Genomic DNA, 250,000 nt, shown 5'->3' on the forward strand with positions numbered 1-250,000 from the left:
ATTGTTCTAATCTCTGTCAGTCATTTGTCTAAAAGAAAAAAAAATGAAAAGATGAAGCTCATCCCGTGTAAACCATTCTGACAGGTCAGTAGGCAGAAGAAAGGAATTTTCAGAAGAGAAAAAAAAATTTAAAATATGGATAAGAGATTTCGCATTACATTTATTGCGGCGAATAAATTGTTTTATTAAATCCATTTTGAAATCACTGGCTATCCTTGCAATCTGATTGGCTCTCAATGGTGCGATTTATTCACGAATCGCACTATTTTTTGCTCTAAATCACATCTTTTTCTCAGCCATTGAGAATGGGAAAGTAAAACAAAACAACAAATCAGATTTCAATATTAGTTTAAAGTAAACAATAAAATTTCAGGAAAATGAAAGGCAAAAAGCCATTGTGAGGAGAATTTAGCAACTAGTATTGCCAAAACTTTGTTGTTATTGTGGTTTTTTTCCAAAAAACTTGACGAATGTGATTAATTACAGTTTCTAAATGACGATTATCAGCTCCTTCAGGCTGAACACCTACATTAATGGAAGTTTCCAACTTTCAGTGTCCATTTTGATGAATATTTTGGCGAATTTTCTTCAACATCTGCTCAAAATCCGTATGATACCGAGTCCAGTAAAACATAAACAAACGAAAACCACACAACAACAAATTCAGGGCCATCTCAAGAAGGTAGATGTTTCCACGTTTCTAGTAGTTTCAAACGAAGCAACAAAAGAGCTCAACTCTGTCGCTGTGAATAAACATAGTCAAAATACACCCCGCTCCACAAAACAGTGAATGAATGAACGTCTTACGAAGCTGGTGTTAGTCCCGCCATCTTGGAAATATCTTGAAACAAATGGCGTCGCAAGAACTTGACAAGGTCCTGAGTATTGAGTCCTTCGCCGAGGTCACAAAAAGAAACGGAGATGATAACGAGCTGGACTCCCTTAAAATCATGCCATTAAACGGTATGAAAGAAAAAAAACGTACCATCCACTCGGCATCGTGCACTCGAGGGAGTTTCACAACTCAAAAGAAATCCATCGCAGAATTACGCAGGATGCACCTTCAAATTCCTTCTCCAAAGACAATGAAAAGTCTCAGCTTCAACCACAGAAGAAAGAAAGACCTTCCATCATTGATTCAAGCGACGAGAATTGAACTTTTATACCTGAGGCAGACTATTTTCGTTCTGACTTCAAAACCGCTTGTTTCTTTGTCATGCTCGGATGAGTTTTCGTCACATGACATCGTTTTGCATACTAAATGAGACGTAAAGGCGTTTCCGGTTCCGCTTTTTTTTAACAAACCGGCGACTGGAACAATACACCAAAAGTCTAAAAATTAAGGTGATAAAATTGTGCGATTTCAAAATGGATCTAATAAAGTGGCAATTGAACTTCATGTCGTGAAATTTTGGTCTGGAAATCATACTTGTGATTTCAAATCGAACTCGCGCTACGCGCTCGTTCGATTTTGAAATCACGCGTATGATTTCAGACCAAATTGCACTCCACTCAGTTCAATTACCATTATTTAACCTATCTAGTTTCAATACTCTCCTCTCGATATTAAAGGCCTTGCCGTATTCTAAGCTTTTCCTCTTTCTCTTCAAAGTTTGATATGAAAAAACTGCAGAGACTGAATAAATCTCAAATATATCGTTTACAAAAAATGACCGGTTTAGTAAAATTTTTAAGGTGGTTAGAGACGGTTATCATAATTGGCTGCCAATTAAAATTCGTTCGTAAGTATTCCAATCCTCCTAACTGACTTTGGTTTTAAAGTTAGTAAGGCTACTTTAAATACTTATTAAATCCATTTTGAAATCACTGGCTATCCTTGCAACCTGATTGGCTCTCAATGGTGCGATTTATTCACGAATCGCACTATTTTTTGCTCTAAATCACATCTTTTTCTCAGCCATTGAGAATGGGAAAGTAAAACAAAACAACAAATCAGATTTCAATATTAGTTTAAAGTAAACAATAAAATTTCAGGAAAATGAAAGGCAAAAAGCCATTGTGAGGAGAATTTAGCAACTAGTATTGCCAAAACTTTGTTGTTATTGTGTTTTTTTCCAAAAAACTTGACGAATGTAATTAATTACAGTTTCTAAAATGACGATTATCAGCTCCTTCAGGCTGAACACCTACATTAATGGAAGTTTCCAACTTTCAGTGTCCATTTTGATGAATATTTTGGCGAATTTTCTTCAACATCTGCTCAAAATCCGTATGATACCGAGTCCAGTAAAACATAAACAAACGAAAACCACACAACAACAAATTCAGGGCCATCTCAAGAAGGTGGATGTTTCCAGGTTTCTGGTAGTTTCAAACGAAGCAACAAAAGAGCTCAACTCTGTCGCTGTGAATAAACATAGTCAAAATACACCCCGCTCCACAAAACAGTGAATGAATGAACGTCTTACGAAGCTGGTGTTAGTCCCGCCATCTTGGAAATATCTTGAAACAAATGGCGTCGCAAGAACTTGACAAGGTCCTGAGTATTGAGTCCTTCGCCGAGGTCACAAAAAGAAACGGAGATGATAACGAGCTGGACTCCCTTAAAATCATGCCATTAAACGGTATGAAAGAAAAAAAACGTACCATCCACTCGGCATCGTGCACTCGAGGGAGTTTCACAACTCAAAAGAAATCCATCGCAGAATTACGCAGGATGCACCTTCAAATTCCTTCTCCAAAGACAATGAAAAGTCTCAGCTTCAACCACAGAAGAAAGAAAGACCTTCCATCATTGATTCAAGCGACGAGAATTGAACTTTTATACCTGAGGCAGACTATTTTCGTTCTGACTTCAAAACCGCTTGTTTCTTTGTCATGCTCGGATGAGTTTTCGTCACATGACATCGTTTTGCATACTAAATGAGACGTAAAGGCGTTTCCGGTTCCGCTTTTTTTTAACAAACCGGCGACTGGAACAATACACCAAAAGTCTAAAAATTAAGGTGATAAAATTGTGCGATTTCAAAATGGATCTAATAAAGTGGCAATTGAACTTCATGTCGTGAAATTTTGGTCTGGAAATCATACTTGTGATTTCAAATCGAACTCGCGCTACGCGCTCGTTCGATTTTGAAATCACGCGTATGATTTCAGACCAAATTGCACTCCACTCAGTTCAATTACCATTATTTAACCTATCTAGTTTCAATACTCTCCTCTCGATATTAAAGGCCTTGCCGTATTCTAAGCTTTTCCTCTTTCTCTTCAAAGTTTGATATGAAAAAACTGCAGAGACTGAATAAATCTCAAATATATCGTTTACAAAAAATGACCGGTTTAGTAAAATTTTTAAGGTGGTTAGAGACGGTTATCATAATTGGCTGCCAATTAAAATTCGTTCGTAAGTATTCCAATCCTCCTAACTGACTTTGGTTTTAAAGTTAGTAAGGCTACTTTAAATACTTATTAAATCCATTTTGAAATCACTGGCTATCCTTGCAACCTGATTGGCTCTCAATGGTGCGATTTATTCACGAATCGCACTATTTTTTGCTCTAAATCACATCTTTTTCTCAGCCATTGAGAATGGGAAAGTAAAACAAAACAACAAATCAGATTTCAATATTAGTTTAAAGTAAACAATAAAATTTCAGGAAAATGAAAGGCAAAAAGCCATTGTGAGGAGAATTTAGCAACTAGTATTGCCAAAACTTTGTTGTTATTGTGTTTTTTTCCAAAAAACTTGACGAATGTAATTAATTACAGTTTCTAAAATGACGATTATCAGCTCCTTCAGGCTGAACACCTACATTAATGGAAGTTTCCAACTTTCAGTGTCCATTTTGATGAATATTTTGGCGAATTTTCTTCAACATCTGCTCAAAATCCGTATGATACCGAGTCCAGTAAAACATAAACAAACGAAAACCACACAACAACAAATTCAGGGCCATCTCAAGAAGGTGGATGTTTCCAGGTTTCTGGTAGTTTCAAACGAAGCAACAAAAGAGCTCAACTCTGTCGCTGTGAATAAACATAGTCAAAATACACCCCGCTCCACAAAACAGTGAATGAATGAACGTCTTACGAAGCTGGTGTTAGTCCCGCCATCTTGGAAATATCTTGAAACAAATGGCGTCGCAAGAACTTGACAAGGTCCTGAGTATTGAGTCCTTCGCCGAGGTCACAAAAAGAAACGGAGATGATAACGAGCTGGACTCCCTTAAAATCATGCCATTAAACGGTATGAAAGAAAAAAAACGTACCATCCACTCGGCATCGTGCACTCGAGGGAGTTTCACAACTCAAAAGAAATCCATCGCAGAATTACGCAGGATGCACCTTCAAATTCCTTCTCCAAAGACAATGAAAAGTCTCAGCTTCAACCACAGAAGAAAGAAAGACCTTCCATCATTGATTCAAGCGACGAGAATTGAACTTTTATACCTGAGGCAGACTATTTTCGTTCTGACTTCAAAACCGCTTGTTTCTTTGTCATGCTCGGATGAGTTTTCGTCACATGACATCGTTTTGCATACTAAATGAGACGTAAAGGCGTTTCCGGTTCCGCTTTTTTTTAACAAACCGGCGACTGGAACAATACACCAAAAGTCTAAAAATTAAGGTGATAAAATTGTGCGATTTCAAAATGGATCTAATAAAGTGGCAATTGAACTTCATGTCGTGAAATTTTGGTCTGGAAATCATACTTGTGATTTCAAATCGAACTCGCGCTACGCGCTCGTTCGATTTTGAAATCACGCGTATGATTTCAGACCAAATTGCACTCCACTCAGTTCAATTACCATTATTTAACCTATCTAGTTTCAATACTCTCCTCTCGATATTAAAGGCCTTGCCGTATTCTAAGCTTTTCCTCTTTCTCTTCAAAGTTTGATATGAAAAAACTGCAGAGACTGAATAAATCTCAAATATATCGTTTACAAAAAATGACCGGTTTAGTAAAATTTTTAAGGTGGTTAGAGACGGTTATCATAATTGGCTGCCAATTAAAATTCGTTCGTAAGTATTCCAATCCTCCTAACTGACTTTGGTTTTAAAGTTAGTAAGGCTACTTTAAATACTTATTAAATCCATTTTGAAATCACTGGCTATCCTTGCAACCTGATTGGCTCTCAATGGTGCGATTTATTCACGAATCGCACTATTTTTTGCTCTAAATCACATCTTTTTCTCAGCCATTGAGAATGGGAAAGTAAAACAAAACAACAAATCAGATTTCAATATTAGTTTAAAGTAAACAATAAAATTTCAGGAAAATGAAAGGCAAAAAGCCATTGTGAGGAGAATTTAGCAACTAGTATTGCCAAAACTTTGTTGTTATTGTGTTTTTTTCCAAAAAACTTGACGAATGTAATTAATTACAGTTTCTAAAATGACGATTATCAGCTCCTTCAGGCTGAACACCTACATTAATGGAAGTTTCCAACTTTCAGTGTCCATTTTGATGAATATTTTGGCGAATTTTCTTCAACATCTGCTCAAAATCCGTATGATACCGAGTCCAGTAAAACATAAACAAACGAAAACCACACAACAACAAATTCAGGGCCATCTCAAGAAGGTGGATGTTTCCAGGTTTCTGGTAGTTTCAAACGAAGCAACAAAAGAGCTCAACTCTGTCGCTGTGAATAAACATAGTCAAAATACACCCCGCTCCACAAAACAGTGAATGAATGAACGTCTTACGAAGCTGGTGTTAGTCCCGCCATCTTGGAAATATCTTGAAACAAATGGCGTCGCAAGAACTTGACAAGGTCCTGAGTATTGAGTCCTTCGCCGAGGTCACAAAAAGAAACGGAGATGATAACGAGCTGGACTCCCTTAAAATCATGCCATTAAACGGTATGAAAGAAAAAAAACGTACCATCCACTCGGCATCGTGCACTCGAGGGAGTTTCACAACTCAAAAGAAATCCATCGCAGAATTACGCAGGATGCACCTTCAAATTCCTTCTCCAAAGACAATGAAAAGTCTCAGCTTCAACCACAGAAGAAAGAAAGACCTTCCATCATTGATTCAAGCGACGAGAATTGAACTTTTATACCTGAGGCAGACTATTTTCGTTCTGACTTCAAAACCGCTTGTTTCTTTGTCATGCTCGGATGAGTTTTCGTCACATGACATCGTTTTGCATACTAAATGAGACGTAAAGGCGTTTCCGGTTCCGCTTTTTTTTAACAAACCGGCGACTGGAACAATACACCAAAAGTCTAAAAATTAAGGTGATAAAATTGTGCGATTTCAAAATGGATCTAATAAAGTGGCAATTGAACTTCATGTCGTGAAATTTTGGTCTGGAAATTATACTTGTGATTTCAAATCGAACTCGCGCTACGCGCTCGTTCGATTTTGAAATCACGCGTATGATTTCAGACCAAATTGCACTCCACTCAGTTCAATTACCATTATTTAACCTATCTAGTTTCAATACTCTCCTCTCGATATTAAAGGCCTTGCCGTATTCTAAGCTTTTCCTCTTTCTCTTCAAAGTTTGATATGAAAAAACTGCAGAGACTGAATAAATCTCAAATATATCGTTTACAAAAAATGACCGGTTTAGTAAAATTTTTAAGGTGGTTAGAGACGGTTATCATAATTGGCTGCCAATTAAAATTCGTTCGTAAGTATTCCAATCCTCCTAACTGACTTTGGTTTTAAAGTTAGTAAGGCTACTTTAAATACTTATTAAATCCATTTTGAAATCACTGGCTATCCTTGCAACCTGATTGGCTCTCAATGGTGCGATTTATTCACGAATCGCACTATTTTTTGCTCTAAATCACATCTTTTTCTCAGCCATTGAGAATGGGAAAGTAAAACAAAACAACAAATCAGATTTCAATATTAGTTTAAAGTAAACAATAAAATTTCAGGAAAATGAAAGGCAAAAAGCCATTGTGAGGAGAATTTAGCAACTAGTATTGCCAAAACTTTGTTGTTATTGTGTTTTTTTCCAAAAAACTTGACGAATGTAATTAATTACAGTTTCTAAAATGACGATTATCAGCTCCTTCAGGCTGAACACCTACATTAATGGAAGTTTCCAACTTTCAGTGTCCATTTTGATGAATATTTTGGCGAATTTTCTTCAACATCTGCTCAAAATCCGTATGATACCGAGTCCAGTAAAACATAAACAAACGAAAACCACACAACAACAAATTCAGGGCCATCTCAAGAAGGTGGATGTTTCCAGGTTTCTGGTAGTTTCAAACGAAGCAACAAAAGAGCTCAACTCTGTCGCTGTGAATAAACATAGTCAAAATACACCCCGCTCCACAAAACAGTGAATGAATGAACGTCTTACGAAGCTGGTGTTAGTCCCGCCATCTTGGAAATATCTTGAAACAAATGGCGTCGCAAGAACTTGACAAGGTCCTGAGTATTGAGTCCTTCGCCGAGGTCACAAAAAGAAACGGAGATGATAACGAGCTGGACTCCCTTAAAATCATGCCATTAAACGGTATGAAAGAAAAAAAACGTACCATCCACTCGGCATCGTGCACTCGAGGGAGTTTCACAACTCAAAAGAAATCCATCGCAGAATTACGCAGGATGCACCTTCAAATTCCTTCTCCAAAGACAATGAAAAGTCTCAGCTTCAACCACAGAAGAAAGAAAGACCTTCCATCATTGATTCAAGCGACGAGAATTGAACTTTTATACCTGAGGCAGACTATTTTCGTTCTGACTTCAAAACCGCTTGTTTCTTTGTCATGCTCGGATGAGTTTTCGTCACATGACATCGTTTTGCATACTAAATGAGACGTAAAGGCGTTTCCGGTTCCGCTTTTTTTTAACAAACCGGCGACTGGAACAATACACCAAAAGTCTAAAAATTAAGGTGATAAAATTGTGCGATTTCAAAATGGATCTAATAAAGTGGCAATTGAACTTCATGTCGTGAAATTTTGGTCTGGAAATCATACTTGTGATTTCAAATCGAACTCGCGCTACGCGCTCGTTCGATTTTGAAATCACGCGTATGATTTCAGACCAAATTGCACTCCACTCAGTTCAATTACCATTATTTAACCTATCTAGTTTCAATACTCTCCTCTCGATATTAAAGGCCTTGCCGTATTCTAAGCTTTTCCTCTTTCTCTTCAAAGTTTGATATGAAAAAACTGCAGAGACTGAATAAATCTCAAATATATCGTTTACAAAAAATGACCGGTTTAGTAAAATTTTTAAGGTGGTTAGAGACGGTTATCATAATTGGCTGCCAATTAAAATTCGTTCGTAAGTATTCCAATCCTCCTAACTGACTTTGGTTTTAAAGTTAGTAAGGCTACTTTAAATACTTATTAAATCCATTTTGAAATCACTGGCTATCCTTGCAACCTGATTGGCTCTCAATGGTGCGATTTATTCACGAATCGCACTATTTTTTGCTCTAAATCACATCTTTTTCTCAGCCATTGAGAATGGGAAAGTAAAACAAAACAACAAATCAGATTTCAATATTAGTTTAAAGTAAACAATAAAATTTCAGGAAAATGAAAGGCAAAAAGCCATTGTGAGGAGAATTTAGCAACTAGTATTGCCAAAACTTTGTTGTTATTGTGTTTTTTTCCAAAAAACTTGACGAATGTAATTAATTACAGTTTCTAAAATGACGATTATCAGCTCCTTCAGGCTGAACACCTACATTAATGGAAGTTTCCAACTTTCAGTGTCCATTTTGATGAATATTTTGGCGAATTTTCTTCAACATCTGCTCAAAATCCGTATGATACCGAGTCCAGTAAAACATAAACAAACGAAAACCACACAACAACAAATTCAGGGCCATCTCAAGAAGGTGGATGTTTCCAGGTTTCTGGTAGTTTCAAACGAAGCAACAAAAGAGCTCAACTCTGTCGCTGTGAATAAACATAGTCAAAATACACCCCGCTCCACAAAACAGTGAATGAATGAACGTCTTACGAAGCTGGTGTTAGTCCCGCCATCTTGGAAATATCTTGAAACAAATGGCGTCGCAAGAACTTGACAAGGTCCTGAGTATTGAGTCCTTCGCCGAGGTCACAAAAAGAAACGGAGATGATAACGAGCTGGACTCCCTTAAAATCATGCCATTAAACGGTATGAAAGAAAAAAAACGTACCATCCACTCGGCATCGTGCACTCGAGGGAGTTTCACAACTCAAAAGAAATCCATCGCAGAATTACGCAGGATGCACCTTCAAATTCCTTCTCCAAAGACAATGAAAAGTCTCAGCTTCAACCACAGAAGAAAGAAAGACCTTCCATCATTGATTCAAGCGACGAGAATTGAACTTTTATACCTGAGGCAGACTATTTTCGTTCTGACTTCAAAACCGCTTGTTTCTTTGTCATGCTCGGATGAGTTTTCGTCACATGACATCGTTTTGCATACTAAATGAGACGTAAAGGCGTTTCCGGTTCCGCTTTTTTTTAACAAACCGGCGACTGGAACAATACACCAAAAGTCTAAAAATTAAGGTGATAAAATTGTGCGATTTCAAAATGGATCTAATAAAGTGGCAATTGAACTTCATGTCGTGAAATTTTGGTCTGGAAATCATACTTGTGATTTCAAATCGAACTCGCGCTACGCGCTCGTTCGATTTTGAAATCACGCGTATGATTTCAGACCAAATTGCACTCCACCCAGTTCAATTACCATTATATACTAAAGAACTTTTAAATGGCAGTCATTTATGAAAAGGGTATATTGAGAACTAAGAAATAATACAAAGAGTTAAGGTGGTTGAACACAGTTTTTGATACCTGTGTTTCATTCACCTTTTTCTCTAAAACCCTTGATGAGTCGGTCACCAAAAATGGCACCAAGCAAGTTAACAACATAAACTTTGGTTCTTTCATGATGAAACTGACGTACGTGCCGTTGCCATGGCAACCTGAATAAATATAAACAGACCTTTAAAATCGGTTTTGTTTATTTGTAGAAAATCTAGTCATTAGATTTTCTTTATAATTTGCATGCCACAAGCTTGTAACGATTCTCACAAGTTAACACCATTTTGCTAATTATTCGACAGAGAGATCTTTAATTATCCCTTGTTGAAGGTTCATTGGAATATCTTGAATTTCCTTTGTTAAAGTTTAATTCTTTTCAATATCCCAATTACTTATTTCCCAAAGTATTTCCGTGCCAAATTTCGTGAAATTCTAATGAGTGGTTCTCGAGAAATAGGACGTATTTCCGAGAGTGCAATTTTTCATTCAATCACAATATTTTGATGCGTAGTAACATGCGCTGCATTTAACTGAGTTCTTTCGTTAACAAAGAAAAAGCTGAGAATTGCTGGGTTCTTTGCATCGTTACCTTTTCTAACATATCTTTGTAATAAAAGACTAAAGCCATCAATACACTGCGTTCAATGATAGAGAAAAATAGCACAGATAGTGCAGGTGTTGAGTGAATAAATGATCTCTCTATTGACGGCATGTTTGTTTTTTTTGCAATCCTTGTGCGCGCGCTGAATTGCAACAGCAAAAGCGCGCGCGAAAACTGTGTTCGGCCACCTTAAAACTTTAAATTGTTATTAAAGCAACTTAAAGTGACCTTAATGTGAAAAAATTTTTTCGCTCATCTAATTCTACATTTCACGTGATGAACTTCTGCGAAAAATTTTTCGATTTCGATAAAACGCAATTTTTTTACGAATCTTTACAAAGTTCAAAATTCTATTTTCTTGCGGTCGACCCCTGCCACTGATCACAAAAATAACGTGCTCAACATGGCCACGTGACTGATGTCTAAGACGTAGGTTCAGGAACCTACGATGAAGACCGATGTTGTTTTCTGGATCATTAACATTGTTACAAAGAGCGGCAACGCACCTTTCCGGCATTTTCAACTAAATGTAGATAACTCTGAAGCAAAATTCCCACTTTTTTTCAAGTCATATATGTCACGACCCAAATCACGTGTTCCTGAACCTAAGTCACGACTTACTTCAAACCGAGGAACACTGGTGCGAATGGTCGGCCAAAATGGCGGCAAATTTGAACGTCTTTAAAAACTTATAAAAAAAAGCGTTTTATCCAAATCGAAAAAATTTTTCACGGAAGTTCATTAGGTGAAATGCAAAATCAGATAAGCGAAAACAATTTTTTGACATTATGGACACTTAAAGTAAAATCGCTCTTTTGTGAACACTCTGAGCTAATAGTTTTCCACTAAACGTAACTCAATTTTTCAGAATATCTTTACTTACGCTTAACTTTCACTTATCCATTCTGTAACTGTCTATTTAGTTAAAATAATTTCCATAAAGAATAAAGTAGTAAGGACCTTACCTGGTCTTTGCTTTCACTAATGAAAACTCTCTGAAAAGCAGCACAAAACAAAATTACTTCTAGCAATGCAACTTATAAACATTTCACAGAGTATACTCTCTCAGTATTTTAAAAAAGAAGTAGAGAAATCAAAATTAAAAGCTAGAGAAATCAAAATTATTATCATAATAACGTCAACGCGCAACCTCTGGCAGCTAGGTCAGTGCATTGACATCTGCCCATAATATACTTGTTGACAACTAGACCATAAAATATGACTTACTTCCCCCTCACTCTTCCGCAGCTGCTCTTTGACACTATCCAATTCTCTGCAAAAAAGAGTCGAATACGGAGTGGATTTACTTATATAGTTCAACTGCTGTTTATTATTTTTTAATAAGGCGGCTGTAAATAGTTTCCAGCACTTTCCAACAGTTATTTAGCATCACTTGATAACGAGCGGTAGTACTGATCCGTCAAAGTATTACTCTTGGAAAGTGCTGGAGACTTTGCCAGCCACCTACGTTTATTAACTTGTTTATTCATTTATTGATTTATATGGCCATTCATTCATTTTGGATGTACCTTTCTCGATTTTGTTTACTTATTCCGATAATGATAAGCCCATAAAATAGTAATCATAACCAAAGACTAGATGGCTGTTAACCATGTAACCATAGAATATTGAAACTCAATTCAATGTAAGAGGCTCAGCAATTACCTTGTTAAGTGAAAGCTTTGCTGAGCTATCTGCAGCAGAACATAATCAAGAAAGGATTAGTGTAGAAGTTTAACTATTTTTTGGACAAGAACGATTCTGTAGTGAAGCAATCCTGAGCCTTATCCCGTGATTAGGCTGCATTTTTTCAGTTGAACTGAAAAAAATACGAGCACCATCAACGAGAAAAGAATAATTTATTAATAGAAAAAGACGCTTTGTAATGGATAAATAACCTTTTCAAGCGAAAGCTAAAGCAAATACAAAAAATCTTCATGGGTAAATTTTCAACCTAACATACGGGAACAAATAAAACCTCCAGTTTTTGTTCACTTTCAAACTTTTTTTAAATAAAATTAACAACAATAATAATAATAATAATTATAATAATAAATAACAATAGTAACAATCATAATAATAATAAATAATAATAATAATAAGGGTTTGTTATTATCTCAACATAAATTTCAACTCACAGCCTCTTCGTATTTTTTGACTTTTTTTGTCAGATTTTTCACTTCACTGAAAAAAAAGAAAAAAGATTCAGCCCCTTCTTTATTTAAAGAACGTAAGCGTACGTTGTACCCAATTACTCATTAGAACTGTACTTTTATTACAAGAGACCGATGGGAAACAAAATAACAGTTTAATAACTGGCATACAAAGATACAATCCACTTAATTTAAGATTGATAGCTGAAAAGCATGGTTTAACAACTTTTAATTAAATATTCATCATGTCATGCCGAAAACGTATGGACACGCTTTAAGCAACTGCTAGTAACATTAACTTGTCTATCGATGATTTAATGATGATAATTTATTAATAGGTGTTTTTACTTAGGTAGTTATTTATTTTTTACCGACACCCTGTTGTGGTAACGACTTTATATCATAAAAATGGAGCAATCATAACCGCTTACTACCTGTAGGATATTACTATTGATGCATGGTTAAATGAAATTGATGATAAGATGATTAACATTTACCTTTCTAGAAAGTCGTTCTGCTCAGCCATCTGCAGGAAAAACACGAAGTTTCATCATCATAACTTTTTTATGGTTATGCGGAAGAAATTCATTGCGCATGAAGCTTCTGTCGTACATGTCAAAAACATGTATGCTTCACTAAGACTGTATTTGAAACAGGAAATAATCTCAAATTGAGATATGAATTAAGAGATTTCCTTAAATGAATAAATTCTGCTAATCTCAGTCAGTCATTTGCTAAAGAAAAAAATAATGAAAAGATGAAACTCATCCCCGTAAAACATTTTGGCAGGCCAGTAGGCAGAAGAAAGGAATTTTGAGAAGAGAAAAAAGTCAAAAACAAGGACAAAAAACAAAGATTCTGTTGTGGGAGGTGAAGTGACAAAGATTTCGCATTACATTTATTGCAGCGAATAAATTGTTTTAACCCATCTAGTTTCAATACTGTTGTCTCGATATCGAAGGCCTTGCCGTATTCTAAGCTTTTTCTCCTTACTTTCAAAGTTTGAAATGAAAAAACTACAGACACTGAATAAATCTTAAAATATATCGTTTACAAAAATGACCGATTTAGCAAACTTTTTCAGGTGGCTATAGCGCTTTTCATAATTGGCTGCCAATTGAAATTCTTTTGTAAGTACTCAATCATCCTAACTAATCTCGTCTTTAAATTGATAATTCAAAAGAATTTGAACTCGCAAACGAAGTGAGTGAGGCTACTTTAAATGCATACAGAAGAACTTTTAATTGGCAGCATTTATGAAAAGGGTATATTGATAAGTACGAAATAATACAAAGAGTTAAAGCTTTAAATTTTCATCAAGGCAATTTAAGTGAAATCACTCTTTTGTCTGTAAACACTCTGACCTAATAGTTTTCCACTAAACGTAACTCAATTTTTCAGAATATCTTTATTTACGCTTAGGTTTGACTTATCCATTCTGTAACTGTCCGTTTAGTTAAAATAATTTCCATGAAGAATAAAGCAGTAAGGACCTTACCTTGTCTTTGCTTTCACTAATGAAAACTCTCTAAAAAGCAGCACAAAACAAAATTACTTCAAGCAATGCAACTTATAAACATTTCACAGAGTATACTCTCTCAGTATTTTAAAAAAAGAAGTAGAGAAATCAAAATTAAAAAGTAGAAAAGTCAAAATTATAATTATAATAACGTCAACGCGCAACCTCTGGCAGCTAGGTCAGTGCATTGACATCTGCCCATAATATACTTGTTGACAACTAGACCATAAAATATGACTTACTTCCCCCTCACTCTTCCGCAGCTGCTCTTTGACACTATCCAATTCTCTGCAAAAAAGAGTCGAATACGGAGTGGATTTTACTTACATAGTTCAACTGCTGTTTATTATTTAAATAGTTTCCAGCACTTTCCAACAGTTATTTAGCATCACTTGATAACGAGTGGCAGTATTGATCCGTCGAAGTATTACTCTTGGAAAGTGCTGGAGACTTTGCCAGCCACCTACGTTTATTAACTTGTTTATTCATTTATTGATTTATATTGTCATTCATTCATTTTGGATGTACCTTTCTCGATTTTTTTACTTATTCTGATAATGATAAGCTCATAAAATAGTAATCATAATCAAAGACTAGATGGCTGTTAACCATGTAACCATACAACATGGAACTCAATTCAATGTAACAGGCTCAGCAATTACCTTGTTAAGTGAAAGCCCTGCTCAGCCATCTGTAGCAGAACATAATCAAGAAAGGGTTAGTGTGGAAGTTTAACTATTTTTTGGACAAGAACGATTCTGTAGTGAAGCAATCCCGTGAGCATGCGTGAAGGGAACACACTGATAAATGTGCATTTTTTCAGTTGAACTGAAAAAAATACGAGCACCATCAACAAGAAAATAATAATTTACTAATGGATAAGTGACATTTTCAAGCTAAAGCTAAAGTAAAATGATTTACAAGACATCTTCATGGGTAAATTTTTAACCTAGCATACGGGAACAATTGAAAACTCCAGCTTTTGCTCACTTTCAAACTTTTGTTTAAGTATTACTTATTAGTGTCAATGTAAAAAGTTTTAAGTTAGTTCTAAGAATTAATGGCATCCTTTTATCAAAAACCTCTTATTGTTTTAGTAAGAACTGATGCATTGACCATTATCGCTCAATGCTGCATTTGCCCGTTTATTGAGGCTTGTACGCGCCCTTTTGCTACATTTAGGACCGGTACATATTGAGAGTACCCGCATTTAGCCTGCAAAGCGTACGTGCGCTGCTCTAAATTTTAATAAAAAGCTATCGTAATACTTTTGTGGAGCGTACAATCAGGGCGAACTTTTTGTCTTGAAATTGCTGTGTTGTTGGATTTGATGCTGGATTTTTTTTTTTTTCAGTTCTTGTTTCGGTCTGTTAAGTTTCGAAGTTATAGAAATTTGCTACAAACACGCTTAAAAACTAGCAATGTTCTGCAGGTTACAAAATTGAAATCATCTCCATAAGAAGCGCGTAAAGAAGTAAATATTGAAATACGACTCACCTGTTCTTTAAGACTTTGTATTTGTCTAAAAAGAAGAAAATAGATTTCCCTTTTTAGCTTAAACAATATCTCTTTGTTTCTTATATCTGCCTTTAGTTCGTGCAATTAGTTTATTCCTTTCGAGGGGCGTAGCCACATATTGAATTTCTTATTTCTAAGCAAATTATTTTTTAAAAGACTGCAACTTTATAAAAACTGATCTCCTTCAATTTTTTTTTACGTTATACGTTGGTGGATCTCTTCTTAATTTAGGTCCACAAACTTGCAAATTGAAATTAATGGCCAAAATTTCAGCCTGAAAAACCAGCACGGTCTATTGTCAGCAGAATATTAATTTCCATAAGGCTTCCTTTTGCACCCAACATTGGGTAACTATGTGATATATTTCTGTTTAAAATGTGGCTACAATACCAAAGTCAAACAGTACCAAATTGTTTCAATGAACTGGTATTTGGCACTTCTGTACATTTCTAGTGAATTCCCCGACCACAAAAAAGAATAATAACAGTTATAATAAAAGACTCCGCGTGGTATTTTTGGCAGAGTCTGTCGAATATGTAAACCAACTTTTATAACATGCGCAAAGTTTTTTCATCCACCCTTATACATACCATGCACACGGCGCCTGCGCCCGCAGCACGAGCGGCAGTCAAAACTTAACTGTCCCACCGAATGGACAAAATAATAGACTTTTTCTTCGAAGCTAACAAAAATAAAGGCAATGCTAAAGTTGCTTTGGCCTCTTCTAATAGTTATCTTGAGAATTCCGGGTTTAATTTGACGTAACCCACCCATTATCCTAAAGGCGACACTCGACGAACTACGAGCGAGTTGCCATGCTGGAAGCCGGGAACCCATGTTTGGCGCCAAATTGGAAGCCTGGAGACAGAAAATGTTTCATATGTTTTATATGTTTCGTGAATATTCAATGCCATCTCCAGTGGAAAACGTTGTGTGATTCCACTGCTATTCCTGCTAATTTACCTTTTCGTCAGGACAGTGAAGTTTTTCACGCCTGCTGAATCCTGATTGACCAATTCAAATTTCAGGTGCGCCAGCCGTATGCAAGGTAAATTGTTGTATTTTTCAACAGTTTTTTTTCGCAACGTTCCAATCAAGGAAAACTACAAACTCTATCGAAACCGCTCGCTTTCGGCTCTAGTTGCAACTGACTTTTAAGGATTTCATTTTTTATTTGTATGGCGTATTTAACAAATCGAATGTGGTTCAGCGTGGTCTGTACTCTTATCGACAACCATACGCGTCATAACAGTGGTCAAAATGTTGTGGACTCACTCGGCTGCGCCTCGTGAGTCCACATCAAATTTTGACTACTGTGATGACGCGTATCGTTGTCGATATCGATAAGAGTACAGACCACGCTAAACCACATTTCGATTTGTTTTTTACCTCAATATCAACGTCAGAGATACTGTTTTTTTTTAAGAGCTCGAGCATAAAATATGGTTCTTTTGTCAAAATGTCCAAGGTTTAAATATAAGATGATTAGCACTTACAGTTGTAATTGAGCATTTTGCTCCGACACCTGCAGGAAAACAATTATTGCATGAAGTCATTATGATGATATGAGAGGTTTTATGACTGCAGCTTAAGAAAAGGTCTCGAATATTGACCGACTTTCTACTAGCTTATGCAAGTTCTAAGACATAATTTTCAATTTTTATGATAATGTTACTGGGAGGAAAATTGTTATTTTGTTTGGAGAGGTTTCTCGGTGACGCGGGAAGCCAAAAAGTTCCGGCCTCACGGAACATCTTATTTGCTGATATCGAACCAAATCTCCTTTAATCTTTGAGAAAATAATCAATACTGCTCGCCTTGTCTACCTCAACAGTGTTTCTGTTTAAGAAACGTGATCGAAAGAATTGGAATCATATCTACGTCACCTTTTCTTTTGATCTTAATTCCTCTCTCATGCTCTCCAACTGTGTTCGGTCCCTTTGTCGCTTTTCACTGAAAACAATATTGATAATCATATAAGTCTGACTTCGAATCCACTGTGAACGCAGTCCATTTAAAAAGCAAAGCTATTTGAAGGCTATTCACATTTCTTAAGCAAAACGTACGGAAACCGCGAACTCCTGTTTGCAAATTCAGACCAATTTTGTCGAGTTTAATTGAGGTTTTTTGATCAGTTAATAATGGTCGTAATAAGTCTCGAGCGATTTTCTGAATCTATTGAATTCGCTGAGGTGTATCTAAACCACTGGGCACACTAGCGATGGAAAATGTTACTTGGTGTGAGATAGCTTTCATTTGTGCCCTCTGTCTGGTATTAAGAAAATCCAAGCCTTCTTTATTAGTGCTATGTAAAAATTATTGTATGAGATGGATATGAGATGATGATAGCCAGTGAGTCGTGTAACGCCGAGCTGGCTACAATCATTTCATACTTAAAAACGCCCCCAAAATATAGAAAACTAACATAAAATAAAGATAACAACGCCTCCAAAATTAACCGTACGCTTACCATATTTGTAGAGCATGGTATAATGGCTCTTATTATACCTCCCAATTCAAATACGTTTTCCGATTGGACGAGAACGTGTCACGTGTCGTGGGTCAAAACTCACCAACTCCCTAGGGAAACAACAATTTGAACTTTCGACTGGCACGTGATCAGGTCGTGCTCCTTGAAACTGCAGCAAATTTGTGGGCCAGCCGGCGTCAAGCAAACGATTTCTTCGCGGTTTTGTTTCTATCTTTGAGTCGGGAGGTATAACAAAACACTTAATGACTGGTCCCGCGGGAAACAGTGAGTTTTGTTTTCCCTCGACCTCAATGCACATTAAGGGTCTCGGGAAAACAAAACTCACTGTTTTCCTTGGGGCCAGTCATTAAGTGCTTATTATAATCCATCAAATATTTTCGCTCGCGTGCGATTGGTCTAAACGCGGCACGTGACTGAATATTCCCCAGCTAAAACTGGGGAATTTACCCCAATTTTCAAAACTGCGCATGGTGCGAAAAATATTTGAAGGATATTAAACACAATAGCCTCCATTTGGTGCAAAAAAATGCTCCCATGTTTGTCCTTGGACAGTATCAGTTCCTCGAAGTTCACAGTTTTCCTCGAGCTACCCTCTCAGAAAACTGTTCGCTTCTCAGAACAGATAATGTCCGCGGACCAATATCCGAGCATATTCTCGCGCCAAATGGGGGCTATTGTTTGTATATACATGAACCATGATGGCTAAATCAATTAAAAAACTTGAATTGCATTATCCAATGATCCAGTTTTTAATTAAGTTATCCACACTGCTCAGCGATCTATTCCATATTCTTATCATCAGAGAACAGGACTGATATAAAACAAAGACGAATATCGATACATACATACATACATATATTTGATAAGTAGGTTTCAAAATATGCAACTATAAAGGTGATGTGGACCTACTACTACTAAGTCTAAGTAGGGGGAACAGAAATTTACAATACAATACAATACAATACAATACAATGCAATGCAGTGCAATGCAATACAATACAGTAAATTACTTACTCAGCGTATCTAACGACATTCGCTATCTCTCTGTCTTTCCTCTTCACGATATTCTTCAATTCCTAAAGAAGAAATTAATTACATGAAATCGCTGAGTTAGGAGCAATACAGGTAACTTATTTGTTTTGCCACAACACCAGAAAAGGTAAACAAAATACCTGCAATTGTGTTCGGAGTTCCCGGTTACCTATTAAATGTATTCTGAAATTAGTTCCACGAAACAACATTTGAAAAGTAAGCATTTGATGATTTAACGGGTACGCGCTTGTTTGTTACACAAAAATAGGCAAAATGGTCTCAGATCTATGAGAAAATACAAAACATACGACATGCCATTGGGCAAACTCTATATTAACCAAATACTAGCGAAAGAGCTACGCGATGGTGAACAGGAGTGATAATAGCATGTAAATTATTCATTTGTTTTTCCTTCAATCGTATTACTTAAATTCACTGTATTCATGATTATAACAAAGTAACGGTTTTTGCCTGGTCAAAGTCAAATGCTTTACTTACCTGACGCCATATTTGTTCGGACAAAGATTGTTTCGCTTATGGACAGTTCAACTACAAGCTACGCAGAATTCGATGAAACGAAATCATTCATTTACCTTTGTTACGTTTGTTAACGACGTCATTTTTACGTAAGGTAAGCAGATTTCCAACACATCTTTTCAGGTTCCTGCTGTTTTGCTGACATTGCTGACCTTGAGTAACATCTGATTTGTCCAATTGATTTGAGAATTGAAGACAGTCCACCACTACAATGCCATAGTTGAAACTAAATGACGCCGTCATTTTCAAACGATGACTTGTCGAATTAACCGCTCCCGCGCGTGCGTCCTTGTCTGCGCGTGCGTGCCAGCCGTGCCCTGTTTTAGTTAAAAAAAAAAAAACTCTCGAAAACTCCATCGTTTTTCCGAATGAAATTTCAATTTTTCTCTGTTTTACAAACAAAACGAAAACAAATCGGAACGTACCGAGACAAACTTTACGCTTTTTAATTTAATCATTCAGGACTACCCCATTTTTGGATTAAGGGCCCATTGACCGATTTGTTGCTAAGGAGGGTGAAATTTCATTTCTGGTTACTTGCGTCAGCCTGAGCGCGGAAAATATAACAATTCAACAACTTGCAAATTCGGTTACATTTTTTTTCCAGCTCTTTGTGTTTCACAAAATGCAAAGTAAAAAAGTACAAGCTAGAGAAAACAAAAAGCGCAAAAAAAGAAGAAAAACCATCTCTGTGTAGCTTCCGTGTACTTCTTTCGATCTCATGATCATCGAGCCACTGGTAGTGTAAGCTGCGCACGCCCTGATAGGGTAACTACCGAGAGATATCGAGGACACTTCCACTTGTCCATTAAATCCAGCTTTTTTCGACGAGTACAAACTCGTCGAAAAATACAAATTAAGCAAAATCATGTTATTACGTTAATCTTCTTTGCAACTCTATCTGGCAAAAATACCGATAGTGCTCTACCTTTACTTAATATCTTGGAAATCTTAACGGTAACTAATGCATATCGGCTTCATGCTTATACATGCATGGCACAAAGGTATTTTGCCAGAACTGTTTAACCATAATTTTCCAGTATGCCAGCAACGTACCTAACTATAACACCAGGCATGCGACCAATCAAAATCTTCACAAATTCTGAGTAAAAACAAATACTGGCAAACAAATGACCTCATTTATGGCATTGATCTTTGGCAATAAATACCACACAAGTTTAAAGATCTAAATCAATTTGCTTTCTCCAAAAGTGTTAAAAACTATGTTCTATCTCAGCAGTATCAAACGTAAGTTTCCACAATTCCAAAAGTGTTAAAAACTGTGTTCTATCTCAACAATATCAAACGCAAGTTTCCACAATTCTTCTATCTCTTTCCTTTAGTAATCCGTCCTTCTACTCCGACCCATGTTTTTTTATGTTCACTCAAACGAAATGGAGGCTAACTCGATAACCTCGCGGTTCTATTAGCCTCCATGCACAAACCATTTACCATTGTCACCTTTAATTGTTACATATGTATCTTTTTTTCTTTTTTATGCTAATATTGTAATTTCAAAATGTAAGTGCAAAATAGAGTGAAGTTGAAGTTGAAGTTGAAGTTGAAAACATAGCTATGCCTTCCCGTTGTAAAATAATACTTTTCTTAGAAAATTACGAATTTTTCAATATTTTGAAATTTTCTCAAAGTCCAACCTTTTAGAAATGAAACAAAATCTATGCATAGAGTAAAAAAGATCAAAGTTAAAATATTAAATCGATGAAAAAAATCCCGATAAAGTAATATGCTTGGGAGAAGGGTAATTGATTTTTTTTATTACAAGTTCATAATTCTGTTTTCCACTTGCGAAAGCATATCGTATGTTTTCGAGCTGTTTACTCAAACTGATTAAAATGCCGTGCCTAGTACTTTTGATGCCAGAAAGGAAAATGTAGTCTCTTTGCTCCTTCGTGGATTAACACGGTTGAGAAAAATGTTTGGAAAAAAAACTCGTATAAGACCCAAGATACAAGTAGACCGCAAAGAGTGCCAGACAACGATGCGGCCGCCAATTATGAACGTGGCTGGACTTGCACGTCGCAAAGAAGTTGAATGTAATTCAAGCCGGTCCCAAAACAAAATATTATTATATCTACGGTAATATGGTTATTCTTCAGCAAGTTATCTAAAAGAGACTCCATAAGGTGGGTATTGGCTGCTGTTGCTGCTCAAATTCAGTCGGTCTGACTTTTGCGAACGCAACTTTTGCTTTTGTTTTTACTGCATTCATCCTTGAGTCTTCCTTCTCCTTTCTAACGTCGATATTCAGGCGAAATCTCACTTTGCCATGTTTCAAATTCTCTTTGTTTTCTTCGTAGTATTTTTTGTTTCGAATTTCTTTGCTCTGATGAATGACCTGAATATAGAACTGTTGGAGGAATAACTCAGCATTATTCAATTTGCATTTTGTTTGCACAATCATAACGCTTATAAATCAGAATTAATTTTGAATGATCCCACCCAAATCCGTCTGTGTTCGCGGGTTAACCAAAATCACCTCTTTCTAGATTTGTTTTCGTTCTCGGCATTCTCAGATAAATAGAAACAGATAGCTCGTTGTTCGCATACCTCAGCTTTGCTATTTTAGTTAGCGGCGAATTTGAACGTTCCTTCCTGCCGACTGCCGAACAGACGAAGAAAAATCGTCGTTTTTGCTCTTCCAAAGGCATCTTCCAAAGACTTAATAAAGTCTGTTTTTCACTGTATTTTTTTTTTACTATATTTTATTCTACGTAAATGACTCGATTGTGTTAACAAAAAACGATATTTCTCCACGACTTCTACTGTTGTCGACCATTATTTCGGCTTTCCACCATTACGCAAAAAAAGGCAACAAAGTGCTAGAACAAATTAAATAGGGTAATGTTTACATTCTAGTTGAGTGCATGCTCCTTAGCAAGTCGAGAAAATCAGATTATTTAGTATATTTTACATATTCGCTTTCGCTGAGAAAAAATATAGAAATCCAGCGTAGATATATTTGTTTTAGTTCGTTTTGCAGTTCAGTAAGTTACAGGATACTGTTCCAGTTCATTAACCGTAACAAACACATGCTATTTTGTTGTAAGACCATAACTGTAATAAGCGTTGAGCTGTAATTACTACCTGCCGTAGCCTTTTGTTAAACTGTTATTTACTGTATTGTTTTGAAAGTTATTAATGCTATAAACGATAAATACCGTTATAGCCAATCGAGCTTTCTGAAATGTATTAAATAATGTTCAGTTAAGACTTTTTGATAACCTTGCGTAATCCTTTAGAATTGTGTTTTTGAATTGTAAAATAATCTACGGTGACATTTTTGGATTAAAACGACATCGCTGGACCTAACTGTTCTGAGTCCCGTTGACGTCTCTGAAGATAATTCCCTGTAACATATTCCGGTACTGATCTCCGCAGCAAGAGAGTTTCCCCAAGTTTTTACAGAAGTGCTTTCCCAAGCCAAAAACTTATCATCATTAGCTAATTATGATACTTGATTGGCTGCTTGATTAATGGCTTGATTGATTGGTTGATTGATGAACTGATTGATTGATTGATTGATTGATTGATAGATTAATTGATTGATTGATTGATCGATTGATTGATTGATTAGCTGGTTGATTGATGATTGATTGATTGATTGATTGATTGATTGATTGATTGAATGATTGGTTGGCTGGTTGGTTGCTTTCTCGTTTGCTTGTTTGATTGATTAAATGATTGATTGATCGATCCTTTACCCCTTCTGTAAACTTTTGCGCTTAACTAGTTTTATACAATTACCAACCTTCTCATTCTTAAACCATTCGTAAAACGTTATGGGTAGGCTGCAACCGAGTTTCGTCTCTCTTTCTATCCAGCTTTCTTTCAAGCTCGCCAGTCTCACGTCAAATTTGTCGTCAGAATCAGAATATACCAATCCAAAGAACTTCACAGTCCCCTCCTGCCGGCCAAAGATTTCTTCAAGGAACTTTTGTTTGTCACCCGACTGGAATCCTCTATTTCCAAGCTCTCTCTTTATGTTATCCTTAAAGTGGCTAAAGCATCTTAGAAAAGTGGCAAACTGAAAATTTCTCTTGAAGCCATCGATCAACGCCTTCTCTCCGTCTGTCCCACACTCCAAGATTCCTTCTAGAACCGGGCTTTCAGATTTAATTAGGTGGGCGAACTTGGAGTATGTCTTCCAATCTTTACGTTGATGCATCAGTAACGGCCTAATAAACAGAGGCGACTTGCCAGTTTGTTTATTTTCGATCTTGAGGTTTCTGTACGTGGTACCGTGAGACTGATATTGCGGTCGAAAATGTTGAAAGTTGGGTCAATTCCGAATACACAGAATTCTTTTGGACTGGTACAAAATTGGGCAAGCCCTTGGAGTTGACGATCATTTGCCAAAACAACGAATAAATCTGGATGTATTGTACATTCTCGAATGAAGATGCTTTTTTTGGAAATCTCCTCCTCTCTCTTTGCCCGTTCCAAGAGGGTCCACATGCTGTCCAGGCAAAAGGAATTTTTACTCTGTTTCTTGAAGTCTTCTTTGCGTTCATTTGGTTTTCCAATATTTTGGCCGAGTATCTTGCGTTGTATATGTCTCTTGGCCCTCGGGGGAGTTGTGCTAGAGATCGGGCAGAAGTAACATCACCAACAGAACAACAGACAGCATCGAGCGCTTCTTTTACAGTCGTACTTTTCATTTTCATGCTCAGTTCTCTTTTAATCATTCTTGGGTACTTGGGAGTACTCGCCTATAAGAGGAAGTTTTCCTTAAGTTGCCGTGAGGCTTAATGCTGGAAACCTCATGCTCATCGGACTTGAACAGATACCGGATGAACGTGTATGGCATCTCACGGTTCTTGTTGTCGAGTTGGTAGTACAAAAAAATAGTGGATAGTTTAGAAAATAAATACACAGTAAATATTAGATAACAACAAATTGTCGCGACATAAAATCTTCGCTTTTCTCGAGATTGTTGACCAAATGACGAATCAATGTTATTTGGCGAGAAGAAAGGTCGCGAAAATTAGTATGGGCGCCAATTAATGGTCAACATTCGGAATTGTTACATGTGGTAGTATCGTCATCGCCTTCAGTTGCGCAATACACACACATACATACACACACACACATACACGAATGTACGTATGTATGTACACACACACATAAATAGATAGATAGATAGACAGCCAGATAGATAGACAGATAGACAGACAGACAGACAGACAGACAGATAGATAGATAGACAGACAGACAGACAGATAGATAGAACTGAACGCAATATAAATAAGAAGGATTATGTTGGAAAAAAAAGGATATTTAGCCCTGGCCAGAAATCAAATTAATATGTTGATAGATTAAATACGTAATGTAGTAACCAAAGAAATAATTAGATTGTGTACTCTCTGTAATTACGAAGTTATTCTTTCATTTATTTTTTGTGACGTCATTTGTTCTTTTTGTCTTTTCTCTTGTGTAGTTTTCTTTTTGTCACTTGTAGTGTAACATAAGCTACTGATGTAAACATAATAGCCATTTATTAATTTTTAACCTATAGATGCTTTTTTTACAAATTGATGTATGCCTGAATGGAAATAAAAGCGTTAAAAAAAAACATCAGAAGTAAAACGGCTAAAATTTCAACGTCCAAAATGTTTTGCAAGGAATATGTATCACACATATATTTTGGTGTTTCTTTAAATCTTGGTATGGACTATGGACTGTAGAACATGTTGAAACTCAGTCTATACCACTTGCCTGTTGATTGTAAGCCGGAGAGTTTCTTGCCCTGGTCAGATAACCACTCTAAGTTATCTTGTCATGGCACCTTACATGAGCTTCATGTATTAGTAAATGGTAATTCAAATTGTGGTAAATTTAACAAATAGTTTCCAAGTTGCTGTGTGTCTACTTACTTACTGCCTGTTCAGTATTAGTATAAATATACTAGCATTCTTTCACAAATGCTGTTCTCTGATTGGCTATGCTACTCTATCTATTATGTGATAGATAGTGAGTAGCATAGCAGTATGTCCTTGTTAACAAAATGACAGGCACTTCTTGGCATTTTCGAAGGGTCTGTGAATAGGATTTAGATAAAGTTTTGAATGACTAGTAGACTTATACTAAGATATTTCGATTATTCACTCTTGATTTCTATGCATGGTAGTTGACTCGGGCTGCACCCTGGCCAACTATCACACGTTAGAAATTTTGAGCTCATAATCTAATTGTTTAATAGATCACAGATGAAGACAAACTGTGGTAAGAACAAAAACGAGGCACAAAAGCCATGAGCCACTGATGTTCTTACCCCATTTTGACGCTTGAAAGTGCCACGAGAAAAATCCTTTCTGAGCATTAAATATTGATTTCTGTTTTTAAGTGATGACGTCATCGTCAGCGCTTCTAGCTGGCAAGCAGAATTTGCGCTTAGGTCGCGCACGATTTATCCCTCAGTGAAAGCGAAATGCACTCTGGGAACTATCATTTTGTAGACCAAGTTCAGGGCTATCTATTCAGTGTAAGTTTGTTTCGCTGTGCCTTAAGAGAACGAAAACCGAAGGGGATTCAATTCACTTCCCCCTTATACCACGGTGGGAGTAAGAGTTAGCTTGTACGTCCGCGGGTTACAATCTAAATATGGGAATAAACGGCCATGATGTTTAAATTCTAAAACATTGACTAGTTAGATGAGAGTTTTTCTTGGCCTATCTTGCTTTTTAGATTACTCTTGATACCCTGCTCAATCATTACGGGTCATTAATACTTGATCTTGCAACTGATTATTGTCAACTCTTACTTTTCATTCGGCATACAAACTCATCAATCCTGAGAAGTATTCTCTGCTGAAACTATTGTTTGCCCCCATTCTGACTTCAAAAAACCCTTGAGATATTGATTTTGCTGCATCAGGCATGCAAGTAAATCTTGGTAAACACATATATAATACTTGAACTGTAAGACTGAGCTTCAGCTAGCGTTTTTCGTCTGAAAAGTTCCTATACTGAATTAGCCACAGATAAATTTTATACCTCAAAGATGTTAGCTCAAAATATTATAAATAATCGCGTATCTGCGAGTAAGAAGATGTGTGAAAAAAAAATTGCAATTCTGAGAAAAAATTGAGCCTTGAGAAGATCTAGTAGCTAAAATTATCTGAAAAACCTAGGGTCCAAGCGAGCACACATAACAACATACACGGTACCAGTACCTTAGGTTTAGCAAGGTTTGGCCCTGGTTGAACTTTTTGAATTTTTCTAGGCACTCAAGAACCTTGAGTGGCTCTCAGCTATCGTTTTCTTTTCTGCTCAGTAACCTCCAGTGTACATCCGTAGCTCCATAGCGCTGTGAAATAGGTAATTTGTTTCTTTTTCTCTGGCGACAAGACTGTGTTACATATTCTACATGGTGGATGGTAAAGTAGCTGGGAAGTAGTGCTGTTTTCCTACTGCAAGCCTGGTCAAGATCTCTCCTGCTTAATCTTGAGAAGGACTCAGATCATTCTGGTGTATGGTGAGTTGGCCACTTCTGTACATCACAGACAACCTGCAGAAGTACTGGGCTATTTGGTCTGCAGCAAGCTAATCTTCTTTGGTGGACATTTTCCTGCCACTGCTGTCTTGCAGAGTCTCATCTTACTCCACTCATCCACTACATTTTCGTTCTGTGTCCTCACCTTCCAGGAATGTTCTTTTCACTTTCTCAGAAAAGCGGGTTCGTCAGACCCATCCCTTTGAGATTTCTCACGTGGATCATGATCACTAAAGAACGTTTGGGATTTCAACCCATTTTATTTTGGCACTGTCTATGCCGTTTCTTTCTCTAACCTCATTGGGTGTTTACCCGCTGATCCATGTGTTTCTGCAGACTGCAAAATACTGGTACGTTTTTGTGAATCTCTCCTCAGGGTAGGAAGAACACACTCTCGTAGCTTTGACAACTTGGGACTCTTCTTCAATAGATTGCAAGTTCCTAGACCATAGTTAATTGAGGGGAATGGTTATGAAGCCCGGCAAACATCAAAGGAGCAAACAAAGATGCCAAGATTTGTGTTGGAAGGTCCATGACCATGCGCAATCTTTTTTGTGCTCATACACTATGCATGAATTACGTAACCAAAACGTTTCTATTGGTTAGTTCCTCAGTCAGTAGTATACAACAATTGTGTTTTGTGCAAGTTCACGGCCAAAAAAGAGAAAAAAACAAACAACAAAGAACTTTGTTGAGTTTTATAATAATCCCCTTCTATTAAGTACGCCTAGACTGAGGCTGTTGGAGCTGACACTTGTCAAACTCCTGGATCTAGAAGTAGCAGTCTCTCTTGTGCACTGTACATTTAAGGGCTGCTCTACGCATAAGTCTGTAGGCCCTTGAGGTCTTTCAAATCCATTCCTCATTGTGTAGGTGTGAAACGTTTACCAGGGCCCACATCATAAGGCTTCTACACTCTCAAACCTAAAACAAATTTAGAGACAGGATCCCAGACTCTTGAGTCTTAACAATATTATTGATATGCCTGGCACCCTTTAACCCGCCGTAGGATATCACTAACACTTTTGATGTCGTCGCCTTCATTTATGCTGCAACGCACATGGCTCTTCACTGTGGCAATTCATCTGTCACAGACATCCTTGCCAACCTGTGGATCACCGAAATCATATCTGACGATCTTAAAGCCTGTGCACTCTGTAAGGCTGGTAAGTGAGTAAGTGAGTAAGTAAGTAAGTAAGTAAGTAAGTAAGTAAGTGAGTAAGTAAGTAAGTCAGTAAGTCAAGTTTATTGTGTATATACACTTAGCTTAGCTGGGAAGTGAGAGGATGAGATGAGAACAAAGGTGACATCCGGTATGTATTGTCACGCTTTTCTTTCAAAAGAAGTTACAATTGAGCAAAACATCGAAGCCATTCTTAACATTGGAGTGTGCACATCTATAAATATAGATTAAAATCCCTTGTACAGTGGTCTAAGCTATATCAAATGACTAGATCATGTGTCATTCATTCCCAATTAAACAGATTTATGTCAAGCAATTATAAATGCACTGACCTACAATTAAAGGGTTTTCTGACTTCTCTGGACATATTTACAACAATGAACATGTTTGCTTTACAGGTAATAATATAAAAGAATGTTCAATAAATGATAATAAAAACAAACTATTAATAATAAATAATAACAGCAATAAATATAAATAAAAATAATTAATAGTAATAATACCAGCAAACTATTAATTATCACTTGGTAATATTATTTACTGCTGACCAAGGCCTTTGGTTCTTGTTCCCATGCTTTCAAAGTTGTATCCACAATGTTTAATTTTATATCAATTAAGATTTACTTGCCGGCTGACGCAGCAAGGTAACAAAAGTCAAAGGTGTTTTTTTAACTCGATTCGTATGAAATGGATATTCATTGGGTGAGCTCAAGAGTCAATATATGAGGGCAAACAATAATTTCAGCGAATAATACTTGTCAGGATTGATGAGTTTGTATTCCGAGTGTAAAGTAATAGTTCACAATAATCAATTGCAACATCAAGCATGTGACCCGTCCGTGATAATCGAGCAGGGTTTCAAGAGTAATCTAAAAAGTAAGATATGCCCAGAAAAACTCTCATCTAACTAGTCAATGTTTTAGAATTTTAATATCATGTTTTGCACTGTTATTTTAACCGGCGGACGTACAAGCTAACTCATAACCCCACCGTGATACAAGGGGGAAGTGGATGGAACCCCTTTGGGCTTTCTCTCTGTTTTGGGCCAGCGAAAAAATTTACATTGACTAGATAGCCCTGAGCTTGGTCTACAAAATGATACCATATATGTTGGTTGCAAAATGATGTCATTTGACCGCCATCTTGGATTTTACTTTTTTCTTAAAAAGTCAACAAATAACGGAAATTGATACAAAATCAAGCCAGAATGTTTATTACATGTACAAACTGGTGAATTTCTGGAATTTGATGAAGAAAACTGAAAAAAACACTACAGAATTATGTCAAAAAAAGTTGATCTTTGGCCAAGCCCACATCAAACTAGCGGTTGCTATGGAACTTCAAAAATGATGGACACACAATTGACATATCAAAATATTCGTGAAGGATGAATGAACAGCTACTGAAAGTTTCAGCCCCTTAGAGTAAATCGTCTTTTCAAAATTTTGAAAAAACCTTATTGGGGGATGGCATTCACCCTTCCCCTCACCTTGTACGTGCGAGGGTTAAGGGATATTGCAAAGAGTTTTGCATTCATTGAGCTTCCACTGCCCTAAATAATATTCAAAGACTTTGTTAATGACATTAACGTAGAAATAACTTTGACAAACTGATTCTATAATATCTAATATTTTTAGATTTCGCCCTTGTCTCTTTGTTAAAACTAGTCTCTTGTCACGTTGTTTAAACAGCTCTTGTTACCAAAAAATGACAGATGCCAAAAATTTTATTCTTGATTTCATTAGGCCAAGGGTGACTCTAAACTGTGGTAAAATTAGTTTTGATTTAGAAAGTTGGACTTAAGCAATATTTGAGTCAGAATTTGAGCTAATTTGCCTTGTAGCTAAATGTTGCGTGATATGGGTAGGAAATGACAATCCTTGATTGGCACCTGTCACTTCAAATGACTTTAAACTCCTGGTGTGAACCAAGATAGGTCCAATCTATATTTTTTGGGATTTTGGTCCAAAAACCAGGGGGGGTGGTCTAACTCCTATGGGAAAAATCCCAAAGCCGGCCCACTTTGCCTTTTAGAGTTGTTGGGTAGTACCTTCAATCTGGCAAAGTTTCATCCAAAAAGGAGAGATGGCATGTATCACCCCTGCCTGGTCCTCTGGTAAACTCGGTCATAAATCTGCAAGCGTTCTATCACGAATGCCGCTCTCTGATTGGCTTCGCTACTCAATATCTATTCTGTGATAGATAGTGAGTGGCGTAGCTGCGTGCCCTTGTTAACAAAATGACGACCGCTTCTTGTCGTGTCTGTGAAGAGGATTTAGATAAAGTTTTGAACGACTAGTAGATTTATAGTAAAACAATTAGATTACTCGCTCTCGATTTCTATGCCTGATAGTTGACGAGGGCGCAGCCCGAGTCAACTATCACGCGATAGAAATCTCGAGCTCATAATCTAAGTGATTAATAGAAACACGATTTTTAACCAATCAGCGCGCGTATTTTCTTAGGACTGTTTTCTAAACTGTGATAAAACATGGGTTTTTGACCAATCAGAGCGCGCGCAGGGTCCTTTCTATATTATAAATATTATTGTCGCAGAATAAAAAGGCAAAACACTAACCCCACGCCTACAGGAGTTCTTTTGTTTACTGCATTGGATTGGAAATCTACGAGACGGTTTACGGACAAAATAGCCGATTCGTTGCAGTTGGATTACTAGTAACCATCTCGAAAAGACCGACTCTACATCCTTAGGCCCGGTCCAAACGCCGCTCCACTCATGTGCTGAACCAAACTTGATTAAGTTCGACCTTAGAGCGACTTTGGAGCGACGGCTGGTTCAGACGGCGTACTTGCGTCGAACTTAATTCGGGAAGCCGGTGGTAACAATTTTCGACGAGAAAATATGCGTTCTGAATTCACGAACTCTGTCCAAATAGAAAAGCTGTGACTAACATTTCGCTGTTATCATGCTGTTATAGCAATATTTAGGGAAGCAAATTCAAACTCAAGGTTCAGTGTTTGTATTTAGACAGGTTTTCTCCTGGTCAAATCGACTTGTTAAAGGGAAATCTAATAAGCTGGGCTATTATCACGAAGAAAAAGCAGAAAATGAATTTGCGCTAAAGAAACTCGCTTATACAGTCCCGTTTCTCATAAATCGAGGGCATACTGGTATTTTGTTGTCTTTATTTTAGCGACGACTTTGAGCTTCATGCATGGCTGGTCACGCCACTCAATTGTGAGCCAATCACGAGTCTCGTTATATGAAAAATAAATTACAGTAATTATGCATTAGGTTCAACACATGAGGAGAACGCCGTATGAATCAGCTGCCGCTCCAACGTCGCATAGTGCGACGGCCGTCGATAAAACCAGGAACATGGAACATTCCGGAACATTCCGGAACATCCCGGAACATTCCGGAACGTCACATAATTATAATAATTATGAGAAAAATATGTAAAATTAAATTTTCAAAACTAAAATAAACAAAAATAAATTGGTATCAGCTCGAAAGTGAAAAGATATTATTGGGGATAGGGGAGTCGGTAGTGGAGGGGTAGGAAGCGTTGCGTTTTCATTCAACTGACTACAATGAGTGCAGACTCCTCTTCTTTGCCGCCAATTGCTTCACGTCGCTTTACAGTACTCTGCTTTTCAACACAAACATGGACGATTTGGACGATGAATGCCAGGTAATTCATTGCGTCTTCTTTTTTGATCCCTGATTTCTTCAACATCTGAGGTATTCGTCTAAGCATCATACAGTTCCTTGTTAAGTCAGTAGCCATAGTTTTGTCACTGTTCGGCCTTCATGTTTCTATTTATCATCCCCAGTTTTCGCGTCGCTCCACTAGGAACGTCTGACACTATGACCCACCAAGCCTTTCCGGAAGCCCGAGTAACAAGCAAGTTATTATTACCTGGTACTAATGAAAGATTAGGGCAGCGCGTTCACTCGCACGCGCGTACTTCGCATGCCTGGTCTACTTTGGTGGTGTTCGAATGTCTCGATAGAGAACTAAGTTTGATCGAATGCCAGATAACAATCTGCACGTGAAGTTGAACTAGCGATGAATAGATTAGAGCCTGCGGTAAAAGTATTTAGTAGTCAATAGCGCCTGTTGGGGCAGTAGCCAATCAGGAGGCAGGGATGATACCACGTGACCAAGGTTTTCCCATACATTGTCTTAAATTGTAAAATCCAAGATGGCGCCCAGGTAGGCAAAACATGGCCGCCGTGACGTCACAGGTCACGTGCATGCCCAAATAAGGAGATAGCCAATCCATGAGATCGAGGTTGTCACGTGCATGAAATCGAGGTTCGGATGGGAATAAAAGGGTTTGCGTGAGTGTCGAGTGAGTATTGTTGTTTTGAGATCGGCGACAAGAAGATGTCTTCAGAGGAGAGCAAGACGAAGGTGGAGGTGATTAGTATTCCTTCGGGAGCGTTGCCTGCTGACATTCCGAGAGAGGAGTTTGCATTGAGAGTGTTGGATGCTATTCATGACGGTATTCTTGGAAAGATAATGAAAAACGCCGTTTCTCACGCCATGGATGTCGTTCTGAGGAAAGAGGTGACGAAGCTGGCGGATGAGGTGCTGAGGTTCCGAAAAATGCTGTCTGAGAAGATGCTTGCTGACCAGTCAGTCTCGTTTAAAGACCCCGTGTGTTTGGAGAAGTTGCCGGATGGATTTGAGGACGGTTGGGAGGCGTGGAAGAGCAGTTGGGAGAACCGAGACGAGTTGGCGTACCGAGCATTTGTCAAACAAATTGTAAAATCACCACCACCACCAGAATCAGAGGAGTGAAAAAACATTTTTATTCATGCCTGTAACACTAATAAAGATCGTTTAACGAGAGAATGTACATGGTTTGTTGCGTGATTTTTTGCATCATCCTGATTGCTTGCACGTCATTGGTTCCCAGGTGCACGAGGGATAGCATCATGGTCTGCGGGGTGAGAAATTCTCCGTGAAAGCCTGAGGAGGATTCGAACACGCGTCCGAAGGGCCAGACTTTGGAGAGGTCTCTTCGCATATACCAGGGGTAGGGAAAGTGTTGGGTGAGGAAAAGGAGCATGACATCTTCGTCGGGGTGGGGTTCGTCCAAACGTATTTTACAGGCCAGGGGTCTCTATAGGGAAAAAAGAAAAAAGAATTTTTAATGCCCCGACCAGGAATCGAACCTGGGTCTTTGAGGCCACAACTCAACGTCTTCACCATTAGACCATCGAAGCGCTTACCTCTTTAGGACTTGGTTTTGGGGTTGTCATCGGGAGGCAGTCCGAAATTCACCGCTTTACAATGAGGGCAGAGTCTTTCGGAGGGTTTCAACCACCAGGTGTGGAGGGCTTTGCAGGTTCCGTGAAAGAATTGGTCGCAACAGGGTGTCAGGAAGTAGTCTCTGATACTGTGATTGGAGGTGTATCCTTCCTTACACCATATACATTCGTATTTAGGAAATCGAGACATGGAGTCTGAAAATAGAGCAAAAAACAATTTTTTATTGGACACACCACTACTTAAATTGACAGTGTGGGACGTGTGCACGGTCCTATTGACCGGCGCCCTCTTTTTCTTCGGGATAACAATCAATAAACGATTTGACGTGCTTGACACGTGACAGGGCCTGGTTGTAACCGTTTCCCAGGAAGACGGGTTCGTAACATTCGGTTTCCATGTTGTGGTACATCCCGTAGATGACTCCGCAACAGGTTGCATAAACGCACCCTAGTCCCCATTCTTTTCTCAGAGGTCCCGTGATCGCGCGTACGAATTGGGTGTGGGTTCCATTTCTGCTTAATTCTAGGATGGGTTGGCGGCAGCAGGGTCTCAGCTGTTTGCACACGTGGCAATGGAGGGGTTGTTCCATGTCTAGAATTGAAGCAGTTGATGGTAAGTGTCGCGGACAAAGTCTACATGGACGACTAAATCATTGATCTCGTCCTCGTCAAGGGTCCCTAGCCTCTCCTCCAGGAATAAAAGATCTAGTTCGTCTAGGGCCACCCGGATAAAATCTAAAAGTTGTTCTAAGTCTATGTACAAGGGTGTCTCTTCATCTTCGTCCTTCATCCACTCTCTCACCCGCTTTTCCCTGGTGGTCAACTCTATGTTACACTGCTCTAATATTTCCATACTCACTCACTCGGTATTTTGAGAAGCCACAGCAAGGAGAGTATCCACAGTCTTCTGTAGTGGGCGCTCATACAAGTTGAATAACTCAGAGTGAAAGGTGAACGGTCCAACTCGATTTTTTATACACACGGTATAATGGTGTCCAGTCTCCTACCGTGAGTGGGTGTGGTAGGGGGATACCCCCTATCCCTGGGTCGGTGGTAACACGTGACTTCGTCTTGATTTGTGATTGGCTGGACGGATCTTCATAAAGCGAATCCGCGTCGCCCCCGATCTTCACTCTGAGTTTTGAACTTGTATTGAGCGCTATCGTGGCCTTGAGAGAGATTGGTTTACAAAACCATGTACCTAGAAAGCCCGAGGTTACGTATGAGGAAGCCATTGACCAAATGGAGGCACCCTGGACCCGATTCTATGAGGATATGAATTTTCCCATCCGGGATTTGTTGTCGGGCCGACGCTGGTTGAAGAACTTGCAGGTACGCTTGGGACACTTGAGATAGAGCCTGTCTGGGTTGGACTGAGAGTGGGAGGTGGCTAAGACCAGGGATTTGCTGCATAGACATCGGAAACGAGCCGGGTCGATGTTCCTGTAGCAGGGGTGGGTCTGTTCTTCGACGCGTCTCAGGTAGGTGCTCACCTCTTTGACGCCACAGGTCACATAACACTTGGTGTAGAATCTGGAAGAGGGGCATCGGTAATACTCCCAGGTACTACCGTCTGGGGTTCGCACGCTTCCATATTCCAGGGGTACCATGCAACGCGGGCAAGTGGGATCTTGTGGTTTCAGTTGGTTCAGGAACTGATCGGGGTCGATTTCCTCCAACACTTGGACTTCGGTGGATTCTCCTCGGTCGTCCACTTCAGGTGGTAATTCTACGAGGTTGTCTTTCTTGAATTTGCCGAGTCCCAGGGGTTCCAGGACTTGCAGGACTTGCATGGTTCGAGGAGGTGAGTCTCTTATCACGGTCATGCATCCGCCTTGAATGGCAGGTAGTTTTGAGTCTGTGAAGATAGAGAACGAGTTAGTATCCCAACAGGGTGTTTTCCCGTCGCATGGTTTCTAGGATGTGGGTGGTTTTTCGCACGTTCTTGGGGGTCAGTCTTTGCCTTCGCTTGTAATGGTTACTTTTCATTCGGCTTTTGACTTCTTGGCGTTGGATCGAAAAGGCGCTCCAAGGTCGCGAGAAGCCTTTGAGAGGGACGGTGGTCCAACTGACCGAGTCAGGGGTGATCTCTTTGAAGAGGACGCGTTCGTTGAAACGTAGTCTGGTACGAGGTTTTTTGAATAACCATCCATCTAAAGTGGATTGTAGTTGTTTACCTCCTACTTCTCCTTCCACTCTCTGGGGCAAGAGCAGTTTCAGTTTCTTACGCGCCTCCTTCTTTTTCTTTTTCTTTTTCCTGTCGGGTTCGACGTGTGAATCCATGACGCCTGCTGAGAAAAAGTGACTCGTGATGGAATGCGTGGTTCGACTTTATGGCCGTTTTTGAGGACCAATCGGTGCCGTGTGGTGTGATGGGATCATGTGACGGTCTTCGTTCCGATTGGCGGGATCTGAAGTGGGCACGTGATCCGGGAAAGTACGGAGTGAAAGTGGATCCACGGCGCGGGTATAAAAGGAGCCCGTTGGACGCAGCGAATCATTCTCGACTTGCTCTTGACGCGGTGATGACCTATAGACCTATGAATGATAGAGACGTGAAAGAGATCATTGAAGATTTGAGACGCTATTTGAATCAAGCTTCTGACGATTTGCATCTAATCGAAAAAGAAGGCGAAAGATCGTCCTATGTGAGGCTAATTGACTTAGAATTGCACGTTGTTGGTCCCTTGTACTTTAGGCTTCAAAGACACCTGACTGACTGGGGAGACCCGAAGCACCATCCCGAATTGTCGTATCTAGGAAGAAAGAGGTTTGACGAGGCAAGATGACTTACTATAGCAACTCGAACCAGATTCGTGACCTCGTGGAGCAGATCGTGGATCAGAAGGTACACACTTTAAGAGATCTCGATGCCATTCCGGATGCCAAGGTGGACCTGTACATTTTTGACAATCTCTTCGAACCGTTAGGTCAAATACCCGATAGTCTGTGGTCTTTTGATCTCATGATGAGACGTCGTCCTGACTGGGGTGGTACGATTTTGGAGATGATGAAGAAGAACGAACATGTGTTTTTGTTCTGTGGTGAGTGGTGTCGCGTGATGTACAGAAGTGGTAGCGGTCAATTCAAATTCATTCATTGTCGGGATCCCACCCTGGACACCGAGCGTGCCTGCTTGATCGCCACGGATAACCTCACGTACATGATGAGCGATGCCATCCGTGATCTGTTTGAACCCTTGCGGTTCGCTCGTGACCTGTCACGACGGGTGTTGGAGAACGACAAGAGTCCCAGGGTGGAGGAGATACTGACTTTCAACAGGTGCGCTCACAAGGAAACGTGTCTGAAATTGGAAGAGTTGATGTACGATATCATGCGTCAGCGTGATCTGTGGAAGGATCGGTTTTTCTTCCGCGCCCTCGAAGCCGATGAGGATGACCTGTGTGGTGAGTGTAGAGAGAGTATGCGACAAGCATTCTATGTGAAGGGGAACGAGGAGGAAGCCCTGAGGTGGAGACCCGGTAAAGGGGATTGTGATTGGAGAAATTGTAAATATTATGCCATGGATACCTTTGAGGAGGACTGTGATAATGAGTACGGTCAAGAATGTAAGAACACGGAATATGTTCAATACTTTTCAGATTCGGACTAGGTCTTTCTTGCCTTCTTTTTCGTTTTTAGCCAATCGGAGTCGATTTTTTCGTAAGAACCAATCAGACACGACGTTTTTGTACATATAAGAAAGTGTGAATAAAAAATTGGGTTCAAATCATTATGTCTCATACCTTGAGTTGGTTGATCTCGAGAGTGTGTGCGACCATGGCCGATCGATGGAGTTGGACCACTTTGTGTTCCAAGTGCGATAGAGTCTACGAGCGATACGGTAAGAGTGAACCCATCCCGTACGACTTCAGTGATTCGCCCTTGGAGGTGTTTGACTATACCGACGTCGAACCCAACGTGATGCGTTTTGTGGTTTATATCTTGTGGTTGAAACGGCAACCCAATTCATTTAAGAAGTATCTGGAGGTACGTGAGCAGCGTTTCGAGTTGTGGAGACAGTGCATTTACAAACTTTATCGACTATGAAGAAGAAGAAAGGTCAAAAGAAGAAGCAAAAGCCGCTTTCGACCGGGACGTTACTGGGACGGTATCGGGATCCTTCTAGACCCGGTAGTCTGGGCGGTCTGACGCGATTCGCCCGGGCCAATAAGATCTCGGTACGACGCGCTCGCGAGGTCCTGCAACGGGATTTGGGGTACACGTTGCACAAACCCAGACGTCGTCGGTTTCCCACGGTCCCGGTGGTGGTGTTCGGCATCGACGAGCAGTGGACGGCCGACCTGATCGAGGTGATCAATATTTCGAGGTACAATCGAGGGTATCGTTATCTCTTGACGGTGGTGGACGTGTTTTCCAAGCACGCCTGGGTCCAGCCCTTGAAGAGCAAGACGGGTAAAGCGGTGACGGAAGCCATGGTCAAGATCCTGAAAGGAGGTAGAAAACCCATCAATCTCCAGACGGACGACGGGAAGGAATTCTACAACAAGACGTTTCAGGATTTGATGAAGCAGAAAGGCATTCATCATTTTTCGACGCGCGGGGATACGAAATCCAGTGTGGTGGAACGGTTCAATCGGACCCTGAAGGAACGTATGTACCGGTACTTCACCGTGAAGAATACGATGACGTATGTGCCCGTGTTACAAGATTTGGTCCGAGGGTACAATCGATCGTATCATCGCAGTATCAAGATGGCTCCCGATCAAGTGACTTTGGGCAATAGCGTGGACGTGTGGGAGACTCTTTACGGAAAAAAGAAAAAAGGGAAATTGAAGAAACCGCAACTCAAAGTCGGGGATCGTGTGAGACTGAACAAGAAGTTCCGTCAGTTCAAGAAAGGGTATTTACCCGGATGGACCGAAGAGGTGTTTGTGATACGCCGGGTGCGTCCTGGGAGGGTCACCACGTACAAGGTGGAAGAATGGGACGGTACGGCGGTCGAGGGTACGTTTTACGCGCAGGATTTGCAAAAGGTGAACGTGAAAGACGACGATCTGTTCCGCGTCGACAAGATCGTCAAACGAAAAGGGGATAAAGTCTTGGTGCGTTGGAAAGGTTGGCCAGTCAAGTACGACAGTTGGGTGGATAAAAGGGGCTTGTACGTGACCCAAAAGCCCAAGATCAAAAAATGAAAGACTTTTACGTGCAGTTGTTGAGCAATGCCAGCACGAGCGAGTTCGCGGACAACAAGGCCAACAGTTTCAAGAACCGTCTGCCGAACCCGTTGCATTTGAGAGAACCTGACTGGAAAGTGGGTATCAGCGACCTCTCGTTTCCGTCCGCGACGCGTAAGATGGGTTTGAAGAATTCTCTTCTGTTTGAAATCTGGTGGATCGATATGGTGAACGCGTCTATAAACCTATACACGCGGGTCCCTGGAGTGACGCGAGAAGGCGATTTGGAATTCACGCCGAGGAGTGGTACCGAGTTACTGAACATGATACGAGATCGATACCTGCATAGGTTGGGAGATCGAACGGATGTCGACGTGACCCTGTACAAGAAAAAGAGCAAAGCCGACGATCCCACCGAATTGCTGTACACGGTCATGCGTCGGGCCGAGCATGGAGAATGCGTCCTGGACAACTCGAGAACGTGCCTCAGTCTCCTGATCAACGGTAAACGCGTCTACCCACAGATGAACATCGGCATCGAATTGGCCAAGAAGATGAAATGGGTCAAGATGGGAACATTGCAAAACGGTCGACCGGGTTACGTCTTGGGACCCCACTTGAGGAAAGAATTTCCCAGGGAAGTCGTACCCACGGCCACGGACTTGATCGTAGGACAGAACGATGGGGACGAACTATTTTACAAGATCGACCCGGACACCTTACATTTGAGTTGTTTCATCAATTGGGTCTTCACGGACCTGGATCGCAGTTACCAAGAAGCGTTTGGTGACAATCGTCGTTCCTTGTTCGTGTATTCGAATGTGGGACAGAGTATGGTGACGGGGAATCAAGTCACGGACATGTTGAAACAATTGCGTTACGATCCGGACGTGGTCGACCTTCAACCGAGACACATCCTATATCTACCGGTGCGTACAGCCGTTTTGGACATTATCGAGACTGAAGTGTCCGAGGAAGACGGACAACTGGTGGACTTTGCGTCGGGTGTGACCACGATCACGTTGCATTTCAAGAGAGGATGAGTGATTTTTACGTCAGCTTACCCAGTAACAGCAGTAAGAACGAGTTTCCGGAGAACAAGTCGAACAGTTTCAAGATCAGGTTACCCAATCCCATACACCTGGAGGGACATGGATGGAAAGTGGGGTTGTTTAGCATCTCCATGCCAGATGCGCACGTGACGCTGCCTTCCATCACCGATTCTGGGGGTGACATCACCTTGACTCATGTGGCCTGGAGGCGAAACGATTTGAGTGGTCGCGTCTTTTATGCGGAAGCTTACTTCGCCCTTGAGGACCTCAAAAAGGTGTTCTACGACGTGGACGGTGTTGGACTCATGAAATCCATGATCGCCTTTTTCGAGCGACAACGCATCTTCGCGTTCGGCGGTCCCAAAATGGGCTCCAAATATGTCGGAAACGACGGGAAAAGAACCTACATCAAGTTCAAGTGGGAGGGTGAAGACCTAGTCATGGACAACAAAGACATCGTACGTCCTCGCAGTATGATCCCTGAATTCAACATCAATGTTGAACTGGCTTTGAAAATGGGGTGGCTCGTAAAGAAAGACGGTGGTGGTTACGATCTGGGACCTAACTTGCAGATAGAATTTGTCGACGATGTCATTCCGGACATCAGCGCTGTCGGGGACATAAAAGACAAAGACGGAAAATATGTCTTTTGGAATGTTCACTCGGATAGAGGAGGTGGAGATTTTTTAACACTCAGCATCTATTGCAATTGGCGTTTTATGAACCTGAACAAAGCCTTAGATGTGGTGCGGGGAGACAGTTCGCGATCCGTGCTCGTCTACACCAACACGGGAGGTGGAAATGTGGTGGGAAATCAAGTCACGGATTTACTGAGACAGGTCAACTTGATTCGAAGAGGCGACGGTACTCAGTACTTCGAACCCGTTCACGTTCAATATATTCCCGTGCGCAAGGAGGTACTGGACATTATAGAGGTGCAAGTGGCTGAGGCAACTGGAGAACTGACGACCTTTGGAGCCGGCAATACGATCGTGACGTTACACTTTATGAAATCATGATCGGGGGAACTTTGATACGGTTTCATCCCGACGGATACCAATCGGGATCTGGCATATTCGGTCAGGTTTGGAAAGGCATCAAGAAACGAGGTCCCGGCATTCTCAAGGACGTTCTGAAAGAATCGGCCATGGAGGGTCTGAAAGGTTTAAAATCGGGTGGCGCGGGAGGAAAGCCCAATTGGAAAGGTGCACTCGCCGGGTTAAAGCGGGGGGCCATACGCTCCGGGAAACGTAAAGCGAAGCAAGAGCTCCAAAGCTTTTTGGGCAGTAAAAGAAGAAAAGACCTGTTTGGATCATGATTCCCATCTACTCGAGACGCGTGAGACGTCTCCCCGGAGGGATACGCACGTATAAAGGGGGTTCGCTCTTCCGGAGACGTTCAAAACTACCGGACTACCGTTGGGTACAGTCGGAACTGAGAAGGAGACGAAAAAGACGCCGTAGACGACGACGATGACGGACCTCGTGGCTCACGCCAGATCGGCGGGGGTTCGTAACCCCCGCCTGGACATGTTCACCACTCCTCCCACGGATCTCAGCATGTCGTCGCGACGTGAGGTGAGAATCAATCCGTTCAATAGGGGATCAACCCAGTGACCTTCCAAATCGATCCTCAAGAAGACTTCATCGACTTGAACGAGAGTTTCTTCGAAGTGGAGTTGGCCGTCAAGACAGCTGCCGGAGGTAATATAGCGCAAGCGAGTACCGTCGGACTCGCCAACAATCTGGTCCACACCCTCTTCAAACAGATCAATGTGAGATTGAATGGGACTCTCATCAGCCCCCAGACCGATACTTACCACTACAAAGCCTACATCGAAGCGCTGTTGAACCATGACCGAGACGACGGTGAAACGATCCTGGCACCAGAGGGTTGGTACAATTGTCTCGGTGTACCCAGTCGCGGAGAACGCGATGTGATGACAGGCAATAAGTTGGATCCTACTCACGACGATTACAAAGCTTTACCCCAAGATCTCAAGAACATGGTTCAAAGTTGAATTCAGTTTTTTGGTGGAAAGAGAGTGACCTTGAGGTTCAAACCTTACCTGGAAGTGTTTTATCTCAGCAAGTTACTGGTACCCGGTGTACAGATCCAGATTGACATGTACTTCAATGCCCCCGCTATGTGGACAGTCCAATGGGCCGGTGCCGATACTCTCAGACTGACTGAAGCCGACGTGAAAGTGAGATTGTTCCTATCTCAAGTGAGAGTGACTCCCTCGGTGTACCGAGAACTCATGACCAGCATGAAAGGTGGAAGAGTGGCTACTTACCCCACGGTGAGAGGTGAAATTCGCACTTACTCGCATCCCAATGACAATCGTCATTTCGAGTGCAGCAATCCTTTCCACAGTAAGCTACCTAATCGGTTAGTGGTGGTGTTGATGAAACAAACAGCCTTCAATGGAACTGTGACGGTCAATCCGTTCAGTTTTGAACAATTCAATCTCGCTTCCATCAAACAACTGGTGAGAGGTGAAGAGTACCCCTACGAGACCTTGGAGCTCAAACACGACGATACCAGTAAAGATCTGAGAGGTTACCAAAGATTCCTCAAAGCCTCAGGAGCTTTGTGCAGAGGAAAAGGAAACATGGTCCGGAAAGAGGACTGGGGACACGACAAGAGATGCAACCTGTTTGTATTTGATAACACAGCCAATGGATGTTTGGACAGTCCAGTGTTGAACCCCCAGCAGGAAGGTGAACTGCGTCTGGTGATCGATTTTGCAGCCAATCCGGGATCAAACCTGACCATCTTGTTGTACGGCGAATTCGAGAACATGCTGGAGATCAACGAGAACCGAGTCGTCCTCTACGACGTGTACCAATGAGAAGAAGAAGAAAAAATGGAGACAGTAGCCTTGAATAATTTACAGTTGGATTATTTGGCACGGACGAATCCGTCACTCTGCTGTGTTTTTCACGGCACGGTCCCTTGCGATCGGCTTCCAAGAACAGTACCTCAAGAAGGACCGACCGCTTACATCGTGAACACGGACCCTCACGACAAACCGGGATTTCATTGGATCGCTTTGTGGGCCGACAAGAACAAGTGCGAGATCCTGGACAGTTACGGTCTACCGTTGGACACGTACGGAACCGCCGGACCGATCCAAGCCTGGTTGGACCGTCATTTCAAGTACCAGATTCACAACGGCAAGAGTCTACAGTCCCTGTTCAGTCAGAGTTGCGGTAGTTACGCCCTGATGTTCCTGATCGACCGAGCCGAAGGTCGTGACATGAACGAGTTCTTGAATCGTTTTAAGAAAAACGAGTTTGTGGAGAACGATCGTAAAGTAGGACAGATGTTAGAACGTTTGATCGTGGACGAGTTGGCCTGGCGCAAGATTTGTAAAACCACGTGTCACCAGGACACGTGCGGTTCCTCCAGAGGAGTGCGTCATTTGTTATAAAGTAAGCTGTTCGAAATAAAAGAGGTTCATTTTTCGAGAGAACAAGGATGTTGCGTAGTGAAGGCAGATGGTTCCGGCGATTCTTAGAACTGTGTCGAGAAGAGACGACGAAATTGTCCTCGGACGATTCTCTTCGACAGGTCATGGAACGCATTTTGGATTGCGACAGTTACCGTCGAGTCCGATTCATACTGGACCGGGAAAAAGATCATTGGCTTCGATACAACCTGTTCCACCTGAGTATCAGAGCCAGACTTCAAACGAACGCCAGTCGAGATTACAAGTGTTACCCGTATTGGCACGTGCTTCGCTACGGCAATAAGTCCTTACGCCATCACTTTGTGAGTGCATAAAAAGAGGCGGAGGAAAATAAAACGGTTCATTGTGGATTCACTGACAAAACAAGACACATCATGGCTCTTCAGTTTCAAGGGCATAGACATTTGGACGACGTCATAGCCAGGTTAGAAAAACGTTATGGAAAAGCGGGTGGAAAGACGCCTCAACCCAGTGAGGCTCATTTCAAGAAAAACCAACCGCCAAAACGGCAACTCAATCTGAAAATACTTCAACCCGCCAGAAGACAAGTGTCTTTTCAACCGCCGTCTGTCCTTGACACCGGCGAATTACCAGCGACCGTGACCACGCGCAGGAAACGCAAGAGAGCCGCCCCTGCCATGCCGAAGCTTTCCGAGAAGGAAGATAGGAAAAGAAGAATGAAAAAGAGGCATTGGTACGAAGACAAGTTCGGAGACTTGAGTAAATTCGCCAAGAAAAAACCTCGAAAAAAGAGATCGGCGCCTGCCAAGAAAAAAGGGCGTCCCAAGAGAGCCGCTGCCCAGAGGGCCATGGCCAAGATCAAGAGACGTGCCAAGAAAAAACCCATCTGTTTCAATCGTAAGGTCACCCTATTGGGTCTATTGAAACGCATCCCAGCCGTCAAGACCCCATTGGCCAAGTTGTTCAGATAAAAAACGGAGCGTCTCGAAACCCTGGACCATTTTTCAAGATCATGGAACGGCGCAAAGCGTTTCGATTTCACACTCCGTCGAGTTTGTTGATAGCGGGTCCGTCGGGGTGCGGCAAGACGGTGTTCACGACCAAACTGCTCTTGGAGAACGGCGACTTGTTCCAACAAACACCGAAGAGTATTCATTACTGCTACGGATCGTGGCAAGACGGTTTCCAAAAGCTCAAGAAGGGCGGGGTCAAGTTTTACGAAGGCATCCCCGACAGCGAACAGTTACCCCGATGGTTTCCTGGAGGGGGCGTGTTGGTCTTGGACGATCTGATGGACGAGGGCGGTAACGACAAGCGCGTGTTGGATCTCTTCACCAAACACTCGCATCATCGGAACATCACGGTACTTTACTTGTGCCAGGATCTATTCCCTAACGGAAAATTCGCCAAGACCATTTCCCGCAACGCTCATTACATCGCGGCCTTCAAGAACCCTCGGGATCAGTTGGGGATACGGAATTTACTTCTGCAATCGTTTCCCACGCAATGGCAGGAGGTGTTGGACACGTTTCGAAAGGTCACCGATCGACCTTACGGTTACATGCTATTGGATCTTCATCCAGCCAGTCAGGACGATCAACGCGTCCTCAGCCATGTGTTAAAAGACGAAGGATTCGTACGATGCCATCAGTTTGCGACATGTTGAGGAGCGAGGTCGAGTGGTTTCCTCTTTTCATTCACCTATGTAAAAACAGGCTCAAATACATCATGAATCCCCATGAGCTGGACTACGAACCGATGAGACAGGTCACGGAATGCGAGAGTTACCGTCAAGTGAGGTCCATCCTAAACGCATATAACGGGGAAGGTTTCGAATATTTGGTTCATAAGCAACGAGAACTCGCCGAGAAGAAGATAGAAAGAGAAAGGTACATGGATAAAAATGAGCTCTTATGGTAGTGATGATTTCAACTTCTCGGCTCTGGAGGATTATTCGCCTTGGACTCCATTGACTCGAACGAGTACACCCGTTCCATCTGCAGCGGGTGTGGGTGCGAGTCTGAACACTCCTCCTTCACCGCTATCGTCACTGGCGACACCACCCCTGCCCAACGTCTCGCCCGTCGGAGTAGGCACCGCTGGCTCAGGTGCGCCACAGACCAACGTCACGGTGGGTGTCGGTAGCGCTGGATCCGTGTCGCGCTCCAATGTCACGACGGGTGTCGGTGCACCCCGAATAACATCCGCCACACCTTTGGCACACGCTGTTCGAGGAGGGAAACGACCGAGACGCGTCCCACGTCAAAATACACCGACGTCCTCCAGTGATTCCGGCAGCCGCAGAAGAAGTAGCGCTAGTGGTAGCGGTGGAAGAGGCAGAGGCAGAGGCAGAGGCAGAGGCAGAGGCGGAGGTGGAGGCGGAGGTGGAGGCGGAGGCGGAGGCGGAGGTGGAGGAGGTGGAGGCGGAAGTGGTGGTGACTCCACACCGCCTTCGTCGATTCGATCGGGTCGCGGAGGAAGAAGGCGAGGCACCCGTGTTCTCGATCAGGCCCAGATGCAGCAACAATTGGAGGAGATTTTGCGCCAACAACAACAGACGGCGGCGGGTCGACGAATCGCAGGCATCACGACCACGAATACGATCACGACCACCTATAAGAACGGACAACGTCCTACGGTGACTCGCAATTCGACCAGTGTGCGAAACTGAGAACATCAACATGATGAGAAGCGAAGTCAAGTGGTTCCCCTACTTCCTACATCTATGTCGATGCTCCCGCTCTTACTGGGATGCGACCAGCATGGATCACGAAGACATGAAACGTATCGCGGACGAGTGCGATAGTTACAGACAAGTCCATGATATCCTGAACCAATCCGTAGAAACCGCCTTCAAGGACGAGATCTGGGAATACGAGCAACAAGCTAAAAGGATCGAACGTCCCGACAGAAAGTCAGACTACGTTTGGCACTGGTTGGAAAAGAGTCATGAGTACTTCGGTCTGTTTATTGGATGAACCTTTCACCTCTGTGGTGGATTTGGACGTGTTGAGACGTTTGGATGGACTGTACGCTTTCTACCACAAGTATTGGTGGTGTCGAAGGCAGATGTTCGGTTACTACAAATTGTGCAACGCCATTCTCAACGGACTGGCCTTACTGACTGCGGCAGCGAGCATCGTCGTGGGATCCGTGTGGAAAGACGGGTACGTGGCGGTAGGATTGACGGCTTTCGCCGCCGCACTGAAAGGATGGAACGATTTAAAGAAGTATTCGCTCAAGATGGACATGACCCAATTCGCTTACACGACGTACGAAAAGACATTGACCGAACTGCGGAACTACGCTCTGGGCGGTGTGGAGGAATTGGATGGGTTTTTGATCAAGATGCAAACGTTGGACGACGTGGTGACGGATTTCACACCTCCCACGTACGACCGATACTTTCGAGACTACGAAACACGATTCGTTCACGCGCCTCTATAAAAACGGACATGTGATCCCTTCGTGAATCATTCAAGGTGGAAACCCGACATGAGGAGAAGGCGAAGGAGACGGCGACTGGGAGTAGGAAGAAGGAGGAGGAGGACCCAAAGGGGAAACGGTTTTTTTGGCAATTTGAAAAAAGCATGGAATTTGTATTCAGACGTTCAAAGAAGAAGCAGAGCGTCGTAGAGAGACTCTATAAAAAGGACACGTGATCACCTGCCTACGTCATTCAATGGGAAAAGTGCGTGCGTGTCAGAACACGTCATGGTGAGGAGAAGGCGAAGGAGACGGCGAGGTGGATTACGTCAAGTAGGAGTAGGAAGAAGGAGGGTCCAAAGGGGAAAGGGTCTTGGTAAACTGGTCGGCGTCGTGGCCAAGACGGTGTTGAACCTTCTCGAAGACTTTTGAAATAAAAGAGCGTGACTAGTCAACCGGACGTTAGACGTGAACGATGAAGCGGTTGCGACGACAACGTCGTTTCTTGACGAGCGTCCTGAAAGAAGCCAATCGGAATAAACGTCAACGGATGTTGCAATACGCCGACAGAGATCAGATCAACGCCATCAGCGAGATGGTTCTCAATTTGCTGAAAAAGAGGATCCCCATCGGCGCGACGACTTATGGGAAACTGAAAAGACATAAAAAGGTTCTGCGCGAAGTGGGTAGACGCAAAAACTCTCTCAAGCGTCGAAGAGAGCATCTCCTCACCCAAAACGGAGCGGGGTTCTGGAGCGGATTACACGGTTGTTTCAAAGCATGTTGTGTACGGTGAAAGGACGCAGTGAAGACGGTTACCCTTTGGAGGGGATCGACGTCATACCCAATTTCCCGCCGAGAAAAGAAGACGAGTCCAATACCATTCCTAAACTCGTGCAGTTGTTGCAAGATGCCAATCGTCGCGAAGCCCGATGGAAAGACTCGTACGAGTTCTTGAACAAGAGGTACCACGACCTGTATCAAGAGTACATGGCTTTAAAGTTCGGTGACTTCTGCCAAACCTGTCAAACGAAACGAGATACCACACCGCCCGGTGGGTGCATCGAGTTGTGCAGGGAGTGCGGTAAAGGCAAGCGAACCGTTCAAAGTCTTGAACTCGAGTTGGAAAAGAAAGACGAATCCATACGGTACTGGCAAGACTGTTACGAGACGGCCTTGAGAGAATTGTCCGAGTTTCCTGACACGACCCTGAGTCAGCAGAAGGCATGAACGAAGTCATGATGGTACCCGTTCACGAATTCAATCGTTTGCAAGATTATTACAAGGGTAAGATCACCCAGAGCGCCTTGTTGAGCAAAGCGGGACGTTTGGCCGCCGAAGAAGATCTCATCCTGAAAGACAAACGTATCCCCGCCAGCATGGCCGTCAAGATGACCAAACCCATGGCAAACGAAGAAGTCAAACTGGTGAAACGTATACGGACGGGCATACGCGGCACTCCCACGTACCAAGGAACGATAGAACCCGAAGGCATGGCCGACGCACCCGTCGAACGTCTGTTGAAACAGATCATGAAGGGAGTCAACCAACCCCCCGCAGCTCCCGTGGTCATCAAACAAGAACCCGCCACACCTTCCACGTCAGGTTTCAAAAAGGAATTTAAAAAACCAACTGCCAAATCAGCCCCAGGCAAGAAGCCACCCGTGCCAACCAAACCAACTGCCAAATCAGCCCCAGGTAAACTCATGACCGAAGCGCAAAAAGAGTTCTTAAGATCCATCGGTGTCGCCGAGAAATACATAGACGACGACGGTGGTTACAGTCCCAAAGGCAAGGGCAAGGGCAAGACGTACAAGAAGTCCAAGCAGACAGAAGCACAAAAGTTACAAGAAGGATGGGAAGATTTCGAACCTTGGAGAAAGGGACTGAAATACGACTCTGCCTGAGACAAGAAAACGTTGGAAATTTGTAAACTTTATTGTTGTTGTTGTAATTAAAGTTACACGCTTTGTTGTTTTTTTCAAAAAAGTCTCTTTTGTTTTTCTTCTTCAAGTCTCGCACGCCATGCTATTGTGGTACAGAGTATCCGAGGCATTTGATGTCACAAACAAACGTTCGATCCTTATTTGGTCCCCGAACGTCGACGAAGATATGAATAACAACCGAAACCTAATTCTGGAGGTGAATTCGAACACCGAGAAAGGGGTGTTGAAATAAAACATGCGATACACCTCCATGCGTATATGATCGTACGAAATGACACTGAAGGGAAAGAACACGGTGCCGTGAATGTACATGGGACTTCGAAACTCCGTGGATCGCGCAAAGTTCTCCATCTCGCGGTAGTACTGGAACCACACCGTGACGGGACGGTGATAAGGCAAATGATTCCACGAACGCGTCAAGGAATTGTGCGTCTCGAAGGGTTTTCCGAGGTCCCTCATATTAGCAAGGTGGTCATGAATCATTCTGCGATGAGTGTCCACTGCGAAAATGAAAAAAAGACAGTGTCAGGTCCATAGTCCGTCCTCATGGTAAAACGAGGGGCCGCCGGGAAAGGGTAAGAGACACAGCTCTCGAATCTCAATATCCCTTTGTCCCTCCACGCGTCTAAAGTAGAGTCTGAACCTTTGAATTCGGATCAAGTTATACGTATAGTACGGAGTGTTGTAAATGAACAGACGGTACAGATAACTTCTAATCTCTCGGGTCGGTTCCACGGGGAGACGCACACAACCGTGAATGTACAGGTCTCGATCCCGATACAGAGTCACGAAATTTCTGATAAAGGTATAATAACGTGTCCAAATGCCCGGGTCAATGGCATACGGCAAATCATTCCACAGGTACGATCCCTCGTGATGGCAGTGATAAGGTCTACCCTCACTACGGTATCGCTCCAACTCTCGATCCATTCTAACTAAACGATCATTCGCACCTGCCGTTAACTGGTACTCCTCATCGTTATCATCTTCCTCCATTTCCTCGTCGGTTTCCAACACGACCTCAGGCTGAATATCGTCGATCACGCGTCGGCAGTTGCCGCAGGTCATAACCCGTCTCTCCATCTCCCAGTAGCATCGCCGATGCATGAACACGCCGCAGCAAGGAGTACGTCGGCACGATGGTAGAGAATCAATGTGAATATCTCTCTGACAAATAAAAACACTTGTTGAATCGGTGTTTCTTCGGGTAGACGACCCTGAAGGCGACGACTACGTCTCGGTGGTTCGTCGTCATCGTGTGATCGGGCACGACGGCGCCGACGTCCTCGTCTCGGTGATCCTTCGGGGGACTGACTTCGAGGTCGGCGGCTGCGGTGCCCAGATTCAGTCTCCATCACCAAAAAACCGAAAAAATGTCGAATGCGCACCTCGATTTATGTCCATCATGCACCAATCAAACGAAAAAGGCCGACATCACGTGTACAGGGCAGACCTAGGGGATAGGGGGTATCCCCCTCCCGGTCGGAGACTGGGTCCAGGTCGAGTGTAACCTGGGATCCAGTTTTTACCGTAAGTATAAAAAGATCGGCTCGAACCGTTCACGGCACTCTGAGTTTTCGACTTGTATCGAGCGCTTGAAAAAAATCATGGCACAGGAGCTGACCGACGAGGAGATGAACCAACACATGGATCAACATGAAGCAGTGAGTATACCGTGCACCCTATGTAAGACAGTCATCCTTAGAACCGAAACCTGCGGTCGTACCAAGTGCTGCCGTTACTACTTGCATTTCGATTGCTTTGTCAATGCACTCGATGGTCAGATGAACAAGGGGGTGAACAACGAGAAGTTGCACTGTCCGATCTGTCACACACCGTGCTATCTAAGTACACTCGTGGCTTCCCTAGACAACTGACGACATCTTTTTGACACGCCTTTGTTCACAGAGTTACTGGGATTGTCTTCCCCCTGAGATTCAGGCCTACATCCTTCACCTCAGAGATACGCATGAACGTGAAATGAGGAGAGAGCTTTGTAACGAGATACGGACCTTTGCTAAGGTCCAAGCCAAATGGGGACTAGGGGCACTCAAAGTCAAGCTAGAGACATGTAAACCGAAGTTTTGCCCCCAAGGATTGGTTCCAGGGACACACCCAAAAAAGCATATGATCGTATCAGGTTTCTACAGAGACGAACAAAATGTCAAGCGAGAAACGTTTTTAGGATACAGTTTCAATGGTGCTTACTATAGAATCGATGACGTTAAGAGACTTTCACTCTTTTAGAGTCACTGGGACAGGCTACCAGCAGAGATACAGTGTCATGTGATCAACTTGGCAACCTGGCAACACATATTCGACCGCAGGAACAATGAACTATTGAACAAACTTCACGAAGAAATTGTATGTTACGATATACTGAAAATACAATGGGGTTACGGTCACATAGAATTAAGAACCCAAAAATGTGATTTCGACGCTTGTAACGAGATGTACGGGCGATTCAAGCCTGATCACATGACCATCCACGGTCATTACGTAGACATTCATAACTGCAAAAAGAAAGTCTTTTTAGGATATAATTTCAAAGACGCGCTCCATGATGTCAATGACAAAAAAGCGTATGCGTTCTCAGATGACGTATGATTGGTTCTTACAGAGTCACTGGGACAGGCTACCGGAAGAACTAAAGTGTCGCATACTTTGCCTGGCAACCTGGCAGTGCATACGCGATCGGAGGAACAATAAACAATTGAGTCGACTTCACAGAAGAATCTTAGATTATGGCGAACTGAAAAGACAATGGGGCTACGGACACATACAAATGAAAAAACAGAAATATACACTGAAATCAAATTACAGAGGCAGATCTTATTTCACGGCTTTCTATGGTTATTACATTAATCTTAGTAACAGAAAAAAGAAAGTCTATCTAGGATTCAGTTTCAGAAACGTGTTCCATAACTTAGAACGTAAAAAAGCGTCCCTGTTCGGTCCCTTCGAGGACGATGATGTTGAATAAAAAAGCGATGTTTGTAACATTTGTCTCTTTCGTGTCTTTTCACAGAACAGACGGACCCACGACGAAGCCTTCCCCTTCGACGATGACGATGACTGGATCTTTGATCCGGCTCTCGACCGAGTGATGATCCAAACCGGAGGCGGTAGCACAAGACCCCTCCTAGAATTTGAATTAAGACCCGTAGGCGCTCGACGTAACTGGAGAAACGTCCTCAACAAACAACGGTTCGAAGCCACGCTCAGACAACACAGAGACGTGACTCCCAGGGACAATCTAGGTCAAGAATTGACTCAGGCCCTTCAACGATCCATCGAGCAACAAATCGCTCAGGATCCTACCCTGACACCAAACTCCACGGTCCATTTCACCATGCAGTCCAGTGCCTTCACGCACGCCTTTCAATCCACCACCTTCACCGTGCGCGAATTCGAAGAAGGGAGTGAAAGACTAGACACTTATCTCCAGTCTCTCGTGGCCAAACTCAACTCCAACGAAGAATTCACCCCCGACGACACGTCCACCATGGAAACCACCTTCATACGTACCCCAGGTCGTGGCAGCGGGCACGGAAAACGATACAATCCGAGTTGCGCCGCCGTACGGGGAATCGTCAAACGGTCGCGCGTGACCATCAAAAACAAAGACAATCTATGCTGCGCTCGCGCCATCGTCACCATGAAAGCCCTGGTAGACGCTGACATGAATCCGCGTGACCAAGATTACCACAACCTCAAACAGGGGCTGCCCGTCCAAGAGCGATTGGCCAAAGAACTCCACCGTCTGGCCCACGTCCCCGAAGGACCTTGCGGCATTCCACAACTGCAACAGTTTCAGGCCGCGTTACCTGGCTACCAACTCAAAGTCCTTTCCATCGATCCGCCCCACATGCTCATCTACGCGGGACCCGAACCCTCGGACAAGATCATCCGTCTCATCAAAGAAGACAGTCACTACAATGGATGCAACTCGTTCAGTGGGTTCCTCAACAAATCCTACTTCTGCGACGAATGCAATCGAGGATTCGATCACGACAACTTTCAACGTCATCCCTGCCACGGTAAATGGTGTCCCGCCTGCAAACGAAAGGACTGCCCCGATTTCATCGAAAAAAAACGACCCCTAGCACGTGGCAAGTTTCCCGCACCCACCTCCATATGCCGATTGTGTCACAGAAAATTCTTCGGAGACCAATGCTACAACTACCACTTGCAACGGCGGAGCTTGAACATTCCATCCATCTGCGACACTTACAAAAAGTGTCCGGACTGTTGCCACGTCTACGAACCCAAACACAGGATTGGACTAGGAGGTGACCGTCGTACCCCCGATCACAAGTGCGGATGGGGCGAATGCCACATCTGCGAAAAGAAAGTCTTTCTGCAGACGCACCGATGTTACATCCAACGCATCCCCGAAGACGAAGACGAACCCAAAAAGAAACGCGTCCCCCGCGACGAAGTCAAAGGTCGACCCTTCGAAGAACCCGAACCCAATGATCCAGACACACGCGTCCTGGTGGACCGAGATCCGCCCCTTCAAGTGTACTGCGACTACGAAGCCATCACCGACGCCGAAGGGAATCAGACACCCATTCTACTCTGCCTGGAAGACGATGAAGAAGATCAATTCTGCTCCTTCTACGGTCCCAACTGCACCGCCGACATGTTCGACCACCTCGAATCCCTCGCCGTCGACGTGGACGGAGACGATCGGGACGTCATCGTCCTCTTTCACAATCTCAAAGGCTACGACGGGATGTTCATCCTGCAACACTGTTACGCCACGCATCGAGAAGTCACAGACCAAATCACCGTTGGCACCAAGATACTGTCCCTAAAATCCGACAGACTGACTTTCAAAGATTCCCTATGCTTTCTCCCATTCCCGCTGGCCAACTTTCCAGCCACCTTCGGAATCCACGAACTGTGCAAAGGATTCTTCCCGCACAAATTCAACACCCTAGAAAATCAAGAGTACGAAGGTCCCATGCCACCGCGAGACATGTACGATCCCGACGGCATGTCCGCCAAAAAGAAAGCCGAATTCGAACAGTGGTACCAAGAGAAAGTCAACGACAACTACCATTTCGTCTTACGACAAGAAATGGAAGCTTACTGCGAGTCGGACGTCAAACTCCTCAAAGCAGGCTGTCAAAAGTTCCGGCAAGAATTCAAACAAAAAGCGGACTTTGACCCCATGGAGAAATGCGTCACCATCGCCTCCGCCTGCAACCGATTCTGGCGCAAGAAACTCGTCCCTCTCAACACCATCGCCTCCAGACCCCCTCGAGGATGGCACGGCGCCCGATCCAATCAGTCCGTCAAAGCCCTGAAATGGCTAGCCTGGCAAGAACACTCGTTGCAACACACTGACCAAGGCGATCGTATACGCACCGTGCGAAACGGAGGTGAAATCCGACTAGCCAATCATCTCGTGGACGGATACGGTCCTACCACTCGAACCGTCTACGAATTCCACGGATGTCTATGGCACGGATGTCCTCGCTGTTTCCCTCGAAAACGAGACAGATATCCCATCTGTCACACCGATCGCACCCTACACGAAGTCTACGAGTCCACACTCCGCAAACACGACCTTCTCAGCCGCCAAGGCTACCAGCTCTGCGTCAAGTGGGAATGCGACTGGGACCTAGAAGTCAAAACCGACCCTGATCTCCGCCAGTTCCTAGACACGTTCGAAATCGTACACCCGCTCGATCCCAGAGAAGCCTTCTTCGGAGGGCGCACGAACGCCGTCAAACTACATCACGTGACCGACGTGGCTCAAGGAGAACAAACCAAGTACGTTGACGTGACGTCGCTCTACCCCTGGGTCAACAAGGAATGCGTATACCCCGTAGGACACCCACAAGTCATCGTCAACCCCGACGATCAAGACATACACCAGTACTTCGGCATGGCCAAAGTAGACATACTGCCGCCTCACGAACTATACCATCCCGTTCTACCTTTTCGACACGGAGGTAAACTCACCTTCCCACTCTGCCGATCGTGCGTGGAACACGAAATGACCAAACCCCTCCTAGAGAAATCACATCAATGCTCTCACACGGCCGAGCAACGCACGCTACGAGGGACCTGGTGCACACCCGAAATCCAGAAAGCCGTTGCCGTGGGATACACGCTCAACAAAATACACGAAGTCCACCATTTCCCACCAGAACAACGCCGTAAAGGACTCTTCGCCAATTACGTGAACACCTGGCTAAAAATCAAACAGGAATCCGCTGGCTACCCCAACTGGTGTAACACCCCCGAAGACAAGGCACGGTACGTGCAACAATACCAACAGAAAGAAGGCATCGCTCTCGATCCGACCATGATCCTGAAAAATCCAGGACGCAAAGCCACCGCCAAACTCATGCTCAACTCCTTCTGGGGCAAGTTCGGCGAAAACCTACACAAACCCACTACCCAAGTCGTCTACAACGCAACGCAACTCTTCGACCTCGTTTCCAATCCCTTCAACGACATACGACAAGTCAGAATCGCCAACGACGAAGCCCTAGAGGTCGTCCACGCCGAACTCAAAGACAATCAACCCGACAACGGACGAATCAACATCTTCGTCGCCGCTTTCACTACCTGCTGGGCGCGTCTCAAATTATACAGCTACCTGGAACTGTTAAAACAACAAGTTCTCTACTTTGACACTGACTCCGTCATCTACTCGCACAAACCAGGTCAAGCCGATGTCCCGCTAGGCGATTACCTGGGAGAGATGACCAACGAACTCGACCACAACGATTTCATCGTCGATTTCACCGCCGCTGGACCCAAAAATTACGGATACAGAACCCACCAAGGTAAAGTCTGCTGCAAAGTCCGAGGCTTCTCACTCAATGTACGAGGATCACGCCAACTCAATTATGACGTCATGCGACAAAATCTACTCGACGAACTCACACAACCTCTAGAGCAACGACGCAACATCAATGTCGTCAACCCCAACTTCTTCTGGAGAAACCCAACCACCAAACATCTCAAAGTCATCACAAGGACTAAACGATACGGACTCGTCTTCGACAAACGCGTCGTAGACACGAACACTTTCATGTCGTTTCCATACGGATACACACCATTGTAATTTTTTACTTCCTGTAATCAATAAAAATCAATTTTTAAACTCACTTCCGGTCTATCTCCTTATTTGGGCATGCACGTGACCTGTGACGTCACGGCGGCCATGTTTTGCCTACCTGGGCGCCATCTTGGATTTTACAATTTAAGACAATGTATGGGAAAACCTTGGTCACGTGGTATCATCCCTGCCTCCTGATTGGCTACTGCCCCAACAGGCGCTATTGACTACTGTATTTTTAATTAATTAAGTATTGACTTGTACTGGACAAAACATTTTCCAGTTTCAGATCGCACACACTTACAACAAATATTTCTTGAGACAATAAAGTTTTGACCAGTGACCCTGCAAGACAGCGCACGCGTCGCCAAATGTTTTAAAATTTTGTGTTTGTATTTGTTCACACTGTCATCAGAGCTCAAGCAGTCCGAACTAGTTTCGACAAGAAACTCAATGCCAAAGAGTTTCTCTTTCTATCTCACCGAGAAACTATTTCTTCATGAGAAATCGTGTATACGCATATCTTTGTATTGACGCAATGAATTGAATAAAGACATCACACTCGTGTACCCATATTTTTAGGTCTGATTAAGGAGTTCGAACGCCACCACCTTGGTTTTCTGTGAAGAACGCAATCTGGGAATAAGGGACAGTCACGTTATTAAACTAACAGCGAACGACTGCCTTCACTCATTGCAGTGACTTTCATTTTTCTTTCTTTTTTCCCTTTTTTTGTTATGCTTTTGTTTTTATTTTCCGAGCTGATACCAGTTTATTTTTGTTTGATTTAATTTTTGTAAATTTAATTTTGCATATTTTTCGCATAATTATTATAATTATTCGATGTTCCGGAATGTTCCGGAATGTTCCATGTTCCTGGTTTTATCGACGGCCGTCGCACTATGCGACGTTGGAGCGGCAGCTGATTCATACGGCGTTCTCCTCATGTGTTGAACCTAATGCATAATTACTGTAAGTTATTTTTCATATAACGAGACTCGTGATTGGCTCACAATTGAGTGGCGTGACCAGCCATGCATGAAGCTCAAAGTCGTCGCTAAAATAAAGACAACAAAATACCAGTATGCCCTCGATTTATGAGAAACGGGACTGTATAAGCGAGTTTCTTTAGCGCAAATTCATTTTCTGCTTTTTCTTCGTGATAATAGCCCAGCTTATTAGATTTCCCTTTAACAAGTCGATTTGACCAGGAGAAAACCTGTCTAAATACAAACACTGAACCTTGAGTTTGAATTTGCTTCCCTAAATATTGCTATAACAGCATGATAACAGCGAAATGTTAGTCACAGCTTTTCTATTTGGACAGAGTTCGTGAATTCAGAACGCATATTTTCTCGTCGAAAATTGTTACCACCGGCTTCCCGAATTAAGTTCGACGCAAGTACGCCGTCCGACCCTGCCGAATCTAATGTTGTTTGCCGCACCAAACTTAACCTGCCGAACCAAACTGATTCAAACGTCGCTCTTCTGCCGTACTTAACTCATCAGTTAGGTTCGGTGCATGAATGGAGCGGCGTTTGGAACAGGCCTTACTCGAAAATCCAACTCGAAATCCTAGCTCCAAAATCCAACTCGAAATCCTAACTCGAAAATCCAACTCGAAAATCCAACTCGAAATCCGACTCGAAATCCTAACTCGAAAATCCAACTCGAAATCCTAACTCGAAAATCCAACTCGAAAATCCAATTTGAAATCCAACTCGAAATCCTAACTCGAAAATCCAACTCAAAAATCCAACTCGAAATCCAACTCGAAATCCTAACTCGGAAGTTAGTCTCATAGACGCCGTATCATTTTCACTGTAAAGATAGTAATTCTCACGGGAAAAGAGACGACGTTGATTCCACGCTTGCGAGCGATTTAGCACCGGTCCACCACGGCCGTCGATAAAACCAGGAATATGGAACATTCCGGAACATCCCGGAACATTCCGGAACATCCCGGAACATCGAATAATTATCATAATTATGTGAAAAATATGGAAAATTAAATTTTTAAAACTAAAAAAAACAAAAATAAACTGGTATCAGCTTGAAATATGAGAAGATATTATTGGGGATAGGGGAGTCGGTAGCAGAGGGGTAGGGAGCGTTGGGTCTGACCACAATGAGTGCAGGCCCCTCTTCTTTTCCGCCAATTGCGTCACGTCGCTTTTCAGCACTCCGTTTTTCAACACAAACATGGACGATTCTCACGATGAATGCCAGGTAATTCATTGCGTCTTCTGTTTTGATCCCTGATTTCTTCAACATCTGAGGTGTTTGTCTGTGCATCATACAGTTGCTTGTTAAGTCAGTATTCATAGTGTTGTCCCTATTCCATCTTCATGTTGCTATTTATCATCCCCAGTTTTCGCGCCGCTTCGCCAGGAACGCCTGGCACTATAAACCACTAAGTTCAGACTCGGCCTTTCCAGAAGCACGAGTAATAAGCAAGTTATCATTAATAAACTAGTGGTAATCAAAGATTTATAGAGCAGCGCGTTCACGCGCGGTTTTCGCATGTCTGGTTTACTTGGTGGTGTTCCAATGGCTCGATAGAAAACTAAGTTTGATCGAATGTCAGATAACGACCAGGTTTCGACAAAACACTGACCCCCGGTCAACTGACCCCCTACTGACCCCCTTACTGACCCCCTATAAAATCAATGGGAAAATGAAAATTTAAAAAGCCCAGAACTATCAATGAGACCGATTCAAGTTCATCAATAAATTTAGCTTACCTGAAACTTCCAAGATAGCAGACGCATTGCAGATTTTCGACTCTCCTGTTCTCCTTTGACGGAGAATCGAGCAGAGAATAAGCTTGAATATCATTAAATATTGTTTTCGTATGCATTAGAAAATGCAGCAAAGAGAAACGCTGAAAAACGAGCAGGCTCGCGAAAGGCTCGTGATGGACTGCTCGTGCGAGCGACACGAACACGCGCGTAAACCTCAACCGAAAGACGAAAAGTAACAAAAATAGATTTCATAATGTATTCATGGCATAATTAGGATAATACAAAAGTGCAAAATAAGAGGCAAATCGATGAAAAACAGTAATGCCACTTATCGTCCATGACTAAAACCATGTGCAACGTAGTTTGTGCATGCGGAAGGCGAGGGACCTGGAGCTAAAAGGTTGCCAAAATAAACTTTCGGTTGATGTAATCATGTGCCTGTCGCTCGCGGTTAGTCGCGTGCGTCTTAATTTGCCAGAATTTCCTCGTTATTTTCATTGCTTAATTTTCTAATGGATACAAATGCCATCCTTGATGATATTCCACGTTATTCTGTGCTCGATTTTCCGTGACAAATCTTTCAGTCAAATGAGAAGGGAGTCGGAAATCTGCGACGCGTCCGCCATCTTAGAACTTTCAGGTAAGCTAAATTTATTGACGAACTTGAATCGGTCCCACTGATAGTTCTGGGCTTTTTTAAATTTTCATTTTCCCGTTGATTTTATAGGGGGTCAGTAAGGGGGTCAGTAGGGGGTCAGTAGGGGGTCAGTTGACTGGGGGTCAGTGTTTTGTCGAAACCCGATAACGATGTGCACGTGAAGTTGAACCAGCGATGAATAGATTATAGCCTGCGGTAAAAGTATGTTTAATTAATTAAGTATTAACTTGTGCTGGACGAACATTTTCCAGGAGATGCATTTGAACTGTTGGCGACACTTAGAATTCAATCTCAGATCGCCAACACTTGTAACAAATACTTCTAGAGACAATAAAGTTTTGACCAGCGACCCCGCAAGACAGCGCGCGCGTCGCCAAATGTTTTAAAATTTTGTGTTTGTATTTGTTTACACTGTCATCAGAGGTCGAGCAGTCTGAACTAGTTTAGACAAGAAGCTCGATGCCGAAGAGTTTCTATTTCTATCTCATGGAGAAACTATTTTTTCATGAGAAATCGTGTATACGCATATCTTTGTATTGACGTAATGAATTGAATAAAGAAATCACACTCGTGTACCCATACTTTTAGGTCTGATTAAGGAGTTCGAACGCCACCGCCTTTCTGTGAAGAACGAAATCTGGGAATAAAGGACAGTCACGTAATTAAACTGACGGTGAACGACTGGAAGGAATGGATTACTCTTCTTAATTGCTGGCCTTCACTCATTGCAGTCACTTTCATTTTTCTTTCTTTCTTTCCTTTTTTTATGTTTTTGTTTTGTTTCTATTTTCTGAGCTGGTACCAGTTTATTTTTGTTTGATTTGATTTTTTAAAATTTAATTTTACCAGGAGCCATAATCGGGGACGAAGACCGTAAGCGCGCGCCATTTCAAGTATTGGGGTTGTCCCCATGATATGGGACTATAATTCTATTTTTAGAACAAATTGCGCCATCACCTGCGGCACACGCGCGTACATGCTGCGAGGATTTTTGCGGATGTCGCGCGGGGGAAATGGCGTCCGAAATTCCGAAATGTTTCATGTTTTTGGCCCACAACTCAACGCGTTTACGTCTGTTGGAATTTTGCTTAAGTATTTTCGTCGTAAGCTGCTCCAGTTTGAGTGAAGTAAGACAGTGTCGAATTTAGGTATGTTCCGCTGTAAGCTTATATATATCGCTGACCAAGTTGTGTTCCGACTGATGCTTCTTTTACATGAACAGTACATTTCTCCACTTTAAATTTCACATATGTTGAAGATTAACAGCTTTTCCATTACACAGCAAAAAACTAGCTGGATATATTTAGATATAGCAGAGCTTCAGGACTTCATAGTTTCCTAGCTCCTCTTGCCACACGCTTGCGAGGAATTTGTAAGTCTATCCCGACCGAAAAGTAAAACAAAATAATTGCTAGTTTGAGTTTCGCTTGAATTGTAAGCAGCGCTTGATGTTTCATCAAGGCTTAATAACTTTACGTCCGTAGATACTGCTCAGTTTTATTCGTGTAAAAATCCAGTAAATTCTCTGTTGTCGATGAATGAGAGCGCCCGCCGATGCGTGTTTTGTACAGTCAGTAAACATGACAAATTGTACTTCGCCGCACTTTCGTGTGAAAGCGTACATCGAACTCAAACAATAGCTCTATAGTTTTTAAATATGTTTAAGATTAATAAATGTTTGAGAACATATTAAAAGCTAAGCTGAAAATATGTGAATAAAGGAGAAACAATCAGCAAAGTTACGATGACGCTTTCTTTAATCAACTTGGAATAACGATTTCGATTTAGATGATCAAGTTATCAAAACTCCTTGTCTATTTTCATTTTCGCAGTGTAAAACTTCACTATGCTTATGTTGAAGAAACACACATGATGTTAGTAGCCTTTTTTGCATTCGTGAAATTTGTTGCAGCATCTCAGCACAAAAGATAACGAAAGAAATCTTTATCAAGATTTGTTGACAATTGAAAACACCGACTCGGACTTGAAAGTGCACGAGCTGCATGCACTATGCAAATTAGCTAATTGTACGCGTCAGACTTTCCTTTCAAAAACTTTTGCAAACTCACCAAACAAGCAGAGACAATAAGAAACCATCAAAACAGGTTTTGGTTATGATTAAACATTGTCTGAGAAACTCACAAATTAACTTGATACCAGAGTAGAGAGTTTTCTTGCTATATTCTTAAGAATACGCGTAAGCTTACAACTAGCGTGAGCAGAACTTATTATTCATTCCCAGCGCGAGATTGAAGTCTTGTTTTCGACCCTGAAAAACCCACCTTTTCCGTTAGCTCAGAGCATAAAACTACACATGAGCGCCCTGGTTCGTATTCCCTGCCTTATTCCCTGCCATTGCTGTGAAAAATACTCAAGAGAATCTCTCAACTCTCACCATTTGATCACGCAACGTGACAACATCCACGCGAGAGCCCCTGACATGTGCGTGAATCCGCGCGGATATATGGCGTCAGGGTGGCGCAATTTGTTCTAAAAATAGAAAAATTGTCCATATCATAGGTGCGCGCGAATCCCGAGACTTGCGGTCTCCGTCCCCGATTATGGCTCCTGGTTTTATAGCATTAAGTATTGTTCAGTCCGTAGCCCCCCAAAAAACAGGAAAAATACGTGCAGAAATAATTTGTTTGCGTGTAGACTTGCTTGTTCTCGGGGTCATTCATGCATGCGAATGGCCGTTGAAAAACCCAACAAACGTCTTCATTCATAGATTTCAAGGAATATTTAATGCCAATGTATTTAGTGAGCTAGCCGTTCATACCGAAAGTAAAATGATAATTTTTACGAGTGGACCGCTGCGAGGTTTCACTTTCTCAGGTAAATTTTGCACACAGTCGACAACGAGACGTGCGGGTCCGCAAATGATCTAAGGACCGCAAATGATCTCAGACTGCAAATGATCCCCAAATGGGACCGCAAATGATCCCGGACCGGAAATGATCCCCATATTGAACCGCAAATGATCCGATCAAAAAATAAGGAATGGTGTGGATGGTGGGATGGTGTGGATAGGGAATTGGCGTACGTGAATACCGATGTTTTTATTAAAGCCATGTTATAATTATAATAGCTTACAACTTGCTTTTTTTTCATACTTTCGACTAAATTTTGTTGCTAACTACGATGTTATGAATATCACCAGTCAATCATCAAAACACGACTTGGCTTGCATTTCTTTGCAATTCTCAGCAAAATTTTGATCAGTGCTACATACGCTACATATCCTCCTTTGTTAAACATTGATATTTCGGTGTTATATTTAAATGACATTTTATCAGCCATTAACGCCACTCGTCTAAAGTTTTAAACTAAAATCTAACCATGAAGCAACTATTACAGAAGACGCTGTCACCTGAGTAGACCCACAAGCCTACAATGCTTCATCACTCTGTAAAACACCTAGTGTGTAACACTGGAAATTTTGGCTTTAATTCCTCGGAAATGACTACTTGAGTACTCTAAGGGCCTGATTACATGGCGAATTTCAGCCCGGCTTCTAAAACAAATTCTCATGAAATCAAATCTGCGATTACATGAAGAAGGATTCAGCGCCGGCCGCAATTCAGCCCGGGCAAACGGACTGAAAAGTCTGAAAAAATCCCATGTAATCGAAACGGAATTTCAGCCCGGGGTGAAAAGCAGGAAATAAGATGGCTGCCGCTACGAAGTAGAAGTGATCACAGTGGAATAAAGGCGATAAAGTAGAAAATCTCTCTAATTTCAAGGCTTAGATGGAATATAAGAACATCGAGACAAGGTTAAACAGCACGAGGCTGTCAGGGAAGCCATGAACTCGGCAAGCTTGAGGACATATTTTTTTTCTATAAAAGTACTTCTTTCTGGCTGAGAGACAGGTTTCGTTTCAGTTCCATCATCATTGTAGGGTGTTACTGTCCCAAAAAGTTAAAAATCGAGCGCCAACAAAAGGTCAAACTACGAGAGAAGCAATGCGCCTATTTTCACGATTCGTGTTCTCGGCGCCATTTTGATTCCCTGGAGACTTTTCGCACACAATTTTATATTTGGCTCCGAGGCTGATATTTCAGCCCGGACTGAAATTCGTTATGTAATCACAACAAAATTTCAGCCCCCCTAGCCGGGGTGAGATTCGCCATGTAATCAGGCCCTAAGAAGCCAAAATTCCAAGCTATAGTTATGAAGTTCAGCTTCATGACCACGCAAGGCCAAGGCTTGCACTTCGTTTTGACAATTAGCTGTTTGATAGATGTTTGACACTATCGCCACCGGGATTTCGAAAGTATGTATGTATGTATGTAATATAAAGTATGTATGTATGTAATGTAATATATTCAATAGATCGTCTTCACGTGACGTGTTTGTATCCTCATCAGGCATAAGAGGCGGTATATTTATATCTGGTTATAATTAGCGTGCTTCGTTTGGAAACCAGAGCATTTTGAATTTCAGGTTATGGAGGTTGCGTGACACAAGGCTACGATCGACTTTGTTGAAAAATATATACTTATCTCATGATTTTGAGCCTTTTAAGAGGTTAGAGCATTAGGAAAAGTGCTTATGTAAATGCTTGTTTGTTTGATACTGATAATCAGTCACCTAGAAAGCCAAAGTAAGTTCCAGATGTTTACACTATATTCTGGGCGCCATATTGGTGAACCACGGATGTACACCAACATGGCGTTTTCTTACTGGGCTCTGTAAATTTCTGGGAAACATTTACGACGAATATCTGAAGTTTGGGGAAACGTACAGGCCTAAAATTTGGAGAAGTGTCTTATTTAGTTATCTTCTATAGCGTACATCACAACTTCTTAGCTTTTTCCATTGGCTGGCTTTCGATTTATTATCTTTTTTATTGCGTGACAGTGAAAACGATCTGTACCCTTCGAAGAACAAAACAGTAACTGTGGAATATTTTTTTGTAAAATGATAAAATATGTTTTTTAGGTCATAATCTTTGTACATGTTCTCACCTTCCTTAGCCTGCGAGCAGGCTCACCTTTGCGTCACACGCGGGAGCGGCGAAGAACAAAGCGATCCGGCGGGAAGGAGTCTGGTGAAGAGGCCTTAAGAAAGCGAGTCACTTTCTCTTCTCGCGGCCTCGCCGCTCGATTTCGCGCTCGCGGCTACGCCGCGCACGGTTGTGTTCCAACGTGAGCCTGCCCGCAGGCTACACCTTGATCTGATATAAATCCATGCCATTCCTTATTTTTTGATCGGGATCATTTCCGGTCCAATTTGGGGATCATTTCCGGTCCGGGATCATTTGCGGTCCTGGGATCATTTGCGGACCCGTACACGTGACGTCCACCAAAACTTAGGTTTTGTGTAGACGCTTTTGCGCTGAGGGTCGCGTGTGATTGAAAACCGCTGTAAGATGTGGGTGGAGCTATCAAGCAATTTCTGTCACCTCAGTGACATTATACGACCCCCGCTTAGAACGAATTCGTTGTATGAAAAGCCGACAGTCGTTTTCTCGCCCCACACGCTCGCGCACTTCACACGCGAGGATTGCGCTTACGGCGCTTCGCACCTTCCGAAAACGTCCAAAAACGACTGTTTTGCAGTCTACGCCATTTAGGGTTGAACCCGCCGCCATTTTTAGTGAAGTGGCACCCAGGTCTCGACCGTCACATTTGTGGACGGTTACAAAGCTCGGTCGAAAAGTGGTCACAAAACATTTTTTTGGCAGATACGATTAATACGTGACATTATGTTGTTGGCGGTTGCGTTACAATTTTAGCCGTTTATAAGACAATGTATGAGAATACTTCGAAAATTACTCTAAATGCCACGTGTAGAAAATAATTTGAATAAAGCGGCTTACCTTATGTTTGCATTGCGTTATTTTTATGTCTCTGGGTTCCTGGAGGTGGTTTAGAGCCATTTAGGCGAGTTTTACCGTCTGGCGGTTTGCTTCCCTTAAAGAGAAACGAAAGGTGGGCGACCCACTGGTCCGACGGCCCGCACTCAAAGCTTCGTAAATTCCACAAAAATGGTCTAATCTCGTTAAATTGCCTCATGGCAGCCGTCGATAACTCTTCTTCCCATTCGCTTTCCCCTAAGGTTCCAAAGTTTATCTTAACCGCCCGAGAATTGCTGGTTTTCCAGGTCGCTAAGTTAGAAATTCAAATCCTGTGGCCAAGATAATCGGTTACGGATCGAGACAGAGCAGAAATGGAAAGCAAGAGCTCGAAAACCAGCAATGCAAACATAAGGTAAGCCATTTTATTCAAATTATTTTCTACACGTAGCATTTAGAGTAATTTTCGAAGCATTCTCATACATTGTCTTATAAACGGCTAAAATTGTAACGCAATCGCCAACAGCATAATGTCACGTACCGATCGTATTCAACGTCTGGGCCGCCTGTGCGATAACAAGACCTCTGAAGCGGAGTTCCAGCTTATCATGACCGAATTTTCCAGTATAATGTGCTAAAGGAAGCCGTGAGGGCAAAACTGACGTCAGCCGTATCGGCCTGATGTTGAAAAAATTAAACAAGAAGATCTGTTAGATCTTATAACCGCGCTTTTAAAATTTAACTGTTTTCTTAGCACTACGGTGGCAATGCAGTGCATATTTCAACGCAGTCCTTGATGATTCATTGATTACTGTAGATACCACATCATTTGATCAACACAAACTGTATTATTGTACCATCAGTCGTACTCGTAGCCATTGTGAAATCTCCGATGACGTAATGTTCTTAATCTGGAACTTACTTCGGGATATGTATGGGCATGAACGATACGAACGCAACAATAATAACACTATTAAAAGTCATGATTAAATTTTATTGGAGTTTCAATGAGTAAAGGGCTAGCAAAGTAGTCACACGAGTTACATAATTCAAGAATTACCTTTTTCACGGCTATCTTTAGTACGGTGGTTATTTCCCTACCAATGACGTAATCCTTGCATGTTCTGACATGTTCTTTGCTTGGCTTGCAAATATTTAATTTTCCTTCTGATCACCGAACTGGCTGCGATGAAACAGCCAAATAATTTACTTCATTTGCGTAAAACCACAAGAAATACTCGCAAAATTGCAAATAAATTGATGACCGTCGCTTCTGCCGAAATAAACTTGCAAAGTAAACACGACCTTATCCGTCACGTAGCGAAAGTGAAAGCTGCAACGTCAGCACATTCCATGGCTGACGTAATACCTTTTTTTAGCCTATTTATTATTTCCCTTCGAATCCAACGCTTCGATAAAACCAAAAGAAAATATATTTTACCCAAAGTAAAGAAAACAATATCTGTAACATTGTCCTTGTATTAATATTTCAACAGCTTTTGGCAAGTAAACATCACAGGTTGCGTCATTCAAAATTTGGCCGAGTGGAAGTTTGGGTCTGGTCACCGACAAAACTAACAAGAAGATCTGTTAGATCTTATAACAGTGCTTTTAAAATTTAACTGTTTGCTTACCACTACAGTCGCAACGCAGTGCACATTCCAAAGCAGTCCTTGATGATTCTTTTGTTACTGTAGACATCACATCACTTGATCAACACAAACTCTATTATTGCACCATCAGTCGTAGCCGTTGTGAAATCACCGATGACGTAATGGTCTTAATCTGGAACTTTCTTCGGGATATGTATGGGCATGAACGATATGAACGATACGATAATAACACTATTAACAATTGCTTTCTTTCTTAAAAGTCATGATTAAATTTAATTGGTGTTTTCCACGAGTAAAGGGCTAGAAAAGTAGTCACACGAGTCACATAATTCAAGACTTCTGTTATCCACGGCTACCTTTAGTACGGTGGTTATTTCCCTACCAATGACGTAATCCTTGCATGTTCTGACATGTTCTTTGCTTTGCTTGCAAATATTTAATTTTCCTTCTGATCACCGAACTGGCTGCGATGACACAGCCAATGAATTTACTTCATTGGCCTAAAACCACAAGAAATACTCGCAAAATTGCAAATAAATTGATGACCGTCACTTCTGTCGAAATAAACTTGCAAAGTACACACGATCTTATTCGTCAGGTAGCGAAAGTGAAAGCTGCAAAATCAGCGCATTCCATGGCTGACGTAATACCTTTTTTTAGCGTATTTATTATTTCCCTTCCAATCCAACGCTTCGATAAAACCAAAAGAAAATAAATTTTACACACAAATAAAGAAAACAATATCCGTAACATTGCCTTTGTATTAATGTTTCAAAAGCTCTTGGCGAGTAAACATCACAAGTTGCGTGATTCAACATTTGGCCGAGAGGAAGTTTGGGTCTAGTCACCGGTAAAACTTAAAAAAACAAGAAGATCTGTTAGAACTTATAACCGCGCTTTTAAAATTCAACTGTTTTGGTAGTGCAACAACACAAACTCTATTATTGCACCATCAGTCGTAGCCTTTGTCTCCCATGACGTAATGGTCTCGATTTGGAACTTTCTTCGGGACATGTATGGGCATGAAGATACGAACACTAAACTCTATCCCGACCGTAGATTGAAAACGTGACAGAAAATTGGCGTTACTTTCGATTCTCACCAAATTTGGACAGTGGGATGATCTCATCATTAGCCAATTACAGGCCACTTTTCAGCTCTTTTCGTCATATCCCCCCTCGGGAGAATTTTGTTAAGTTAGCTAATTTAGTATGCAAGCCACCGTAATGGCGGTCGCCGTCGGCGAAATGTTTATTTGCTCAAAATTGGGGCAAAAGCTTTCGGAGATAGAAGTCAGGACATTTGTAAGGATACAGAAAGTAATTTGGGACCAGTTGCTGGCTTCTAAGGCTGAATTTATCCAGAAGTAAGCTGTATTTTTGTTTTCGTGCCGAAAGCCACGCGGTGAAATGTTATCGGCTTGTTATGCTCTCCTGTTCTGTTTTTTCTCTTGGTCTTTTTTGTAGCCCGCCGAGGCCAGTCTTTCGTCTAAATCAGTTGAAAAAAGTTCGAAAAAGATGTTCCCATTCACGTTTAAGCTCTCAGGCGATAATTCTGGAGTTTTTTGGCCGAAACGTCGGCTTTGTTATGTTCGTGTTTTTCGGTTGCTATGGGCGACCGTGGCTTCCTTTGTTAGGTCAAGTCTGGGAAGTGAGGTCACAGAAAAAATTCTAATTAATTTTGGTTTTGTTCGATTTCGCTGAAATTTTAACACGATGAAGCTGGATTGTTAAGGAATAGATTTACCTTCTGCCGATGTGTGGTAGCTATTAACGCTAAAGTGATATATCGCTTCGAAGGGTGGGTTTTGAAGAGATTTTTTTGCAACGTGTGGGTTCGGTGTGATTTTGTAATCGGAGGTTTTTGTTGACCCCGAAGGAAAATATATCCGGAAAAGGTCATTTCAGCGACGATTCAAACGAATGTAAATATGTATATGTTCCGAGCTAAATTTCTGGTGAAAAAATATAATTTTTGACGAGCGCTGGGTTTTTTATTTTTTCCCGCGAAAGTCAGGACCAGAGATGAGTTAAATTGACAACAGCTTTCTTCCTTAAAACTTACGATTAAATTTAATTGCTTTTTCCCTTGAGTAAAGGGCTAGCAAAGAAGTCACACGAGTCACATAATTCAAGAATTGCGTTATCCACGGCTATCTTTAGTATGGTGGTTATTTCCGTACCAATGACGTAAACCTTGCGTGTTCTGACAAGTTCTTTGCTTGGCTTGCAAATATTTGATTTTCCTTCCGATTTTTGACCTCGCTGTGATGAAACAGCCAAAGAATTTCCTTCATTTGCCTAAAACCACAAGAAATATTGGCAAAATTGCAAATAAATCAACGACCGTCGCTTCTGCCGAAATAAACTTGCAAAGTAAACACGATCTTATTTGTCACGCATCGAAAGTGAAAGCTGCAATTCAACGCATTCCATGGCTGACGTAATACCTTTTTTAGCGTATTTATTATTCCGTTTGAATCCAACGCTTCGATAAAATTAAACCAAACGAAGATATATTTTACCCACAACAAAGAAAACAATATCCGTAAAATTGTCCGTATATTAACGTTTTAACAGCTTTTAGCAAATAAACATCACACGTTGCGTGACTCAAAATTTGGCCGAAAGGAAGTTTGGGTCTGGTCACCGACAAAAAAAAAAAGGTAATAATAAACCAAGGGTAGATTATGAACCGCGCTCGGCCCATGGCCGCGCGGTTAAAAAAGAAACATGAACCACGGGTAAAACATGAACCGCGCTCGGCCCATGGCCGCGCAGTTAAAAAAAATAAAATAAAATAATATAAAATAAACCACGGGTAGATTATGGACCGCGCTCGGCCCATGGCCGCGCGATTAAAAAAAAATAAACTCACGGGTAAACCATGAACCGCGCTCGGCCCATGGCCGCGCGGATAACAGTAATAAACCCCGGGTAAACCTTGAACCACGCTCGGTTCATGGCCGTGCGGTTAAAAAAGAGGTCCGAAGCAAGATAGAAGAAGCTTATCGGAAAAAACACCCTCGGCGGAGGTTCGAATTAACATTTGAAAACACATGGTTTCATCTGCATATTTTTAAAACATGATTGTCAGTTTCCGTTTGATTGCGTTTCTTGTGAATGACTATATATAGGGAGTTAAAGAAAACCACGACAGCAACGGCAACAGGAACGTCGCTAAACAAAAGGTTTAATAAGCAGAACAATGGCTGTGCAAGTGCGTTATATTTCTTGGTACATTTCTTTGCCGTCCTCTGCGAAACAACAACGTGAAATGACCAAATTTTGCGTTGTGCAGAGAACGTGAACCCCCGGGGGGGGGCACTGCCATATATGGGCTATGGTATGTGCCGCTGTGAAGGGTATGGTTTTCAAGCAGTTTACTCTAGGATAGGGTATATAAAGCAGAGCATTTGGGTCTAGAATAGGGTATCATTTTTCCCAAAACTGATTAGTTAGTTGAAGATTTTATCTCGACTAAGGAAACCAGGAATAGCCACTCAAAAATATAAAAAAATCAAATCGGCAAGCTTAAATTTACGCAAATCAGCCTCAATAGTATCGATAGATGGGAGGATTTGGGGAGTTTACTCTGGTATAGGGCAGCAAAATTCAGCTGAACTAGCTCTGGTATAGGCTAAGGGTTCCAGGGTCCCAGCAGCATGCAAAGTTATTAGGGACTTTAAGCGGATATGGTACGGCTAGGCTGTAGTACGGCGGCAGATAGTGAAGATCACTTCCGGTGACGTCATGACGCACGTACCAGTACGGCTTTCCCGCCGTAGCCTTGCTTTCTACTACGGGAAAGTGCCTTGGTCTCACGTACTCTTCACTACGTGAGTATAAGCCTGCTGTTTACTTCTCATTTTAACGCTTTCTCACTGTTTGAACAGCCTAGTTTGAAGATAAAGTTTTCAATCGTAAAAATCAGTTCTAAGATCATTGTTTTCTTTGTCATTTGTACAGAAAATTTGAATGATTTTAGCACCTACCGCGACAGGATCAATTCAGTCATATTAGTATCGGGCCGAACAGCCGTTTATAAGAAAGCTTCGTATGTTCTAATCTGAGCTATAATTGTTTATTACTGTTCAAAATGTATTTTATTATAATCGAAAGTTTTGTATTTTCGGGCTTATCACGTAATCGTTGTACGAACAACCTGTCCGTGTTGAAATCGAGCTTTTTTATATCAGAGTATATATCCCGTTTTGTGGTTGGAATTACAGGCGGTTCTATCAAGTTCTAAACGGCAAATCTGAGTTCTGGGAGATGTAAGACGGATACAGGAGAAGGAAATCACTGTCATTAATCAAGCCTATTTCGTATGAAAGTAGAATGATCTCTGGTTTCCTTGAAAGTAGTCATTTTTGTTAAGACACGTAGAGACTGCACATACCGATGCCGTACAGCAAAATCTTAATCATTTGAGTTTGGCGGGTTAAACACCTTTGTCAGCCTAGTCCCTCACGGCAAAAGTAGCCGTAGTGGCACCTTGTCGTAGCGTATCTTAAAGTCCCTATTATTTAATCGACGTTGTCCTCCGCGTCGGCGTCGTAGCTTCTTAAACTCCGTTATTTCATGCCAGCGTGCCAAAAAAACGTGCGCGTCACGCGCAAGATCGTTGCTGTCATGCTTGAGGCCAATTGAGACAGGCTTTTGTCTTTGCACATCAGCAGGGAAACCCCCGTCTTTTGTTTCAATACATTCCCGAGTGCTAAACTTATGTTTTTCAAACACTCAGGAATTCAAACATGACGTGTCAAATAATGTTGGTTGCCAAGGTGAGCGAGAAGACCGTGACCAAAACATCGTCATGCAAGGTTTATTTGACGAGAATATTGACAACCTCGCGCGGATTCATCCGTTTCAGGGCGTCAACAACATCGTCTGGTAAGAATACTGATTTTTTTAACGGCGTTCGGCAGACCAAAATGCCACCATAGCGCATCTCCTCTTTCTTTGTCTTTGCAAATTTTTGGCTTCTTTGGGCTTTGATCGAGCGGCGTATTTCTGCCCCGTCCCATGTTTATACGGGTAGCTCGCAAATGTTCAAATGGTTTTAGACTTCCCTACTCTTTGGCTTTTTGGGCACCCGTTTTTTGCATGACTATAAATCGTCGTTTTACTTAGCATTTTGCCGCATTCTGGGCATTCTTTTTTTGTTTTTGTTTTCTGTTTCTAACCTTTTACAATGGTATTTTCTGTTTGTGAAGACTATGGCATTGCGTGAACGTTTTCCTACAAGCTTCACAGTGATAATCACGAAAACCAAACACTTGGCGATTTTTTGGACGTTTTACCGTCAATAGAAAGATATTTTTTTTCTCCCTCCTCTCCACCGCGTGTCCGAGTTCTTCAGCCATGCCTTTGTAACAGTTTCTCTCCAAATCTCGCTTGCAGACACTCCGCCAATGTTTAATTGAGAATTTTGTGCCTCGAGAAGCGCGCCAAGGCTTCAGTAGTAGGTGAAGAGTCAAAAAGATACTGACCCCAGCTCGCCGGCGAGCCGGTCTCAAAAGACGCCAAAATTTTCCGGTATCTTTTTGACTCTTCACCTACTACTTTTGCTTTGTTTAGTACACCTTTTTGGAATAGCACTTATGACTTGGTAGTATTGAAGAAAGTTTGATTTGCACGAATCTTTATTACGACAACATATGGCCGGCGTCGTCAAGAAGGTCTTGGATAGATAGGATGCCCTTGTTAAACCATTCCCTTAAAAACAATGTTTTGCCTTCTTCAAGTATCTCTTTGTTATTGAACAGAATTAAATTCTGCGCTTGATCAAATTTATAAAGGGTTTTCAATTCGTTAAAATTCATAAGAATAGTTTGATAGAACGAGGGCAAAGTGTTAAGGCGTTTTGGATCATAATTACACCTTAATAAGAAATTTAGTCCTCCTAATTTGCGTAAATAATAGTCTGGGATTGTTTTCCAATTTGCCCTCCGGGGGACAGGAGTCTACGAATCCATGCTAGTTTAAGAGCCTTAAACATGATCTCTATATCTATCATGCGTAATCCGCCTTTATCCAGGTCCTGATATAGTCAGGATCCTTTAATTTAATCTCTTTTGTTTTTCGAAAGAAATTTAAATAATTTCGTTTTCACTAAGTGTGCGAAACCGTTAGGGATGTTGAGGATCGAGGATGAGTAAATTAGTTGTGACAAACGAAACAATTTTAACATCATCACTCTTCCAAACAATGTGAGATCTCTAGCTCTCCACATATCAAGCTTTGTTTGCAGCTTTGTTACTATAAGATTGAAATTCCATTCGTTATTTCCTTTCACATCATAAGAGACGTGTAGCGTAATCTAAACGAGACCAAACGATAACACAACGGTTTTAATAAAGCTCATAAAAGCCCGCCATTACTAGCCGTAATAGAACAACTACATCCGGGATACATCTCATTCTACTGCGCAAGCCCGAAGGGCCTATGACATCATAACATCGTTACATCTCCCTTCTTGAACAAACAAATCAAAGAAATGAAGGGACGGTAGGGTAGGCAATGGACGAAAGGACAAGTGTTCACTGTTCAGAATTGTTCGAAAAGCCTTTACACTGGATTCCTAGGTGGTGATATCCCTGAGGTAAGCGGGTCTCCTAACAATCCTGCCACTTCTAGTAGAGACAGGAGCGGGAACACTCGGCGAAGCTGGCTGTAAATCTGACTGCGAAACATCTGGTAACTGCAACGCTGAAGGTTCAGGGGGCACCTGGAGTGTCTCCTCAGTAGGTTTCCTGGTGGGGAGTAGAGTTAGAGCATTGACCTTCGATTCTCCTGTCTCCGTCTGGCATCGCTTGAAAGTTCTCAGGAACTTTGTATAGATGTGAACGGTTTCGGCGGTAGAGCCTACCATCCTCTGTGCGGACTTGATAGGAGCGTGGAACTTCCTGACTACTCCTTTGCGCTTTAAACCACTTTGAATGACCTGGTAATGGTCGGACCCGCACCACTTCGCCATCTTTTAACGGTTGCAACTCTGTTGAAGGAGAGCGCTCGCTTGTTTTGTCTCTGTTGCAAGTTCAGGTGTACATCGGGAATGACTTTTGGCTGAAGCAGGTGGCTAGCCATGGGTAGTGCGGTACGGGTTCTGCGCGAGAAGAGACGCTGAGCAGGGGTGCTGTCCATTCCTTCTGATGGTGTATTCCGTAAGTCCAGTAGAGACAAGTGTAGGTCATGGCTTGCATCAGCAGCTTTTTTCAAGATATTCTTTGCTGTTTTGACACTGTTCTCAGCCTTCCCGTTGGATTAGGATACCGTGGAGACGTTTTAACGTGTTCAAACTGGTGCTCGGCTGCAAACTTCGGAAACTCAGCACAGTCGAACTGTGGGCCGTTGTCTGTGGTGAGTCGGTCTGGAAGACCATATCTTGCCAGATGAGGTTTCAGCTTGTTAATGACCGTTCTGGCTGTCGTAGAGGTCAGTATATCCAACTCGAAGAAATTAGAATAGCGGCCAGTTGTAATCAAGTACTGGGTGCCATTGAGCTCGAACAGGTCTGCTGAGATGCTCTGCTATGGTCGTGTAGGTATTTCGTGACATTTCAGAGGTTCTTTCTGCTGTTCTGGTTTGTAGCTGTTGCAAATGCTGCACCTTGAGATGAATTCTGTGATTTGCTTGTAGATGCCTGGCCAGTAGAAGGCTTCTTTGGCTCTCCTGAGGCACCCCTGAATGCCCAGGTGACTGGCATGTACTTTATCTATCATACATTGCCTGAGGCTTGATGATACTATAATGGGCTCACCCTTGAGCACAACACCATCCTGTAATGACAATTCTTCTCTGAAGGGAAAATAGACCTGCAACTGGGAGGGCACGTCAGCCCTTCTCTCTGGCCAGCCTTGTGTGATAATAGGAGCTAATGCCTGGAGCTCTGCATCACCTTCAGTGGCACTTTTGATTTCCTGCAAGGTTAGTTTCCGAATGGGCACAGACTCTGCTATGTCTATATACTCAGTCTCAACTTCTGTTGGTGATCTTGTGTCGGCAACATTCCATACTTCCTGGGTGTCAACTGTGTCTTGTTTAACCAGGGGAAGGTAAGCTCGGCTAAGTGGATCAGCCATGTGCATCTCTGTACCCTTTCTGTAGGAAACCTCTAAATCAAATTTCTGTAGACGCAACAGCATTCTCTGCAATCGTTTTGGTGCACTCAATAGACTTTTCTTCATAATAGACTCCAGGGGTTTGTGATCAGTGTCAATAAAGGTCTTTCTGCCATAGACATAGCTCTCAAATCGCCAAACTCCAAAGACAATTGCTAATAGTTCCTTTTCTATCTGAGCGTAGTTAGTCTCAGTAGGCGTCAGAGCCCTGGAGACATACGCCACAGGGTACCCATCCTGCATCAATCACGCTCCAAGACCACTCATAGAGGCGTCGCACTGGAGTACGGTCTTCTTTTGGGGGTCGAAGAACTTGAGCACAGGTGCCTGGGTTTGAACCTGCTTCACTTGATCTAGACACTGGCCATGAACCTCTTTGTCCCAGACAAACTCATTGTCCTTCTTGACAAGCTCTCTCGGTGGTTTGGCCAAATCTACTAGGTTGGGAGCAAGCTTCTACACGTACTTTATCATGCCTAGTACTCTCTGGACATCTTCCTTGTCCGTAGGAGGCGGCATTTCATTTATGGCTTTCAGCTTGTTTGGATCAGCCCGGAGACCCTCCGACGATATGATGTGGCCCATGTAGCTGACTTGCTTCTGTCTGAACTGTATCTTCCCTGAGTTGAGCTTGATGCCCTTCTGCCGACAACGGTTGAACACTTCTCGCAGGTTTCGGTCATGATCTTTGAGTGCTTCCTCATCGGTGTCTCCTGCTCCGAACACCAGGATGTCATCTGCTATAGCCTTCTGCCCTGGTAGGCCTTCAAGTGCAATATCAATCCTCTGAAACTCCTCTGGAGCTGGGGATACACCAAACGGCAAGCAAAGCCACCGAAAGCGTCCCCAGGGTGTTCCAAAGGTAGTGGCAAAGCTACTTGGCTCGTCCAGCTGGATGTGCCAGAACCCATTTTTTGCATCCAATACTGTGAACACACGGGCCTTTGATAACAGAGGCAGCACATCATCTATTGTAGGTAAGGGATAATGATTTCTGTGTAAAGCTTCATTCAATGGTTTCGGGTCAATACACAGTCTTTGTTGTGACCACAAGTGCTGAAATCCAGTTCGTAGGTATATCGACCTTCCGAATCACTGCAATATTTGACAATCTGTCCAGTTCTTGTTTTAAAGGCTCTCTGAGAGCAATGGGGACTTTTCGTGTAGGTAGCTGGACTGGCTGGACATTCTTGTCTATCTCCAGGTGGAGTAGCCCTTGTAGTTTGCCTTCTCCAGTGAACACATCGGTGTACTGCGAAATGTAGTCTTCCACCTTGGGACCTTTCTCCTCCACACCGCTTGACTCCACAGAAAGGATATTCTGGCTCTTGACTGTTGGCAGCTGAAGGTGGTCGCTGACCCTTAAGCCCAAAATGGATTTACAATCACCATGAACAAGATGAAACTCAATGCTCTATTTCTCATTGTTCTTGGGGTTGACGACTTTGAATCGCTTCTTGCCCAAGGGTTTGACCTCTGACTGGTTGTACATTACCAGGGTCACGGGGGTTTCTTCCAATTCACTCAAGCCGTTTTGGCCAAAGAGCTTTAACACTGTCTGATCAGTCATTACGTTTACTGTTGATCCACTGTCTAACTGAAACTTTTCCTGGTTTCCATTGACCAGTAGAGTGGCAAAAACTTTGTTAGGGTGACGACTGGAGGCTAATGCATTAACCTGCTCTTTCACTTCAATCTCGGCCACATATTCATACTCCTTATCCTCGGATGTGTAATCCACAGACAGAACTTTCTTCTTAGATTCTAGGCAACACACCGCAAAAAGGTTTGGCTTGCCACAATTCTTGCAAGATGTTCCCCATGCAGGGCAGTTCTTCTTCGCGAAAGGATGGTGCCTGGAACAAAACTTGCACTTGCGTTCTTGTGACTCGTGTTGGTTCTTCTCTTGAACCTTCTTCTTTTTGTCAACTGTTTTTCTTTTGTCTTCCTTCACGAAACGGACATCCTCTTGATTCATCTCCTTTAGCTGCTTTGCTGATGTCTGCGAAGATCTGCAGATGTCTGTACATTGTCCTACAGTGAGCTTGCTTGTCTGCAGGAGCTTCTTACGAGCAGAATTGTCATTGATGCCCACCACCATTCTATCAGGAATAAGTGAGTCTGTTAATGACCCATAGTTGCATGTCTTCGCTAATTTTCGTAATGCGGTGACATAAGCATCAACTGATTCATTTGACTCTTGGTCCCGACGGTTGAACACATACCTTTCATAGGTCTCACCGCACTCCCCAACGCAGTATTGTTTCATCTTTTCTAAGATCACTTCTGGGTCTTTTCTTTGGTCTTCGTTCTCAAACTCCACACCATCAATTACGTCTAATGCATGAGAACCGCTGCACGTAAGCAACGTGGCTGCCCGTCATTCCTTATTTCTGCCCGGGTTTTCGGGGTCTTTTAGCTGAGCCGCGATTTCGTAATTTGACCACACTCGACAGAATCGTTGCCATTTGATGGGAAGATTTCCACCGCTTAAATCCATCCTTTCTGGAAGCGGTATATTCACAGGAACAGTCATCATCGAGGGTTGTGTACCCGAAGCACCACCACCTTCACTCGTGGTAGGCATAATACTTGTACAGAAATATCGACGGGAAAGTTCACAGAAAATGCTTCAAAAAACTCACCAAGCTGGCTTCCGGCCGGGCCACGAGCGGCAGTACTATGTGTGCCCGAAGGGCCTATGACATCATAACATCGTTACAAGACGTGTATTCCTAAGATTCTAACCGGAGTACGAAGCTATTTCAGCTGTAAAGGGTTGATTTTTTTTTTCTCCCACTTGCCAAGCCAAATCCCTTTGTACTTTTTACATGTAGTCTTAAGCGAGCTAATACTCCAAACTCTCCAACTGTTCTTAGTGCATATTTAATGGAGGTCAAATCCGCACAGAACAATTCATCTGCGAATTGACTCACTTTAATTTCGTTTCCAAATATTTTGATGCCTTTCATACTTCGATCTTGTCGGATCTCGTTTGATAATAGTTCTGCCGATAAAACAAATAGACAAGGTGAAAGAAGGCGTCCTTGTCGTACACTCCTGAAGGTTTGAACCAATTCGTAGTAAAGCCATTATTTATCGCTGCGCTCTGGATATTTGTGTAGAAAGTATATCCACCAGTTAATGCTAGTTCCAAAGTTAAAGGTATCTAAGGTATTCATCATAAATGACCACTCTAGAGAATCAAAAGCTTTCTGCCTTTTAATATTTTAGTGTGTCTCATATCTTAGTTTTTTTATATTATCGTTGCATATTTGAGAATCTTTCTTTATTTTTATATTTTTTTTCATCTTTTTATTCTGTAAATATTTATATCAGGGCCACCCACCGGATTTTCAGTGATTACTGTTCTGTTACCCTCACTAAATAAAGTTGATTATTTTATTATTATTAAACACGATCTCACTTTCTGGCTTACTCTTGCCGGATTTCTTGTATCAATTCTTTGACCTCGCCGACCGTGCCGTTATGACCGATACATGACCACAGTCACAAATACCTCTACAAGCTTTCATCTACGTGTGAGCAAAAGCCGATAGGCAAAAAACATATTTACGAAAGAAAAACATACGAAACCAAAATGATTGACTTCAATCTTCGAGGTGCTCGACAAACGCGTACCCAGGCTCTCGATTTATCGGGCAAAAACGTACTCCTTTCTAGTACCCCCTCGTCAAAACACCTGAACCGGCACTCTTGGACAAAAATAATACTTAGTAGGGGAGGTAGGAGAAAATTGTTTAACCACGTTTAATGAATAAATTTATCAGAATGGAGTGAGTGCCATTCGACTGCCTTCTAAACTCATGCATGACGTCATCCATGAGCAAAAATGACAGGGCATCCCGGACCACCCCTCCCCCCGGCATGTTGCCTTACAAATCAGGAAAGACGTTCCAGTAATGCTGGTCTTTTTCAGCCAGCGAGTAAAATACATTTCAGTTTTACTGTACAAATTCAAAGTGAGCCACAAGCCATGAAACATTTAATGATTAAGAAATATGTTTATTGGGTAATTGTAATCAATTAGCAGTAAGTGAACGATTGAACGTACATGCAGAGAGCCCGTGTACCAAACAATTTTATTGGCTGCATTTACTGCACATATAAAGCAGGTAATATCTTCCCCCTGCATTCTCCAAAACCAACTCTGTAGCCATTGCCTTGGCAATATCCTGTCATAATAACTTCATCGCCGTCTTGGAGGAACTTCCTTGTGATACCCTCTCCTAGGTCCACTGGTTTAGTACCCTTCCAGCAAAGCTCCAACATGGAGCCGTACGAGTCAGGGGTCTAAAAGTAAAAAAAACATGTCATATTTGCGTGGAATATTTGAGTGATATAATCAAGAAATCAGCGCAAGTGAAGTTCTAGTTTGATCTACACCTGCGGACCTTAATCATGCTTAGCTCGACCTGTTAGTCACTCTATCCCTCCTTGCTCTAACCAATAATAAAATTGCGTCAAGACAAGAAATTGTTGAGATATATAACACGAACAATGACCACTAAGTAGGATGTTATCTAGCGGATAAAGTGTATAAACTAGAGGCAATCATAGATTCTGAGTGCGTTCGTGTAAAGGTGTTTAGGCAAGGTTGACATTCTGGTCTATTGGAAAGGTGTAGAGGTATATGCAAAACTAATGAATTTGGGTAGGCCATAGGAACAAATATGTTGTGTAGCACATTTGTATATGTTTACTTTAGAAAAGGGTACTGTTAGATTAGCTTAGCTCTGGTTCGTGTATGACTTGCAGTAACAAATTTTCCGGACATATTACGAAAAATCGTTGCTAAATTCCGAGCTACATAACTCCCATGGTTAGATTTGCGACCAGAAATCATGGCTAAACGCCGAGCTACATAACTCAGATGGTTAGATTTACGACCAGAAATCATGGCCAATTTTTGAACTAAACCACTCGGTGAGTTAAATTTCTGGCCACAAATGATGGCCAGTTTTGGAACAACACCACTCGGTGAGTTAAATTTCTGACCACAAATCATGGCCAGTTTTGGAACAACACCACTTGGTGAGTTAAATTTCTGACCACAAATCATGGCTGCTTTCCGAGCTACACAACTCGGCAAATTAGATTTCTGACCACAAATTATGGCCAATTTTCGAACTACACCACTCGGTGAGTTAAATTTCTGAAAACAAATCACGGCCGCTTTCTGAGCCACATAACTCAGCAAGTTAGATTTCTGACTACAAAGCTCAGGCAGAGGAGCGAAATAATACAGCTGAAGTTGAGCTTCGTCAACGCAGTTGTTTGTTGCTGACGACGGGCGATTTTGTCTAACAGCGCCAAACTCTACTTTCGCACCAGAAGTCATACATACCTCCTTAAGGCATCGATAAATGTTAACAGTGATATCCTTTAGTCTCATGATATCCAGTCAGAAAGACTTGAAAAGAAAATCGACTACTTACAGCTTCCAAATTACAGTGTAAATGTCCACAAAAACCCGCACTTGAACGAAACAAAGACCCGCACTCGAAAGAAATGTACAGCACATGGTTTGGCGCTGATGTCATTCGTTTCGCCCCTGCTGCGGGGCGGCCAAATCGGTGTCGCAACTTCGGACGAAGGTCCACCGTCCCATGAAACTCGACTCAAGTGTGCATTAGGACTGCATTCTACGTACGCAATTACGCGCCATGATTGCATTGAATCGTGGTGCATTGCAGTAAGTTCGATTTCTGGAAAACAATGTACCTGCGAACATTATAAGTATAGACATTCCTCATACTTCTCATGTCTGAGATGTCAGGCAGCACTGTGAAATTTCTGTTATTTGTCGCACGGACTACATTAGGGTAAATTTGATCGTTGGAAATGATGACTTCTGACAAGTCCCTTTCAAATTTTAATGAGACGTTTCGCAATCTGATTGGTCCATTTCAAATTTTTGAAAATCACAGTCGAGTGACAACATTTTGATCGACAGGTCAGGATTGTGTCCTGACAACAAGGGTGTCACGCCAGAAAAGCCATGTCAAAGGCCAAAGGTGTCGCAGCAAACAATGTTTAATGGCACAGACATATTTTACAAGGCGGAACGTGTGCAGCCCCGCGTAGCCACGTCCCGACTTCCCGAAAAATATTCACAAATCAGTTAGCAGTTCTGTGCAGGCCCGCAAATGACTTCACTGCAAAAGGTTAGGAATGGCGTGGACTCCATGAAAACTGTATGGATGGATAAATATATTTTAATTATCCTAGCTGAAGAAAAGAAAAGTACCTCAGGCATAAAAGTAGGAATAAAAACGTTAAACATACTACGCAAAATACCAAATTGACATGTGTCGGCTGTATAAATTTTTCGTTTAGGAAACGCAACGCAAAAAGAAACACGAATCTTCGAAGATGCCTCTGCCATCTAATTAACCGCTATGAACTTTTCCATGTACACTTCTTATACCTGCGTCCTTGATAGACACGAACTTCCATGAAAGTGCACAAGATTTCTTCGTGCGAGTTACCGCAGTGTTCTTTAGATAAATTTATTTGCATGCCGTACGAGTACAGCTGTCGCTTTTGCTCGCGCAATTTTGTTTTACTGTTAATTATCTCCTCTGTGCCCAAAGCTACGCAAAAATGTAGTCAATCCGCTTGGGAATTCTCAGTTGTTTCCAAATTCGAATGTATGTTAGCATACATCTCAGGCCCGGACCCAATAAGAACCTAGCTATAACTACAAATTTCAAACACAAGATTTCGTGACGCTGGAAATCATTTTTAAATTTGCGAAATTTGCATTCAAATCGTTAATACTGTACATTTTCCTTGCGTTACATACAGTAGCTGTTGTATCAAAATACATTGCGTTATTACTGTGAAACTCAGAGAAACGTGAAAACCAGAAATATTTATGGAATATTATTGTGTAGCAAGGAAAAAGCCAGTTATGCGTGGGAAAACTAAACCGCAAACACCAGCGGTAATTAGTTGTGGTATTGAGGTTTTCTCGCGTGCCCTGAACTTTATTGCGATTGGCTCAGTACACAATCAACCGTTTAGAACCAAATCAAATTGTTCACGGTTTTCTGAGTTTCACAGTAATAAAAAAAAATCGATTTCATAAAATTTTAAATCCACTGTCCAAACTTCTGGGTCCATACATTTCCATCTCTATTACGAGGTGACCATTTCCGGTCCTGGGTTCATTCACGGTACAATTTGGAATTATCTGCGGTTCGGGGATCATTTACGGGCCTGTATATACGTATAGCGATGTTTCCCGTGACGTCACCCCTAGGTCACGTGGGGTTGTTGATTTCTGTGGTTGGCAAAAACACGACGTGGCTTGATGTTTCTTTCTAAATTTACTGCCTAAGAAAGGGGTTCGTGGAGAGAATGTCGGTGAGCTGCTGCGTGATAAATTGTACAAATAGGTTCACAAATGCATCGGGAATAATTTTTTTAGATTTCCTGAAAGTAAACCAAAGCGGGCCGCATGGATCAATGCAGTTCGTAGGAAGGATTGGACGCCGTCCGAGTACTCGCGAGTCCGCATCGTGCGGCTGATCGTTAATTCTCTGGGACTGAAGTACTTTCCCTTTAATGAAGCAGTAAGGGATATTGTCTCCACCTGAATGACACCACCAATGGTTTAACGTGGCCACTGATGACAAATTGATACGCTTCAAGCGACTTAAAGGATTTTAGACTCTCCTTCGTGTAAATTCCCGGCGTTTCGATTAAACACGTGTACAGATCCCCAAATGTTAAATCTGGCCAAGAAATGGGATTATTTGTCCATCCTTTCAAATTGTATGGGTCAGGAAGGCTACTTGCACCTTTGTCGTAGCTTAATTTAAAATGATATCGCGATCTTGCGACAGGATCGAGACTTTTTACCTAATCGGAATCGCACTTGGGAAGCCATGAAAACAAAACGAAGCCAGCTTTTTGCCAACCACTAAAGTGCGCATGTCTAAGAATGACGTCAATGTTTATAAACAAGAAACATCGCTATAGTTCTGCTTCGTTCTCATCATCGTGCGTGTAACGTGGGTACCCGCACGGATAGGTATTGAAGGTCAGGTCCATTATGCGTTTGTTGAAGACCAAATGGTACTTTTTGGCTTCTGTTTTTGTCTCGAGGGCATAGCGTTTGGTGTCCCTCACGATGTGACCAGTTTTGGGTCAGGTCAATTTGGCAAGGAGTCACAGCTGAGTTGGCAGGAGCTTTCACTGTTGAGTGAAATACCGCAGACATTGCATTCTTTCTCTCCACTCTCGGTGATGTTTCCCAATTCTCTGAAATGGACTTACCAGAAGCCATCATTTCCAAAAGAAACTAAGTCCTGATCTAGCCTATATGTCTACTCCTGTTAGTATCTCACCTCTCCACTGATGGTTCCAGAACCCATGAGGTCTCCAGGCCGAACGTTACATCCTGTCACAGTATGATGAACCAACTGTTGTTTGGGTGTCCAATACATATGCTGAGATAAAACCAAGTAACATTTTTGGTTACATACCATAGAAGAAAAAAATTGGGTATGTTGAAATGTAAGAAAGTAAAGAAAGAATTTAAATAAGGAAAACGTTTTTTGAAATAAGTCATTTTATTATATGGCAAGCTCCGCGAGCGGGCAAGATGAATCAAATCCTGCGCTGTGATTGGCTACCCGAGCGGGCAAGATGGAGCTATCTTGCCCGCTCGGGACTACCCGCCGTGTCCCGCAAGAAAAATTTCCCCGAAAGCCACATAATAAATCCTTTATTGACCAAGCTTGTTCGGTCAAGATGGCTGGATATTGGCCTCGTTCTTTTTTTTGCGAGTTTATGGACCTCGACTCCGTCTCGGTCCATAAACTCGCAAAAATAGAACTTGGCCAATATCCAGCCATCTTGACCTCACACTTGGTCAATAACCCATATATGTGCAGTGCCAAAGCCAAATTATAAATTGAGGAGGGGTTAAAAACATTTCAGTAATCAGATGTGAAGATTCCCTAAGTCTACTTATTTGCCCGTTGATGACATGTTTGGCACCCTAAATATAGAATGTACGAATTTTAAGAAAATCTAATTAATTAATTTGTTTTGAGAGTAAAACCATCGGTAAAAACATCAAACTTTATTGACTGTTAAAAAACGTCTTTTCTAAGGTCTTCACGTTTAATGTAAATATCACTATACAAAGTAATAGTTGAAGTGATTTTTTCACACACCTTCAAATTGGTCGAACAGATAGTCACAGGAGTTTTTGCTCCTTCATCTACGAAAACAAAAAAGGTGTTTGCACAAGTCACAGTAATTCTAACTGAGAACTTGAAGTGCTGTTTTATATAACAAAGACATCTTAAATGTCTTAAATAGCCAGTAGCTATATTTGCACTATACCAGTCGTTGGGGACGAGATAAAAAAATTCAAAAAAAGATTGGTTTGATTGATTTGTTTTTGCTATTCCTGATTAAATTTTGCACGGGTCATTCAAAGATCAGGCAAAACACTAAGATGTCAATTGACTCAATATAATTGAGGTAATAGCTTTTACAACTTCATCAACAATAAGTTTACATACAATCTAAGCCAACTTCAAGCCTGACATCAAAGGTATAAGGATCAGAGTGTTGAAGATAAGGCAAAGGGACAGGATCCTAAGAATGGAATGAAAAACAACACGAGACAAAGTTATCACAGTCATTAATAATTCATTTCCGTTCCAGTTGAATTTCCTCCTGGAACTTTCGACTAAATAGTTCACGTTTTGGAAATTCAACAAATTACAGATTGTTCGGTTGATTGGAAAGCACCTGGTGTTTGGATGTGTGCAAAGATTTTCGTGATTTTATTTCTCCGTTTTCTCCTCAGTTTTAGATTCAAATGAGAAGACCAGTAAATACTCGCGATGGTGGTTTACCACATTTCCAAACAGCTCAAAATTCATTAAAACTCTTCTAGGTGTCTGGAAATTTGGTAAAACACGATCTGTCATCTTTGACAAGAAGTATTACTTCTCAATTTCATTCATTTTCAGACAAAAAAGTCATAACAGCTACCATGACAGTGTGTGGAAATGACAAATTGTGGTCTTAATTAGGCTAGAAGTTGCTGTCGCAGATTTGTTTCTCTCCATTTTATCCATAATTTTAGTTGACAAGGAAGAGTATCCTCAAAATTCTTCAAATACTCCGCTGTGTATCTCAGTATTTGAAGATGTGGTGAAAGGCTGTCTGTGGGGTTTGAAACATGTATGTGTATGAAATACACTTTGATATATAGAAGTCATATCATTTCAAATACCTGACTTACACTAACATTGTCAGTTAGTTTAGAAACAGTGACTAAGTGAAGAAATCTTTGTTTGACACATTAAACTCACCATCAGGCATAAGAGGGGGTAAATTTATATCTGTTTACAACGTAACAGCTCAATACTGTGCTTCGTTTGAAAACCAGCGTATTTTGAATTTCAGAGTTATGGCGGTGCGTGACACAAAGCTACAACCGCATTTGTCGAAAAATATATACCTCTCTCATGATTTTTAGCTTTTTTAGACGTTAGATCATTAGGAAAAGGGCTTATTTAAATGTTTGTTTGTTCAGTACAGATAATCAGTCGCCTAGATAGCCAAAGTAAGTTCCAGATATTTACACTATTTTCCGGCCGCCATACTGGTGCACCACAGAGGTGCACCAACATGGCGTTTCAATACTGGGCTCTGTAAATTTCTGCGAAGCATTTAGACAAATATCTGCAGTCTGGGAAAACGCACAAACCTAAAACTTGAAGAAGTGTCTTCTCTATCTATTTCCTATAAGATCACAATTTCTTGACTTTATCCACTGAATAGTTTTCGATGTATTTTTTTTATTGCGTGACGGAGAAAACGATCTATACACTCACATTTAGGAAACCTATTCAGCAATGTGTGCTTTGCCCAAATACAATCGTTTGTTACTAATAATTACTGGACTGAGTGGGGTGAAATTCAGTAATCTCTACCTGAGTTGTATGTCCCGAAGACCACTTCAATATAACAATAATTTTGCATCAATAACATCAATCTACATTTATAGGAAGTCTACACAATATTTGACTGTCCGTAAAACTATACAGTACAAAAGAGGCCTCTGACCTGCAGTGGATTAGCTAGAGCAAAATCTTGAAGAGCATCCATGGTTACCACCCAAGGGGAGATTGTAGTTGAAAAATTCTTCGCTAGAAATGGACCCAGTGGTACATACTCCCATTTTTGAATATCACGAGCTAGGAAAGATTAACAACAAGAGGGAGAGATTTTCAATGTAAAGGACAAGTAAAATACTATTGTTATGATTCAATTTAGCACCCAAATGCTATTTATTTCATATAGCTCAAGGGAGGAGAGCGGGCACTTCTTAGGGATGATGAGCAGATTTCTGTTTGGGCATAAACGTCAGAATGTGATACAGCACTTACTGTGATATAAACACTAAAGAACAATACACCTCTGTCTTGTTTATTGCATGTCATTCGGTTAAATATTGTGTTCATCTTTATTGGAAGGGGCTATTATTGGGACAGGGGCGAATATTAGAAGGCGGGCCCTAAATTGAATCACTAAGTAATTTTTTACTGGCTCAGAAATGTAAAACTTGTAGCCCAATACAGTATTCTGCAGTACTTCAAAACAGGTTAATTTAAATACCTGCTTGTACACAATGGATTGTAGCAGTGTCGGTTTAGAGACAACCATCGGCCAAGTTATTTTATTTCTTAGTCTTTGAGACATGCTATTTGTCAGCAGTTACAAGTATAACATAAAGGTGGCTCAATCGGATTTTTGAGCAACAATACTGTTCAACTTTGAGTGACTAGAGTACCACCATTATCAATCCAACAGACACTAGAATGTCTCTGCTTTTCTAAATAAAGTTAACGTTTCGAATGACATACGTTTAATCGAGATCTGAGTTATCATGGCAACATAAATTGAGCCTGATGTATTAAATACTTTTTGTGCAACACAGGTTTAAAACTAAAGCATAATTTTGAAACAAAATGAATTTTCGAATTTCTCACGACTACTTAATGTGAGCGTCCAAATCATCTCTTGAAAGCTACAGGTGAAAGGAAATTTTGTTGTTAGTCAATTTAATTGGTTCCTCAGTCTCCGTGTCTGGGTTTTGCTATATTCAATTGCAGAGAAAAGGAACATTTTTGAAATAGGACTAAAACAAAAAATGCGGAGTGATCCTGCCAAAATCGCCTAAGCCGTGTATTACACTGTGATAAAACACGACGGGCATTTGAGAACACGAGGGAAATGCAGAAAACATGAGCAGTATTGGATCAATGTTAAGGAGCAATTTCGTGTACGTTTCATGACAAAGGCACCTATATTTAGTCGACAGTGATTCAATATGTTCCAAGCACACAGTGTTCTTGAGGACAAATATCATCTTTTACGAGTGCTAGCTCATTTTAAGTGATAATTTGTTACTCTGCAATGGAAATTGGTCTATATTCACTGTATGGAAAGAAGGTGATCGCCGCATTCATACTAAATAAAAAAATCGTTAGTTCCCGGTACTCGTTTCCGAGAAGAAACGAGGATTTGTCTGTCGCAAGCCAAGCCGTTTAGAAAAAGACACCATTTTGTATATGTTGTGAATATGCACACGTTCGTGAGTGCGCACTAATGACGCGAAAATCGTGCGCAGTAGGGATGCGCAATGCAATTCTGAGGAATAACCTTAACATCAGTTAAAATAAACACATAACCTTGCTTTCCGACACGAATGTTCCAGTCCGTTTCAGGGCACAGCAGCGAGCAAAGTATAGCTCACTACAGCTCACGGCCAACTGTATCGCAGCTATAAGGTGTCTCCGACACTATATCAAACTGATTTGAGAACCACCAACCACAGAGGACACAAATTTCCACCGTGACTAACGGCCCTTTCATTGAAAACTCGAATCGAATGCCCTCCAGTGTTGACCGCAACCACAAGTTTCCCGAGCGTACTTTTCAACTCCTGCAAAATTCAAGGCTAATTCAAAATTCAAAACTGACTTGATATTTCCAGTATTTCCTGTAACATTTGCAGATTTCGCAGTTCAATTCTGCCTGCTGCCTTTTTGTTCTTACCACATTTTGACGTCATCTATGATCTGTTACTGAACAGACGCACGGCAACATGGAATCTCTTTGTTAATTACTCGGATAAAACATGGGTTTTTGACCAACCAGAACGCGCGCAGAGTCCCATCTATATTACAATTCAAAATAAAAAATACTAGACATGGTTTTATGGTTTATACATGTATTTTAAAACTAGCTACTGTCCAAATATGAGGGCAAAGGAACAAATTCCCTTTGACTTGTAGCTTTGAAAAGGTGATTTGGATACGCTCATTGAGAGGTCGCAAAAAATTTGCATTCATTTTATTTCAAAATTATTGGTATAGTTTGATAGCCAGCTCTATAAGCTTTAAATTTATAAAGAAGTTTTGGTATCTACAGTTTAAACCAGACGTGCTATACTGCTTGGAAGCGAGACACCCCTAAAGGCATACAGTAACGTTAAAATGTTTCAATGAATATGAAACTCGGGGATAATTTTGAGTAGTGATTGATCTCATTGCCAGGTTGTTGATCCCAGCGCCGTATATCCCAAACTAGCCCTTAATGACTAGTTATTCTTTCTCGTGTAAAATAAGGTATGACTTCATAATGCTGCCATGATAACTCAGATCTTGGTAAAATGTATATGTCATTTGAAACTTTCATTTTTCTCTGGCACACCAGTAACGTTCAAGTTTCTATAGGATATTGAAAATCCTATTGAGCCACCTTAACGATACATACTTAGTCTCTTTTACTATCATCTGAATTTCAATAGCGTGGTATGATGCCCCCCATACAGGCTCATAGCGCACAGTTAACACCTACATACGATCAGTAATGCATTGACTTAATTAAAACGAATAATATTATCTTCAGTAATAGCTTGAATTTACTATGTGAAATTAAAGTACACAAAAAAACACCCACAAAGTTTGAATTTAACCTCATGTAACAGGTACATTCTTCCTGTGAATAGAATACTCATTTGAAAACTGTCACTACGGGAAAAAGAAACCTAGAACAACACCTACCACTCCAGTCATTCATGACAACCATTCCAAAAATGTGGTCCTGTGCCTGTATAGTAAACAATCACAGACTGTCTTTTCTTTCTGATGTATCAGTCACAGCTCCTGACAATACAGACTCGCTGCTTGGTCAAATACTCAGCAGGCATAATAATCTTGAAAATAACTTAGTCAATTTATCACAAGAATTTATAAAAGTATATTTAATTAGCCCCCATGTATCTCAGGTTTTGGGTACATGAGGCAACCCTGGGTAAGTTAACTTTTTACACAGAAACAGTCTGCCTGCCTACCCTGGAAACTCGATGCGTGCCAAGTGTTAGATGTTAGGTTATAAGTAGAGATTTTACATCAGGTTGGTAAAAATAAACATTGTAAACTTTCCCAAGCGAAACTTTGTATTTGCCGACGTAAGGCTTTGTGTAACCATAGTTAATTTGAAACCCAGTTTCCTCAGCAAAAAGAGCAATGAAGAAATCGAACATACAGTGTGTGATTTCCCTATGAAGTTTTTGTCACATGGAGCGTATGCGTAGAATACAAACCTCCCGTAAGTGACCACCCAAAATGTCAAGCCTAAGTGGTCGCTTACGAGAGCTTAGACCATACTGAGTCAATATTTTGCCTCATTGGCATATGGTAACTGCAGAGACTTACCCCGTGTTTAAAATGTTTCATTCATGTGAAAGGTCAATTTCGAGAAAAAATCCGGTTCTTTCCATTGACAAATGTCCATCTCTTGTAATACTCAGGAATGCGATGTTAGAATACCTTACTATCCAATTTATGCTCTATTATCTGTCAAGTGGTCGCTTACAAGAGGTTAAAAATAAAAGAAAATTTCCAACTTTTAGCTCTAAAAGTGGTCGCGGTCGCTTACGAGAGGTAGTCGCAACCAGAGGTTCGACTGTATTTTTATTTTCCCCGTGAGAGTTCAACTGTATAGTTCGTAAAACACTTTGTTCAATATCCAAAGGTGCTTTTAAGTTATATATAATTTTTATAAATATACTGATTAAAAGGTAAATTTAAAGATGATTTCCAGGCCGTACCACGCAGTCTCAGCACCCTAATGTTTATAAACATGATAAATCTCACTCGATAGAATGTGAATCAATGTTATTCGTTACGAACCACATACCTTATCTGAGGCCTTTCAAATTCTTTTTCCAACGGCTTTATTGATTTCTTCAGCTGCGAAGTTGTTTCATCAAGTGATATGAGAGAGAACAAAGCATAAAGCTTCGCATCCATAAGGGCGGTTGACTTGAAACTTTGAATTTACTTCATGGAAGTAGTTCCAAAATGTTACATTTTGTGATGACTTACATGAAACAAAACAAAAAACGTAAACAAACTCTCGAGAGCGCGCAGCACGGACTGGAAATCATCTTTAAAATAAAAAAAAAGATAAATAAATAGCAAATATATATAACATAGTTTACCTTATTTATAGCAATAGGTTCACCAAGATTGTTTCCTGGTCCACAAAAGAATGCCTGTTAGAATAACGTTTGCCTATATTAGAGGAATGACAGATCAAAAGCAATACCTACAAGTTATATATGGTTTACAAACTAGCATTAATTGATGCCTTTAGCTTCCATTTGCTTTCATTTCTGGAAGTTCAACCCTTGTTAACCCAGTAGACTAAGGAGGCTGAGGGTGGTTCATGTTTTGCTCCTGGTTTCTTCTTTATTACTGTTTTGTCGATGAAGAGATCCCTGCCACTCCTCAGCTAGACATGGCTGGAGGTTTGAATCATGCAACATTTGATGTTTACTTGCCAAGAGCTATAATTAAATCACCAACCTATAAAAAACTAAAGAATGCTCTACTTTGTACTTAGTGTGTATTATCAGAAACAACTAAATTTTTTTCATTTGTATCACATCTTTGATATAGACAATATGTCTGAATATATAAAATTGTCTGCCATAAATGTTGCCACATTAATCTTGGGAAAGCAGCTTATGGTTAGCTTTTCTTTATTGGTTTTTTGTTGCAAACCTTCACTCTTAACAGTGCTTTTAAAACCAAGAAAGAAATTAAATATTTTGCTGCGCAGTTGCAACTTTTTTCAAGTTTCTTACAATGCGAAAACCAACGTCTTTATTAAACCTAATATTTAATCTATTTAACAAGTAGATTCCATGTTGCCGTGCGTCTGTTCAGTAATAGATCACAGATGAAGTCAAAATGTGGTAAGAACAACTAAGTGGCACACGAGGCGATAGCCGAGTGTGTCACTGATGTTCTTACCAAATTTTGACGTCTTCCGTGATCTATTACTAAACAGACGCACGGTAACATGGAATCTATTTGTTTTATATAATAAAGAAACAACCGAAAAAGCTTTTTTATTTTGAAATCTTTCAACATGACTCGAAAGCCGGCCTTTGCCCACTTTGGTTACACTTTGGCGAACACGAAAAAAAGCCATTTGACGTAATTAATCTATTGTCTATACAAAATGAAGCAATCTCATTGGTTGCTATGCGTAGCAAAGAACTGTGATTGGTCCAGGAAAATCACGCCACTGTCAAACTTGACGCAAGCGTCGCTTCTCGTGGAATGAAAACTTACAGCGACAGCAGAATTGAACTGGGAAATCTACGAATCTTAAAGAAAATGCTGGGAAAGTCAAGTCAGTTTTTGTCATCAGAGCAGCCCTGTGAGCCAAAAAGCTTGGACTTTGCCTTGAATATTGCAGGAGTTGAAAAAATACACTCGGAAATCTTGGGGTTGCGGTCAACCTGGAGGCCATTGGATTCAAGTTTTGAATGAAAGGAGCGTTAGTCACGGTGGAAATTTGTGTCCTCTGTGGTTGGTGATTCTCAAATCACTTTGAAATAGTGTCGGAGACACTTTTTAGCTGCGATACAGTTGGCCGTGAGCTGTAGTGAGCTATACTTTGCTTGCTGCTGTGCCCTGAAACGGACTGGAACATTTGCATCGGAAAGCAAGGTTGTCTTTATTGGGTCTTTATTTTAACTGATTATAAGAAGTGATCGATGTTTTCATGTTTCATTCCTGACATCAATCTGTGTCAACACTTATTTTGAGACTGAGGAAAGTTGAATTTTTTAAATGAATTAATCTCATAAACATTTTGTTTATTGGGTTCGTTAAATTCCAGATAAAGCAATGGTTCTCGGCTTACCAAGACCAATTTTGTTTTTGGTTTAGTCGCGCTCGACTACCGACTGAGACTGCTCAAGTATTTTTTCCGAGTCATTTTCTAAAACAGAAACGGCTTTATCTTTCTTCCTCCTGCTAGACTATGCTTCTGGTACATGTACCTGTTCAATGCCTGGACAAGACTTTCTTGTACCTTATCTTTTGTCCAGTCACGTAAAATATTATCTAAATTCTCAAAACATTCCGCCATTTTAAAACACAGAGGGAAAAACTTTGTAATGATGACGTCAATCGTGCGTCTGTCCTCTAATAGATTATAGGCAAGAACCAATCAAAATGTGAGAATAACTTGGGTTATTATATAAAACTAAATATGCTTGGAGTAAACATTGAGAATAAACTGCCATGCAATAACAATATCACTAATCAAAATGCGAGAATAACTTGGGTTATTATATAATGAGTATTGTATTAGCATTATTTTTGTACGTAGAAGTTTAAATTGTAAGTAGTTTTCAACAGTGTTTTGTTGTGTGTTAATTTAAAAAAAAAGCATGATAGATGGACAAAGCGGACAAAGCGGACAAACCCTTATTTCCAAGTGTGATCATCATGTTACTATCTATTAATCATGTCAGCTGGCAGCCACAGTTGATCACATTACTTCTGGTTGAGTAAGTGACATCCCTGTATCCAGTCACGCAACCCTGGATATGAAGGCTCAGCTGGCGATGGGCTTGATTTTTTGTAATTAATTATTTATTTGTTCTGGACATATCTAAATGGTTCAATAACCAATTGCAAGAGAAAATGTTCTCTGCATTTCAGGCTACAAGAACGAAATTAAGCTAATCTCATCATGAATCTCCTTTTTCAGGTGTCTGGGGATGGACAACATTTGCCCTTCCCCCTCCCAAAAGGATACATGCTTAATTTAATATGATTATGTTTGTGAACTTTAGAAACAGCCAAGATCAAAATTATTTGGAATCAGCAGAAAACAGAACTCTGAACCCCAAATAGGCCTCAACCCAGAAACATAAATAGAATATACCATAACTGTTCTTTACATGGAAAAATATCTTAGCTGAGTAGCATGTAATTAAACAGACAGCTGATTTTAATCATCAGCAAGTCAAACTTGATCTGCATGGAGTTTGTTGACATTTAGAACATACAGCACAAGTTCCAGTCTGGAACACTGTATATAGATATAGTGTATATTTATAATAATAACATAATAATAATAACTTTAATTAATGTGTCAAAATTGTTTTAATCAATGAATAACCTTCTACTAATAGAGGACGCCTACCTAAAAAAAATTACAAAACCTAAGAATAATTTAAAAATTGATCTATTTACAAGTTGCAAAACCTAAGAAAAATTTAAAAATAAATTTACCCTATTTACAAATTTCAAAACCTCAGAATAATTTAAAGAAATTATTGGTCTTTTTACAAGTTTCATAAAAATACTTGACAAAAAAAAAATAAATAAATAAAACAAAAATTATAAATAAAAAACCTAATTCATTAATTATTGCATAGCAGCTTTGGCATCACTCATCCATTAGAGTTTCCAGGTTTATCTTAGGTATGTTCGTTTGCTTGGGAGCCTGTTCCATAATTTTACAAATGGGCCTTGTCTAAAACATTACCTGTAAATGTGAAAACGTTTTACATGAAGGTCGAGTTGATTCAAATCTTAAAAGCACTGTTAAGAGTGAAGGTTTGCAAGTGAAATTAGCAAAAAAGAAAAGATAACCATGAGCTGCTTTCCCAAGATTAATGCGGCGGCATTTATGGCAGACAATTTTATATACACGTATTCACACATATTGTCTATATCAAAGATGTTATGGGTGATATTGTTATTGCATGGCAGTTTATTCTCAATGTTTACTCCAAGCATATTTAGTTTTATATAATAACCCAAGTTATTCTCACATTTTGATTGGTTCTTGCCTATAATCTATTAGAGGACAGACGCACAATTGACGCCATCATTACAAAGTTTTTCCCTCTGTGTTTAAAATGGCGGAATGTTTTGAGAATTTAGATAATATTTTATGTGACTGGACAAACGATAAGGTACAAAAAAGTCTTGTCGAGGCATTGAACAGGTACGAGAAGCAGGAAGAAGAAAGATAAAGCTGTTTCTTTTTTTAGAAAATGACTCAGAAAAACTACTCGAACAGTCTCAGTCGGTAGTTGAACGAGACTAAACAAAACACAAAATTGGTCTTGGTAAGCTGAGAACCATTGCCTTATCTAGAATTTAACAAACCCAATAAACAAAATGTTTATGAGATTAATTTATTTAAAAAATTCAACTTTCCTCAGTCTCAAAATAACTGTTGACACACTGATTGATGTCAGGAATGAAACATGAAAACATGAAAACATCGATCACTTCTTATAATCAGTTAAAATAAAGACATAACCTTGCTTTCCGATGCGAATGTCCCAGTCCGTTTCAGAGCACAGCAGCAAGCAAAGTATAGCTCACTACAGCTCACGGCCAACTGTATCGCAGCTAAAAGGTGTCTTTGACACTACTTCAAAGTGATTTGAGAATCACCAACCAAAGAGGACACGAATTTCCACCGTGACTAATGCTTCTTTCATTCAAAACTTGAATCCAATAGCCTCCAGGTTGACCGCAACCGCAAGTTTTCTGAGCGTATTTTTTCAACTCCTGCAATATTCAAGGCAACGTCCAAGCTTTTTGGCTCACAGGGCTGCTCTGATGACAAAAACTGACTTGACTTTCCCAGCATTTTCTTTAAGATTTGTAGATTTCCCAGTTCAATTCTACTTTCGCTGTAAGTTTTCATTCCACGAGAAGCGACACTTGTATCAAGTTTGACAGTGGCGTGATTTTCCTGGACCAACCAAAATTCTTTGCTATGCATAGCAACCAATGAGATTGCTTCATTTTGTATAGACAATAGATTAATTACATCAAATGGCTTTTTTTCGTGTTTGCCAAAGTGTAACCAAAGTGGGCAAAGGCCGGCTTTCGAGTCATGTTGAAAGATTTTTTTCTGTTGTTTCTTTATTATATAAAACAAATAGATTCCATGTTACCGTGCGTCTGTTCAGTAATGGATCACAGAGGAAGTCAAAATGTGGTAAGAACATCAGTGACACACTCGGCTATTGCCTCGTGTGCCACTTAGTTGTTCTTACCACATTTTGACTTCATCTGTGATCTATTAGTGAACAGACGCACGGCAACATGGAATCTACTTGTTAAATAGATTAAACATTATGTTTAATAACGACGTTGGTTTTCGCATTGTAAGAAACTTGAAAAAAGTTACAACTGCGGAGCAAAATATTTATTTTCTTTCTTGGTTTTAAAAGCACAAATGGCTTTTTTCGTGTTCACCAAAGTGGGCAAAGGCCGGCTTTCGAGTTCTGTTGAAAGATTTTGAAATTAAAAAAAGCTTTAGCTGTAGTAGTTTGTTTTGTTATTATATAAAACAAACAGATTCCATGTTGCCGTGCATCTGTTCAGTAATAGTTCACAGAAGACGTCAAAACGTGGTAAGAACATCAGTGACATACTCGGCTATCGCCTCATGTGCCACTTTTTTGTTCTTACCACATTTTGACATCATCTGTGATCTATTATTGAACAGACGTACGACAACATGGAATCTATTTGTTAACTAGTACACTGCCATCTATCATGCATGATGTATATCAAGCTCTGTTCCAGTACTGGCTACATATTAATTAGGACATTTTTTTAGGACCTACCATTTCAAGCTCAAAATCCAGTAATTTACATGGTCCAAAAACTGGAGGTTTAGCTGTGTGCAGGCAAATGACAGAAAGTATAATGTTAGAATTAATTATATTAATGTGAAATATTAATGTTAGAATTGATTGTTTCCCTAAATCATTATGATGATGATACTGAAGCACTGTCCTGCCCAGTATCAATTTTCTTTTTCCTGGGCAGATTTTCCGATCCATTAAAAGTTCCCACTCCAACATTCTTGCTTACTGTGCCTTTCCCATAACACGCAAACTCTGCTTTCCAAAACATTCTGAGAAACTCTGTGAATAAAACTACCTATTTTAATATGTAAGTTCTTAATTTCATATAGCCTAGCAACAGAACAGTTGCCCCAGACAGATATGCAATATGTTATTTGTGGAATCAGTCTTAAAGTAAAATGCTTCTGACTAGTAGTTTGGGTGGAAGGTATCGCATTTTCTTCAGCACACGCTGAGTGAGTGAGTGAGTGAGTGCTGAGTGACATATGTGTCTTCTCCAGCTGATCTCTACATGTCAGTTTGTTGTCGATGACCGCACCCACTAATTTTGTTTTGGTTGTGTAGTCAATTTGTGTATCCCCACACTTCACAAGCAACAGTGGGCCCACAAACTGATCTCATTGCATACTCATTACTTCAGACTTTCCAGGATGCAAAGTCAGCTTATTGAGTCTGCACCAAGTACAGATCTCTTCGAAGAGACAACTCAGTTTAATAATGATATCATCAGGATTATCTCCCATCATTGGCACTGAGCAGACATAAAGCAAATTTCAGACCTTTTTGACGAGCATGAAAATCGCTTCCTGCCTTTCCTTTCCTTGCACAATAAATACACGCTAAATTGCAACTTTTTACAATATCATGGTCTTATATCCACGATCCCTCAAAGTTGGAAGAAGCTCCTTCATGTTAATTCTGGCGACTCTACTACACCCCCGCCGCCAATCTGTACTATAGTATGCAAGATGTTATACGACAAACTGTTAACCTTAGAAAATCTTCCTCATCCCACTTCAGAAAAAACTCTTATCATAAAGTATTGCAAAGGAGAATCTAAATAAAATTTATCTTCTGCCGTTCACAGCCACAAAATAAGTTAAATTGGCAATATTCCAGCACAAAATTATACACAACATTTTAGCCACAAACAGTATATTATACAAAATGAACAAGGTTGCCTCCCCATCCTGCCCTATCTGCCCCTCTGATAGTCAAAACATACGTCATTTGTTTATTAGCTGCCTGCAAGTGTCTTCCTTTTGGTATAAGTTCCAAAGCTGGTATTCTACCGTAAGTAACGCGAGTTTACTCCTCTCTGAGCCAGAGGTATTATTTGGAATTACTTGTCCCTGTACTCACCGTTTGACTCTCAACCACCTCACACTGCTAGGCAAATACTTTCTTTATATCAATGCGCTAAATAATACTATGTTTGTTTTCAGCGACTTTATCTCATTAGTGCAGGATAAAATCGAGATAGAAAAATACATTGCTGCCACCTTGAATGGTGAATGGGAACTTCAACAGAAGTGGAAATTCCCTCTCACCATTTAAGGCATTTCCCTTAGTAATTTGTTGCGATTTTTTTTTGTTAGTTTGTTGGATTTTTTTTTCTATAAATTATTAAGTAATTGCATTGTATTGTAACTCCTTAAGTAATGTAATGTGTAAGTCATAATAAGTAATTATTGCATATTGTAAGTAAATAAGGTAATGTCAGGCATTGTAAATAGTTTTTTTAATGTATTGTAAGTGACGTTTGTAAGACAGTAAAAGCATTAGAAATAATAACAATAACAATAATGATACTAATAATAATAATAATAATAATAATAATAAATGAGACGGGATCTAAGTAGTGACAGCACTGTTGCATGGCAGAATGTTAAAAGAACACCACAAACGTGAGCTGGAGCGAAAGTACAAGATTGCTGAAATAGGCCTTAAACATGTCTCTGAAGATCTCAAACAAAGAATTACTGCCAAGGCTACAAAGATCCGAAGATATGAGAACAGAAACAAACAATTCCATCAGAACAGATTGTCCGAGACAGACCAGAGAAAATTTTATACGGAACTAAGTGGAGACAAAATCTCACCTGATATGACACCTGATTCAGAAGAAGCCAAGCAATTTTGGGAGAGCATTTGGAGCATAGAGTCAACACATCATAAGGATGCAGAATGGTTAAAGAAGTTGAAAGAGGAAGTGGAGTTGCCACAGCAAGCTGAGTTGTCCATCACCATAGACATGGTGACACAGTTTCTCAGGAAAGTTCTGAACTGGAAGGCACCAGGACCAGACATGGTGCAGGGGTTTTGGTTGAAGAACTTTACAGGCCTACACCACAATATCGCAAACCAGCTTCAAGTATGCTTAGACTGTGGGAACGTTCCTGGGTGGATGACCAAGGGAAGAACTGTCCTTATAATGAAAGACCCAGAGAAAGGCACAGTAGCAGGAAATTACCGTCCCATAACCTGTTTACCTGTAATGTGGAAGTTGCTAACAGGGATAATATCTGACAAGCTCTACGAATTCCTGGATACCGAGAGCGTACTACCGAATGAGCAGAAAGGTTGTAGGAAAGGCTCCCAAGGAACCAATGACCAGCTCTTTATTGATAAAATGGTCCTACGAGAGGCCAAATCAAGAAAGAAGAATCTTGCAATGGGCTGGATTGACTATAAGAAGGCTTACGATATGATACCACATTCCTGGATTCTTGAATGTCTAGAACTATTTGGTGCAGCTCAAAATGTTAAGACCTTACTGGAAAATTCCATGAATGGCTGGCAAACGGAACTTACATCAAACGGAGAAAGTCTTGGAAGTGTCTCCATCAAAAGGGACATCTTCCAGGGTGATTCCCTATCCCCCCTCCTTTTTGTGGTCTCCATGATTCCGCTGTCCCTAGTTCTCAGAAAGTGCGAAGCGGGATACACATATGCCAACAAGACAAAGGTCAATCACCTTCTCTTTATGGATGATCTAAAGCTTTACGCCAGAAGTGAGTGCCAACTGGACTCACTCATACAATCAGTGAGAATATTCAGCAATGACATCGGTATGAAATTTGGCATTGAGAAGTGTGCTGTCTTGGTCATAAAACGTGGCAAACTGGCACAGACAGAAGGCATAACACTACCAGATGACACTACAATAAGAGCAATGGAAGAAAGCGAAGGGTACAAGTATCTAGGAGTGCTTGAGGCCAGCGACATGCTTCATGACCAAATGAAGGACAAACTCGGGAAAGAATACTTACGACGCGTTAAAAAAGTTGCCCGCTCGAAGTTGAACGGTGGAAACTTGATACAAGCCATAAACACCTGGGCAGTGTCACTCGTTAGATATGCAGGAGGAATACTTGAATGGAGGAAACAAGAACTTCGGGACCTAGATCGCAGAACAAGAAAATTGCTAACCATGAATGGAGGGTTCCATCCACGGGACTGCGTGGCACGACTTTATGTGCCAAGGAAGGACGGAGGGAGAGGTTTGATATCCGTAGGGGATTGTGTCAATCAAGCAAAGATATCGCTAGAATGTTATGTCCAAACAAGCGAGGAAGAACTGTTAAAAGCCGTCAGAAGGGATGGGGATGAGAATAGAGAAACAGCTGCCAACTTTAAAGCGAGCAGAAGAACTGAAAATATTCAAGACTGGAAAGAAAAGCCGTTATATGGACAGTTTGCAAGACAGGGTGAAGAACAAAGAAGTGAGGAAACATGGACCTGGTTAAAAGAAGGAAAGCTCAAGAGAGAAACAGAAGCTCTTATCATTGCTGCACAAGATCAAGCAATACGAACAAACTATATTAAAACGATGGTTGACAAGTCACAGAATGACCCGAAATGTAGAATCTGTAAGCAGAGTAACGAGACCATTAGCCATATTGTAAGTTCGTGCTCGAAACTGGCACAAAAAGAATACAAAAGGAGACATGATAACGTGACTAGAGTAATCCATTGGGACCTGTCAGGAAAATGTGGGTTTGAACGAAAGGAGAGATGGTATGACCATGTTCCAGACAGTGTGCTTGAAAATGAGGATTACAAACTTCTATGGGACTTCAGTGTGCGAACAGACCATGAAATAGGGGCTAGGAGACCGGATTTGGTGATCATTGACAAGAGAGACAAGAGCTGTCAGATTATAGATGTGGCAATTCCAGAGGATAATGGGGTGAGAGAGAAGGAAGATGAAAAAGTTGAAAAGTATCAAGACCTAGCAAGAGAAGTTCGAAAAATGTGGGGTGTGAGGACAAAGGTTATTCCAGTGGTAGTGACAGCATTGGGATCAATACCACTGAGACTGAAGGCCAATCTGAGAGCCATTGAGGTGGGCATTCCTGTTGGACTGATCCAGAAATGTGCATTGTTGGGGTCGGCAAGAATTCATAGAAAGGTGCTGGAGATGTAGAAAGAAGAGAAAAAGCAAACAAGGGGTGTTTCTTGGCTTCCCTAGGCAACTTGTTGTTGCCCGGAGCCAATGACGAAACCAGCTTCAATATCATCAATAGCTGTGCAAATCTTTAATAATAATAATAATAATAATAATAATAAATGGGCAGCGGGGTAGGACAGGCTGGTGCCTACTTTGGGAAGATGGACGTTCTCGCCCACCATAGTCAGGGGTGGTGTCTTTGGCAAGCATCAGTAACCCCAAAGCCACCCCTGGTTGGGTTACAACAAACAGGTAGTTGGGGCTCGCTAGGCTCGGTAGCCAGCCCTCCTGGAGCTTCGTTTTTGTCATTAGACCATTCACATTAATATGGGCCTGTTTCAGATAAAGAATTGTTAAATGATATTTTCGTGCTCATTCTGAAATCTAACAATTAACCTTGTTCAGTACTTTCGGTTCTGTCTGGCTGAGTCGCTTGCAGGACATGCTGTTGCATGTTTGATAGGGATTCCTAGCATCTAGTGCAGACCAAATGATGTTTGTAGCATTTAGCAGCTCCTTGTACTTCGACTTGCATGTGCCTCACATTAACATTCTGTGATTTCTGGCTACTGTTTGGCAGCATGATGAGCGCTTATTTGAGTCCGAAAAAGCAGGACCAGGGTTGGGATTGATGTGACCACTTGTTAATAACAGTGATTGTTGAAAAGTAGCCCATGAATTCGCATAGTAGTTGATTGGTGTGTTTAGGTAGCACTTCACTTGCGGAAATGATCCAAGATGGTGGCAACAATCCTTGTGATCATGAGGTAGAGGCTGTAAATTTTAAACGTTTAGTCTGGGTGCCTGGTGATGATGACCCCACACAGGCAATTCTTTCATTTTCACAATGGAACTGAGACCAATATGACAGCCCATAAAAAAGCTAAAATTTGTGACAGCAAAAGCTAGCACATCTATCCCCCATTGTAACCACTGACCAATGACAGGTAATCAGTAAACAAACATGATCGGACAATCAAAAACACCCTTAATATTAATTTTTAATGAACTGATGAAACACGATTTATGGTAAACAACACAACAGGAATGGTACAGATCATAGCAACAATTCTGGGGTTGATTGAGAGTGCCTATATTATGGCAGAAGTAAAGGCAACTTTTGCAACAGCCAGCACTACAGGGATGAGTGGGCGAGTGAGTAAGGACAGGTACCTCATTGTGATTGCAAGCACCTTTTTTTAACGATAATAGTGATAACAGTTACACCAGTGAGTAAGAGTAACAGGAGCCTTGAGGCCATGCCGTAAAAAGCAGCACTCTACTGTGAAATATCAAGCCTCATTTTTATGTCCCGCCATTCGTCCTTGCTAAATCTTCAATAAGTTGTTTTGCTCTAGTCAACCATTTTGATCACTTCTCTCAATTCTCAAAATGCACCATTTCAGGGGCATGCGTTATTGATTCTGTAAAACCAATTAACCGGCCACATCCTCTTGAAAAATCCTGGATCTGCCCCCACAATTTCATTACAGAACAACTTGGTCAGATCTATTTAAAAAGTTGCTATATCCTTATTTTATATATCTGTTAGTAACAAGAACAAAACATATTGAATGCACTGTTTAACAATTCAAATTGGTCTTTGGTTTTCTCCAAAGACTATTAACAAAGTGAACAGACCAAAAAATGGATCATGTGTACTAAAGGCATCTGCGGTTGAGTGCTGATCGATACCCTCAATCCAGGGTTCATACCCTTTTTCAGAAACAAATTTCCAGGACTTTTTCAGGACTTTTCCAGGACTCAGATTGATTTTTCCAGGACTCTAAAATTCACATTAACCCTTTCACTCCCATTATCTTAATGTTAATTCTCCAGGACTTTCCAGGTTTTCCAGGACCCGTACGAACCCTGTCAATCAACCTGTGATAAACACTCAATCGAAATCTTGATCAACACTCAATCGAAATTCCACCTGATATTCGATTGACACTGATCAGCACTTGATCAACATCTCAATTGACACTTGATCAACAGTCGGCTGATAGTTGGCTGAGTGTTGACTGACTCATATGCATCAATCACAAATTAGTTGACACTTGACCAACGGTTAACAGAGATGTTGATCCAGTGTCGAGTCCACTATTTTTTGTGGAATATTTTTTTATTTTTTTTATTATTTTTTTTCTGTTTTTTGTTTTTTTTGTTTTTTATTATTTTTTATTTTATTTATTTATTTATTTATTTTTTTTGTTTTGTTTTTTCTTTTAATATGTCCGCTGATGATTAAATAGTCAGTATTTACATTGTTGTTCCTTAGTTCTGGCTTACTCTTATAGATCTTGGCTTCAGATTACTCTTCCATCGATTCAATTTTGACCTGCACTAGACAGTGAACTATTTTTGGCCACTGGAACTAATTGATTTAAGTCATCAAATGTAATCAAAATATAGCCAATGAAATATAGCTGTTCCCATGGTTAACATCCCCAAGCCAAGGCGATTCACAGCCGTGTTCGTTAACAGAATAAATAATTGTTGTCCCAGTTATGTATCACAGGCATGTCATCTCGCATCCTGACCAAACAGGCCACATACAGTCCAGAATCAAAACTTCTACAAATGAGCGATCATGAATGATCGAAAAAGCAAATCGCCTCGTATACACATACTTAGCATTGTAATTCGTTTTCACTGGGCCAAACAAATCTCACTCCGGTCTGTGCCCGGGGGGGCACTGCCATATATGGGCTATATAGGTATGTGCCACTGTGAAGGGTATGGTTTTCAAGCAGTTTACTCTAGAATAGGGTATATAAATCAGAGCGTTTGGGTCTAGAATAGGGTATCATTTTTCACAAAATTGACTAGTTGGTTGAAGATTTTATCTAGACTAAGGAAACCAGGAATTGCCACTCAAAAATATAAAAAAATCAAATCAGCAAGTTTAAATTTACACAAATCAGCCTCAACAGTGTCGATAGATGGGGGGATTTGGGGAGTTTACTCTAGTATAGGGTAGCAAAGTTCAGCTGAACTAGCTCTGGTATAGGCTAAGGGTTCCAGGGTCCAAGCAGCACATCCCCACCCAGAAATTCCAAAAGTACCTCCCCCGGGGGTCTGTTTTGGGACCGCGTTTATAAATTGTGAGTACAAATAAATGGTTGTTGTTGTTGCATTCCCTTTTGTTGAATACAATCAGAGTGAAAAATCAGTCCAAAGAATGCTCCAAAATGTCCAAAACAGCAAAAGAAGCCACAAAAGAGAATAAGAATGATGTAGCAGATAGACATGAAATGTATAGAGTCCATGGTTTGGTAATGATGTCATTCATTTTTGCCCCCACTGCAGAGTGGCCAAATTAGTGTTGCAAGACCCAAGGTGAACCATCCCATGAAACTTGGCTGAAGTCTGCATTAGGACTGCGTTCTATGAACGCAATTTTAGAGGTTAATGTGACACAAAACCAGCATGTACACTGTGTAGTGCCAGCAATGTCAATGCATTCTTTGTGTAGATAGATATTGTAGTTACTCAGTATGAGAACTTATTTCCTCAGTAGTCAAAAGCCATTAAGACAAAAAGAATACCTAATCTTTAATGGGAGTTATACCAATATTTAGTTTTCACATAATAATGCAAATTACCATAAGTTAAGATCAGCACATTTCAACTTCTTTCATATTATTGATCAGTGCAGTCGTGCTAAGCTTACAGTATACCATTGTGATAGAGAATAAATTGCCTGGATAAACAAGTCACATTACTGTTTACAATAATATTTCAAACAACACAGTCATGTTATTACGACAAAATCAATATTCCATTATCTGGCCAGCACTGTTTGCTGAGTTGATGTTGGTGAATATAACCAAAGTTCTGGTACACTTTATTTTAATAATCATTCCTTGAGTAAACAAACTCAGTTCGATTTGTGCTTTTGCTTACCTGATTTCAAATTTAGCTCTCGTGCGATCTCGCTCCACGCTAACTCCTTTCTATGTGCGTTTTTGAAGTCAACCAACAATTTATCGTACAGAATTGGATAGCTCCGGACAAGCTCTGCCAACCTCTCATCTGCCAATTTTGTTGACGGAGAGGAGATCTGGAACAGTGTTATTCTGATTGGTTGAATTCTTGGGCTTATGCTTGGGCTTATCTCAGACCAGTTCCCACTAGTGAAATAAGCGTAATAAGCATAAGTGCAAGCACAAGAAAAAGGAAAATGTTTCTTTTTCTTGTGCTTATGCTTATTCTTATTCTACCTCAGTGCACATTAACATTTTCTTGTGCTTATGCTTGTGCTTATGCTTGTGCTTATCTCACAAGTGTGAACCAGGCTTACAGGTGTATAGCCTAAACTAGAAGGAGATATCAAGAGTAACACTAGTACTTACTATCATCAGGCCTGGTCTGTCCAACAGGGCGTCGCACTGGAGTACCTGACACTATGACAGAAGATGCTCTACCATGGTATCCAACTGGTAAATGAATCCTGCCAGGTTTACATTTAATGTCACCTTCAATCTACAATGTAGGCAGCTGTCCATGTATTGGCATCTGCTTTATTTAACATTATTAAGTATAATATTATAACAGTTGGACCCTACAAATTTAAACTTTCAAAGAATGAATATGTCTTAAATGTTTGGGCAAGAGATCTCCTAGTCTTTTTCCAGTCTCATCAATGTCTAGCATTTTGTATAGCATGTCATCAATTAGTTACATCTGAAAAGTCAACTGTTAAACTGCAGTCATCAGCAATATGCTTGCTACCCAGACAATAAATAACTTTTGATCTTAAGTGATGGTAGCAGTTGTAATGATGTTTCTTAAATTAATTCTATTTAAAATGTAGTTTTGTAATCATCATTGATAATAAATGCTATTTGTATAATTTATTGTGACAGTGATGCAATAGATTTTAGAGTGGTTTTTAATCAAGTGTTATAAAACCAAACCCAGTTTTATAAACATTATAATAAATATTATTCATATTATTATGAAAGTAATGCAAAACGTTTTTAGAGTGGTTTTCAATCAAGTGTTATAAAACTAAAACCAGAGTCATCACCTTGGCCAATCACAAGAACACAGGCAATACAGTCAACCAATCAAACCTTAAAGTAAATACTGCAGCTGGCACAAAGCACAAGAAAATGTGCGTGACAAAGTCACAATACAAGGGCTCCAGCAGGGAGGGGGGTGGTGGTTCAGGTCCAGATGGGGGTCTGTGTTTTGTGCCAACCAACAAACCTATGCTCTATGAATCTTTGGCTTTTTTCATCACACATTGATTCTTACCAGTTTGGCATGAGAGCATTGTCCTTCCCTCTAAACATTGTGCCAACATTTGTTGCATGGTTTTTGGATGAATAAAAGTCTGTGTAGTCACCTAAAAATTAAGAAACAACATGGAAACAAAATTTGAAATGAGAGAGAAATTCTAGAATTAAGGGAATCTCAATCATACAGACACAATGGACAAATATAAAGAAGGCTATTTTTCTTGATACAGCAAGTTAAACTACATTGCAAACTACATTGTTTCCTGTCAAACATGGATACAACAGGAACATGCACCACATGATATCCTTTTGTATCAAAAAATTGAGAAAATTATGACCTCTTACTAACTGTGCATGAGGGCTCTACCAGGGAACATTGGCTACAGACTGAGCACAGCGAGGTCCGTACAACTACATGTAGTGAGACAATCCCAGATAGTGCGGAGCGTAATTGATAGCTCTGGCACGGTAGTCACATAGGTATTCACCTCTGCTCGTTCACTCATGGTTTGTATTTCCCTTGGCAGTCTTCTAGGGCTTTTCCCCTTTAATAGCAGTGTGTATGTTTCATGGTTGTGTTTTCATTCAAGGCCCAAAATTTACTTACAATTACCATTTGTCATGACAGCTTTAAAATTTTACTCTGGTGTTTTCTGTTGATTTTCATTCATTTTAAATTTAATAATATGTGAAGTAGCAAACATGACAATTTCACTTTTCATGCCAATGTTTGTAACTTGATACTTTTGTTTTCCTCACAAAGATATGTCAAATAAAGCTCTTGTTTTCTCGAAAACATGCGGGAGATGTGCTTGTTTTTTTTTTTCATTACTAGAGACAAAGGGAAGAAAGTTAAATATCTGATGAAGAAATGGAAGAGGAATGATTTTATTTTACTCAAAATGCAAATTTTATTTTCACTGATAAACAAGAACTAATTTAATTATCAGTTAGTCATGGAATACCACTTTCTTTTTCTGCTTACCATCTTTGTTGTTAACAATTTAATACACATGAACGATATTGACTGATACAACTGACAATCATTTCAACAAAAAGTATTGAAGGTAAACATCGCTAATTGGCTGAGATTATATCCTTAATTGGTGAAGAAGTCTCCTCAAAGACTAATTAAATTAATTTGTGCTTTCATTAGGTGCCAGCACTTTCCTGATTTCACAATTAAGGGAAGAAATATACAAGCTGCTAAGGAGAAGCTAACTAATGCATACATTAACGCTAACTAATTTGCGCATGCATTTAGAGTAAATTGGTTTTGTTCCAAAGAGAATAGTACCACAAGGAGAGCAAGGGGTTACCTGAAACAAATATATAGCTTTGTGAATGTTGACACAAACCTACTCTAAGAGTGGGTGTAACATATTTTACATACTATTAGAGTATACATGTACCTGTCCCACCCCACCCCCATTACTTCCTTGCCTCTAGACTGATTGATTAATTGAAATTTAATAATTATACAAACATTAAAGTTTACACCTTAGCACCATACTTCCATAGTGCTTTAGCAGATGGCAGCCCCAGAACCATCCCAATAGTGCACTCTTCACTAAAACTTCACTAAAAACAACTGAGGGCCAATATCCCCCAGTAAGGCTTGGGCTAGTTAGGTTGACAAGTACTATATTACATGGCACTCGGGCCATGCTGGTTTATTTTCTGTAAAATGCACTTGTGGTCACTTGAATTCAAAGGGTTTCCCTGTAACGGGTTATTGATGACGCAGCTCAGAAAGAACAAGCTACCACAAGTTTGAAAACAAATTTATTGGTGGTAAGTCATGTTAGATATAAACAAGACTTCAAGAACAATTTGTTATGGAATTTGACAAAAGTCTCAACAGCTGCAGGTTGCTGAAATTTGGAAAATGGTTTCTGTTGATCCTGGAATACTTTAACTTGCACATAACAAAATATCGGTCAAGAGAAGTCAAAACTGGTTGCTGTAAAACTTATACACAGCTGATAAAGAAGCAGCCTTTAAGTCAATCGTCCTCATCACTCTTGATAACGATTCAACGCTTCTTTTCACTGTGGTCAATTTTCACATACCACAACAGAGCTGGAAATAATTTTTCTTCTTTATCAGGACATGTGTCCTTTCAAATCTTCATTTTGGCCGGACAATATATTATCAATTTGACCGGACATTAATTTGCATAATTGATTTGCATAAGTAATTATCATAATAAAATTTATTAGCATACTGTAAAAATTTTCATTACATATCGTTCAAAACTCCATTTAAATTTGATTTATTAATCATTTATAATGATTAGATGACTTTATCTACAAGATGACTGCACTGATCTCTCCTGGTTATCTGCTGATTATATGTTCTTCAAGCAAACCTAGCTTTTTATTGAATGCTACAGGAGCCTATCACTAGGAGTGTGCAACTACCCCAATTATTCCTGTCCCGGCCTTTTCATAGACCCATCTATTTGTAGTTTGAATTTCTTGCAAATTCAGACCCCTGCAGGAACCTCAGTGACCAATCACAAGCACAGACTTTATAATTTCACCAGAAGACTAAGTTGACATGTCCACCTGAGGCCACCATTTTTCTCCTTACCGATTCGTGCTCATATAGACCAGAACTGACTTTTTCCTGGGAAAAGAAGTCTAAAAATAGACCGTGACATAGGCTTAGTATGGGAGTTGCAGGCTCCTAGTGATAGGCTCCTCACCAAAGTTGACTCTAGGGTACATACATGAAGGTCTAACAGCATATCGCAATGCACGTAATGCATAATAGGGTGATTTCGGAAAAGTACTTTTCATTTGGCAAGTACAGGAAAGATGAACACTTCTGCTTTATGATATGGCAGGAGCCCAGGTTATGGCTCAAACTGTCAGAGTCAAGGGCCCAAAATTCAAAAAATTCTGGAGTAGCCATTTGGCGACTAAGTGATAAAAATCAAGTGGGAATTTTATTCAGAAAAGAACTCAATGCATAAAATCTGTGAAAAAAAAATTCCCAAGATGTTTTTGGCCACTAATTTTGTATACATAGCTAATGTAATGTCTATGAAAGATTATGTATTCTAAGAGATGCAATCGGTAGGCATACACGACGCACTCAATGTTCACGGGTTTGCAATGCATTATAGCGGAGCTCCGGTGGCCTGAAGGACCGCCAAGAGGAGCCCCATACTCATATAAGAAAAGAAAAGGAAACCCATGAGTTGATTTTCTCATGGTTATCATGGCTAGCGGTATTGCTCGTGGGCGTGTATTCACAACAGCGATGACGACGACGATGGAGTCGCGCAACATGGCGGCCATACTCCAAATAATAGGTTGACAGAGACATACAGCCTTGGCTTACTGTGTACTTCTTTGATATTAGACATCCATTCTTCTAATCAATTGACACCTGTCAAAACAAGGTATCCGCTAACCAGTATCACTTGACCATATTGCGGGTTCAAGTTTACAGCTCATCCAGGTCACATGTTTCTTTTAAGTTGACTGCTGATCAAGTGCTGGTTTTCGATTGCAACAGGGCAGGATTGTTCGGAAGCCAGTTAACGCTAGCCCAGGATTAAAAGTTAACTGAATTATAACTTTTTCTTCTATACAAATGTTTTTTTTCCTGCTTTGTTTTGTGTATATGGTGATTATAAAAACTCAAAACAGAAGGCCAAACAATATACAGAAAACCTCATTGCAAAGTTACAAAACACAAATCAAAATTCTACCTTTTCCTGGGTTAGCTTAATTGGGCTCTGAACAACCCAGCCCAGGACCTACATTTTTAGGCTGGCCTAAATCTATATATTAGGGCGATTCCAAACATGATCAGCCATTTGCAAGTTTTCCAATGTGAGGGAGTCCTTTACAGCAAAGCAAAAGGATAGATTGCTTTCTTTTCTTATATTGAATGTTATAGAAGTAAAGATCTTTGACAATGTGTTTCTGGAAGGACATAATTAATGTCTGAGAAAATAACTGTTATTGATCGTCAACACAGAAACGTAGTCGCCATTATGGTAGCCTGTGAACGCAGACATATTTCCGGCTGTTGACTAAACCAGCATTTTTGGTTGCCAAAGATGAAATTTTAGCTGCATTGTCGCAATTTTGACCCTTTTAACAATGTATCTAACTAAATTTTATGGATGTACAATAACTTGGTGTTGGTGAAATGTTTGGACATCATGTCCGATCATAATGTGAAATTGGCCGGACATATTTAAAATTTGGTCGGACAATGTCTAACGACCGACTGTTATTTCCAGCCCTGCCACAAAATATTTGGAAGGTAAAGCCACTAATGGATTCTATTTTTGCAGGTGCAAAAACTGGAGCAGAAGAAGGCAGTAAAGGATCGCTAGCATGATTAAGCAATTAATTTTTGGTGGTGCTTGTGGCTGTTGCTGCAGTCAAACAAGTGGCTACTTGAAGAAGTCCTTGAAGACCTTGATTATTCACACTAGAGATCGTGTCATCTCTGGATCAAGAATGGCCACTCTGCTGAGGGTCAAGGACATCCTCCTATCAATTGGAATTTTGAACAAACTGACTTGTGAGATTGCAAACCCTCAACGCTTTTAAGGCCACTCAGTTGGCCTCAAAGTTCTCCGGTTAATCTGCATTGAGCAGCCTTGAAACACAAGTTTTCCTGACGGACTGATTGGTTACTCTTTTCCTTCATGCTAAAGGCCAGCATTCTTCGCTGCAGTGGAAATTTCCAATTTCATTTTTACCGGGGGTGCCCTCATCATTTGAGTGTCGATTATGCTGGACCACGAAGTAAAATGGTGATTCTGGTGCATTCAGCTCCACTGGCTGATGACAGCAGAATTTCTTGTTGAAGTTGACTGGAAATCTCTCCATACTGGTGGCAAAAACCTTCAGCTGGAATACTCTTTGGTGTCCATGTTCCTGACCTTCTGACCATGTCAGGTCTTTGCACCTTGCTCGGCTAACCTAGCCAGGAATGCTTGGCCATCATTCTGCTGTTGAAGCTAAACATCTCCTCAGCATAACTTACAGCTTTCATCTCTTGGTCGGAAACCAAAGTGTAAGGATAAATATTACCACTCAGTTCATCAAAGTGAAAGTGGATTGGAGTCACTGAATTCTCCCACTTCATAAAGAGCATCTTCATTTTCATCAATCACCTTAAAGTGCTTGTGGCTTCTTTCCTTTGCCATGCTCATGAAATAGTGACTTGCACTTTGCGGCTAGTATGCTTCTCAATTTTCCAAACTCATTGTCCTTGAGTATGTTGAATGGATATTTCTTCTCAGTTAAGTATTGCTGTATACTGTGCTGAAAACTGGAAATTGTTGCTGACTCATACTGCTCTCCATTTTTCCTTGAAGTGCTCATAAAAAATTTGGACCAAAGGTGGTCAAGCTTGGATGCAGTTAAGCTTTCTTTCATTTGTCATAATACTGTTAGCTTCCATGTATTGGAGAGGAGTGTTCATATCAGTAGTTGTCTTATTTGTGTCAGCACTATTCTGTTTGTTTGTAAAGTTGTCTATGGCCTCCTGGCTTTCACTAATTCCTGTTTCAGTTTCTATCAGATGTTTCCAGATCTTCAGGATAATAAAATTTGCTTGGTGAATATTTGTCTTCCTTGTCCATGTTGTAAGCTCTTTATTATGTCTACGTTTTAGGTAGTTTCTTTGCAAAGAATGGGGGTATTTACAAGTTTTCTTCTTGCAGTTTTAGTTACAAATTTTGAATTTGCTGGCTTTCGTAAACAAAAAAACACAGCCAAGAAAAAATACATGACCAACAAAGAACCTATCAGAATGCTATGATTTACCTCAAGACTACCTTGCCATATAATGAAAATACTTCATTTGTACATCTTCCCAGGCTAGCATCCTGGAGAGGGCACTCAAGCCTCGCTATATCAGGGAGGATACAACACATGGGATGGGAGAGGTTATTCAACCTCGCTGGACAGCTACTGCCCACCTCAAGCTGGGCAGCCCCTAGGCAGCAAGGTGCTATCCTGTCACTGGCCACCTGCCTCACTGAGGGTGTGGGACTTGTGTGAGGGTGTGGGACTTATCAAACCTGACAAGTGTTCAAAAGCAAAATGATTAAAGTGGAAACCAGATCTCAAGCTTGGGAGCTGGAATGTTAGGGAGGGAGCTGGAATGTAAATACCTCCATTCTTTGCAAAGAAACTACCTAAAACGTAGACATAATAAAGAGCTTACAACATGGACAAGGAAGACAAATATTCACCAAGCAAATTTTATTATCCTGAAGATCTGGAAAGAAAAACTAAATATTATTATTATTATTATTATTATTATTATTATTATTATTATTATTATAATGTTAGTATGATTACACTGGTTTGTCTAACCACCCATGTGAAACAGATGACACCAGCAAGACAGCTATCATCAACAAGCTTCTTCAGCTGCAAATAGATATAGCTGCTCTTCAGGAGACGTGTCTGGCTGATGATTCAGAACGTCTGAAACAGGAAAATAATTCCTGTGGCAGGGAAAGAGGAGCAGGAAGTAGTTTTTGCCATCAGGAATACTCTACTCAGTGCTGTGGAACCTGGAAATATCAAGTCTGAGTGCCTCCTGTCTCTGCAGCTCAATACTGCAGTTGGCCCAGGAAACTTGCTTTATGCCTATGCTACCTCTCTGACCTCTACAGCGAAGCAAAAGACAAAATTTATAGCCACCTTGATGAAGTCATTGAAGACTTCCCTAAACAGGCACCTATAATTATGCTAAGAGATTTCAATGCGAGAGTAGGTGCAGACCATGATACATAGTCTAAGTCACTTTGGAGTAGGGAAATCAAATGGAAATGGCCCACGTTTATTGGAGTTTTGCACATATTAAGATCTTTGTATTATCAGAACGAAACGTCATCATTGTAATGGGAGATTTTAATGCCAAGATTGGCAGTGATAACAGGGCTAGGAGGAGATCATGGGGCAGCGAGGTCTAGGGGAGATGAATGACAATGGAGAGAGATTTGCCGAACTATGTGCTACAAGCAACCTGGTCACGGGAGGGAGTTACTTCCAACAGCGAAGGATACACAAAGCGACTTGGGTATCACCAGACCTGCAGACAGAGAGTCAGACTGATCACATGTGCATCAGGAAGAGATTCCGAAGAACTCTCCAAGATGTGTGTGTCAGGCAAGGGGCAGATGTGGCTTCAGACCACCATCTCCTGGTTGCACGGTTGAAACTCAAACTGAGGAGGAACTGGACAGGGAGGACAAACCAATGCTTGGGGTACAACACCTTTCTTCTAAATGTTACCAACAAATGGGAGGAATTCAGCATCACACTCTCCAATAAGTTCCAGGCCCTGCAAGAACTGATGGAAGAGGAAAGCATTGACGTAAGGTGGCAGAGAGTGAAAGGAGCGGTCACATCGACATGCAATGAAGTGCTGGGTCCGAGGAACCCCAACCAAGGCTGCTTTCGGGAAAAGAATACAGGCAAGAAGATTGAAGCAAAGAAGGTGGCTGTTAACAACAACCGAACACGAACTGCAAAAGCTAAGGCGCAAGAGGAGTACAAAGGGGGGAACAGGAGTGTCAAAAGGAGCCTTAAGGCAGACAAACGCAACTATCTGGAGTGGCTGGCAGCAGAGGCTCAAGAGGCAGCTTATCATGGAAATAAGCGGGACCTTTATGCTACCATAAGGAACCTACTGGGAAAATAAAGCAAGCCAGAGAGACCGGTGAAAGATAAGGATGGGCAACCAATATCTGATTATGAGGGGCAGAAGAAGAGATGGGTGAAGCATTTTGAGGAGCTGCTCAACTGACCTGCCCCTCCAGACCCTCCGGACATACAGCCAGCCAGCAGCGACCTACCCATTGACTGTAGCACACCAACAAAGAAGGAGATTCAAAACCCTATCAAGCAGCTGAGAAATGGCAAGGCTGTAGCACCTGACAACATCCCAGCAGAGGTACTGAAGGTCGACATCAGGACAAACATGGAGCTGCTCTACCCTCTTTTAAATAAGATCTGGGAAGAGGAGCGGGTACCAACAGAGTGAAAGATAGGTTACCTGATCAAGCTCCCCCAAAAAGGTGATCTCAGCTCCTGCTCCAATTACAGAGGTATAACACTGCTGTCCATTCCAGGAAAGGTGTTTAATCGAGTCTTGCTGAACAGGATGAAAGATGCCATAGACCCGCAGCTTTGCGAGCAGTAAGCTGGTTTCCATAAGAATAGGTCTCGCACCGACCAAATCGCCTCGCTGCATATCATCCTGGAGCAGTCCCTGGAGTGGAATTCACCTCTTTATATCAACTTTGTGGACTATGAAAAAGCATTTGACAGCATAGACCGGCAGACCCTCTGGAAGCACAATAGAATACAATGAGACACAATGGAATACCGGAGAAAATAACCAATATCATTAGAAACTTGTACGAAGGGATGACCTGCAGGGTGGTCCATGGACAGCAACTCAGTGATGCCTTTGAGGTGAGAACTGGAGTGAGGCAAGGATGCCTGCTGTCGCCAGTTATGTTTCTTCTGACGATGGACTGGGTAATGAAGACATCTACAGCCCAAGGGCAAAATGGCATCCAGTGGACACTTTAGAAGCAGTTGGATGACCTGGACTATGCTGACGACCTGGCCCTTCTTTCACACAAGATGAAAAAAGGTCTGCTCTTCATGAATACAAGAGGTCCCCATTGCGTTACATCACCATTTGCATTGCTCAAAGCAGAGTTAAGCAAGAGGCCAGAACTTGTACAAATGACTTCTGGATAGACCTGAGTACCAAAATCCAAGCTGAGGCTGATATTGGAAATATCAGAGGGATGTACAAGGGCATCACAAAAGCCTGTGGTCTCATGCAAGGCAAAAGAGCTCCGCTAAAGACAAAATCGTGTGAAATCATTAAGAACAAAACCAAGTAAATGGACAGATGGGCAGAACAGTATTCTGACCTTTATGCCAGTGAGACCCAAGTGTCTTAGGCTACTCTGAATGCTGTCACAGGGAGGCTGTTTGGCCGAAGTAATACTAACAGAAATTAGTGGACAGGATATATCCAGAATCTCAGTGTGGATTTATGTCCAACAGATCCACTATCGACATGACCTTTTCCCTTTGCCGACTACAAGAGAAGTGCAGGGACAAGCACATACAAGACTCTCACACAGGGCTTTATTCAGGGGTTAAAAAAAAGAAAATAAAAAAAACACACTGAATGGGAGTTTAAAGGGGTGGACCCTATGTAAAAATCTACCTAAAATAAAATACGTATTAAAAGCTAATGAAAAGCTAAGCTAAAAGCTAAGTTTTCATTACATTAACACAAATAATAGCTAAAAATTTAAAATTTAGATTATAAAACATAAATATTTAACAAAACGATTTCAGAACTTTCTGTCACTATCTGGCATTTAGACATCTCACTGAGGCATTTGACTTGGTGAGCAGAGACAGTCTCTTCAAATTACTACCTCTTATCGATTGTCCACCCAAGCTGCTCAGCATTGTAAAGTCCTTTCATGATGCCATGATGGGAATCAGGGGTTTCAATGATTTTTGGGACAAGAGGGTAGTTAAGAATAACAGGAGGGTAATTTGTTGGAAGGATTTTGAGGCCTATTCCTATGCTGCTTTGTTGTTCCTACAAGTTAATCAGTTTGAACAAATTTGAAGAAAATTATCTTACAATGACTTCTCAGAGTTAACCTATTCAATTTAAAAATATTTTAAAATAAAAATACTTGTGGGCAGCATGCAGCAACAACTAATGATCTTGTACAACTGAGTTTATTAATCGACTGATTTCATCTGCTAGTGAGACTTCGTCAGGATTAAACTACAGGATACAAAGATGGAACTTATATTTCACAGACTCCGTTTGAAATATAAGAGACAACAAATGGTAGGAGTTTCCTGGTTAGTGCTTCAAACCACTTTTTAACGTCAACAGAAGGGCGAACCCCCCTAAAGAAACAATAAAAGGGGCCTGGGTATACCCGCAAGGCCCTGGGACCCAGATCTCGTGGTCCCATGATGTTTCAGTGGCTTTTTCCCTTGTGCTTCAAACCATTCGGTAAGTATTTTGCTTTTGCCCTGCTTTTTTACAAATTCTAACCGTTTTTAGGCTATACCTCTGTGTTTTTACACAGTGGGTTTCTTTTAGGTGATATTTGTCACTTTTCAGGATATTTAAAATCCCTGAACATGTCCCATAGAAGACACAAGTTGCATAAAAGGTCTCGCTCTCGGTCGCCATCTTCCCGCCAAAACTATGTTTTGTTGCCTGACGTACATCTTGAAGGGTTCCTGCTGAAACGGCGCAATGATGAAAACGATTCCCTTCAGAAGATTCTTCAGTTGATTGAACGTCTTTTCAACCAAATAGACTCAGTTGAGTCCCGAGTAAATCAGCTGGAAACGATTGCAGATACTGATGATGATGCTTTGTTGATTATGGCTGGTGAAACGTCAGGCTTGGAGATTAGCAAATCTTTGGTGACCGAAGTGTCTTTTAAGACTGCTACTTCGTCCGTTGGGGCACCCATAGAGCCTATTAAGGCACCCGTAGAGCCTATTCAGGCACCCGTAGTGCCTACTAAGGCACCAACAGAGTCTAGTAAGACATCTGACGAAGCTGAAAACTCAACGAAATCTAGGGATGATCATGGGCTGTTTGACCCAGTTGCCAAGTCAACCTCCTGGAAACCATCAGCTTCTCTCTCCAAGTTTCTGGATACTAATTTTCAGAGAAAATTATCTTTTATCTTACCAGCAATCTCTTGTTATTTTGGATGACTGGGAAACTCCTGAAGTGGATGCACTCTCTGCTCCAAAACTTGATCAACAATTTAAAGTGAAAAAGTTTGTACAAGAAAAGGATAAGGAAATGTTTAATGTTCAGTGGGCTTTCTTAATTGCCACTCACCCACTCTGTGGCCTTCATGATTGTATTTAAAATGATTCAGCTCCATCTTATGAAGAAATTAAAGTAGCTTTTGAACAAGCTCTTTGCCTTTTAGGCTCAGCCAATGCTCAGCTGTCTATCCTGAGACGACAGAGGGTCCTCACAGCCATAAACTGTTTGAGGACAAACCTCATGGAACCACCTCTGCCTAATGCAAAATCATGACTATTTGGGGATGATTTCCCCTCCTTGGCCTCAAAACAGGCCAAGTTGTCAAGGGGTCTCACAAAAAATTTGGCACAGACTACAGGAAAATCCTTCTCTAGATGTAGTAATAGTTCCCAGTCTCAAAGCAGACATCGAGGAGACACCTTTAACAAGTATCAATCCACTGGGTATTCAAACCCTTCTAAATTTCAGTCAAATTACCAAGGGCCTCGTTCAAAAAACAGGCTTTTTCGTCCCCCTTCCAAGAGGGGACGTCAGCCAGACTCTCAGACTGCATTGTGTCTTGGGAACCCACAGATTTTCTCAATTGTTTCAGGTTACAAGATAAGTTTCCTCAAAACTCCTTTTCAAAAGTCTCCAGAATTTATCCAAACATCGGGTCAGGAGGCACTCCTAATACCCCAGGAAGTGAACGAGTTATTGCAAAAAGGGGCCATACATAAGACCCCTTTTACCAGAGACGGTTTTTTATAGCTCCCTGTTTCTTGTATTCAAAAAGGGAGGATCTTTGTGTCCGTTGATAGACCTACGTTCTTTGAACAAGTTCATTGTAAACGAGCATTTCCACATGGAAAACCTCAGTTACTTAATGACGTTGCTTTTACCAGAGATTTTATGACAAATATATATTTAAAAGATGCTTACCTTTCTGTGCCTGTTCTCGAGTAATCCCGACGTTCCTTCGCTTCTTTTGGAAGTGAACATGTTACCAGTTCAAAGCTCTTCCATTCAGCCTGTGTTCAGCCCCCAGAACTTTTATGAAAGTTCTAAAACCTGTTGCCACATTTCTGAGGAGGAAGGCCATTCGAGTCCTTATTTACCTGGACAACTTTCTTCTTTTGGCTGCAACAATGGAGGAACTGTGAAAAATACTCAGCTGGTTTTAAAATAAACCTCAAGAAATCATTACTGATTCCAACACAAGGGATAACCTTCCTGGGTTTCCAAATCGACTCAATATGCATGATGATATCACTCCCGGCAGAAAAGGCCAAAATTCAGCACTGTTGTCGCAGTCTGCTCGTTTCTCAAAGTATCAAATTGTGAAACCTAGCAAGTTTAATAGGCCTGTTAGAGTCCTCGAGACCAGCCATTTGGCGAGCTCCACTACACTTTCGTCACTTGAAGTCAGATCTGAGAAGGGGCATACAAGTGAACCAGGAGTCTTACAATGCTTTGATTGCCCTGTCACCGAGTGCCAGAATAGCACTTGCATGGTGGTTGAAAACACCCTCAATGCAAACAGCAGTCCCATGCACCTTCCTCTGCCAAATATGATCACAACTGATGCATCCAAGAAAGGTTGGGGTGCAGTTCATCAATCCCTTCAGACCAATGGCAGATGGTCACCAAAAGAGTCTCTCCAACACATCAATTATCTAGAGCTAAAGGCATCCTGTTTTGGCTTTACTGAAAATTAAACCATTCTCAAAGGTAAGTCTCATGTAACCGTATCTCTCCAACTAGACAACACAACTGCCACCGCTTACATTAACAACTAAGCGGGTACACATTCCCCCAGCTTATGACTGTGGCCTTAGAGTTGTGGGATTGGTGTCAGGAAAGAGACATCCTTGTGACAGCTTCTCACATCCCAGGAAGAGACAACGTCTCAGTGGACAAGGAGTCCAGAAAATTCAAGGACATGAGCGAGTGGAAGTTGGTCCCAACAATTATTCAGCCTTTTCTGCTGAGTTGTCAGATGGATCTGCTTGCAAGTCATCTAACTAACCAACTTGCGGATTACATCAGTTGGAGACCCAACCTGGGAGCCATCCACATGGACACTTATATGATAAACTGGGCTTTTCTATGGGGCTATGCCTCCCCCTGTTCAATCTGATATCCAAAACTCTGAAGAAGGTAACAATCGACCAAACGGATCTAATTCTCGTTGCTCCAGTTTGGCAAGCCCAGCCCTGGTGGCCGGTTCTGCTGAGACTTCTAATATCTCAGCCAGTGTTGCTACCGAATGGTCCAACCCTCTTAACGGATCCGACCGACCTGAATTGAGTTCATCCAATGTATCCTCGCCTTCACTTGGCCGTGTTTCACATCTCTACTAACGTTCCCAAGCTGAGGCCATTCCAACAAACATTGCTGATCTACTCATCGCAGCTACTCGTACCTCCACCTCATCGTATCTCTGGACGGCAAATTGATCCTCTTTTGTCATCTATAAGTGACATTCTAATTTATTGACAGAACTCTTTAATGAAGGCTTAGCATACTGATCACTTAACACCCTTCATTCTGCTATTTCGTTAACTCATCCAGAGATAGACGGTTTTTTCAGTGGGTCAGGATCCTTATGTTACTAGGTTCCTTAAAGGAGCTCTCAATAAACGTCCTCCAAAGTCCAGGTATTCCCATACCTGGAATGTTGATGTTATGATTAAATACATGATTTCTTTGGGGAAAAACAGCACCCTATCACTTAAAGCTATGTCAGTGAAGTTAGTCACCCTGTTCCTGTCCAGAATGGATTTCTGCCTTGGCTTCCCTGGTTGTCAGACATTGCAGCGTCCTTCCAGAAGGGGTCTTACAAACTCACCATCCCTAGAAAAACTGGCTGTGCAGATACACCGGCAGAAGCAGTTTTCTTTGCCCGCTCTGACCAAAACAAGAAGCTCTGTCCCGAAGATTGTTTTAGACAATATCTAAAATCATCCAGGAACGTTCGACGTGTTATCCCGTCTTATCTTCCTGACAAGTTGTTTATTTCATTTAAACGCCCCCACAAGCCAGTCACTTCACTACAACATTGAGGCGTTAGCTACGAACCTTTATGAGTGCAGCAGGAATAGACAGTCAAATTTTTAAAGCTCACTCTGTGCGTGGTGAATCTACGACAGCAGCTGCCAATACATTTGTCCTGCTGTCGACTATCATGTCAATGGCCGACTGGTCTTCTGCTTCAATTTACAGAACATTTTACTATAAACCTTTGTTTACTTCAGACTTTGCTACTGGGGTCTTATCCTCAAAGTAGATGTACTTGTAAACTCAGCTATTCTCCTGTTGAGTTTTGACTTACATAATTATATAATATATATACAATTTAAATGTTTTGTTATGTGGAAACATGGCTGTTTTATTGCTCTTAGTAGCAACGTTAAAAACTACCATTTGTTGTCTCATATATTTCGAACGAAGTCTGTGAAATATAATGAGAATTAAACTAGGGTTGTTAAGCGGCCTGAAGTTATATTTCAAATTATATGAACAGACGAAGTGAGAAATACATGAGCTTCCCATCCTTCTTCCCTCCTTCTATGGGGTCTCTCTTTTGCCCGTCTATTCCATGGCGTCAAAAAGCCACTGAAGCATCATGGAACCACAAGATCTGGGTCCCAGCGCCTTATGGGTATACCCAGGCCCCTTTTATTGTTTCTTTAGGGGGGTTCACCCTTCTGTTGGTGTTAAAAAGTGGTTTGAAGCACTAACCGGGAAATTCCTACCATTTGTTGTCTCATAATTTATATTTCTCACTTCATCTGTTCATATAATTTGAATTATAACTTCAGGCCACTTTGGGGCCCTAGTACAATTCTCATTATATACTAAATATTGGTAGTAAAAAGTACGCTCCTACTGTAGGGTGTGCACAACAAAAAACCCACAAGAAATACGAGCAGGATATGATTAAAATCTTGCTAATAACGATTGCCTTTTGGCAGTCATTACTATTCATGTTTAGTCCCAGTTTCCTCTTGATTTCAGCTGAATGCCTGGCACATTTCTCTTCGTGTAGACTTTCCTTCGTCTTTCAGGGTCCAAAAGACTGGGTTAACACTAGAAAAATTTTCCTTGTGCCTTTCCTTTTCTTTATCTATAACATAAGACTTATTTTGCCAAATTTCTTGAAGAGAATCCATAGCTTCTTGGAAATTACTTGGTCTTAGTTACGTAATTGTGTACGGCTATCCAGGACAGCTACAAGCAGGTAGTCCGCTTATTACAAGTGGGTAGATCTACCCGCTACCTGGCTATTACTGAAACTCCTGTGGGAATGGTACAATATGATGGCAGCACCTCTGACACATTTAGCATTAAAAGTGTTGTGAAGCAGGGATGTGTCCTGGCACCAAACCCTGTTTGACATCTTCTTTGCTCTCCTACTCAAGCATGCCTACATCTCATCACGAGAAGGCACCCACTTCCACACTATATCTGATGGCAAGTTGTACAATTTTTCAGGCTTATGATCAAAATCCAAAATCAGAGAAGTACTGATCAGAGATATGTACGTTCTTTGCAGTTGATGCAGCAGTAGCTTCATCAGAACAGCGGCTTCAGGGACTTCTGGACCATTTCTCTGCAGCCTGTGAAGACTTCAGCATAACTATAAGCTTGACGAAAACACAGGTCATGGTTTAAGCAACTCCAGCAGCTTACAACTTAATTGTGAAGAATTTTCAACTTGAGGTTGTACACCACTTCACCTATTTAGGCTCTGCAGCAGCAGAAACCTCTCCCTAGAAGTGGAACTGGATAAAAGGATTGGAAAGGCAGTCACCAACCTCTCCTGACTAACCAAACGAGTATGGGAAAACAGGAAGCTGACGGTGAACCCTACCATGGCTACTCTACGGCAATGAGAGCTGGACTGCCTACACAAGTAGGAACTCAAACTACAGACCTTGAGATATCTATGGTGCATCCTTAGGATAACATAGAAAGACAAAGTCACCCACAATGAGGTCCTAATTAAAGCAGGAATTCCCTCCATGTATAGTCTCCTTTGTCAAAGCAGGCTCTGCTTGCTCAGTCATGTCCTTAGGATGGACGATAGTTGTATCCCCAAACTGGCAAAAGGGGAAGCAATGAATGATGTTGATTCCATTAACTGGTGGGATGTCTACCAGCTAGCCTCTAAGTATACTAAAAGTATGAGAATTCTTGAATCCAGTACAAATTCCTGCATAGATGAATAGCAACAAATGACTTGCTAACAAAAGCTGGAGTAAGAGACAACCAAAACTGCTCCTTTTGTAATGAAGAAGGGTAGAATCTACCTGATCACCTTTGGTCTTGTCCTAAATCGGTCTCTTTTTCTTGGCTAACTTTGCTCAACATTACTCCTGAACATCACACAATAGAAATACTTCTTGCTCTAGGTTTAAAGCCGGATTCCTTTCAGAAAGTGCTCTTCCCAAAAAAGTGGGAATTTCTGAGTGCATTATTTTCGCAAGCCTTCTTTTTGATCCACTGTACATTTTGTGCATATTCGACCTTGTGTACATTTGCTCCGCAGTCACTGCCTTTCAAAGACATTAAAAACACAAAGTAAATGGTAAGTAGCATATTGCAGAGTTTTTTTGCTTTTTTTGCGAGTAGCATTTTGTCAGCAGTGTATGTTTTTAGAATTGCATTTTTTGCTTTATCTTTTATTATTATTATTATTATTATTATTATTAACAAAAGTGAGTATCGTAACTGTAAGTAATTATAACAGGTTAAGTGTAGTTTGTAGGTTACTGCATTAGAGTAAATTATAACATATTTACAACTAGTAGTAATCAAAGATTATGAGAGTGTTTGACGCCATCACTTTAATATAATTATATACCTTAAATGATTGTCTACTTCTAAAATCAACATTTTTCATCAGCAACTGAGGTTTTACAATTTACAGAGTGACAGATATATCATAGTGTCAAAGTCCATGCCAGTGAAGAGGTCTCCTGTATAATTTATGATTTGTTGATATGTTGCATGATGGCGCTGGTTTCCATAGACTCACAAGTTTAAGAGAACCAAAATGTTTCCATTAGCCTTCAAATTTCATGCTAAATATTCTCACATTAACTAGTAATGTTTAGAATAAAAGCTTATTTGTAAAACAAACTCTGCGTGACTGATTCAAGTATTCCCCCTGATGAATAAAATAGACAGTATTTACATTACCATTCCTTGGTTCAGTCTCAGTCTTATGGATCTTGCCTTCAGAGTACTTTTCCACTGATTCCAAACATTATTCAACCAGATAAAGACTGAGCTATCTGTCGCCACTGGAACTAATCATCAGATGCAATCAAACTTCTACAGCCAATGAAATGATGCCGTTCCCACAGTTAACATCCCAAAGCCAAGCCAATTCAAAGTCGTGTTTGCAAACATATAAAATAAACAAGGACAATTCCCTCAGATTTCAATAAATGTTACATGTACTGTTGATCCACCACAAAACCCACTGAGATTCACCAAAATCCAATGCTGAGAGAACAAAATAGTGAGGCCTATGGTGACTGAATGGAAAGAAAGATCCAACGCACAGACGAGCTCGCATGGCCTGCTCGCATGCTCACATGTTAGTCACATGTCTTATCATAGGTCTTAGAAACAGTACCAGTTTACTGGCCATGACATGCCTCTACAAAAATCAAGCCGGGTAGCCATTTTGGTGTCCTTTCAGGAATGTGGATATTTTCCATATATAACGCTGCACAGGAAAACCAATTCTAGAAAGGTTGCCTTCTCCAATGCAATAAAAAAAAAGCAAGTAAGTAAGAACTGACGGTAGTGTAAGCATACCCAGCTAGTTTGGATCATGTATATTATGGGGGACCTTGACCAATGTATTGACTGATAAATCAGTTGATATATCAGTCAATACATCGGCCAATACTCTCGAGTATCAGTCGATACTTGATCAAGTATTGGTCAGGTATCGACCAATAGACCACTTAATGATGCTCATGGTGACAGTTGACGTATTGACCGTGATACTGTCGGTGGTATTAATATCAGTCAACTATCAGTTATATATGGGTCAACTCACCGTCAAGTCTTGGTTGATACTCAACCGTGTATCAAGCAAGCAAGCATTTGGCAAAAGCTAAAGAGTTTCTTGGTGAAAATAACGCTACATAAGTTATAATAAGAGGATATTGTATGAAATTAGTATTTAAACCATACATATGTTAATGATGTGATTTTAATACATCATAAACTGCTGTTTATAAGACCCCCTACCCAACTTACAACCCTTAAATAACCTGTAAACAGAAAAATTCATTCGATTATTCCCCCCTTCTCCCAAATGTAAGCCTCCATCTATTTTTCCTTGTTTCCTTAATAATAAGCACTCTCGAAGAACATGGTACTACTTCAGACAGAAAATTAGGAAAGATTGTAGAGGAATCAGTTTATAGAGTTTGTGCATTGTCATGCAATAAAATATAAAATCAAAAACCATTCAACGGATGAAGTCAAGAAATAGTAATATTATAGACGATAAATAAAGAAGACAGTTCTCCAAGTTTAAGATGTGTGTGTCGTTCCAAAGTTGAGATATTGGTTCAAATGTTCCGCGCAAAATTATAGAGCCTAGTATGGAGCTGTCATGTTGGAGGAACTCCTTAGTCCTCCAATATGGTGGCCGGATAATAGTGTAAACATCTTGAACTTACTTTGGCTATCTAGACAACTGATTATCTGAACTGAACCAAAAAACATTTACACAAGCACTTTTCCAAATATTTTAACTCCTAAAATGGCTAAAAATCAAGAGATAAGTGTATATTTTTCAACAAATGTGATCTTAGCTTCATGTCACACACTGCCATACAGTGTAACTCCAAAAATTCCAAATGGGCTGGTTTGCAAACAAAGGATAATATTGAGCTGGAACGATGTAAACAGATATAAATTTAGTAACTCCTATGCCTGATGAGGATGAAACCTTTATAGGGGCTCTTTAGTTTTGGATTTGAGAATTTGATGACGTCACACAAACACACTCTATCTATCTATATTTTGCTGCATTCCAGTTATGTTTGTGTTGTTACAATTTTTATTTTGGTCCAAATATTGAAACCAATATATTGACTGATATATTGCCTGAAATATCGATACTCGATCGATATATTGGTTGAGTATCTGTTTTTTATTGGTCGAGTATTGACTTATGTGTCAACTGATATATCGACTTTCAAACTTTTACATAGAATAGAAGTCACCAAAAAGGAATTATTCCTTTTTGGTAAGGCAGAGGACACAATAGCTGTAATTGGAGCCGATTATTCTTTTTAGAGGTCATAAAAAAATTAATGGTTCAACAAAGAAAATGTTTCCTCCTTCAGCCTTTCTCCAACTGAATTAATTTTCAGTATCAAAGTTGACAATTTGGGAAAGGAATCACACATCAGAAAGTTAAACTTCTCACTTTTTTATATGCCAAAAATTATTTGTACAATCAGAAATTAATGCATGGCAAGCTATTGGTAAATAAATTTATAGTTAATCTTAAGCATAAGTATACTTTCGAAAAATCTTTTGTATAGTTGTGGTAGTGATGTTGATAGGAATGTAAAGCATTGATTGCAGAGCCAATTACTATACAGGTTAACTTAGTTATTTTTCTTCTCCTTTTATCTTATTTCTGCTGTTTTTATCGTCGGCAGCCGTTCGTCTCGGGAGACAATGGTGTAGCGCTATGTCGATGCGGAGCATCATCTCGAGTGGCTATAGAGTCCCACTCTGGAGTGGCAGTCTCTGTTGCAAATAATGCAGACGAAGGAGGATGGTGCTGCAATTGAGGCAGCCCTGGTCTTCCTTCTGGTTCTCTTCAAAGCCTGCTGGTCATTTCTGGTATTCTCAGCCCTCCTGACTCCTGAAGATAATGCATTATTTCTGCTGTTTTTATACAACCCAATTATAGCATAATGTTCTCCTTGTTTTTATCTGTCAATTAATATGGCACGGCTGATGAATTTATAGTCAATCTCAATGTAAACTCTTGACAAATTTTTGGGTATAACTAATAGCGATGAAAATAGGGGTGTAAAGTAGGAGTTAATTAATTATTACACATGTTAATTTAGTTACTGGTTTGTTTGCTTCTGGAAATAATGTAATTTTCTTTAGTGAGTATGTAAGTGTGTATGGAATGTATATAATTTACCAATTTAAAAAAATATTCAAATAGCAGGGAAAGTTTCTGCTCATGACGAACTGAGATATAAAATTATTATGGTGCTATAACATGATAACAAATAAAGCTGGAAAGCAAGAGAAAAAAGATCCCCTTATCCCTGATGAGGACAAAAATTTTTGTGGCTCTTTAGTTTTGGATTTTGGAATTTGATGACATCACATGAAAACAATCTATAGATTGGCTGTTACACTTTTTTTTCTGATGACTTCTCCATTGTTGTTATGTTGTTGCACACGCTTGACCAGCACTCCAGCACTCCTATGACTCATGTGATATTTAGCTTGAAGGGCAATCATGTCAATTGTACTTAGCTTAGGTATTAGATTCAAATTACAAAACTCGGGAGTAACAGATGAGATCCAGGTCGGAGTCCACAATTATTGTACACGCCTCTCTTAAACCAACCTATGTGGCTGTACCTTCCAAAAGGTACATACTGAAACATTTTTACTGTCAAGAAAATACTTTGAGTACATTTGCTGCTTCTTTCAACGAGACAGTTTCCTTTTCAATACACACTGTATGTGATTCAGTTTTGTTCTCTCAAATTCAATAAGATTTATGCCAAGTGGCACAATGATTTTCAAATGCTTGAGCAGTTCCATTCTGTCATCCAAATTTCCCAAATCAACCCATTTGTTCCTCTATATGTTGATCAAGCTAGCCAACTTCTATTTCTGACAACAGTTTGCCTTGTACATAGTTGTATTGAATTGCATAGAAAAAATTAGAATGAAATGCCGCTCCTACCATTTGAACCAAGAGAATGTGTCGCAGAAATGTAGAGAAAGGGCTAAGCTGAGCACTGAGCAAATGCAGATTTATTTAAGGTTACAGTATACCTTCAGGGGTGTCTCGCGTGCGAGCGATGTAGCGCGTGCAGTTTAAGCTTTAGATACCTAAACCCCTATATCAAATTAAAGTTTATAGAGCTGGCTATCAAACTATACCAAGAATTGTGAAATAAAATGAATTGTGGAATTTTTCACGACCACTAAATGAGAGCGACCGAATCACCTTTCGAAAGCTACAAGTCAAAGCGAATTTCGTTTTTCGCCAATGTAATTTTTTCCTCGGCTTCAGGGCCCAAAGCGCTTAAAAAACGTGTCTGCGTTTTGGCATATTCAATTGCAGTAAAAAGTTACAGAACATTTTCGAAATAGGATTAAAAAAATGTGGAGTAATCGTACAAAAATCGCTCTCGACGAAAAGGTATTTCGAAATTAACAATTCCCAGACACGCTTTTTTAGTTTATATGTTAAGCTAGCTACTGTTCAAATTTGAGGGCAATTGAACAAATTCCCTTTGAGTTAGAACTCTTTAAAGTGTCTGCTTCAAGTGAAAAAATTTATTTGAGAAAACAGCGCTAAGAAAAATTTTCTGATTCGCAAACAAACTCCGCCCACAAACGCCTTCAACTGGGTTCTCAGATAACTGAGCCAATCAGTGCAGGGAAACTTTACTACCGTTAACCTCCTGGTGAAATTTACGCGCGAATCTCTAAAAAACTCTTGTGTTTCGCAATGCGCTCAAGGAACCGAAGGCGGAGAGGTAATTTTTCTGTAGCTTGGTTTTTCTTGAAGCTCAGTGGTCTGGCAAAATGGGGAAGACTAAAAAGGATACGAACGCTAGAGTGGCTGAGCGAGGAAAACAAACAAAAGAAAGCGCGGGGAGCAACTGTGTGTGGTCAACTGTGCATGGATAATATTTCAAATGGTCTCAATGAGTCCGGCGATTCGTCAATATCGTACTCATCAGAAGAGTCTCTGTCAACATCCCTGTTATTGCTGTCAAGTTCCGAAATTTTTACAGAACCTTTCTTTTCTCTTTCCATGAATATTTTGCCCGCCTTATACGATAGCTATAGCTTCATCCTCGAGGCGAACTTTCGCTTCTTCACTTCTTGATGTATTTTCATTCGTTCTTCGCTGTTTTCGCTTTTTCGAACTGGTCCATGATTTCAACGTGGTCTATGTCTACTTATGACTTAATAGAGTTACACCTAATACCAAAAATGCTGGGTAGTCAGAACAACAATGCTGATCAACTGAGTAGTCAATTCGTGACATCCATACAGGCAATTCCCGCGAATATGTCTCGGTTGATTGCATACGCACCATAGAGCTGTCAATCAAGAGGTACACTTTTACTTCCGGTGAAAACGTAAAACGGCCATTTCTCCGCTTATATTTAGCCTTTTTCAATTTTTTTTTTCAGAAATTAGAGATTATTCTTCGACCACTACTTTGACCCAAAAATCCAAATTTGAAGAAAATTGCCGACCCGAAGGTATACTGTAACCTTAAATTAAGACCTCCATTCATTTGATATTTCTAGTGGGAAAATAACCTGTCCTTGCATAAAAAAGAAAGGAAAAATAAATAATGTAAAAACCTAAGGTAAAAATGTGCATTAATTGAACTGCTACCAATATACGGGCCCGACCAGTTGAAAGAGCAAACACACCACTCCATTTTGACGCTGAACATTTTTGTTATTGTTGGTTTACATGAAGCAACTTTCTACTCTGACTTCAAAGTTCTACATTGAACGAGTTTTTGAACTCAACTACAAAATTCACAACTAAATTCAGGACAAATGTAAAACAAAACAGAAGAACTCCCTCCCTCCCCCTTCCCCTTCCCACATGTTTTTGAATACTAATAAGTATTGTTCCATTTCCCTTTCACATTTAATAGCCGCCAGTTCCTTTGCTCTGCAAAAATGTGAGGTTGTCAGGGGACATCTACTGATACAACCAGGGAAACCTTGTTTTGGTTTTGGACCAAAGGCAATGCTTGATTTTCATTCTTTAACCCATTGACTCCTGTGCTGCCCGTAACTGGCCGTGATGAGCCTTGGCCTTTGCTCCACTTCTGACGTCATCACCTTTGACCAAAATTGGCATCATCTATACTCAACTTCTGCAGGAGGAATAGATCTTCCCAATGATACCCAGATCAGAGTGATCAGCTCAAGCCAGAGCATGAAATATGCACAAAAATGCTCAGAAATTTGAGTGAAAAACTGAGAGCAAAATTTCCTAGGACTACAACTGTACACGTGCCTACTCCATGGTTAAAATTGCCTGTCTCACTGATGCTTTATCAGAACATTTTGAACTGGAAGTAAGCCCAGTAGAAGGTCAATCACTGCAGCAAAAAGATACGAAAAAACAAAACAAAACAAAACAAAACAAAAACAAAAACTAAAAGCATAAAGACGTAAGTCATAAAACGCAAAATGTCATAAAACGCAGAGCTAGTGGAAAGAAAGACATGCTGTCATGTTGCAAATGCCTTCTGGAATAGATTGGAGCTAACTTGGCCCATATCCAGCCTGAAAATCTCCAAAATGTCCAAAAAATGCGTATTTGGCCAAAAGCTCTGACAGTCAATGGGTTAAATAGCTGCCACATGTAAAACAATTGAGCTAAAAGGACATTTGAATTATTAAATTCTGCCTCCTGTTATCATTGCAAATTATGCTTATAGTATTGCAGGCCGGATGCAGTCTTTGCATAATCTCAAATTAACACCTCCCCCATATAACTAATGTTAAACCTAGCCAGTCATTTTCAACATTAAAAATGTTAAAATTATCATTTCACAGTCACCTTGAAAATCCTTCCTAGGGTATCGTAAAGCCTCACCCTAGCTAAGTGTGTAAGTATACACGAGTAATAAACTTACCAATGTTTGCAGGAAGGTGCATTGACACGCGTTTTTGTGGAATAAGACACCTAGAAATAATAAATGTCAAAAAGAATATCAATTTAATTGAACAGCTAAGCAATAGATTGCTGCCATATGCCTCAATGTCAACCTATGTAGGACCTAGAGACACATTCAAAGATTTGTAATATGTTAGAAATGAAATTCTTATCAGTGTGCTATTATCGTTGTTTGGTAAAATTTACTACTCTTACACACATAAAAATGTAAAACACTTTTTACTGTAGAGAATTTGTGAAAATTAAGTTACTGTAACAGAAATTGTTCCACCTTTAACTTCTGAACATGTAAAATCCTGGAACACTGGTATAGCATTAAATGCTATCCTTAAAAAACCTGTTGTGGTTCTATTTTACCCAAGGAAATATCAATTGGTATTTGTTCTGGTTTATGGCAATGTATTATAATGTATATTAGACAAATTAATTGCACAAAAAATCCAACTTCACAGCAATCTGTATATTACCATCACAGTAAAAATCTCTTTTCTCATTTCACTTGTCCATTGGATAGGTTTTTTTTTTCCAGATTTTGGTCATTGGAACATAATAAATGTCCAGTAGTTCGATTGACATTTTTAAACAGCATTTAAAAACATATCTTTTTAAACAAGCTTTTTAACTCTTTTAATTTTTAGATGATTTTTTTTTTTCCTCTCCCCTTTTTTAGCTTTTTAAATATTTTTTTATTTAATGTAAAGCGCCATGGACAAATAGTGGATTGGCGCTATATAAATATTTTATTATTATTATTATTATTATTATTATAAAATCCACTCATCCCTCAAAAAATACAAAGAGCAATATGTTGCCTTCTTCCACAACAACAACAACAAATAGTAGTTAAAATGTACTCTTTATCCTACATTGTAAATAGAAAATTGTTGTAAATATGTCCCAAAAAACTAAAATTTTTTAATCAGTTTTCAATGCCTATACTGGCCGTATTACCTCTATCTAATGTCCAGTTTGAGTATATATAAAGTATATAAGAATTATTTCATATATACTTCACATCATTTCACTCCTCACGGGAAGATGTGAACTCAATAATTGACCTCGCTCCCAATGTGTGGCTTCATAGCGCAGTTGGTAGAGCATCGCACCAGTATTCCCGGAGGTCACAGGTTCCAATCCCATTGAAGCCCTGATTTTTTTTTTCAGGCTCCTTCTTTCCAATTGCTTAAATTGGAAAATTTACTGCAATGATCATTCTTCACTTTCATCTATAACCGCAGTTCAAATATGAATTATTTTATGTGTGGCATCATAGCTCAGTCGGTAGAGCATCGCACCAGTATTTGCGGAGGTCACAGGTTCGAATTCCGTTGAAGCCCTGATTTTTTTTTTTGCAGGCTTCTTCTTTCAAATTGCTTAAATTGGAAATTTACTGCAACGATCATTCTTCATCTACAACCGCAGTTCAAATATGAAATATTTCATATATGCTTCACAAACCATTGTGACCTGAGGAGTATGAGTCAGCAAAGTACATCATCTCCTTATTGACATTCAACTTAAATGACTCCAAGATAATCCACCACATTCCTATCCCTTGTTCTTAAACAGCAACCCATCAAAGTAGTGAAGCCTTCCAGCATCAGTCCCTTGCTTGCGAAAGTGAAATGCTTATGTTTTGTTCTCCACGCTTGTGCTGCATGCTGAAACATATGTAGAGGTGTTTGTTGTCTGTCATGCAATGGTCACTTGATAGGTTTTGTCACGCGCCAAAAAATGAATCGAAAAATTTAATAAGAAGTAGAAAACAAACAATTTTTATTTTATGAGAACATATCTTTGCGACACTTCAAGTAGAAAGTGATAGGTACAATTGTTAAAGAATCTAATGCATGACCGTGACCCATCCTACGGAAATTTCCCTAACAGAGAAACTGTGTTTTCATGTGTTTTGGGCTCAGGAGGGGAAGGGGATGGGGATTACTCCCCCATATGGGCTAGAAAGGTATGTGTGGCCCCAAAGGGTATGGGATTTTAACTTTTTATGTCTGAAAAAGGTATAGATTTTGACCATATTGGTGTGAGATAGGGTGTGTTTTTCACTCTGGCTTGGCATTGGGTATTTTGTTTACAAGGAACTGATAATTTCCGTGTTAACATCAAATCTTTACACAGATGGGGCCTCATCTTGTTAGCAGCAGTCATACAATAAGTATATAGATTTAGCAAAGCCAAAAAGCAGAGCTCCTGATTACAATAACTAACCATAGAGAAAAAAGAGATTATGTTTCTCTTGAATCAGTCTGTAGTTTCACTATTTTGTCCAATTAACTAACAAACTGACGAGACGATTGTGCAAGGAATATGTTGGAAGAAAAGTCAACAACATGCCAGGACTTAATTTGCGTCGAAATTTTGCCTTTGCATGTACTCCCTTCTTCTCCCCAGAGTAACAACCTGGCTTGAGCCTGTAATCCCATTGAAAAGCCGTTATTTCTGCTTCTAATAAGCTTTTGTAGTTTGTGGTGATATATGGGTGGTAGCGTACTATCTTCAGGCCTAGCTGGTATGGTGTTCTTCAGCTTAATACTGATATGTGCCTCTTAAGTTATATTAACAACGCAACAAAGTTTTTTTAAAGGAATCACAATAGTTGTAACAATTAATAAAATTCCTGGCAAGTTTATTGCTCTCAGAAAATAATAGCCAGCTATAGAAGCGAAACACCTCACTAATTCTAGGCAAAAGTTATTACAAGTAATTGAAAGTGGAAGTTGCGTACAGACTTGCATTGAGAGGGCAAACAGACTTTCACGTTTATTTGCTCGTGCGAGTTAGCTGCAATTATCTGTGTAAGGAATGATATGTGATCAATTTGTGTTGGCTGCCAATGGGTGGCCAAAGGGAGAAAAACTTCAGCGGACTTGCGGTAAATATTGATCTCCACCAAAGTGAATGTAGGTTATCGCAAGTCCTTACATCCACTAGCGACTCTGTTTGGCCAGGTCTTCAAAAAAAAATTTAAAAAGTTCTTTGAAATAAAATTGTTTGTTTTGAGCGTCATATTAAATCTTTCGATACAATATTCCCTTATCCATTTTTGGCAAAGCGTGACAAAATCCTATCAAATGACCATTGCATGACAGACAATACTTGGCTTCACACCAGAGCTTGTAAGTACAATCTAAGTGCACTTGGAAACTGCTTTGTGTCTCAAGCCCAAGTAAAATGTACTTACTTGAGCTTTACTTAGTAACCAAGGAAATGTTCATAACTCAAAGACAATTCTGATGAACGGACAGACAAACTTACCAGCTGAGATTGATGAAAAAATTCAGAATGGATGGCTGGAGTTTAGAAGACTCTATGGAATAGAAAGGAAAGAAAAGTCGATACAAGTGGTTAAACTAATGATCTTGGTTGCATTTCATTTTCAGAGATGGCAAACTGTCGGTTTTTGTTTCATCCCACACCAAGTGCAGTCTTTGCACCACAACAAATCCGTCATCAAGTACAGTTTTCCGCATCAACTGTTCCTACAGACCAAGACTCATGCCAAGGGAAAATCATAATCAAAAGGAAAGGAAAAACAAAACAAAAACCCAACGATGCAGACTGGTTCGTTTCGGAGACAAATCAACTGCTTCATGCGCAGGCTCCTTGTTTTGAAAGATTGAAAGGAGCCTCCAACAAAGTACGCACAGTGATTTGGAATGAGATTTATGAGGACTTCAAGAGCAGCTGGGATGAAAGTGAGCATATGTTGCCACAAGTCAAGAAGGGACAGCAAATTCTGGAATACGAATTTTAAGCAGCTAAAGGTCAAAGCAAGCAAAAATGGCAAAGAGGGCTTCCCTTGTTACAGTATTTTTGACCAAACTATGGGCTACAGTGACAGCGTAGATTCGCCAATGGAAATTGAAAGTTCTTCTTTCATGCCAAGTGCGTCCAATGCTGACATTACTCCACAAATCATTTCTTCTGGGGCAAAGGATAGGGAGGAAAGTGCTGCAGGTGCTGAAAGCTTGGAAAACGAGGACCAACCTTCAACAAGTGCTGGCGTGAAACATGGCTGCAAAGAAGTGCGTGGCAAGGAATCAAGGAAGATTAAGAAAACGAGGAAAAGACGAGGCTAATGGCACAGATGACTTGAGTGCATTCAAAAAAATGTGGGACAAATGTCTTCAACAAGAAAATGAAAGGTTTGAAAGTCAATGAAAATGTTCCAACTTAATCAAAAGATGCAAATGGAACAAACATTGTCTCTTTTATCCGGATTTTAAGATTTAATGAAAGATTTGATGAAGGAATAGAGCCCACTTCTCTTACTTCAGTGCTGCCCACCTGTAATGGTCCTGCATAATTGTCTTCGGAGTCACTGTCATCAGAATCGCTCTCGCTGCAATCGTACAAGTCACCGAGATCAATACAGATGTTATGTAACACATGTTGCAAGAACAGTTTTACTGCTCAACTTTCTTTAGTAGTAACCGCCAGCGTCCCTTGTGCATGCTAAATGCTTTTTCAACAACAGACCTTAAAGCACTAAGCTTTTTGTTGAATTCATGTTCATCTGGTGTAAGGTGCCCTCTATTTGGATACGGTTTGACAAGCCATTTCAGCAGTAAATAAGCTAGCCACGTCTCCTATAATAAGAGGGGGAATTTCTGTACGTATACCACTGACAATTTTCATTTGAGATGTCAAAATTTGCTCATTTTCTCCTAAATCAAAGAGGCCACTTAATCTTAACATCCTGGCATCATGTATGTTTCCAGGATACCCGAAGCTAACACGAATAAATTTTAAGTTGCAGTAAACTATGGCTAGTAAATTGACACTGTTATGCTGCTTCTATTGAAGTAGTCTTCGTGGTTACCTGGAGGTGCATTTATTTCAATGTGACAATGGTCTATAGAACCCACTGTTTGTGGAATCCTGTATTCCTCTTCAAACTTATGCGTCAGTTCCTGTAACTCGTCTTGTTAGTGGAAACTTAATAAACTGGCCTTTTGGTTGGAGAAGAAAAAGTTGGAATTCGGAACAGATAGTTTTAGCGGTAGACATCCCAATTCCAAATTGTAGTCCACAGCTTTTGAAGCTATCCCCTGTTGCTAGCCACCACATGTAGAATGCAACAACAACTCTTGCTTCGATGCTTACAGGTGAACACATTCTTGTGTGCTGCTTCTGTAGGTCTCCGCATACCAGATCACACAAAGCATTGAAGGTCAGATGAGTCACATGGAAATGCATTTTCCATAGTGGATCCATGTCTCAGTTAGCTAAAAGCACTCTAAACCAATTTTGCAGACGAGGTCAAGCCCAAGCCCTACCGCATTGATCATGAAACAGCCTAGAGAAATACAAGAGTAGATGCTGCTTGTTTCTTTGTGTAGCTGCCACGTACTAGTTAACAAGGAAGTACATATGCATTTCTTGTAATGTTACAACTCTTTGAGTTAAAAGTAATGACAAAATAAATAAGAAACTACAAAAAATTCTTTTCTGTTGCAAAGGCCTCATGAATACACTTGCAAGCAATCGCAATTTGTGATATGCATGACTAATTTTACCACAAAAGATGATGATTTACAGCTTGTGCTTCAAGTAACATACTTTGTCATCAGGTGTGAAGCCAAGTTTTATAAAGTGCAACTGGAGATTTTCAAGTGTACTTGATCATGAGTCAAGTGCTTACTTGAAACTAACTTCACTTCTAGTGTGAAGCCAAGTAATTTAGTCAACACTGGATGCCACTACATTTCAGCACAAGTGTGGAGAACAGAACATAAGCATTTTGTTTCAGCAAGCAAAGGAGCCGATGCTGGAAAGTTTAACTACTTTGATGGATTGCTGTTTAAAGTGCCTATGAAGCAAAAAATAATTGCTGCTGATTTGAATGACTTTTGAAAGTAAAGAAGAATGGCGTTTTCCTTTTTGGAATATCTTTTTTCGTTTTAGAGATATTCACGTTTTTGTGTTATAAGTGATGACATCATAGGTGGTTCCACTAAAACAGTTCAACACTCAATCAAGAATATCTCTAGAAATTTTAAAGGAGTGTTCTTTAAACTTAGCACCAGAAATGTACATCACAAAAGAAATAAAATAACACCCGTCATGCCATTGCCATCAACAGTTATGCCGCTAATCCTGTTTTAATTAAAACTACCTTTACCAGATTTTATCTCAAACAAGGATCATCCACTCCCAACCATCTAATGGGGAGAGTTAGGACAATATGAGAATCATGTGTGTTCCGAGCGAGACCCTATGTCCCTTTTCGAGGGATTGCAAATTGGCATATTTGGTTTTTCACAGAGAGACTGGAGCCAAAAGTGTTGCCATGGCAACAACACAGAAGGTGTCATTCTGTTTCTTTTGTGATGCACATTTGTGGTGCCAAGTTTGAAGAACACTGCTCCAATATTTCTAGAGATATTCTTGATTCAGTGTTTAACTGTTCAAGTGGAAGCACCTATGACGTCATCACTTTCCTCGTTTGCATAATATAAAAACGTATTAAATATCCCTAGAATAAAAAGAGATATTCCAAAAAGGAAAACACCATTCTTCTTTACTTTGAAAAGCCTTTCAAATAAGCAGCAATTAGTTTTTACTTCATAGGCACTTTAAAAACAAGGGATAAGAATGTGGTGGATTATCTCAGAGTCATTTTTTGAATGTCAATAAGGTGATGACATACTTTGTCGACTTGTACCCCATGCGTCACAATAGTTATCAATGCTTATCATTCTGAATACACCAGTATTTAATATTTGACTGTAACACCATACAGAAAATGAGCTAAATATGACTTTCCTGCCATAGTTTAAGTCTAAATATTGAGGAAATCACATGCAACAAGACATTTTCACATTGCTTTTTGATTATCTGGTCAGAGGCACTTGCCTATTGTTTTTGTTTCTAGCAGGTTAGTGTTGTGATTATTAAGATTTTGAGAACATTATGTTAGTACTCAGCGCTTTATAAAAAGGCCAAAAATAGCTTTCATACCAGATTTTACAATGACATTTCCTCTAAGAAAATCTGTGAAGAAATATCCTTTTCTTCTTTTTTTCAGAAAAATGCTGATGTCAGCATTTTGTTGAGATTCAAGGCTAATTGTCTCGCAAAAGTGCCTGGCTATCCCAGTTTTTCTTTGTGGATTCCAATAGCCCTTGTAAAGATCTATTTCTTCCCTGTGGTCCTAACCTGGCGGAAAAACCTTTGTATTTAGTAGGCGCCGTCCTTAAGTTGGGTATATAACTGCAGTGATCAATCATGTCTTCATATCTTTCTTTGCACGCAGTTGTCAAATAGATGATCTTTCATATATTTACTTGTATCTTAACCATTAAGTTTACAAGCATATTATAAACTCATAATGCCCCAGCTCCCAGTTGGCTTGATAGCTCAGTTGGTAGAGCACTGCACTGGTATTGCAGAGGTCAAGAGTTCAAATCCTGTTCAAGGCTTTAATTTCACAGCTGCTTAAGTTGTGTATAGAATTGGGATGAAAAGTTATATCTTCAAATCTTTCTCCGCAGTTCAAATATATGATCTTTCATAGACTCACTCGATGAGGAATGTTTTGAATAAAACTTTGTGGAAGGATCAGCCTTTGTCTTAATCTATATTTACACATCTCATATTACATAATGGAGTACTTAATAAATGTTATATCGCCTTTAGACTAAGACTCATCTACAATAAACATTAGATCTGTTAAGTGCTAAGATTGTTGTATCTCGCATCTATCATTACCACATTTACTTTCTTAGCATTGTTACTTTTGGAGGGTCACTTATGGGCTATTCCATAGATCTGAATTACCTGTAAGACCTTTCAGATGAAAAAGTCAAATTTCAGTAGGATGACTTGAATGTTGCCCACTACCCTACACATTTTGGCTTGTAAAGCCCCTTTATTATGTGTATACAGACTATAAATGATAGCCCCTTCTGATATGACTAAAATGTGATAATGTTCCCCCCAGAAACTCACAAAAAAGTCACCAGCAAGTCAGATTCGCTAAATCTTTTCACACTTTCCTGTCTAAAGGCTCAGAAATTTTGCTATACCCCTTCAGATTTTTCTGTTTGTTCTGGGTGTATATTCTAGATTTAACAATACGTGCAAAATTTTATCATTAATTTCAAAGGTCACAATTTTCAGGGGCCATTACCTTGGGAAATTTAAAATACTAATTCCTATTATCAGGATTAAATAATACATAATTTCTGACAAACCTTGCTTGGAGATCTGAATTGTCCCTTAGAATTCCCTGAAGAAAAACAAATTAAAAAACCAGTGAGACAATCTCATATAGTCCAGAGTGCAATTTACAGCTCTGATACAGTAGTCACACAGGTCCTCACCCCTGCTGTTCTCTCCCTTGGGAGTCAACTAGGCCCTTTTTCCTTATGAACGGACAAAAAGTTTTAAAACATAATCTTAGCAGTGTGTTTCATGTTGTATTTTCTTTCAAGGCCCAAAAATAACTTACAATTAGCGTTTGTCAAGACAGTTTTAAATTTTATCGTGGTATTTTGCGTTGGGTTCTGTTCATTTTAAATTCAGTAATACGTAAGAGCAGCAAATGTGACAATTTTACTTTTCACGCCAACGTTTGTAGCTTCAGATACTTTTGTTTTCCTTGCCAATGTATGCAACAAGATACCTTTGTTTCCTTGAAAATATATGAAAGATGTGTATTTTTTTTTTTTACTCACTGCTGGAGATAAATGGAATATGTAAGTTAAATATCTGCTGAAAAGTCAAGGAGGAACAATTTTGTTTTATTCAAAATCACTGATAAACAAGAACTAATCTAATTATCAAATAGTTACGTCGAGTCATGGAATAGCACATTCTTATTCTGTTGCCAGCTTTAGTGTTAACAATAAAACCACATCAAACTAATACACAATGCTATCTAGTAATACAACTGAGGAGTGTTTCAAGGAGTAGTATTGAAGGTAAAGATTGTTACTTGACCGAAACAAGCATTAAAGTTTACACCTCATTGTGTTAGTGCCTTAGTGCAGAGTGAACTGCAGCCCCACAAACCATCCCAATAATGCCCTCTGCACTAAAAAATGAAGAGTCCGAAGAACATTGAAAAAGAGCCAGTATGTTAACGCTTGTTGTTAGCACTTATTAGCATTTGTTGGTGTTTGTAAGTGTTTTAGAGTGTTTTGTTGGCATCAGTGGTTAGTTTTTAAGGACATTCGCATAAAAATTTCCCAGTCAATAGGTTTTTTTTAGTTTTTACTACAGTCAGATAATGAGTTACTTGTGCCAGAAATGCAAAAAAAATTGGGGTCACCGACTTCATTTCAGAGATAAAACATGTGGAAGACTACCAGTGAGACAATCTCAGATAGTGCAGAGTGCAATTTACGGCTCTGATACAGTAGTCAGAAGGGAGAGAACAGCAGGGGTGAGGACCTGTGTGACTACTGTATCAGAGCCGTAAATGGCACTCTGCACTATCCGATTTTGAAAAATTGGCGCATGTAATTCAGCATGGTCTACAAGGTTTTGTAGTTAAAAAAACTGAAGGTGAGTCAACGGAGGCAAATGATCTTAGTCATATTTTGTAGAAGTGGGTCTGTCGCATAAATAATTCCAAATGTTACCAACGTTTTCACAAAACTTAACCCTTTAAGAGGCATTTGAAACCGTTTTTTGGCAGTTGGGGCTTCCAGGCATGTCTTGGTATGTATTCCTGTGGTTAGTGGCCCTTTAGGGTCCATTCCACCACTGAAGGCTGGGTTCCAGTCTTAGCAACAGTCAGCGGCCTTCTCTGTGGCTTAGGTTTTAGTCGCATCGTGCTCAAATTACAGTTTACCTCGTGTGTTGCATTGTACCAGGCGGGTGTTTGTGCAGTCTTTGTGTCTTTTATGATTTTTTCCTTTCCTTCTTATCATTGTGGAATTGCGTGACTGTGTTGCTTGCCTTAATTTTGGTTTTTGTTGCTGTTCTTTGTGGCAAGCATCCTTGTGTTGTTGTCCTGTTGCACGATGGTTAAGCCTCACTCAACTAACAACAGCTTGGCTGCTGGTGTTGTCTCTTCTGCCACGCCGTTAACCACTGTTGTTATCATGCATCGCTCGATAGCTTCACCGATAGCTTGATTGCCAAAAGCTTCACTGAGCATTTCTACTGATGCGATCGCTGAGGCCGTGGCTCATGCACTTGCCATCTGCACTTTCAGGCATCCTCTCACATTACAACCGAGCACCGCCCCCTCCTCAAGCTTGTCCATGTTGGCTGCTGGCATTTCTTCCCAGGCAGTTCCAGAAAACAATCATCCAGCCACGTCAGCCCAGTCCAGCAGGGTGGTCTCATCTAGTCTTGAAAAACTTGTAGTCATAACACAGGTAGACTCTCCCACTTATGAGTACTTAGACGTCCATGTCCACCATAACCACCCCAAGCACGGTTCTGCAACGGGGTCCTATTCCCTCATTGATTGTGTCAGGTATCTGGTTCAGTACAGTGCTACCAGTCAGGGCTCGACACTAACTTTTCAACTTACTAGCCAAGTGGCTAGTGACTACTAAGATGTTACTGACCAAAAACATTCTTTTACTAGCCAAGCCTTGAGGCTGCCTACCTTATTACATGAAATTTTTGCAAGACGTTTATTTCGCGATTTGAGGGTGTGCATATTTTGCAACACTTAAATTAATAATAATAATAATAATAATAATAATAATAATAATAATGGCATTTCGGGCAGTATATCCACAGGGTGGCCCTTCGCCTGCCCGATGCTAACTAAATTTACAATTGTAAAAAGATTAAAAGATATCTAAGAATTTATATCTATATGTAAACGAGATAAAATTGTGTTTTAAGATATGCTAAAATAAATAAATGAATAAATAAATAATTAAAATTATGCCAGGTGTTCTAAAGCTCTCTTAAAAATAATGTTTTTGGTGTCTTTACAAAATTTAATATAGTCTTGGCAGCACCTCACGTTGCTGGGCAACGTGTTAAATAAACTTGCAGTCTGGTCCTGTAGAGTATTATTAATTAAAGATCTCTCTAACTGAATGCTGTTACTAGATCTTAAGCATCTTTCGTGTTGAAATACATTAAGTTTCAGATAACTTGGCCAATATGGGTTGTGAAGGGCTTTGTGAGTTGCCTTAAGTAGGTTCCATTCGCGTTGTTCCTTTACGGGAAGCCATTTGAGTTTCGTAAGGATGTCTTCGGATGACACAAATCTACCAAGCACAAAACTAGCTGTAGCCTTTTGTACTCTCTGGAGACGTTTCATTAAATAATCTGGGAGTGAGTGGTATACTATGTCATTATAATATAGCTTGCTTAGAACCAGTGCCTGTGCCAAATTCTTTTTGATATGGAAAGGCAGGATGTTCTTTAACTTCCTTAGGGTTGTTAGAGTAGCATAGCAGGACGCTGCTACTTGTCTGACATTTCCTTCCCAGTTCAGATGCTCATGGATGTGAGACCCCAGTAATTTAGTACTGGTCACTCGTTCCAAGGGGATGCTGTTGATTGTGATGTCGAACTTTTCAGTGTTTAAATGATGGACCTTTGATAACTGCGGAGTAGATAATAACATCAGCTTAGTCTTGGAAGGATTAATGACTAAGTTTGCTTCACGTGACCATGCTTCCAATTTGCCTATACTTGCAGAAAGTTCAGTTAGAGTTGATTGAAGATCTGCTGGTTTGCACTGTGTGTACAATGTGGTATCATCAGCATATTGATGACATTTAACTCCGCGTACATATGACTGAAGGTCAGCCACATAGAGATTGAAAATGAGTGGCCCCATGATAGAACCTTGAGGCACGCCGAAACTCACCCTACAAAGCTCTGACGTTTTGTCGTCGACTTGCACAAAGTGTTTCCTTCCTGTAAGATATTGGATCGTCCATTTAAGATATTCCTTGGAAAAGCCCAACAGGCTGAGCTTTTCAAGAACAGTCTTGTACTTGATGGTATCAAACGCCTTAGAGAAATCGGCTAGTACCATGAGGGTAACTTCTCCGCTTCATGGCGCGAATAATGTCATCTCTGATCCCTAATAGAACAGTAGTCGTTGAGTGTCCTTTCCTGAAGCCTGAGATATTCTCTTTTAACAGGCAGTGAGAATCAATGTAATCGATGACTTGGTGGTGTACGAGTCTTTCAAAAACTTTTGAAAGGACCGGAAGTATTGATATCGGTCTCATGTCTGATACACTGAAGGTAGAGCCACCGGTCTTAGGGATTGGGGTTATCCTCGCAACTTTCCAAGCGTCGGGAAATGTTGATGTGGCAATACAGGAATTTATCACTTCTGTCAAAGGTCCTGCAATCAGGTCGGCTACAGGCTTTAGGAACTTAGCTGGTATTTGGTCAGGTCCTGTCGATGTATCGGAACGAATTAATTTGATTTCCTTGAGGACCTCTTCATATTTAACGTGGCGCAAAGTGAATGATCTTTCCCCCATCAGGCATGGCTGCAAGCTATCAACAAAGTTCAGTAGGTCTTCTTTTGCGTCAACACCTGCATTTCCGGTGGTGCGTTGGGCAACTTCTGCAAAATGCTTGTTAAGCTCATTGACATCCAGACGTAAAGGCTGTGGACATGGGTTCAAAATACGGTGTATAATATGCCAGACCTCTTTCGGTTTCGTTTGTGATAATGCCGTATTGATGAACGATCGTTTCGCCTCTTTGATCGTTGTTTTCAGACGATTACGGACGTCACGAAAAGCTTGCCAGGCATCGGGTGTTTTTAACGAGTGTGCCTTGTGTCTTAGTACATTTCTCTGATTTTGAAGACCTACAATTTCCTCATCATGTAACCAGGGAGCTGGTGGCCGTGTGACCTTTGTGCGTGTCAGTGGAGCGTGTCGCTCAATACAGTCAGAGATGAGTGTAGTAAACATCTCTAGCTTTTCTTCAGGATCATCTGTTGCCTGAATGACACTAAATGGAAGGGATGTAAAGTCGCGAATGAACTCTTCTTCCTTGAACCCACGCTCTTTTCGAATCATTTTAAACCTTGGAACAAAGCGCTCAGCACGAATGTTGAGGCACGCGTAAGGTGCATCATGGTCGCTCACATTTGAGCATGGAAGAACATCAACATGTGTAACACGCTTAGGATCATTTGAGATTATGTGATCAATCAAGGTCTCACTGTGAGGTGTAACTCTTGTTGGCTTTTGCACGTGCTGTGTTAGGTTAAACGTGTTCAATAAATCTGTATACTGTTTTGTCAACGGCGCATTTGGCTTCAGCACGTCAATATTTAAATCCCCAGTAACAAGCAATAAACCGTCCCACGAAGTTGACAGATCCGCCAACATGCTCTCCATTTGGGACATCCACTGTTGGGTATCTAGTATTCTTGTGGATCTGTATATGGTTCCCATTAATAAGTGACTATGTTTATTGCGTCCTTGAATTTCAAGCCACAAGTGTTCTAATTCAGGGTATCTTGATTCAATATCCTTACGCCTTTTGTACTTTACACTTTCTTTAATGTATGCACCAACGCCTCCACCTTTGATTTTATCTCTGTTCCTAAACTCATTAGCATAGCCAGGAATAGTTACATGGCTAAGTAGTTGTGGGTTGTCTTTGAGCCATGTTTAAATTCGCTATTTTGCAAACATTTGCATTTTGAATCACTTTAACATTGCATTTTTGAGTAACACAAAATTTGTTTCCTTGGTAATGTTACTTAAACATATCTTTGAATTTAGTAAACTGACTTTATCAAAGGTACAATAACGTCAGTTTCTCTATTGGGTACATCTAATTGTATCACAGACACAGACACAGTCAGAGACACAGACACACACACACATACGCACACTATAAAATTTATTACGTATAATAACTGCCTTACATACCTCATCTCTTGATAAAAGACGCTGTAATGTGCACCTTGTCTCTTTCCATGCTTCTTTTCCAAGACCCATGAAGGCATTTAATGTTTGCTAAAAGTAATATGATATGGGCTCATTTAGATGACCAGTACAACTTTTCCATGACAACTTTTCCACGTGGAACTAGCTTATATTTAAGTGTACAACGCAAACTGCTTCATGTGAATCAAACCAGGTTTGATTTACATAGAAAAAAACTCAAAAAAACTCAAGACATGTTGTACAATTGCTGTAAGTTTGCAATGCAATGCAAGGTAACACCGACACCTTTGCCCATAAAAAGGTCACAGAGATGTAATACACCTAGGGTTTATGTTAATGGTTAGCTATGATTTAACATGTAATTTCTGATTCCTGATTGTCAAAAGTACAAAATTCCAATTATACAAAAGTTCAGTTTACGTCTTTGCAAGCGTCCATGACAACCAGAGAGAGAGTAGAGAATGCAATAAAAAAAAATTTGATTGGAGCAAGAGGTATAATGATTCCATTTTTCTGATACTTGTATGTTGTTTTTATGTTTCCTCTGATTGTGCTGTTATTATCCGGATCATAGCCTTTTGTACCTTTTAGCACATTTTTAAGCGTTTTTTTTGGCATACAAGATGTAATGTTATTGTACAATCTTAATATGTTTTCCAATGTATTAGGCATTTGCTATATTAAATATATTCAGTTTTTATGTGATTCCAAGTGGATTATTAAAAATTGACAATTAGAAGGAAAGAATACTTGGTTTTGCAGTCAATGGCTTTCTCCGGCCCTAAATAGATGACATGAAACAAAACCTACTACAGTAAAAACTCTTCAGAACATTAAACAGCTAAACATTACCATTTGCTTTTAGATGCTTCGACTTAATCTAAGATATTTGTAGTTTGAATTCAAATGAAATGAAGCCCAGTGATAAGGAAGACATCCACGAAAGCATTTGGACACAAAAACAGACTGCGAAGACAGCTAAATAACGTTGAAAACTGCCTCACCAATCCAGAAGAATCATCAATCTTACAAATGAGAGAATGCTCTTGGAGACGAAATTGGAGATCCTAATCTCGGTTCAAGAGTGACTCAAAACTGCACTAGAGAAAGATTCAGTAGTAAAGTATGTGGCCCTAGAGAAAATTGAAACCTGAACACGTGAACATTCCAATGTGCCTAGAAGAGTTAACACTGGATTACAAGAGATTTTGCAAGAAAAAAGACATTCCCAATTCAGTTGTGCTAGAACCTTGGAACATAGACCATCTACTAGAACATCCAGTTCGTTCACTGTGGATAGAAAGGCTGAGACCACAGTGAAAATTACAAAATTAAAAACAGAGCTTATGTTTATTTAAGCTCAAACAAAAAGAATGGGCAGCTGCCCTTACTGAGCAAGAGGATGAGCTTTGAAAATTAAAGTTCACTAGGGAGTTAGACGTTGCCAAGTCCAAAATAGATGCTATGAACAACAGTGGTGAAATGCATTCCTGGGTAGTACAAGAGAGGGAAATTTCTACATGGGAAGTACTGGATTTGTTCTCGAAATTGACTTTTCACATGGATAAAATCATTCAAAGGTTTTAAGAAAAAATGCACATGTATACTGAACTCTATCAGTCTTAAAAAAGATGACCTTAAATGTCTTAGAGAAAACTAGAAATGATTTCCTGATTCAGTATTCTCTCAAGAACAGTCAACAGTTTAACCAAACTACAGTAACTGTTATAAAAATCGAAGTACAGTGTTTGGCATGGTCAACATATCCCCTTTTCATTCTAAGTCAAATCCAAGTTCTTTTAGCTTTGATTTCAGCCAAGGTATCACCTACCAAAGTCCAAACCCTCGTTCAAGTCGTGGCAGGTGGGCAACAGGTCAAGTAGAGGATTGCTAGACAGGGTGAAGTATGGCAGCAGATCTGTTCCTCCAGGCTGCCAAAGTAGCCACAAAGACCTGTCTAGAGGCTTGAAAAACACCTTGCTAATGGCACAGTGGTGAAGATAGATGGGCCTATCACCTGTTTAGTGGATAAAGCTGATTACAAAAACCTTACAAGGAAGCCTCAAGACTCAACTAGCTTAGGGAGGAGGTGTCTCACCTATGTCTATGACGTAACATAGCCAAACCCGAAGGGAAGCTACCTCGCTGATCCCCTTTCTCACGCCCAAGGCAAACACCATGTTCGGAACGTGGAATGTTAGGACAATGTACAAAACTGAAAAGGCTGTGTATGTTGCAATGGAAATGCAAGCATATAAATTGGCACTCCTAGGTCTACGTGCGACAAGATGGATTCAAGCTGGATGAGTGAAATTAGTTAATGGGGAGATGATTATCTCTTCAGGCCATGGAGAGGACATTGCCCCACACATGAAGGGTGTAGCTTTCATGTTATCAAAGGAAGCAACCAAGTCGCTGATAGAATGGGAGCCTGTATCTTCCAGGACAATCAAGACCAGATTTCACAACAAGGTGCAGAGGGTCACTGTAATCCAGTGTTATACTACAGCGAATGATGCCCAGGAGGACTGTAAAAATGGCTTCTATGAAAGATTGCAGGCAGAAATCGACAAACAAGCTAAAAGAGATGTAGCACTGTTGATGGGAGACTTCAATGCTAAGATAGGCAGTGACAACACTGGACAGGAACAGTCAATGGGGAAGCATGGCCTTGTGGAAATGAATGAAAATGGAGAGGTGTTCAGTGATTTCTGTGCCTTCAACAACATGATCATCGGCAGAAGTGTGTACCCTCACAAAAGGGTCTACAAGGTAACCTGGGGATCTCCCAATCATGCAACCAAACATCAGATAGACCACATATGCATCAGCCGTAGGTTCCGCAGGTCACTCCTTGATGTTAGGTTAGGAGGGGGAGCTAATGCTGCTTCAAACCATCACCTTATAACAGGGGAGTTCCAGTTCAAGTTGAAAGCTGCATTCAACAAAGGGGCAATGAGAACAAGTCATTGACACAATGTAGAGCTGCTGCAGGACCCAGATACCAGAACAAAGTACCAAATCAACATCTTAAACTCATTAATAATTCATCAAGATTAGACAAAGGAAGTCAAGAAAGTGACAGTGTTTGTACATCTGATCTTAATTAGCATAGATTTTTACGATTTTATTTCTCTGTTTCCTCCTTAATTTTAGTTTCGATTCAGAAGATATATCAAACACTCAAGACAGTATTTGGCCACATTTCCAAACACCTTGAAGCTCATAAAAAATACTCCACTGCACGTCGTATTTTCAACTCTCTTCTCAGTGTTTGGAAATGTGGTCAAACACAGTCTTTCGTGTTTGATATATTACATCTGAAACAGATGTCAACTCCTAGCAGACATGCATGAGGAAGGAGAGGAGTCATTACAAGTTCCACTTGAAGAAACACCTAGAGCAGAGGCAGTGGAGAGCTCATGGCGACTGATCAGGGACTTTGGAAGGGGGCATGCGAAGAAACATTAGGTCACAAAACAAGACAACACAAAGAGTGGGTCAGCTTGGAGATGGCAAAGAAAATCATGACGAGAAAAGAACAGAAGAATAGGTTAAACAAAGCAGAACCTGGTAGGCCAAGAAGGAGGCACAGATAGAATATGCAGGAATTCATAAAGAGGTTAAAAAGAGCATCAGACAAGACAAAAGAAGATAAACTGACAACCTAACACAACAAGCACAAGAAACAGCTGGAAAAAGAAATATGAAAGACGTGTATGAAATCACCAGACGGCTGACAGGAAAGCCAAAGGTAGCAAACAGACCAGTGAGGGGCAAAAATGAGAGTGCATACAAACCAAAGTGACCAATTAAAGAGATGGGCTATGCATTTCTGAGAGCTGCTCAATCGACCACCACCAGCAGAGCCAGCCAAGATTAAACCAGCCAAAAACCCATTGGAGATGAACACAAGCAAACCAATAAGGCCAAGCATTTTTGGGGGGAGGGCTAAGCATTTTGGAGAGCTGCTCAATCGACCACCAGTGGCAGAGCCAGCCGAGATTGAACCAACCGAAAACCCATTGGAGATGGACCCAAGCAAACCAACAAGACCAGACATCAAACAGGCAATAACACATATGAAAGGCAGTTAGGCTCCTGGACCTAAAGGAATACCTCCAGAAGCCATCAAAGCAGACCTGGACACTTCAGCAGAAATGTTTTACACTATCTTTGAGAAAATCTGCAAGACAGAAGAACTGCCCAATGAATGAAAGCAGCGTCACTTAATCAGGCTGTCAAAGAAAGGAGACCTAAAGGAGTGCAAAAACTGGTGCTGAATTATGCTGTTGTACTAAACAGGGTGATATTGGAATGGATGAAGAACAAGCTAGACAAAAGACTCTGAGATTAACAGGCTGGCTTCCGGGTCCTGCACAGACAATATTGCAACATTAATAATAATAACAGAACAATAACTGGAATGGAACTCCTCTCTGTACTTAACATTCATAGACTACGAGAAAGCAGTCTTCATTCCAAGATATCAATGTCTTGTTGTCTCTGTAAAAAATGTATTCACACGCGATTTCTAGTCCATATCTAGCTCTTCTATGGAATGTTACCTCTTCCGCACCCGATCGAGTTTGCACCCACTGAGTTCACACTCCTGTTGATGTGGGTACAAACTTGGTGGGTGCGAACACACTTGGGGGCAAAACCTCCAGCTACCCATCTACATAATGACACATTTGCGAGCCATGATCATACTTCGGAAAGCTCCTTATTTTTGTGGCTACTAAAAGTTATTACATGGGTTTAGATGGGCAATGGTGCATGGGGTACGTCTCTGCAGTTACAATATATGCTACTGAGGCAAAATTTTGACCAAAAATGGTCTAAGCTCTTGTAAGCAACCACCTCCTGTAAATGATCACCTCCTGTAAGCGACCACCTAGGCTTGACACTTTGGGTGGTTACTTACAGGAGGTTTGACTGTATTTATTATATGGCAAGGAAGTCTTGGTGTAACTTGGTCGGGATTTTACCGCATGGACAAAACAGTCATAGGATATTTTTTTATCACAAAAGCATGGCCCGAGTGCCACGTAACAAAATTAATCACTTAACTAACCTCCTCAAGCCCTACTAAGGAATATTGACCCCCTGTTGCAGTGTTGGAAACTAAATTTTATCTGCACTCGCCATTTGGCAAGTGACCCCCAAATTGCACTAGCCCAGTGTAATTTTCACCCACCCAGAAAGATGCCTCCCCTCCCCCAAAGAATGTCTGCAATGATTCACAAACCAAACATTTTTGGGGTATCTCGTAATCATGGATGACCAGCTCACCCAGCTTTGGTCCTATCATTAAGTGGTACAGTTAAATAACTTTTTGTTTTCTTTCATTCTTTTTTTACCATTCAGTTAACTATTTGTTGGTATCTATTTTTGCGCGTGTGTGAGCACATGTTTTTTTTCCTCTTTGATTATGCATGTTGCAACCAAGGTAAAGCATATTAATTTTTTTTCGATCTACTTATCTTGTTTAGTTTTCTTAAGTACTATTCTGAGTAGTTCTTTTACCATATTATCATGAAAAATCCTTAATTTAACGACTTGCTAGATTTAAAGTCACTTAAAAACATTCATGATCACCAAAATAAGTCTTAACCCATTGACTCCTGTGCCGCCCGTAAACGCCCATGCAAAAAACCCCTCCAATTTCCTGTGCCGCCCGTAACCGCCCATAAAAAAGCACGTGGGGACAATAGCCTTTCCTACCCTCCCTGAAGACTTTTTGATTCTCTTATTGTTCTATTGTTCTTCAGGACAAATAAACCAATCAGAATTGACTTACTAAGCATATTTTTAGAGGACTTTAGGGGTCCCAGAAAGACAGTTTTTCTTCTTAAAATCATGCGCTCATAAAGTGCAGGTTATCATGGCACGCTGCGGGCCAAATCTGCAAACTTCAAAGGTCTTGTTTTCATTCCTAACATAGAGAAATTACTGCTTTGGGATTTAAAATAGAAAAGAAAAAAAAATTAATGTTTAGGTGGCCTCAGAATGGAAGATCGAGGTGTACAGAGTCCTCAAACCTTTCTGGCATAGAATTTTTCCTTCCTTCAACTGCCACGAAAACATGACAATCGGTGCACTTTCAAGTGAGTTTTGAATACAGATCACAGACTTAAAGCAGCTTCCTGGACTTTAGAAACAAAAATGGTAAAGTACATTATTGCTTCAAAGTTGAATGCAACTTTTGGAATGATTGGTAACACCATGGCCGATAAAATGACTGCAAAAGTGATTGGGAGAAACTCAGAGCTTTCGCTTTGGCGTGAAGAATTAATTTGAACATGCAGTCATGCAGTGAAGGACGTCTGCGAAATTTTGATTTTTTTGCTTTTAAATAGGTTTCTTTGCCTTGGCTTGAATGAAAATTTATTGTTATTGAACTTCCTTTTGCATTTGTTTCATTTGGTGCCCTGTTTTGGGGAATTTTAGGTTCTAAAAGTGAACAGTATTTTTGCACGCTGGATTTCTGCATATTTGATTCACAGTGACCTCCGTGGTTTGTTTGATTATAAGTTTATTCGCTTCGTTCAAATATATTTTTTGGAGTCTTATTCAGCTACTACAGAATTGCCGAGAAAAGAACTAAGTGGCCACTAATTTAACACAGTTGAAATACCATTGATCTCAAAATAATTTATTTGTTTTTGTTGTCTGTTTGACTTACAACTTTCATCTTTCTTTCACAGCACTGTAACATTTTGTCATGCAGCAAAGAAATTATTTGATTTCTTGTGTTCAAATTGGTTTTTACATGTGTCTTTCACGTTTATTGTCTGTTGTTTTCTCAAATGTTAGCCATTATACATGTAGTACAAGAATGGAAATCCTGTTGTATTTGGTTTCAATTTGTCCTCTGAAGTCCGTAATAACTCATTTTTGCATATTCAATTTTCTCAGCTTTTTTGTTGTGCATTTTATTTGTTACGCGGCAAAGAAATGATGTAATTTCTTGTTTTCTCATCAGTTTTAACCATCAAGTTGAATTCTTTTTGTCGATGTTTTTTAATATTTTGGCCCTTCATCTATTCAACTTGAAATAAACGATGTCTTGAAACCTAATCTTGTGTGTGTGGTTACTGCACATATGGTTTATTTTTAGCGCTCGTGCTCATTCTGAAATGTTGAAAAATCCCTGAGAATTAAGTGGTGGGATACGTGCAATTTCATTTGGGCATCAATGGGTTACTGTAAAAGAAATTGTTTCAAGTTACGTTTAGTTACGTTTCAATTGGTTCCGGTGGTCACCAATCTTGATAAAATGCAGTATTTGCTAACTAGTCGTCACTATTAAAATATAGCTTACTCGAGATTATCTGCAGATGCCGAATAGCAAAAATTTGCATACACAAAGAATATCATTTTATATAAAGATTTTCATGCTGCACTATTGAAAATTACAGAAATACTAAGACCCATCAAAAATAAACAATCTCCAAGGAAAATTGAAATTTTCAATGCAAATGTTTGCATTCTCTGTGTAGTTTGCTATGTCCAAAGTCAAGAGCAAATGGAAGATCATGTTTCATGTTAATTGACGTGGAACAAACGGACAAAAAGTCAAAGCCTCAACTTACAACAAAATTATTAAGCATAACATAGTTAATGGTTTGAGCCCAAGAGTACTATCAGTAGTTCGTATAGTGTGATCGTCTGGGTGAGGGTAGTTCTGAAAAGAACTGTTGTTGGTGACTGACGTTTCGACAACCTGAGTGGAAGTCATCTTCAGAGTCAAGTGAATAGTGTTTGTCAGTTGATGATGAAAACGGATATCTAACAGAGTGAATGGTCTGCTAACAGACTTCTAGCAGACCGACTTGATTTGACTAACAATAGACGGACCAAAACTGACCAATTTGACTAACAATAGACAGATCGAAACCCACCAATGACTGATGACGAACTTTACATGAGTCTTTCAGCCAATACCATCATGGTTAAACTGACCAGTCATGTTCAACAGCCCAGAATTATAACATCATCGACTGACAAACACTATTCACTTGAATCTGAAGATAGCCTGCGTAGCAAGCATTTCTGTGGGGTTTGGAAGCAAAGAAAGACCAAGGATGGGATTTTCGGTGTTTTGTCTGCGTGGAAAATGGGGCGAGAACCAAAAAAAGGAAGGAGGGTGGTGGGAGAGGGGAAGGAAGGAAACGCTTGCAGACAAACCCCTGGATTTTGAAAACCTCCGTTTGACAGCGAAGGGAGCTCGTGATTGGCTGGGCTAGTCCAATATTATTGACATTTGTCAATCAAAGGTATTTTAATACCTTTCAGTACCAGACAAAAGGGGAAGACATGTTCGAAGCTTGGTTACAAAACGCTTTAACTTTTCTCACTGAACGAGGATTTAGTCGTCAGCTTTGACAGTACAGTAGAAATCCCAGAGGCGGATCCAGGGGAGGGGTTGAGGGGGTTGCAACCCCCCCTTTGAGCAGCATTTTTTTTTTGGTTATTTTGTTTGATTCTTCCTACAAATAATAGAACAAAATTGTTTTTTACAAAGTTTTTTCACTTCCACCATTCGACTGCTTTTCAAGTTTTGAAAAGATAATGTACATTTCGCGACTACTGTGGAGGATATTACTTGCAAGAAGGTCGTATCGGGATCGCCTCATCAGACAGGATCAGATATAATGGGCGACATGAACAGGTGAAATTCATTCAAACATAAACGAGTGGGATTGGGACCAAGCGAATGTTTGATTATTGTTGAAGTGTGTTCAACGTTGGATGGAAAATGAAGAAAATAACAGATTTTTATACAAAGAAATCAGGTAAGTTCGTGGTTCAGAACAAAGAAATATTAGACCTTGCTGAGAAACTGGGAATCGTTGAAGCTATTCCCAGAAAGACAAGCATACTGAGGAATCGCTCAAACATTCCCAGTTCTAGTCCAATTGATCATTACAAAAGAATCTGTGGCTATTCCCCTTCTTGATTCCCTGATTAGTCAAATGCAAGACCGATTTTCTGACGAGGATCACCACGCCCGTCACTTTCTTTTTCTAGTACCCTCAATCATAGTTAAAAACACCCTGGAGCTATCTGAAGCAACAAAAGGCATGCTGTTCTGGGAGAACAACCTTCCATTTCCCAAATCCCTTGGGAATGAGCTGTGAAGATGGCAAACGATGTGGCAGTCAGCAGAGAAGGAACTTCCAAGCAATCTTCTATTAGCACTTGGTGCGTGTGACGAGGATGCTTTTCCAAACAACCATCGTCTTCTGCTCATTGCGTGCACCCTACCAATCAGTAGTGCGGAAGCTGAGCGGTCCTTTTCGCTCATGAAATGGATCAAAACCTGCACCAGATCAACCATGTCTGAAGAGCGCTTTTGAGATCTCGCTGTTATTGCTATGCATTACCCTGAGAGATTCCAGGTAGACGAGATATGCGAGGCCTTTGTAAAAGCTCATCCTAGAAGACTATTTCAGGCTACGTTGTTTGATTAATGAGGTATGTAGAGAAACGACAAATAAGTATTGATGATACTGCTGTCCCTTTCAATCATGCATTACTATTTTTGGGTTCCTGGCTGAGAAATAAGATAAATTCCAGATTTTATATCATGCCTTCACAACTGTTTTGAAGTCTCGGGAATGCTGCAAAAGGCGTGTTAGAGGGAAAAATCGGAAACATTATTTTTTGGGGGGAGGGGCATGGCTCCAGACCCCTTAAGAGCTCGTGCCAGAGGTACGGGGCCGTAACTCACCTTCCACACCACTGGCGTTAAAGGTTACTACAATAGTGTACAACCCCCCCTTTCAGAAATTCCTGGATCCGCCCCTGAATCCTGTAATGCAATGCCAACACTTTGGTTTTTCGAAACCTGCACATTATTGCAGAAGCAAGCATGACACAATTTGCAGTTGTTCCTTTAATTTTAACATCACTTTCTTGAATGCCACATGCGCCAAGGACAAGATAATAAACCATGGGACAGAAAATTAGCACTACTGTGTGGGAAAACCTAGAGATATCGTCTGGCTTGTTACATGGCAACATGTTGTCGTAGGTACTCTGTTATTTCATTAGAAGCATTTTTGTTGACAGCATTTAGAACTACTGGGTACAATTCTGAATGATTTATTATAGTACAATGATTTGTTAGCTGCGGCATGCCAGTTTTTGTCACATATTTGCCTTATCAAAAATTTAGTCATCTTGTTGTGGGGAATTCTTAGGAGGACATTTTATAAACAACTTTGACTTGGAGGCCGCCTAGGGGAAGATTATCTTTATTCAGATACTGGTCAAGATTATCGTCATTTCTCCTCTCAGATATTTGAAGCCTCTCCTGCCCAAATTTCAAAGTTTGCCGAGAAGACTTTCCGTTGTTTGTTTTTGTTGCAGGCGATAACACTCAAACCGATTTGTGGATCTGACGTTTCCAGCAAACGCTTCTTTACTGGAATTGTCTTTGTGGGAGTTGACTTGCTAATTTTACTTTGTATCGATTCCTGGACGAATGAATACAGTGATCCAAAATTTCGAATCATGTGAGCACAAGGATTACTAATGCGACTGGAATACTTCTCACATTTTAACTTTCTGGCAGATTTGTGCTAAAACTTCACCCTTGCAGTCCCTCCTTTTAGACGGATTGAGTAGAAATATAGCTTGATTATAAATTACCAAATTTAATTCATCAAGATTTCTCCGTTCCCACTGTGCGCTCGTTGTTTCAGACATATTTTGACAAGTAAAGTTTATTTTGGTTCAAAGTTCACTTCCGCTACGGAAGGCCGAAGATTTTATTGGTTAATTTATGACAGCCGATGACAGCATGAAATCTCAGTGTGCGCACTCAGGCATGAAAGGCCAAGTGAGTGGTTTTCAAAATCCTGGGGTTTGTCTGCAAGCATTTCCTTCCTTCCTTCCCCTCCCCCTCCCCCCTCTTTTATTCACTCCATTTTTTGCGCTGTAATATTCTTTGCTCACGAACCCCACAGAAACGCTTGCTACGCAGGCTACTCTGAAGATGACTTGCGCTCAGGTTGTCGAAACGTCAGTCACCAACAACAGTTCTTTTCAGAACTACTCTCACCAGGACGATCACACCATACAAACTATTATTAAGCATGTTTTGCAAAAGGATATTTTTCTGCAGTAACAATCTCAATCAACCAAAAATAGAATGTTAAAATAAGGTCACCTCCTTCACCACAGCACTGAGTGGTACATAGAAGAGCTGAGTGCCTAGCCGAATGACCAGTATTTTTTTCAGTTGCCCAAGACAAAATGTTGGTCGCCGCTAGAGCATACCCTTACAGATAATCAACTGAAAGCTAATTAGCAGAGCATAATCTGATCCCCCACTACAACCTGTAACTTGCTACCACAATTCATGAGTTAAAATGACAAATGCCAGCAGGACAGGGTGAAGGGACCTGGAATTGACAGAGGTTACACCTAAGTCTCACACATAATAAGTGTGTGCCTGGGCAACGAGTCTTATAAAGCTGAGTTGTCTTAAACCTCTAGCCTTAGCCTCATAGTCTAGCCTTCTGGGTGGAGCCTCCCTGTATATTCCACTATAGGAAGAGCCCCTTCCCCATCCAACAGCTGGAGACTCAGGATAGCGGTCAGAACAGGAGCTTTCGAGAACACACTTGAACTACACTGTACCATCTACCTCCTATATATGAACTTGAGCCTTTAAACAGTGTCAGCTTAATATTTCTTACCTCTTGAAGAACTGATTTTCTTTGCGACATCAGTGGACCAGTGAATAGATCAGAAATCTCAGCCAGATCCAACACATGCTCGCCAATAGCAACACCTATGCGATGTCTTGGCTGTGGATCACAAAATAATCTCCAGTTACAGTTACAGTGGAACCCCGCCTTACGACCACCCTGTTAATACCGTCGCTTTGTTATTGCGGCCACATTATTCTGGCCCGAAAAAAAGCTCAGTCAGTCATTTTCTTATTTAAAGAACCCCTTTAATACGGCTACCCTAGTGACCGGATTGTCGGGGTTCCAATGTAGTAAGAAATAAATGAAAACTTCTGAAATATGCAAGCTTACTCACATTATCAGACGTGGAAAATACTCCATACGGAAGATTTTCAACAGGAAAGTGGTTCTCGGGAGAAACTGTAATGAAGGACATCTCAGTGTAACGACTACTAAAACGAGACAACCGAGCTAACAAGAAAACCACGTTGAAATTTCGTTGAAGCACCTAACAAAGAGCGGGCCCTGGGTATCAAGCATCTTTTCGCCATTTCCCTCTCCTCCCCTGGAACAATTTTGTATAGACAAAACGAGATTCTACTTCTTTAAATGTGATCGTAAATAAGGAAACAACTTAGCTGTAACACAGGATTTTTTTTACTGCTACTCCTGTTTACTTTCTTGTGCGGGAAAAAGCGAAAAATATGCGTATTTTTGTGCATTTACATTTCACTTTCGCTCTTTGTCTTTGCGCTGGTCACGTGATCACCCTGTCTGGAGGCGGCGTCTGTCGTGCGATCTTTTTGCGTGTCTGAATTCGCTCGAAGATGAACAGAATAGTCTTGATGTTCATATTTCTTACTCTTGTGACTGTCTTGGGTATTGGTAAGTTTATAACAAAGTCATTGACTTGTTTCTTTGCTCTTTTTTTTACTTTAAACGATTCAACTGCAATAGGGAAACACCAAAAACAGACGAGACACAATGGCCGTCTGAAGTTGTCCAGTCGGTCCATGTTAACAAATGCAAAATAAAACTTATGGGGTAAACTTCTCAAGCCAACGTTGAAAAAAATTGTTTGATAGATTACTGTTGTAGGTCAGGAGTATTTGCTTGTTGGTAGTTATGTCTGACTATAAAATATAAGCTTTAGCGTGTTGGTGCGAATGCCCTGGCATCGATAATAGCTAAGCTGTAACTTAATTTGTGATAAGCTAAATGTTTTGGATTCTATTCTGGTTTTGCCTGCCATTTTTAGTTTGATATGTTCTTCGGACGTGAAGAACACTAGAAGTAGATCAGTGCTTTAAATATATAATTTTAATTTTCTACAGTTTTATTACGCACAAAATTTCATGCTTAATCTTTGCCATAATAATGAGGCCCTGTTAGGGGGGGTACCCATGTCCGCCGTCTGAAATTCTTCACCAGCCATGTCGGCATTTCGCAAGATTCCTACGTCGCCTGTCGGAATTTCGTCTCAGAGGAATTGTGTCGAGAAATTTGACCTTGTTCGATTAAAACGAAGCTACACGTATAACACATTGTAATACCTTTGTTTATTAAAAGAAAAAACTGCCACAGTATTCTCAAGTCTCACGCATTGAGCATGCGGCTCACGCAAACGAATTCAATCTTGCGTTCTCACGCTGAAACTATTATTTCTCACGCATTGAAGGTTCCTTGCTGTTTTAGTCAAGTACATAAAATTATAATTAAGTATCTCTTTGGATATAATTTACTCCTTGTATGCTTTGCACTTGCTTTGAACACTTTTCAGCAGTACGAATTCTTATGCAGAGCCAGCATTTCTCTGGTCAGTGGGTTTAATGATTACTTTATGGTTATTTTTAAAGGGTCACATTTTGACTCAGAATGAAGGAATGAAGGAAAAGCTACATGTACTTCAATTTTTCAAAATTTTCTAAGGGGCTGGGAGCACGCTGGGGGGTATATTGGGGGCATGCCTTCTAAGGGCTTGGGCATACTTTTGAGTGCTGAAGTTGCTAACCTCCTAGGGGATGTGGGGGCATGCTCCCCTGGGAAATTTTGAAATTTAGATGCTTAGAATTGCTATTTTCAGCCTTTTTCCAATCAGTATTTGGACCTAAGGTACAATCGGACCTATGACTATTTTTACCATGTTTATGTTTAACAACCATTCTTTAACTCAAAATCTCAACGGCCTCAATCAGATAATCTCTCCTATCTATAATCTTCCTTTGAATTTGGCGTAACCCTTACCTTCTACTGAGAAGACCTTGGCAGCTTTCCCCTGTCTCTCTTTTCCTAGTTGATGATACAGCTTCATATTCTTTTACTGGTGGCCCACTAATAAAAATATGAAGCTGACTTTCAAAGATCTCTTTCCTTTTTTTAAGCATGTTTTTACGCATTTTAGGGCACTGCTCACTCAGCTGAGAGTGACAAAAAATAATCAGCAATGACAGACTCGATTTATTCGACATGGATGTTTTAGCATATGTAAGAAAGTCTGGGTTTCACAAGCTGTCGACATCTCGCGTGAGAGAGGAAAACATATTTAAAACTCTGCAAATGCATCTTCACTTCAACTCAGACGTTTAAAACAATCACTGCATTCTCAGTTCCCAAATTCGTTGTCGGTCTATCTTGCCATTGGTGTCGCTTTCTCTATTTGGCTGGAGTAGTCTCTCATTCGTCGCCAATTCATAGCACTCATGTCGCTGTTTCAAGGCCATGTCGTTTGTCGGAATTTATCCCTAACAGGACCTCAATAATAGGTTGAAGGTAGCTGATCAGTGAACATGTCATGTTTCAGTTTATATTCATTTGTACTTCAATTGTACCACAAGTGAGAAACGTTTTCCAAAGAGAAACTCAGTCGCACACAACCTGGAAATGCAAATACTTTAGGTTGTTGAGTACGCTTCAGACCTGAATGAGACATCGCAGATGATGTTTACCTGATATTATAATAAAGTTTTCATATAACGCATGCTCCGATTGGCTGAAATATCGTGGTTTATCAGAGAACAGAGCATGGGTTAATGACAGTAAGCTGGCTTTCAAATTTTTGCTTTGGAATTTTGACAAATTTCACCCAAATAAAGCCTCCCCTGTGATTCAGACAAACCAAATAGAAACAAGCTCTTTGTCTACAGTAACTATGGCTCACAGAGACCATTGTTAGCAACATTAGTGTGAAAATTGTACTAAAATAACAAGTTTTGCTAGATTCCGGCCGACAAAACACGTAGCGAAATAAACAAATTCTCAACCTAATCAGTACTTCAATAAAAGACATTTATGTAGGCGGAAATTATACTTAAGAAGTAAAACGATGACAGAAAACAACAATTGAGCTATCTCTGTTTATGATGAGAAGCTTTTAATTATTTTTGTAAAAATGCTCAATTGCTCAAAACAACATTTACATGCAGTGTAGTAACGCTCATTCTCTGGTCATCTCAGTGAAGTGAACTGACGAGTGGTCAGCTCAAAGCTTGCTCTAGATATTCTCCTCTATGGTCAGAGTAGAACCAGTGGGAGCAGTTTAGTCTGTCTAACTTATACGCTAGTTTGGGCAATCTTGCTGCAAGCGGCTGCAAGCCGTAAATAACTGTAGCTCCCTTCAAATTCAACTCAGCATTTTGCATTTTCATCTGCAACCTTTGAGCCCCTGGTTTTGTAATTTCCATTGGAAAAGTGTACATTTTCATGAGCCACAATACCGCAGGATTCTCCTGGACTACAAACCTTTACCTGCCTTAAGATTGTTATTTGAAAATTAACTAAAAAGCGGACTTATTTGAAGGCAACGTTCTTCTCTCGAAAGCCACTCGAAACTACTTAAAACTGAAAGCTTAGCTGAAGTCCAGTTTGTGATTGACAGCTGTCACATCGTTAGCCAATCAAATTATTTGAGCAATTCTAACAAGGATTGTGATTGGCTTGTTTTAGCGCACTTTATCAGAGAACACAGCACGGCTGACACCAGTTTTACACATTTGGAAAATAAAGTTTGGTTTGAAAATTCAGCGGAATACATGGGGAAATTATTGGATTCTTTATCATAAAACAAATAAAGAAGCCTCGACTGTGCTCTGTCCTGTTGTAAAGCACTTAGGAAGCGGTAGAGCACTCAAGAAGTGGGGAAAAGCACTTGACTTTGTCTCATGTTTTCCCTTACTCTTCTTTCGTGCTCTACTGCTTCCTGCGTGCTTTACAACGGAACAGAGCACAGTCAAGGCTTCTTTATTTGTTAACTGTCATTACTTCCAGAGGCAAAGCGACTATGTATGCTCCTGCATATTTCTGGAAATCTAAACAAAAATAGGTATGCAATTGCATACATGTGTCTAGTACTAGCTAGTTGTTTCTATGCATCTTGAATTGTGGCAGTAATCAGCAATGTCTTCTTTAGCGCCGCTTTAAAGCCAATTTTGTTTGTTTGAGTAATAAATCTGCCAACAAGTAGCGTGAAATAAGTGCGACTGCCAGTTTCAAAAACTTGCCAAATTTTTTCTCAACTTGTGATACGAAATTTGGTGGTTGTCAATAATTCCGCGATTCGGTGTGATCTTCGAGGACAAATTTTGACTGGTTTGCTCCTAAGGTGCTACTTAGTTGGAACTGATTAGCCTCCTAGGGATCAAAGTTGTCAGATTTATTTGCACTAGAGTATACATGGTTTGTGGCATCTGTTGTTACATCGTAGTCAACTGAAATTGAAATAATTGCGAGATAAATTACTATTTACAACATTCTCAGTTGAAGCGTCAGATGATTTGGAAAACCTACAATTTGTGTTCCTGAGTCGTTAGATCCCTTCGATTTGCTTTATGACTACGCTTGCTATGGTTGATGACTTGACTCGAATATCGCTACATGATAAAATTGTCCCTTTTAATTAATGTAAGTCACCTGACCTATTTTTCCAACCTCGCGTAGTTGAGGAGATTGCACAATTACTGGCGATAATGAATTCTAAGTAGTAGTCTAATTCTTTGTTACATGTGACTGAACATGCAAATCACTATTATCGATTAGTAGAATTCTACTAGTATATCAATACAAATGCTGCAGTCTGATTGGCTGAGCTACTCATATACTATCAGGCATTAGTGTGCAGTTGCTGGAAGTTATCTTCAAAATAGTGACATTTTTTTTTTGTTTTTGCAGAGTTATGGAAGAACATTTAGATATAAAGGGATAATTAAATTCCTGAGAAGACTAAAAGAAGGACATTCCCAGTTTCATGACTTTAAAAAAAAACTAGAAAATGTTGAAAACAGATGAGTGTTCATACACAACAGGAAATTCCAAACATCATTTCAGTGTGTATGATTTTTCTAAAGGTCTAATAATGTTAAATACAATGTACAAAAACAATTGGAATGGTTAGCTGAAGAAAATTTAAGTAAGAATTCTACTAAAACTGTCAGATTCTTTGCTCTTGATTTCCATGCTGAAGGTGATTTCACCTCTCTCATAGAACTCTTTAGCTCCGAATGTAATAGCTAATTATCTCATTGCATGCTCTCAAAGGTTTTCCCCTCTGATTTCTCAAACTGTCCTCTGGGAAAGGTGGGAAAAAGCATTTCCAAGCCCCTAAAAATAAAAATTTTCTCAGGGGTGGGGCATGTCCCCAACTCCCCCCTGTGGCTTGCACCTTCCACTTTTGATTACAAAATATTTTCTGCCTCACAGAAAGTACATGCCACACCCCAACTATCATTGTGGTATGAGATGAAAAAGTCGTAAGGAATATGAGTTTTATTTGGCACAGTTTTAGTATACTGGCAACTCTGAAGACATAGGGTATGTTCCCTGGTCCACGGTCAGTTTCGCTGGTATCGTGCTTGATCTACATGTACGTCTGTAATGGATAAATTTCTAATAATATACAGGGTTTTAAAACTGAATTTGTGCCCTAATGATTTGCTTCTTTCTTTAAAGATTTCTGCTACACGCCATGGACCATAAATAATACTTTAAATTAAGGAAATTTACTAAAACAGCATGTGTTTGTCCCAATTAGCTGAAAGCAAGCGGGAATTGGTGTGTAGATGTGACACCTTACGCTGTAAGAGTATGAACTACACATGCATCACTGATGGAGCCTGTGTGGTATATATTGATCGATATGGTACTGATGAGATTCAAGTCAGGGGTTGCACCACTGAGGACCCTGCACCTAGAATGATTTGTGATAGCCATGATGGAAAGCCTGATGACAGGCGTGACTCCTATGACTACCATGCACACTGTTGTTACAAGAACATGTGCAATGATGTAACCAAAATAAATCTCACTTTACCAACTGTGAATCCATCTACATCTGGGACAGACAAAGGTAACTTCACTGGAAATGTTTTGTTGGTTTAATTAATTTGTTATACAGGGCTCAAAGTTATTTTTGGCTATGGGAGCACTTGTACTACCAAGTGTAAATTTTGTGGTGCACTGCCAAAATTTTGGTGCACAACTAAAAATACTGGAGGCACAGCATAAAATACTGGAACATGGCTCAAAGACAATGACCAACTGGTCGCTTATGCAACAACAGGGTTTGATAAATATGAGGCCCATACGTTTGCTAGGTCATATCATTTGACTGACAGTTTATTTTGCATAATAAATTGATCTCTATTTGAGGTTTATTTTTACTTATCATATTTGAAGCATTTTGAAGGGCATTAAATATCTTTTTGTGGACATGTATCTCTGTTTCTCTATTTCAGTTGTCATTTTACATTGCCTTGTGACTTTTATATCCAGTACTTTTCGATGGTTTTCGCTTATATAGACATTGTCAACTAAAAATGCTCAAGCCCTGAAAGCAATCTAATTATATAAAATCAGAAGGCTTTTTAAGTCAACTGACCATGTTACTTTATCTAATTAATCAATACTTTTAGATGCTGGACGGGTTTTTCTGCTGGACTCGCATTGTTTGATTTGAGAGACACATGATAAATTGCAGTTCTAAAACCTAGTTTACATAGCAATTTGACATTTTGATCAGTTTTGGAGGGCTGGTTTATCAGTGGGATAATTCAAAACCAACACAGAACCAACCTGTCAGCTAATGCAACTTACAACAGTTTGTTGGCTGACTTTTAGTTATCTGTCAATGGACTATCAATTGGCAAGTTGACCAGTGCATGCTCCAACTTGTCTTGAATTGGGATCATTTTTGTTACCTTTACAACAAATATCCATCCCTTACTTCAGTCCTGGTGGGATCAGCTCTTCAGAGAGCACCGTGTCTGTTTATTTTCTTTATTTACACACCTGTTTAGCAATCACAATAAATTGGACACTTAGTAGTTTGTGGTTGTAGCATTTTCTGTCCTTACTTTGTTTCATTTTGTGCCAGCATCACTCCATTTTCATTCTTTTTTGTTGTTGTTGTTGTGTTGTGTTTTTCTTTTTTTTCCACTTTTAGATTCTAATGATCAAGGTGGTGGCGAACTGAGCACAATAGGTGTAGCAGCAGCTATTGCTGGTCCAATGTGTTTTATTTGTGGCCTGATCATGTTGTTCATTTGTTGGCACCAAAAGAGACAACTAAAAAAACAAGAGCATTTTAATGAGGCTGAAGCAGCACTGAAACCATTGGAAGTGGATGAAGCAGTAATCCCATCTGGACAAACCCTGAAGGAGTTAATGGATATGTCAACAGGTAAGAACAGTCAATGTAAGACTGCAGGATTTGAAAGTTCAAACATACCTGTTCCCCTGGCACCCTGCTAATAAATTATGGTTCATTCATTTTTACAGCAACTTTTTGCCTCAACAAATGGCCCTTTTTTGTGTTACTACAGTACTGTTCATATGTTACACAATACCTACTGTGTAAAATGCATTTATTTAATTCTGGATTTTCAAAAGTAGCCAGCTGCTGGCAGAAATCACCATCTATGCCATGATTTTGGCTGGCTATAATTATTTTGCTGGATTAAAGTACTGCTCAAAAGTAAGTTACCACCGTCTCGTGAGACAAGACAATCGTATTGCAAGATGAGACATTTGTGACCTTCCACGGGAAAACGTACATTAACGCTTTTCCGTTTAATGGTTCAAAGCATTTGTTAGTCATTTGTTTACCGTTAAAACCGTTTAGAAAATCGTTAGAAGCATTAGAATGTCCATTAAAATTTTCACTCTAGTTGTTTATAGTGTTGGAAAAGACGTTAAAAGCGTTTTCACCATCCGTTAAAAGCATTAGTAAAAACCGTTCAAATTTCCCTTCAATGGCGTTAAGAGATCTTGAGAGCATTCGAAAACTTGTTTAATCAAAACGTGGACTGTTTAAGTTAAACACTTAACTGGTTAAGTGTTGAATTAAACTTAAAACATTGTGAGTAAGCTATGTTTTTCATTCATGCGGTGTAGTTTATCTACAAGGCGAGACGTGAAATATCTGATCTTTCGAAAGAAAAGTTTCTATAAAATTAATAACGTGCAATTTGGAGTTTCAACAGATTCCGAGCAAGCAAACAAGCAGACAGCACTTCATGAATTGTTTTTATCATTCAGATCCAGTTTATTTTTGATGAATAATTGAAGGGGTGAGTGCAAAACCATGCTAAGTGACGATTTGGGTGAAAAAAACATTTTCGCGAAAGGGCTTGAATATTTGCATGTGGTCTTCAATGTAATGGAAAAATGTGGTCCTGTATTTTTCCTGCTGGTTTTTGCTTTGTTTATGAAGATGCCGCTAGGAAAACCGAGTGGTTTTTTTGCTGGAGTATTACCGATCGGTTTTTCCGATCACTCGGCCATTTTTGGAATTAGGAAACTTCACAGAATTCCGCTTCCACCGCCAAGGATTGTTGAGGCCAGGAATTATAAACATTACGACCCCGCTTTGTTTTGCGAGGATCTAAACAGCATCCCATGGGATATCTTAGAACTTGACCAAACTCCTAATGATGCGTGGCAGTCATTCAAAGACCTATTTCTCACAGCGGCCAATGAACACGCGCCCGTTGTCACGCGCCGTGTCCGCGGAAGATCCGTGCCATGGCTAACGCCAGAAATAAAAGACCTCATGCACCAGCGTGATCATCAACACAAAAAGGCAATGTCAACAAACAAAGAGCTTCACTGGAGCAACTACAAAAGATTACGTAATGCTGTGAACAGAAAAATGCGTAAAGAAAAATGTTATTACTCCAGCCAGCTCTCAAATGATCAAAGCTCGAAAGAAATGTGGCGAACACTAAACAAGATCTTACCTAAACAAAAAAAATCTGCGTCCGGAGGATCAGAAACAATGTCGGCAACGAACTTTAACAAGTTCTTTTCATCAATTGCAAAGAATCTATGCAGCGTCTTCAAAGACCATACCTTGCCAAGAATTTTAGCCCCCAGAGTTAACAATGACTTTACTCTGCAAGAAGTTAGCGCCAGTTTCGTGCGCCATGAGCTGTCAAAGCTAAAATCATCCAAAGCTACCGGGCTTGACAAAATCCCCGCAAAACTCCTCAAAGACGCATCCTCTGTAATAGCCAAGCCAATCACTTATCTTATAAACCTCACAATTTCGTCTGGCGAAATCCCATCTCAGTGGAAGGAGGCTAAAGTAACTCCCATTTTTAAGGCAGGAAAAAAGGATGACGAGAACAACTATCATCCGATTTCAGTTCTCCCCCTCGTTTCCAAGGTCATGGAACGTGCGGGCCCAAGTTCAACTGTTAGCATTTTTTGAGGTTAACAAAGTTCTATCGGTATATCAATCCGGCTTCCGTAAGAAGCATTCTACCGAAACCGCGGTTGTCCACTTGGTTGATCATATATTAGAACACATGGACAAACAACAGTTGACTGGCGCTGCCTTTATTGACTTAAAAAAGGCTTTTGATCTTGTTGACTACAAATGTCTCCTTCACAAGCTAGAGCACTATGGAGTTAGAGGGCACAGTCTTGGCTGGTTCAGAAACTATCTCACCACCCGCTCGCAGCGAGTTCAATATGGAAAGGAGTTATCATCCAGCCTTCCTCTCGACTTCGGTGTTCCTCAGGGTTCCTTGTTGGGGCCTCTATTATTTGTGATACACATAAACGATTTGCCTCAATGTTTACTGCACTCGTCGATTAGCATGTATGCGGATGACACTGTTATCTATTATTCTGGATCTGAGGTTAGCAACATCAAGGAAAATTTACAAGAAGACCTCAACCGTGTTGTGCAGTGGCTGGTGAACAGTAAGCTAATACTAAACCAGAGCAAAACCAAAGGGTTACTCTTTGGAACAAGACAACTGCTGCAAACCACCTCAGACTTTGTCCTGCAGATTCAAAGCAAGGACATAGAGAGAGTGACGAAGTTCACTTACCTTGGGACTATGCTCGATGAACAGCTTCACTGGAAAGAGCATATAGACACTACTTGTAAAAAAGTTAATAAGCGTCTAGGACTTCTAGCACGCATACGATCTTGCCTCACTCTTAAAGCAGCGAAGTGTGTCTACAATACCCTTATTGAGCCAATCTTAAGTTATACTGACACTGCTTGGGGTGAACTGTCTGTTGGCTCCAGCAAAAGTCTGCAGCGGTTGCAAAACCGTGCTGCCCGTATCATTCTCAAGCATGACTCTTCTAGAGATACTTTTAATGTTTTAGGGTGGACTGACTTAGAAACAAACCGTAAAATCCACAAATGTGTTTTAGTTTTTAAATGTTTGCATAACTTAGTTCCTCAGTATTTAAGTAACTATTTCATTAGGAACTACAATGTACATGGTTACAACACTCGAAGGAAGGCTGACCTCCATCTACCCAAACCCAAACTTAGCCTTGGCAAACGTACTTTTAGATTTTCTGGCACAGCCCTTTTTAATTCACTACCTTGTAAAATCCAACAAGCTGTATCACTCTCCTCTTTTAAAAATCTTGTCAAAGCCCATTTTATTTATAGCACCTAATTTATGATATCTATTTTTTTCCCTACCAGTTCATGCTTGTAACTCGTTTCAATTTTTTAAACTCTTTTTATATAACTATTTCAACTACTAGACGTTAGTTTTTTTTTTGTTTTTTTTTTTTAACTCTATTTTTATAACTATTTTATACTATTAGACGTTTTATATTTTTAGAAATTGTATTTAGCAGGGCCCCTCTGGATACCAGCCACTGTGCTGAATGGGCCACCCTGCATAAATAAAGTTTTACCTACCTACCTACCTACCTACCTCGAAAACGAAGCGAAGCTTAGTGGAAAAACTACAGGACATTGCTAAACATACCTAAACAAAACTGCATGCAAAATTTGGAGCGTTTTCAACAAAGTTCACTTTTGATTAAAATACCTAACGCCCTTTTCCTGCCGAGGCCTTCAAATAAACTTAGCCAGGCCTTTGTAATGATAAACAGAGCCAATCCTTTGTTATTATAGCCAAGCCAAGCCTTTGTTATAAGTCGAAGTCTCGCCTCAGTTTATCATAACAAAGGATCGGCCTGCCACGACCGCAAGGACTTTGACTTCACTTAGAAAGCAGCAAAATGTCAATTTCATGCAATGTATAAGCTCAAAAATGTTGATTTTAGGTCAAAAGAGGTTAAATGTTGATTTCACATTAACACGTGACGGCAGGGAGGTTGATTTCTCTTAGAAACCAGCAAAATGTCAATTTCACACAACGTATAAGCTCAATGATGTTGATTTTAGGTCTAAATAGGTTTATATGTTGATTTCACGTTAACGCTTGACAGCAAGGATGTTAATTTCACTTAGAAAACAGCAAAATGGTAATTTCACGCAACATATAAGCTCAGTGATGTTGATTTCAGGTCTAAATAGGTTAAAATGTTGATTTGAGGTTAACACGTGACGGCAAGGATGTTGGTTTCACTTAGAAACCAGCTAAATGTCAATTTCACGCAGCGCATAAGCTCAATGATGTTGATTTCATGTCTAAATAGGTTAAAATGTTGATTTCAGGTGAACGCGTGATGGCAAGGATGTTGGTTTCACTTAGAAACCAGCAAAATGTCAATTTCACGCAGCACATACAGTACCGATCAGAAGAAACCTAACAGGGAACGCTTGACTGAACATGTTCTGTTTCCGTTCCACTCGTGTTCCCGTTCCCGTTCTGTATCTGTTCCGTATCCGTTCTGTATCCGTTCCATTCCCATTCTGTATCCGTTCTTTATCCGTTCTGTGCTGTTCTGTTCCCGTTCTGTTAGCGTTCCATCGGTAAGCATTCTGGGAACTCGTTCAGAAGAACGAGGTTTCCGAGAACTCGTTTACAAGATTTGCATTTCATGAAATGGGTTAAAACTGTTGCCTTTAAGCGAGAATTAATACGAACAGTGAACAGAAATTTTCGGGGTGGAAATATGAGTCCAATTACTCGAAAAATACGGGAAGATGGTATTGTAGCTTCAAGCGACCGGTAATCTGTGTGATTGCCTGAGGAAAGGAAGAAGTAAACCAGTTTGCCAAGTACTTTTAATGCCATCGATGAAAAAATGCAAACAAAAGACGAACTTTCGGCTCTTGTATTTACATGAATACTTTTAGTGAGATTTAACATTGAAGTATCGCCGAAAACTGTTCAGCGAATGTGGCAGAATCTTGGCTGAAGGACGCGAGCAGTTCAAAGTACTGACAAAAAGCCGAAGCGAACATTTTGTGATACTTTTTACTGATGTTATTTTCACAGGCGAATGCTCAGTTAATTAAGATTGAACGTTATCCTCACCGATCCTTCCGCAAAGTTGGTGAACAACACTGTAAATAAAGATCAACCAAAATATCGATGTTGTTGTTTTGTTTCTCTTCTTGAGGAAACCTTTCAATCCCAGTCTAACTCGACTCGTCCATCCATTTCCTTATTTGGACATAACTTGAGCTTGTTGACAATAACAAAATGGCCGCGATGAACACGAAATGGACCAGAAGATGCAGGGGAAATAAAAAAAGACATAAGATGATCCGCTCTGTCATTTTCTCAAGATCGCCGGGCTGAACAAAAATTGGACGAACGTTTATTTAAAGTTACATTGCGTCCAAATCCTTGGTAAGCACTCTCATGGCGTAACTTAATTACTAGCATGTGTTCTGAAGAACACGTTCTCTTATAGTTTGTGTTGTGGTGAACACTTTTTTTACATTTTTGTGATTCGTAACCGTTCCGTATCCGTTCCATTTCCGTTCGGTATCCGTCCTGTATCCGTTCTGTACCCATTCTGTACCCGTTCTGTATCTGTTCCGTTCCCGTTTGCAAACGCGTTCCCTGTTAGGTTTCTTCTGATCGGTACTGTAAGCTCAATGAGGTTGATTTCAGGTCTAAATAGGTTAAAATGTTGATTTCACGTTAACGCTTGACGGCAAGGATGTTAATTTCACTTACAAAACAGCAAAATGGTAATTTCACGCAAAGTATAAGCTCAATGATGTTGATTTCAAGTCTAAATAGGTTAAAATGTTGATTTGAGGTTAACGCGACACGGCAAGGATGTTGGTTTCACTTAGAAAACAGCAAAATGGCAGGAGCCCATGATGGGCTCCTGAAAATGGTAATTTCACGCAATGCATAAGCTGAAAATTGTTGATTTCAGGTCAAAAAAGGTGTAAATAAAAATAAAATAAAACAAATAAACATTTCAATAAGCACTTTTTTAAATACGGCAACGTCTTAAATGGCTAAAAAATCACGAGATAAATACATAGTTTTCGACAAACACGATCGTAGCTTTATGTCACGCACCGCCATAACTTCCAAGTTCAAAATGCACTGGTACCTCATGCCTGATGAGAATAACAACTTTGGTGGCTGTTTAGTTTTGGATTTAAGAATTTGATGACTTCACATGAACACGCTCTATAAATAGGGCTGACAGATTGACAGATTAACAGATTAACCCTTCTGCGCAACGTACGGGTCTGCAGACATCTGCATGTCCGCTGATCTCAGAAGCTCAAAACACTACAAATCATGCTGATTTGAAATAAAATCAACGCAACCTGGATCGCAGATCTACAGTACCGCTCAAAAGTAAGTTACCACCATCTCGCGAGACGCGTCTCGTTTCTTGTGAGACCCGTCTCGAGAGAAATGAGATGAGTCTCGAGAGAAATGAGACAAGTCTCGTTCCTCGCGAGTGCACTGGAAGTACCAATGCTACGCATTCGTCGGTATTCGAAACCTGTTTTGTGAATAAGACGTCTGTATCGTATTGTATCATATCGATTAGCGCAGTAGACACGACACTAAGAAATAAAGTGTTAAAAAAACACTTCAGAAGTCTGTGTACAGTGTTCTTGATGTTTGGTGACTGAATCTGATGACAATTCCAGCGAGAAACAGTCTTCTATTTCCTATGGCGATTGAAGCCTGGGGAGAGTGCGTTCGCTATGACAATATGATGCACAGAGTAGCCTGAGCACAAATTCATTCGATATCATTCCCAACTGATCGGAATGTAAACTTCAATGGACAAATCTTGTTTTCTTTTATGAGTTTCAGCAAGACTTTGAGAAGGAAATTGAATTCCAGAAATGTTCCTTTAAGTTATTGAATGTCATACTGATCAAAGAGTCAAATTGTGTGGCATTATTAAGTTTGTAACTGGAGTGAATTTGGCATGCTTACTTCGTCAATTCAGTTCTTTAAGCAATGTGTTTGTCATACCATCTCTGCCCCCTGAGTTTTGCTCAGCTTTGGGCTTTGTAAATAGAAGTCATGGTAGGTAATAAAACGCTATTAATTTTACAGCCACGTAAAATGTCTCACTTGCCTGTTCAAAGCATTAACCAAGTCGTTCAAACGCTCTGAAAAGGCATTTGCTCTCCATTTGTTAGGCGTTAGTTGTTAGCCATTTAACAGAAAAGCATTATGCGGCGGCATGTCACATTTGTCTCCTGAGAATTTAAAACATCAGCCGCAAGGCCTGTAAGAGTTATTTTTTGGTGAATTAAAAGCCCCTGCAGGTAGCAGCACTCAGTGGACTCTGACCAGTTATGATAAGGTTAATCTAACAAGTTTGTTTGGTTATGATGTACAGCAAAAAAAAAAATAGAATTTGTTTCACCCTTAGGAACTGTGATATCAAGCTTACATTACGTTTATCAAGGTTTGGTTTTAACAGTTGATCAGTGGCTTTCTTGGGACTGTCATATTGATTTCAAAACCCATCTAAACGAGAAGACATTATTGAAGGTGAACAGTGTTACATAACTTGAGACCTGAAACAACCAGTCACATGAAAAACTGTATATCAAGTCTTATAAAATGCCATGAAATCTGCAGAGTTAAGGAAGTTTCCTTGTCACATTACTCTTCCAAACGCCTGAGAGCCTATTTGGTGACAAAAAGTCAGTTACAGAAAAAGTTTTGTTACTTTATGAGAGACGTAAGTTTACCTATATGAAGCACGCAAGGATTCTGTTTCAAAGCGAAAGAACCACATGACTTTGAGGCAACACAGAGACTGTGTCACCTCAAAGTCTAATCTAATTAATTTGCAGTTTAACTTGCCACTATGAAGTCTTCAGGAACATTTAAAGAGTTTACCAGCCACAAATCTCTGTTAAAAATTCGATTCCCATTTTAAAGAATTGAAGAATGCAAGATATTAAAATACCCCTGAAGACACTAACAAAAATAGACATCCAAACATTTATAGCAAGTTAAAGTTTCTGGAGATGCCGCTAAATTGGCTTCTTGTTTGTTTATTCTGACCATGTGAACAAGAGTCACCGATTCGTCAGTTATAATTGCAACCACTTGTGCGTGAAAAACAAAAGTGTCAAGTTACCATTAATGTGTAGTTCTAGAAATAGCCCCCCCCCCTTCCTCCCCAGAATTTCCATTTTTTTAACACAAAAATAACCCCCCACCCCACCCCTTCGGAATTTCTACAAGTATTATATACACCCCCCATACCCTCCTGAAAAAATAGTTTTGGCAAGAAAGTGTGTTAAAGTTACAGTTACAGTGCATTTACTGAAACCAGGGCCACCCAGACAATGAAAACCAATCAGATGACAGAACTGAAACAATAGATTCCAACATTTTCAAATCAAATGTCCGGTACAAAACAATAAAATCTAAATTTGTTCCTTGTGATGTTTACGCAGCTACCGTGTCTATTACTAAAATTGTCAAGCTCAAGGTGTTAGTACTTTTGTGTTAGAAAATATTCAGTTACTTTACTTTAAATTTTACATTTACAAGCGTGATAAACCCATTAGATTGATCTTTTCTGGCTGTGAACATACTGCCACACAATTACAGTTGTTGTTTAAAATCGTTTGAAGTTTGCTTTCACCTCCTTTCAGTTACATCGAAAATAATCCCTTTCCAATTTGTACATTTCGAACCTGCGGTCATGCAAAACTGCTCAGAGACCAGTTGAAGGGTTTCTTTTAAACAGTCGCCACAATATTCACACAACACACACTGTTGGCGATATATATTTACGAGTCACACTCTTACGCAGCTTTTATCTCCATGTATTTTCCAAACCAACCGATGACCCCATAGAAAGTGTAGCATATTCTTCTTGAACCCGCAAGCACGCTTGGCAATTTATTATGTGACACCGTAATTGCGTAAGCATCATGAGAAACAAGTTGAGATTTCATTGTCTTGTACCGAACATTTGATTGGCTGGAATTGAAAATTGGACATTTGATTGGCTGGATTTGAAAATGTCAGAATCTATTGTTTCAGTTCTGCCATCTGATTGGTTTTCATTGTCTGCGTGGCCCCGGTTTCAGTAAACGCACTGTAATACTCCAAACACTTTTGTATGTCACTGCTGTTTATTCTTGATCGTTCGTAACATCTGAAGATACACACACAAAAAAAATATAGCAATTTATTTAAAGTGCCTATGAAGTAAAAAATAATTGCTGCTTATTTGAAAGGCTTTTCAAAGTAAAGAAGAATGGCAGTTCCCTTTTTGGAATATCTTTTTTTGTTCTAGAGATATTTACGTTTTTATATTATGCAAAGGAGGAAAGTGATGACGTCATAGGTGCTTCCACTTGAACAGTAAAACACTGAATCAAGAATATCTCTAGAAGTATTGGAGCAGTTTTCTTCAAACTTGGCACCACAAATGTGCATCACAAAGGAAACAGAATGACACCTTCTGTGTTGTCGCCATGGTAACACTTTTGGCTCCAGTCTCTCTGTAAAAAACCAAATTTGCAAATTTGCAACCCTTCGAAAAGGGACAGAGGGTCCTGCTCGGAACACACATGATTCCCATATTGTCTTAACTCTCCCCATTAGATTGTTGGGGGCGGATGATCCTTGTTTAAGATAAAATCTGGTAATGTTAGTTTTAATTAAAACAGAACCAGCGGCATAAATGTTGTTATGGCAACGGCACGACGGGTGTCACTTTGTTTCTTTTGTGATGTACATTTCTGGTGCCAAGTTTAAAGAACACTACTTAAATATTTCTAGAGATATTCTTGATTGAGTGTTGAACTGTTTTACTGGAACCACCTATGACATCATCAATTATAATACAAAAACGTGAATATCTCTAAAACGAAAAAAGATATTCCAAAAAGGAAAACGCCATTCTTCTTAACTTTGGAAAGCCTTTCAAATCAGCGGCAATTATTTTTTACTTCATAGGCACTTTAAACATGTTTTGAAAGAAAACAGATAAAATAGTAACATGTCAAATGACCTTCCTATACGATTGTAAATGAGGTACAATTTCCGTTGAAGGACTGATATTATGAGTGTGCATGAAATTGACACCATACTTTTATTGTGAAAATGATCAGTAACACACTCGCGACGAAGCTCAATTTTACAGCAAAATTACATACAAACGGACTGAGATAAACAAGAATAAGAAATTCTCAAATTTGTGAAATTGTAACATCATTTCTTCCTTTGTAAAGGTAGAACATCATTTCTACCTTTATAACTAATTTTCATGAAAGAAATCGACTGCCACTTGACAGCTTCGAAGACTGATGCGAAAACAAACTAGGCTACGCCATGTAGACTGGTAACAAGTTATGGCAGTCAAATATTATGCGACTCAAAATACAAGTATTCAAGCTACTGTTTTTTTGATGTGAAAGATCTACCTAGTAGGTAAGAAAGGATTTTTGAACAGCTAGATGGATACTTGAATCCATATTCTAAATCGACCGTCCAACTCCCCTCCCCTCTGGAATTTCCTGGGTCTTTGACCCCCCCCCCCCCCCACTCCTCCGGAATTTCCAATTCCCTCCATGGTGGGGGTATGGATATTTTCTGGAACCACACATTTGAAACTAACAAATAAAAATAGCTTGTTACATTTACCTGCAACAAAAACTAGTTCCACCTCAATATAATGTTTTCGCTGCTTTCAGTGATTTCTGTTCATATTTCCTCAGTAGAAATCCATAGTCAAAAACACCTTTTCTCAAAGAAAAGATATGTTGAGTTGCATCATGGTTTCAATTCCCCTAATTGTAATCCTGCACAAAACAACGCAAAATGATATTAGTTTTTCCACCATCTTGCTCAAGTGTGTTTTATAGCTAACATCAACAAGTATTGGCATGTCTGACTTTACTATGGATTTGTGAATAAACAGTTATTATTATTATTATTATTATTATTGTTATTATTATTATTATTATTATTATTATTATTATTATTATTATTATCGTCCTCACGTAATGTTTGCTTAGAGTCCTTAGGGCCGAGACCAAACCATGGTCCTGGGGCACTAGGGGATAGCCAGTTTTTAGCTTGATAGCACCCTCCTCAAAATGTGTGCTGTACCTAGCAAGGTTATCTTTTGTAGTTCACTGATGCTTAATTGGCCGGGAATTCTTCCAAGATAAGTTTCTAGTCCCTTTTTGATAGCTCCAAGTGCTCCAATGATGACTGGTATCGTTTCTGTTCTCATGCCCCACATTCGGCTTGTTTCGATTTCCAAGTCCTTATATTTGGATAGTTTTTCACTGACTTTCACGGATGTGTTTCTGTCTGATGGTACTGCCATGTCAATAAATTTACAGGTTTTCGTTTTGTGGTCTTTAATCACTATATCGGGTCTGTTGGCTGTTATTTTCCTGTCTGTGTGTATTGGCATGTCCCATAATATCGTGACATCCTCGTTTTCTGTAACTGTTTGCGGCTCATGGTCATACCACTTTTCTGATGTCTTTATATTATAGTTGTGACAGACTTTCCAATGTATATACGCGGCTGCTTTATCGTGTCTGTGGGTATATTCTGTTTTCGCAAGTTCAGGACACCCAGACACGATATGGTCAATTGTTTCGTCGTATTTGTTACACATCCTGCATAGGGGACTAGTACCGTCTTTGATAATGCTGGCGTGGTATGATCTGGTAGCTAGGCTTTGGTCTTGGGCTGCGATTATGAATCCTTCCGTTTCTGCCTTCAGTCCACTGCTTTTGAGCCACTGGTTGGTTTTGTGGTGGTCAACATCTGCCTCCTTTATTCTCTTTGGGTATCTTCCATGTAGGGCTTTGTTCTCCCACTGCTTTGTTAATTTTTCTTGGGTCTTATTTCGTGCCATTTGTTTGGTTCTCTTTGCATATTTGGTGGTTGTTTCTTCTGCTTGTTTATCTGGTATTGTTAGGTCTAGTTCTTGTTTGAATTGTTCTGCTTGCCTTTGTATAGAGTACAATTTCTTTCTGCCATCATGTTCTTGCACTAGTTTGATTAGGGCATCATCAGTGTTCTTTAGGTATGTATCAAGCCCTATCGTGGTTGTTTTGTAGGAGGCTTCTAATTGGATAAGACCCCTACCACCAGCATTTCTTGGGAGGTAGAGTCTGTCTACATTTGCTTTTGTGTGATGCATTTTTGATAGGGTGAGTAGTTTTCTTGTTTTTGTGTCTAACCTCTTGATTTCACTCATCTTCCAGTCGATTATGTTAAAACTGTAGGTCACCACTGGGATAGCTAAGGTGTTGATTGCCTCAAATCTATTGGCAGCATTGAGCTCTGTTTTTAGGACCATCCTTACTCTGCGGTAGTATTCCTTCCTCACTCTTTCTTTCATCTTGGCATGCTGTATACCATCACCTTCATCCACGCCAAGGTATTTATATGTGTTCTCTTGGTCTAGTTCCTTGATACAGGTGTCAATGTCAAGTTGTAAATCGGAAGTTTCTGTCAGCTTTCCTCTTTTGAATGTGGCTTTAGCGTATTTGTTCAGCCCGAATTCCATCTTGATATCATTGCTAAATGTCTTTACAATATTGAGTAGGCCGGTTTCAGGGTGTCACTTTTTGCATATGTTTTTAGGTCGTCCATATAAAAGAGGTGGCTGACTGTTCTACCCTGGGTTTCATACCCATAAGTGGTTGCCTTTAGTAATGAGCTCAGTGGAGCAAGGACAAGACAGAACAGGAGTGGAGAGAGAGAGTCTCCTTGAAAGATTCCACTTTTGATATTGATAGGCCTTGATGTTATTGACCCTTCAGCGTGGTTGAGGTGTAACGTTGTCTTCCAACATTTCATGCTTTCTGCGATAAAGTTGACAGTCACAGGGCAGATCTTATAGATTTCCATGCACTTTATTATCCACGTGTGAGGTACACTATCAAATGCTTTCTTATAGTCTATCCAGGCTGTGGATAGGTTCTTTTTCTTGGTCTTACAGTCCTCCAGAATCATCTTGTTTATCAGGAGTTGGTCTTTGCATCCGTAGCTCCCTCTCTTACAGCCTTTCTGCTCTGATGGTAGGAGCTGGTGTTCATTCAAGAAAGTGTATGTTCGTTCTGCTATGATGGATGTCAGAATCTTATACATCGTAGGAAGACAAGTAATCGGTCTATAGTTCTTTGGGTTTTTTGTTTCTTCTGTTTTTGGTAGTAGATATGTAATACCTTCAGTAAGCCATTCTGGTGTTTCTTCGGGGTGTTCAATAACCTTTGTGGAAGCTTTTGCTAGGTCTTCATGTAAGCTGACAAGATGTTTAAGCCAGAAATTAGACACTTTATCCTTTCCAGGTGATTTCCAGTTACTGCTTTTGTTGATAGCACAGGTGGTCTCTTCGACATTTATTGCTCTCCATGATTGGGCCTTAAGGTCTTTGTGCAGGTCTTCTTGCCCTTTTATCCATGCAGAGTCTTTGTTATATGATTTTTCTTTCTCCCAGATGTTACTCCAGAAATCCAAAACTTCTTCCGGCTGCGGTGGTTCATCCACACCAATCTTTTTCTTTCCCAGTTCACGGTAGAACTTTTTGCCGTCCTCTTTGAAGATCTTATTTTGCCGGAAATGTTTGTTTCTTTTTTCAAATCTCTTTATCCTTTGCGCCTTAGCTTGTATTTGTTGTTTCAATTTTTCTTTGACAATTGGCACATCCCCAGGTTTTTTGATGTTTTATGTTTGAACCGTTCTGTGTTTCCGTCAGAATCGAAAGGTCACTTCGCTTTTTTTGGATCTCTTTCTTAATTTTTGCTTTCCAAGCAGGCTCTTCTCTTTTTTTGTGTATGCGACTGTGTTGTCTTGGTTTTAGGCCTATTTTCTCTGTTATTATCAAGGCAGTGGCGTATACAATTTGGTTTATGCCAGTTATAGTGAGTGGTTAGTAGTAGTGAGTGGTTAGTAGTAGTAGTAGTCGTCGTCGTCGTCGTCTTCGCCGCTGCCGCCGCCGCCGCCGTCGTCGTCGTCGTCGTCGTCGTATGATTAGTAGTAGTATGATTAGTAGTAGTAGTAGTAGTAGTAGTAGTAGTAGTAGTAGTAGTAGTAGTAGTAGTAGTATGATTATTATGATCATCATTGTCCTCACATAATGTTTGCTTAGAGTCGTTAGGGCCGAGACCAGACCATGGTCCTGGGGCACTACGGGATAGCCAGTTTTTAGCTTGATAGCACCCTCCTCAAAATGAGTGCTGTACCTAGCAAGGTTATCTTTTTTAGTTCACTGATGCTTATTTGGCCGGGAATTCTTCCGAGATAAGTTTCTAGTCCCTTTTTGATAGCTCCAAGTGCTCCAATGCTAACTGGTATCGCTTTCCGTTCTCATGCCCCACATTCGGCTTGTTGTTGTTATTATTATTATTATTATTATTATTATTATTATTATTATTGTTATTATTATTATTATTATTATTATTATTGTTATTATTATTATTATGTCCAAACTAAAAAGCAGCATTTGGATTGGTTGTTCATAGAAGCTTCAATCTGATTGGTCTGAGACACATACATTGGTCCACCTAAAAACCAAAAATCATTCAATACATAAACCTGACATGCCGACTGTAAGGTATTTTTTGGACAAAAAAAATAACTCAACAACATTAAGTATGACAGCTTGAACTTCTCACAAGATTTTAATAACCTATTGAATTAGCAACTTCACCTTGGGCTGACAGCTTGCTGTGGTGGTGAAGCTTGCATGTCTAGCGGGCCCACTGAGCTGTGCCAGCTGGGACTTCTGTCCCTGGCAGGTCTAACCATGTTGGAAGTGTAGAGGCCTGACTAAGAACAGCCCCTGGTCCTCCAGGTTGAGGGTTGGGCAGTGGGTTTATAACCCGCTTCTGGAGAAAACTTATGACAGAAACCAAAACTAGTATTGCCACTGCACCCTACTCTGGGGCAGCAGAGGTACAGGATGTCAACACCCATTGAATAGCAAACATGCAGCAACAACACAGCAGAACTTTGTGCACTCTTACAAAGCTTTGCTTGCGAACAGTGGCACCTGAACTCCGTTGCTTACCACGTGCATAAAAGATGTAGCTCTTGAAATTTTCAAATCTATGTGACTTGAGAATGGTATCTGTGAATATGCTGGAAATTTTTCTGTTTTGTCGAAAACATGTAGTTCATCACTTCTGCGGTGTCTAGACCTATATGCTGAAATTGCTTCTTTTGCAGATAGTGGTGGCTTCTTTTGCCAAGCAAATGCCATGATTAATGAAGTCATTAACTCCACTTTAGTAGGTCCTTTTAATTTAGAAAGGTCCATATACATGAGAGAAAGCATCCATGGAAAGAGGTCACAGTCTCATGTTGAAAGGGAAATACAGACCGTTTTCCGCTTTCAAGTGGTTCACAATGTTCAAAGCCATGGACCAAATTGTTGTTTTTGATCAATTATTGACGTGCGTTGTTAACTTTGTAGTTAAGGTTGTTCTATGACACAGCTTATCTTGTAACATTTGCTATTAAAACTCCCATGAAGCCATTTCGTTTTAAAACGTTTCTTTTTCTTCTAGGGTTCTCCAAAAGCCTTCTATCAACCAATCAACAGACTTTGTTTAACTTGGTTACTAGGCAAGTTTAGCATCAACACAACTAATTTACAATCTTCCCATCAAACGCTCAACAGACTTAGGGTGCGTTTCTTTAAGAAAATCCAAGATTGGATTCTTAAATCCGAAATAATCTGAAAACAGATTTTGCGTTTCTTTACTAAACAGATCAATCCAAGTTCTGTGGGATCCTGGTGCATCAAAGGAACCGAAGAATCCACTCCCAGTGTGGATTCTTCAATTCCTGTGACGCACCATAATCTGAGAGATCTTGGATTGATCTGTTTAGTAAGGAAACGCAAAATCTGTTTTCGGATTCTTTCAGATTTAAGAATCCAATCTTGGGTTTTCTTAAAGAAACGCACCCTTAAACTTTCTTGGTAAGCACTTTAAACAAGTGAATTAAGATCAACACAATGGTCAGTATTCAAACTGAAGTCTCCTGCCTTCCATTACACGTTCCATTTTACTCTTTGGAAGTGTCTTCCACATGCGTTTGTTATCAAACAATGTGTGGTATCAAATCATGTTTTTGATTTGGTATGTACTAATCAAAATTCACTTCCTTTCTCACTGTCAGACAAAACCTGTGCAGATTTACCGAAGTTCTCTTCCCACTGGTTAATCTTTCAATTTTTAACATTGTTTATATTCGTGAAGACAGCGAGTTTCGATTAAAAAGCTAGTTCAAAAGACAACACACATATGCAAATTAACCGCATCATGGACTAAAAATAATCTGGAAACAGTTGACACTTTCCTCATTGATTACTCAAGCACTTTCACTAATGTCTTAATTTGAGATTATAGAAATTGTTTCCATTCTGTTTCTTCATTTGGGATGATAGTATTGGGTCTAGTGAAGCAAGTTTCCATTCAAAAGCTGTTGTTCATATTCATGCAAAGTCAACACCCTACAGTAAAAAAAATTAAAGCACCCGCCAAATGCAAGTTTTCACTAACGTCTTTGGTATTAATTTTTCATTTCTTCCACTGAAGTTTTCTCTTTTTTAATCATTTTCTTGCAAGCTAACTGCATGAAATTTATTCGAAGCTATACACTTCACGGGCTCTCTCGAGATGAGGTGGTAACTTACTTTTGAGCAGTATTGTATGGTGGCTCATATACCATAATGGCTAAGACATTGAAAACTCTTGAATCATATGTGACCCTCCATGGGAAAACAGGGATAAAGGTGATAGCACGCTTACAACATGCTTCCACTTGGAAATAAAAAGAATTCAACTTTAGCATGCTTAAAGCGTGTTCAGGAGCACACTTCAGTAGTCAACTCTTATGTTTGGTAGGACACACTGAGAACAATAAAGCGTGCACACACTAACAATGCAGTCAAACAAAGAAGCGTGTTCAACTTTGAAAACAAAAGATGGCGTGCCACAACATGCTTTAGTGTGCGAAATAGCACAACACACTTAAAGCGCAATACTTTCAACTACTGTGCTGAAAGAGTTTTGGGCGAAGAGAACATTGATGAACATTGCAGTTGCTCATTGATCAACACAATAATCTTACCGTTTATTTTACTGTACTTGCAATTGAAATGAAGCATGTTGGTCAATTGTGTAAAAAATAACAGTACTATAATTTCTCGGATTTGAGTGTCAGTCGTCCTTGTAAGTGTTGTTCTGTTGCCGTTTCGACGAGATTCAGTTGTATTGTTTATCTATCTTATGAAGCACCATTCTTGCCTCTGCTTCAGTTTAAAAGAAAATTATAAACACTGAGCAGTAAATCTGACGGTTTTTATGTCACTGCAGTAGCAGTTTAATATTTTTTTTATTTGATGGGCATTTTATGACATTCTTTTAAAGGTAAAATTATGAAAACTGTTCAAATGTTCTTTGAAGACTGCATGGCACCAAGTTAAAGCGCAATTTAATTAAATAAGGTATTCAACATGTCAGAGAGGTTTTTTTCCCTCTTTCTTTCAATTTTTGGTGAAGTAGTGTTGCCATGTTGTGTTGTGTAAAAAGGGTAAACTTATGATTTGTATAAAATGCGAAAAGTTCTCTTAAATTGACTATATTTGAGCAAAAATTACTCTTGTGGTTGGAAGGGCTATGTGATCGGTGTGTGCGTGTCACACAAATCACACTGTGGGTTGTATCAAAGAACGAATCAAATTGCCTGTTAGAAAATAAGAAGGTATCTACATTAATCTGGAGACATGTAAGATTGCTGTAGCTTGTTCAGTCAAACATTTTATGGCGTACTATTTAGTTATCTTACCATTAACCATGTAGCATTGTATGTACAGCATAAATTCCCAGTTTCTCTCTTGCTGTACATCGCAACCAAAGAAACGTGTCAAATTAACTCAGTCATTACTGTAAACAGTTCCATGAATGCTCCTATCTCCAAGACTTCACAAAAAATAATTCTTGCACGCCTTGTGTGCCTATGTTTGACTATATAGCCGAAAAGGTAAAATTGATCACGAACCCAGTATCTATGAATTCAGAACTGACCAAAAAAAGTTACCGTTACAAAACGGATGAAATTTTTGTTTTTTTGTATTTTGTTAATTCTTATTGATTGAAGTTGTTTACAAAAATTATGTTAGACCAAATAGGTGGTAAGATACATGTCTTGCAAGTTGTTGTCTGTCTCATGACCACTGACTCTCTGCTACACAGTGGAACCCACAAGTCAGTGGTAATTTTTAGGCAGCCATGTATTTCCCAGGGACTATGTACTCTTATTAAAAACTTGTTTGCTGGATAATATGTGACCCTCCACGGGAAGACAGGGAAAAGGTGGTAGCACACTCACAACAGACTAACACAGGATGCTTAGTGTGTCCTAAGACACGTTTTATGCACATATTTAATTCCTAGCACAATGACGGACACAACAATTTGTTTCGAAGATGTTACCATGCTAAACCTTTTTTGATTAGCGTGGTAATCATAGTTTTAGTTGGCACTAGATAAACACAATATTACGATACACAAATACTATAAAGTTAGTGTCATTTTCTTTACTCTAGTATTACATTTAGTATAGAAAAACCTATGTAATTTATTATTTACAGCCATTTTGTTTTGACTTTTGTAGGGAGTGGCTCTGGACTACCTTTGCTGGTCCAGCGTACTATTGCAAGACAAATTCATTTGGTAGGGCTTATTGGTAAAGGCCGTTTTGGGGAAGTTTACAAAGGGGTATGGAGAGGACAGAGTGTTGCAGTAAAGATCTTTTCATCCCGTGATGAGTGTTCATGGTTTCGTGAAGCAGAGATTTATCAGACAACCATGTTACGTCATGAAAATCTTTTAGGTAACTATTTTTGTTTTGTTTTTCTGTTAACTTTGTTTTTGCTAAAAAAAAAATTATAAGCTACGATGTAGATCTTGTGATTATGCAGGAATGTATTTTATTGCCGTTAACAGCTTCTTGACGAATGAAGGTCATCTGGCCCAGGTTGTTCAAAAGGTGGATAATGCTATCCACCAGATAAATCACCATTTAGCAGATAACACTTCTCCACTGGATAGTTTTTTTTTCTTTTTGTTTTTTTTTGTAATTTTATTAAGAGTACTCACACTACTTACAATACTACAACAACTACCAATACTAAAACATTACTTACAAACACAACATCCTAATTAAGCCATAAAATTCATTACTTACAATATCATTACATAACTTACAATACTAGCTTAAACATACTGTACAATACATTTATGTTAAAATACAATCACAAAGGCCATAGAAAGTTACAAAGGAAGCAATACAATAAATAGTTAGAATACAGTTATTTTACACAGGGCAACTTGTCCCCCATTTTTTAATAAATTGATCTAAAGTTTGTTCTTAGTGCATATAATATATTTTTCCATTTCAAATTTAATTTTGATCTTTATCTTAAACCCAGCTAAGCTTGGAAGTATTTGAGATCTTCTGCAATCCCATAGATATAGTTTGGCTATGAACAAGAAATAATTTAGTAAGGAGCATTCTGAGATTATAATGCCTATTACTACATCTCGCAAACTAAGATGAATAAAATTAATTCTTTTGATAGAGAGTAAAAGTAAAATTCAAAATCTTCCCAGAAAAGCTTTGAGTATACGCAGTTAAAAAGAAGGGGCAATAGGGTTTCTGGTTCAGACTTACAAAAAGAGCATTTATCATCTGTAATGTATCCTATCTTATGTAATTTGGTATTGGTATATAGAATAAAGTTAAGGACCTTATATTGAAAGGCCGTAACATAAGACTCAGAACGCACAATCTGCAGCAGAAGAAACACTTTTCTTAATAATTAAGAAAATTGATCCTCATTTAAGTTAAAATTGCATTTCAGAACTAAAGAATTATTAGAAAATTGTGCTTTTTTACTTATTAGCATTGTATAATAGTCTTTTGATTTTTTCATGAGAATATCAAAAACATTGTTTTCAATAATCAGAGAGGGTGGCATTGTTCAAAAGGTGCGATTATTTGTTTTGGATTTTGAGATTAAGTGGGACGGTACAGAGTGTCTGAGACCTGCCCATACCAAAATATTTTTCTGCAGAGAAACCATGGCACAATATACACCTGTAATATGGAATAACAAAGACATTTGTATAGATAATAAACCAATATTCTATAGGACATGTATTTTTTTGAGTCTGATATTGCGCATGTAACTGACCTTCGATTTGATTTAAATATTACAGAGTCATATAGTATTATTACAAAAACAATGAAAAAAGCAAATATTTTCTCCACTGGATAGTGATTTATCTGGTGGATAGCCTTATCCAGCCCTCAAGCAACTGGGGCCACTTCTGTAAGTAGAAGTGAATTAGTCCTTTACCTACATACAACTTTAATGGCTTGGTTTCATTCATCCTTGTATGTACCTGTACAATGAAGAAGTGATTCCTAGGTGGGCAAGTGTCAAACACCATTTAATTTACATTTGTCCTTGTCATTTATAGGTTTCTTGATCATCTTGTTCTATCCTTAATTAGAGGCTGCATTTCTTTCGTGAAATGGTTTGTGTAATATTAGGCTTCACCGGCTTCAAGACTGTTCTCATCTCTCTTCTACACTACATCTGATTCAGTTCATATATTTTACTTATTATAATTCTTTGTCGGGCTCCTCAAAAATAGAGTTTAAGTTGCTGAGAATTTTATGGCACAAGGTGTTGAAATTACTCTACTTCAACTCACAAACCTTGGCAAAAGTACAGTGCAGCTCAGATGGAATTGAACTACACACACGCAATTTATATGCGCATATTTTGTGTATACATGTATGTCAATATGCGTATGTCAATATGCGTATATATGGGCATACCTATACACACGTATATGTCTCTTTGTTATGCATTCCCATAAGTTTCTTTATGTAAAGCATTGTTGGTCAAACAAAGGACGTTTCTGGGAATGAAAAAGCGCCAGGCTTCAAAGCCAAATTTGCATATTGTTGAAACGTCAATGAAAGCTATCATACTTCAGACTTGGTCTTTCGTCAAAAAATGGTTTTATTTGGCAAAAGTAATTCATTCAAACGGTCAGATATGCTTTCTTTAATTAAGGGATCAAAGTTTCTATGGTGCACTGCTCACGTTTAGTTATGTTTTCTTCACGGAAAAGTTCTGTGTTTTGGCATGCGTTGTCAAGTTGCTACGAAATGTTTATTGTCTGAAGTGTTCTGAAGATCCTTGTCGGAAAAATGATATTCCAATTTTACTTGACACTAACCATCCATTTAAAGCGTAAAATACTCTTTCTTTAATCAAAGAATTGTTTATAAAAGTTTCTTTGGCATGTCGTTCGTGTTTAGTTAATTTTTTTGCAAGGAAAAGTTTTGTGTATTGGCACACATCGGCAAGTGGCTGTGGAATTTTGGGTTCATTGTCTGAAGCTTTCCGAAGATCCTTGTCAAAAAAATGTCTCTGGCTCTATTTGACACACATCATTCATTCAATATCAATATCAAAGGGCCATGTGCACAGTGTTGGTGTTCAATGGCGAAACAAAATATGTAACGCTAAATAGCAGGCTAGAGTGTAAAATTCATGAACAGTAAGCTCAATCTGACAGTATAAACATCAAGTAAATTTAATGCATGTATATTTACTTGATGATAAGAAAATGACTGAACATTCTTTTACTATGAATTTTCAACAAAATCAAAACACCATGCTCAAAATTTAAAATAATAATTATGCTTATGTGCAGATGCTTTTACACGTTTTCAGCTGATGCGAATTATGTGTATATTTTGGTTCACTTGTATCTGAGCTGCACTGTAGAAGTGAATCATTTGTTTACCATAATTAAGACATATAGTAACAAGTTACATTGTAGAGTGGTTGTGAGATGAGTTTTAGGCACAGGAAAAGTGTGTAAAGCTCTCTACCTTATCAGCAATAAATAATTATTCGAGAACTGGTGGTTACAAAATTCTCAAATAATTAAGTGAATGCTGAGAGTAGGCAATGGGCAGTACTTTGTCATAATGTACAAATGTGTTTAACAGGGTAGAAACAATTGGCATCACACATTTTTACAATTTCAAACAGTAAATGTACTGAACGGATACAGATACAAGTTCTTTCTGATTGCCAGTCAATAAAAATAACAATATTTCAGAAGTAAATCTACTGAATGGATAGAAATGTGAGCTCTTTTCAATTTCCAGTGAGCCACAATGACCAGATAATTCAGAGACAACTTCTTAATGTCAGGGATGGATCTACTTTCAAGAGCATGAGAAAAAATTGACTTCTTTCAGCTAGAAACTGATCTCTAATGGAAGTAGTCCATTGTTTGACCAGCAAACTCTGACTACATGACAATGCTGAAAAACACATAAAAGGGTATTTCTGAAGAAGAGCTCCCAAACCTGATTGTCAGTCAAATGTTGCCCAACAGGTTACTAACACGCCACCAACAAGCCACCAACAGGCTACGGACAGGTTGCTGACAGTTTTCTAAAACAGAAAGTTTCCTGTGGAATAGACTGAACACTGTTTAAACGGGTTAAAAAAAACGTTTAAACACATTGCTTTTTTTCACAAGGTGAAGTTTACCTCCAAATGAGTGTTTAAAGGCAATAATTTATTTCATAGTTATGACAAATTATTACATTACCATTCCCAGTGACTTTTGAAATCATGGCATTGTAATGTAAGCCCTGGAGGATATGATATTTACTGGATGGTATGGAAAAGTAAAATATTTTTGCCATCATTCTCAGTTAGCGTGGAAACTTAATTGTTATAGTGAAAATGCAAAAGATATTATTGAATGCTTCATAGCAGAGCTCCTGCATGCTGAAGGCATGCGAGCAGAGCCCCATACCTTAGAAAATCTGGTAACCGATCGATCTCAAAAATTTCGGTTGTCATGTGGCTCTCCGTACGTCCGTACTGTAAGCCCCATACCTTGAAAACTAAGAGAGTAGCATCATTACCATAGCTTCATATTTGATATTGGATATCCATGTTATGATTAATTGACAGCAGCCAAAACAAGATATCTGCTGACCAGTATCATGTTACAATATCAGGGGCTCAGGTCAAGAGCTCATCGAGGTCATGTGTTTTTTGGAAGTTGACCGCTGACCAGGCACTGGTTTTCAATTGAATCACAGGCATGAGCCAGGTTATTACTCTGCTGAGAGAAGGAGGAAGTACATGTGTTTTTTTACTCTTATTCCACAATATTCCTTGCATAATTGTCTCTTCGAAAGTCCCTGATATATTGCATACATAATTTCTACAATCTTGGGTGCAGTCATGAGGTATAGTTTGTTAAAACATAACTGGAAAAAAAAATTGTGAAACCACACGCTGAACAAACCGAGCCCAACGCCATATTGAAATAGTAACCATGCAGTCATTATTGTGTTTGCGCAATTACTACTCAAAGCCTGCATTGTGCCAGCCCCAATTGAAGATCGTAGGTTTTGTACAACCATTAGGTGTTTCGCTAAATTGAAGTGGAGTTGACAAATTAGTACTATGGTCAACATGAAGGCTGAATTTCATGAGCATTTACATGTAACTCATCCAGGCGTTAAACATGACCAGGAGATGAGCATTTGTTTGCTGGAAAGTGACCATGGTAAGCTTTGATGAGAATGTCAACCTTAATGAACTTATATAACCAAACGAACAACTTTTAATGAAGGAAACAGCTATTGAAAACAGGACAAACATCGGCACCGTTATGTAATATTGTAATTTTATTTCTATAATTTAGTAACATCTAAACCTGAGGCCAGCCGAAATATTGTTTTAAATATACGACGTTGTGTCAGTCTTGCAGTAGTCTTTGACTTATTATCATTTTACTTTTCAAGTTTGGCTGATTAGATCTCCTGTGAGATCCAATGTTCAATCAAGCAGAACCTTTGTTCTCTGCTTTGCAGTTTATAGCACTTTCATGTTGAGTTGTCCACTTTCAACCAACATCGAGTTAAGTTTAGATTAAAGTTGTGTTCTCTATACTTGTTGTGCTTATTTTAGTACATTGATCTGAACTCTGAGTGGGATGTGAAATGCACATAAACTTGGAAAGAAATTCCCAAATACTTGATTGTGATAAGCTTAAATGATTTTTACCCTGTCTTTTGTTTACACTTTTGCTTCCTGATTGAAAAGATGACAAAAGGGAAGAAACCCCCTGTGAGCTTATTGGAACACATATTTATGGGTCAACAGATTTTTCGGATCAACACTGAAAATGCTTGCAAAAGAGGCAACTTATTTTGATGTATTTCACGTGCAATATATATAGAGACAAGCAGTTCCACATTGGAAAAGAAGTGCTGTCTCATAAGAAACCTTACCTATAGATTTGAATGAAATGCAATGAAAAACGTTTGTAAGCTCGTACGACTTGAATACATGCAAATTTTCCCAGCAGGCAGACAAACATCAACATCAAGATCTGGGGTGGGGGGGGAGTACCCTATGATTGTTTAGGCAGGAGTGTCTCTGACCCAAGAACCCTTAGCCTTTACCACTTCATGTTCAGTGGCAATTTTGCCACCCTAGCTATTCTGGACATATATCTTTGAAATATGTGTGCAACAAAAGCCAACGAGAAAAGCCGACACTTCATGAATTAAGTGCGACTTTGCGTGGTACAAACCCGGCTTGTTTTAACAGCCTTTAATAATACGCCAGTTATTGCAAGTTCACCAATATGTTTCATCTCTAGATTACTTTATCCATGAGTTTGGCCACAGATCTCCTTTGATTGGTTAATTATACTCAAGAGCTCCACTTTTAGGCTTGGCTAAATCTATATTATTACCTTGCATTTAATGTAATGTGAGTTTGGTCCTTTCATAGCTGTCTAAAATCAATAAGTAAAATAACCTGCATATCAGTTATTATTTTTTCACAAGTGAACTACCATGAAAATTATATAAAGGCCAAAATGACCCATTTTCAGAAAAGTAAAAAAAGACAATTGTTGCATGCCGAGAATTAGCTAAAATTCTGTGACACCCGATGGGGATCATACCTTTGCACCTTACAGCCTTTTCAAATTGATGGAATAAAACAAAGTGACTTACTTGTGTCTCTGTGTCTTTCTTTAGTCCTCTTGGTAGGGATTTGCATCAGACTAAGACGGTTTCTCTGCACAATTTCAAAATACAATACATAGATTTACACCCATCACATCAGAAACCAGACAGATAGATGTCTCTAGTTTCACTGAGGTACATGTATATAACAGTGGGCTGCACATAATTTGAAATTCATGAATGTTCATAATGTTTGGAGTTGGCATTATTAAGAATGACAGTCTGAACCGTTATAACATATTAAGTATAAGCTTAAAGCCCAGAATAAATCGTGAGTTATTTTCCTGTAGAATTTCCCTGATTCTTGGGTGTCACCCCTCAAATTTCCAAAAATTCACATCAGCTCAGAAAGCTACATTGGTTCTAGTTAATTTCATTGAAACTTCATTCTTGAGGAAAGAAACCATTGGAAAAAAGTGTACTATTTCATACAGTGTTGCAAGGTGTAAGCACATGAAAACTCAGCTGCTCTATTAACGCTGGGCTACCAGGGGTTTTTTGCTGATAAATAAAAGCTACGGGTATTCGGTCATCAGTTGTTAGACACCCATATTTTCATTGCCATCCCTTGGTTCAGAGTTCAGTTCAGTCTGTGTATTCCGGCTAATGTTTCTGTGTAATGTCAGCAAAGATAGTCAAATAAATCCAGCAGCCAATGAAATTTGCCATTTCCCACGGTTAATATTTGACATAAAGATCGAAAACTTTGTTAATGTATTTGCGTGTTATGGTGACACTACTGGACACACATGGTCCAAATCATCATGACTGACAAAAATTGTACAAATTGAGATTTGGGGAGTATTATTATCAGGCAAAACTGGGATCCTGTCAAGAATAGGGTGGTGCCCACCAGGGAGCTTGCAGGGAAAATGAAGTAAAAATGAAATCATGTGCTGTTGAAATTTTCTTGATTTGCAATTAAAGGTGTAGCGAATCGTTCTAAAACTGGAGTTTCTATTTTTTAATAAGATTTTTCCTTTTAACTTGCTTTGTATTTATTTTGTTGTCAGGGTTTGTTGCAGCAGACAATAAAGATAATGGTGCTTGGACACAGCTGTGGTTGGTAACAGATTACTTGGAAAAGGGATCTTTGTATGATTACCTTCAGCTTGTTACCCTGGATGTTCAATCCATGCTTAAGTTGGCTGTGTCAATTGCTAGTGGACTTGCTCACCTCCACATTGAGATTGTTGGCACACAGGGCAAACCTGCAATTGCACATCGTGACTTAAAAAGCAAAAATATTCTGGTCAAAAGAAATGGTGAGGGAAGATTTCTTTATTTCAACCTGTTCTTTATTCTCATGTCGCATGGTCTATTGATATTGTTGTTGCATTTCACAGCTACATTAAGTTGCAATGCTGTTGCCAAATAAGGTTCATGAAAATAGCACCATGTACTTGTAGCATGCCATGTATTGGAGAAAATCATTGAGACAAGTCACTGTAATGGTTTATTTATTGCCATTTAAACTAAGTATTGTCATTTCTAGTTTAAAGTACTATTGAGGTTAGAATATTGGGGAAGACACTTAAGTAAGCAAAATGCTAGTTTTTGATCGAAAACATGGCCCTCAGATGTCAATATTTTCATCAGCTGGGTACAATATGATGACATACTAAAAGACCGTAACTGAGCCTGTTCAAGTTTTCATTGTTAACTCCTTTAACTTCCTGTAGGGGTAGCATATATGGACTCTGTTGCAGGGTAAGCAAGGTGGCCCTTTGAAAATACTAAGAAATTACCTCTTGCCCGCTCCCCAGAGATTTCTTTGGTACCTTTTTTTTCTGTCCTTTGCATATTCTAGGGGGTAGGGGAAAGTTTTGTTTTTTTTATCACAACATCGAAAATAAAGATGGCGTCGTGTGTCGTGGTTTTCTTCTAGATGGCAAAATTCTGTACTTAGAACCAAAACACACCTTTATAGAGATCAAAGTGGTAAGGAATAAGCGTCAAGAAGACTCAACCGATGGTTAAGAGGGTGATAATGACTTAGAAGCAATGATATTGTCCAGCGGGTTGCAAGAAGGTTTGAATCAAAGGTCTTCCTGAATGCATATAAACCAAAACCATGCTACAGAACACTGTAGACAAGTTTAAAATGAACTTTCTCATCTACAGTATGAAAATATCACTAGTTCAAACAAATGTACCACTTATTAAAATTAGCATTCTCTTCTAGAGGAATTGTTTTGGTGTTATTCGTATGAACATTTTACCTAACGTTTGCCTTCTCAACAGATCAACACCAACAATTATCTGGATAGCACAAAACTTTTGGAGAACACTGATATCCTAGTCACTATTTTTCTTGAACACGATCTTTATGTCATTCGCCTATTTATTATTACGCAGCATTATAGATATTAGCCTTATTGCTGCCATTAAGTGAAGTTTGCTGACTTCACACTCTCCATTCGGAACCACTCATTAAGTCCTGAATTGTCCATGCAAAAGAACAAAGTGTAGTAAAGAACAAATTGGATACTCTACAACAATTATTAGCTAAAAATAAAAACACTGACAATTTCAACAGAAAATGGAAAGAATTTATTTAAGTGCTTTTCTTAAGTTATTTCTTTCCTTACATAAATTTTATAATTATTATGATTGCGATTGTGATTGCGATTGTTATTGTAGTTATTGTTATTGTAGTTATTGTTATTGTTATTGTTATTGTTATTGTTATTGTTATTGTTATTGTTATTGTTATTACTATTATTATTACAGTTGAAGCTCTATTAAGTGGCTATTAAGCACCCAACCTTTATTTGGTGGCCAGCGGCCAAAGTCCTGGAAAAACTGTCAGCTATACACTATAATGAAAACCTCTATTCAACGGCCAGCTCTATTTAGTGGCCATGGCCAGCTTCTTGTCATCCCAAGGGTGATTTTGTTTTGTTTTATACCTGTATGAAACGGCCAGGAAGATTTGAAGTGGACGTTTTTTGGCCAGATGAAGATAAAAGAATGTCAATGTAAAAACACATTTTCAGCAGTATTTAATTGAAACAATCACAGCGTTGAATCACTTGAAGTGGTAGCTATTGATGTCTGACTGTGACCTTGGGTCTGTCGTATCTACACTCTTGATCAAAACAGTTTTCAGTTGTGGTGGTCATGGGAATAAAATACAATGCTAAACAAGTGGTGCCTGTTTCTTTAGCTGGTTTCAAAACCCTCCTTGTAAGCTTCATCTGGAGCCAAGTAATTGAAAATTTGTCGCCTTCGAACTTGTATTCATACAGAACTTCCAAGTCATAACAGGTTTCAGGAACTTGCATTGTCGGTCTCAAAAACCAATGATATAATTTGTAAACTGAAGCTCCAAACCCCACGGGGGTAAACGCATATCCAAGGCTATTTTAAGTAATTGAAATCAGGCTTTTTGTTCATAGCGAATGTACCCAGTGTTTATTGGAATCCTATTCTTTTTAGGTAAAATAATTCTAGACTGACAACACTTGCCATGACCAGATTTATTAACAATCAAAAAGGACAGTCATGAAGACAAAGCAGTATTTTAGCACCATTATTAGTTTTTTCCTGTCAGTTTCAGATGACGATGTCCACCAATTCTTTGTTCTTGTTATTGTTAGATCGATTTTTTTAAATTTTCAATAGTTGATTTTAACTGAAAATGACATAAAAAGCATACTATTTGATATCAGAAGCATTTCCTTTAAAAGCTTTTCAAGTCTCAAAGTATTTTAGTTTGTACAGCACACGAGCCAGTGTTGGGTTGACAGACACATTGCGTCTGTATGCGCAGTTGTTTCTTTGGTTTTTGGTAACGTCATGGACGGTGTTATAACTATCATTGGTCTACTTTTTCTCCACTTGCATTTGTTTGTACTTATATTTGATAAACTGAAAACTGGCCCACGTCCAATGTTGTTTTCGAGCGAACCTCTATTAACTGGCCAGTTGCCTTGTCCCCCAGAGTGGCTGCTTAATAGAGGTTCAACTGTATTATCACCACAGTATTTATGGCCTGGCGTTAGAATGGGTAAAAAGTTACTTCAATGAGAGATCTCAATTTGTTGAATATAATGGACTGAGATCAAACCCCCCCCCCCCCCCCCAATAAGATCTATTGTGGGATTCCGCAAAGGCCAATTCTAGGCCCGCTATTTTTTATCCTAAATGACCTTAACAATGCGTCAGAAGTCGAGTCAGTCTTATTCAGAGACGACACAAATTTATTCATCTCACACAAAGACCCAGATTTCCTAATTAGTACTCTAAACCGTGAATTAAACTGTCAAATTGGTTCAGAGCAAACAGACTCTCTTTGAACTTAACTAATAAAAAACAAATTTTATGGAATTTAAACCATGGCAAAAAAAATCTCCTCCTAACTTTAATGTTGTTATTAATGAGATGCATTGCACATGTCAATGAAACAGTCTTTCTTGGGGTAGTTTTAGATGACAACAACTTGGAAGTCTCATATATCTAGCCTAGCAGATAAAGTATCTAAATCCATAGGACAGTATAATTTTTAGATCTATTTAGATCTATCACCTTATCTTTGCATGCTATATAATGCAATGATACTTCCATTCCTTAATTATTGTAATCTAGTCTGGGGATCAGCTACTAAAACTAACCTACAAAGAATTGTAATTTTGCAAAACGTGTGATTAGGATAGTGGACAAGTCCTATTATAATGCTCAACAGAACCTATTTTTAAGAAGCTCTAATTGCTTACATTTCAAGACATTCATTTAATGCATCTAGGTCAGTTTATGTTCTCGTTTAAGAATGCTATTCTCCCTCGAAAATTTAGGAACATATTCATGATAAACAACCAAATCCATTGTTGCAATACAAGGCATGCAAACTCCTTTCGTCTACCATTATGTAGGAGAAATATGCGGCAATTCACCATATTCTATCGAGGTCCTAATTTTTTTAATTCTCTGTCACCTGAAATGTTTGGCTCTTCATCACTGGCATCTTTTAGAAAAAAATTAAAGCATATATTATCAGTAACTACTAACTCTGTCATTGAATAAGGCTTGTCATTAATTATTATCTAAATTAGTCATCTGGTGTTTCTTGAGAGGGAACCTTACAAGCCCTGAGGTTTTTATTTGGTTCCCTCGCCATTTTGTTTTCTATCCTTTAATATATAAATTGTAGCTTTGTATCTTCATTGTAATCTTGTTTATTACATAGACACGAGTGTTTTACTGAAAAATACACCACTCATAAAATTCATACGAAACCACATCCGGGACTCGGGTGGCATATTTTCCATATCCTCACTAGTGAAGATATCGATGATTTCACTGATATCAAGTTTGTCTCTTAAATTGTACTTAAATTCGTTGGTGTATGATCAAAACATCTTCAGGTCTTCCTCGAAAGTCTCCAGCAATCTTCAAAAATCTTCAGTAATCTTTGAAAAATTTTCGGAAAATGTGCAGCAATATTCGTGTGACCTTCGGACAAGTTTTAAAGAATCTTCGGAAATCTTCGGAAAGTGGCCGGAAATCTTCGGAAAATTGTCAAAAACGCCATCATCAGAAAGTCTGTATAATAAAAAGAACATTACATGTTAGCTTAAAGATATGAATTTTATGTTCTTGTGACAAGAACAATATCTCAAGAGTGAGCACAGGCAGTTCTTGTCACTTGAACATAAAGTTCATATCTTCTTGCCATCGTGTAATATCCTCTATATATTAATTTAAATTGTTATTTATTAATCATTGTACTCTAATTCTATTTATGTTTGTGTGGCAAATAAAAAACATAAAGATAAAAAGTATAGGATTCCTATTATAGCAATTTGTAATGGCATGTGCTAAAACCCAGACGATGGATTTTGGAAGATGGACGATAGATAATGGATAATATGTCAATTTTAAGATTAAATTTCTCAAAAACCAAATTTGCAAAAACCAGTGGCTTTTGTGATGCAATGTCACATAAACACAGGGATGTGTAGCCTGCAGAGCAGGCAAGATTTTTTCGAGCGAGCGCTCACATCGTAAAAAGTTTAGCCGCCATCTTAAATTTTTCATGCAGTGGAAGACTGGGGAGAGAAAGAAAGTTTTACCAAGGGGGTGAATGATAGGCAAGAGGAAGGATTGGGGGAGGGGTGGAGTGAAGAAAATCTCGCCTGCCCGAGGTCATTGTTCTTTTAGGAAACTCCGTTCGTGGGCGAATGGAGTTTCTGATTGGTGCGGCCTGACCCTGCCTGTCAATTGTCTGTCAGTCAGTTTTGTTTCGTTCGTGCGGGTAAGAAACATGGCAAACTCTGTCGAAAGTGATGTTGTTAGTTTCGATTCCGCTCTCGAGGAATCTCTCAAGCATTTATGTGAACTTGGAATGTCTCACGAATTACGAACGGAGCAAAAAGACGCAATTTCCACACTGGTATCCGGAAAAGATCTGTTGGCAGTGCTGCCCACTGGCTTTGGGAAAAGCTTAATATTTACGTAAAATGGGGTTGACTAGCCTACACGACTTCTACGGTTCGTGACATTTGCACATTTGCCGTTCTCTGTTCGGTCACTCGACCTTTCTTGTCGCTTCACTCGTGTTCATGAAGGACACTTCATGTTGTGTAATAAGGAGGAATTTTAAGCAGAATTGAGCTGTTAGATCGTGCCATGGCAAATTTTTATAAGTCATAGGTCTGCATGGTTTGCGCTGTTATCTGCATGTCAACTCGTTGAGTTTGACACCTCTGTAATTTGCCATGTGTTTAGGCTTAATTTGCATTGTTTAGGCTCATTTCTATTGCAAGATATGCTTTTAAGTCTCCATGAATTTGCTTTTGAGGGACAAAATATGAAATTTACCGTGAACATGTTGCTTACTTGCATTCTATATTGTGACACCGGGCCCGGCGGTTGCTAGAACTGTTTACAAGCACAGTAGGTAGATCCTTATCACGGATATCATATTTGTTCTCGCACGATTTCCGTCGGAGACACTGTAACTTTACTTTGAGAAAGCTATACGTTTGTCTAGAGACATTCTTATGTTTCTTGCATCTATCTGATCGAGCGTATGTTTCTCTTGCTCAATGTATAGGTTTATTCCTCCTTTGATTGTTCTGGCACCACATGATTCAAATGTAGCTGTTTACGCGCAAGTCCTGTTAACTGTTTTGCGTGTTTTCTATGCCATTGTTCGGCTTAGTTCAGGCAAGACCATGGTTTCGATCCTCCATGTGGATCTCATCAGTTGCCGGTATTTCTAAAATACTCTGTACGTCTGAAGTCGCTAGCACAACACGTACCTCTGTGAGAATGCAAGACATCCTGTGGCTTGGCACATACCTCTCGTGGCGTGTACCCTTGTGAGACTTCCGGTGTCGAGAAAACCTCATTTTGATTGGTTACCCGCTCATTTCCGGAAATGCAGTGAAGCGCAACTAATCAGGAGGTGTTTCACATTTTAACCGCCTTTTCGGGCAGGCGTCTTCTCATTTTTCCCCTCCCCCATCCCCCACCGTCTAACATGGTGGTCTAACAAGGCGGTCTAAAAAGGCGGTCGCAAGGGTTGTAACGCTAACTCACCCCAATAAGACGCCTGCACTGCAGGCTAAGGGATGTGACATGTGACAAATTTGTCACACAATCTTTAGGCATATGATTTCCATATAAAAAGGAGTTGGTCTGCAATGTCACATGAATTATTAGAGATTGCACATAGCAGTATGAGCATGACACAGTGGATGGCAAACACGTGTTATGTATGTGCTTTTCTATTTCTGCCAATTTCCCGAACAGCAACTGGTAATCGAGGCGAGTGTGGCCCATGGGGAGGGGGCTACAAATGATCACACCTTAGTTTTGAACCTGGTTTTAAGCTGTTTTGGTAAAGGTCTCCGCATGTCAACTAACTTTCAATCTGATAACCAATTTGCAAAAGATCAGTCCAGCTACATACCTTGAACAATTTCGGAGTAAGTAAAATCCATGTCAAGTATTGTGTCGTTATGAAGTTGAGCTCTAGACAAAAAACAATAACCAAACAAAGTGAAACAGAAGGTGAAATGAAGCTGTTGTAACTTTACATGAGTTTACAAAATGTGTCAATCTCCAATTGTTCTCAACTGATGTACAGTGGGAGTGAATGCACTGTAATTGATGGGTCAGGTGTGTACGATTGGTTCGAGATCAAAACCGGTGTTAAACAGGGTGGTTGTCTGGGTTTCTTTTCCTGCTTGTTGTGGACTGGGTTATGAGAAAAACCACCAAACATGGAAACACAGCATCAGATGGAAGTTCAACAACTTCCTAGAAGATCTTGACTTTGCCGATGACCTAGCCCTGATCTCTAGCAGTTTAAGTCATATCCAGACTAAAGTCAGCAACCTGGGACGTTATGCAAAAATGACGGGCCTCAAGATAAACACAGCAAAGACCACGATGATGTGCTGGAACAACACTGCAGGCAGAAAGGTCCAGGTCAATGGAAAAGAACCAGAAATGGTGTCGAAATTTGTTAATCTAGGAGGAAGAGTGACCCAGGAAGGGGATTCAGATGAAGACATCAAAAGCAGACTTGGAAAAGCCAGAGCAGCATTCAGCAAGCTTAGAAACATATGGAAGAGCAGTCAACTGAAATTGGAAACTAAGCTGAAGATCTTTAAGTCCAACGTTATAGCTAGTCTGTCATACAGTTGTGAAACATGGCGTATGACTAAAAGAGATGGGACCAAGCTAGATGTATTTCTACATAAAAGTCTGAGAAGGCAGAAAGATCCAGGTCGATGGAAAAGAACTGGAAACGGTGTCGACATTTGTTTATCTACGAGGAAGAGTGACCCAGGAAAGGGATTCGGATGAAGACATCAAAAGCAGACTTGGAAAAGCCAGAGCAGCATTCAGCAAGCTTAGAAACATATGGAAGAGCAGTCAACTGAAATTGAAAACTAAGCTGAAGATCTTCAAGTCCAGCATTATAGCTAGTCTGTTATACAGTTGTGAAACATGGCGTATGACTAAAAGAGATGGGATCAAGCTAGACATATTTCTACATAAAAGTCTGGGAAGGCTTATGAAAATATCAAATGAGGAGATTGGAAAGCAGGCTAATTTCAACTGAGCAAATCTTCTGGCGGTGCTGGAAGTTCATCAGCCACGTTCTCAGAATGGATCCAAATAAACATCCCAAGACAGCATTAACGTGGGCCCCAGAGGGAAGAAGAAGTCGTGACAGAATGAAAGAGACTTGGCAGAGAACTGCAGAAGAAGAAAGAACAGCATTGGGCTTTGGCTCATGGAGCGAGGCAACTTGATTACATTAGTAGTGGAGGCAAATACTGCAGTCTGTTTCTGGCGAAGGTTGAAATTATTTGGAATTGAAGAAAAGCACTTCTCTGAAGCACATTACTTTTACGTAAAAATAACCCTGAACCAAGAAACGGCATACCAATAACAGGGAAAAGTTAATATCTTAAGGCAAAGCGAGCATTAGAAGGTCATAGCCGACTCCAATCACTTTTGACTCCAACATTGATCAGCATGGATTTTTAGTGTAAATATAACATTTTTTTTTAGTTTTTTAAGTTGTAAATTTATTCCCGGAAACTAGAGCTGTGTCATGCAGCATACATGTGCAACTTTGCTATTGATTCAGACATAAACTTCTGCATGATCAGAAATATAACATCATGCAAATGAGAGATGAGAACAAGGCACGCAAACACTGGAACAGGTTAACACTTGCCTTACGGACTCAAGCTGTCACACCACTTTCACAAGAATTATGTGTTTAGAAAAGAAAAACGTTGTTTGCAATCCACCAGCTTTTGTGCTTTCTCCTTTGTATGTAATTGTTTTGAAGCTAAGTTTAAAGGTTTAATAATGGTTAACCTTCTGCATCTTTGCAAACAATATCTCCTCTTGTAGATACTGTACGCAAAATTATGGACTATATAAGTGTACATTGTATAATAACCCAAATTATTCTCCCATTTTGATTGGTTCTCACCTATGATTTATTAGAGGACAGATGCACGATTGACGTCATCATTACAAAGTTTTCCATCTGTGTTTTCAAATGGCGGAAAGTTTTGAGAATTTAAATAATATTTTACGTGACTGGGCATAAGATAAGGTACAAAGAAGTCTTTCCGAGGCATTGAACAGATACGAGAAGCAGGAGGAAGAAAGATAAAGCCTTTTTTTTTTGTAGGAAATGACTCAGAAAAAATACTCGAGCAGTCCTAGTGGCAGTCGAGCGAGACTAAACCAAGCACAAAATTGGTCTTGGTAAGCCAAGAACCATTGCTGCTTATCTCAAATTTAACAAAACCAATCAACAAAATGGTTTTGTGATTAATTTATTTAAAAAATTCAACTTCTCACAGTCTCACAATAATTGTTCAAACACCGATTGATGTCAGGAATGACACATCAAAACATCAGTTCTTAATATGAGTTAAAATAAACACACAACCTTGCTTTCCGATGCAAATGCTCCAGTCCATTTCAGGGCACAGCAGTGTGCAAGGTAAAGCTCACTACAGCTCATGGCCAACTGTACTGCAGCTAAAAGGTGTCTCTGACACTATTTCAAACTGATTTGAGAATCACCAACCACAGAGGACACAAATTTCCACCGTCACTGATGCTCCTTTCATTCAAAACTCAAATCGAATGGCCTCCAGGCTGACCAAAACTGCAAGTTTTCCAAGCATATAGTTCAAATCCAGCAATATTCAAGGCAATGTCCAAGCTTTTCGGCCCTCAGGGCTGCTCTGATGATAAAATCTGACTTGACTTTTCCAGCTTTTTCTTTAAGATTTGTAGTTTTCGCAGTTCAATTCAATTCATTCCACAAGAAGCGACGCTTGAGTCAAGTTTGACAGTGGCATGATTTTCCTGGACCAATCACAATTCTTTGCTACGCATAGCAACCAATGAGATTGCTTCATTTTGTATAGACAATAGATTAGGTCAAATGGCTTTTTTTGTGTTCGCCAAAGTGGGCAAATGCCCGCTTTCGAGTTATGTTGAAAGATTTTGAAATAAAAAAGCTCTATCCGTAGTAGTTTGTTTCGTTATTATATAAAACAAGTACATTCCATGTTGTCATGCGTCTGTTCAGTAATAGATCACAGAAGAAGTCAAAAGTGTGGTAAGAACATCAGTGACACACTCAGCTATCACCTCGTGTGCGACTTATTTGTTCTTACCACATTTTGCCGTCATCGGTGATCTATTACTGAACAGACGCACGGCAACATGGAATCTATTTGTTAAATAGAAGACATCGATCAGCACCCCCATATTAAAAGGACTAGTTGCTAAGCTTTACTGTTCAGAAATCAGAAGTGTTTGGTCAAAATTCAGTTCCCTCTTACCTGCAGCCCAAATCACGTCCTCCCCATCACATCACTCCTCCCAGTTTTCAATCATCTTTAAAATTATTTTGTGAGTCTGTTACATTTCTTTTTACCTTCCTTGTGAGTTAGATATTTGCATCTCTTGCAAAAATTTTGTTGTGGTAGATAGGAAGAATTTTACAGCTTGATATCAGTGTAATTTTCTGCAAATAGTAGATACACACTAACAAAGGAGAGCTCCATCCTTGGTACAATTTATGAAAACTATATTTTTGGCAGTGACCTTCCTGCTCTAGAATGACCATAGATAACAAAATTATTATTCTTCCTTTTGTAGGAACATGTTGCATAGGTGATTTGGGTCTTGCTGTTCGCCATAATTCTGTGAGTGACACGGTTGATGTTCCCCATGGCAACAGAGTTGGTACCAAGCGTTACATGCCCCCTGAGTTCCTAGAAGACAATGTGCATGTGCGCCATTTTGATGCATACAAGCGGGGTGATGTCTATGCTTTTGGACTTGTGTTATGGGAGGTAGCAAGAAAATGTGTGTCGGGAGGAATATGCGAGGAGTATCAGTTGCCCTACTATGATCGAGTGCCCTGTGACCCTAGCATTGAAGAGATGAGGAAAGTGGTGTGTGTCGAAAAGTACCGACCTTCCATTCCCAACAGATGGGTACAAGCTGAGGTATGTATTTTATCGAGAGAAGATAAAGGGTAAGAGAGTTAATCACTCGTAAAAGCTTTATTTCCAAGGTAGTCCATCTCAAGTTGTTATAGATATGGTACCCAGTTCTTCTGCAGATAATCATTTTGTGGCAGATGAAAACTGTGTCCAGCTGGTTGGAGCAAAATCTGCATCACAGGATTGGTTATTTCTAGACTTTCTCGGGATTTCTGATACCATGAGTGATCAAAAATAACTTGAGAGGGATGACCTTGCGAATAAGATCCATATTGGCAAAGAGTTTGGCTCTCATACCAGACATCCCCTCTTGATTTTAAGTACAAAACCTCAGTAACTAAGGTATTGCTTCAAGTTTAAGTGCCAATAGTACCACACATATTCTGCATCATCTGTGGCCATTTCATCCTTAGAACAATAGGCAACTCAAAGTAGCTTTTGTAGGTTACTTGTAAGAATGTAAAAAAGTTAAGGATAATACGGATCAAACTGAAGTCTGCAAGAGAAATTTGTAAGCATTTTGAGATTGAGTTATGTTGCTTTCAATGAGGGAGGAATTACTAAGGCAGTTACCCTGCTAAAGCACAGTTATTGGCCAAGTGTCTTATGCAATCAGAATATTTACCAGTATTCATATTGTGACTGAAGTGCCTGACTTGCATACATGTAGACTTGCATGTATGTGAAGCAAGTGGCAGAAGAAAATGCCAACCACAACCCTGTCACAATCTTCTTGTCATTGGCGTAAATGTGCAGTATGCATTCATCAAGTTATGGATGTACATGAAGGTTGCTATAAATGTATGGTTCTCTAGCTTCTTGAGTGTAGGGTGAACAAGATAAGTGCATCCAAAACTCAGTTGATGCCAACTGTAGTTAAAGCAAAAAAATAGCGGTTTCTTAATGTCCTAAAAGTATACCTTCTGTGTCCATCAGGTACCAGTTGGTACATTGTGCTTTTGCTCGGTCTAACAGTTTTGTTAGTAGACTGGTGTGTCAATTGAGAGAGAAAAACAGTAACTGACAATACTCTGTTTATTTTTCTTTATAGGCTTTGCAGTCTGTGTCCAAAATAATGAAAGAATGCTGGTATGCCAACAGTGCTGCAAGGCTTACAGCTTTGCGTGTTAAGAAGACTCTGACAGCAATCTGTCAGTTACATGATGTGGATATCATGGTGTAGACGGGTGTTCCATTGTCCAGGATTGGCTATCAGTTAAGCAAAATACAGGAATGGTGTGCTTCTGGCCAGTTTTGCAGGTAGTGCATGGTAGACAACAGAACGTTCACGAAAGGGCTCTACCATATCATCCACACAGGCGCCAATGCTGTTCTTGAAATAAATAGTTACTGAATAAGAATAACCATGATAAAAAGAACTGTACATTCCTTCTGCCTTCACTTAGCACACTGCAAAAGTTTTTTGACACTTGCTAGCATTCTCTATTTTCCAATTGCCCATAATCCACTCTGTTTGGCCCCCAAGTTTTGCATAAACTATTGTTGTGATATGCTCTTGGGAGGTCTGCATATTCCCAAGAGCATTTCACAACAAATGCAGAGTGAATTATGGGCAATTGGAAAATAGAGAATGCAAGAACCGCTTTCAGTTATACTTTGTTACTCGTGTAAAGGACTAAGAGCTGATTAGTTACATACAATCTCAACAGAGTTGAACAAAGCCAGACGGGTTTTACTGTGACGCTTATTACACTTCTGGTAAATGCAGTAATAGACTTTTTTAGCTTATGCAGTTTGTTGCCACACTTTAGACCATGTGATGATTCTCTTGAGAATGTTTGCTTTCAAACTTTCAAATAGCCTCGTGCATGTGAATGAGTAACTTTTAGACGGATAAAAGTACAATACTCCAGAGAATACCACATGGTTTGTAATAGGAAAATAAAAGGTCTTTTGGCTTATCCAGTAATATTTTTGTGCTGGCAAACAGTGCAAGTTAAGTTTTTAGACTTAAACCATGGATGAAATGGTTGCGTGCATAGCCAAAATCGTCCATTGATTTGACATCACTAAGTATGGGTTGTTGACCAAGTGTTAGGTCAAGATGGCTGGATATTGGTCAAGTGGTTTTTTTTTGTTTTTTTTTTCTTTTTTTTTTTTGCGTGTTCATGGACCGAGACGGAGTTGAGGTCCTTAAACTCGGAAAAAAGAACGAGGCCAATATCCAGCCATCTTGACCGAACAAGCTTGGTCAGTAAAGGATTTGTTATATGGTTTTCGTGGCAATTTTTCTTGTGGGACACGGCAGGTAGTCCCGAGGGGGCAAGATAGCTCCACCTTGCCCGCTCACGGAGCTAGCCATATAATAATAAAAGTTATTGCAAAATAGTCTTTTCTATATGGCTCACTGAATTCGAGATTGTTTGGAACATTTATGCCAAAGATGATAACAACAACAAAGTTGTCATCTTTTTGCTGGTTCTTTAGGTTGTGCAGCATTTTATTGGCAAAAGCCTGATGTTTGATTTCTCATTACAAACTTGCGGGAAACTTGTGCGGGTTTCACTTGAGTGTCCTGAGTAATTCGTATTGTGTTGATTTAACAAACTTACAGCCACTTTCTCGTCTTGTCACTCTCCTGTTACAGGTATTTGTTTCGGTATTTTTTATTTTTATTTTTATTGTTTCATTAGACTCTTTGTATCCTTTGTAATTGGCCAAAGTGATTACTTTAGTTTTGGTTTTACGACACCCATTTAAAAACCTTTTATATGACTATCTAAACACGTGTATGCCTGCTTTTAAAGCAAGCACAACCGACTGAAAATATATAAACCATGTGATCATTCCATGGTTGTTATGGAAACTGATTTAAGCTGGATTTTCTTCTGCGAAAGTTGTTAAAGAACAGCCAAAGAAGGGAACTGTTCTATCTCACTGCATGCTGTATGGTTCAGTTTTACATTAAGGTCTAAAATAATGAGGCTTCTACTGAAAGAAACGTTTCAGAGGGTACAATCTCAGTGCAAAGGACAGATGACACCCGATAACTCGAACCTCAATTAACTCTAATCTCGATCTAATTCCAACCCAAATAGCCCACATTAGATTATATCAAAACTCTAACACGGCACCGAGGTTTTTGTATCAAGGTATCATGGTAGGTGGATTGACAGTGTTTGGAAATCGCGCTCTTACGCTGGCGCTTTGAAAGAAAACCCCATCAACCTATACATTTTCTTAAAGCTTAATAGTTATAGAACACAACCATGTCTTTGAAATTTTCTACAAAGTTATTGTCGCAGTGATATTAAATGAAATACCCAGAAACACTGCTTCGCTTAAACTGGTTCGCTTCCGCGCGCGAATTATCGGAGCGGCCTGATTAACATCGGAAATGTCTTCTCACAAGAGAAAACATTTCTCAAAAGAGTGTCGGCGATTATTTTTTCTACACCCTCCTAAAGTTTGATATTTTCAATGCGGACGTTTCCTTCCACTAAAGAGGCCATAACTTTGAAACGAAAGTGATCAAACAAAGCCCGACACCCTTTTTCGAAGGAGGTATCCTGGAACGTGCCTGCCGATTTTCAGCTAGTTCCGTCGGAAGACGCGCGTAAACGAACTAAAAATGTTCATCCTTATATGCAGTTTTATTTCATCGAGAAGAAGACGAAAAACCTTTTATGAGATCGGTATGTTTAGGTGTTACAAATCCCCTCCGCACTGACAGATGTCGGAATGGGTCAGTTTACCACAACAATGGGTTATGACAACTCGAAATAAACAGACATCTACAATTCTGGCTTTATACAGGTTTATTTAAATTGCAGTGATTTACTTAGAAGATTTCGTCGGCGGCATTAGTATTATGTTGCTTGAGTTTAGGGTTCTTCGTTTTCCAGACATTTTTTGAAACCATGCCTCGTGAAGCCAAAAAGAAATCTCGAGGTCTACATCGTCTACATCTGCGCTTGACTCTCTCGTTGTGAAAGTTTTGGAATCGCGTCCGTTCTCCAGCAATTTCGTGCGACAAGCGCTTGTTGTATTTTGTCCTTCAGCTTCGTTGGCGGGACTAGTGTCCTCGAGTTCTTTCAACCATTCTTCTTGGTTACAGTGCGACCCACGGTTGCTCAGAGCCAAAGCTCTTGCTGGACGCTGAACCTGTGGGTCCCACCAGATTTTCGCCACTTCGGCTTCTTCAAAGACAAAAATGGGCGAGAAGTTTTCTTGCGTTTTCGTCCTGACATAAAGAAAATTTGACAAGAACGAAAGCTAACTTGCGATGAAACAACCAGATCGAGAACAGTTCGCGGGTACAAATGAAACATCACACCGCAATTCGCATTAGATGTGACAACTGGCGGTGAATTTTAATTAGAAGTGTCAACGCGCTGTAAGAAGTTAATGAGAGTCAAAAATAGTTTTTCTCTTTATCTCAGTCTTCTCAACTTGAACAGCAAAAAAAGATTTTTCGCATTTTTCGCAAAAATCCACCTACCACAATACCCCAAGTCTAAACAAAGGAATGTTACAGCCTCAGATTCATGTTCAGGCTTGTTTTCACTAGCGCATAAGCATAAGCAACATACGCAACCGCAGTGGAGTGCTGCTAAGTAACGCCTTTTGTTAGGAAATTGTCCCAACAAAAGTCGCTTATTATTATCAGCATTCTACTGCGTCTCACTCTACGTATGACGTCTTATGCTTATGCGATAGTGAAACAAGCCTTTAAAATTTTAAAGTATCGAACCCTATTGTTTTTCCAATCATTTCAGGTCATTTTGTTCGATAACACGGACCTTATTTAGCTTTATTTGTCAAAGTCAAATGAGTAAGGGCTGTAAAGCGTCAAGGAATTCAGGTATCATTTCTCAAAAGAACAGTAACTCGTTGCTCACAGTATTCGTTTGCTGTTTTGCTTTGTTTTGGTTTTATTCTCTTCAGATCTGTTATGTTTGCTATGTTGGCAAATTATTATTCCAGTTGTATTCTTTTTCTTTTGTGAACCTGATTGAAACGTACACCACTTTATTTACGGTCATCAGTTTTTATCTCTGTAGATTCCTCTTGTAGGTTCGGTGAGTTATCAGGAGTTAACTGGGGTTTTAGGGGGTTTTTTTGTTGTTTTTGTTGTTCTGTTTTTTGTAAACTAAAGGAGGCCTTACGTGTCGAATATTTTTTTTTTCGAAAAATAAAGTATTTCAAGACAGCTTTGAGAAAAACAATGAGTAATGAGGAGGTGACTGTCTCCTTTCATGCAGTGCTTGTCACTGATTACAGGTGTGAACGAGAGAAACGTGGCTGTAACAAATGGAGCTATACTTTAGAGAGAATTTCTTAGACTGTAACCACAATCCAAATTTAACTAGTAGAAGAGTTTTGCAAGTTTTATTTAATCTTGAAACTGATTTATATTTTGATCATATTGGTTGCTCCAAGTTAAGTGTCTCAAGGAGCTGACAATAAACCGATGAGTGATAGACATATGGTTATGATTTATTTGGTCATGATAATTAGCATTCAGTTTTATGTATATCAATACCCGGTGAGTGTTTCCGTCAAGGCCATGTAAGGCCCAGTTCAGACGCCGAACTTTTAATGAGCCGAACTTAATTCGAATTTAGACCGACCCAAATTATCAAAAGTACGCCTGTTGGTTCAGACGTCGACCTTAATTCACCGAACTTAATTTAGTTTGAACGAAAACACATCGAAACATCAGCGGTTGTCAGACAAGGTGTATGCATTAGGTTCGGCACATGGAAAGTTCGACGTCTGAATCAAAGCCGTTCCAAAGCCGTAATTTCCGGCTGAGCTAGCCAATTTCAAGTAGCCGTTCTTAACTGATTCGGACGCCGAACTTTTCATGTACTTAATTCAACGTATTAGGTTTGGCTCATGAAAAGTTCGGCGTCTGAACTGGGCCTAAGGGTGGATTTCAATATCTTCTCCTTCGATAGAAACGAAATTGGAAACTTATCGTGATGCCAACACTAGGATGCGGGCCGCACAACCCTTTTTCACGGTTAGCTTTTCTTATCTGCCTAACCAACGTGGATGTGGGGAAACTTCAAAATTGTCCTAAACTGCGTCACACACATGTTAGACTATATTGTCAGGAAAATGAGAAAACTGAGTTCACCGTAAAAAAGGCTAGTTTGAGGTTTACCGAAAGGATGAAAGTTAAGATACTTACACCCCGTATAGGCCTTATTTGCAGAGCGAGAAAACGGACTGCACAGCTTTCTGCGCATCCCTTGCCTTACTTGCGGGCTCGGGTAATAATTCAAACTGCAATGGTTGGAAAGAGCGGCGGACTGTAATAAGGTATGCGAGGATGTTGTTCGGCGGGTTGATTTATTTATACTTGGGTAAGCTTGAATTATATTCGGCATTTCACTGTTAAGAAAACAAGGCTCTCCCTGCCTGCTGAGAGGCTCTCCGGCTTATATATTCAGTGGTGTCCTTATATGGATGAATATGTACAGAGTGTTTGTGGAAAAAATGTGTGCTCACAACTAAATTCCTTGTATACCGCGGGAAAATAAAGGGTTCGGAAACCGTCTTAAGGTTAATTTTGTCCGAAAAAAAATACATATGTTTAGGTCTATACGAGTAAATTTTTACAAATGCTTACGAGTAATTATAACTTTTAAAGTCATGACCAATTCCTTTTGGGTATCCGCTAGCTCGTACGCCCCCAAGGCGTCCGCGGCCGCTTTCGCTTACGGGAATGAGTAAATACAGAGTTTGTATGGGAGTTCAAACGTAGTTTTGTGAAGACGGTAGTAAGTAGAGCTGTCCGCTGACGAGCGTGTCCGGTAAGAGAGCTTCCACTGTAGTGCAATATGTTGCCTATTTTTTAAAAAAAAAATAGTCGTCAGAGTCTGTCGTACACTTGGTGAAAGTTTCATCGGATTACACGCAGGCTGGGTTCAATGTAGCTCGCGGTACAAGCTTTTAGTTTCTTCTAGTTGTTTTTTAATTTGAAATCAAACGCTTTTGAGCGAGAGTGATAGCTTTCCTTCTGTTAACGACGTAGCTGTTAAAAGTGGAATGCCACGATTCCCACAAGAAAAGTTTTGTTCTGCAGTTGGCTACACTGTTTTCGAGGATCTGGGCGTGACTTGGATAGATATTGTGATCCGTTGACTGATCAGCATTGTGTTAATTTGCTGATGCGGCTTGGATCATCATCTTCGGCTCCGCGCGAGTTCCAAAAGCTTTTGCTTTCCCCGATATAGGAACAGTCTCCAGCAACATACATGGCAATACATAGGTCCCAGCCAGTCTCTGACGTCGTTTTCACTTTCCTTTGGGACGCAACAACGCACTCAAATCGATCTTTTCCCTTTTGTTTCGTATTTCAATAATCTGGAACTGATGAGATTTGTGATGAAGTTGCACCCTTGAAGCGTTCCTCATTCGTCCTTTTGATCCAATTGCAAGTAGCCATTTACTGGATACGTGAGCCTGATCAGTTGGATACAAGTAGGAGCTGAATGAGTAGAAGTGATTCTCCTCCTGAGCGTGTTTTAGTAGGGTGTCTTCATTTGACGAGTTGGCCTAGAAAACATCAAAGAAATTTTGGATCTACCTTGATGGACACTTGGGCCATTACAGTGTAGGCCCAGAGTGAACTTCGGATTGGCTGACACTTGTCGAGCAAACGGAGAGACTCGTAAGCTGCTCGCAAGCACGTCAGTCACAATCAGTTCGTTCAGCGCGCCCAAGTAAACAACAAGACAAACTCGTGACGTCTCGTGTTGGGTGACAATTGGGAAAGAAAAACTTGTGTCGAACTGCTTGCCAATTTGATGGCAATTCATTTCAACGTGACAATTAGTACAAGAGCGCGCAAGTCTTGACTCGGTAACTGTAACTAACTGTAAGTGAACACAATTTCAAGTAATCGATTATGTCATCTCCTGACTACATTTACTCAATTTTTAAACACAATTCCAAGTACTAAACTTGCGTCTGCTGTCGAGTCTGTTCGGTGAACAGTCTACTTTTCACCGGTTCCGAGACAGACTGTGGGAAAAACAGTTTATCTTTACTTATGGACTCCATGTATTTAGTATATCAGGACGGAATGAGCGGAAAATGAACGGGATTATTCAATGTTTTTTAGCTAGTAGCCACTTTCTGTGTAAACTACAACAGTACTGATAAATTTAGTCTGCTAAAGAGCCAGACCCACTCACTCAGTTTTTGCGTAAGAATTAGGAATTACAGGAGAAGAGTAATATCTAAACATACATTTACCGAAAAATATATTACAATGGATTGGGTTTGTTATCAAGGATTTCGAAATTATCTTGGAACTAGGGGAGTAAAGCAACTGAGTGAGCTTTTCTCGCAATCTACCAAACACCTTACCGTTGAGTAAATTTGACCAACGTTGCTTATCGCTATATATTTCATCGCTGTCAAACTCTTTAACCTCACTGTGCCCCGTCCGTGGGACTGAATAAGAAACAATCCTGAAAAAAAAAAAAAAACAAATACTTCATCAGTAATCGATGTCACCTTCATATAGGCGGCATGAATTTGCCAAATCGAGTAAAGCTGGGAAGCAATGACGATTGCTTTAGACATTTTGTGGTCTGATTCTGCATTCTGCTCATAGAGAATTTCTATTCCGAACTAAATGGCCATTTTTTTCACAAAAATAAAAGAATTTTATCTGTGTAGTGAAATGTTCGCCAACAGCAAAATTTAAAATATAATTCGAAATCATCAAGCATAGAGGGAACAGGGATGGCGCAGTGGTGAGAGTACTCGCCTCCAAACAACGTGACCCTGGTTCGATTTCGGCCCGGTGCCATATGAGGGTTTGGGTTCAAGTTTTTGTTGATTCTCGCTTGCTCCGAAGCTATTTCTCCGGGTACACCAGTTTTTCTTTCTCCACGAAACTAACATAGTAACAAAGCGCTCGGGCACCAGACCCGAGAGAGTGTCGGAAGTCGAACCTAACGAAAAGACCCTCTTATGAGACCCTTCCCTTTCCCCGCCAAGTAAGATCAATATGGACTTGATGACGTAGTGATGTTACAGGGAAAAAGTCGGCACGTACCATATAACATCGTTAGAGAGCTGTTCCAGGTTCCGGCTACTGTGCCATTTGGGAACATGATCAAGTGAATCCCTTTTCTGGTCACCAAGCGAATTTCAACCCATGTTGAAGCTGGCTCATTCAACCAAGGCTTTTTAACGTTCGAAAGTGCTGTTTGAGTCTTGTTTGTTGGTGCAACCGATGGCTTCATTGTGCTGTTGACAGGGACTTTCGTCGTCGCAAGCAGCGTACGAAGAATTAACGTTGTGATGAGAAACTAAAAAGGAACATCAAGACCATGATTTGGTTCATCCAGCCTTCCAAACTGATGTGTTATCTTCGTTTCGGTAAATTATCTGTTCTAAAGTGTCCGAAAGGCCTTTATTCCCCTCCCCCGCCTAGCGCAGCCTAAAATTAACCTACAGACCTTTCAAAGCACTCCAGATTTCCGTTTTAAAGTATGATGACAGAACCATCGTTGGGCTCCCTTGAGTCAATGTTAAATGTACTCGGTCTTCCTTGGTGGGAATATTAGATTTTGCGTATAGCCAGCTATTTGTTTTTCAGCAACTCGGAGATGGGGATACTTTTCAGAAAAAGTCATCCACGCCGCTTAAACCAAACTCAGATAAGTTGTTTTTTTCTCTCAGTTAAGATTTAACAGCCTTCTTAAACTAACTACAGCGATCGCGCGTGAACTTTCGCGATCCTACCCGCAGATAAATGTGGCCGCTTGGTTTTGGCAGATGTTGTCAGTATGTGGTCAGAATTAAACGGTTAGGAAGTACCTACTGTTTCTTTCTGGCTTTAGACTGCAAAACAGTCGCTTTCGGACGTTTTCGGAAGGCGCGAAGCGCTGTAAGCGCGATCCTCGCGTGTGAAGCGCGCAAGCCTCACACGCCCGTAGGGTGTTTGAGGCGAGAAAACGACTGTCGGCTTTTCATGCAACGAATTCGTTCTAAGCGGGGGTCGTATTATGTCACTAAGGTGACAGAAATTGCTCGACAGCTCCACCCACATCTTCTAGCGGTTATCAGTCACACGCGACCTTCAAAAAGTGAAACCTTGCAGCGGTCCACTCGCAAAAATTATCATTTTACCTTCGGTATGTACGGCTAGCTCACTAAATACATTGGCATTAAATATTCCTTGAAATCTATAAATGAAGACGTTTGTTGGGGTTTTCAACGGCCATTCGCATGCATGACCCCGAGACTAGCTAATGCATCAGTCAATTCCAGCAGTGCCCATCCCCCCCCCCCCGGGCAACCGCGGGGCATTTGCTCACGTTGTCAGTCCCGGGGGTGGGGCATAAGCAATTTTATCGCGGCCCGGGGGCTGGGCATTTGTGTACCCCGGGGCGACCCCCGGGCATTCGACACACGTTTTAGAAAGTACCATGGATGAGTTCATCGGGAAAGACGAGGCGTTTGTGGAACAATGGCTTGTCCGTCAGGGACTAGAGAAACTTGCAGATGTTTTTAAAGCTAGGTTTTCTCAATTTTAGACATTTCTTCATTACTTGTAAGCATATAAATATAAGCGACAGGGTGAACTATATTTTGTTTATCACAAAACCATCACTGACGTGAACACAACTATTTCGCATTTCGCATTCAAAACTAGCCTAGCATTTTTTAAAATCATGAAAGTGGAGTTAAATGCTTAAGGTTTGCGAATTCAAATGATGCGATCTTCAAGACAGATCTTGCGAGCGTAAAATGCAATGCATCATCATTTAAAATGTCTTGATTCTTCACAGAAAAAGTAGCCTGCGAATTAATACAGGCGCCTATCATCGCTCGCGGCTGGGGGCACGTCCGCCGCAACCCCAGCTATCTTCTAGCAAACTGTTAAAAACAAATATAAAGAAATAGTAAAATATAATCAGAATCAACTAACACGTACTGTTGTCCTTGAAGTCTTACCGTTGCGTTAAAATACTGAACAGTTGACCGTTTTATTCACTGATTAATTAAAAAACTGCGGAGGTGCTGGACGGCGACGATCCCGGGGGCAGGGCATTTGCCCTCTTTCTTCGCCCCCACCCCGGGGCATTTAGACAGCTTATGTGTCCCTACCCCGGGGAATTTGCCCATTTTTTTTTTTTAAAAATGCTAATGCCCGGGGTTTAGCCCGGGGGGGGGGGGGATGGGCACTGCTGGAATTGACTGATGCATAATCTACACGCAAACAAAATATTTCTGCACGTATTTTTCCTGTTTTTCTTGCGGTTACAGACTGGACAATACTTAATCCTATAAGGTCCAATAAAACTTATAACTTATTACCTTACAAAATTATAAGGTTTAGAAGACGTTTAAGTCTTGTTCAGTCCGTAGCCCCAAGACAAATACGTGCAGAAATAATTTGTTTGCGTGTATATATGCTAGCTCTCGGGGTCATTCATGCATGCGAATGGCCGTTGAGAAACCCGACCTGCCCGTCTCCAGTTATAAATTTCAAGGAATATTGCCGATGTATTAAGTGAGCTAGCCGTACATACTGAAAGTAAAATGATAATTTTTACGAGTGGACCGCTGCTAAATCGTTTAGAAGCGCATCCAAGTCAACGTCGTCCGTTTCCCGCGAGAATTACTGTCTTTACTGTGAAACTGAAACGACGTATATATCTTTTTGATGAGGTGTGAGTGACATTTGATGACAGGTTGCGTCAGAATTAAACCAATGGGAATTTCCCGTTGCTGGAAGAACGGGTAATTTTGAGCGAATTTAACATATGCATGGCAGACAGTCGTATTTTTTAGCGTCTCTCCCCATTCTCCCTCGCCGTTTTTACACTTGCTCCAGACCTTTCGTTGGAACATTGACCGTCTCTCGCGTTCGCAAAAAATACGACTGTTTTGCAGTCTATTTTGGCTTTTCTCTTCTTCTTTTTTTAGAACTTCGAGGGCCACGTCGAGGGCCACAAGTTTATTAGCTTTTAGTTATCTAGCGTTAAATTCTCAACCTCGGATAATGCAATTCTAGCTTTCTGATTGGTTCACTGGATCTCGGTTACCAGCCATTATACCTGCGTTTGACCTTATATGGAAATGAATGCGGTAAATGCCGCTCGACATAAACCTTTTCGCGGGAAGCCAAGTTTCGTCGACAAAAAAAATGCATGAAAAAAAGCAGACTCGGTGAGCTATCTACAGAAGAAATACAGGAAATTATGGACAATGCCGTCTCAGTAAAAGCAAAAAAAGTCACAAAGTTCGAGATTAGATTATTTAACGGTACGTATACGTTAAGTTTCCTTTAAAAGTTGCAAAATTAAAATATGACCGTCGAGATCTTACGCATTCATGAAGATTATGTAACAGAATGGCTTGCTAGTCCTGATGGCACCAAATTTCGAAACCGATATAAGAAATGTCAAAGGAAGAACTGAATGTTTGTTTGCAATGTTTTTACACGTCTGCGAGAAAGAAAGATGGCACGTATTTCGCACGCCGCCGCACCACAAACCGTTTTCCATTATCTCTGACCAGGCAAATAAATTATTAGAGCATTTGTAAAAGGCCTCAGGAAAACAGGCATCATTGCCGGCGTAGTCCATAAGAAACTAATTTCGAGTGGGCAGATGAGGAAACTGTTCGACTTAAACGAGCTCGGATCGGCCGAGAGCAAAAATTCCGCACAGCTACAGGGGACGGCCCGAGTTTTATCTCGGTCTCTTTTTCGGCCAACGAGGACGGGAGAATGAACGACACCTAGCGCCAACAATTCTGTCCTTGCGAAAAACACCTCAAGGAGTTGAGTGTTTTGAGCTGAACTGAAGTAAGCCCGGTTCTTTACCAGCCACGAAAAACCATCAGGGTGGCCTCGGAATTTCTGAAGCTCGAAGATGAATCTGACGCTAAGATAATGTCCCTGACTCTGAATCTGGCCAACAACATACAGCTCAAAATGCCAAGGCTTTCAAAGCGAGGGAATCCTGAAAGCGGTCTTGTCGAGAATAATAATGATTTTGGCACAACGTCTGTATCACACGGCGATCAAAGTTTTTCGCAGCATTATTACAACGGCAATGTGCAAGTGCACAATTCTTCGGCTCCTATCCATGACTCGAACTTGATCGCTTTTCAAACTTTCTGACCAAGGTTATATCTCCTTAATTTGATAGACGTTCCTTGAATTCTACTTGATTGTAATTTCATTGAGCAAATTCGCTTGCTTCGCTTTCAAATTTTTCATTCAACTACTTTTACAAACGGCGCGCATGTCATGTGATTTCCCACTTGTTGTTGTTTTTGCCACATAGACTTCCGGTCGCTTTGTTAAATTAAAATCCAATGAAATTAAGCTATAATTTCCAAGTATACAAACGCACCGAATTTAATAAAACAATTATTCCATTCGCGCTTGTTGGATATGAGATTGGTTATAGCCAACTCGGCCCTACGGGCCTCGTTGGCTATTTACCATCTCATATCCAACGCGCTCATGGAATAATTGTTAATTACCCTAACTAAATAAAGTGTTTACTTACTTACTATACTCCACCCCAAATGGAATAGGCAACATCACTCATTACCTCCATACCAGAATATTAGATGGAGAAGCTGAGGCTTTGGGATTTTCTCGGCACATTATTACAAACACCAGGAGATCTTCCTTATTTTATCATGAGAAACGAGAACTATTTGCATTCTAGTGAATTTAAGTTCGTGTTTATTTGTAGGGGGTAATGCAAATTGCAAATCGTTCCTTATATTTTACAAGTTAAAGAAAACAACGAACATTGAAAGCATTCTTGCAACCGGTTGTTTTGAAGTCTAAAATTAGCTCACCACCTTAATTTCAGATATCGTTATTTTTAGACAGAAGCGAGTGAATAGAAGTCTTTGCAATTACGATTCATTTCAAAACTAAACAAACATAGAATCAATCCGTAATTTATGATATCTCTGGATTCATAATTCCTTGATGTGCTTTTGTATCTTATTCATCAGTCACACAAATTATTAAATTGTAAATTGACGATTACTTGAAAATACACCTAAAAACAAAGTTTTAACCGGAAATATCAACGTTTGCCAGTATAATTTTGATCAAATGGATATAAATATATCGCAGCCGCTTCTTTCAACGATAAATACGTGAGTTATTTTCCGTGTACATATGCGTGTACTTACCGGCGACGTCATTTGGTACTGAGCTGAAAATCCCAGTCTGTCAGATTGAGCAGATACGTGTTTCCTGACTTGAGATATCAACCGAGCAGTTGCGGAGCTGGCTATAGCAGCAGGATGCTCTGATTTATATACCCTTCCTTCAAGCAAAACAATACAGGCTTCTAGAACTCTCCCACAGTTGAACTGCATCTTCAATCCAGCTTAGAAAGCTTAATTACCGCTTGTTTTGATTGTTTGCCGTTTTGCAGCTAATTTGAAAAGTGAGTATTACTTGTCAGTCTCTGATCCACTAGTTACGTTAACGACGAGGAACCAGAAAACCCTCAGAATCTGCAGACTGAATTTTATATTGCTATACATTGACTTTTCAATTGCTGTTTACGAAGATGTGGCAAATAATGATGTTTGCATTACATGTAACAAGATTCTTGAAACTTGTAAAAGAACGATATATTTCTGACTCCGACAGGAAGTGGAAGGGAAGGAAAACGGATTTAATACCAAGTAATCATCATGATCCCGGCTGCAACAAGAAGACCTATTCACGGATCAGGCAAAAACAGCTGATTTAACCAAGTTTCAGAAATTGTAACTCAATGTTAAAAACAGAATTGCTTGATTTCACCGCACAAAGTTTGCTTTTGAAAACATTTGTCAAGTCGAGTCAGTAGAACTTGGTAAGTAATCAAGTAATCATAATACATTGATAATGAGATATTTTGATCTCATTTTCTCATATAGGTGCACGCAAGTAAAAACATGACTTTCGAAGTAGAATCTGTACCCAACGTGATATTTTCGGACGGAAATGCAAACCGTACTGCGCCGCGAACATCAGGAAAAGAACTGCAGGTAAAACAAAGTTATATTGTTTGATATTAACCTATTGTGATGAAAAGTACCGCTTGAAACTACTATTTTTAGTATTACCAGCAGGGAGTTTACTCAAGTGGACAAAAAATAAACCTACTCAGTTACACATGCTGACAGAGTCAGTGATTCGATTTATCGCCTCACCAAGGTTGCATTTTTTTCATTTAGGGTCCGGCTTATTTGTGTATATACAAGAAGTTATTGTTCTTGTTCATAAAGGCAATATCAAATTATAATTTATTCCACCTGTCGAGCTTCCTTCATTCCTTTAGCTTTTAAGTTTCTCTCGAGTTCGCGATTAAACATCAGCTAACTCACACTTAGCCCACTTCAGTGGAGATTTCACCGTTCTTTTTTGCTACGAGTTTAACTGTATATTACAAAGGACCGGAGTTTGCATGCGTTCAACATAGGTCTTTGAAACTTGCCGTTAAAATTTTGATCAGGAATCGGAGAGATCATTTAAATGAACTTTCCTCATTTATGAAGAACAACTTAATACAAAAATTATATCAGATTTTTACCTTGTTACTCAGCTCGCACACTCAGCTCTTGACAGGCACTCATTTGTAAAATCAGTAGGCATTACGTTGCTGTGCCAACTCCAATCAAACAAGGTTGAGTTAACACAATATTGACCACTATTGCCAGCTCTTGGGGGTAATTTAGAAGCGCTGATGGTTGATCGGATTGATTATGACTTGTCAGTACAGATTTTGATCATGTTTTGCCATCCACGTGGGTCATCTAACAGGATAACAACATCAGAAACAAAAGCTTTTATTAGACTGCTCAATGACGTCATATATGCATTGAATAAACCTAAACAATGGCAACCTTCATACATACATACATCACCTTTATTTCACCTCAGATTTACAAGAGTAGCTGTATAGCTAACTTCTCCGAGAAAATGATAAATAAAGGAATAAATGAATAGATAAATAAATAAATAAATAAATAAATAAAATAGTATTGATAATAAAAATAAAAAATAAAATCGCATATTATATATTGTACAATAAACTACTATTTACATAAGTAACAATTGCATAGCTGTTCGAAAGATATTTGGCATATTTTAGCTCTAAACTCATTCAAGGACGTTATTGACCTCAGGTCCTCTGTTAGGTTGTTCCGCATGTTTGCAGAAGTGTATCTGAAGGAATGAAGACCATAAGTGGTTGTGTTAACGTATGGGATAACAAGTTTCCTTGATCCTCGTAGGTTGCGTTCGGTATTTCTCATTTGAAAAAGACCACATATGTACTCCGGCATCGTTTCAAACTGGATTGCCTTAAAAACTGTTTTCATCATGTCTTGGCACCTGATATATACAGATCACTAGAATTTAACTTGCTCAGTAGCTCCTGGTAGTGCACAGACTTCTCGTCGAGAACATTCGCCTTAATCACAGTCCGCCATGTTGGATGCAACGTCACCATTTTTCGCATGAAAGCGAGGCCACGCGTGTTGAAACATCATGGCTGAGTCAGCGAGTACTTTGATTTCTTCAGAGTTTTGGTACTGCAATCTGGTGGACATACCGACAACAATATTTACCTGTGACAGTGACAGTGTATATTGGCTCCGAGAAGTCTACAACAACAGGAGAGGATGACAGTTCCGGTTGGACCTCCATAGAACTTTCCTCACCAGAAGCTTGGCCGAAAGTTGATGCTATGGATTAAAATGAAAAACATAAAAATACTTCTGATTATTTTACGATTTTAACCAAGGAATGTTTAAAGAAATATCGACAACAATATGTACCTGTCACAGTGACAGGGGACGATGGCACGCTTACATCAAACAATCGCACTCGTGCACGCGGTGGTTCTCGCTTTGTCGGAGATTTTCTTTTCCTGGGTGATCTTGACCAGCAAAAAATACTCGGAACTGCATGCTTCTCCAGAACACGCTTCCCTGTTAAAGTTGTCTGAAAATCCGCTTCCTTAAAGTGTACAGAACATACTCTTGTGCTGTTTGTTATCTGTAGATGGACCAGATCATAATAATTAATGTAAATACATGTGCGCAACAATGACATCGATAACCTAACCAACTTACCTGGACACTTTTGCCCACGTCTCGCCGTATTTTGACAACCCACTGCTTTCGAATGGCTTCATCACTGGGAAATTGGTGAAAGGTATGATTTGGAATATTTTTAGCGCGATTATTTTTACATTGCGGCACGCAACAGTGATCTCCGTTGGGCATGATTGCAGATGATCGCCTTGTCTCCTCGATCGCCGGTAGTTGACTTTACACGCGTGGCCTCGCATTGGTGTCAAAAGTACATGACGTCAATCCAAGATGGCTGCTGTGCGATAAAGGCGAATTCCTGAGCCCTTCCGACTCTGCTAACTTAGATAACTTTACTACGTCACGAATATGAGGTGACAGTCACATCACGTTGTTTGTTACAAATGATTTTCTCCTGATACCAAACAAAGGCACATCAAGCTCATGGAGGTTGTGCAAATTTATGTCGCCATCATATTTTTAACTAAAAGTGATCTCTTGTGTTCGCGGGGCTAATATAACTTGGTTCTTTATACCTCAGTCAACTTTGTTCAAAGAGAGAAATATATGATTAAAAACACTTCCAGATTACGAGTTCGAGATGTCTATGAGGTGATAGTTGATGAGGCCGAAGGCCGAATCAACTATCGCCTCATAGAAATCGAGAGCGAATAATCTAATTTTTTAAGTAGAATTCTAACTGAATTTTCCTACAAATAACGATTCCAACCATTTCTGGTCTTAGTATTAAACTTCACGCTGTAGAGAATTTGCGCGGACTGAATTGTCAATTTGACATCTACAGTTGTGTCCCCGCGCTTATCAGTTTCTGTAAAAACTTTCGAGCTTTTTAATTCAAGAAACCGTAAATGCCCTCTCTTTAGTCTTCTTAGGAATTTTGTTTCATTTGTTTCTAAATGTTCTTTCAAAACTTCGGAGAAACGAGGAAACGTTGCAATTTTTTCGACCACACCAAACCACTGAACACTAATGGCTATTAGTAGAACCCTAGTCGGTATACTAATGTTGCAATCTGATTTGCTGAGCTGTCGTTGTCAGATAGAAAAGCGTTTGAATTTTCTAGCATCAAGAGTAAAGAACTAAATCTGACTTTCGATAGTCGTAAACTATCAGCTGTAAGTGTGCGATGGCTGGAGGTTGTCCATATAATGGCGAGGTTTTCTCGTTTCTCCGATGTTTTGGAAGAAGATTTAGAAACTGGATAGTTCAATTTCCAAGAAGACTGAAGAGAGGAAATTAGCCGTTATGCGACTTGAAAATCACAAAATTATTCATTAAACTGCTTAGCGCGAGCATTCATTTATATTCATGTAATATAAATAATAGGATCAGCTCCAGGTCTACTTTTGTTTTTAATCCATATTAATGACATTTAAAAATGTTCAAGAATTCTATCTTTTACTCTTTTTGCGGATGACACTAATAACTTTTATTCACATAAAGATCACAAAGTAGTAAATGAAACACTAAACAATGAACTGATAAATGTTCAGGTGTAGTTACAAGCTAACAAACTTTCTTTAGACATTACGAAAACACAAGTAATCGTTTTTAAAACTAGAAAGAAAAAACTAGATAGAGAATTAAGGATAAAGATAAATGGCCAAGAAACTAAGCAAGCTACATCAACTTAATTCTTAGGAATATATATCGACTATACCTTGACATGGAAACAACATATCAATTATATTAAAGATAAAATATCAAAAACTGCTGGTGTCCTATGTAAAGCAAGACACTTTGTATCATCGAAAATGGTACGTTAAGAACTCTATATCACTCATAAGTATACCCTACCTTTAATATGGAAATATTATATGGGGAAATACATATCCTTCCAGATTAGAAACAATTAAAAAAATACGAAAGAAAATTATAAGAATCATCACATTTTCAGGTTATAGAGATCATACAGGTCACCTATTTAAAAAGCTATCGATCCTGCCAGTACAAAAAGTTAACGATGAAGCCATAGCCTTATTTAGGGAAACAGGAACTAGCAAACGTTGACCCAATCAAAGTTCCAAGATGGTTACTACGAAATCTCTCCTAAGTTGACAAAGTTGAGCTCCATGAATTTGGTGACGCCAGCGAAAGAATCTCCAACTTAGTTATGGCCAAGTCAAGGGTAGACATTGTTTGTCTAGCAACGGTTCAAGACAACATTCCCGCACTAGCATTAAGATATGAAACATGGCAACGCTTGATACGAGTAACTGCATGGACGTTTACGTGGAGAGCCAAAGAAAGGGAAGCCGTCTGCGGAGGAATTAACGGAATCTGAATTCACGTGGCTGAGAAACAGACAAAGAGTTGTTTTCCTCCCGGAAATTGAAGAACTGTGTACTAAGGTACAAGTGAATCAGACGAGTCGCAACAATAAGTTGGAACCACAATTTGATCAAACCAAGAGGCTACTTGTGGTTGGTGGACGTCTGCAGTTTGCACAGATTCCAGAAGAAGCCGAGCATCAAATCATTATACCACATGACGACCCAGTTATAGAGAAATTGATTATGCACCTTCGTGTCAAAGCTTGCTATAGGGGTCCAGAGACGACTCTAGCCGTTCTCCGTGAACGTTTCTGGCTCACACAAGGACAACGAGAGGTAAAGCGAGTGTTGAGAAAATGTCTTACCTGTAAACATCGGCACACGCAGTCTGTTCAACAGAAAAATGGCACTGTTATCAGCCGAAAGGGTACAGATAGCACCACCATTCACGAACACTGGACTGGACTTTAAAGGTCCACTGTATCTCAAAGTAAAAGGAAGTTCCAAGCCAACTACGTCAAACGCCTATGTGTGCATTTTCATCTGCGAACATACTCCTGCAGTTCATTTGGAATTGTTGAACAGTATGACGACAGAAGATTTTCTACAGGGCTTTCGTCGTATGGCTAACCGACGTGGGATGGTGAATTTCATAAAGCAGCAAAGTGTGCAAGGCGTCGACTCAAAGAATGGGGTTGATGAAAATAGATCCAGCTGTTGTTGAAGATAAATTAGCCGATCAAGGTTTATGCTGGAAATTCATAACGGAGAGAGCCAGTCATCGCGGACCGTGCATCGCGCAGAATGCCGCGACACATCTGGGACTTAAATGTAGAGTGCGAGCAAAATTCAAATTCAATTAGGCTACCGATGGTTCAACAATAAAGAAAATGACCAGAAAATGGCCGACTGCGCATACTTGTTTAGAGTTTACGTGCTTCATACTTGTGTTTCGTAGTGGTTATCATACGGCTTTTGTAGATGAGACATTGATGGAATAAAGGAGACATTTTTTGAAATGTTACGAAAAGTGTTTTCTTTTCCTGAACTTGGTCCATTTGAGGGAAAATATTATATGAGGAAATATTTGGAGGAAGAATTTTATTCCTTCCGAGTGCCCTTCTTAACGGTTATCATACGGCTTTGAATGTATATTGTTCAAGGAAGCTTTATGCCAAGTTTTAACGGAGAATGATGTTTCGAAGTGGTCGTTCTGTCCAACTTTCGAACACTCCTAACGATCTTTCAGCCTTCGTTCGCCTCGGAGACTAGAAGAACAATAGAGCGAAACTCTTTTGAATTTCCCGGTAGAATATTAATATATGCCAAGCTCCGCCTCCACAAACAATAGGACACACGCCGACGCTATAAGGCATTGAAATTGAGAGGTGATCAAATGTATCACTTAACCATCGTATTTAAAGTAACGCTTTGCGCGAGTTGCAATAAACGCAAATTTGCAGCATGTTATCTGTGAAAGAAATGCAGCGCGTTGATCGGGAGCTCTTTTTAGAGGTCATTGAAAACCCGGTCAACCCCGCTTTCTTGCACATGTTTGACAAAAAGATTTCACACTATCGGCAGACTGTTTACGGTCTCCGTTGCAGCCGTTTTGTTGCTTTTTTCAGTAATCAAGAAAATTTTAGCCGAGTAAATAAACAACGCGAGTGTGAAACGAGTGATCCACGCATCGCACTACGATCAAGCCATTCTTTTTTTATTTTTTTATTTTTTGCGCTCTTTATTTTCTTGACATGGAGGCGAATACCATGTTTAAGACAAAAAGTAAATGATCGCGGAAAAATTCATCTGATCACAAGTAAGCCCGCTGCTTTTTATAACCTGCTACGTGTATCGGCTGTTTTGTTTTGTGTTCTATCTACAATAAGCCGCATTTCGCACTTGAAAAAAAAAGCGCCTTTATCGCAGGTTAAGCTTTTCAAACCGCCTGCTGTACGTGAAACTATTTCGATAATTCAGAAAACGTTTCTATCAACGGGATTTGGTTAGCTTCTAAGTCAAATAAAGATGTCGCTACACATGGATTTGCAAAGCGCTTCGCGAAGAGTGCGGCCCGCCTTTAATTAGTGGGCTATTGTTAACTGTATTACACCTTGGGATTTATTTTACGCATTCAACCGTTTGATTGACAGCAGCTCAAATCTGCGAAGAGACTCAAGTATTCCCAAAGCTAAATCTGTTGACCAATCACAGCCAACTAGTCTAGACATGCAAATTATTATGCCGCGGGTTAATAATCTGAGAACTGTAAGTACATGTCGCGAAAGACAATGGAACTCTGCGCGAATTCGACGGCGTCATTGGGAGAGAGCCTGCCGACAACCCAAAGAACCACTCAGGAAGGTGTTGGGGAAAGCTGTTCTCAACTATACAGAAATGATTACTGTCCTGACAGATGTAGGAGCCATTTTCAACTCCCGTCCTCTGACTTATGTCGGCGATGACATACGAGACAGAAGAATCATTACCCCAGCCTTATTAACCATTGGAAGAGTTTTGGGAAGTTCACCTGATGCACCACCAAAGAAAGCAGACCTTTCTCTCTCGGAGCGCTATAGGTACCAGCAGCGACTTCAAAGTCACTTCTCGGTCTCGTTGGTTACGTAGATATTTGCCGTGGACCAAGGAAGAAATACCATTGAAACAAAGCGACGTCGTATTTATATCAGAGGACAACATACCCAGAGGAAAATGGAAACTTGGGAAAATTGTGGACACCTTTCCTGGAAGAGATGGACGAATTCGCACAGTAAGGGTCCAAACCAAGAAAAGAACGATAAACCGACCGGTGCAGAAACTGCACTTACTAGAAGAGCACAACGATGAAATTCTCGACGGAAGATGTGCCCCATTGCATACTGCTAGGGTTAGGGATGGAAGAACCCAGGAAATGCCAAAGAGGCGAAACGCCCCCGTAAGTGCCAGAGGTTAATGTTCGTCATTGGTGGGGGATGTAGAGGTTGACAAATACAGGACACGTTATGGGCGTGTAATTAGACGTCCCAAGAGACTGTAGAACATTTTAATTATTTGCGAGTGGGTGCTGGTGTGAGTTTTGGGTACTTGTGTGATTTTTGTTGCTGGAAGAGTCGGATTACAAGCCTCGGTGTAATACTACAGGATTGAATTGCTATGTCGAATTTAGCCAGTGTTGGTCGTTTTACTGGGCCAGTACATCACCTGAATACTAATTGTATAATCAATCGCGATGTGAAATTCTAACCGATTATGTTCAGCAACAAGAGAATTATGCACCAAAATAGAACTGGCCTCATTTTAGTTTCATCCTTGCCTCTTTTCTCCTTTATGTCCCCCGATGAGAGTTAATAATTAATGACGATAGCTGCGGGCACACTAGAGACTTTTACCTCGAGAAACTTGACTTGTTGACAGTTTACCTAGGGAAACCTGAAATTTTGTAATGTGACCGATTTTTCCCGAGGAAAATTACCAAGAGGAAATTTTATCCGAGTGAACTTGAACATGTCAAGCGAACAATAGTATTTCCCCTGACAGCTCACCTACCTGGATTGAAGGGGTAAACTGAATTCCCGAGGTAGCCAGCCAATCGGCGCTCGTCGGCAAGGGCGCTAATGACAGATGAGGTGTTGCTTTCTCAGTCGTTTTGGAAATATGTGTTCATGTGCGATAGCTCTTGCCGCGGGTACACATACGAGAAAGAGGATGTCGTGGTTTAGAGCGAACACGTGAGTATAAATGCTTTTGCAATACTCGCTTTAATTTGCAGAAGTAACTCCAGCTTAGTAGCCTTGTTTCTCTAATTTTCGCAATAAAATTTCAACTAATCGGGTGCTCCGTTTCTTTCCAGAAATACTATTTTTCCTGGAGGTGAACCGGAGCCGGTGTATCACAATGGATATCTTTTCAATCGGTTTTACGCCAGTAATCCGGGATCTAACCGAATGTTTCGGCAAGATTTTGGCCAGCCAACTTCGTCGTACGAGTATCAGCCTGGTCCAAGCTACTATCAGCCTGGTTCAAGCCAATAACTTCCCTCTAGTAAAATTTCCTCATCTTCGCAAGCGGGCACCTCAGGTCGCAGCTGCAATCGCTGGTCTATGAGCGAAACTAAAATTCTAATCCTCTGTTACCAAGCAAGACCGGCGGGAAATCAACCGCAGTAAGAAAACAACTCTTGACCACTTATTCGCTGAAATAAAGTCAAAAATAGCATCGAAAGGGGAATAAAAACTTGTCTTTGGCCTGACAAGACGAAGGACTTTTCTGAACTAGTCAACTAGTATGCTAGCGCAAATGCTGCAAACTGATTGGTTGAGTTATGGCTAACTATCAGGCGCTAGGTATTAGTATGAATCTACTGACGTTCTTGTTATATATGCATTAGCACGTGCCTCTAGGACCTGTTCCCGCGGTGCTTTAGTTTATTTAGTATTCTGTTATAGCTTGAAGTTCAGTTGTAATCGTCTCGAGTTCGAGTAAAGTGTATTTCGTTTTACTCAGTTTGTGTCCTTCATAATATTATATGGCGGCAGCGAGCTTAAAATTGGTCTAGTTTCTCTTGGTCGTCGACATGAGCGATGAGGAAGGCCATAGTGGAACCGATGGAACCCGGTGGAAGCTCTTCTACAGTTGCTCAACTGCTTCAACGAACCAGTCTCCAATGTTTCATCAAATTTCGCCGCCTCAACCTCTTGCTTTGCGGCCCAGCGGAGAAGTAGCCGAGAACTGGAAGGTTTGGAAGGAAAAGTACAACAACTATTTTGTTATTTCTGGGCTAGATCGAGAAAGCCCTCAATATCAGCTTGCGATGTTCAAGCACACGATCGGCGATGAAGCTTTGAAAGTTATCAAAACATTTAGGTCATTTAGCTACACCGAGGGCGAGGATTCGAATAATTGGCGGGTGGTAATGGCTAAAATGGAGAAACACTGCGTTGGAGAAGTCAATGAGATCTACGAGCGATACTGTTTTAATAAGCGGGATAAGCTTTCAACCGAGTCGGTCGATTGTTTCGTTGCTGAGCTGAAAACGTTGGCTAAGACATGCAACTTTTGTGACTGCTTGCGCGATAGTCTTATCCGTGATCGCTTTGTGCGTGGTATTAAAGATGAGCAGACCACCAAAAAGTTATTGAGAATTCGAGATCTCACATTGAATCGGTGTATCGATATCTGCCGCAGCGAAGAAGTTACGGCGCTGCACATGAAGTCGCTATCGGAACCGGTGGACAACACTGACAACATAAACCAGGTCAAGTCTAAGAAAAAGAAGCCTCCAGTTCCGACGCTGGACGGACAGTCGGGAAAGAAAAATTCGTGCAAGTTTTGTGGCTATGAACATGATCCTGAGAGAAAGAAGTGTCCTGCGTGGGGCAAAGTGTGTAAGCGTTGCAAGAAAAAGAATCATTTTGCGAAAGGGTGCAAAGATGCCGCGGTTAACGCCTTTGAGAGCGACGAAAACTTGGAAGAGATCAGTGTTTTAAGAGTTCAAGCTATGAAGGATAAAGCTGTGTTTGCTCAGATGCTGGTTCAGCAGAAACCCGTGAGATTTCAAATTGACTGTGGAGCCAGTGCTAACATTGTGCCATGTAAGCATGTGAAAGATGTGGATCTCGAGCCTTATTCCCAGTCCCTCGTTATGTGGAATGGCACCAAGGTCAAGCCTGTTGGGACGTGTGCTCTGCCCGTTGTTAATCCCCGAGCTAATACAAGGTATAAAGTGAGATTCTTAGTCGTCAAGGAGAATCTAACTCCACTCCTGGGTTTAAGATCTCCTTCGTCGGTGTGTGTCATCAGAAAGTTAAAGGCCCACTTTGCGCGCCACGGTATTCCCGAGCAGCTGGTGACAGATAACGGTTCACAATTTACGTCACGCGATTTCCTGAAATTCGCGAAAGACTGGGACTTTGAACATCTGACCAGCAGTCCACACCACAGCCAAGGAAATGGTAAAGCAGAGAGTGCAGTGAAGGAAGCTAAGAAAATTCTCAGGAAGTGCAAGTCCAGTGGATCGGATGCTTTTCTAGCCTTACTCGATCATCGTAACACCCCATCTGCCGGTATCCAAATTAGTCCAGCACAGCGCCTCTTCAACAAAAGAGCTAGAAGTCTACTACCGATGACAGCTAACCTGCTTGCACCACAGGCAGTTCCAGACAGTGAGCGGTGCCAAGCTAAGCTTGAACAGCGCAAACAGCGACAAGCTCAGTATTACAACAGAAGGGCTATTGATCTGGATCCATTAAAGAGAGGAGATACTGTGAGACTGAAACCGTTCCAGTTGGGCAAGCGCGAATGGCAGAAAGGAATTATACGAAAGCGACTGGACGAGAGATCGCACGAGGTCGAGACGACTTACAATGTTGTGCGTCGCAACCGTGTTCACCTACGTTTGACAAATGAGCCGTCACCGCCATTAACAGACAAGATGCCTAATGAGATATCTGCTGAGGTACCAGAGGTGCCCGCTCCCTCTTTTGCACAGTCGTACGAGTCGCAGACAAGTTCTTCTGGAGAAGTTAGTCTACCCGCGTCGAGTCAAGGAAGTTCGTCTCCGAGTAGCTCCGAGTGGCTCGGAAGTTCCTTCAGCTGCAGTGACGTCACCACCCAAGCCGATGCTTAGACGATCAGTGCGTCAGCGACGTCCACCAAAACACTTAAATGACTTTGTTTTGACATGAAGCCATGAACACTAAGAACACTTAGAACAGTAAGACCTTTAGCGCGTTATCACAGAGCTCAGTTACTTTCTTTATTAATTCATGCTTATTCGTATTGTGTACTTATAAGCTAGTTTTCTTTTCCTTATCTATAAAAGGGACGGTGTTATAATCATGATGCATTAGCACGTGCTTCTAGGGACCTGTTCCCGCGGTGCTTTAGTTTATTTAGTATTCTGTTATAGCTTGAAGTTCAGTTGTAATCGTGTCGAGTTCGAGTAAAGTGTATTTCGTTTTACTCCGTTTGTGTCCTTCATAATATTACAGTTCTATCACTAATGTCGTTCTATTATTGGTTAGGCTACTCACCGTGAGTAGATAGGCTATAGATAGACTGTCTATTCTGTTGTAGATGGAGAGTAGCCCAGCAGTGTGCGCTTGTTAACAAACTGGCGTCCGATTCCTTGGGTTTACCAGCTGTCTGTGAAAGGATTTAGATGAAGTTTTGAACGATTTCTATCCGTGATAGTTGACTCGGGTTACGCCCTCGTCGACTATTTCACAGTTAGACTAGTTTACCTAAATGATACTAAATGCTGCCGAAGGGAAGGAGGATGAAAGTGTCAATGCAGAGCAGGGTTGTTTCCATACAGAACTCCTGTTCGTCGGTAACAGTAACAAACTGGTTTATTTAACTTCTCGGATCACAACACTCAGCAGCACTAAGCTTCGTTACATTTTTCATTGCTCTCTTACGGACAAAACTCACGCTCTTATACAAGTAGACCCGGAATTTCCAGAAACTTCTCTAAAGAATTAAACGGCATAGCTGCAAGCTTTCTAAATTCGAATATTACATGAGAAATAGAGCATTCCAGAGGGTTTTAGGTCACGGCTGAATAACTTCCAGTTCGAAATAACAACAACAAACCGTATTTTTTGCGGAAGATCCCCCGTGTGATTTCCAAAATGTTGACTACAGTTGTGCAGATAAAAAAATATAAACAGTATCGCTAAAATCTGTGATTTGTTAAATGACATTAACTTCAAGAGATCGCAGATAACACTTGATGAGAGGGAACTCTGCTTCAAACTTTAAAACAGATACCTGGTTAAAAATCAAAATTTTGCTTGCTATTGTGGGAATTCATCAATAGCACAATATAACGTTGAACCTTTTTAACGATTGATTACAACTGGTTTACTTCTAATGAACTGCTTTTGAGAGATTTAACAGTTACGGTAAGTTCAAGACAAAATTTTGCACTGACTTGATTCTCTGTCACGGCGGGTGCCTTTGACTTACACCAACTTCTTTGTTTCTGTAATTTTCCAAATGACTTCTGTTAGTATTAATATTAGATAAGACTCCACAAGAGTGATTTGTTAGATATTCTGGACTAGTGTTCCTGTTGTTCCCGATAGCTTTTATCTTTATTTTCATCGATCGAAGACATTACATGGAAAACAGCACATCTTGAGAGAGAGCTGCCTAATACAGAAAAGACTAAGTTTACAAAGAAAAGTTTATAAAGGAAAACACGAACGATAAAAGAAGCGTCAAAAATAGCAATATACACCGTGAGCAGAAAACTGTCACTCCTCTTCGTACACTGTGACCAACGATGCATGAGCATCTTAATTCCGCCATTCGCGCATAGCCACAATTCCTTGCGCCTTTGATCTTACCGCTAGCACAATTTCTTGCGTTTCGCAAAGACGTGTTCAAGGCCCCCAACATTGTGACCTTTTCCCGATTAGAGAGCTGCCTCGGTTCTGTCCTCGTGTACCGGTTCACACGCACCGATACAAAAGACCCAACAATGTTCAACAGCTAAACAAAGATTCGTAAAGATAGGAGTACAATAGTTATTCCCGCTGTGTACCGGTACACCAGGACACAACCGCTGCCTCGTTCGTTCGCTTCAGGCTCACTCACTGCGGCAGCAATTATGAGCTCTCGATTTCGGTGAGGTGAGAGCCCATAATCTGATCGTTTTAGTAGATTTCTAGCTGAAATGTACTTCAAATAACGGTTTCCAATTATTTCCTGACTTGTTATTGAAGAAAGATCGCTCGGATTGAATTGTCATTTGAAATCGCAGCCGTTGTGCATGCGCGCAACATTTTATCAATAATTTCAAGCTTTTTAAAGTCAAAAAACCGTAAAATCCTTCGCTTAGTCTTCTTAGGAATTTAATTATCCATTTGAGTCAAAATTTTCTTCTAAAACTTTGTACAAACTGAAAGAACGTCACCATTTCGTAGACGACCTCCAGCCACTGCACACTTATTTGGCTGATAGTGTACGATCACTCAGCCAATCAGATTGCAGCATTCGCATTAGTGCACTAGTAGAATTCTCATAACACGGAATAGAAATTTCGGGCTCATAATTTTGAATAGTAGACTATTTCTATACCAACGCAGATGTCCATCTAAAACTTATTTATCCATATGCACACGACTATTTGAAAATTTGAAAGGAAGAATTCTCAATAGAATCATCACATGGTCTGAAATGGGGCAACAAACAACCCAGTCGAAAAAAGTCTATTAAATTCCCAAGAATACTAAAGAAAGAAAATTGATTGTTCAAATAACAACTAAGGTTATTTAAAAGAAATTTAGTAGATAGAATTCTACAAAAACAGTTAGATTGATCGCTCTCGATTTCTATTTAAACAATAGAGTGTTTCTGTCGAGGAACTATCGGCTGATAGTTGCCCCGCGGAAATGTGATGGTCTTAAAACAAATATTTGCCCAAGAAGCGAAGCTTCGGGGGCAAATATGCTAGTTTTAAGAACATCAAATTTCCGCGGGGCAACTATCAGACCGATAGTTCCGAGACATAAACACTCTATTGTCTTTATTGTTGGCAACTAAATTTTCTTCCGTGCGCCAGTTCAAAAATCATATTGAATTATTTTCAACTTTTTTAGATGAAAGCCGTGAAAGCCAAATGTAGAATTTTAAAAAGAAAACAAAGAAAAACCCTCTTAATACAAATTCAATTGTTTATTTTCTACAAGTCCGCTTGCTTACAGAAATATTTTCACGGACGAGTACTATCCATCCGAGTATTTTCCTCGGACGGGTACTATGAGCTGATAGTGTCTCTCCGCGGATGAACACTATCGCGTCACGTGATCAATTTAAACCAATATAATAAGAATCCGAGAAAATTTAGTGGTGAACTATAAGAGGTGTTAGCTTATTTGGTCCTTCGACCTCATCAACTATCACGAGCTTATAATCTATTTGTTAGATATAATTCACCAGTAAATTTTCCATTATCGTCATTAGCCAAAACTGATCTCTCGTGGGTGCTATCAGGCGTTACCATAGTTCACCACCTAATTCTCTCCGACTCTTATTGGTTTACATTGATCACGTGACGCGATAGTGTTCATCGGCGGAGAGGTGCTATCTGCCTCTCAGTGCCCGTCCGAGGAAAATACCCGGATGGATAATACTCGTCCCTAAAAATTTTTCTGTTCCAAATATTTGTTTTGAGCACATCAAATTTCCGCGAGGCAACTATCAGCCGAAAGTTCCTCAACAGAAACACTCTGCTGTTTTAAATAGGATATAGTGCAGGCGCGGCGAAGCGGCTCATGAAACGGAGCAAAGGTTACTTACAATAGTCATATAATTTACTATGTAGACTAGTCTTAGCTATTATATATTTATATCTTGTAATTTTTTAATTTCAATTTTCTTTCGTTTAAAGTTATTTTTCTTGGTAAATTAGCATAATCTTGCTTAAGGCCTAATCAGCCTCATCAACCCGAGTTGAAATAAAGTTATCTATCTATCTATCCAGTCCTAGACTATCTTTTTTCTCGCACAATCCTCGAGGACATGAGCAAAGTACCGCGGGGCATTTAGCCGCTGCAAAATACAATTGCCTGTCATCTCTCACTCTCCTGCCTCGTGCCCATCGAATTATAAAGCCTGTAGATGAGGCAGTCATAGCTCCAAGGAGGTAATCCCCAAAATACACCATATGGGGACTGGGGGAGACTCCACCCGGAAGGGGCACCTGTTTGTGAAAACCGGAGGTGTATTCCACGAGCTAAGTTACAGAAAAGGGTTAGGAAATCTGTTATCTAAAAATATCTTGAATAAACGTACTGAGTTTAGTCAATCCAAATCATGAAACTAAGATGCAGTGTACCTACTGTAGGTATGTGAACCAGGTACAAATTTTCGTTGGGTATCCCCTTCTCCTCCCCCTCCTCTCCCCTTCCTCCACCCCCCCCCCCTCCCGCAACAACGAGCGTCAAACAAACAGGTTCCGAGGACAAAGATTAGAAAAAGCTGCAAATCTTTGTTAACAAATGTCTCAGAAAGATCCAGACCTCAAAATACATTGGCCGGAAAAAAATTAGCAACAAAGAACTTTGGAGTCTTGGGTTTGGGATGTTAACCATGATCAACCATTGGAACAGCTTCGTTTCATTGGCTGTCAGTTTTGATTGCATTTGTTGATTAGTTCCAGCATAGTTTATGGTTACAGTCGCGACAGATGGCTCAGTCCGGTCGATTCGCTCGAATGTTGTTTGGAATCGGTGGAAAACTACTCTGAAGGCAAGATTCGTGAACCTGAACCAAGGAACGCAAATGTAAAAATACTGCAAAGGTATACTTTTATTCATCAGGTGAAATGTGCAAATCAGTCGGGGAGAGAGAGATTGGGGAGAGTGAAACGAACATTTTCAAGCCGAAACGAACAATTCATCTTACATCAAAGGTGGTATCTTCGACTTCCTCTGGTAATTTGTAAATACATTTCTGATCTATTTCCAAAAGTATTTTGGGAGTTGGCGAACTGACATATAAGCGTTGGCGAACTGACATTAGACGTTGGCCAGAAGCATATCACCTTTCAAGGTGTTATGCTTCAGGGTGATGCTTCTGCGTAGGCGAATCGACTTCATATTTTAGCGAACTGGTCGACCGGTTACCCAGCTGAGAAGACGGCACCAAACAGATTCCGCTGGCGGACTGTGAATTCAGTATTTTTTCTCTGTTAACCTCGTTAAAAAACTGGTTATTATTTTTCATGCACAGAGGTTCCCTAAAAAGTCTAAAAAGTTTACATACCCGACCGTTCTACCTTCGGATGTGACATGCTCTGCGGCGCTGCTGCGTTGGGAATGTCCGGAATGCAACTCGAGTACCAGGCTATACGCGGTCCAAAAAGTTGACGTTCAGCGAAACCAATCTATACACAAACTATCGTTGTTGTGAAAAATACGATTTAATACTACGTCTTTGTTCATGATTTGGGATAGATATGCCTTTTGGCATATGTGCGAAACCTTCGAAAGATGATTTAACAAAGGAAATTTCCGTGCTTGTCGAAATACCTGACAAATCTTGCATAGAATTGACGCTATCGAGAGATGCTTTAGGACTGGAGTGTTTAGAAAGTGTGGCAAGGGAACTTGGTTTAGAGGAGGTAAGATTTACGGCTTTGGAACTAAGTTATGAAAACAGTTTTGTAGCATTTTGGGTGTTATTTGCTTGTGTGAAGTACTCAGTAGCATATGCTGTTATCCGAGAAAGCTTAGTGCGAACATAAAGCTTATTAATATTAGAGATCTGTAGTTGTACATATTTTCGCTGATCTTGCGTGCATGAACTGGCAAACGGGATTATTTAACAACTGATGCTTTCATAAAGTGGGTTTTCTGTAATTATTGTGTGTATGTGTATATAGTTAAGAAATTCTGTATCATAAATATATACACATATAGTTTATTGACCAATTATTAGGCAGATATTGACCAAGTTCCTTTTTAACGTGCTAAATACTGCTTGGATCAAGCCATATTACAAAAACCTTAAACACTCGAGAAGGAACGAGGCCAATATTGCGCCATCTTAACTGGGCATGCATGTATGTATACCGTGCGATTTGTTTTATAGTGTTCCTCTTAATGTTTCTGAATTGAAAGACTGAAAGGATCTGAGTTAAGTTCTTGAGTGTATGTTTGTCAACGTGATAAAGTGCATGTATACATGTATTTTTTTACAGACAAAATAGCAAGTGCATTCCACTTCATATTTGAGAATCACTTGCCTTACTCGTGAACAGATCGCATTATTCATTTGTACTTAAAGCAAAGATTGTAATAATCCAACTATCACATAAGAATGTTGAGTGGATTACTGGGCAAATCACAGAACATGTCAATAATTGAATAGAATAATTGTATAGCTGCTGATCAGATGTAAGAGTAAACCACAAGACAGATTATGAATTACAAACCATGCAGATGTTTTTCCTACCTGTTCTTCTTTCTTGTTGTGTAAGAAATGGAAATTTATGGAAATTTATGGCTTGCTGATATTGGGTTATTCCAGAAAAAATACACCCCCCCCCCCCCCCGACGGATGGCAAGCATTTTTGACCCCCCCTCTGACTGGATTTCCCAGACCGCTAGAGCCCCCCTCCCGCCCGGATTTCCAAGCTCAAGGACCGCCCCTCCTGCCCGGATTTCCATTTTTTTTAAAGGCCCTAACTGGAAATAACAGGCAATAGAAAAGACATGACATTTCATCCAAAAGATCCCTGTTTATTATAATTTTAAAAGCTCGGTGAATATTGCGAATTTTGAGGGTTAAATTTCAACATTTTTAAAATCAGATTACAGTATTCAAACGATTGTGTTTAATGTTTGAGTGATCTCACACTCTCCTCTTAAACGCCATTTGCCTTTTTCTCGATCACAACAAATGTGCAAGATAAGAAATTTGTAAGTCTTAAAAATTATGTAAATGTAAGAAAAATTACAGTGAAAAAAGTCCTTAAGGCGATTATAAATTAAAACTATAATTTTAGTTTTCAGTGACAAGACGGCCTACATTGGCACGTGTTTGCAAGATCGAGTTTCCATTGTTAGAACTGTTAGTGTGACATTTACTTGAGCTTATTAAGAAAGCTTTTCAAACTAGACTAATTTTAAATTTCATTACCTTTATGGGTCTGTAGGTCAACTGGAACTCTTACCTTTCTTTTTTTTTTTTTCATGCGTAATGCCCATGTTCTGGCTTGTCTTTTACCATATCGATCGTAAGGCACAGATAATAAAGTGGAAGCAGCTAAGATAAAACTGCTTAAAACTCTTGTAGATCCGACGAGGAATCTTCAATGTGAAATACTTAAAGAACTTATCAACGCCTAAATAAGTATATTTGTTTATAAACAAGTTCTGCTCTTGTACTGTGAGGTCGTTTAGATTCCCAATGCTGCAAGCAAATTCGTCACCACAATTTCACGGTTACACATCGTAAGAGGTAAGAAAGAAATTATGCGCAAATTGTGCATACGCATGTGAGCCAGCAAAACGAGTTCTTGGGTTGCCTGAATAAAGCAGTAAAGTACAACTGACTCCCAGCCTAAATCGTCTTTTCTTCGCATTTTTGAGGATGTTACAAAGCACAGGCGCGGATGGCCTGGGTACCGTAAAAATGTTCCAGGCGTTGCATGCTCAGTCGATGGTGTTTTATCTGGTCGTAAAGGGGCACCCCCGGTCGTAAAGCTGTTGTTATCCATTAATCGACGTGCTGGTTCTTCATGATTGAGGTAAGAACACTACATGTATAAACTGAAAGACTACAAGATTTCCCATTGCAAAGTTATTTTTTAAGTGGTTAAAATATATCGATCAAGGTTAAAGTTAAAAGTGACCCCTGAGGAAGAATTTTTAGGTTCAGATCCCCCCTCCCACCCAGATTTCCTGAGCCATCAAACCCCCTCCCGCGAGAATTTCCAGTTTGCCATCTGTTGGGGGTGTGTCTATTTTTTCTGGAATAACCCATTGCAGCTTTCAGCCAAAAATAGATTTCAGGTAAATTCTGGCAATTTTGATGCTATAATTAGTACAGTGTGGAAACTGTCAGTTTGTTAGAAGTGAAACTAAAGAAATTAAGTCCTGGTAAAGATCTGTACTCCATGAATTTCTGCCCCAACACCAATGTGGAGCAGTGGTTGGCAGTTACTCTGTAAGGTGTTGTGTGTGCAGAAGTAACGACAGACACTTTATTTACTGCCTTGATTGCACATCACTTGCCAGCCACTGAGCTTGTTCTTTGTTGTAATTATTATAAGCATCTATTCTTAGGGCTGAGTATCCTAAACCATGTACCTTAAACTTCCAAAAGTAACAACCCTCATTACTTTCAGACTTGGCAGTCTTCGGGGCTTGTTACTTTCAGAGGGTTGTTACTTTTGAAGGGTTGTTCCTTTCTGGAAGCAAAAAATGTCATACATAGTTAGTACAACTGGGCTCTTCTTCCAGTTTAAATGTATATTGCTGCCACCCAGGTGAGCTCTTCATGTCTAGACCGTGTTGTCAGGGGTCGGCAGGAAAGAGTTAGATACCATAAACTGTTTGTACTTTATGATGGACTGCCACGTTAATCTGCTGTATCAATATCTGAGTACGCTGGTCGGGTTTTCAATTTAAATTTGAAGAAATGTTCCTTTTGATAGACTCTTGTTGAAAATGATATTAATTTGAATCAAAGTTTCCCATATTGTGCTCTTGATGAAAATTCTATGGGTTTTGTTTTATCACGGTGCAGCATTAACTGATGAAGCACAAATTGACATTTGACAACACTTCATGATATCAGCAATACCATGTAGTTGTTTTAGAGTGCATTAAATCAAGTTTCCATATGTAATCTTCATCTGACTATTGATTGGAAAAATAAATATGCTGAACCTTGGTCTCGCTATTTTTGGGGAGGTGGGATGGTTTTGGGGTGGGCTTGCTACTTTTGAGAAGTTACTACTTTCAGAAGTTAATAGCAGCCACAATTTTTTGAGGGTACTTTTGGGGCGGGGGGTCATTACTTTTGGAAGTTTACGATATGAAGATTAACCACAGGCAGCCCAGACGCTGAATACAATAAATAATATTAATGCGTGACATTATGCTGTTAGCGATTGCGTTACAATTTAGCCATTTATAAGACAATGTATAAGAATGCTTCGAAAATTGCTCTACATGTAAATGCTACGTGTAGAGAGTATTTTAAATAAAAATGGCTTACCTTATGTTGGTATGTGTTATTTTGATGTCTTTGTGCTCCTGGAGGTGGTTTATAGCCATTTAGGCGAGTTTTACTTTCTGGTGGTTTGCTTCTCCTAAAGAGAAACGAAAGGCGGGCGACCTACTGGTCCAACAACCTGCCCTCAAAGCTCGGTTAATTTCACAAAAAAAATTAATGGTCTAATCTTGCCAAAGTTGCCTCATGGCAGCCTTTGATAACTCTTCCTTCAATTTGGTTCTCCCAAGGTTCCAAGGTTTATCGCAACTGCCCGAGAAATGCTGGTTTTCCAGCTCTAGCTTTCCATTTCAGCTCTACCTTGAAGTGAGACTGATCATCTTTGCCACAGGATTTGAATTTCTCATCATGCCAATTACACTGCCACGGTCCCAAGGGAAATTTCACTGGAAACAATAAAAATTGCCCTGTGCCTCTAGACAGCTGGAGGCAACTTTGTTACGATGGCATGGTCGTTAAACTAGAAATTCAAATCCTCTGGCCAAGATGATTGGTTATGCTTTGAGGCGTAGCTGAAATAGAAAACCAGCCAACAGCATATTGTCACATATGAATCGTATTCAATGTCTGGGCTGCCTGTGGATGAACATTTCAAGACCCCTCACAAGGGCAGAAACTTTTTCCGGTTTATAAGGCTTATGAATATTTTATGCTTTCTACGCTGTACATGTATATCAATACTGCTAGTGAGTATACAAAGGATCATAATTATATTTGAACTATGGAGAAAGATATGAAAACATGATTGGTCATTGCAGTTACACACACAACTTATGTAGTTGTGAAATTAAAGCCTGAAAAAATTCAGGCTTGAGCAGGAATCGAACTCATGACCCCTGCGATACTGGTGCAGTGCTCTATCAACTGAGCTATCAAGCCAACTGAGAGCCGGTCGTGTTGCGAGTTCGTAATACGTGTATACCCTTAGATGGTGAAGAATGCAAGTGAACATATGAAAGATCATATATTTGAACTGTGGTGAAAGATATGAAAACATTCTTTGATCATTGTAGTTAAACACACAATTTAAGCATCTGTGCAATTGTGAGATTTTAAAAAGTACTCATTTTCATATACTCTACAACCACTTCATGACATGCAGGGTCATAGGTCCTGTTGTGTTGTGTGTGCACTATCTGAGGGAATTCTAGGAATGTACGATAGTTCCTGACGTCTGAAATAAAACTTAGATCAGAAACTCTCAGTCTTTTGGCAATAATCACATATATACTGGGGAGTGCTTTTGGTTCATTGGCAATTTAATGCCATCATTCTGAACTAGTTACATGTACGTATTGCAAAAAAATGTGGTAATGTGTTTGTTTTTTAATGTTAATCTATTTGTGCAGGTTGAATACTTTGGTTTATGTTACAAGACTAAGAAAGGCCATGAGTGGTGGCTGGTACTGGAGAAACCAATAAAGAAGCAGCTCGAACAACATGCATCCAGTTTTGTTGGCACTGTCAACCTTAAGTTCAAGATCCACTTCTTTGTGGCAGGTTCTTCTTGTTTGAGGTTCCAAGACAAACTGACCAGGTGATTTTTATTTCAAAGCGTTTGCCGTGCTGGAAATAATATTCTTACATAGCAAGACATGACTTGAGTCCTTTCAAATCTCTATTTTGGGCAAACATACTACAAATGGGTGATTCTGGAAAATATCTGACACACCTACCATGGGCAGCATGAACATTACTACGATTATCAGTTGAGTAAGGCACGATGAAAGTTTGGTCACCATGTTTTAACATGAAAATCGTGTTGTTGTCACAGGCAACTGGCTCTGTTTCCAGTGGCAACTTGTTGGCTTGTGATGTCATTGGCAGCAAAGTGTGCGAAATCATAGGCAGCGTGACAGGTGACACACGGCTGTTGATATTGTTACCAATGGAAATGAGTTAAGTTGCCCGTGACAACACTGTAATTTTAAGGCCAAAACTTCGTCATCAAACTTCAGCCACACCTTACTCAACTGATAATTGTAGTAACACCCCCTTGGCTTCAGAAATTTCAAAATGCTCTACCCCTCACACCCTCCAAATTCTAAAATCATTTACCCCCCTCCCTTTTGCAATTTCTGATTTCTTTTCAAACACTTGGGAATTCCTGTTAGACTGTCTAACTTGGCTTTTTCTGCACTCCAAGAAATTCTGCATGCAATTCAAGCAAGCAAGCAACTCAAGTTTGTTAACATTATAGTAGAGCATAGCTTTCCCTATAATGTTCTTTCCTCTACACATCTGGTTAGGGATTGTCAGCTTGTGGGATACATTGTGATTACTGGAAGAATAACCATTTAAAAGTGAATGACCAAAACACTTGCACATACACAATTCTGAGTTAAACAGCTCATAAAAGTGGCACACTGTTCTTGTTGATGTCTGGTTCTGCTGGTGACATTTTGGCGTGAAGAACAAATCTGTCAGGTGTTCCATTTGAAAACAAGAGACTGGTGCAGGTTTTTTTGCATGCAATAAGATCATCAATTAATTAAGAGACAATGAAACACAGACATTTTTTTATAGTGGAGCTCTGGTGGCCTGAAGGGCTACCAAGCAGAGCACCATACCCATACAGGAAAGAAAAGAAAACCCATAAATTGATTTTCTGATGGTTATCATGTCTAGCGGTATTGCTCGTGGGTGTGCACCGCTATGAAAATGATGACGGCAGCGGTGGCAGCGACAACGATGACACTCAACATGGCAACCAAACTCTTGCTAATTAGTTGACTGAGACATGCAACCTTGGTTTACAGGGTACATCTTTGATACTGTACATCCATGTTGTGGTCAATTGACACCTATTTAAACAAGGTATCTGCTGACCAGTATCATGTTACCATATCACAGGCTCAAGTTGTGTGCTCATTGAAATCACATGGTTTTTTGTAGTTGACTGCTGACCAGGTGCAGGTTTTTAATTGGATGGCAGGCTTAAACCTGGTTAACTTGTTGTTATCAAGGCTGAGTTGTTCAGAAGTAGGTTAACACTAACCCAGGATTAAAAGTTAACCTAAGGCCATTAATTTTACAACATACAGTACCGGTCAAAGGGACTGAAACAATACACACACGTAAAGCGCGTGTACTACACGCACATTACACGCAGTGTTCACGCATCCTACACGCAAATGCACGAAAATGCGTGTAATTGCACGCGCGTAATTTCACACAGAAGATGTGATATTGCATGCAGTCGTTCAACTGGAACTCATTAAGTGCGTGTAATGAGAACAAAATATTAAAAGTGCGTGTAATGAAAACAAAACATTTACCATGTAACATTTACCGTCCTGGACTGCACTGCAATACAGTTTAGTCTTTCGCCTTCTTACTTCTGGTCATTAAACGTTTCCAATAGAATAGACCAGTTTCCTTTAGGTGGCTTACTGCTTTACAGTAAAAGTATTTTTTACGTTGTACGTGTAGTTTCAAGAAGCGGCGCCAGCGACTGACAGGCGTGCTAGGATTCACTGAGATAACAGAACATAAACACATAATTTCGCTTTCAATTTTAAATTACAGCAATCAGTGTACTTTAAAACAATTTGAAGATTCATTAAAAATATTTCGTACTCCGAAGCGTTCGGAGTTTACCGGTGTTCAAAAGCTTTTCCCGCTGTGTTTTTTCTTTTCGTGAGAAACAACAAGGGCGCTAGCGACTGACGAACTGAGGCTTGACGGACACAAAATAATGAAAACAAAACATTTACTGTGTAACATTTACTGTATTGGACTGCAATGCGATACAGAGGCTTGACGGACACGAAATAACAGCAAAACACATTATTTTACTTGAGATTTAATTTTTAAACACCAGTTACCTTCTTTAAGTTTAAAAAGCCTTTGAAGATTCATCATCAATATCACATACTCAGAATTGAATGTTGTCTATGTGAAAGCGTATTGTTTTGATCTGATTGAAATGAAATTTGATCTGTTTCTTGAACATCGTTGCCTAGCATGTGACCAAAATCTTCCCAAATCTACAATCTGTCAACGCGACTCAACCCAGGGATGAAAATCTGATGAATTGAAAATTTCCAAACGCTTAGTGTGGGGAAGCAGGAGATACAACAGTGATAGGAACTCAACTATATTTCACTTTGGTTCAACAGTGTTACAAACATGGCGGTCATGTTGAGCGAGTTTTTGAGCGGGAATGAAAAACGTGTTTAGTACTGTCCCGAGTAGTGACGTATGCAATGACGAGACTAAATACAGTAACAACCGCTGACCGGAAATCATTCGAAATCAACAAATAGCAGATTAAACGAATAGAAACGAAATAAATGTTCAAAGTCACTATTTAAACTATTTCACATCCTCCGGGAGCACGCAAATGTCCTAAGCCCAGTCTGCAATTCTTCTCATAGCCTGTCGTGCTGCATCTCTTTGTGGTCTTCTCGCAGGAGCTGGAGTTTCTATTGTGGTTGCTTTGTCTTCTGCGGGACACCGTACTTCCTTGGCTTGAACTTCTAGAGGGTGGAATCTTGTTATGGGACGGTTTGTTGTTCCATTGGCAGTACATAAATTGACAGAATGTACAAGTCCATCGCGACCTCTGTTAATGGATGTGACAAGTGCTAGTTTTCAGTTTACTCTCGGGTTGTCATTGTGGATTAGAACTACATCGCCAACCTTCACGGATTCCATGTTGATTTCTGAACCTTTGTGGAACTCTCGGAGGGAGGTGAGGTACTTGTGACGCCAACATTGCCAAAAGTGTTGAATCAGTAAGGTGACTCGTTTTGCCTTCCTCAGGAGATCTATGTTTGTTTGGTAGGTGGGATCACTCACTTCGTCCCTCTCTACTAGTGGATGTGGTAGTGACGTGATTCGTCAGCCATAAAGTAGATGCGTGGGGGTTAATGCCTCTTCATCCTTAATGTCCAAGGAAACATAGGTTAGGGGGCAATCATTAAGAATTGCCTCCACTTCAAGAACAATTGTTTGAAGAGTGCACAGGTTGACTGCAGCTCTGCCGAGTACCTTCTTAATGGTGGACTTGGTAAGACTGATGAGGCGTTCCAAAACCTGCTGTACCAAGGTGCCTTCTTTGGGATGAATAGCCATTCAATGCCTTCCCTAGCGAGTGATTCCTTGAGCGCATGAGATTGAAACAGTTCCTTTAGTTCATTGTTCGCTGATAGAAATGTTGAGGCATTGTCAGATATTAGTTTCCTTGGAAGAGACTTGCGACTTGCAAATCTGCAAAAGGCGTGTAAGAAGGCCTCAACAGTCAAGTCTTCAGCAACTTCAAGATGAATAGCCCTGGTTGTTGTACAAACAAACAGACATATGTGGCTGTTCAATGCCTTCCATAGTGAGTGATTCCTTGTGCGCATGAGATTGAAACAGTTCCTTTAGTTCATTGTTCGCTGATATGAATGTTGAGGCATTGTCAGATATTAGTTTCCTTGGAAGAGATTTGCAACTTGCAAATCTGCGAAAGGCGAGTAAGAAGGCCTCAACAGTCAAGTCTTCAACAACTTCAAGATGAATAGCCCTGGTTGTTGTACGAGCAAACAGACACATGTAGACCTTTGTTTCAATTCCAGCATTTCGAACATACAGAGCTCCAGTGTAGTCCACTCCTGTGACCTCAAAGGGTTGTGTTTGTTGCATTCTTGACTTGGGAAGGGGTGGTGGGTCTGGTGCATTGTAGGCTGTTCCTGAAACCCTTCTGCAGGTTACGCATTTGTCAATTAAGGTTTTGACATGTTGTCGGCCAGAAGGAACCCAGTAACTTTGACGCAGGGCGGTGAGTGTTGACTTGACACCTGCATGAAGCTGCTTGACATGGGTGGAGTGAAATACTAGATCTGTGAAGTGGTCTTTGCTTGGTAGCAGCAGAGGAAATTTGGCATTGCCACTTAAAGGTGGGTTGTGTATCCTCCCGCCACAACGTTGAAGACCACCGTCATCAAGGAAAAGGCAAAGTTGACACACCAAAGTTGTTCGGTGTCGTGACTTTGAGGGGAGGCTGTCAACTTCAGCATGAAAGACAACAGATTGAGGATTCGTCACCCATTCTGTCATGGCTTGATCATATTCCATAGCTGTAACTGGACCTTGTTGGCTGACTTTCTTCTGGAGAAGCTGTACAAATCTGAAAACATAGGCTGTAACACGTAGAAGCCTTGGCAAACTGCTGAAATCTGATGGACTGATCGGGCGATGAAGGCCTTGTTGTTGAACAGGAACTGTGCTGTCTGCAGAAGGCCCATCAGTAGAGCTTTCAGTGGCTGATAAGTGGAGAACCTCTGTTGTAGGCCACGAGGGCCACTGGGATCTCTTTGGCAACCATATGGGACCATGTTTCCACAGTGAAGAATTCTTCAGTTGATGTGCTGTTATCGCTGTTGTGAGAAGATCGGAGGGGTTTTCAGTTGTAGGGCAGTACTTCCAGTTGGGAATAGATTTCAGCTTCTTTACTTCTTGGATGCAAGTGTTGATGAACGGCTTCAGCAACTTGGTGCTATTGAGCCAATGAAGTACAATTTGGTTGTCAGACCACAATGTGACTCTTGTAACTTGCACTTGTTCTTGAAGATATGAAGCTAAACGTGCAGCTGTCAAAGCTGCCATAAGTTCCAGCTCTGGAAGGGTGAGTTTCTTCTTTGTTGGAGCAACATGCGACTTTGCCATGGTTAGCGACGACTGGTTTTCACGTACTAAGTAAGCGGCGGCTCCATAAGCCCTTTGGCTTGCATCAGCAAAAACATGTAGTTCTGTACCACTGCTATCGAGAGAGACATCAGAAGTGAAGTAGCGACGCGGGAACTCAAGTTGGGTTGCATCTCCTATCTCCTTTGCTACAGCATGCCATTTTTGATCAAGAGAAGGTGGAAGAAGGTCGTCCCAGTCAATCCCTTCCTTCCACAGTTCTTGTATTAGAATCTTAGCAGCAGCGGTGACTGGTTGAAGTAAGCCAAGTGGATCAAAGACCTTTGCTGTTTCTTGAAAGACCTCTCTCTTGGTTGACCAGGGAGGGGTAGAGGTTGCTTGTTTGCATGAGAATCGTAATGTGTCTGAAGTTATGTTCCAAAGCATGCCAAGCATCTTCCTAGTTGGGCTGGTGTCAAGGACTTGATCCTTGGCTGCAAGACGTTGAACACCAGGACTGTTTGAACTCCATGACCTGAGGCTAAAGCCCACTGGTGACATCTTGTTCCTGGCATCTTGGTAATAGTTGACTGCTGAACCATCATTGCTTGTTCCTGAGGTGAGGTCGTCCACGTACAGATTCCTAAGCATATCCATGCTGACTGTAGACTGTGAGGTGCTTGTTAAGGGTGGCGTTTAAGATGAAGGGGGAACTTGTGGCACCAAACATAACAGACTTGAATCTGTACATAATGAGTTCACTCTCCGGGTCATCTGTATTAGATAGCCAGTAGAATTGCATGGCATCTCGATCAGCTTGGTCTAGGTTTACATGTAAAAATGCCTTTTCAATGTCTGTAGTTATGGCATTCTTGTGGCGACGGAAGGGTAGAAGTATGCCAGTAAGGTCATTGAGAAGCGGAGGGCCTGGCTGTAAGCAATCATTCAAGCTGGGTTGTTCACCTTGTTTGAAGCTGCAGTCGTACACAATGCGTAGGGGAGTTGTGGTAGAGTCCTTGAGGACAGCATGATGAGGTATGTAATGACACACTCTGTTGGCCATATCTGGATTGTTCACCCTTTCAATAAAGCCTCGAGACTGTTGTTCTTGGATGATGTCATTGTACTTGCGTAGGTTCTCAGGATCTGCAGTCAGTTTTCTGATCATGGAGCAGGTTCTGTGCTTAGTGATTTCTGCATTTGATGGTAGAGGGGGGTGTTCTGGTTGCCAAGGTAACTTTGCACTGTACCTGGAGCAGGGATGGCGCAGTAGTGAGAGCGCTTGCCTCCCACCAATGTGTCCCGGGTTCAATTTACAGACCCGGCGTCATATGTGGGTTGAGTTTGTTGTTGGTTCTCTTCTCTGCTCCAAGAGGTTTTTCTCCAGGTACTCCGGTTTTCCCCTGTCCTCAAAAACCAACATTTCTCAAATTCCAATTTGATCCTTGAATGCACGGACATTTCTGAACGAATTCTGTGAACACCTTGATGCTCCGTGGGTAAACAAATTACATTTACATTTACATTTACATTTACATACCGGCCATCCAAGATGATATACAAGTCTTGAGAATACTTCAGAAAGGCATCTGGCGTTTCTTCTGAGGAGTTTGGCTGAACACCAACTGATTCAATTCACCAGAAATGTTCCGAATCAAATTGTTCTTGATGATGTTCAGTCACAACATTTAAAATAGAAGTGTTGAGGTTCTCTGATTGGTTACTGTTAGAGAGGGGGCCCGAGAGGAGGTACCCTATCTTTAATTTGGCTGCTGTGGGACCTGGACCCTTGATAACTTCGCTTTCCACAATGCCCCAATAATGATCAGCACGGATTAGAATATCAACTGTGAAAGATTAATCATCAACTTTAATTCGTGCTAATGACAGTCCCTTTAGATGTGGCAAGTCCCGTACGTTGGCTCCTGTGTGAGTAATGAGCGGTGCAGCTATTGTTGGCACAATGATCACGCGAATGGGCATGGTTTCCTCTTGAGCGGTTTTGAGATAAATGGTAGCAGTGTCAATGTGTTTAACAGATGATGTGTTCCCACCAAAAGTTGACAGAGATATTGTCTCTTGCTTTTCTGGTTTCAGATCAAGCTTGGTCGCTACATCTGATTTAATGAAGGAGCGTTGAGAGCCTTCGTCGAATAGAATGTGCACACTGATGTGGTTGTTGTGACTTCTAACAGAAGCAACAGCTGTTTTCAGCAGAACGGGCATGTGTCTGTCAGAATCACCAATGTGGTAGGCTGAGACTGAATGTGCTACAGTCTTGTCTGTGATGTGTGCACCTGAAATCTTGTTTGTAGTTGCTGGTTCAGTGGATGACACTGGAGGTGGTTCTACATTTTGACAAAGACTGGTATGATGCTTTCAGTGGCATACCTTTCTTTGGTTCCGTGACTTGCATTTAGATACTGAATGACGATTGCATCACGTACAATGGAGTATCTCTTTCCCTTATCTGTCACGACATTGCAATCATTTGGGCAATGTTTGCCCTTACAGAAAAGGCATGTTCGCTTGGTGGGGTGCTGATCAGTGGGAGGAGGGAGAACAGGTGTATGTGGCTTCAAAGTTGTGAGAAATGCAGCAGTAGTAGCAGTTGTTGAGTTGCTACTGAGTTCATAATCACTAGAACTGTTCTGACCTGCTTCTAAGATTTCAATTTCATTCAAGATTGCCTTGCGCAAATTATCAAGCTGCCACTCCTTCCATTTTGTCTTGCTAGATTCCTCTTAATCCCATTAGGTAATTTCTGAATGATGGGGACAAGAATATCTCCATATGTTTCTGTTTTCTTCCCTAGTGACTCAAGTCCCCTGATGTGTGTCTCAACTGAGTCGTAGAAAAGCCTCAAACTACTTAAATGGTCAGTGGGTGATGGAAGGATGAGCAGTGCCTCCATGTGTGCATTGATGATCTTGTGGGGTTGAGTGAATCTCTCAATAACTGGGTACTCTTAGCATAATTGGCACTGGTTAATGGCAACGCGGCAATGACTCTATCAGCTCCGTCGCGTAACTGTGCTCTCAAATAATTGAACTTTTGAACATCACTGATTGAAGAGTTATCATGTACTGCAGACCGGAAAGCGTCCCAAAATGGTTGCTATTCAAGCGGGTTGCCATCAAACGATGGCAATACAAGTTTGGGTAAACGACTAGTGTGGAATGTACTCACTGGCGGCGGTGTAATCGGAGGATTCTCTGCTGAGGCGGCTGTGTTACCTTGAAAATTGCTACCTGACGTTCCAGTCAACGGGGGTGAATCGGATGGTTGATTTTCTTGTTCTGTTTGCAACGTAGATGGAATGGGTTGTTGATTTTCTTGTCCCCCTTGCGGCAAACTTGACGGAGTACTGATATTCTCAGGACTGTGAGACAACATGTGTTGACTGAGTTTCCCTTTGGCGAGTTCAATTAAATTATTGGTGACGCCAACTTTCTTCATGATAAGGCTGTCTAGTTCCTCTGCATTGAGTATTTCTGCTTCGAGTTCCTCAGGAGTTTCTAGTAAAACTGCTATCCTGTCGTTAAGTTCCTTGAGGGTTTGTTTCTTTTGTTTCAGCTAGTCGACGAGCGACTTGAGTAGAGCAATCTCATTGTGGGTAATTGTGCCTTTTGCAGTCTCGTCGATTTTGTGTCTTAACTTGGTTAAATACGCCTTGTGTGCTCTTCTAGATGGTAGCAGTTTCGGTAATTCTTCCATCCTGCTCCCGGCACCAAAAATGTGGGGAGCAAGGAAAACAACAGTGATAGGAACTCAACTATATTTCACTTCGGTTCAACAGCGTTACAAACATGGCGGTCATGTTGAGCGAGTTTTTGAGCGGGAACAAAAAACGTGTTTAGTACTGTCCCGAGTAGTGACGTAAGCAATGACGAGACTAAATACAGTAAAGACCGCTGACCGGAAATCACTCGAAATTAACAAATAACAGATTAAACGAATAGAAACGAAATAAATGTTCAAAGTCACTATTTAAACTATTTCACACTTAGATTTTGTTAAAAAAGTTTCAATTCTTCGCCATTTAAGCAGAAGTTTGGCCAATAAGCAGATTAAGAGAGAGTCCGCAAGTTTCTGTTTGACTCCCTATTTCATTGTTATCGAAGGAACAGGGGTTGAAATGACATTTCGTGTGTGGGTAAACATTACGTTGCAACGCACATCGTAAACGAAAACTTGTAGATCTTTAAGAATTAAGTTTAGATGTTAAGCAGAAGTGCGGACTGCTACAGACTAAAAGATAGTATTTGTTTGATAGGTGCTCGAGCTAGTCCACTAATTTAGCAATGCTTGATGGCTGTTAAATTTACTTTTTGTTGTGAACATTGAGAGTCGCGGGTTTCGAATACAAGTTAGTAGTGGCTTTTTGTTATGCAAAATACACGCAACTGCATGTATGAATAACAAAGGTTTCTTCCTCCAATTAAAATACACGCATTTGTGCAAAATTACATGCAAAAATGTGTAACTAACAGATCAGTAAATTTTACACACGTGTAATTACACGCACTGTCCACGCACTGTCCACGCACTGTCCACGCACTGTCCACGCACTGTCCACGCACAGTCCACGTACAGTCCACACACTGTCCACGAATACTACACACAGACTACATGCATTTTATGCAAGTGTAGGTGCTGCAATCCCTTTGACCGGTACTGTAAATAGAAAACCTGATAGCAAAGTTACGAAACTCAAATCAAAATTTTTGTATATCCTGGGTTAGCTTGGCTTTGAACAACCTGGCACTTGGCTAAACCTATAATTGAAGGGGTGAGTGCAAAACCATGCTAAGTGACGATTTGGGTGAAAAAAAAAATTTTCGTGAAAGGGCTTGAATTTTTGCATGTGGTCTTCAATGTAATAGAAAAACGCGGCCCTGTATTTTTGTCGCTGGTTTATGCTTCGTTTTCGAGTTATAACATATGCAAAAATACTTGGCTTTTCCTAGCCATGTCTCTAGGAGTTTATTTGTTGAACAGCAAACAGGCAGACTGTTTATAGTGTATGAAGTCAAAATCAAATCTCACAGCATATATAGAGTGGAAATCTGGGAACAGATTGTTTACATCGATTATTGTGACGTGAGCACAACACGTGAATCGATCGAGCGTCAAACGAAATTCATCGAACAAAACAGAGATGTGCCACATTAGAGCTCTGTCAACTAATATCTTAAGCATTGTTTCAAAGTACCTTGTATGCCTGCCTGGTGGTTGAGAGGCATCATAAAGTCTCGATAAACCCGTAAGTCATCAGCACGTTTTAAAGAATCAAAACGTGTTCTGAAACTTCGAAGGCAGCTGATATACTGTAATCGTGTTATCCGCGTTCGAAGTCAGATCGAGCCAGGCAGCAAAGTCCAAGAGCAGTTCTTGCCCAAGAAAAATACCCTCTGGTGAGTCATGGCCCATTTGCCAAGCGTTGCTACAGGGCTCAAAAAAAACCCTGTCCGATCGTCCGGGACAGGTAGATTTTCCCTTCAGGCAAGCAACTTTCTCTCCTTACTTGCCCCACGGGCAATGACCCAGGCAAGCCGTTCGCCAACTAAATTTTTAATAATGATTTTGAGAAGAAAAGGTAAATTTTAGGCTCAAGGTAATCAAGTGTTTAGATGAAGCTTGACGAAAATTACAATTTATAGTGTTGTTTTGTTGATTGCGTCACGCGCGCTCACAGCTCAGAAGTGGTTGCCTAGCACGTGATCAAAATCTGCCCTTATCACTTGGGCCGTTGGGAGAACACTCGAATAATTTGTAAATCACTTGCCTGCGGCTTGTGATTTACGAATTCTTCTCGTGTTCTTCCAACATCCCACGTGGTTTATCAGCCTACAAACCATAAAAACTTGTGGTCTATTGCTTAAAAAACACGCCCGTAGTTTGACATCCATTTTTGGGTTCATGAATTATTAATGACTTTGAAAACTTGGGCAAGCGGGGAAGTGCCCCGGGCTTGGCTTGGCTATTATAACAAAGGATCGGCTCTGTTTATCATAACAAAGGCGGGGCTTTGTTTATTTGAAGACCTTGGCGGGAAAAGGGTGCTAGGTATTTTAATCAATAGTGAACTTTGTCGAAAACGCTCCAAATTTCGCATGCAGTTTTGTTTAGGTATGTTTAACAATGTCCTGTAGTTTTTCTGCTAAGCTTCGCTTCGTTTTCGAGATATTGCGTATGCAGAAAAACCACTCAGTTTTCCAAGCGGCGTCTTTACAAACGAAGCAAAAACCAGCGACAAAAATACAGGACCACGTTTTTCTATTACATTGAAGACCACATGCAAAAATTCAAGCCCTTTCGCAAAAATTTTTTTTCACCCAAATCATCACTTAACATGGTTTTGCACTCACCCCTTCAATTATATTATTTTATCAATCTAACATCTAATTTATCGACCTATTCAAAGTTGAGCTTGCTGCACAACACACATCAATTTTGATCTACTTTCATCTGCATGATGCAAACACCTGCCTGATCAATCTCTGTCCTGCTTCCATGGTGGCCTTGTGCTTGATTTATGAATTAGAAAAGTTAACAGATCAGCGATTTCAACAGAAGTTTTTGCTGTCTCCCCCCTCTGGAAATTCAGAGCTGAAACTCCCCCATGCTTTTGGAATTGCAAAATGTGTTACCACCCATGCCTTCAGAATTCAAGCCCAAGAAACCCCCCTCTCCCTCGGAATTCTAAGATGCTGCCCATTGTGTGGGTATGGATATTTTCTGGAATCACCCAATCTGGTTAACCAGTAATTAGCATGCATGTTATGTACTTTACATACACAGATTATCTGATTATACAGTCCACTTGATAAGTTATTGGTTAATTTTTGACAAATTTTGAGAACTTTCTGATGGCTTTCACTGCAGATATCCTATCAGCTGTATTGCATGAACTATATTTAATAGCAACTGAGTGAGCTGTAGACTCCCTCTAAACTGCCAAGCATGTACAATTGTGCGTAACAATAACACATGATGACACAACTCATGCTGGCATTATCAAATTGGATTTTACGAGATGATCTCTACAAGATAACGTCTTTGAAGATTTCAAAAATCTGGGTAAAAGGGTAAGTTCAGCTACAAATAAAGCAAGTATACCATGTACTTTTCTTACGTATTGAGTTTCGCTGTGCTTGTGTTGCAGACACTTCTATTACTTGCAACTCAAGGGGCAAATTCTTGAAGGAAGCCTTTCATGTGAAAAAGACACTGCTGTTCTACTTGCCTCTTACTCAGTGCAAGGTGATAAGAATTCCATCCTTATCTCTTATCTTTCCCATCCATTTTATCTCTCCAATGTATGTTGTTTTAGCATGCATAACTTAAAACATTGTGATAAACTATTTAATATGTTTGCAGTGGTAGATCTTTATTTTGGGTAAAAAAAATTGCAGAAGGAAGAAAAGCAGGCAGGGCAAGCAACCCCCCCCCCATGATCCTCCTGATGTGATTGGTTTAGACAAAAATACTGTGATGCCATTGGCTTACTCGAAAACAATCACCGATGATGTCACTCTTACATTACCTTATGCTTACTTTGTCATTTGAGATTTCTTCTGCCTGTACCAAAACTGCTGCCACCTCATCACCCTTACATCCTCGTGAGAGTGACTCGTTGGCAATTGCTAGCCTGGGGTTTTTTGCACCATGAATTTTGGGTGAATGTACCATTGCTATCATTTTTAATATGATGGATTTTACCAATCACAGTCATGTTACTCTTAGTTTTCTGAAATTCACTAACTTTTGTATGACGTAAATTCCCGGCATTCTGGTTTAAGGGCCTACTGACGGTTTTTTGGGTGCGTTGCTAAGGATGCAATTGTTAAGTAATTCAAGTCAATGTGGCATAATTTTGGTCAGTTTCCAACTTTTGTAAATGAATGACCCTAAATATGATGTCAACATGCCACAGCCATGGTCATGTGACTGATAAAAGAAAACACTAAATTTGTCCAAGTGCTACACAATTTGGGTAGTTAATCAGTAGTTTGATAATTTGTATTCATTTGTGCATCCAGCCAAGCACGGGTTTCTTTTTATTTTGAAAAATGTTCTCTTCAAAGAGATAAACGATATTGAAATACACATTTTTAAAAAAGATGATTCGAAAACATCAGTGCTTAGCTATATTCTGTATTTGGGGGTGTAACGTGTCATATAAAAGAAAATTAATTTAATTTAAAGACTGCTGGAAATTTAGCTTTTTCTCAAACTGGAAGTTAGTGCATTTACGCTTGTGCAGTTGACCTGAGAACAGAACAAGCAAGGAGCACGAGGTGAAAACTTTCAATGCACACAACAGTTTGTACAGTGATTTTTGCTTCCTTTTTAACTTGGAAAATATTTATTATTTTCCAAGTTGTAGTGGTGGAATGATTTCACTCCATTACTCCTTCACTCCTTCACTCCCTCACTCCTTCACTCCTTCACTCCTTCAGTCCTTCAGTCCTTCACTCCTTCACTCCATCACTCCTTCACTCCTTCACTCCTTCACTCCTTCACTCCTTCACTCCTTCACTCCTTCACTCCTTCACTCCTTCACTCCTTCACTCCTTCACTCCTTCACTCCTTCACTCCTTCACTCCTTCACTCCTTCACTCCTTCACTTCCCGTTAGACGTTTGGAAACCCGGGGGGAACTCCCTTATGAAAAGGTAAGGGATGCTTGTTGGAAAATTTAAATTAACTCGTAAGGGAGACTAATGTGGATGTTGCTTGAGCTTCATTACACCCCTAAAAGATACCACTTAAAACGGAATAGGTTTGATCACTAACCACTGTTCAAGAAAGGATC

The 250,000-nt window shown here is 40.2% G+C and overlaps 6 protein-coding genes, 1 non-coding gene and 4 pseudogenes across 7 annotated transcripts in view; 5 read left to right on the top strand and 6 right to left on the bottom strand.

Annotated features, from left to right (window-relative positions):
- Window positions 1–33,386: 33,386 nt before the first annotated feature.
- Window positions 33,387–33,458, bottom strand: Trnah-gug (transfer RNA histidin (anticodon GUG)). Its single transcript has one exon. It is a non-coding gene; the product is annotated as a tRNA-His (tRNA).
- A 2,830-nt stretch (window positions 33,459–36,288) lies between these two features.
- On the top strand, window positions 36,289–37,116 carry LOC145469987 (uncharacterized). The gene has a single exon (XM_081453816.1). It carries the CDS (start codon window positions 36,289–36,291, stop codon window positions 37,114–37,116), a length of 828 nt encoding a protein of 275 aa, XP_081309942.1.
- A 41,414-nt stretch (window positions 37,117–78,530) lies between these two features.
- Window positions 78,531–155,261, bottom strand: LOC145469975 (fumarylacetoacetase-like). Its single transcript, XM_081453804.1, has 16 exons — window positions 155,178–155,261; window positions 155,025–155,089; window positions 154,676–154,786; window positions 142,944–143,030; window positions 137,301–137,335; window positions 129,047–129,096; window positions 105,305–105,395; window positions 104,398–104,495; window positions 95,563–95,615; window positions 90,097–90,150; window positions 88,655–88,700; window positions 85,650–85,780; window positions 84,092–84,167; window positions 83,738–83,784; window positions 82,904–83,005; window positions 78,531–78,839 (listed from the first exon to the last, which is right to left on the bottom strand). Exons 1-16 carry the CDS (start codon window positions 155,218–155,220, stop codon window positions 78,642–78,644), a joined length of 1,287 nt encoding a protein of 428 aa, XP_081309930.1. The 5' UTR covers window positions 155,221–155,261; the 3' UTR covers window positions 78,531–78,641.
- LOC145470006 (uncharacterized) lies at window positions 105,402–111,207 on the bottom strand (annotated as a pseudogene).
- LOC145470387 (uncharacterized) lies at window positions 115,485–118,425 on the top strand (annotated as a pseudogene).
- Window positions 151,726–154,678, top strand: LOC145470389 (52 kDa repressor of the inhibitor of the protein kinase-like; annotated as a pseudogene).
- A 202-nt stretch (window positions 155,262–155,463) lies between the features above and the next one.
- Window positions 155,464–201,760, top strand: LOC145469967 (TGF-beta receptor type-1-like). The gene is made up of 7 exons (XM_081453793.1): window positions 155,464–155,554; window positions 160,692–161,006; window positions 162,102–162,338; window positions 180,961–181,179; window positions 188,460–188,711; window positions 199,108–199,460; window positions 200,509–201,760. The coding sequence occupies exons 1-7, from the start codon at window positions 155,497–155,499 to the stop codon at window positions 200,638–200,640; spliced, it is 1,566 nt and encodes a 521-aa protein (XP_081309919.1). The 5' UTR covers window positions 155,464–155,496; the 3' UTR covers window positions 200,641–201,760.
- Window positions 201,761–204,831: 3,071 nt separating this feature from the next.
- On the bottom strand, window positions 204,832–213,812 carry LOC145470390 (uncharacterized). Its single transcript, XM_081454211.1, has 4 exons — window positions 213,624–213,812; window positions 208,501–208,756; window positions 207,804–207,907; window positions 204,832–206,987 (listed from the first exon to the last, which is right to left on the bottom strand). Exons 1-4 carry the CDS (start codon window positions 213,810–213,812, stop codon window positions 206,727–206,729), a joined length of 810 nt encoding a protein of 269 aa, XP_081310337.1. The 3' UTR covers window positions 204,832–206,726.
- A 2,085-nt stretch (window positions 213,813–215,897) lies between these two features.
- Window positions 215,898–216,841, bottom strand: LOC145470173 (THAP domain-containing protein 1-like). Its single transcript, XM_081454004.1, has 3 exons — window positions 216,567–216,841; window positions 216,270–216,489; window positions 215,898–216,176 (listed from the first exon to the last, which is right to left on the bottom strand). The coding sequence occupies exons 1-3, from the start codon at window positions 216,717–216,719 to the stop codon at window positions 216,010–216,012; spliced, it is 540 nt and encodes a 179-aa protein (XP_081310130.1). The 5' UTR covers window positions 216,720–216,841; the 3' UTR covers window positions 215,898–216,009.
- Window positions 216,842–230,071: 13,230 nt separating this feature from the next.
- The window catches only part of LOC145469947 (tyrosine-protein phosphatase non-receptor type 21-like), a 64,261-nt gene continuing 44,332 nt past the window's right edge, over window positions 230,072–250,000 (top strand). The window contains exons 1-3 of the mRNA XM_081453765.1: window positions 230,072–230,948; window positions 235,918–236,105; window positions 248,349–248,446. Of these exons, the coding sequence (XP_081309891.1) occupies window positions 230,784–230,948; window positions 235,918–236,105; window positions 248,349–248,446 (451 nt within the window). The 5' untranslated portion in view covers window positions 230,072–230,783. The remainder of the gene's footprint in view (window positions 230,949–235,917; window positions 236,106–248,348; window positions 248,447–250,000) is intronic.
- LOC145470391 (uncharacterized) lies at window positions 238,919–241,741 on the bottom strand (annotated as a pseudogene).

Source organism: Orbicella franksi, chromosome 15 (genome assembly GCF_964199315.1).
Source record: "Orbicella franksi chromosome 15, jaOrbFran1.1, whole genome shotgun sequence".
NCBI lineage: Eukaryota > Metazoa > Cnidaria > Anthozoa > Scleractinia > Merulinidae > Orbicella > Orbicella franksi.

What these genes read in the sequence shown, in the direction of transcription:
- LOC145469987 (XM_081453816.1), top strand. Translation starts at nt 36,289, where the DNA reads ATGACTTACTATAGCAACTCGAACCAGATTCGTGACCTCGTGGAGCAG.
- LOC145469975 (XM_081453804.1), bottom strand. Translation starts at nt 155,220, where the DNA reads ATGGCGAAAAGATGCTTGATACCCAGGGCCCGCTCTTTGTTAG. An exon ending in AATTCAGATCTCCAAGCAAG is followed by an intron (nt 129,097 to 137,300) that starts GTTTGTCAGAAA and finishes TATTATTTCTAG; the next exon opens with GTGTCTTATTCCACAAAAAC. An exon ending in GCACCTTCCTGCAAACATTG is followed by an intron (nt 105,396 to 129,046) that starts GTAAGTTTATTA and finishes CTTAATTTTTAG; the next exon opens with GTGACTACACAGACTTTTAT.
- LOC145470390 (XM_081454211.1), bottom strand. Translation starts at nt 213,812, where the DNA reads ATGCAGTTCAACTGTGGGAGAGTTCTAGAAGCCTGTATTGTTTTGCTT. An exon ending in AGTACCAAATGACGTCGCCG is followed by an intron (nt 208,757 to 213,623) that starts GTAAGTACACGC and finishes GTTCCTTTTTAG; the next exon opens with TTTCTCATCACAACGTTAAT. An exon ending in CTCTCTAACGATGTTATATG is followed by an intron (nt 207,908 to 208,500) that starts GTACGTGCCGAC and finishes TTTTTTTTTCAG; the next exon opens with GATTGTTTCTTATTCAGTCC.
- LOC145469967 (XM_081453793.1), top strand. Translation starts at nt 155,497, where the DNA reads ATGAACAGAATAGTCTTGATGTTCATATTTCTTACTCTTGTGACTGTC. An exon ending in GTTAATGGATATGTCAACAG is followed by an intron (nt 162,339 to 180,960) that starts GTAAGAACAGTC and finishes TGACTTTTGTAG; the next exon opens with GGAGTGGCTCTGGACTACCT. An exon ending in TATTCTGGTCAAAAGAAATG is followed by an intron (nt 188,712 to 199,107) that starts GTGAGGGAAGAT and finishes TTCCTTTTGTAG; the next exon opens with GAACATGTTGCATAGGTGAT.
- LOC145470173 (XM_081454004.1), bottom strand. Translation starts at nt 216,719, where the DNA reads ATGCCCAACGGAGATCACTGTTGCGTGCCGCAATGTAAAAATAATCGC. An exon ending in ACGTGGGCAAAAGTGTCCAG is followed by an intron (nt 216,490 to 216,566) that starts GTAAGTTGGTTA and finishes GTCCATCTACAG; the next exon opens with ATAACAAACAGCACAAGAGT. An exon ending in GTCCCCTGTCACTGTGACAG is followed by an intron (nt 216,177 to 216,269) that starts GTACATATTGTT and finishes TTTAATCCATAG; the next exon opens with CATCAACTTTCGGCCAAGCT.